The 288358-nt window shown below is 39.7% G+C and overlaps 7 protein-coding genes across 11 annotated transcripts; 1 reads left to right on the forward strand and 6 right to left on the reverse strand.

Annotated features, from left to right (window-relative positions):
• Nucleotides 1–1189: 1189 nt before the first annotated feature.
• Nucleotides 1190–14892, reverse strand: pcmtd1 (protein-L-isoaspartate (D-aspartate) O-methyltransferase domain containing 1). Of its 2 annotated transcripts, XM_041055434.1 has the most exons (7): nucleotides 14681–14892; nucleotides 9728–9809; nucleotides 7798–8262; nucleotides 7409–7511; nucleotides 6928–7099; nucleotides 4336–4459; nucleotides 1190–3974 (listed from the first exon to the last, which is right to left on the reverse strand). In XM_041055434.1, exons 3-7 carry the CDS (start codon nucleotides 8102–8104, stop codon nucleotides 3601–3603), a joined length of 1080 nt encoding a protein of 359 aa, XP_040911368.1. In that variant the 5' UTR covers nucleotides 8105–8262; nucleotides 9728–9809; nucleotides 14681–14892; the 3' UTR covers nucleotides 1190–3600. The 2 variants fall into 2 exon arrangements, with proteins under 2 accessions (XP_040911368.1, XP_040911367.1); XM_041055433.1 differs by lacking the exon at nucleotides 9728–9809.
• A 4981-nt stretch (nucleotides 14893–19873) lies between these two features.
• On the reverse strand, nucleotides 19874–60795 carry st18 (ST18 C2H2C-type zinc finger transcription factor). Its single transcript, XM_041055295.1, has 23 exons — nucleotides 60742–60795; nucleotides 59562–59736; nucleotides 41275–41390; nucleotides 38292–38343; nucleotides 37441–37471; nucleotides 37099–37286; nucleotides 32691–33404; nucleotides 31824–31958; nucleotides 30864–30954; nucleotides 30676–30768; nucleotides 29906–30114; nucleotides 29402–29601; nucleotides 27187–27432; nucleotides 25718–25827; nucleotides 25042–25104; nucleotides 24659–24727; nucleotides 24318–24380; nucleotides 23554–23634; nucleotides 21930–22151; nucleotides 21674–21762; nucleotides 21429–21532; nucleotides 21164–21310; nucleotides 19874–21029 (listed from the first exon to the last, which is right to left on the reverse strand). Exons 1-23 carry the CDS (start codon nucleotides 60793–60795, stop codon nucleotides 20889–20891), a joined length of 3393 nt encoding a protein of 1130 aa, XP_040911229.1. The 3' UTR covers nucleotides 19874–20888.
• Nucleotides 60796–67631: 6836 nt separating this feature from the next.
• On the reverse strand, nucleotides 67632–82163 carry rb1cc1 (RB1-inducible coiled-coil 1). Its single transcript, XM_041054725.1, has 23 exons — nucleotides 81837–82163; nucleotides 80774–80906; nucleotides 80558–80684; nucleotides 80289–80459; nucleotides 79987–80189; nucleotides 79312–79726; nucleotides 79028–79198; nucleotides 78756–78940; nucleotides 78394–78580; nucleotides 77375–77456; nucleotides 77198–77262; nucleotides 76981–77084; nucleotides 76137–76263; nucleotides 73977–75910; nucleotides 73506–73692; nucleotides 72318–72426; nucleotides 71762–72062; nucleotides 70212–70263; nucleotides 70066–70113; nucleotides 69539–69597; nucleotides 69190–69317; nucleotides 68817–68887; nucleotides 67632–68541 (listed from the first exon to the last, which is right to left on the reverse strand). The coding sequence occupies exons 2-23, from the start codon at nucleotides 80842–80844 to the stop codon at nucleotides 68464–68466; spliced, it is 4875 nt and encodes a 1624-aa protein (XP_040910659.1). The 5' UTR covers nucleotides 80845–80906; nucleotides 81837–82163; the 3' UTR covers nucleotides 67632–68463.
• Nucleotides 82164–88475: 6312 nt separating this feature from the next.
• agap3 (ArfGAP with GTPase domain, ankyrin repeat and PH domain 3) lies at nucleotides 88476–200613 on the forward strand. Of its 3 annotated transcripts, none has more exons than XM_041054506.1 (18): nucleotides 88476–89258; nucleotides 138305–138363; nucleotides 140641–140728; nucleotides 144136–144221; nucleotides 147050–147191; nucleotides 147820–147954; nucleotides 151293–151420; nucleotides 151726–151881; nucleotides 157002–157085; nucleotides 161504–161608; nucleotides 163413–163584; nucleotides 169750–169899; nucleotides 175848–176003; nucleotides 185381–185535; nucleotides 185996–186086; nucleotides 186902–187124; nucleotides 196578–196833; nucleotides 197435–200613. In XM_041054506.1, exons 1-18 carry the CDS (start codon nucleotides 88889–88891, stop codon nucleotides 197657–197659), a joined length of 2781 nt encoding a protein of 926 aa, XP_040910440.1. In that variant the 5' UTR covers nucleotides 88476–88888; the 3' UTR covers nucleotides 197660–200613. The 3 variants fall into 3 exon arrangements, with proteins under 3 accessions (XP_040910440.1, XP_040910441.1, XP_040910439.1); XM_041054507.1 differs by lacking the exon at nucleotides 88476–89258 and adding an exon at nucleotides 127460–128183; XM_041054505.1 differs by lacking the exon at nucleotides 88476–89258 and adding an exon at nucleotides 130083–132148.
• A 5749-nt stretch (nucleotides 200614–206362) lies between these two features.
• On the reverse strand, nucleotides 206363–208065 carry gbx1 (gastrulation brain homeobox 1). Its single transcript, XM_041055630.1, has 2 exons — nucleotides 207615–208065; nucleotides 206363–206877 (listed from the first exon to the last, which is right to left on the reverse strand). Exons 1-2 carry the CDS (start codon nucleotides 208063–208065, stop codon nucleotides 206363–206365), a joined length of 966 nt encoding a protein of 321 aa, XP_040911564.1.
• Nucleotides 208066–210284: 2219 nt separating this feature from the next.
• Nucleotides 210285–215580, reverse strand: asb10 (ankyrin repeat and SOCS box containing 10). 2 transcript variants are annotated; one of them, XM_041056281.1, is made up of 5 exons: nucleotides 215129–215580; nucleotides 213531–213798; nucleotides 212024–212528; nucleotides 211377–211490; nucleotides 210285–211021 (listed from the first exon to the last, which is right to left on the reverse strand). In XM_041056281.1, exons 1-5 carry the CDS (start codon nucleotides 215451–215453, stop codon nucleotides 210836–210838), a joined length of 1398 nt encoding a protein of 465 aa, XP_040912215.1. In that variant the 5' UTR covers nucleotides 215454–215580; the 3' UTR covers nucleotides 210285–210835. The 2 variants fall into 2 exon arrangements, with proteins under 2 accessions (XP_040912215.1, XP_040912216.1); XM_041056282.1 differs by lacking the exon at nucleotides 215129–215580 and adding an exon at nucleotides 214054–215104.
• Nucleotides 215581–221257: 5677 nt separating this feature from the next.
• Nucleotides 221258–221868, reverse strand: zgc:92591 (uncharacterized protein LOC436997 homolog). Its single transcript, XM_041056004.1, has 2 exons — nucleotides 221671–221868; nucleotides 221258–221575 (listed from the first exon to the last, which is right to left on the reverse strand). Exons 1-2 carry the CDS (start codon nucleotides 221782–221784, stop codon nucleotides 221339–221341), a joined length of 351 nt encoding a protein of 116 aa, XP_040911938.1. The 5' UTR covers nucleotides 221785–221868; the 3' UTR covers nucleotides 221258–221338.
• Between the last annotated feature and the right edge of the window lie 66490 nt (nucleotides 221869–288358).

Raw genomic sequence — 288358 nt, forward strand, 5'->3', positions numbered from 1 at the left:
CAAAATCGGACAAAAAAAGTCAAAAAAAATTTTCACCTCAAAATGTCATAAAAAACGTCATAGTATAGTAAGGCGTCAAAATCGGACAAAAAAAGTCAACATTTTTTTTCACCTCAAAATGTCATAAAAAACGTCATAGTATAGTAAGACGTCAAAATCGGACAAAAAAAAGTCAAAATTTTTTTTGACCTCAAAATGTCATAAAAAACATCATAGTATAGTAAGGCGTCAAAATCGGACAAAAAAAGTCATTTTTTCGGAAAACATTAAAATGTCATAAAAAAGGCTTCAAAAGTTCGTTTTTTCTTTTTAATTCGCCAGAGGTTCGCGTCTACTGTAGTTTTACTGGTCATCTTGCTGTTTAATTATAGTATCACCTGCTAAGTTGATGTGCAACTTTACTGTTGATTTACTAGCCCCAGAGCCGTTGAAGGAGTCTCACTAGCCCTGTATGACATGTTAGCTAACGTCAGCTAAAATTAGCATGTTTTAGCTTACACAGCGGTTAGATTTTTGCAACACCTACCTTCAGTCACTCAGTGTAAAAAAATGTTATATTTAACTTGATGAATATAATTTTTGTTATTTAATGTTCTATTTTCTCTGCTGAGGAAATAAACAATGGGAAATTTTGTCAATTTTTCTCTTTTTTAATCAAGCAAAACATCTTTTGTGTTAACATACCATAGTCTTTGTTCAGAAAATGATAATATATTGCACTTTCAGGGTGTCTTGGACCTAACACATTCAGACAGAGCAGAAGAACACACAGAACAGTGCTGTTTAATAAGCAGGATTTGATGGATGCATTCCTACACTTATAAAATGCAATTCAATGCGGAAGTAATCCAAATATTCAGAATACGTTACTCAGATTGAGTAATGTAATGGAATACGTTACAAATTACTTTTTTGGGCATGTATTCTGTATTCTGTAACGGAATACATTTTGAAAGTATCCTTCCCAACACTGCGCGCGCGCGCACACACACAGTTTTAATTTTTAAATAAACGTAGTGTTTGAGTATGCATAGTATGTGTGAGCATATGTAGCTTACTTTAATACACTCTACTGACTGTATATCATGGATATCATTAGATTGTTTTTATATTGCAAATAAAGTATTCATGTTAAAATCACAGTTCGACCTTGTAGGACACAAAAAAGAGGAGTTACAATGATCAAAAGAAGCATAATGTGATTCTGACCTTTATTTTTGTGCCAAACATTTACGGAAAAAACAACACATTTTTCAAAATGAACTGCACACACTATGAGAAATCAACCTAGGCCTGATTCTGATAAAAAAAGTAACTGAACTGTTTTGGCTCTCAACAAATTAACTTAATATAAGAGCACAGAATTGGTTATGACTAACGAGTGCCATTTCTGTAGTTGAATCTTGCCCACATTAAATGAAATCACAACAGTCCCATTAACTTTGGTGCAAGGCGTGACCTGAGAGTCGAGGTTGTAGGTCCCCTGCTTTCAATACTTAATGTGCTTCCTAATTAGCAATTATCTTCGATAATGGTATATAAACTGTTGCATGCCTGTAATTGTTCATGTGAACTTTAATGGATACTACGCAAATCAAATGGGACTATGCTGTTATTGGTAATTATAAGCTGAGAAATTATTCCATTATTGCTTACTTGCAAAGCTTTCGGATGAATGTAAAAAAAAAAGAAAAAGAAAAAAGTACGGAAAATAAATGTTACCTCTTCACACACAAAAACTACTAATAGAATAATCAGCCCGTTTTCAAATAAAATATTTTTTCATTACACCAGAACAAAATGAAGACCTATAGCACTAATATATCTTATCTATTTAACAGACAGCAGTGGAGTTTTGATCTACAGAGTTCCCAGTGTCAAGATACAGTACAGCAAGAGGGCGCTACAACAAACCAAATGCAAAGTATGTATGCAGAATCATATGATAACAATACATATATATCACTTTTATATTGAATAGAATTAATATCAACAACATTCAACTCAGCTTTTGGAATACTAAATTATGCATTCAAAGTAATTTCCAAGTCTGTGACGATAAAGCATGACTCAAAAGTGTGACATCTATCAGTGATGTGCTGTTTTCTTTTTTCACCATGGAATGTTTTTTGTAGAAATATATGTTGTTGTTTGGGCTAAATTTACTGTGCCAGGAAACTCACAGAAATCCTAATGTGATGGGGTACGTTGGCACTTAAAAAGCCATCACTATCAGGGAACTTCTGCAAGCAAATTGTACTTTGATTAAAGAGGATTTACATTACAGTAAGTTCAGTCCACAGTACAAATTTAGCCAAAAAATGGCACCTTTTTTCTCACTTGAGGACTGCAGATTAAGGTGCTTTGCTGGACACTTCTACAGTCCAGAATACAAAAGGCTTCAAAATCCTCAGCGATTCTGATTTTGCATTGGTATTAAAAAAAACAAAAAAAAACGCAGTACTATACAGAATTTGAGATTTGTCTCAAGGCCATCTAATTCATTAATTATCCTTAAATGCATTTTTTTTTTTTTATTTCTTTTGTCAAAACATTTTCACACTTGATCACCTGGGACATCACCTCCAGTGACCAATCATAAGATGTGAAGCAAAGTCAGGAACACCCAAGACATATACAGTGTATTCATGCATGTACTCGTTACCGACCAACTTCTCCCCATCACCAGATCCGTCTAAAAAAGCTGAAAATGTCCACCACCATTTAACACCTGTAATCAGTTTCATCATTGTTTTAAACCTCTGATATGATTAATGAAAGTAATTTGTTATTTGCATTAACAATGGAAAGGAAACCATGGAGAGGACAGGGCATACAACACCTTATCAAACCAAGTAGGATGTCAGCTACTCATATGCAAATTGAGAAAACACAAGTATGTATGTAAGCACCCTGTAGAAAAAGTTACATTAAAAGGTGCCCTGTAGAAAAAATTATGAACCAATCTGGTCTCTCAATGCTATACTGTAATAGGAAGGTACAAAATATGTTGACCTAAAATGAAATATCCAGAAGAGCAATGACATAAGTGCCCTAGTCATGATTATGCAAGAGTGCCTTACTCTTGAAACTCAACATGGGAGGATGTGGCCTTATTCGCCTTTCAGTGTCTTTTGCTCCTCTCAGCATCAATAAATCGCCAGACACTGAGAGCAAGTTAAAGCTTCTAAAAAAGGTGCAATAAAAGTCTTCATCTTAGCATGATCATATTTTAACAAATATAGTAAGAACTTTGTTTTTTTTTTTATACAATTTTTAATCTGCAAACTTCTGCAGAAGTCCTGACATGTTGTGATAAAATCTGAATCTCAAAACGGGTTTCTGAAACTATGTCCATTTAGTATACTTTTTACAATGTTTTGTTTTTTTTCATATACAAATCAAAAGAAAATGTCAACAAAAACTAACAGGTCATGACAATCATAACATTATTATCCAATATTATCTATGACGTTTCTTTCCATTACAGTTTTGTCATCAAGATTTAATGGAAATAATGCTACATTTGTACTGAAAAGGGCAAAGGAAAGCATTTCAGCAAGAGCTGCACCCATTAAGAACTGACATCGAGGGAATCAGTCATTTCTCTCTGTAATACAGCAAATATGCTTTCAGTGACTCAGGCAGCGGTAAAGCCATTATTTGGTCTCTCAACACGTTCACTTGCCTGAGGATTTCAATGTCGCCAATGTCTCTTTCCTCCTCCTCCTCCACTTCCTTGTGTTCTTCTTCAGCGTGCTCCTCCTCCTCACTCTCCACCATTTGGGGGATCAGCTGGTTGCCTACAAAAACATAGGTGTTGATGCGTCGCCGCCGACAGCGCCTGCGTTTGCGCTTCTGGGGGACTCTTTGCATCATCCCCTTCCCCTGACTGTCCTCGTTGGCCAGGTTTCTGAGAGTGCGGCGTATGTAGATCCGAGAGAGATCCTGAAGGCTGCGGACAGTCACTGGGGCTGAGGACAAACGGAGATGACACAGTCCTTCAGGGCAATGCACCACAAAAATAAGAATAATCCATACAACTGCACCAACCCTTCAACTAGGTCAGCATAAACGAGGGAGGCCGTCTAAGAGAAAAGTGTGTCTCAGTATTTCAAGGAAAGGAAATAACTGGCTCTATCAAACAGCTGCAGGGAAAGCTTCATATGTCAGAGCAAATATTGCTTTAGGAATCATCTCATCACATCACTTTGAATGGACTGTGATTTTAAAAGATTGCCTGCTTTACACTTCAAGGCAGGTCAGGCATAATAAACACAAAGACTCGAAGTGGGTTTTTTGTTTGTTTTGTTTTATTGAGGCGGAGTAACTTACGCAGCTGGACAGCATCAGGCTTCTCTCCATCAGCTCTGCTCTGCTGGACCAAGGGGGCAAAGGACACCGCCAAGATGTTTTTGCTCTCCCATGTGCACTGACCAGTCCTGGTTATCTGGGTCAGCTGAATAAAGAGACAAAACCTGAACTCAACACTGAACACTTATAAAATACAAAATACTGTATAACATTAGGGAAGAAGGGCCCCAACCACCACAGTTCTTTCTATCTATCTATCTATCTATCTATCTATCTATCTATCTATCTATATGTATGTGTATGTGTGTGTGTTTATAAATATATATTTTTTTCTATTGTGTCTATGTTTGCACACATGATGCAGGTAAATTTACATAATAGTTGTGTGGATATTTTTCCACCTGTCGTTACTTATTGTGTTTATTTATGAATTTGTCACCTGAATACAGATTTTACTCTTATGTGGATTTGTTTCTACATCTCATTCTCCGATGCCAACAATACACTGAAGCAATCATCTCTGCATAAATACGGTACTTGCTTATTAAATGAGATTCACACACCTAAAGATTCATTATGGGTGGCAGAGTTATACGCACTGTGCAACCAGAGAAAGATAAAAAACATGCCCCTAGAGAAGAAATATACTCTTCTTTACATTTGCATATATGCTGTCACATCAGATAGGTGCATCAAACATTAATTCAATTTTCTTTTTAAGCAGTGGGATTAAAGACTGTGAAGTAGCTGGGCTTTTCAAAGGCAACAATCCCAAAGGTGTACAAATGGATGGGATGGGTCATAAAGATAAAATTCTCTTTCATGATATATGTACATTTATACTGATATCAATTTATATTACAATATAATACATTACCTGGAAAAATCCATTCAGAATGTGTTAATAAAGAGAGGCAGAAATATCTGTTTTTTGATACCTGACAAATAACATTACTTTATCAAACTAATGCAGAAATCAATCAAAATCTAATCTGTTAGTTTCATTGAGATGAAGAGACCTGAGTCCAGCAGAAGAAATAAAAAACAAGCCTGTCAAACACAAGCGCATACAGACAGTATCAGAATTGATCACAGACGCCTATGAAAAAAAGGTCAAAAATTGAAAGTTTATACTAATCCAATAGGAAGACTTCCAAGCTATAATTCCTTCATAAAAATCTAATATTATCATTAAATAATTTCTAGTCTGGTGATTGATTTGAAACACTGGCTTGGTACTGCCAGAGATATTAAAGGAGTACCTCAAATGGTATAAACAGAATTGAAATACCTCTGATGACAGAAAAATCACTTCAACTAATGATTATTTTCAATTTTCATAATTGATTAATCTGCCAGTTATTTTATTGATCAACTGATGAATCGTTCGGCCCATAAAACATCAAACTGCTGGTGTGAGCGGCTTGCAGCGTGAGAGGTGGCTCTCAGCAGATAACAGATATCAGGCCTTAAAAAGTAATTACCAGTGCACGGTATGACAATCATCAAAACACCATTACACCACATGAGGCTGTGGAATCATCATGCATGGTAATAATGTACGTGTTTAAATGTTGTGGTTGGAGGTTTAATGGCTTGAGGAGCATTCATGTGGCACACTACAGGTCCAGTAATAAAAGCAGATACTGTGGAGGTCTTGAAGTAAAGTTCATCCATTCACAGCTATCACTAGTGTACTGATGCACCATACAAGTACTACATTAAGCACTGTAACACTCACTACACTACTCGCTATAGTGTGATGTTCCATATGTGTCCACTCTCACTCTGGAGAGCCATTTTTAAAAAAAAATCTCTGGCGGAGATGGAGGAGGAGAACGTCAGCTTGGCGCTGATGAAAGGCCAGAACAAAGAGAAATGTAATGTGTTTGGAAAATTGTTTGCATTAGTGTAAGCATGGCCTGAGGGGATATGAGTTGTAGCTGTTTCATGCTGTTTAGATCTTACCGAGATCCCTGAACAAAATTATATTTAATTATTCTCCCCACCATGATTCTTAAGTGTGCAGACTGTTTTCATTCTCACCACTGACTTTTACCTTCTTTAAAAACACAGTATGACATATCTGATTGATATCTTTTAAGAACACTGCCCTCTGAACTCAATTTAGACTGTATTTGGGCCTTGGTTTAATAATTACCAACATAAAACATCAAAACCTTGGGTCACAATATCAAATCTAAGCCAGGCTTTGCTTCAATTCAGCTCCTTTATTCCTTTAAATGCTTTAAATTGCCCAAAATCCTTGACCGTGAGCCGGTCAAGATCTTTACCCTCCTTACTGGGAAAAGTTTTTGCCATCCATTTTCTCCACCAACATCCCAAAATATCCTGAATGCCGTTTTACATGGCACACAGTCTGTCCACACACACACACACATCCACCATTTTAAATAAAACATTTATTGTGTGTGCTCCTTACACAGCTGCTCAAATCCAGGGGCAGTTGTGGCTCAATAATGCATGTGAAGGTTGCATAACCAGTCTTGCAGGTCAAAGCCATTTTACCTTGTTTTCCCTCATGTGTTAGCATTTTGAACAGCAATCAGCATGTGTTGATTCTATATTATTCTGGTGGCTTGCAGAACATACCTGATCTTCAATAGGCATCACCAGAATGCCGCCAATTTTGAGTAGTACTTTCATGTAATTTTCATGGTCCTTCTGCACTCCGGCGCCACAATAAATGCGGTCGTATTGATGACTGTCTGTTGAGATTTCAAGGCAGTTCCCCACCACAAAGACAGGTTCACAGAACTCAAACCTGTGAACAGATAACAACAACTACAGTGAATAAAATACATCAAACAACCATGGAAGACATTTTTTTCTTTATTCCAGGCACATCATCACATTTGTAAGCTGTGACATAATTATGCAAATTAGATGAGTAGAACTACAGAGATTTAAATGTATTTAATTTGCAAGGCAAAGTCTTAAGGTGCAAAGCAGCTAAGCTGGCAAAACTGTTACTAATGCTGTGGTTTGAATGCATCCACATCCTGTTAAAGGAGAAGTTTGAAATTTTCTATCTAGCTCTCATGAAAGTGTATTTTCCAAAACATGTACTCACTTATCAAAGCTGTCACTATTCTTTATGAAATCATCCAGTTTCTCTCTGGCATATTCAACCACGTCCTTATGGAGTTCAACTCCATGGTTCACACCAAATGGCCCTTTGAAAAAAAAAATGTTTTATCAAATGAGAGAATATTAATTAGCAACTGTTTTTTATAATCAACTAACCTTTGAAGTCATTTTTATAGTAAAAATGCTGAACACAAATTTACTGTTTTTCTTGGTCTTAAATGATAGCAACCTAAATATCTTTCGCTTTTGGAGCCCTACAGTCAATGATTCATGTAGTCACACACTCACTTTCCCAGGTAAATGTGTTATCTAGATCCTACAGAACATCTGAGCGTTTCCCACAGCTGTGGAAAAAGGGTACCCTGTGCTTACCAATGATAAGGCCAACCATTGTGCTCAGGTAGCCGGTTCCACTGCCCAGATTGAGGAAAGAAAGTCCTGGCTGCAGTTTGAGGGCCTCCATCACCTCAGAGTATATACACGGAGCAGACAGGTGTATGTTGCCGTGCTTCCATGCCAAGTCTTTGTAGGCACTGTCCCGGTAGCCATCCAGATAGTAGTCACCGCGGTCTATGGCCCGAAAAGCCTGTTCAACTTTTTCTGTGCGAATGTACTGAGCTTCTTTCAGATTATCAATGAGGTCGTCATTGTCTTCCCCGGCGCTCACTGCTCCCCCCATGGCAAAAAGAGAAGAGAAACACAAGGGGCGAAGTTGTACTCAGGATGAGTGATCCCTTCTCACAGTGGCATGGAGATGGACGGCTGGCTGAAGGATCCTGCCGCTGTGACTCCTCAAGCGTCAGTTTAGACAACAGTCATATCCAGGGAGCAAGTGACCTGAGAAAAATGATATAAACATGTTATGGCGATATGCCTGCTACAGATACCGTGTCTGTTTAAATCTGCAAGTAGAGCGCAGAGTAAAGATGCTGACAAAAGCAAGTAAAGATTTTTTTATATATATTCTTCCACAACTGGGAGTTTGCTTTTGATGAAAAATTAACCACTCAATGAGTCAATGACATTTTATCCCATAGTAGCGTTTCTTCCTAATTAAAACTTAAGCGATTTATGCTTTGACGTGCATTTGCAACATGCCAAATTAAATAATTTAGCTGGATTTATGTAAATGTTTACTATAGAAAATGTATTCATTAAACTATCATGTTTGAAACTATCATGTTTGTGACCTCATTAAGACAGCCTTAAAATGAATATATTGGATATCGCAATAGCCGACTCCAGAGAGTAAACTTTTATTTTTCATGGTTTATTGGATCATTAATTTAATTAGTTACCTGTGACTTTCCTGCTATGACATGTCAAAATATCTGCAGCGAAAAAACTCTACTGGTCACGTTAAAGACCACAAACTAAACTAAAATAGGATCCAGTTTTAGTAGGAAACAGTGCTAACAAAAATTTTGCATGCAGTGTATAGTGCTGTATATGTGACGTTAAAAAAAAAAAATCTGCATTTTTATACTATTTAGTAACTGTTTCGAGTCTCTCAAATGTATTTTTAAAGAATGCCAAGAATATTTGCTTATTCTTAGCTTTCCGTGATAGTGACTGAATATCTTTTATTTTTACAGTGCTGGCTGGAAAAAACAAGCAATTTTGCGCAATCCTGCTGACAAATAAACAAACCGACAAACAAACAAACCTACCGACACGGGTGAAAACATAACCTCCTTGGCAGAGGTAAATAATAATTAGCTGCAGCTCTAATATTAACAGACTGAATTCACTGACTGCTTCTGACACTGTCACAACCAAAGCCTGGTGTAAGGCCTGTAAGGCTGACACTGTCTGGCCAAGTGTCACAGTGCTTATGTCTGTGGAGTCTGCAATGTCCAGAGGGCAAGTGTGGGGTTACGTAACATAAAGCTGACATTAGGGGTGGGCAATATGGATAAAACCCCCCTATCATGGCACACAGAATTTTATTTTGCTGTATCAACATAAATATACACTGTTATGTATATATATGTTGTCTCACAGTATACACTGCCATTTCATTTGGTACACCTAGATATAAAGTGCCACATTGTTTAAACATGTGATAAATACACTGATGGCAAAAACATCCCTCACTGCTACAGGGTGGCTGGGTATACTGTAGCTGGGGATGCAGTCGAGGGAGACAAGTCTTGAATTCCCTCTCTGCCTTCTCAGCATCTCCACATCTGACTCAGCTAATAAAGATTAAATTCAGAGGTGACTTTGTAGTGGGAGGCCTGGTAAGGTAATTTTCCATTGGCTCTTTCTTGCAGGCAAAAAGAGTCATTGATTTGCTCACCATCACTGATTGTACAGAAGTGTAATTTTTAAACCATTTTTTCTCTCTGCCCCTCTCTGTAATGCAATGTCCTTTGAGTTGCCTGCAGTTGAAAGAAAACACAGAAAAATGGGTCAGGGGACGTATTCTATAAGAAAATTGCTTTTGAGCACAGCCATACAATCTTACCCATGATAATCCAGTGTCTTGAAACAGGTCATTATTCATCAAATCCTTTCAGACAAATCAAGAACTGCCAGATAACATTTGTTACTATAGTAAAACTAGTCCTAAACAAAAAAAATTGCCTCCTTGTAAAGAGGAATGCAGTGGTAAACACACACAGGATGTCCTCAGTTGACCCCTGGTGTGTATGGAACGCCATTTCAGGTCATGATGGGCTGCTGCGACCCGGTTAGGAACACCTCGCTGAACCAAGCAGGATGACGAAACGTGTAACAGATCCTCCGGCAACACAAGATCAACTCTGGTGCTGTAACTAAATGCCAAAGGCCTGTCTGGGCAGCACACCCAAGACGTACGCAGTGCTGATCAGCAGACAGTTTGAGGTAAACTGTTAATCTTCATGGTTAAAAAGAATTTACTGTGTAAACTTCAAAACACCAGAGCACTTTTCCAATATGATATGTATATGAAAGTAATCGTGTATAAATAAAGCTCATAGTAAATTTACAGGCCTTACTTTTGCAGTAACAATGAGAAACATACACTTAGCAGCCACTTAACTCTACAGTCTAATGTGATTCAATACAACTGTTCTGCCATAACGTCCAGTTTTATGATGTGTATAATAACCACTGTCAGAGGTTTTGATTCAGTTATATTTTTTTAGAATTGAGGTCTCAGTTTGTGATGATGTTGTTGTATTGGACTGTATCATTTTCAGATGTGTTCCTGATATTCTGCCCCCACTCGTGTGTAAATAAGAAGAGAAACACCTCTCAACGTGATGCAGTCCAGTACACCAACTTTACACATAACTGAGTTTACACATTTCCCAGAGTATCAATAAAAACTAAAACAATAAACTTTGCAAAGACAGTATTTAAGGCACAGCTATTGTATTGGATCAGATTCTACAGGTGTAGCTAATAAGCTGGTCACTGATTGCATTTGTGATGAATAACTTTCTTACCTTTTAATACTAACTTCACACAAAACCTGCCTGTGAACTTACATTTCATGAGCCAGGTGTGAATGTCAGTGTACTATTTTCACTACAACAAAAAAATGTGAGCATGTAAAATTCACACTGAAGCATGAGACCAAATTACACCAACATTCACTCTGCACAGTGCTCAGGTGTTTTGCTGCAAAGCCATACCAATGAATTTGATGATCGCCTCATCTGGGTAATGAGTCCTCATCTAATGCTGCCACAAGTGAAAATGTTCCACCTGTCTAACACTATTCAGTGACAAGGTATCTCAAAACTAACCATGACCCAGTTACCATTAAATCCACAGTAGATATTCATGGAAATATAAATTATTAATTGATCATGATTTTGGTCACGCACCACAGTTAAGTTCAAATCTCCAATATCACAAAATTTGAAAAGTGGAACACTATAAAATTTTCTGCATGTATTCTTGCTCCCAAGAGGAGGAATCCACTGGATTTTGTTGGCCTTCTGACCTCTCCAAGGCAAACCTTTTACACATAATCCCTTATTACATATTCTTAAGAGCAGGTAGTTACTGTAGCAAGCTAATGCTCCCAAAAGGAAAAGGCCCCTTAATTGTTTTGACCCTACGACCTTAGGCCATTTTTCCACCACTACACTATTAAAGGTTTAGAGGCAGGAGAAAAGAAAAATCAACTTAGCAATATACTGCCTTATGATACAACAGTAATACTACTGACATGAATAAACATAAGGGTGAGGCATAACTTCCATTTACAGGTCTTTTTAATACACTACATAAGACCAATTTCTATTTAAAAATTATTTTGCCATTTCAGACGTATGTCTTATTTTTCACTTACACAGTTTTGGGTAATGTTAATGGTATTATCATATCCAGAAATATTTTTTCATTTCCACAACAACACAAGACACAGAGTTTAATGAGCCACTCAGCATAATGAACCTTATTTTAGCATCTTCCTCAGACGAGAATATAAGAAACACTGCCATGCAAAGCTCTGAACATTTTCATGCTCAGCAGTGGATAAACCCTTTTGATTTAGGAAGTAATAAGGCTTTTTCTCTGGCTCCATCCTCAAGCTAGTGGTAATGATCTCATGGTGATTTCAGACTTAATTAAAAGTGTATTTGCATCACTATTTATTTAAGCGAATCTGACCACTAGATTCTGTGTTAATTAGCCACAAACAGCCGAGAGATGTGACAGTAAAGGCACTTGTTGTGCCAGGCTAACAGCAGGAACAGACGCCATCTGAGTTTGTGTGAAACAACTCAGATTTTCAAGTTTTACCAGACCTCCAGTGGGTTCTCTTATTCTCCTCTGGATCCTCTTAACTTTGCTCCAGCTGTCTCTGTGTATTCAAGAAGAGCAGTCATACAGTTTTGGGATACGTTTGAAATTTTGGCTCAAATTAAAAACATTTTTGGCTCAAGCAGCAATGTCATTCCCTCAGTTTGTGGAACCTAGATAAACGCAAAACTGTTTACATCTTGCCTCTGACTTTCTACACAATCACAAAGTTCGCTTTCAGTCTGAACACATCTTTAAAACAGCAATTAATTTATCTAACTATTACTTTATCTGATGTGTGATGAGCAGACTCTCAGGTCAGGATTTGTCATCATGTTGATGGTTCAGAATAACAGTTTTAACACATTTGAAATGATCTGATGATTTTATTTGCCCTCTGTGACACTGTAAACTGAACATCTTTGGGTTTTGGACTAAACAAACAACTTGGTGACATCACCTTGTGATTTAGAACAATGTGAGGTGCATTTTTCACTAATTTGATACAGTTTATAGACCAAATGAGAAAATAATCACCACAATCACCAGATTAAACAGTACTGACAATAATCATCAGCTGCACCTCTTGTCCCCCTAACTGCACCTGCTTCACCTATATCCTCGTCGCATTCGCTGTCTCAGCTACAGCAGGAACCGGGCAGCCTGTGAGCTTTGTCTTCCAGCAGCTGACACTGACTTGAAGCCTTGGTGTGAGAAGAGAAGTGGTAGACCAGAGGCACAATCACACTCTCACCCCTGACTTTGGCCTTCTCTGACTGGCTAGAAGGGCCACGCTTGCTCAGAAACTTTAGAAGGGAATATCTCTTTACTGCTGCCAGGCTGTTCAATGAGTCTGGGTCACAGAAGCCTTTGACAGCACCTCTCTACGTTTTGAGGCATATTTCAACAAAACAAACACTAGAAAACAAAAGTTACATATAGTAGCTTCAAATCCAGAATACACTTTTTATGCATATCAAACCAATAGTTTGAGCTCAAATCAGGACCTTGATTACTTTGGATCAAGTAGTTTGGGAAAAAATCTGGTGTAAAGTCAGTGTGTCACAACAATCAGTGTCAGTCAGGATTTTCATATCTTCTGCGACTCCCCTCAGTTTCAGCTTGTTGCTACTAGTTGTGAGAAATAATTAGGCTGGCTTAATTAATGTTAATGATGATTATTTTAGTAGTTATTACTAAAATGGTGGTGCTTCTGGCCTCCTGACCAACAACAGGTGATATCAGATCCAAACTGAATTTTTGACTTGTAGTTGCTTGTAATTTTAGCTACGTGCAAATGAAAACTCAACCTCATTAGACTGAATAAGTTATTTGAAAGGACTTGGATTTGGTAAGTGAATCTGGATTTGATTAAATGCTATGAAAGCGACCTAACTGTACCAAAATATTAGCAACACCTTAAAATCATAACTTCCAGATACAACTAAAGTAAGGCGGCAGGGAGGTGGTCCTGTTTTTCTGGTCACTCAGTTTACATGCAGCGGTGATCACAGATGATCCTAAATTCCCACAACTGACACCTGATGAAGCCAATCAGCTGTGCACCTGGTCACGTGCTGCAGTTGCCACACAGACGGCAGCCTGTCAGCCAATCAGAGGCGAGGACACTTTCTTCGCACTGCGTGTGACGATGGAGCAAAACAACAACAGCGTTTTCATGAAATGTTGTCAAGCGTTATTAATCATGGCTGCTCCTTAATCCTGCCAGTCCACATCTGTGAGGGGCACACGGCGACTCAAGCATTCATGACACACAAGCTGACAAACACTGAGAGAGACTGTGTGTATATGTTTATGTGTGTGCGTGTGTATTTGTGCATTCATCCAGCTTTTGTTCCCACTTGTCGACCAAAACGCAGTTGCTGGCCAGCTCTCTGCAGTGCGATTAACCTCAATCTTTAGCAGCAACTAGCTGAACCGGTTTGTTCAGAAGAGGAATGAGAAATGTCATCCCTGCAGGGTTTTTAATAAATGCTGAGGACGATTCCAAAAAAAAAAAAAAAACAATAGCAAAAACAGACAGAAAAGATAACTGATTTCTCGCAGCCCCTTCTGCCTGATGTAGCTAAAGTCTCCGCATGAGCAGCTTGTACACAAATTCAAAATGAAAGACGAGGTTGCGCAAAAAATGCATGTATTTTACAAACGTCGGTCACGTTGACATGGTGAAGTGATATGGTTTAAATTGAGAGTGAAGCGTGTTAAGTCCGTATGTGGCGTGGGACCGCGGCATCTGAGCTAAAGTTAACCTGGCTAACGCTAGCTTCTGTGGGCCTGAGTGCGCCATCATCAAAACATAGACAAAGCAGGTTAGGTAAGCTCGCCTCTTTATCCTGCCGTTACACGGCTAGCAAACACACAGCACACCAACTCTGGCGTGTCACATCAAATAACAGCTAACAAAACTGTTAGCCAGAGAGTTAGCCGAAGACACAGCATGCTAACTCACAGACAAACTGCAGTTAGCTGAGAAGAAATTAAAAATACTCACAATGCCGTGTCGCATTAACTCACTCCTTGAAACTGGGTGCACTGTGCAATGCGACGGTCAGTGACAGTCACTTTGACTTTGAGACGTGAACTGCCTCCCGTAGAGGCTGAGGACTAGTTAACTGAGCTAACTAGCTGGTTGGGAAAGGTAAAGTAGTAAGGACGAGCCGCTGTGTCGAAGTGGGAGAAGAAAGAAACAGCTGAGGAGAGGATGTAAACACAGGTCACGTGGTTTTAAAACGTTGTCGATAGAGGGAAGCACTGTTGCTTCACATCTATCTATTCATCTGTCTGTTTTAGTATATTGTAGAAAATCTTTTTTTTTTTTTTTTTTTTTTAGAGAACTTTGTGTTACAGTCAAATAGTTTTGGTAATACTTTGGGTATCTATCTATTGCAACAGTTAGTCAATTGATTGGTCGATATACGACAAAGTATTTTGCTAATTTAATAATCGTTTTTTTTTCTAGCAATAGTTCCAGAAGGCTCTAACTTATCACCTGTGAATATTTTCTGCTTTTTCTTGGATAGTAAACTGAATATCTTTGGGTTTTGAATTGTTAGTTGGACCAAACAAGGAATCTGAACCTAACAGATATTTTTCACTATTCTTTTTTTAAACATTTTATAGACAAACAGCCTATTGATTAATTGATTAATTGAAACTGAAAGCTCCTCTCCAACAATGTTGAAGTACATCACGTAATGTTGCTCAGTCTCTACTAGCTATGCTCCTCTATCTATTTCACTATTGTTTATTTTGAATCTTATCAAGCTTCAACAATACTAATGGCAATACAGTATCAAGGCTCTTTTCACTGTAGCCTTTTTGGAATAGTTTTATAGTTAGGAGTGGTAAAAATATGTACTTCACTACAGAGAAAATCACACCAATTACTGAGAATAAACACTGACAGCTTTCTAAATTGAACCATGACAGAAAACATATTGATGTCTTTATATATTGCACGCTTACTTTATGTAATTGAAAAGTTTAAAGATCCAACAATGCCCTCTTTTGTTGCATCTTGAATGACTTAGTTTTTACCATCTATCTAATAGATTAAAGGTGGAAGAACTAATTGCAAACTGTTGTACAAACTGTGGCTTTTGTGCAGCCCACATTTTTTTTTTTTTTTTTTTTTTTTTGGAGTGTTTTGGAGTCAAAGTGTGGTCAAATGTAATTTTTAATGAACTGCGTTACAGAAAGAAATTACATCCAATACAGAGAACAGATGTTGTTTGCTAACGCAAAAAAAACAATTAACCTGGCATCACTTTACTGCAGTTTGTTTTGTAGTTTCTTTAACTAAAACAGTCTAATTTAACTCATGTTTTTTTCAGCTTTTTTAAATGGAAAGATCATATTTAACAATGTCCTCTATCTGTTTTTCTGTTTATCTAAACTGGTCACTGGGTGGCTTAAGTAATAAACACATTCTCATTACTGGTGAAATCTCACCAAGGAAAACATGTAAGAGGAAAAGAAAATAGTTCAGGATTAATATGGCTATGATAACAGTATGGTTCATTAACACTGCCTTTAACAAGAGAATATAAAATTGGGATGATCCTGGAAAGCTTCGCCCACCTTGTAACCTTGCATATTTCCCTTAAGGAAAGCCCTATATTTAGCCTGCACTTGGTTTGTGGTCTGTTCTGGAAGTGTGGGAATGGATGATTACCAGGTTTAATAAGGAAGCAGTGGTGGTCAGCAGGCGCAAGCAGGTCTGGGCTGGCCGGCTTTCACTAAACAAGCTTTTTCTTGTACTGCAGTGGTAGTTTGCTCTGTAACACATATAGTCAAGGTTTCAGAGACCTCACTTCACCTCATCTTCTGATATTACTCTAGCTTACTTATTTTAGGAGGAAGATATTGCATGCAAAACATGCATATGGTGTTTTAAAGGCACAGTTATAGGCAAAACTGATTGTTTGCCTGTATTTTTCTTAATTCTTAGAAAGGACAGTAAACTAGTATTTAATAGATTACATGTAATTTCTCTGTTATCTCCAACCAAAAACTTTTTTTTTCTGCAGGACTAAATGTTCTGGGTGAACAGTTGCCGAAGTGGCTGGTAGAGAAAACATGCTCCTGAGATCCACCAACTCAATTCAAAGTGGAGAATGAGTTGATTTCATTTTCTGTTACAGTAAATACATCTTGTGGCAAAACACCTTTTGCGGTGTGAGCTGCTGCCCCCCTGCAGCATGTCTTCCTAAGGTGAAGTATTTGTTTACTTCCTCAGGGGGTGGTTTTAATTGCATAACACTGAGAGATATTGAGCCCTACTTACATGAACACAAACTATTAAAAGTACAGAATACGCCAGGATGCAGAGTGGTTAATTTGGGTTCATTCAAGTCTCTTTAGTAACTGAATACCTACTCATCCAGGATCATTAGTCATGTCACTCACGGCCTTAAGAGGCCTGACTAATGAATCATCAAGCTCAAGATCATGATCTTCTCTCCACGTTTGTTGACCTGTTTTTAGCATCATTAGTATGTGTCACATGAAACCAGGTCCATAGAATGGATTTTAGAAATACAGAGGTCAGAAGTCTCACACCTCCTAAGAAATGCTTTTAACAAGCCACAGAAAGTCCATATTGTATGTGTTAAAATAGTCAAATTTAAAGATGGTGAATCAAAAAGTATCACAGATTTGAAGACATATCACGTATAACTCCTCAGGCCATTCTACGATCGAATACTGAGAATACTCAGTGTCCTCAGCGAAGGCCTTCATAAAAATACACATATATCACTTTTTAAAAACTAGGCTATTGCACTATTGCACACAAAAGCAGGATCCTAGATTTGGCCACACTTGCTTCTTATTATAAATATAAACAGATAGTTCACCTCAGCAGGGTTAGCTGAGGTCACACCCTAACATTTTGTGTGTGTGTGTATGCATAGGTATGTGTGTGGCCTTTAGGTTACTTTATATATCTGTAACACTCGCATTCAACACACACAGCAAATACATTACAGGAAGACATGACTGTCTGTGGCACAGCAGGAAATATGTTTGTGGTGCACTGAGTGTCAGTTAACAGCTTCATATCCTGAATGATGTGTTGTTACTACACCACAGATTTAACTTGGGTTTAATTTTGCCACACAATCTGCCTCTGTTTCAACTTGTTCTTGCACATAGTTACTCTTATTCCCCACTTGAACGTCTGTAAATAAATACTTCAGAGATTGGTCTATAAAATGTCATAAAATTGTGTAAAATAACTGTCATAAGTTCCCACAAAACACAAAGACATTCAGAAAAGCAGACAATATAAACAAAGCCACAAATTTTTGTCATTTGATTTGAAAAACTTAATTGTATGTCTGAGTAACATCATTACTGCCAATGATAGGAACAGGAACAATTGTTTATTAAACAAGTTTAATAAAAAGCCTGGTTCTGTCATTTGTTTCACTCCTCATACAATAGGAAAAAAATAAGAGGAGAACTCAAATGTACTTCACTTTGAAGGTAATGCCATTTTTGGTCTTTATCAATGATAAAACGTTATCTGAAATATGTAAATCGAGCTAAGAATGGAGAATTTAGTCACTTAATTGATTAGTCGATTGGCAGAAAAATTACCGGCCACTATTCTGATAACTGATTGATGGTTTATGTTATTTTAGGAGTAAAAATGACACAATATTACCAATATTTCGTGCTTCTTTTTTTTCTTCTTATGTAAAAATAAATTCAACATTGTTGTGTTTTGGACTGTTGTTGTTGGTCATATCAAAAAAAGATATCAAACTGGGCTTTAGGAAACTGTGATCAACATTTTTCACCATTCTGACATTTTATTGACCAAAGTATCAATCAGTTAATTTGATAAGGAAAATCTAAAACATTTAGTTGCAGCCCTAAACTTAATACATTGAAAAAGATTGTAGTGTGCACTATATTTTGATTTATTTCAAGTTTGATTTCTAACCTCAAACACCACTGACCACTCCCTGTTGTTTCAGATGTAATGTCAAATATTCACCACTAGGTGATGCTGATGCCTAAGATTCATACCTTTTGACTTTTGAGGTAACTGGGTTCACATTTGACTGACGGTGGAGTAAAGCTTTGAGAAGCCACACAACCATTTGAAAAGTTTATTTCTACCATACACAAACTGTACAACACAGCGCATATCTGTTTATTATGAAATAGTAAAAGTAATAGGAAGTTTCAATTTACAAACTACTTCAACTGAAAAAGCATTACATTTTAATGTAAAAGAAAAGAAATACAATACAATTTCATATCATACTAATATCGTTCCACAAAAAAGCATTTCACATTACAAAACATCAAATACTAACAGGGAAAAAATAAATATTATTCACAAAACTTCCTGAGCAAACGATGTGTGGTATAGGAATTAAATATAAGAAATTATAAATAAAGGATTGTTAGGTTTAAAGAATGTGATTCAGTTTTTAAAAGATTAAAATTCTTTAAAACATATGGAGTATTTGGATAAAATAGGGTCTTATTTTTTTTTATCTGTAATTTGGCTCTTTTGCTGTTACATTAATTTCTTCGAAATGTCCTAGGCTACATGTCTTTGACTTCTTTTTGCAGAAATGAAAAATGTATTGCTCAAATGAATTACAGTTTTTTTGTGTTTTTTTTTTTCTCTTGGGATTAGCCTCATGTTAAATTGAGACGTATAGTTTGGTGATACGACTACAGTGTCCCATTTCTCTTTTTGTTGGAAGGGCAGAATGGTGAACTAAAAATACAAAGTAATCGAAATACAAAAGTGCAATTGATGCAAACAAACAACTGATTAGCCAACAACTATCATTTGTCTATGTTTTCATTTCTTTTCTTTTTTTTTATCTTTTTCTTTTTTTTTCCTTTTTTTTTTGGCATTTAATGATTGAAACTGAAATGCGAGTTGTAGTGGTAGTCAGCTCGGTTTTTGAAATAGCTACTATTCAAATCTGCCCCAAGCGTTACAAGAATATTCAAACTGAAAGACTGGTTGAAATGTTAAGGCTTGTAAGCAGTTTAAGATAAAACAGGAGTAGATTTTTTTGTTGTTTTGTTTTGTTATTTTTTAATTCCCTCCGTTCTTTTCCCCCCTCTCCATGCTAGCAAAAGTTAAAATAAACACCAGACTTTTCAATCTCAGTCATGATATTTCAAAACCTGACTCTGAGATTACAGCTACTGAAACAACGGTATTTCAACAGTCATCAGGAACGTTTCCTCCTATGAAAATAATTGTACTGTATAATAAATTAGACACCATCCACATAATACTGTCCTACCACAAAACATAGTACTCGTATATTTTTATGGATTCATATACATTTAGGCACATACTATATGCACACTCCAAAGTGTGTGCACAGAAGGCAGTTTAATATCTATATAAAGAAAGACATCTCGACAAAGTGGATTTTTGATTTTTGTTGCACTCTTCTTCTGGCACGCTATGCAAAGCAAAATTTGACATTCAGTTCACCGAGTGATGTTGCATTCTTGCTCAGTGTCACCTCCTGGTTGCATTCAACTGTTATTGGTTGAGAAGAAAAAGGTACAGTACAGTTGCATTGCATTTTTTTTTATCTCACTGTTCACTATGTCTTACCATACATTCAGATTCCAATAAAGAAAGCAAAAGCAATGCTTAAAAATATTGATGCTTAGTTATTTTGGTAGATTTTTACTTTGAAGGGAGATCCAACTTATGGTCTAATAATATAGGTTTTTCAACACTAGATGGCGAAAGTATGCCATGAAATTGGAATGTGCTTCTATGTAATTTACAATGTGCAGAAAGTCAAACAGATTTCTCAGATATTAAGCATTTACAATTCAAGAAATAAATAAAAATCAAGGAAATAAATACACTGATGAACAAATATAATAATAAATAGCGATAATATAAGAATGACATGAACACATACAGATTAAAATCAAGCAAACCATACAAAATAATTAAGTGCAAGAGGGGTAAAAATCTCACCAGGATAAACATATCAAGTGAATGCAGAAACAGTAAAAGCATTACAAATCCGGCTGGTAATTTTCTCAGTGCAGTGTATTTACCTGGAAATGCCAAACACATTTCCCAAAGCCTTGTCTTATACATGCAGCCAAGCCAGCACTCTTCAGTAAAATAGAGCTATCTAGTGCCATTATCCCAAGTCAAAGAAACCTCTTGGTAGCTCTACAGCTTAAACATGGATGCCCTTAATAGCCTGTTTGATATTATCCAAGAGGGCCTTGCACTCTGGAGAGTATTCATGCTCCGAGTTGTTGTACATATCAGTTAATGTGTTCACATAGGCTTCAAAATTATGCTCACTGATGGGTCCCTGCAACAAAAACATGTTTAACTATTAGTGAAAACAGCACAGCAGAAATGACAATTTATAGAAAATGAGATTTCTTCCAGGACAAGTTAGATATAATGAGTTGTAGTGGAGTCTGTGGTCAAGGCTTACTGTACCATTTGAGGCAGCTGAATGTCTGTTAGACTGTTAATGAGAGCTTGGCTAAGGCAAGCGAGCTCCTTCAGAAGGCTGTCGTTGTGCTGTTCGATCATCTTGTTCTCCTCTTCAATTGTCTTCAGGTTACATTCCATAGACGAGATCTGCTTTCGAGTACAAAAAAAAAAGAAAGAAAAAAGCACAAAAAAAGAAACTCGTCAAATTAAGAGAGCAAAAATTTCAAGGTGCTGTCCTTAAAACAAACTTGTGAGAGTAAATACTTACCTGGGTTTGAAGTTGCATCATGTCTGCTTCTATCTTCATGTTGGATTCATTCAGTTCTTTTATCTCATGATCCAAATGTTGAATGTCTTCTTTGTTTTCAACACCTGAGTTCAAACAGATAATCTAATTTATCATGTTCACAATACAAACATTGATTTGATTTTTTTTTAATTTTATGCCAAGATACGTGCGACTACAAAATACTTGAGTATTTTCGTACCACACAGCATGTCAGTGTAGCTTACCACTGCTGGCTTTCAGTTTGATAGTCATCATTTCTTCTTCTGAGTGCTTTTTCTTGATGCTCTGCGCGTTCAGTGGGCAACCCGACAAGCTAGTTCAGCAGGTCATAAATGACAGTTTTAGGTGCAAGAATATCACCAAACTTTAGCATCAATAGCGAGTGTGAATGGGAGTAAAAAGGTGCCATTGTACAGTAAGAATGCAACATGTCGACCAGCAGTATTGTTTAGAGATAAAATGGAGGACAGGCGACCTCACCTTCTGTGAGTGGCAAACACATTATTGGCATGTCCAAGGCCATTGCAGCCAGGCAAGGGACAATGGGGCAGTTCCTGTTTATTGGCCTTCCAGGCAAAGGGCAGCCCATTGATGGACGACTCCTTCTGTCTTTTGGCAGCAAGTGGACAACTGCCTGCACTGCGGTGGGACGTGTATTTTCCCGATATATGGCCCTGTCCATCACATCCAATAACTGGACACCTACCAGAGAAACAAACAAACAGTTGTACACGTTGTAAAACCCGCACAAACTACTGATTCAAACAGCAATTTGCATTTCATTGTTACGGAAAAAACAGAGACCTTTTAACTGCACAGAAAATAAGCACTTCATTGTCAGACTGCAAAAAAAAAAAAAAAAGAAATGTTTAAAAAATATTGAAACTAAATCATTCTCTGAGATTATTGAAAAAATCTCTCTTTCAATAACTAGACCGGAAGATTTGTTAACCATTAAGTTGATTAATCCAGCCAAATGCTGATTAAAAATGAAGTCGCCAAAACTAGAAATGGACTCAAATAATCGCATTAACTATAAGTTACTAATCCACTAAAACTTGAGTTAGAGCGAACGTTCTGTTCGGTGAATACATTTCGAGGTGACTGATATTTGTGCTGGAAAAACATAAGCACAACTCACGCTGAATATCATTAAGAGTTTGTGAGTTGTATTATCAGGCCTGTTTTCTGCAGGTCAGTAATGGAGTGACATGAATTACAGATAATTGTCATGTACCCCCTCATGCGAAAGAATGTAATTTGGAGGTGGCTAACCCTTTCCCTTATTGATAAAGGTGAAAGGTCACCTGAGATGATACAAATGGCACACATGCTGTAGAGTGCTGCTGCAAAAAGCCTGTTTCAGCATTTTGTTGCTCGACAGCACAGCAGCACTTAGAGGACAAAACAACATCAGTCCCATTACTTACATCTACCACAGGTAGGTAGCTTGATGCAAGGCACCAGGACAATGGAGGCATGCCATATGGCCCACTATTTACAATAATCTAGGGACATTTGCTACCCTCCCCCTGTCTCTCCCTTTCTCTCTTAATGTGTATGAGATCTATTCCAGTCTAATTCCTAAGCTCATGCCCTTGCATTAGTAATTAAAAAGAAAAAATCAGTGTCCAGATGTATAAGTAAACAAGGGCTCGTATATCTGACTTTGGATTTAAACTGCAAATCAATTACATTATGTTTTTTTCCAATAACACTTTCACAGACAACAATGATTAAGCTTCAAATGAGTGCGATGCCATCGGAGCAGGCAATTCAACATTTTCTTAGTGTACTATAATTACAAAGAAAGCACTCAGGGTGGAGCAATAAGCCATATATTCCATTCAGAAAATAGGAAAAATACAAAACCCTGAAAAAAAAATCCCACAAAAACACATGGCTAATCCTTAGAAAATAATTCACTAATGTTATGACAAGAGAAGTATTATTTTCTTTGTTTAACTTAATGGCCTCCAGGTATAAAGCCCCGGGCACAAAAGCATGACGCATTTTTACAATGTTTTCTCATTTTATTTTTGAAACAAAAAACACGACAGCACGGGATGAGAAAAAGAAAAAAAAAACAAAAACAAACTCTTACTTAAGCTCTTGCTCATCTTTGTCATCCTTGTTTGGTGTGAGCTTCAAACCTCCCTTTCTGGCACGTGGACATCCTGACAAGCTAGAAATGTTTGGAGACAGTATGGGTTAACATGAAGGGAATCTATTCAAGAGTTAAAACAAAAGCTAAAATCATACAGGCGGCTATGAGGATTAAGGAATTTCAACCACACATTTACGCAAATCTAAATTTATACATCTAAACAAATAAAAGGTTTAATGATTAGTACATCTCGGCCTGTTCTTTTGTTGTAAAGTTGTACAAAATGTACACTGATGTGTAAAACAGACTTGAAATGCGACTTAATTTGGATTTTAAAACAACACATAAAACAGTAATAAATTGTTTGTTTTGCTATTTTTTTTCTTCTGTTGTTCAGTTTCAGTCTTAAAGGGGTTTTGTTGCACATTTAATAAAATCCAAATTAATGAATTGATAAAAAACTAGTTTTTGTATAGTTGTGTATTAGCACATAGCAGCCTGTTGTAAAGTTGTACTAAAACTGCACCGATTTGTAAAGCAGAACATCAAACAGACAGCTTTAAAATTGCGTTCAACTTGGACAGTAAAATAATAAATAAATGCATAGATAGATGAAAAGGCAGCCAACAAAATCAGTGAGAACAAGAACTCAAAAAGTGCAGCATGTTTGCAGTATACAGCGAGACTTTCACCATCTGTTTGAATGTCATGCATCTGACAAATGTATTTCATGCTCAGTTGCGATGATTTTTCTCTGCTACCTTCTGTGCGAAGCATAGTTCCCAGTCACATGTCCAGATCCATCACAACCAGGTGTTGGGCACCTGCAGGTTGAGAGACACAGAGACCAGGTGCTTTTTACAGCAAAAGACTGCGAGCAGAGCAGTGGCTTCATGCTAATATGCAGAGCGGTAGTACAAATAGCAAACAACTTCATGTGGAGTATATAGAAATTGTGCCTAATGTGTAGTAGAAAGGAAAGGAAAGGAAAGGAAAGGAAGGGAAACATTGACCTAAGCTGACCTAAACTGAGGCAAAAACAAGCTGCCTAGTTTAATGTGATAAATCCTTTAGCAACAATAACAGTTTTCCAAACACATACTTTAGTTCCTGAGAGTTGGCTGCCATCAGTGATTTGAGTGTTTTGTCAGCCAGGGGACATCCAGACACACTAGAGAGGATAAAGAGCTAACAGTCATTTTAAAGCACTCTTTGATCACAGCTGAATTAAATAATCTTCATACAATGTCTCAATGCATATTTATTCAAAATTATTTGAAAACACAATTCCACTTCCTCCCTCATGAAAAAAAAAGCTTTTTCCTGTCATCAATGTGAAAAAAAGAGATGATATAAAATCAAACTATACAAGCTATGTGACAAGTTTTCAACAGTAAAAATCAACATAATTAAACAATCAGCACAGTTTGCCTTGTCCATATATCTGCTAGCTGATGCTAATGAGAGTGTAATTAATTACAGTACCTCCGATGTGATGCATAATTCCCCGTCACGTGGCCACTGCCGTCACAGCCTGGGGTCGGACAGCTGCAGGAGAGCACAAAGCGTTTAATACACAGATTACTCTACTTCCCACAGACTTTGAAAAGCTTGAACTGAAGCTTTCTTTGACACTGAGAACCTTTTCATGGGCATTAAAGAAGAAAAAAGAGTTAGTACAGCGGGAAGTTTAGTAGAAAATTATTATTTTATTGCCCAACAATCAGTTTAACAATGTCTCTGAATGCCACTGAGGAAGTCGGAGGGGGAGCTGTGCTGCGGAAACTAGAGGATCCTACTTTTCTCGAGGTGTAATTCTCAAGAGGAGACCCAGCAGAGCATGCACTCTAACTACAAGAGTCAAGAGTTGTAAGCTTGTACAGGACATACAGGGAGAAAACTCACTTTCAAATAGATACATTTCTTCTCCACATGAACCTGCAGACATACCAGTTACAATCATATGTAACACACTGAGTTTCATTTCCTGTGTTTTGACTCACTTATATCAAACTGTCTTATTTAAACAAAGGTGCAGTTTGGAGTTACACTTTTTTTTTTATAAATACTGACCATCTGCCAACTTAAAGGGAAGCTTACATTATGCACAGCTGACTGAATAAAGATGCCTCGAGATGCTGCAGTCTTTAACGTAACGTACCTCAAAAGCTCTTTCTTTGAATCTCGTAATAGCAGCTTGGTTTTGGGGCTTATCATGCTGCTGTCTCCTTGATAGTGCTGGTCCTCCAAGGAGACCTGATCATAATCCTCCTGCAGAGAAAGAAAAGATAAAAACATGACCTTAACTGTCCAAAATATCAAATCTAAACACAATCTGCAATGACCCAAAAGTGAATAATTAATGAAAAGCCCTGCATAATACTCTTAAAACACAAGCCCTGGGGGTTAGAGTGCAAGGCAAAGAGATTATGCTTAAGGATACTTATACTGTAGTAAACCATACATCCATTTAAAGTCATACTTAATCCACATAGTATTTATGATGCATAGCCACGATGTATGGATTTCCGTCTTTCTTGTTTTTCACAGACAAGACTGTGCAGTCACCAGATGTGTATGATTTAAAAGCAGGTCAAATGTGATAACTCCTGATATCAACTACAAATGAATACCACCTGTGAAATAAAGAAAAGAAAACCTTTAAAGCCCAGATTAAGCTTCATTCAGGCCCCTGGGCAAGAGTGGTATGTGGGGACTAGATTAGCACTACAGTCCTCAGTTTTAATGTATTTAATACATTTTATAGTTTCACAGATCTGACTGGAACTGCTGCTTTCTCTTAGAAAATGTCACCATATATTTTATTTTGTAATTTTGTAAATTTATTTTACAGTCAACAGTTACTAAACTTTTGCAGGCCAATTCAAGTATTTTTAGACAAAATTTGACACATTAACTATTTCTGCACTAAATTTGACTACCTTTTGGGTCAATGAAGTAAATAAATGACAGAAGATTCAGTATTTCTCCACCATATTTTAATTCTTGTCAGTGTGGAGAGGGCTTTGAAACAGCATTTAGACTTTATTTGTTGGGAAATAAAAAGGTAACACTTTATTGCAGGTCAGTAAATTCTTATAAATTCCCTTTTAAGTTTCAATAGTAGTTTCAATAATAGTTTTGAAAGCAATTATTCAGAAAATAGAAATAAGCTAAGGTAATAATAAATGTATAGTGTAAATATATAGCAAACTGTATAATTAGAACATGAAAAATCCAAATGATCTAAACATTTTAGAGAATTTCAAAGAGGTGGGGCATTGGAAGACAACTCATGTCATCAGTATTTCTAACCTCTTGACTCTGGCCCTGCTGACCAGGAAGTCTATGAATCTTGTCTCTTAGTCTTTTACTATTATTCTCTTATTGTGCTGCTTTATCTCAGTGTTTTGTTTGCACTGCTCTTTTTGCACATATCTGTATAAAATCCTGAAATTTCGTATTCTTTGGTGACAAGATAACACCTCAGAGACTGCACTGTGTTCCAGAGACCTTCAAATTCTCATCCTCTACCACTTACATTTCACGTGTGCTTAATTAAAATCTATATTTTTAAATTAAATTTAAAGTGACAGTTGTATGTGTGTGTGTGTGTTTTTTTTTCTTTACCTCTTTGTCCTGTAAAGTGTGTGCTTTGCTGAAGTTGACAGGGATGGGGCTCTCCCAGCTGTCTCTCTCACACAGCGGCTGGTAGAAGGCGGGGCTGATGAGCACACTCCCGCCTTTGGCCACAGTGGACTCAGGAGGAGACAGCGATTCGTCTAAAGGGGCCTTCATGTGGGCTTTTGCGTTTTCCTTACATTTTTTCATGCTTAAGTCCAAGGTGCCATTTTCATCCACTTCTATAAGCATGTCCTAAAGGCAAAAAGTTTAATCCTTCAAACCAGTACAACATGTAACGTGCTACAGAAGAGTACAATAAATAAAGTGTGGCTCTGATATCATTGCAGTACGTGCTAACATTTGAAAACAAATGAATCAGAGGATAAAAATAGAAGCTATTTTCTAATTACTCGAAAAAGAATGTAAATAAAACAGTTCTGTGTCTCATTAATATGACAGAAGCGATATGGTAAACTGGAACCCAACAACATTTCACTGTAAACATGAGAAATTATTTTAGAGAAGAGTTCAGAGCAAACAAACAGTGTATTTAAATAATACATACAGTGGTTATCTCACACCAGACAAAGTACCAAACTAAGCCAGCGTTAATTCTGCTGAACACAAAAAAAAATAATCACTGGTGTGTAGTTTTTCAGTGACAGCTGCGTCATCTGTTTTCTAGGACACACAACCAAGATGGCAGCTGGGGAGAGGGGTGGGATGGGGAGGGGGTGGGGGTGGTGGGGGTTGCTGGTTTTAGGTCATCATTATTATAGCAAAAATTAAAAAGCTTAATATGGCATAAGTTTCCCCGCTGACAGATGTGTTTGTCGTTTTTGCGCTGAAACGCAATGGCATGATGACTTATGGCTGTTTTATGGTATTAAAAGTTTTACCTCATTAAATGCTGAAATCCTTTTCCATAAATGGAACCAATTATTCAACGCATATGTTTCATTAAACCCTATACATCATTATTTTTTGTAACAAAGGGGAGCCTTTCAAATTAATTAAAGGGGATAATTTTCATGAACATTGGATGTGGCTGTCCACTTTAATTATCCAGCCATTTGTTGATGTGTGTACCGAATCAAAATAACACCAGTGTGAAACTATAGGATGCGTATAAGACTTTTTGTGATCTACCTTTATTTTGTTTTTATCTAAAACTTAAACAGTAAAAAAAAAGATTTTCTTTTTTCTGTTATTGATGTATTAATGATGTAATTTAGCCCCCTTGTACTGTTAAATAAGTAAAATCAGCTTGCTTTCACGCCTTAAAGGCCAGCTTTTTGGTGCTTTTTTTCTGTGATATTTCATCTTGTAATATACATATGCAGATAAGTTAAAGCATCCGACAGCATATAACACTCTAAATATGGCCCCTTTTTTTTTCAGACTTGAAAGCTGTTCTTTATTTTGTACGTCTCTCCAAGACAACTAAGCTGTAAATGAGAACAGATGATTAACTTGCTAACACTGTTTTATTCATTCAGTGGGCTGGTACCTGGTACAGGGCCACATTCTCAGCTCAACAAGCTGGGAGACAAGGATCTGTGCTGTGTAGGTGTGGAAACCTTGAATCATCTACAGTACAGTGTGCACGTATGTAACCCACAGAATGTGATCAATATTAATCATGAAATGAGTTTGGAAAAAGTTGAACACAATGCCGGGCTGGAGAGAAAGACAGCTGAAGAGATTTTGGATCCGCACACGTTTCCAAGAGGAGTTTGGATTTTGTGTGAATTAAACTTTTCAGATGTTAACTCCTTTAGCTGATTGGCTTAATCCGTTAAAATGCTTTTAAAGACTATCTGGTGTAGACACACAGCCTATGCTGGATCATATAACTAAGCAAAATATCCTCTGCCATCTGCAGTGGGCAAGATGCATTTTCAGACAACAGTTCAGGGTTTTTACATGCCAGCTGATGTCGAAACTAAATACAATACCACATGTTTTATAAAAAATAGACAAGTATTTGTAACTGGGAAGGAAGGCTGATTGTCTTTCTTCTTTTGATGTGATTACACAAATTTTCATTTGTGTACATTAAAGCTTTATAGAGTGGAAACCTCCTTGTTTTTCTGCCACCAGAGCACCAAGCTCCCTTTGCCAAATTCTGTCTTTTGATGTCTTCCCTTTTTATACACAAATCAGAGTTCCTTTAAAATGACCACATTAAATACCTTTCCAAGTGGTCTAATTTGATTACCTTTGTGGAGGTTGCCAAGGGCCGGCCGGCAACAGCCTCCATGTTCTTCCGGTAGCGAGTGGAGAGGTTAAGGATGGCGGCGGTCGCTGCTGCCGCTTGGAGACCATCTTCTTTTTTGAATTGACTCGGCGGGCTGTGCTGACCAGAGGTGGGCAGGCGGCCACCTGGAGCACCAAGGAAGCCAGGATACTGCTGAGGTGCTAAAAAACAAATAATTAGCCAATAATTTAGTTACTAAAACACCAGGTGTTCCACCCAAACTTAATAAGAAAGCAAGTTGTAAGTTGATATTTGCCACTGATTCAAGAAAATAAAGACAATCATCAAGCAAAAACAAACTGATAAACATTTCAAAATAAATTATCATTAATTTTGTGGCTGAAACAACATCTACATATTTAAACCCCAAGGCAAAAAAAATACTTTGCCATAGTTATTCTTCTTCCATAACATGTTAATTTACAAGTAACATAATTTTCTTTTGGCTAAATATCTGAAGCTTACAATCAGGGAAATGTGACATTTCCTGGTCCTGGTTGGTTCCCATCAGAGGTTGTTTGCCGAAGACCTGTGCATCAAAGCTGGCATAATCAAAGCGGATTCTGCTGTACTTGTCCATGTCTTTTGTGAGGCTGGTTTGCAAGGCGGCTACTGGATGAGAGAGCCTGTAGTTCAGCTGGTTCATCTCAAACTTTTTTATCAGGCCGAGGGCTCTACAAGGAGACAGATTGAAAACAAAAAAAATATTTTATTTTATTGTGTAAAACTTATGAAATAAGACGCCTGTTCATAAGTTCATATTAAGCAGTTAAGTATAGACATTGTTTTAAACCATTCAGGGATGCCAGTGCTTCTGTACACATAGAGTCTGGGATCTGATGTGTGTTGTAGATCCACAGCCAGGTTGCCAGACTAATTAATATAGTAGCAGTGGGCATCCTGCCCATGATATATCCACAGGGAACAAAGAGTTCTGCTCTTTTATCATCTCTAATAGAGAGGAGCTCACAGGACCAGCAACCATTGCTTATGTCTGCTTGGAAAGCTGAAAATAGACTGTGTGTTCTGCAGGGATCAGTGAATAAAAATATCCCACACTCTCTTTAACAATAATAGTGTTTATCACTTTTTTGCATAACCTCAGTAAGGCTTTTACAACTTCAGTCCACTACAGAGCTGAATGTGATTTTTCTGGGTGCTTGTTGTAATTATTTCTCTGCACATGTGACCACGTTGAGAGCAGCGAAAATCCCTAGCGTTATCTGGCATTATACCTCGGTGAGCGGTCAGGTGTTTGTCTGCATTTCAGGCTCTCATCCTGAGGTTTGGAGACTTTCACTGCAGCAGCGATGGGGCAGCCTGAGAGACTGGTTGGGGAGGAAATCAAACACATTAGCCTAATACTGTAACTCATCTATGAACAGGGTACAGATTTTCTAATGGCTTTCTCCTGTGGATGTACCTCCGGTGGGTGCTACGGTTGCTGTTGACATGGCCTCTTCCTGTGCACCCGGGTGTAGGGCACTTGAGGACGTTCTCATGCATGGCCAGGACTGAGGGGATGTGAACGGAGAGAGGAGATAAGCTTGGTAAGAGAAACATGTCCAGCATAATTCGACATGTGAGACATAATGAAGCTGAAAGATTATAAGATGGTAAATGCATATATATGTACTGAGCATTTTGGAAATAAAACAAATACATTTTCAGACATTAAACGATGATTTATGTAACTGGTTGGTGCATTAGAGCCTACAGAGCAAAGATCCTACAGACAGAAACAGGAGAAAAAAGCAAAAGGCTTTCTCATTGTGAGGAATGCTGTAATGTGGCTGAAATGTAAATAGCTTAGTGCAAAGAGGAGCGTAACAAGACAGCTGATTATATTCTTCAAAACAAATGCGTCGTTAAAGGTCCGCTCTGTATCCTTAGAAACTTCTTTTCTGTACATATTCTGCAATTAGTTTGTTGGAGTTGTCTATTTATTTTTGAATACTGCGTTAGCTAGCCCTTTGATTTGCAAATACTGCCTCCAGTCTAAGAGCACGCGCTTTTTTGAAAAAGTTAATTACTTTTTCTGTTCCTTTTGTAACATTACTGTTTAATGTTGAATGTTTGTTGAGTTATATTGAAATGACTTAACAATCGCCAATGTGGAAAAAAAAAAGAAGAATTCAATATTCACACATTACAACACATTACGTGAAAGAGAGAGAGAGAAAATCCTTTAAGTTTATTTGAAAAGTTTCACGCACATCTTTGAATTGAACCAAACATATAAGCAGGTCTTTCTTGTCTTTGGGCCCATGCTAAGAGGATTTCAATTACTGTGGTTGATTGTAAATCCGAAAACTGGCAGTTTCTATGAGTATAAATCATCCATTGTACTGTATGTATACACAGAACTGCTCGGGCAACTTACTCTCAGGAGGAACTCGGACTTTATGAGGACACCCAGACAAACTCCTGTGATGTGGGTACAGGCCAGTCACATGACCAGTACCATCGCAGCCAGGGGTTGGACACTTTACATCCTTTTTATCTGTACGTGGAGAATCTGTAGACACAGTAAAATAAGATTTCACAATTAAAAAAAATATAATGTAACCACTGTGCTGATGCCTAAGCACAATGAAGCTGTTGTCTTTGCATGTGCTCTATCAAGAAATGTTGAAATAAATGAAACATACATTTAATGTACTTGTCTTGTGTAGATATACAGATTGAAATATCATGCAAAGCCAGATACTTTTTTCACAAAATGCATCTATTAATCTGTCATTTTAGTTAAGGCTGCAGTTCAACACAGAGCATTCACTTCTTAATGCCCATCCATCGAAAGATTACATCTAGGATTACACATTTAGCCACAGTCATTTGAAGAATCAGAGGGAAACATGAGAGGTACTTTAGGAGGATTTAAGACTTATGGTCATGGTTAAATATCCAGTTGATTCCTATCAAAATCCAATATTCTGAGTAGTAGCAATTCCATCAGAAAATTTTGTTCTTCTTTATTTTAGTCTGTTTATTTATTACTTCACTTGTTGCCAAAATGTTTTTAGTATTTAAGAGGATTTCCTCCCTCTGATTCCCCCCACCCTCCATGCGTATGCTTCTTTTATTCCTTTTAATGTTTTTTTGGGCACCCAATCATCCAAATCACAAGTGGTCGATCAGATTTATGCTGGATGAAGGTACAATTGTGAAAAAGGTTTGTTCCCATGTCTGTTTTTATCTTCAGATCAACTTCATTTCACTACACAGGTCTTTTACTCTTTATTGTTACCTTTTCCTCCATGATAGTTGAGTCTGCTGTCCATGTCCATCATCCTATGGTGCCTCCTCTCATTGGTCATCTGCTCCATGAGGAACCGGTCCATTTCCCTGTAGGCATGGTGCAGGACCTGTCTTTGCTCTGTCTGAAGAGCTATGGCCTGCTCCAACAGGCTGAGGTTCACCCTCCCTCGACTCATTTCAAGGCCTCTCTCATGGAGGCCCAGCGCCCAGCCGTCCAGCCGAGGTGGCCTCTCCACCTCCGTCTCCCCGTCGCTGTCCTCCTCCACAGCGGGCGGCCTGTATCTTAAAGCCTCAGCCTGAAAAATACTCCCTCTACCCACTGAACTACCTAGTTCTGAGTGAGGTTCTTCTTTAATGTGGCCGTTCCTGCCCGAAAGGTCTTCAGAGGCTCTGGAGGGACTGCAGCCTGAGCCGTTCACCTTGGCAGACAGAGATAAAGGCTCCCACTCAGCTTCCCTCATGTCTCTGTATGGACTCTGTGGTGATGATGTACTGCTCATCCTGTCTTGACTTTGGTCTTCTTCTTCGTTATTAAGGAGCTCCTCCTCATCTTCATCCATCAGGGGTTCAGACATGTCTGGCTCACACTGTGGAGAGCCGTCAGATGTAACTTCTGACCATCCCAGTGAATCGCTGGACTTTGCTGCTGCATCATAGCCGCCATTTCTGTTAGCCACTCCATTGACTGCATTTAAGTTTCCATCTAAAACAACAAGAAAACACTTATTATTCACTGTGTTTTTAAGTGTTTTAAGAACAGATATGTTCTTTTGTGACCCTTCAGTCACACACAGCATGAGAATTGATTGTATGTCCTTGGTAATCTTCTCCAAATCCTTTCAAGGTTTTAGATTTTCTATTACTTTTCAATGAGTAATATCTTCAGAAAAACATGTTTTTATAACCATCTAGAGGATTTATAAGAACACATGTTGCAATGGAAATAATCATAAGGTTGCAAGATTTCCGAGCAATTCTTCAAGTATATTGTAGATAACATATATGACCCTTCTTTCTGCTAGTTGAACATGAAACCTGGAGATGAAGAACACAATTGTTTCCTTCTCCCTCTGTGTCTCCAATTCGAGAAACAACCCAAAATAGATTTAGGACAAGATTATGGAGGGATTTACAGTGCGTTGGACAGTGAACATCAGTTTTTAATTAGTAATGTGTATTTTTAAGTGGAAGCTAAGCAGCAACATGTTGTCATCTGCACAAAAAAACTGATTTAAAAAAAAACACAGAATTGTTGTTTCTAAGGATAAGAACAAGGAAAGTGAGGAGGATTCCTGAAAACACAGATGGAGGAAACCACAAACACAAAGGTAAAAGAGAGAAATTTGTGTGAGCTGCCACTATCTGTGTGGCAGAACTTGGTTTAGGAGAAGCCAACCATACACCTCAATCAAAAAAACTGACAAGAATTTTGTTGGATAAAGGTGTTGAAGGCACAACAGCCAGCAGCTCCAACAGGAACGAGAGGCTTGCCTGGTGAACAGGACACAAAATAGCTGCTGCAAAATACAAGATTCATTTTGATTAGATGTTTTTTTTTCTAATTATGAGCAGCTTTACATGGAAAAGGATAAATAAATGTATTTATTTAATTTAAATAACAATTACCAAAGTATCAGTGTAAATTAGATTGAAACCACTAAATTAAAACAGGCTTGTTTTTGAATGTTGAAATGCTGAAATTATTCATGTGTGTCATTTATGTGGGTTTGAGTGAAGGTGAAATATTCTAGCATTTCCTGGTTAACAACATATCCTTTAACAACATAACATTATTTGAGAGTAAAAATAGAATTCTGCAGGAAAATATACATTATTTAAAAGTTCTTCCACTTATTTAATATTTTTGTTTGAGAGAATGAATTACTATAGTTTTAGCTTCTGGCTTTTTTTTAAAAATCCTTGTGGGTGTGAAATGATAACATATATGATGTAAGTAGTGCCATTATTGCAGATTAATATATATATATACATATGCATTTCTTCTTAAATGTTGCACTCATTTTATATAATCTCTTTTCCGCAGCATATTTTGCTGAGTGCTCTCAATAATTTAATTAGCATTGTCCTTTGGCCCCTCCGTCTTTTAGAACAAATCCAGAAATCCCGTTCACATGTGCAGAAAGCCACAAGACTGTGTGAAGCCTTACGCGATGAGAGTCTGATCAGTGGAACAGACAAAGAGGGTTAGGGTTATCCCTTAAAATGCTTCTGAAACAACACTTTATTAACACCACTGATAATATTAAGTCATGGTCAGTGATTAACAATGGAAAGCTATCATCTGGACTGATTCAACAAAATCTCTCTTGATCCTCCAAAACCAGTCAAACTTATGCTCGATTAAGGCTCTTTGGACTGCGAGGGTTTCTACTTTCAGTCGGCTGGACTCTAGATCCTCTTAAGTGGCCAGACATCACAGACCGAACCAAAAGTAGGATTCGAGAGGTTGAGAAGATAGATAGAGATGGATTGTGAGAATCAGATCACACAGTGCTGAGGATGATACAGATATAGGCATTATCAGACAGCTACCACTTATTAATGGGAGCGCCACAAAAACTTAATCCTCACCAAAAGAGCTTTAAAACATGACAGAAATTATCGCACATTAATGAAAAAAAGGTAACTCTTTTTCTGACATATGAGTTTTTACATTAGTGTTTGCAGTGGAATTTGACGTCTGGTTGCAGATGCATCGTGCTCGGGCAACATTACAATGTGTTACTATCTGTTCCCTGATATGAAAAATATTTGAAAAGAGATGTCTAAAGACAAACCCTGTTGAATGGAAAATTAAAGCCAGTTACACGTATTTACATTTATGAGGCAAGCAACAAGGGTTTTGTTTTTCATCCAGATGGACTCCCAGGCCTGACACAGCCGCATACAGTCAGACAAGCACACAGACGTATGCACACAGACAGACACAGACACAGACACACACATAAGTGCAGTGAAAAAAGGAAAGAGATGGAGGAAAAAAACTTGGATCCCTCCAGTGGTTTGTGTGTTGGAACAGGTGAACAGTTTGTACTCCAGAATAGCCATTACCAGCACTCTGCAGCAGGGCTGCAGTTGGCTGGAGTTGAACGCAGTGTGGCTCGACCAAACGAGAGGCTTATTTTTCTCCCTTTTTGTTAAAATGCAGATATGACCAGCTTCCCACTGCAAAAATTCTTACTGCCTCCAGTCCACTTCTTCCAATTTTTGTTTCTCCACAAAAAAAAAATTAGTCTCCAAATCTCATAGCAGCAAAATATGTTCTGAATATGTTAATCAATATCAATCCTCATTTGACACTCTTTAGACTTTTTTTTTTATTCTGGCTTGATTTTGTTTTGCTTTTAAGCTATAGTCCACTGAATATCAGGTTCAAAAAGGGAAAAATATACAGCAGTCAATCAACGTCGGATGATAGAAAGAAAACGTATCTAGAATACACAACAACAAAAGGAAAAATTGATGATGCACAGTGAATTACTTAGATAATTGTAATGTAATATGAACCCAGGAAACAAATAAATTCCATTTCCAATGAATCCACACAATTCAGTGAGCTACTCTCCTGGTCCATTTAACTACACACATGTGTACTATAATGAGCTGTAGACATTATGCCTAATTATGTATTAGACTGTGTTAGAGGGCCTAACAAAAGCTTTTGAAAGGGACAATTACGTTTGTTGCTTAGTTACATCGTTAAAAATATACCAAATCAGTGCAGATTATAGTGGGCGAGAATGCACATGTACACCACGAGCATTGTTGCCAAAATGCACAAAATTCGATTCATTAGGAAAAAAGAAAACATTTTCGCTGATGAAAAGGACAGTGGCATAAGTGAAAATAAACAATTTTTAACTGTTGTTGATGAAATTCTCCTGTTTGAGGAAAATCTTTGTAAGAAAAAAAAGAAAAAGATAAACATGAGAACATCAGCCAAGCAATGCTGACAACTCGTTAGTTTTTCACAATAGGCAACTTTAATAAAAAATCTACACAACAGAATGGAGGAAGTTTAATTTAAATCAAAGTGAACTGGTGCACTCCCCCATTCAGTTTTTCATTCTATGGATTCAATGGGATTGGCCTGGCTATTGAAAAAGGACAGATGAGGGGTCTGAAATCTGGCCTCATCAAAAGAGGGTAAAGCCACGCCAAAAATATCATGGCAGATCAGCTGTCAAAACTTCAATTTGTGGACGTGAGACACAACTAATGTGGACCCAGCAGTGTAGTCTTTCACTTCCACTGCACAATGACTGCGGCTGCTGGCTGATGGCAGAGGGAGGGAAATATGAATGCAACAGATGGGATTTTAAAATTCAGCGTCAATTGTTCATCAAAACAGACAAAACAACAGGACATCTGTTTACCTGCTGGAGTGTCAATGTTCCTCAGCTCTTCTTTGTCCTGTGGCGGTGCCAGGTCCTCGCTCTCCTCTTCACATGCCTCGCTGGGACTGTAGTGGCGGGGCTTCATCAGCAGGGACTTTCTCTTGTTGACGGGGGCGCCCTGCACCCCTTCCTGAGCACTCCTCTTCCTCGCCATGGACCCATATGGGCTGGAGGGAAGAGGGGAACGGACAAAAAGCGCAGCAGGGTCAACAGAGGCTTCAGCTGGCTCGTTTTAAAGGTCCAACTATTAAAATGTGTGATTTTAAGATAAGGATGAAAAAAAGTGAGAAGATTCAAAGTGTTCACATCATAAAATCGTACCTGTGCGTCTCAGTGATGCAGTCAGCCAGCCCTGTGAAATAAAGGCCAAGAAAGAACAGATAAAAAGTCATGTTTACATTTCCACTACAGTAGTGCAGCATCTGTCGACATATTCTTCATCAAAGGCCACTCACTACTTTTGGACTATTGCTAATGAAATTTTACAAGGCTGTGTAAATATTTGTTTTCTAGATAATGTTTTAGGGATGATACCACTCGGCCTAATACTGTTTTATCCAACCTTTTACCATAGATTTTATTCTCTTTTACAATGCCATCGGGTATAATCAGCATAAGGATGGAAAAGTGGTCCCCTCATTGATCTGAAAAGCTTTTCATTCAGTCTGCTCATTCTCCGGGAGACCAACAGTAGCTCATCCTTTGACAGCGTTGACAACATGATCTAAAAGGGTAAATCAATTTTCCCAGAGGCCTGCGTCAATCTCATTCACAAGTTCTACCCATACTCCCATGAAGCACAACCAATAATAACACTTTTCATGAATTTCCCCAGATGTAGTAATAGCTCCAATGTGAGCAGGCAGGCCTCAGAGGCCCTGAACACTTGCATAATGACATATCCAGTCTAGAGGTTTTCAATCACACAATATATACACACTCCTTAACTAATTTGAGCCAGTGTTCCAATTTAATGAAGTTATTCCCCTCTGAATAATGAAATGGCAGTGCAGTGCTCTTCAGACCGGTAAGATAATACATAAAATTGACAGTTATAAAGTTGGATTGTTGAACTGATACCCCTAACCCATGGCGATAAGTGGAATATGTGTGTGTGTGTGCATGCACGTGTGTGTAGTTAAAAGCAAACTAAAACTGAACGCTGCACTTACCTGTGCTACTGTTACATGTTTTTAGGGTTTGCTCCTCACCTTCAGAATCCATCTGTAAATAAAACATTGAATGTACGTATGAGCCACTAAATGACAGATTTGAATGTATTTATTTCTTTTCATTAATTTCTTTTATTCAAAATGTAAAAAAGGCTTAAACACTTTATAGATTTTTGTTGATTTTTGTCAGTCACCCAGAGCCAGTGAGCCTTAAAATCAATTTGTGTGCACGACAACATCACAAAGAGCTCCTAAAACACCAGTAATATGCAAACACATAACGTATAATGTTTTTGGGGAAAAAAAGTTTCAAAGGTGAGTAAAAATGTAATGACACTAAATAATGACGTTAAAGTACGGACAGCACCTCACTGTGTGTGTTTAGACAAAAATAGTTGCTAAAATCCATCCACTCTCGCTGGCTGTTGCTTGTGGGTCCCAAATAAAACCTATTAAACATAATTATTCCAGGCTGATGGTGGCGTATAGTGGTCACAGGCCAGTGAAATCTGTGAGTCATAGGATATGCTGTTACTTTTCCCTGGTAATGGGAAACATGACTCCTCTCTCTCGTTTGCTGTTGTGATTGAAGGCACTGACCTGTCATACATTTATAATAGGGGAGCAGGTGTGGCAGTGATGGACCTTAATTTCCTTTAATAAACCTTTTATGTGCCACACTCTTAATGCCACGCCGGGCCCTCAGAGGTCCTGCTCATAATAGGTTCATTACTTTTGATTACTACAGCCTATTGAGACAAACAACTCCCAAACACTATAGATTACATTCTGTAAAAACGAATGTACCTCATTAGTTTGTAACACTTTTCCACACAGGCATGTTTCAACATAAAGTATAAATTTGTTGTTCTGAAGGCAAAATGTTGCTCTTACATGCTACAATCTGAGATTGCAACATGGACATTAATCAAAGTTCAAATGATATTATCAGTGTCCCTAAATATCAACACTGAGTCACACACGTTTAATACCAAGGTGTGTTTTTTTTCTTTCTTTATTTGACATTTTAGACCTGCCCCTCTGATGTAAATGTTTAAAAATATTTTATCACTAAATAGTTTTTTAAAAATATAATATTCAGTTTCTCTAGTTAATCAAGAACAGTATTAGTGTAAGAGATTGCTGGTGTGCGTTTAATTAAAAAAAAAACAAATCTGTGCAAAAACGTGTTGCCATGTGCCTGTAGTTCCTATCACTGATAAACAATTAGTTTCAATGGGTTTAAGACTGTATCACATGTCTGACCATGGCTCAGTCTTTTTTTACACTGCGCGCAATATCCAGTTTCACAAATTATATAAGAAAATTTAAACCCTTTAAATCCCCACGTATGTGTTTACGGCATAAAAATAACAAAACCTATCTTTACCAGTGATTTTGACAAAATTATTCACATAACAAGGAACGTCAAGTAACGAGACATCGAGGGAGGCCTCGGTAGATGCTCTGTTGTACTAACAGGTAGTCCTGGCATGGCAACAACATGGACAAACATGTGACGCTGAATGTTTACAAAAGCAGAACAAATACATTCAGGGTCGAACGGGAGATTTTATTTTACACCCCCAACACAATCTGGCTGAAGACTTATACATGTACTTTCCCTTTTCATTACTATTGAATGAGAATTCTTTTCATCAGTGTATCATACATTTTTCAATACTATAGGTCTATAGAGTACTATAGGTCATATACTGAAGAAATGCAGGATTTGGTCATGGACATTTGAAAATGGAATGGTATTTAAATATTCAATAAATGGTTTATAACATATTTTAATATAGTTGTGTTTGAGACCAAGTGTAACTCCTCCTGTGGGCTCCCAGAAGTGGAGACTGGTACAGATAAAAAAAAACATAACAACAATATAGTAAAACGCAGTTGCAATAATATAAAATTTATCTTAATAACATAAGTTATAATCAGTGTGTATAGTGTATATATGTGGTAAAGTAAATGGAATTAAATATGACATTTACTGAACAATGGTGGAGGATAATAGCCAGTGTAATAACTGAAAAACACTGAAATTAAAAACAATTCTCTTTTTGTAGAAACTCCCTAAGAACAATGTTTTTAAAGGCTTTATCATTTACTTTTTGTCTTACCAAAAAATAATGCCACGTTGTGTCTCAGTAAGTGTAACAACAATGTGTGTTTCCATCAAATTTTTGTATCCTTAGCTATGATGGATCCTGCATTAAGAAGTTGTGTTGTACTCGCATTAAATGTTGTGAAGAAACTGCTCGGATTGTTGGTGGATCACATTTACAGATGTCCGCACACAGAAATAAGGCCAGCCACTGGGTTCAGTTTTTAAGGTTCGGTTGCATGTTTTTCCTTGTTTTACTATAAAACATGTTCACTTTAAATCACTGCACAGCATTTTCCCAAGTATAAGGTTTTAGATTTCAGAATGTTCTTTCTGAATGATTTCCATTCATTTCAGTTTGAAATTCAATTCACACAGACTTAAAACTAGAACAAGATAAGCTCAAGATAAGGAAAACCTTCCCAGTACATAGAATGCCTGTTTTAAAAAGAAAGTACTGTAATGGACTATGAAACCTAACAGCCTTACAATGAAGAAGTACAGAATAAATATCTCCTTAAACTATCTGTTATGGTTTCAAAGAAAGTTTAATAAGGCTCAAATTCAGCCGAGACAACTTGACATCTAAAGGCAACCATCACTTTAGAAAAAGCAGACTCAGCAACACCTTTTAAAGAGTATATTAGCTGCCAACCTCCCACAGCTCTGCATAAGTAAAAATCTCAGTTTGTGATCACTGTGGTCAAAGGCGCAGTGACACTCCCCCACTTAGCATGCTACTTATCCAAAACACTGTTACACAATCATTTATCCCCAGAGACCTTTTTTGTCCCAAACAAAAGTTATTTTTCCACTTTTAGAGTTTAAGCTCTGTCTGAGTCCTCCTCAGCGTTAGATTTATTTATTTACCTTTGACTGTTGTTTTCCAAGCGCTCTGTGGGGTAAGATGCCAGACCGACACTGTCCACCCTGGTTGATGCTTTCACACTTCTTATCTCTCAGGAGGCGATCATGTAATTCATTATCTACAACAGAATAGACACCAAACACAGAAACATGCAAACTTTAAACTTTTTTGCTAATACGAAAATCAATTTTATGTCTCTAAATCTTAAGGTTTTTCTCATTATGTTTTTTTCTTATGTTACATTCTAGGGACATGGATGAAAATATGCAGCGAGAAAAAGGTGGAAAGAGCATATTAATACCTCACATGGAATAAGGAACACAATGCAAATTGATTGCTTGACAGAGATCAAATTGCTTCCTTCTAATTAATACAAAACATCCAAGAGGGAAAACAAGGATGAACACAATGAGTACATTAAGCCTCTTCACTTCACAGATCTTATTATGGAATTATTTATTTCTGTTAGCTTTGAAAAAAAAAAAAAAACAACAACATCTTCTTAATTATAGCTCAGAGAGCATTTCCCCGGAAAAACAAAACTGGGGGAAAAAAGAAGAGGGGGTGAGGGAGGGAGGGTTATTCACTCAGTTTCATTAGCATATGAAAAAAGACTCACTACTATTGGAGCTGGTTCGTCATCTGCTGAATCATATTTATGCACCCACCCACCCCCCCTCATAAACACACATACACAAACCCCAAGTCCAACACAAATAATGCTTCTCAGAGGACTGTTTCCCTGCGTCTAGGGCAGATTTCTCTGGGGGAAAGGAGGCAGCCTGATGCTGAGGGTCTATGAGATTTTCTATGTGTTAATCTGGCTGCTAGGTGTCCTTGAGCCCAGCCCATTCCCCCCTAACCCCATCTGCTAGCATTCCCACCACAGAGGAGAGAATGGGCTGCGACTGGGGGTAGAAAAAGAGAGAGACCTTCCCAGTCCAGCAATCATGAATAACCATTGCCTCGCACCATTATCAGAGAGACTGGATCCAAGCTGAGATGGTGGAGAGGAAATATCTGTAAAACACCCCAACGCTCCTGACATTACTCTAACCACACTCTCGCATTTTGTTGTAAGTGATGCTATTATTATTATTTTCATATAATGCCTTATTAATACCGTGCAGCTGCTGTGGATATTCATCACTGACCTTGAGTCTTTGTGTCCCCTTGTTCCCAGCTTATCCGTGCACTTGGGATGCTCTCATGTAATTAACACAGACATTATTGTGATGGAGTAAAAAACTCTGCGCTGATACCTCATCTTGAAACCAATAAACCAGGCCAGAGTAGCAAAGTAAGATTCTGGAGACCATAAAATTAATTACATTATTTACTTTTTATTATTTCCTTTAGATAGGGGGTACAGGCGAGATGATAGAGGCAAATGAGATTACACAAAATAAGATTTCAAAATGTCAGTGCTGCACACTCAACCAACCAACTGTTATGATTAGATTACTCTTAATATAATTACTGTCTAAGGCTGTGTGTGGAAACAATGCATACATAAAAAACAGGAGCTGCGTCTTAACTGATTCCCATCCTTTTCTCCATGAGCCTTTTTCTCTTAACCTTTCTTCAACAGTATCATTTTGAATTATAGGGAACGGATGGGTGCTCTGTGCAAGGTCACTGTCTGGTGTGTACTCACCCCCCCTCCCACCTCTCTTCTTGTTTTTGTTTCCTCTTCCAGAAGCACACTGAGTGAAGGGTTAAAACTGGAATGGATTTAATTATGGAATGAATGGAATTATAATGCGCCTGCAGCAAGTTTTCCTCCTTATTTATTAAAGCAGCTGATGGGCCAGGTTTGATGAGCCACTTCTGGCATAATTGAGTCATCACACAAAGAGGGTTCCTCGCATTCAGAGTGGTTTTATCAGCAGCAAACAGACCTGATTACTGGCAATTACACTCTGATCTAGGGGAAGGAGAAAAAAAGGGTAAATGTGCGGGGTAACTTCTGTGTTTATAGTTTACCCCGGGAATAATTTTCACATTAATTTTACATGCTAAGTGTTTTCTGTTTATGTATAATAAAGAGCAAACGGCAGGAGATAGCACCTTTTACTTTCATATTTCCTTGTAATGAATGTCTGTGGATACAGCAAACTGATCACAATTTATATTTACCCCATAGGAGGTTTGTGGTATGCAGAGAATCAGCCTGTCTGGCTGAAAGGAAAAGGTGAGCTAGCAGCAACATACCTGCTTGGGAAGCGCTTACACCTATTCTGTGGAAAACAGGTGAAACTGTATACAGAACGCAGGTGAGGGCCTTTGCCATTTTTCACTGAGTTAAAAAAGGCTCGGTGCTCAGTAAATTCAGCTCTGCTCAGATAATAAAATCAACTTCCGTTCAGACAGTGCTTAAACAACTTTTCCTTTTTTGTCTTTTTTTGTGAGGTGGCCTGGGAGCCATCAGACGTCCCATCCCTAAATACCAGCTGGACATCAAAATAATGGCTGGGACATATTTAAGGAGGGGGGAGGGGACAAAAGAGGTCAAGGCTGTCAAACTTAAGGCTAAAACTTGGCCTAGAATCGTGTGTGTGTGTGTGTGTGTGTGTGTGTGTGTAAGTGAATTAAAATTGAAACTTAACCAACACTTAACAGCACTGGATAATTTGCTGTGTTTTATAAATAAGAAAATATTTTTTTTTTAATCAAAGGACATAAAATACTGAATAGTATTTCATAAATTAACTCCCTTGAATGTTTTATATAATAAGATGAGTTTATTTAGTACAAGCTAAAGATTTCAGTGAAAGAAAAATATTGGGCTTTTGTTTGTGTGCTCTGTATGTATATGCCCTGTCAAATTTAAGAAAAAAAAAATACTGTATCTGAAAGAAAATTATTCGGCCGGCAATTTATGAGCATTCCTCCTTGTGATAGAGGTTTCTGGATTCATGCAGACAGTCAAAAATCTTGAAGTCAACTGCGATTTCAGATATAACAGCCTCACAGTTACCCTGACGGCCAAGCAAAGTGTTTGTGCCTTTTGCCAAAGAGTACTTTTATAGAGGAGCGTATTGGCATCTTATCACTTCTCCAAGACAGAGATGCTTCAATAAAAGAACACAGCTCACAGAATTCTTAACAGACAATTAGGAGCCTGGCTAGCTACTATCGCTTCAATGATTTGTTATGATGGCATAACTACAGGGGAAACTTGTTATTGGACGGAGTTAGCAAGAGTCCCATAAAAGAGTCAGATGGTGACACCTTTGCCGAGGTGATTTATGAATCTTGTAATCGCTTTCCAAAGTCATCCCAAAGCCTTCCCTCTAAATTGAGTTCATCTGGAGCCGGACCACACAGAGGCACCAAGTCCAGATTGTTTCTTCTGACATCAAAGAGCCAATTTCTGTTTTTGACCAAATTTCTGGTGCTTTTAGTTCTCTTATCGTATGAAAGGGGCCTAGATGATATGCTATTTTATTTGTGAATTTCAATCCAATTAAGGACACCAAAAATATTGAGACAAATAAAATTAGTATCTTCTTGCACTGCACTATGCATCAATAGCATAATAAATGGAGCAGCAGACAATTCATCCATTGGCAAGTCTCCAGTCCGCCAAACCACTCTCATGTTAGTTTGAATCTTTGAATTCTGTCATGAACATGGTTTTTCAAACCTGTCTAATTTGGGGACAGGTGTTTGGGGAAAAAGAAGTTCCAGCCCTGGTGTAACAATGAGCAGAGTAATCCTGCTCATTGTTCCTGCCCAAGGAGGCCCTTTCATGGAGGAGGTTGCATGAATGCTACCAGGTGGTCTGCAATTTGGAGAAACGTAGTAACCGTTCCAGCTAATCCCCCCGTCACAAAAGGCAGGTCTCCAGTGCTCCGGGGCTCTCCGGGGCAAAGGGAAAAGTTTACCTCGAACACACAGTGTCTGAATGGAGTCAGGGACTCGAGCAGTGATTCCTAATCAGATTGCGCTGAAGTGAACAGCTCGCATGGCAGCTGTAGTTTTCCCAGGGTTAATTACCTTTCACTGCTCTCTCTAAATGAGTCAGCTGTTCCTGTCATTAAACAACTCCACTCTATCTCTGCTCCTCTGTCCTCCACACACATGTGCACATGTGCACATGGGTGCACAACACACACACACACACACACACACACACACACACACACACACACACACACACACACACACACACACACACACACACAGTCACGTCTCCATGACTTCAAAGGACATTACAATGACTTACATTACATTCATTTCCTGGAGACTTACTCTAACCTTAACAATAACTACTGCTTGCCTAACCCTAACCCTAACCCTTACCCTAACCTAAAAATATCACCTTCAATTTAATGGAGACAAGTCCCCATAATGTGTCTGTGTAAAAAGATTTAGGTCCCCACAAAATAAGTAATGCCTGGATCAAACACAAACACAAACACATGCACACACACACACACACACACACATTACACACGTTTTGGGTATGGTGATCAAGCTACAGTCTATTACAACATCAATTATTTGGATATTACTGCGACTTTGATCAATTTACTTATAAGTCAGTGGCTGAAATTGCAAACTGAGGTTGCTGTCTTTTCATTTATGCTGCTGATGTTTATGCAGATAGAAATCAGTATTCCCAGTATACCTCCCTTACCCTGTTGAAGGGAAAATAATACCAATCTGTCAAGGTCTTAGTCTAAACAGCCCCTTTATTACTAATTGAGTGCATATAGGAAGCAAACATGTTCACATATGCACACACACAAACACAAGCATACGTACATACACACAAACACGCAGATACACATACATGCACACACACCAACACAGAGTCCAGCTCCGATATAGTTGTGCTGTCATCAATTCTGAACAATCTGTCTGCTTACTGAGCTCAGTGGCTCAGGATGTTGGGGGAGTTTTAAGTGATTTTTGCCACTGTATGGTAAAATCCCTTGGCCACCTGGATTACAAACTCTAGTCCTTTAACTCATGCCAGTATAAATCCGTGTTAACTCGGATTTACCTCTGGCATATGAATTCTCAATCTGCGTAAGCTTTGTTTGGAATGAGCTGAACATAAGTATTTCATGCAGTAAGGATGCCCAATGGTGAATTCCTATTTCTGTGAAACACACAGTGGGAGATACTTCGGGACTAAATCAGTTATTAGAATAACGAGAGAAGCCTCAAGCGGCGTTTTAGTACACTCAAGAGGTGAGGCCCGTGTAACCGTTTACAACCAGGTGGAAGTGTGCAATACTGCACTGTGAAATCCACGTAACCATGGTGACGGATATAAACTCAGAGCTGTACGCTATGGTCAAGAGTTTAATCAGATTCCTTACACCAAGATTTTGCTTTGCTTATTGTCAGACAAACATTATTTGCTCAGTTGTTCAAACATAAGCCCTGGTCTGCTACCAAAGCGATCATGATAAAATAAAATATGGCTGGAGGATCTAAATTAAGTATTATCCAATATCCATACAATCTCTCACACTCACACACACACAGTCGCAAGCATACGCACACACTTCTGGGCTACCAGAGTTAAGCCAGACTATTTTGTACTTAAAAGGTTAGCAGGGCTGTTTTGTGAGTTTGATCCATGCTTGCCAAATCAGCAGATGGTCCATGAATATGATTATATGCATCAATAAAAGGAGTAATCTTTAACAAAATGTAAATTTGACTTAAGTCCAGGGTTTAATATATGCAATGGACTTTAACCCACTTTCCAGCCTGACAGCTGAGCATGATAAGCTAATGCACTTAAATTTTTGTATTACAGCAATCACTACTGATGCTCCAATGCCACTATTCAGAGATCAAAGATACACGATATCTGCACAATGTTCACAATGTGCATGTCTGTGTCGCAACAACACCTATTCTAGTATCTAAACAGTCCAGCAATCGGTACAAACTGAGTCTAGGTGCTTAACAAGACCCTCTCTTGTGCTTGTGCATGTTTTTCTCTGTTATACATTTCAGTGCTCTTTAGACAAATCCTTGTACAACAGCGAGTTAAGCTTTACTCAAGGATCAACAATAAACTATCTCTGAGTAACCACACCATTGACAAATACAGGCACAGACACAAAAAAACATAAACCTTTATACTTTTGTGAATAAAAACCAAGTCATAGCTACGATACACGCTGACAAGTTCAAGGACAAGGCAAGAAAGTGACTCAGAGGAGGAAATGGAGAGAAAACTTTTAGCAGCAATTCAAAAGTTAAGAATGGTCAAGTAAAATGTGGTAATCTCCTTCAGAGTCACACAGAAAAGCATCAATGTTGCTGACCCTTCCATGAATCTACTTATCTGAGCCTGAGGCTTACACAGCACAGCACATCCTTACACAGACAAACACAATCACTTGTCTCCTACATCTAAATGCGCTCGTGTTAACATGTCCGACAGGGCAGAATCGCGAGCTCGACTTACCATGCCCCTTTTAGCCTTTGTTTTGCATCTCATAGTGACATCGGGGAGGAGACGGAGCAGAAGGATATCGAGGTGGGTTACAGGGTAGTCCAGAGTCTCGCTGCTGAGAGAGTGTGTTTGGTTGGTGTGTGTGTGCAGGGACACTGTGATATTCACCCGAAACGCTAAGCTTTTTTTTTTTTTTTTTCCTTTTTTTTTGTAGCCTTTGTGTCATTCACTTAACAACCAATCTCATTAGCTGCTGGGCTACAATGGGCTGAATTATTTTCTGTGTAAATACACCACATGGTGATCCTCAAGGTAAGACCTCTGAAGGTCTTTTTAATCACATAAAAGATAGATTCTCCCAGAAAAAAAAAGAAAAAAAAATCAACGACTATTAGAAAGAACAGGCTGCTCCTAAAAAAAACTGAATAAAACAGTCATTTAGAGTGATTTTAATTGTGAAATGAGATTTATATTCCTCAGGGTCTGTCATGAAGAGGGTGCAAATGTGTAATTATGTGGCTGTAATTAATATAACATGGTGATATATATATGCAGGCTTGACTTTATAATAATACTTTGAGCACATATGCAGCCTAATAGGTAATATGAGAAAGGATGGATGGCTGGATGTTCAGAGGTGCTCATGCAGCTCAGCTTTTTAAAAAATATTAAAGGATTGTAGAAGTAAATTATATGATGTCAAGTAATCAACACACACACAAAGACTAGATGTTTTAAAAATTGTGTAATTTTTTTTTTTTTTTAACAAATCTCTTGCTGCTGTGCCTGTTGGTGCACAACCATGAATCCATACAAAATGTAACTACTGTAAGTACTTGAAGTCATGACAGCTGTCTATAAGCATCAGGGACATGTCTATTGGCCAACTTGACCCTTGTTAGAAAACAAAACAAATACAAAAAGAAAATACTGCAGCCTGGGACTGCCGAGCCGGGTCACTGGAGATTTTCCAGACAAACGCCGCACAGGGGAGGGGAGGGGAGGGGAGGAAGAATAAAAAGGACAGGCTCAGAATCTCATTTTAACAGACCGCACACAATCTGGGCTCCCACAGAACTATCTCTGCCTGACCGCTTTCTATTTATCCCTTATCAGTGTTTACCAACCGCTAGTTTTCTTTCATTCACACTGTGAGGCAGTTCTCTTACTATCAGTCAACAGCTGACACCGTGGAACAGCCTCAAAGGCAAGAGGAAGGGATCAAAACTAAACCAAAGCTGTTTAAACAATACAACAGAGGAAATAAATTCATAAATCCTAATTCTTCCCAACCCACAAGGGTATAAGCAGATCCTTTATAGTTAGGCCAACAAACAAAACCACAGCCAATGAGGTACATTACAATCAAGGTAAATTCTGAAATATATTTAGAAAAAAGAGAGGCGGAAAAAAATCCCATGTAATATTAATTGGGAACATTTCATAGCCTTGCCCTGTCAAACAAATATAACTATTCAGGCTTTTTCTGTTGTTGAAAATCCTACCTGATTTAACCTTGTTAACATGTTTACATCCTTTTTCTTTAAAGTAGCACCAAGCTAGAAATTATGATTGACATTATACGCAACCCTGACATTTTATTACGATTTTCAAAATTTTATAATCATCATTAAATGACTGGTTTTAGGATGAGTCCACTAATGAAAAAAAAGCCAAAACCAGAAAAAAAAAACATTCAGTGTAAGCCTATACCATTGTCAAAATGAGGATTACTGTTATCTAGAACTCTATATGCTTATAGTATATATTATAACTATAAACTATAATTAAATATACTGATATTTAATTTACAATAGGATACATTTAAATGTATAGGTTATTACGAACATTATTTCAAAGTGATATATTTCCATTGTAAGAAAATCCTGACACTGTATGGATTATACATTTACACATTTATCAGTTTTAAACAATACTACATGCTACACTGAAATACTAATTAAAAATATAAGCTATGTTGCTAAGACAAAAAAATAAATTAAAATAAATAAATTTGAAAGGTATTGTGCTTTGTACTGTTGCTTTACATTTTTTCCAGCAGGACACATAAACAGCACCATTTTTTTTCTGGAATACTGTTCAAAAGTTAAGTAATTAATTACATTTATCCTTTCACCAGCTGCTCAACAGCAGATGGATCATTTCTGAGACCTTGTTGAATTAAATCCACATAATTCATTTTCCTGGATTAACTAACTGAAGTTTGAGTAGGCAAAAACAGGTAACACAGTGTGTTTTAGGCTGACATGTATGCTGAGCTTTTTTTGTGCGATTTTGTCGTTTACATTGTGTGTACCCGACGGCAATTGGCTTAAAATTAAAACTACCCATTCTTCTTCTTCTTTTTTTTTTTTTTTTTAAATATCTCAGAGCTCGAATGACTTGATTTTAATTTCTTTGTTAAATAAATGTAAACAAATACAAATCAAATTTTCATTCACAGACATTTGGTGTGTGTCACAGCTATGTGAATAAGTTTGTGAGTCCAGTTTTGTTGGGCAGCAGGTACCATGGACAGTTCCTGGAGGCGGACAGAAGTTACATTAGTGTGCTGTGTAGCAACTAACATCCCTGAGCTTTGAAGAGGAGGGTGGGGAGCACAGAGGAATAATGCCTTACTTATCACTGCTTTACCACACATCCCTGTTATAGCCTGTGCTGCTATTGTAATTAAAACAAAGTGTAAAAGAGTACGTTTTTAACCTCGCTAATGTCTTCTGCCTTTGTAAGCTACCATCTCTAAATAACTTCCAAACTTTTCGAAGGATTATCGTCATGTGACGCGGTTACACAATGATGTGTTATCTAATGTCTTTTGTTGCTCTTTTCATGTTTATTAGGAGATGCGATCTGACTGAAATAAGCTGATGGAGTTATGATTAAATGGAGGCTAACAGGGACAATGACAACTGGCATTTCAATTTATTTTACCACTGAAAATTTTACACATTTTTCACAGAAATTCTCCAAACCTAAAAATGATTTAAGACCTCAATCACAGAGTATAATGCCTCTGAAAGACATTGCAAAAGATATGACTGGCATATGTAGGAGATGTTGTTAGTTTACATATATATTTTTAACTCTAGGCTATATTGTTTATTTTATGTGGTTCAAAAGACCAAAGTACAAAATCTAAAAAGACATTAAAGTTGTGATACTAAGATAAGGACTCTAAGTTCATTCTCTAACCAAGGCCTGAACTCAAAATCCTACCTTTCTCTAACAATGGTGTCAACTTAAAGTTGAGCCATAGAAGCAGATTCTGAGCCATTAGAGTGCCGCAAGTTACTGGTAAATGATGAACTTTTCTAACCAGCATCCGTCCTCCTAAATCAATAGTTGCTCTGGAGACTGTCGAGTGCTTTGGCCCCAGAGAATATGTTCAAAGCTGAGACTTGCCCACGTATAACACAAAAGTTCACGGTCGACTGTATTACTATCACACCAGATTCAGCTTTTGCTAAATTAGCTTCAAACTTTACCACAGTCACAATTACAGAAATTCAAAACAGAATGTAAAAATTTGGCCCAAGTGAATTTGTACAATTGTAAGACTTGTACATGGAGTATAACACAAAAGCTGATTTGTAGATTATTTTTGCAGTCACACTACCTTCAACACAAGCTTGTAGTTTTCAAACTTTACTGGAGTTACAGTGCAAATTACAGAAAGCCACCAACAGGATGCAATAAAATACTTCACGGACTGTTCAAATATGTTGTTGGAACACAGAGTCAATGTTTAAGTGCATTAGGCTCAGTGGTCTTGTATGTACAGCTGTCACTGTCAAAGCCACAGGCAACCTGACAATGCTTTGTCCCTGCACACAATACAGACATGTGTTCCTCTAAGACAAGCTTATATTCCACACAAATGCTGTGAATTTAATCTAGGTAGACAGTATCTCATGCTATCTGGATGATAAAAAATAGGTCATGCATCGCAAAAAACAGTTTGAGCCATTTAATCTCCTCTCAAACTGTCTGAAACCTGGACAGAGGCTACGCTCACTTTCCAGCAAAGATTTGAAGAACACTGAATTGTATCAGGCAAAACGATGCTCATCACCAGAGCAAAATTTTCTAAATACCCCCTGACACGGCTCAAAACAAACGCCAGCAAAAGCCTATTTCACACAATTGCGTAAAAGCCACAGCACACAAGTTTAGCAGCTGAGTGGAATCTAAGTGTAAAATCTAAGTAAGTTTCTAACACTTGCAGATTTCAGCTCCTGTTTTGAATTCCATATGACAGCATCTAACAGCATGAGCTAAAAGGCTTGTCGTTCACGTATGCGATACAGAGCATCAGTGATGATAAATGCTGACCAAACTGACAGTATATTAAATAAAAAGAACTTTGACACCAACCTAGTGCTGTGATCCAAAAAGTTTGATTTTCTCCCAGTTTCTTGATAGCTGAGCTGGTGCTGTGGCTTTGAAAGGTAGTCCCCAGGAATATGACATACTGTGCCTTTGACAGCCTCGAGATAAGCACCTGCGTTCGGGTCCCTTTTTACGTCACACCTCCCCATTCACAGCCCTTCAACATGATGCACATTTGCACATCAACAGCCACCAACCCCCCTCCTCGCTCTACTCCCACATCCGCAAAACACACAAACAGGCACACAAGAAGGCAGATGCGCACTAGCCTCTACTCATGCGCGCGTACACTCGCACAGACACATGCACCACAGATTTGTGTGCGCTTAGTGGAGATGCAACATACACGCAGGCAAACACACGTATGAATTACACACGTATACACTCACAGGTGATTTTTTTTCCTTTTTTTTTTTAAACTCCTTCATCCAGCTTTACTCACATATCGATCCTTATTCTGTGTGTTTAAAAAAAAAAAAACTTTCACTTGCTTTGTCATAGGACCGGGGCATATGCCCTCCCAAGCTCCTCATACATCACTCATCATGCAAATGAGAGGGAATGTCACTCCTCAGCAGCAGATGGCCAGGGATGATAACAATGGCTCAACAGACCAGTTTCAATGTCTGCGACTTTATCGCTACGGCAACAACAAAAATAGATGATATGAAATCCTTGTCTGTTAATTTGATTTCCTCCCTTTTTAATGTTTGTACCTGTCAGTCTGTTTCATTTCTCCTGGACCATTTGAATGTAAAAGCTTTGTCCGAGGTTTTCTGTCACAAGAAGTCTGGCTATCAGTAAAGGCAGAGACCTGGAAATGATTTTTGGTGACTACGGAAGGCTGCTGCCTAGCAGTTATTCAAGTAATTAGGTGTAATTCCTCCCTGTAGGCCATGTTAGCCTCCTGGGTTAGCTCATGCGTTCGACAGGCCTGGATAGAGACAGGGAAGAATAAAAGAAGAAAGGGGCCCCGAGAAATCACAAATGCAGCTTTTCAAACACCCCCCTCGCCCTCCCTACCCCCACCGCAACCCCCCCCACCCCACCCCAACCCAAAGTGATGTCACCCTGCGTCCTGCTGACTCCTGTTCATACAAGCCCCCGTAGCAGAGAGTAAACAGTGGAAGCGTTTTGCAAACAGGGCCAGATTACAATGACAAAGGCAACCACACTTCTGGGTGGAGCCTGGGGCGAGGGGGGCAAAAGAGGGGGGTGGGATGGTGTGGCTCAGGATTTAAAATAAGTGATACCCATGAGGGGCCCCCCCTCAAGATCCAAGCGTAGCCCTTCCCCAGCTGATGGCAGGGGCCACCCAAACACGCTTATCTCTCGGTGATGTCCCCCCCAGGTCCCCAGAGACTGACGTGTGAACACAATATGTAATAATAATGTATTTTCAGTTCTTTTTTTCTGTGATTTGTGCATTTGGTTATGCAAGGCTGGGGACTTGAGGATGGAGAATATCATTACTTAAGGTTTGGCAGTTGACCATCACCTTGTTTAATGCCTCATTTGAAAGTCTAATTTCTAACTGTCTTCAAGAGCCAATTCATGGTACACAGTAAAAGAGACATACAAAGAGAGTAGACCTGCTCTGTTTCCCCTCTTTTCGCATTTGTGCCTGATGATCGTACAAATATATGAGAGTAAAGAATCATATATCTAAGCATCTTATCAAATATCATTATTTTCTGATGTAGACAATCTCTCTGTAAGGGCACAAAAAGCTTGTTCTAGGGATGATTATTTCTTGTCCTGTACTAGACATCTGTATTGCTGAAGGAAAACACAAAAAGAATCAACTCATGTAACGCGATCTTAACAAATCATGAGAAAGCAACATATTGAAGACTACAGTACACCACCGTTACAAAATGTAACATTTTTTTTTTGGGCTCCAACATCTGTTCAAATCTCTACAAAAAAAAAAAAAAAAAGAGAGACCTCATTCAGAGCCGGCATAGAACATAAACTAGTGTTTTGTCAAGCTATTTCATCAACTGAAAATGTGGGCATAACTGGAGAGAGCTGATGGAGAAATGAAAGAGGAGTGGGTTGGACAAAATTACATGTCAAACAAGGGTTCACATTTAAAAAGTCCTGCTCATATTTGTAGAAAGTGTTTGATTGCATTTAGAAAGGTATTACAATGGGTCACATCTGTGTCTAAAAGCTTTTTGCATTCTGCTGCAAATTATGTAAGCAAAGTGAAGTGTCACAGCACCCTGTTGTTTTGAGCACTATACCTTCCTCCTGTGAAACCTACACAAATATGTTTAACTGAATTCTTCTAATGCACTGCAGGATCAAAATGTCAGCAGTATAACTTCAACAAACCCCCTCACTCAACACCCCGCCCCGTGATTTCAACAAAGCTACGCGACTAATTTCGCATGGCAGCCCATACACCAAAACAACAATGCATATTCACACTGTGCCACTGAGTATGATAGATGTGTAAAAATCTATATTAAACTGTGGTTAATTTCAGCTAAAACGCTTTAAGCTTGGTCTAAAATGCTTCTTCTTGGTGGTACTGAACCCTCATTGTGCAACCACTTGATGCCGCTTGTTCATCACAGAAAGTCACATAAAAGGACTGAATTAAATTTTTTTAAAAATATATTTGCATATGCAAATACGAGGAACTAAACATAAGTACATGTTGTTGATATGGCTCCAGGATGTAGAACTATCTTTATGTTAATGTCAGCAGACAGGGAATATTCTTTTGAAAATACACTACATTTTTCATGGGGATCATTATCTACACTGCATGTCACTGTGTCTCAGTTAAAAGAAATGATTAGATTACTTCCCAGCAATCCCCTTTGGGGCGATTTGTGTGTGACCATGGGCAACCTTACAGTATGTTTATTCAGTGTCCTTTGAAGACACTTCAATAACATTCAAAATGGTTTATGGACAAATATAGGATGTTTTCCATCTCTGCCTTGAACCAATACCTTTGGAACTAGGACTCTGATTATATTTGTCTTTGTTGTCCAAAACTAACAATATAACACCTACAGGTAGTCCCTGAAAACTAATAAAATGACTGAGTGGTCAAAGATACAGGTTTACTAGCTGGGACAAGGGACCAAACATGTTCTTATCTGGTGTAAAATTCACACTTAAGAATGTACATTCCGTGCATGGAAACAAAAATTCACTAGTAATTCTTAAAATCCATAAAAAATGTTGACTAAAATGGCTGAATTCTGTAATTATTTATACAATTGCAGGTCTAAATTATTGACTTTATCAGTTACAATGAAAAGCATCATTCATTCTTGGTCACTACTTATTCTCTACCCACACTGCCCTCAAATTAGAAAATCTGACTGCTTACATCTAAGAAATCAATGCCTGACTGGTCAGTCAATGCCTGCCTTTTGTGGTTCATGGGCCGTGGACTCATTGTGTTGTGTCATTGAGAGGTTAGGTCCAGATCTGGGCGTCTCTGTGGGTCCCTGCCCATCTTTTCTACTCAGGCGGGCAGACAATGAAGCAGACACGCCTATAAATGGCAAGATAGGAGCTTGGATGTTCAGCCAAAAACGAGCATCTAAACAATGGTAACAGGTGTGTATAATGCGTGCTTTGATAATGACCTTGGTGGCCGTAATAGTATGTCTAGACACAACTAACAGGAGGCATTTCTGTCTGGTCTCAGAAGTCCCGTGGGTGCTTAACTGCAAGATCCTAAGCAGCAGATATTGGTTGGAAGCAATGAGAAGCATCAGAAAAGTTAAGTCTGCCACTCAATGGTAATTTTTTTCTGTCTTTAAAATATTTGTAGGGCAGTTTGCATAATAAGCTAAAATCATCTTGAGTATTCAGAGATATGCACTTGAATAAATAGAAAAAAACTCCATTAATGTGGATGGCTTGCAATTTTTGATTGTGCCAGATACAGGAAGCTTGCTGACATGAACTAAAATGCAAATGCCCTTTGAGCAAAACAAAGAAATTGATTATGAAGTAAGTTTCTTCAGCACAAGTAGCTGGCTTTGAGTGATTAATGGGGGTGGGTCATTGATTTCCTTTTGTTTAGATCTTGGTTAACTTTCTGGAGACACAATTATAATTTGTTTCCAAACAATAAATCCAATCTAGCTTGAGCAAATTAAATTTCCCTATGGCCTCTTCTGCGTCATTTTACCTCTGAAATGGGTTGTTATCAAAAGGCATTGCATGTAAATGTCTGGTGTTTCTGTTTATTTTTGATACATTTCTGATTAGACATTGTTTTTCTCAGTATATTGGAAGGTGAGCACCTCCTAAGATTAGAGAGAGCTGTTTTCAGAGATCTGCATGACTTGTCAGCTGCAGTTCTAAGGGTTAATCTTCCCATTCTCACTTCAATAGCTGTATGTCACACACATCAGCATTTCTGATGAGCCATTTATCTACAGTATATGAGAAATACTGTCTACATGTTCTCTGAAACATGCCAAAATGTTGTGTATTTGTTGAATGAGCACATGTTGTCTGTCTTTACATTAGCTTTGCTAAAGGTAGGTGAAATATTTTTGAGTTATGACAGCACAATATACTTTATATTTCTGCATATTTGCAAGTCAAATTGCAGTTTTTCTGACTACTTTACTGAAAGGCTTTTTGCCATATTCTTCAGCTCTACAACTTTGAAAACTTCAACAGATCCAGACATTTATACTTCCTGATTTCTCGCATCATCTCTCCAAGATAGTGATAATACGATTTCTGTGTTTTTCGCTGTTGAGAAACAAACTGGATTATGAACAGATCACTACATAAACAGCTTTCTAAAAGGAGGCAGCTATTTTAAAAAAGGCTGAAGAAATGCAAAGAGGGATTTAAATTTTAATTTGAATTTATTCCAGCAAGTGAAAGGTTCTTTTGAGAGGGGATTTCAGCAAAGATGATGGTATTTAAAAGTGATAAACAAGCATCTAAACCTCCAGTGGAAAACAGTCATTTTGCTCCTTTCTAGTGTAGGGGAGGAATTGGGCTTGCTATGGTCACATCCAAAAAATAAGAATAAGTAATAGTAGTAATTAAAATGTAAATAAGCGAGATCCATGGAGATATTTCAACTGATTTCTGTCATAAATTGTGTAATTAACATTTTGTCTTGACACACCTTGTGACTCTGGATGTATAGCTATATGTCCTCAGGTGCAAATTCATGTTCTCTGTGTACTTGGCATGGCGTACTTTATACTGTATATGGATGCTTAAAAAATCTTTCACACTTATCACATGCAATTTAAATCTTGTGCCTCAACACCAGAGAGGAACATCAGGCAAAGTTAAAAATTAAATGCCTTACAAATTAAGACTTGTGTTAATTAAGGATTGTTGTTGTGCAGTTTGAGGCCGTATCTCAAAAATTCTAGTGAATTTGTTGTCGAGTGATTCACTCTTGGCAGTCACATGTCACATTTGTGTGACAAAGGCTGTGATTAACCAGGCCTGTCATCTATTTTATTTGTAATAAATAAATTATAAGGATGTGACTGGATTTCAAATGTTTCTATTCTCTTGTGGATGACCACTAAACTTAAGCAGAGAAACCTATGCCACACAAGAAAGACAAAGAGTTACATCATTTTGTTGAACAGTTAATCCGATCATGGACAGTGTTTGTGCATTTGCTATCTTCGGAAAATGCCAGCAAAGGCGCTAAGTAAACCTATTTTACAAGACTCCCTCACAAGGATACAGTGCCAGTATCGGGATAAAATTTCACACAGCGGCATGGCTCAGTCACATAACCTAAGCAGGCTTAGGAAAATGGAACACTACAAAGTATTGCACTTTCTTCCTGTATGTCTGTTGTGCCATACAAATTGCTCAGAGAGATGCAAGTTTGAGCATGAAAGCCAAAGTGAACTAATGGCTGAATAGCACATAGATACTGTTGTTAATGCTCTGAGTTGTTTAAAATGGTAGATTATGGAAGTGTGCACCTGGCATTCTGCAGGCTAGCCTGGCAACACTCCTCCCTTATAATTATAATGAACACACAGTAATTCAGGGTTGAGGCTGAAATACGAATGATGTCCTCTGAGACAGCTTGTTTTAATGGTTATGCAGAAGAGTTCCTAGAAGTGCAGATGGCAGATGCAGTGCCTTTGAAGCTATTTACAGATTGTACACTACAAGGTATGGAAAGATCCACAGTGTGAGGCCATATTGCTCTTTTGTGCTGCTGAATTAGACATTACACTGGCTCATGAACCACTAATGAAAGCTTAAGATATATATTTTAGAGTATATTTACTCCAATGCTGATAGCTCATCAAATTAACAGGTTATATAGTAGTAAAGAGAGACCATGGCCTGATGAAGACTGCATGGCCTGCGTGTTTCATCCAAACACCCCACTGTTCTTACTTTGTCCACATAGGGGTGCATTTGCTCAAAACTTTGGTCCTTGTGTAATCTTTCATTACAGAGCGTCAGAAGCCTAATTTCAATTTTTTGGAGGCACAAAAATCCTCTATTGTATGAGACTGTACTGTACATTTTGTACAACGTGGGCCATAAAAGGCTGCAGAAAAGATAAGAGCCAAATGCTACATGAAATGAAATGATCATAAACAGTGCATATTTGTTAGAACATTTTGCTTTGTTACATACCTATCTCCATATCTCCACAAACACTGAGTCACCGAAACTGGCATCTCTAGCTATTTACAGTTATGGTTATTCACATACTTTAATTGTAAAAAATCATTTCTCATAATTATACTTTTTACACATTATGTGATCTTCTCATTTTTTTTCTGCGTCTGGATCCTGAATATAAAAGCCATATGTTTGTACCTGTTTGCGCTGAAAATATTCCCCCAGACTGTCTTTATGTACAGCATAGTTAATATATCTCTTTCCCTGGCACGATCCCAAACTTATATAAAAGAGTGTGGAGCCTTTGAATCAGACCACTGCTGTGATACAAGAGCAGGTATTGAAACAACAAAAATGTTAACTCCAAGAAAAAGTTTTGCCGCATTAAAGTCACATAGGAGCCACATTAGCATGTGAAAAGAATAAACAGGAGCATTCTCAGTTACACACTCCACCTGGCTGCTAACCAACGTCCTTGTCAGAAGTCCACCCACCGCACTGGCTAACACTGAAAGACCTCCTGGGGACCGCAGTGACCATTCACTCGGTTCTCTCTTTTTCCCATGCACCTGTGACTGTTTTTGTGTTTGCTATTTTTTGCTTTGTCTTTTTCTGGCAACACTGTATCATCGGAGACACACTTTCCCTCAAAAGGAATTCTCCTGCCCAACAATGTGGTTTGTTTGTTCACCGGATATGGCAGGCCAGAGAGTCAAATGGAAAAAAAAACAAGTCACCACAGTAATAATTAAAATTGCTACAAGAAAAATAAGCTGGGAGACACAGCAGTATGAATAGACATGAAATAAGAAAATAATGTACTTTTACCAACTGGTTTCTTGCCGAGTTGGGGGGCTTCACAGGTGCAGTTGGAAAGGCTCTCCTCCTTACTCTCCTCGGACGGCTCATCCGGCTTCTCCATGGTCCTGGACCTTAGAGAGCTGCTTTTCCATTTTCCAAAGGACTTTGCCACAATCGCTTTGTCCGCTCCTTTCATTGTTTTCTGTAAAACACATTTACAGCATGACTTCCCAGGTTTATCCCTCTTGTGAGCCATCTGCCCCCTTTTTTGGCTCTCAATAAACCTGGGCTCATCTTTCCCAAACCCAAAGTAAGAGAGAATTAGGGCATTGTGTGCATATGCATTCTCTTAAGCATTCCAGAAAATTTCCTGATTGCCCTGGCATCTTTTTTAGAGAGCGCTTGGACATTGTTTTTCTCCTGACATTTTGCAGTCCTGTGTGGAGAGAGTGCTACTGATTGAAACAGTATAAAACAATACTTTGCAAAGTACCCACATAGTAAACAGTAGATGGAAACTGAAAAAAAAAACAAACATGTTTTCACATTTAATCCAACTTAAAGGAAATAAAAATAGCACATTATGCCCTAATTGAGTGCTGTACAGTCCGCAAATACTATTACAAGGCCGATCAGGATTAGCAGTGGAACATACCTAGTTATCTATTTCTGAGTGCCAAGACTGCTAGCAGTGGGCAACTAAATTTCAAAAGCTGGCAAATCCAGTTGTCTCCTAAATACAGAAAGTACTTAAATCCAGAGCTAACAGAAGAAAAAGACGGATAAAGGGTGCTCTGCATATCACCGAAAAGCTTGTGCACTTTTCAGAATCACTGACTAGGTTAAACAAATATGCTAAGTAGAGATCAAAACAATCCTTTGATCTGCAGCCTAGTTTCCAGAGGAATGGCTTGGCTGTTGTTGTAAATAACTTGTATAAATCTATATACCATTTGCCTTCAGGTAATATCAAAAGTGCCAGGGATTCACAGGCAAATACCTTGTGGTTAGGAAATAGATCAGATAAAAGCATATAAATATTTCAGCAACACTGCTGTCTGTCATTTTGTGTATTATAGCTGAGTTTTTAACCCCATATGATCATTTTACTTGTTTAGTTCTATCACAGAAACATGAATGAGTGATATGTGATAGCAAAATTACATTCTACCCTTTTCTAATTTGCAGTTAGTAAAAATTTTCCTACCTCCAGCACGCCATTCAGGTCAAACACAGTGTAAAACATTGTGCTAAACTTCATACAAAAGAGGCTTGAAGAATCAGAATGCAGAAGCTATGCAACTTGCTGACTAACTTTGCCCTCTGTTTTGATCGAGCACACAAAGAAAAACGCTGTCCATTCAAAACAGACAGCATAACTCTTTTCAGAGAGGGGGGACTGTGAACAAACAAGGCCATGTCCTGAGCTGCAGTCAGTTTCCCGTCAGGCTTACACAGTGCACGGTGAGGGCCGCAGGGACTGGGACCGGCTGACACCACACTCACAGGCAACAGAACAACTTTTGTGCACACTATCCTCCTCTGGAACATTTCTTTTTTTTTTTTTTTCTTTCTACCCAAATTTGCTTTTTGGTTTACAGCTTGCTTTACTTCAGCCGCCTTTGGCTGTACTTCAAAAACATGCTAGCAAATTTGTCAAGCTAACACTAACAGCAAACTAAATTAATAGCTATATATTCCCCCTTTGGACAGTGTAACATCACATTATCATGATAAAACACAGTAAGCAAAACAATTTAACAATAATTAACTGAAGTGCTCAAAACACACAAAACCTTTTAAAACAAAACAACATCCAACTTATTATTCCACCTAAACACATATACTAAATATCAGATATATGCCTTTGCAGTACATACTAAACATCAGTATAGCTTTGGCAGTAATTTATCATGCCTATAAAGCTTATTAGAATTTAATACTATACTCGTTTACAGAAATTCTAGCTTACACAGGCTTACTAAGTAAGCAACTATCAATCTAGCTAGCATAACAAACTGATTTCATAACTAGCTTACCTTAACTTGAATTGAACTCTCTCACCTCAAGAAATATTGTAGCCAAACCATACCGGATTTATTAAATAAAGCCTAACAGACAGGAACAAGGCTGAGTTAGGTTACTGTATACCAAAGCTTTAGCTAAAAGTAGCTAACGTAGCAGACAGCATGTTAAAAGATGGGGATGCTATAACTCTTTATCAAGATGGTCAAGATAGATTGAGCTTCATGTGGTCTGTTCAAATTATAAAATTTCAGTAGTGTTTTTTTGACAATGCCATTGTGTGCAAACACATTCACAGTGTTTCCCTTTATTTGCAGTAGCACAATGAACAGGCTACACTAGCTAGCACAGCAGACATTTCAAAAGATGGAGATGCTAAACTCAGCTACTTGCCAGAAGTTTGTCAAGTACAGACTAATCTTAATGTGGTGTATCATGGCTGTTCAAATTAGAAATGATTTAATAACATTTTGAAGAACATTTTGATTCTTGTTCATTCAGAAAAAGCCAGGCTTTTGCTTTTGCTTGCTTTGACATTGCGACGCTTGAGTAAGATTTTGGAATAATTTATAAGATTGGAAAGACTCACTTTATATCAGGAATTCAAAGGCCACATTCAAAACATGTTTAATTTAGGAAGGTACAGTTTTCTTGTAAAAGAGATAACGCACCTTAAGAGACTTGCTGGTTTAAGAAAGATTAAATGAAAACTTGAACACCTATCAAGAATCACAGTAAGATTTATGGAAAACAGACAGATATGAATCTTAAGGAAGGAGATATTGTACAGTTTCATTAATACAAACTATTTTTACACCTGTTGAGTGTTTTAAATTCTAAAAACTCATTTTAGGTATTTGAAGGATATCATGGGAGCTTTATCTAGCTTCTCTAGAGTCCTAGAAAAGCAATTTTGAGAGAGAACAGAATGTACCATATTCTTGACCCGTCTGCCTCAGATGCTTGCTGTATATGGAACTGAATACTGGACGTGAATTGTATCATTCTCTGTGTCAACTTGTTAGATGGCAGTTGCTGTAGTGAAGTGGTGAGAGCGGCACATATGCATTATAGGAGAAAATTGTGAAATGACAGATTCCGGGTGTGATACTGAGGGAATGACTAACTAATAGGAGGGGTGCTCCAGGCTGTTAGCTTTGAAAAGCAGTTTGCACATTACTTTATCTTGTCAATCAGATTCCTGGAATGGAAGAGGTGACTGATAACTTGAATTAATTATTTTCTTATTGCATGCATGTGTTAATTCATGTTAATTTATGTCCCTTACAGGCCCAAGCCAGAATATCCAGAGTAAAGCGCCACCTCTGGCACCCAGATCACCACACCACTCTCTTTGCATATATTTATATCAAATGAAAGACTTTTTTTTTTTTAATCCTGTTGGAACAAGGACTGACTGCCAAATTTGATTTTTAAATGTACTTTTAAGCTGTTCATGGTTTACGTTTGCATTTTTTCTTAACAACTGAACAACACGGAGCAGTGTTTACGGCTATGATGGGATTTGAAAGTTACAGATTATTTTTCTAAGCAAATCCTTCCCCTTAAAATGTGCCCCCTTTCTTAAAGAACACAGCTAAATAATATAGCACAAGGTCAGCACTCACTAGGCCCTCAAGTTGCCTGTCTCCTCTTCATTCTCTCATTTTATATGGAATAAATTTAATTATGTAGTTTGTCATCCAAGGCAAGGTTCACATTCATAAATAGAGCTTTTTGACTGTGTTTGATCACAAACAAGAGCTGTAGCAATTCTGTAGAATACACAGAGCATACTTTAAACAATTGCATTTCACTAAACATCTTTAAACATTTTGACAAATTTAACTTCCCCTGAACACAGAGGATAAGAGGAAAAACATTTCTCTGATGAGAACAGAAACAGCAAGAAGTTCTAACAAGGAAAAGCCTGCCAGGTGGCGAACTGGCTGCACCAACAGAACGCACAATCTGTCTGCTTCTCCTTCCAAACCATTGACAGCTGCCATCACCAGCCTTGCACACTCGCACTCAGTGGCTCCTCAGCTCCCTGCCCATCCCTCTTTAGTGTTTCCTGCTAACCTCAGAGACAGGGTCACCTGGCCCCCTAGTTGCCCGTCTGTGGGGCCCTGCTGGCCCCCTGGAGACCTGCCTGCATGGGGATGCATGGCTAACAGAGGTCTAGCAAAGCCTCTTTAATATGCAAACCAAGTGGCTATTCCTTTGACCTGAGACCATAGCTTTTCTAACAGTGAAATCCAAAAATATTCAAGTGATGTCCAATGATGAGATTTGATTAACAGTTTTTGATCTGCTGGTTATTTGATACTGACTATTATAAAAGACAAACAACACCATATTCAGGTATTTTCTTCAGCCAGGTACGTGAATCAGATTCTGTTCTCTTCACTTCATCTGAAAAAAAAAATCATCTACAGTTTTAATATTTTTGTTAAATTGGAACAGCATTCCTCCACTGAGTAAAACCTAAGCACACAGATGCACAGAGGCTAAACTGAGGAGTGTTCTACAAAGCTAGCATTGCAACTGGGCTAAAAATAAAACCTGGCAAAGTTATTCTGATCCCTTATTGGTCCCATAGTTTGATTTCACATTTAGCATTTGCATTCCCCTCCGCATAAACATTTCATTCTTCCCCTCCTGCAGTACAATGAGACTTGAGTGACTTTGGCAGCAGATTTTGGATCGGTGCTCCTGAATCCACCAGTGTATGTTATCAGCAGGTAAACAAGCTTTCGAACAAAGCCATAATGGAACTGCAAGCGGCATAAAGAGGCTCATCTCAAAAGCTATACAACCCATCAAAGCTGGTGTCATTTCCTCAACACTGCACTGCAGCTGGAAAATGCATGGCTGTTAGTTACAGTTTAAATCGCCTGTCTATTTTCAGACACTTCAGAACTATTTGTATTGATTATTTACTTGTCAGTAAGCAGCCAGATTACCAAAATAAGACAACAGATTTTAATGTTTACTGGATTCTTTTCCGTTTTGTTTTGTGGTAGGAAATCAAAAACTGTGTCATGCACTAAATTAATGGGATTTGCACTATAGGGTATTTGAATAATTATTTTCTACTGAAAATGAAATACTTCTATCTATATTTGGAAGGATTACTGATGGTATTGAACTTAATGTGAAAATAATTTGCCCTTTAAATACGTAGTTAAGCTATATCCTACACTTTCTGCTCACCAGATGCAATCTTGTTAACCACACGCCTGGATGCTTGTCACCAAACTTTCCACATATTTGCCTTTTGGGCACAGCTCAGATGCACAACTAAACCTACGCACTCTCCTCCCAGTGAGTGGAGAAGCCTCAAAGCTTTCCTTTCATATGCTGCATTATCTCTATGGTGGTAATTATCCATAAAACTACGCCATCAGATGTTGATGATTTCCAATATGAACCCAATAAATGTGTTTAAATTTTGAATTATCATATTTATGTGGATATGTGTTACTAATAGTGATTATGTTCATCATGTGGGTAGAAAATCAACCATCCTTATATTGCGCATTCTCACATATTTCTCAGACATTTCATCACACATTTAATCTGCCCCTGTCTAAGATTTTCTCCTGAACCTGTAGTCAAGGCAGAGAGAGGACAATAACGGATGAGATTATGAAGCATGTCTGTTAAAGCATGTCTGTTTGATCATCATTCTGTTTAGGTGAAGTTCTCTACTTGGTCTCTTCAGTCCCTGACAGCAGATATATAACCTAATCTCTTTCCCTAACCCTTTTCTTAGGCATGAATAGGGTGGAAATGTGATGGCATTAAGTCGATTTACTCCTTGGTTTGCAGTTTCAGCCTTAATGCCTCTTGGCTCCTCTTCAACACACTCGTCCCATTTAGATTTTGAAAATATAAATGTTATGTTAAGGCTTTCCTATTTATTTTCATTTATCCATCATTTGAAGTTCATGCATATATTTACTCTACAAATAATGCTTGTTTATTTGCAGCTCTATCTATCTAGCATAGTGTCAGAGATATTGGAAAATCAAATACAACTTGTGTATTATCTTCAAATGCAGGAGATATCAGTAACAAAGGGCAAGATCTGAGACTGTATGACATTCTTTGTGAGACGTCTCTGACATCATTTTGATATTTCACATTTACTCATCTAAACCTTAATTTAGTGCCTCCAGCATATGTTGACATGCAAAGAAAAGCTATTATAATGTGTCTTTGAATTCCAGCTGATGGCATTTGAAAGCTGCATGAATATATCTGTCCTTATACAATTACTGGAGTATATTGGTGATGAATTTATGGCTTTGCACATAAAAAAAAGTTCAAGTTAGTTTTGAACTTTTGGCATGATAGAAATAAAAAAGTTGAATTTTAACTAGCGTGTGCATGAGGACATATTGTTAATGCACTATAATTTCAGGAGGTGGCGGTGGGGGTGGGGGTGGGGGGGGTTCCTCACCAAACTGTTTATTCCAAGATCCAAGGGTTCAACAGACTATAACATCACTTCATTATTACGTAATAAATATTTGTCCAAAATACACATTAAGTCTTTCAATCCTCTGCATTATCATCACTATATAAGTGTAAGGGGGAATTTTTGGTATTATTTGTTATTGTGTTGTCCATCACAAGAGGCGCTTGTGGTACAACTGTGTTGTCAGGGCACCTCAACTCAACTTTAGTATAAATAGGTATCTGCTTTCATTTCACCTCTGAAAACTAATTTTTAAAGAAAAGATTTTTTCTTATCATTTAATTTGGGTAATGTTTCTAAGTGCATCTATGCATGTATTTATATATGTATGTAATATACTGTATCTAATATGACTTGATCTAATTGTTTTGGTTCACTATTTTCACTTTGTATTTTTTTGTATTTCCCTGTAACGCAGTTTTTAATCTCTGATTTTGGTGTTATATTAAAAAAAAAAAAAAAAAAACTATTTAGTCTAAATATTAACTTGTAACATGCAGTGTTGTTTTAATGATACCACTGAATTAAATCATACATTTCTGTTTAAACAAATATTACAAAACAAAAACGAAGATGCAAACAACATAGTAAGTTGATTTGCTTGATGCTCAACAACAGCCAATTTTATGACACAGTACTGAAGATAAGTCACCATGTGTTATAGAAAGAAGTTTGACAGCAAGTCAAAGGCAGTTTTAATGGTGGAACTAGCTAGAGACTACACATGGCAATGTTAAATCCCATTCAGCCTGATGAGAGTGACTCCCAGCAGCACTGAGCTCAGTGGGGGGTTGTAAACATTTACACTAAGAGCCTGTCCAGTGCACATGGTTGGTGCTTGCCAGCCACCTCGGTATCGAATGTTGTGTTGCATATTTTGTCATTCAGGCCTGTCCCGAAATTGTAGGAATCACACCATCAATTTATGAAGGAGCCATCCAAATGTGACAACAGGCTTATGCTAAATGGAGAAAATAGAGCTAAACATTGTTAAAACACCCCTAGACCCACATGGTAGAGAGTGCTCGGCGGAGAGCTGCTATGCTCCCCGCTGTGAACTGGGAAAGTGATGTTGGTGGGCTTCCTTCTCCATGAGGGCCGCATCGTTCTTGGGCCCTGATTTGAAGCCTTTTTGAAGTCTGTTTCCTGCAGCAGTGTGCCAACATTAATGTTTCCACAAAAGCAAAAATGCTAAATCAAATGAATACACTATATTGTGCTATTCCACACTGACGCCTGAATCCCCCGGAAAATTTTGAAAGCATCATTAAAAAGCTATTTACTATATATGCCCTAAAAGTCACTACTGTGTTTTTTTTTTCTTTTTTGTTTCATAATAACAAACTATAATAAAATGTTTTTTTCATTACTTAATACAGAAATCTTCATTTCCAGGAGGAAAGTCTTCCCAAAAATGAAGATTTGTCTCCTGGTGTAGTAAATTAGTATTTGTCCATGAGCCATGGAAACTTTTCACTCCCTAATGAACATTTTAAGGGTGAATCCGATTGTTTAATTTACATTTTTAGAATCAAATATAATCCCCGGATATGAAGCCATAATTGGCCATCACGGAAACAGCTGAATATGTTTGGGATCAATCCTTTATTGTTTCAAAACTCTATCTTTTACAATACAGTCATTTATTGTTACATGTGTGATTTGATGGATAATGTACAATGTCTTCCGATAATGAAACACAGTCACAAAGTATTCCTTTCTACATATCAATATTCTATGATAGTGAGAAGTTTGTGCTGATATATTTACTTAGTTCTGACAGCTCAATTACTTCCCTTTTCAAATCAACAAAAGCATTGTTTTTGAAAGTGCATTTCAAGGATTGCAAAGACGACTGTTTTCATCAGTCAGCCATAATGTACATTTCAGTATTGACAGAGGGCCATACTGCTTTGTGAGTAACAAACAGCATTAACTACATTTCCAACTACAACATTTATCTGGATAAGTAAATCAAAGAAAATATATCAATATGCATGCCATGAACATTCCTCCATAAACATTTATAATAAATGTATATTTTCATTTAATTATGTTGATAATGACACAGTATTTTCCACAAAAGGACAAATGCTGATAATGAGAACTAATATTTAACATCCAAATTTTGCTCAATTTTACACACAGGTCAAATGGCATAATGCCACAGTGTATAGGGCATTGCCCTAATAAGGTTAATAGCATTTGGTCCACAATAACAAATCTGGGTTTAAAAGAAAACAAAAATTGTGGTAGCAGGTGGGATTTTGAACTGAAACTCAAAATAGTATGATGATGATCTTAATTCTTTCCATTTTTAAGGTCTTTCAATTTATGTTCAAGTTATGAATTATGATGTGAAGTTCCTGTTCAAAAGTTAATCAATATAAATATACATTTTAGCTCATTACTTGGCTATTATACTTTTCTGTTCCATGGAACAGCTTTCACTCTGTAGAACTTGGTTCCTAAAGGAACTTTGAACCTGTTCTGGGCCTGAGGAAGAAAAAGAGACAAGTTTTTTGTTTTGTTTTTTCCTTTTTAAGAAAGAGAAAAGGTTCAGATTGGGCATACATCAACATAAGATTATCACTGACATTAATCAAATCAACACATCTAAATAAATAAATCCAAACCCAGAGTAGAAATTGTTACTAAAAAATAAAATAAGATTTACAGGACCACACTTTGTCTATGTCAGTATTTTGGTTCTCAAATATTTCTTAAAAACCATCAGTTAGTTCAAGATTTTATAACTTTAAATTCTGTACCTTTTTTGCCTGACAATATTCCTTCTCCATCACCTTTCCAAGTACCCAGGGCCGTCTTGAGGTCCCTGATGCTAAACAACAAAACAAATCGACTCGTTAAACAAATACTCATAGAACACTCAGTAAACCACAAATAAATGTCTCTGTGTGTAACATTAGGCTTATGATGCAAATCGCAAGCAAAGCAAAAATACAGCATAAACCTCCATTTTTTCGTGAGAGAACACATATGCAAAATCATTGTTATATAAATATGAAATCTGATTAACAACTATACTGATACCGATAACTCCTTATTTTATTTGTCAACCATAAAAGAATTTCCAACACTACAGTTCTCATCACAGCCACAGAAGGTTTGAACGAAGCTGACCTGGTTTGAGGTCCAGTGCAGTTAGAGACTCTGAGTGGAGGAAGTAGAGGGTGGGACCGACTGTGAACAGCACGTAGTTATCATGCCTTTCATCCAGGATGATTAGAACCAAATCGCCTACCTGGAAGCTGAAACATTAAAAGATGGACAAAGAGACAAAGGGATGATGACACACAGAGTTCTGCAAACTGCTAACAGAAAAAAACAACACATTAATGGTAATTATATAATAATGTGTATAATTACTGCATGTAATGGTGGTCAGAGTTTTAGTTAAAAATATATTTTTAAAAAAGAATCTCATCAGCATTCACATGTTAAGGCCATGTGTTTGATTTTATTCACTTACTCTCGGATGGCGATCTTGTCTGAATGCCGTGACGACACAGACGACATGCTTTGAGACATCTATAAAGAAAAGGATTAGGGCAACATTACACATGTTACAGAGAAGAGCTAACATAGGCTACAAATGCCTTCCAAGAGGACTTATTAGAACATCTGTCTGACTAGAGATTTGCAAGAAACAGGCTTAGTAATTAGTATTTGTACTTTCACTCTATTGACAGAATTATTTTAAAACTAATCTCAGTTGTGTCCTTTTTTTTAAAAAAATCAGGCAGTGTCAGGGCTGATTACACGAACTATTCAAACCATAAAAGTATATTTTTAATACTTATACAGAATATGTTTGTGTTTCAAGCATGTAATTTTACTAAAATTCATCCCTCTACCCATTCTAATGACACTCTTCCTGAAAATGCATTTGTCTTCACTGAGCTCTTTGGCCTCCTGGGTCAGGATTTTCCTCTTTGATGCTACTGCCACCTAGTGGAGCAGGTGTGACATAGCCCATAGTGATGATAATTAACTGACCAGTCTTTGACTGAGGCGCTTGTTTTCTTCTTCCTTCATGTGTAAAGTCTGCAACATATATTAGATTGATTAAACAGATAGAGACATCCAGAAACACAGCTTCTTGCACATAAAATGCAATGTGAACGATTAAGGTGTTTGCTTACCCTCTCAAGTAAGAGTATCCGCTGTTTCTCCTCTGACATCAGGATATTGTCGCTACAAAAAGAAAACATCAGGTTACTGAGAATTACCCTCTGCAGAATGTCAACAAAAACTATGGATTATGTGGAAATGAAAAATGATTGGAGTGAGGAAAAAAATGATAATTTTCACATTATGAAACACTTACACAGTCTGATCTTAGCCTGCCTTCCTTCCACTGTCAAATGTCCTCTGTCCATCCACTTTTGGCTACTGTACCCAATGTTGTCATGGGCTTTTGAAATTCTTCTTCAATAATGCAAACGCGTCTGTCTGTGATTAGCAACCAATTTCATATCATCATAACTTAGACATCTCTCTACTCTGTGTAACTGCAGCCCCCTCAGGTCTGCTCTAAATTTGACATGGGTTTATTGTATATTGTATTGTTGTGTATAAGACTAATAAGCCGAGAAAACAACATTAGATGAAATGCAGGTTTTCAGAATTAAGTCCTTGGTAAAAACCAAAGGGCAGCAAAAACGGTGCCATAGGAAAAAATACCCAGAAATACCGAGAACACATAACCGAATGGGTATCTGTCTGCTCTTTACTGCTAAATAAACTTGTTCTTGAGAAGCATTAAAAAAAGCAGATAGATATCCTGTATTCTTTCAAGGATTAAAATATGTCTCTAGTCACCTTTTCAACTTTGTTTTCACTGTAAGTGGGTAAATGCAAAATGACAGATTAGAGAATGGCACTACACTCTTACCATTTTAGGAAAACTTTTCTGCACTGAAGATAAAGACTCAGTGCAGTAAATCAGCACAGTTCATGTTTGATTGCCCAAGACTGGGTTTACACACACTTCTCAGTACACTGGTAAATGTCAGCTTTCTGCAGAAACTTGGTTTGTTGAACATCATATAAACAAGGAAAACAGTTTCCTCTGCTAGGTTAAGAGAAAGAGAAAACCCGGCTCACCAGAGTTATATATCTCAAGAAGAAACCTGATGTCTGAACTGTGTACAGTATATGAACTGTATGTAAGAAATTTCTAAAGAGATGCATGTGGCAAACACAAGGAACTGGGAAAGTACCATAGTAACAATAAGGCACAGAAATTAAAAGAGACGTCTGCTCAGACTCGTATGTCCTCCCATCAAGTAAAATCTAAGCAATTCAATTTCCACATTTGAACACTGGGCTATTTGCAAAATTCAGACACATGCACACATAAACAGACACACAGTAAAAAAAATTCTGTGCTTCTCCTCAACACAGATTTTCCTTTCAGTGAGCTGTCAAAACACTCTGACCTAAAAAAAATCTCTCATCATCACACAGTACTTGCAACTTGTAATTTGTCAATCTTGGTTCAAAAATAATATATGGTGAAGGGAAAAATGCACTGACTGGCCAAATCCATGTCATCATAGACCTTTAATCAGGCCAAAAAAAATGCATGTAAATAGCCAGATCTCTTCTTAGTAACCAGGTGAGATCACAATCACTACAATATATCTCAAACTATCTACAACACAATATTTACTGCAGAAAAGATGCTTACTGGACTGTGACCATGCTGGCTTCCACCGCTGAATCGACATGTTCGTCATCTCGAATGGCGGCCACAGAGGCCAGTCTGTCCGTTTCAGCCATGGGCTCAGAGGAACAGGGCCCAGCAACGGGCAGAGCTCTAGCTGCTGCTGCTGCCGCTCCGGCCTCTGTCACCTCCTGAGCTGATGGGTTGGGAGTGAAGAAGGCAGAGGAGACCAGTGCTGTGCTGCGCAGGCGATTAAGCTCTTCCTCCAAGTGTTTCTTCTCCTGCATGACACTAGCCCGGTCCTCAGACAATGTCTCTATCAGAGCTGCAACAAGTGAAGATAAATAAGGAACACTGACAGGCACAAAATGCCAATCTAACCAAAAAACTTCAAAGATTGGCGATTCTTAAAAAATGGCAGTAATCAGTAGAGAAAAAGATAGTGAGCATTTATTAGATATAATATTAGGAAGATTAAAACTTTTCTTTATTTAAAGCATTTCTAAAGACACAATTCTTTCATTACACATAAAAAAAATAATTCCCTCCTCTGAGAGAGCTCAGTGTGCACAGCACTCACCTTTGTCTTTCTCCTGCTGTTGGGTAACTTTCCGCAACTTCTCTGTGAGCTCATTGATGATCTGCTCCTTCTTCAGCTTCTCTCGGGTTAGAACAGTGTTGAAATTAGTCTGGAAAAACAAACAGGAAAAAAACATGACCATTTAGAGTTTTAACAAGTTAAACAGCTATTTTGGTCACAAAAGAGAATTTGTATCAAAGCACAAATGATTTGAGAGGATGCTTTTTAATTGCTAAATTCTAAGGATTCGGATCAGCTCGCAGCCATGGGAGTTACAGATGCTTTGTTGATTTTTACAAATCTGTGTGACTGAGTATTGTTCCATATCTGATACTTTCACCAATTATTATGACAAAAAAAGGAAATGATTTTTTTTCATAAAATTGGTAACAACAGCTGAATTATGTAATACTTTGTGCAAAAACAAAAGTCTTATCAGCATAAAATATGAAGTGGGGTGAAACAGAAAGAGGTCTGATATCTCCATGACAGAGATACAAAAAAAGGGTAAAAAGTAAGAGTAAGAGTAAAAACATCTTTCTGTTGCCCCTTTGGCATAAAGCAGCCAGACAGGCTGAGATTAGTGCCAGCACAGTAAAAGTGGATTTGCTGGACAAATTAATAAAAAAATGCCTGATCTCTAGATGTGTGTGGCTTAACTTGAAATAAAGTGCAACTGGCTGAGAGTGACAGCTATTAAAAATTAAAGGTTTCAGAAAGTAAGTACTCATTGCTGTATCAGAATATTACTATGTAAATGGTCACTCAGTGCATAAGATAATTATGAACATGACGGTTTATCAGGCTTACCTATTCAAAACAAATGCAGGCTAATACAACAGCCCTGCAATACATCCTACTTTAATGAAGGTGGTGATCAAACTTTATTATCATTATGGAACTGTATTGCATTATACTGAAATGTGTTTAAAATATTTACCCACATAGATATGATTTGGAGAGACAAAAATATAAATTTCCCTGTTTACCTTTAAATGCTGCAGTTCAGTGGATCTCAGTGCATTTCAAAGTGAACAACATACATATTAACCGTTTGCTATTAGGGACAACATATCATCAATTATGCTAATGATGTATCTTTTTACAATATTACATAAACAATTTAGTTATCACTACATGTGACAAGACACAGTACTTTTCCAGCCTATTTAAAGGCAAAATAAAAACCTGCTGCTCTGCGATTAGTGACGTCTTGAGGTTCTGTATCTCCTCATTCTTCTTCTTCTCCAGGAGCTCCATCTGGGACTGCAGGGAGGCCCTCTCCTGCTGCAGCCTCTCTTGTAGTGCTGAGTCCAGAGACAGGGGTGCTCCGGCATCTGCACGCCCCTCAGCATGCAGCGACAACCCTTCATCACTGAAAGCCACACAATAAACTTTAATTCTGACAGGGTAATTACATAATCTGAACATGCAAACACGCACAAAGTCTAACAACAGTTCATTCTTAATCAACAGTATAGAAGCATGATTACATATCAGATCCCAGACTTCCTTTCAGTGTGTCATTTTAAATGTAGGCACATTAAATTTAGGCAAACCATCAACTACAGTCCAGTCAGGTTTTATTATGTGAAAAACCCACAAACCCATGCTAGATTTCTATATGCGGTGTGTCTGTTATTGTGATCGGGCATTTACCTTTTTGAGGATTGTCTCTCATGAAGCTCATTCTCAAGTTGCTTAATTTTGTCTAACAGTCTCTTTTCCATCTCCTCCTTCTGCCGCTCTAAGTCTTTAAAGGCATCTGGTGATGCAACCTTAAGGGCCTCTTCTTTTTCTAAAGCTTTCTCAATTGCTTGTCTGTCCTGCTCTAGTTTTTTAGACAGCAGGTCGTTTTCTGCCTGCATTTTGCTGATGACAGTTCTCAGCTCTTGCTCCAGTTCTTGGAAGCTTCTCAACTGCTTTTCTTTTTCTTCACTCATGGCCACTTGCTGGTCTAGTTTCTGCTTAAGTTTCTGTTGCTGCTCAGCATGGTTCCTCTCAGCATCCTGGGCTTGCTGCTGCAGGGAGGAGAGCTCGCTGCGCAACAAAATAGTCTCCTCCTCATGTCTGTCCACCAGCTCTGAGATGCAGTGGTCCTTCTCAATCCTCATGAGAGTCCTCAGCTCTGCTAGGTCCACTTCATACTCCTCATTTTTTACCTGAAGCTGTTTTTTGATATCTGCCAGCTCTTCACGAAGGACTTTGGTCTCAGCTTCTACCTGAGACTTCACAGCCTCAGCCTGCTGAATCTTAGCCTCCTCAAATAAGAGCCTCACCTCCTCAGTCTCTGACTCTTTCAGAGCTAGCTCCACCTCAAGTTTGCAGCGCAGTTCTGCAAGTTCAGTAATACGAGCCTCCAAGTCCTTGATTTGGTTGTCCTTTTCTCTAAGAGCGGCGGAATGGTGATCAGCTGCCTCACTTAACTTTGCTCTGTTTTCAGCTGCCAGATGTTCGAGAGCCTCCTTGTTATCCTTGGTAATGGTCTCCAGTTCTGACTTGTGTTCCTGCTTCATTCTATCCTCCAGCTCCTTTAAGTGAGACTGCTCAACAACTTCCAACTCCTGCCGAATCTTCTGCTGGCCACGTTCAATCTCAAAGTGCAGATTCTCAAGCTGGCTTGCCAGGGATTCTCTTGAAGCTGAGAGTGTCTTGATCTCTTCAGACTGATCAGTGGTCATCTGCTCCAGGTTTTTGATCCTAGCCGTCTGGCTACTCTCTGTTTCAACCCATCGCTCTCTCTCATGCTCGAGCTGAGTAAGTTCTTTCTCTTTGCGCTCCATAAGCCCCTCCAGCTCCAGCATTGCGCGCTGGACGTCTCTGACAATACTCTGGTTTACTTGGTTTTCCTCTGTTAGTGTCTGAACCTGCTTCTCAAGCTCTTGCTGAACAGAGAGAAGCTCACTTTGATGCTGCTCCTGCAGCTCCAGGTCATGGGTCTGGCAGAAGTTGTCCACAATGTTGCGCACCTCTGTGGTCATACTCCTCAGGACAAAGCCAAAGTCATGTTGTTCTTTTAACACAAGACCTCGTAAGTGATAGAGGTCATCCTTCACACTTCTTAAGTTGGAGTGGGACTCCTCTGCAGCAGACCGGTACTTGTCAATAACTTGTTTGAGGACAGTGACCCTTAAGTTCTCCCTCTCTAGTGTAGTGGTATCCTGCATACGCTTGTTGTCAATGGCGTTTATCACTGAAGAGTACAAAGACTCTACCATCATGTCAGGGCTAGTAGGGTCACTGATGGGGTTTGGAGAAGTCAAGTTCTCTTCAATCACAAACTCATTAACAGCAGACATGAAGTCAGATTCAGGGCTTTCCGCTAGAGAATCCAGGTCAAGGGAGCCCTGCTGCAGGACCGGATCCATGTTTGGGTGGCCAATGGTTTCAAAGTCAAATGTTTGTGCATCAATGCTGTCTGGAGACAAGTCCTCTAGAGGAGCTGGGACAGGAACATGTAAGGGCTGGCAGCTGGGTCCCTGAAGGCTGAGAGAGGAAGGGGTTTTGGAGGACATCGGTGTGGTGGTCCCAGGTATACTTTCAGACTGTGGGGTCTGCATGGTTGATCTCTGAGCGCTCTGAAAATAGGATGCCTTGAATATCAAAAAAAGATGAAAAGAGAGAAAGAGAAACTTACAAACTACACAAATGATAAAAGCAAAAGTAAAACCATACTATGCATAAAATCTATTTCTGGCTTTAACTCTGTATAAAAGAACCATGTATAAGAACCAATGTTAATTTTAGAAGTTATCAGTCTATCTTAATTTTTACTTTCTCAATAACAAAAACAGAGGTTGCTGATGTAGGTGTCATTACCCTTTGTTCGCTTAACAGGTCAGTAATCGTTTGAGACATTTCATCCACACTCTGTGCTGCTTGGACCAGCTGGTGAAGTGTCTCTACATGATGATTTAAAGGCTCAAAGTCACACATTGTGGGAACCCTGAGGAAAAAAAATATGAAGAGTGTATTTAACTCTGTTGAGATTTTTTTTTCAGTACAATACAGTTCAGGGCAGAGATCTGCAAGTTAGTGCTATAGTAACTGGGTTTCCGGCCTATTTCCAAGACACAAGATAAGGCTCCAAAACAAGCAATAAAATTTTATATACACAAAACTTAATTTAGAGCTTTAACATCAAGGCTATATATCCTACAGCTGGGCAACCCCGCCCTGCCTCACCAAACATGTCCAGTATGATTTTACCAACTATGATCTCATACACTGGGTGTGCGAAATTATAGTGTTCATCTACAATGGTTTGCTCATGGGCTTGACATATTATCTACTACTTTTTAAAGATTCAGTGTGGGGAAAAGAAGAAATTAGAAACTGCCTATTCAAAGATTTTCAAATTAGCTGGATAACTGTCCTGTGTTAAACCTCAAGCGACTCAAAATCAATCAGGACTATGGTCTTTTCTTTAGTAGAAATAAGAGCACTGAATACATGTGAAACATATGATAACACAATCAGAAGTCTTACAAAGTTGTTGTTCTGCTAAAACACATTAAAAATACATTCATTTGTTTTAGAAATGGACATTGACTTCCAAATGTACCTGTTTTTATTCACCACATCCTCTGACATGTCATTACAGTTTTTTATATATCTAACACTGTTATTCCTAAAACCATTTATTGACAGGATAGTGACTTACATAAGGAAAGGCTGCACCTCTACAGGACAACAAGATTTCAAGTACTGCAGGTCCTCAAGTGAGATGTCTGGAAGTTCATCATCAAACCTTCTGGGCTTTCGTGTCTATAAACAATAATAAACAGAGCAAAAGAAGAGACCCTTTAAAATACAGTGGACATAATACAAATGATAATGACAAACTTGGTCAGAACACTTGCAAACACTTTCACACTTACACAGAATGATGTTGGAGGCCATGAATCAAGTCCTCTAAACAAACGATTTCTGAGGAAAGACTTCCCTGAAAAGAAAAAAGTAAATATATCAAGACCAATCTTGGTTCTTTCAGAAACATGTTGTGCTGCACAGTCATGGAACAAATGTCATTAGCTGCATTGTCAAAATACACTTACTAAAGAGTTTCCCAAAGGATTCCCTTTTGAACTTCTCCGCCTCGTACAGTCGTTTGCCATCCTTCACAAGTGCATAAGCCCACTGAAAAGATGAATTGTTAAGACTTTATTACAACAAAGTGACAACTGTGTTTCTCTAAATGTCAATTTTCAGGGCTTGGTGAAATTCCATAACATCATTTTTAATGCTACTGTGCTCCGAAAAGGCAACATGTTTAATTGTAATAAAAAGATGATCTAGTTTCAATTCAAAAGAACCAGAATGGGAAAATATTTCAAACATTTTTTAAGAAAAAGAGAGAAAACAAAGAAATACAACGGGGTTGTTTCCTCTTGCATCATCAACTGTCAAAAAATAAAACCATCTATGAAAAAAAAAGACAGATATGAGCAAAATAAAGTCCATTACTAGCTTTCGACTATTTCCCACACTTGCAGGGCATTTGGACACGGCAATACAAAGAGGAAGGACGACAGCCATCATCAGTTGAAGCTTAATATATACACCTACGTGCCCTCTGGAAAACCCAATAGGTAAACCACAAGTTCTTCATAAACCCACTAAATAGGATGCGATACATGAAATGGCAGAAAGACCCACGACACAGTTCTATTTTCAGTGACCATACAGGACCAATACGCCAGCTTATCTTGCCAGCTCAGGCATGTATTATCATATTTTGTTACGTTTACCATTTCAGAAATGTTAGATACGGGAAGGTAAAAGCATAGCAAATTAAGCACTCACTCCAAAACAAAAAATAAAAGACTAAAAACACAAAGTTTAAAATGAACTCAATTGTCAAGCACCAGTAAACAACATAATAGGTTTGTTCTCTCTTCATCATAGTGGCAAAGTCATAGAACAACTGCCCAATTAGAGTTGAATATGCAAATTATGTACTCAGTCCTAAACACATCCAAAAAGATACAGATTCAGGGAGGCAAAAGAGCTCGCCTCATTGTATCACTATGTCTGGATGCACTATTAGTGTCCAATAATGGCATTTAGAACTGACCTCTCTGTAGTGGCGCATAAACATTTTTCTCCTGACGACTTCCACCACCGCCAAGCAGTACATCTGGGGCACAGTGCTGAGGGCGTCCACCACTCTCACTCTTTCCATTAGCTCTGTCAGAAGTCTGAGTAGAGCCTGAAGCTTCTCGCCGTCCTGGTCTGCGTGAAGCATCACATAGCAGCACCATCTATTGCAAAATCATGACCACAATTAATGTTGTGAATGTGATTCCCCTGATTTCAGAATTTTGAAAGCCAGTAAGTCTAAATTAAACAGAATAAGCCAGAATCACTATGCACACAAAGCAGTGAGTTACGAAACAAGAACAACAGGCAATTAATATTGGGAAAGAAGTGTTTTACTTGAGTCGAACTTGAAGGTTGTTTGCAAGTTCTTGTTTGGCAGTGGTGCACTTCTTTTTGATGTCTAGCAGCTTCCTGTGGTTGTTCAGCATGATCATCAGCTGGTTAGTGTGACTCAGACACAAGTCAGGCAGAACAGACGTATCCTTCAGGTTTTCAGCCCGCTTCTGATTGGCCAAAAATCCCTGCAAGAGAACACATGTAAGCACAATTCCTGAAAAACAGAAGATGGAGAAAGTAACTTAATAGCGTTTATCTCTTACCCTACGTACCTGAGCAAGTTCTTTCTGTTCATTCACCAACTTCTTACAGCTTGCAATCATTTGGTCTAGAGCATACAACCTGTCCTCAAGCCCTTTGATGGCTTTCATGTTTTGATTATCAAGCTTTGCAATTGTGTCACGACAATCTGCCAGGAAGGGTTGAATGATCCGTGGGTCAAGCTGAAAGAAACAACATTTTAAAGAAAACTTCCACACATTTTTTCCCCCCACAATTTATGACTATATTTTTAGAACACTACTGTGACAAGTCTATTCATGCATCACTGACTCACCCTATTGATGGAGTCAAAGCATTTCCTCACAACTGATTCCACATCATTGGGTCTGTCTTGCACGTTGATCCAGTCTAATAGTGTGACATTGAAGGAGGACGGGTTGGCGAACTCTGGAGTGTCGTCATCTAGTAGCGCAGCTCTAAGCCCACCACTGTCAGTCATTTCATTTGTTTCCTGGTCACCAGTGGGCTCACATGTGGCTGTCCCCGAAGCAGAGAAGGATGCTGATAACTTAGAGGTCCTCTGTGCATCAGCAGTGCAGAGCACAGAGTCAGTGGATTTTTCTTCTTCAGTCTCATCTGAATCCTTTTCTGGGGTTGAACTGGACTTCTCTATGCTCTCTCTGTAACTGTGTCTTGTCAAACTTTCCAGCAGAGGTATCCGAGCCATTACAGAAACTGCTGTCCCTAACCTGTAATCAAAACAAAATGTGTATTAATAAGAAAAGTCGATCAAGCTCATTTTCTTTTAGCAGAAATATATTATTACCTGCAGTTTTTAACTGTTATTTAAGTCATTTAACAGAGCTTAGATTGCAATTACATCACTCAAAGTTTCAGCAAAGGTATATACGGATACTAATTACTAATAACTATACAAGTCTATGTATTTCAGACTACTGGATAAAATTATCAAAGACCAAAATACCATGTTCTCCTGTGCAACACTTACTTTGTAAGTTTCACCTTAATTTCTTCCAAGTCATGCTGATAATTTGTGTATGCGGTGTCAAATTTCACGAGCAACTTCTGATAAGACAGAGTGCAGTCATCCAAATTAGCCATAATAGCAGCCCAGCCTTGGTGTTGCAGGTGTTCATCATGAACCAAGCGTTCACAAAAAGAGCAAAGTTTCTTGGCAACTTCAAACATTTCCTGAAGAGGCATGAAAATAATGTCAGGACAAGTTAAGAGCATCCCACCGTTAATGGATTAGTTACAATTATTTTGCATTATACTTAAACAGATAACTACCAGAGCAAGTTGTGTTCGTGAGGCAACGGTGTGAAAGACAGCTGGCATCAGTAGAGACTCTTCCACCTTGACCTGAATCTCACTCTCAATCGACAAGGTGGTTTTGGGGATCGTTGGATCCCGGTCACATAAGATCATCTCTTTGTTGAACAGAAATATGGGGTTGGTTTCCTACAGATCAACAGTAAGACATCAGTTATCAGAACACCCCATATGCAACGTGTAGACCTTAAAGGCAAAAAACATAATAACAAATTGTATAGACTTACAGTGCCAGCACTGTAGCTGCAGACTCGTCTCTCTGCAGCCATACATTCCCCTCCATTGACAACAAGGACTTGATGTTGAATTGCAATCTTGTATTTGGCTTGGATGGCATGTTTAAGTTCCAGCACACTGAAATAAAGTAAGAATGTATTTAGGTCACAACAGCCAAAATGTAATGACCACAGTTTCTAACTGTTGTTAAAATACCAGTGTCTTACGTTTGGACAGCAAGATCAGTGTCAAATGTCAGTGTGCTGCCGTTGTTGACCTGGAACACATACAACTTCATGTTGAATCTCCCAGAGTTCTTCGCACTTGCCTATCTTGCTCATTTAGTCATTCAAGGCCACCCTGTGAAAAAACACAAACATGAACATAAAATAACATGGCTAATACTTATGTATGGTGGGTTTTCTGAGATACAATATAGGCTATGATTATGTGTAAGGATATTATTACAGTTAGTCTCTTTAGATAATTCATATCATTAGCTTTAAAGGCCGCCATGTCATAATCCCCTTCCACCTAACATTGTAAGGCTCTTGTAATTTCTTCTGTCTACTGAATAATTAAGCTTAGTGGCGAAGTCACCATGTTGTCTGTCCCTGGCTACTGACAAGTTTTTTATATGTAAAAATTCCCCGGATATGCTTGTCTAACGGAAAGAGTAAAACCGCCTTAAAAATAGATAAGACTTCTTCACATTTGTTGACGTCCATCTGGAGAGCGGCGAGTCAGAGGTCTTCACTAACTGAAGAGCCAAGTTAAAGACATTATAAACTAGAGTTAGCGCTACCTAACCACTCAATGTTAACTGATGTTAGCATGACAATATACAACACCCTATCAACTAAGTTGATCTCACAGACAATGTCAACGGGTAGTTAACGTCAAGTACCTGCCGTTACTAGCGGTTTACACATCTGCGGGCCTCCTGTTTTTCAGTTACACGGGTACAAATGTTTATGTTTGCTGTTTATAGAACTGGGAACGCTTCATCGTTGCCATTAACCTCGAGGCCTCCAGTCACTAGTACTTACAGTGCCAAAGAGGGAGCAGTCAGCAAGCTAGCTAGTCAATAATAAACCGCTGACTGCGCTAACTGGCTATTAGCTAATACAGCTGTCAGGCTAGCGCAGGGCAGCTATTTCTAACGTCGATGATTTTGACAAATGTAATAAGATTGGTCAAAATACCTGGTAACATCTGCTTAGACCTATATTGATATAAAGATGAGATTCAACACTTAATTAATTAAGTAAACGATTTTGTTGGCCTTACCTCACTTTACTCGCATCTCCCTGTTCTTGGTCTCCACCTCGCCTAGGCGAGCTGGCTAGCCAACAAGCTAGCAAATAAGCTAGCTAGCTAACCTGTTTTAGCTTGGCATACATAGAGCTAGCTTAGCAAGCCACTTAGCTAACGTTAGCTAGGCTAAACAAGACCAGAAAAGCTGACAACCATGGTTAGTTGCACAAATTACTCATACTGCTGTAAAATAAAATTTCTGATTTGACGAACTAAGGCGAGATGGTGTAACACACGGGCTAAACCACCAGTTGTTTATCTCAGGTAGCTAACTACGCTAACACCCTCTCAGTAGCTCTGTCTGTTTTGTTGTTGTCATCTGCCGATGGGCAGTCCGTGAACGATCCGTGCAGCAGAGACCCAACTCGAAAACAATTTAACACTTCTGTTTGAGTAGCTAGGTTGACTTTTTGCTTTTATAGTTTTGAAAGAAAACTAACGAAACAGTTATGCGAAATTTATATACGTAAATTTATTTTAATTACATAAAAATATGTTCCTTGTGTCAAATTTTATTATTTTAACATTTGAATGCATCTGTCTTAAAGGTATTGTGAAGCTTTTACTTTTCTTTTTTCATTTACTATTCTTCTTCAGTCACTGCCTTCATTAAGGCAGCATAACGTTAATTTGTTGAGATTTATTTATTCCTTTTTAATTCTTACTTAAGCAGTTATTCGTTTTGCTTACAATAAAACTACTTTCACCATGAAATCAAGTCCCTTTCATCAAATTAAGAAATTTAGGGATAGTATCAGTTCTAATGTACTGTATATTAAAACTTTTTATTTCCATGTTTTTATTTATACAGTTTTAGTCTTTGATCGTTACATTTTGTATTGCCTTCATAGCTTGTAAGTCTACTGGGATCAGTAAACGAAACTGACCAGTAAGTGTATTCCATTGAACAGGTTCAAAAGATTCGACTCGTAAAACAGAGTCAAATTTCCCATCAGTGATTGCGTTCGTCACTGTACTTTTCCAGGTGTATTGTGGGAAACTAAGAGAGAAAACGCCGTCGAGTGTTTTGCTGCAACATGAGAAGGGGTGTGGTTAATGTAAGGCTGCAGTGTGTGGATGATCCTATTTTGCTGCAGAGAGGAGGTAGTTTGGGGGTTGTCGCACGCTCTAGTGGTGTTTTGTCCAACTAAAACTTTTCATCGTTTGATATACTTTATTATTGGGCATCATTTTAGTAGATTAATACATGAAAGCTGTAGGACTATGCTCTGAGCAATAACAATAAATAAGTAAATAAAAATACCCCTGCAAAATTACAGCCACTGATTTTAACTTGCATTGGCTGAAAAAAAAATCTGGGAAAAAAAAAAATTATCTAGCCAAAATCCTATCTTAATAAAAAAAAAATCAATACTGTCATATCCTTAAATAGTTATTTTTAATGTGTCTGGATTATTACAAACCACAATCAGTGGTCTTGAGTTGCTGATAGTCACCCCATTTTGCATCCCAATCCAAAGGCTTTTTAGGAAATGCAGATACCAACTGCTGATGAGTAGATAAATAAATAAATGCCTAAGTCTCAGACTATCTCTAAGACATAAATGAAAGTGGTACAGTCATTAATATTATTACTTCCCTTTGTCTTCTATGATCAATTTAATGTATACACAGTTTGTGTTTGACAAACTGCACAATAAATAATTTCTGTTACTGCTTTGTTTATTTATTGCCATTTAGGCGAACTGACCCTTTAATCAATGTAATGTTTAACAGTCAAATTCCCTCTAGAGGTCACTGTATCACCACAATTTATTTCACCCAAAGACATCAAAAGGAGAGGAATGGATGTTTCTTTTTTCCTTTTTCTCTCTTCTTATTACCTCTCACACCATCATCAATCAATTCAGTCAAAATTCTTGCATCAAAAAATCTAAACTACACTACCTACACTGACCTCTTCTACAGTATATGAAGTCTTCATTAAAGAGATCACTGCATTTCTTGGAAGTGAAAAATGATTCGAGGCACACTAATGCAATTTGCAGTGTTTTGAAAAGTTATGAAATTAATAGTTTTTCTGGCCAAAAATAAACTCCATTAAGGTGTATGGTAAAAGGATGACCTTGTTTGACAGGATTTTTTTTTCAGTCGGTTTGAAGTGGTTTGACAATTTGAACCTTAGCAATAGAAAAGGAGAGAGGAGCTCCACCAAACAACCAGAAAGGTCACTGGGCTGTTCCAGGCACAGCTATCTGAAATCTCTTAGAGGCCTGTGTTCAGAAAGGCCAGTGGCTCACTGTACTGCACTGGTTACACCCTTAGATGGTAGTCTAAACTGGTGAATCTGGATGACACCCAAGAGTGCCTAAACATAGCTGAGAATCATCTCTTCCCTCTGCTATTAGAACAGTTTGCTCATGAAATGATGCTGCTTCTTGTGTGTGCCAATGTGTCAGATTTTGTCCTGAGAAACAAAAGTATTTTCATCTTTAAGCTTGAAGTTCCTTTTTTTTCTTTCATAAATTCATGTTTGAAAGATTTATTAATGTAATTATTGCACTAGTGCAGTACAATAATTCAAAACATGCTTGTTATCTCACTAATTCAAAAAGTTTGCTATGACACATACATTCACTTGCCAGTTTATTAGGTACACCTAGATAAAGCCAATGCGGTATAATACAATAGGCTTAAATCTTCCCTTCATGGGGATTCTAATCTGTTTAAGAGGATGTTGATTTGTTTTGAAGGTCATTTTGGAGGCAGCGATTGGTGGTCCTGCTCAGCTGGGTTATACTGAGAGGTGTCTCTAATATTTTATCTATTTCATTTATATGAATTGATTCTGTCATGTTGATAATGTGGGGAAATAGAGTAGGAGGTTGAAATGCAGGAAATGGTCCAGCCATGAGTTGAGCCAGGGAGTCAGTGCTCAGGGCATTTATGCCTTGTAGTATACGCCCTAACCAGGTATCCCCCAGTTGTGTTTGTAATGCCAAAAACTAAATTGGGTTAAATGTAGCCAATTAACTTAATGTGATTTAATTTATTCAGTTTATTCAGTTCAATTACATTTTCTCACATTGAGTAAAATCAAATAAAATGAAAATTTTTCAAATGAATAAAATTACACTTACCCAAATTAAATTGAGTGAAATTTTTTAAAACATTTTTTTCAGCTAAATCAAATTTAATTTCCTCAATTAAATTAAACTGAATTTAATTACTTAAAAAAATAAGTATAATTAAGTTCTTTTTTTAGTTATGATTTTTTGGGGTATTTTTATGCCTTTATTTGATAAGGACAATGAAGACAGAAAAACAGGAAATGTGGGGAATGACATGCGTGAAGTGGTCTGGCCAGCCAAGAACCGAACTGGGGACTCTCTTCTCTGGACATCAGTGCCTTGTGATAAGCGCCCTAACCACTAAGCGAACAGGCAGCCCCCCCTGCTGAGTTAAATTTACGCAGATGAATTAGATTACATGTACATTACCGATGACATCATCAAAGGTCCCACTCCAACTTGACAGACACTGCATCAGTATAATCAATAATAATATAACTTCATTTCATTCAGTATGTATGGTACATTGCCAGAAGATGTTTTTATGGAGTCATCTGTAGACGGTGGATATATATGCAATGATTTAAGAGTGGCTCCATCTTGTCTTCAGTAAAGTGTGTGGTCAGCTGCAATATATATCTGCCATTTGATGTGGTTTGATCACGAGGCCTTTGTACTTATTAAGATGGGAGAAATTCAGCCAGAAGATGTGTACTTGAGCCTCATCTCTGTAAGTTAAAACGACAATCAGTAATTCAGACAAGTTTCTCACTGGGTGCAGATGAAACTCAACTATTCCAGTATTCATAACAACTTCCAGTGCCCTGGGGCAGCTCTCAGAGGTTCTTGCTAATCATTTGGAGCAAGAGGCTGGATTACTCAGCAGTGAGAAAAAAACACACAACTTGCTGAGACCATTGTGCTGGGAAACAGACAAAACTCATTATTTTACCTCGGAGAACAATAGGAGAATAAAGGAGAACCATTCACCAAAATAAAAGTAAATTCTCTTTCAGGACATAACATTTATGACTATCCCACATATTCTGATACACAACACTGTGAGAAATGTAGCTGATATACATCACCACACGACACTGAGTTTGACATCTTACGTTGTATAGAATAGCTGCTGTTACTACAAAATGTTAGTTTAGCCATTTGCCAAAAAGGAAAGCCATGCAGGCGATTCTTGTGTGTGTCATATCCCTTATGATACAAAATCCTTGGATGAAAAGATGGCCCATAATAGTGGTGCCAACATTATCATGTGTCAATACATACTAAATGAGCCAGAGAATTAACTGCATAATTCATGTAATTGCAGAGAGCATGAAGCACTGCCGCATATAATCAGAAATGGGAAGTTAATGCATAGGGTAGAGAGTCAATAATCTATCTGAAGAATGAGGTATTTTCAGATCCACCAAGTTTAACTTGCAGTGCCCTGCAGCTTTATATTTATTAAAAGACCTCACCCACAAGCAAGACAGGTAATTATTGTTATACAAATAACTCACAAATGGAACATCGCGATGAAATGGAGAGTGACAAAATCTTTATAGCCAGAGTTAACAATCGCCACTGCTAAAAATGTTGTTCACACTAAAATGGAGTGCAACACCATGAGCACAGTAATGTGTGTGTAAGGAGGAGTTCCAGAATTGGTCAACAGATGGTGGCAGAAGGCTGAAGGTAACACTCCCAGAGAATGTGATGTGCAGTATGTTGCAGAGCTGGTTCATTGTTACGTAAATAAAAGTGTACACGTTCATGGCTTCAGATTATGACAATGTGTTGTAGACAGTGAGTTTTCAGAATATAATAGCTATACAAAAGCATTGCTTATTACGTCATAGGGATTTGTCAAATTTGGTTAGGTCTCTCTCATTAGGAAGCAACAATATGAAGACACAGCCACGAAGCAAGTTGTTTACTTGGAACAGCATCATCCATCATGAAGTAACGACCATGAATAATTATCTTAATATCTTAACAGCAGGTTCTTCTGGCCGCTGAATTTATATTTGCTCAGACACAATGCTGCTGTGCAAAAAAACAGAAAGTTATCTGTCATAATGCAGCTGTTCAGAGATGCATCATCTCAGCTGTCACAACAGGTTAGGTTTGGTCATATAATGAATTAAATAAACATAATTAGATAAACTCACGAAAGAAAGCATCTGCAAGCATTCAAATAATAATAACACCATGGCATATATTTCAATTGTATTATAAACCAAAGAGATTTAAAAAAAAAAAAAAAGGCTTTTATAATTTCTGTGAAGGGGTATTTTCTGAGTGATCTACCTTCGTGTCCCTTGAAAATAACTGTGGTAAAAACCAATATTAATCTCTTGACTGAAGCTTCATTTCCAACAGTAGTGCTGAAAAGGATAATCAAAAATAATTATTATTGCACTCCATGTTATTAATGTGTGAGAAAACAACTGTTTGTTGCCTGGAGGCTGAAGGGCTGGAATGCTTTCCTCCATTACATTTGAACAACTTTTTTCTTTTACAAAAAACAACTTTTTTTGTTGTGGCATTTTTTCCCTTCAGTTTCCTGTATCAAAAATACCTGACCTGAAAGTATGACGTGCAAATTCCATTAATGCCTTTTCTTTCTGGCAGTGTTAGATCAGTCATTATCTGCAGCACCACACTGCTGCAACAGCAGTAGAACCTTGACTGACTGTGACAGTCATATGGCCTGTAACAGCTGTTGTTGTACAGCGCATTCAAACCAGCAGGTGGCTCTGTCTCTTCCTTTTCATTGAGGAAAGATACACTGTGATCCATAACACACCACTTCTTATGAGATTCCTTAATGTAAGACCTATAAGACATGTGGTTTTATTTGATAATGTAGCTTGTGCATGTTGTGGAGAAAGTTGGCCTAATGTCCAAACCCTACAGCCTATTTGTTCAAAACATAAACACTAACAAAAGTGGAGGTGTACTTTATATCACTGCCTTTTGAGGTTTGCCAGAAGTAGAATTTTATATATGATGGCTTTTCTTCCCCCTCTAATTGCCTAATTCAAATGTGTCCAAAAGTCCAAAATATAGGACAACAGAACCTCTTGGAAAAGATAAATAGTGTGGGCCTACTATTTTTTTTATGCCAGTTGTGGTTTTGAATCTGACAGACTCACACATCAACCTATAATCTGCTCTAAGACATAAAAGTGTAAATGAACATGCAGTATTTTTGGCGTTACAAGTTACTGCGCGTCCGCGTGCGCGTGCCTGTGAATGTGTGGGATACAATCGCTTTGGGGGGGGAGGGGGTGGTTGGCTCAGACGAGACAATAACAACAAAACAATAAATGGCATTCTTAATGTTACTGCAGCATTTACTTTTGAATCGCGCATTTTTTGTGTGTGTGTGGTTGCATAACTGTCAGGTAGGTTATTATAATGATGTGCACGTTGCGATTTTCTCCCCCTCCACCAAATCCAATCACACCCTCCCCCATCTCAAGTACAATTACGTGATGGGTGACGTTTCAGCATGCGGAGGAGGGCGCTGGGCAGGGACCACTTGGACCAAAAGAGGACTAAACGCTATTTCATTTCAGCGCAGAAACAACGCATTCAAGGCAGTGGACCCGGGCGCCTCGCTGAAGCCTAGCCCATTGTCTCCTTCAAACAGAGCAACTAAGGAAAACGGGTTTGACCAAAACATCGGTGTAGCCCTTAAAGGAGTGTCCAAGTGGTAGGCATTGCGGGTTTGTAAGCCACAGAAAAAAAGGGCCCTGGACAGATCTGGCCAATAACGGAAAATGAATCACAGTCAAGTTTTAATAATATGAACAAGAGCCGCGTTTTGTTGCAATTGGCGACCAACTATTGATGCTTCTGCGCCGATCGTTTTCCAGACCATCAGTTCGCGCGGACTTCTTTTGTTCGCATCGCCTGAATCCCAAATTCTAGTCTGCATATTTGTGTTGCCGCTGTTAAAGAGTTAGTCGCTCCAAAAAACCCAAGATGAATTTCCAGTCGAGCGTCCCAGTGTCCGGTATCTCGCAGCAATCTCAGCCAGCCATGCCCACTCCAGGCACGGTCCCGGCGCCCGTTCCCGTCCCAGTTCCCCAGTCCATCCCGTCCCAGTTCGGATCCGGATCGTCTGCAAGCTCAGGGGCTGGCCAGTTCGGTTCGGGGACTGTTTCGGGCCAGGCTGCCCAACCCGGCCCAGCGGGCTCGCAGTTTGTTTTGTCCAACTCAGCGGCCATCAGGGCAGAGATCCATCGGTTCGAGTCTGTGCACCCGAACATTTACGCAATCTACGACCTGATCGAACGCATTGATGACCTGGCCCTGCAGAACCAGATCCGAGAGCATGTAATCTCCATTGAAGGTGAGTAGGGGGAAGCATACTGGGTTTTCACTGTCGTGTGGTGCCTTTCATTCATTGAGGACTGGGGGATAGGGGGGTGTTATGTGAGGGGGGTCTCTTTTCCTTTCCTTTTATGTACGCTTGGTAACATTGTCATGGGCTCATAGCACAGTGTCAACAATCACACTTTGAGGTTGGGGGCGTAGCCGATCTCATAGTCCTGTTCAAGGACTGAATTGCCCCCATGCACTGCAGTATTAACAACGAATCGTTCAATTGCAGGCACAAGAGGCAGCCTCCTGTGCAATTGTAATTGGGTCCCCAAAACTAGTTCTGTTGCTTTGTGGCATCTGCTACAGGGGGGCATTGTTTTCCATCTCATTCACTACAGTATGACCTCCAGTGAGTGTCTGAGGTTATTTATTTATTTTTTACTTTATTTTGAACCCATGTCAGTGAGGCTGCCAAATGTGATATCACTTGTAACATGAAAGTAATGATTGCCCTGAACAAGGCAGAGGCACATGCTCACACACACACGTATGCACACACACAGAGTTGTTACACAGGGAGCAGGAGAGAAGAAATAATGATGTACCACTAGAGATGGAATGATAGCCATCATTGGGTTTGTTATAAAGCCAGTCAGCAGGCACATTCAGTCTCACACTGGAAGTCAGGTCCAAATGTTATTACCTGTCCAAGGAAGGATGACAGGGACTACAAACCAGACCACACTAGAATGTGGAGAGCTACAGCAGCCTGTCAAATTCAAGTGCGGATGATGCACTGACAGATGTGAGTGTCTTAAATTATGGTAGCGGTTTCTTATGCGTTTCGCTCTGCTGCTCACCCACCCATGTATCCAATCAGTGGCTGTGTGACATAGCAGTCAGAGTACTGTCCATCAAAATCAGCTGTCGCATGTCTTGAGTAGTATTATAGCGACTGTCTGAATGTACACATTTCCATCATTTGTTCCCATACCACCTATGAAGGCAATATCTCCATTTAGATGCATTTCTTATGGTCAGATATAACAAATCAAGTTGCAGGTCCTCTTGAAATCAGCAATTAATAAAATACACATGATTTTGTTTTTATTATGTTTCTAGAATTTGAGAAAGAAAATGGAAAAATCGCTGAGACCAGCTTAACCGCTTAGTTTTTGGCAGCAATTTTGAGACTGTGACAGTCGGAGTGATAGTTAATGTAAGCACTGTTGTTGGTTAGTATTCGACTGTAATGCAGAGTACAATTAGAGCAATTTGCGATTTTAACAGAGATTTAGCAATGGTTATTTGTTCGACATTCACCAGCTACAGTTCCCATGAAGCTTTGACAACATGCCAGTGGCAAAGATTCATGGGAAATGTTGTTGAGTTTGACCAAAAAAGTAGCCTAATGCAACTTTAAGGAAGATATCAACATGTGACACAATGCTTGCTGAAATATAGATCAGTGACGCCGATATTTAAAAATTATCAACGGACCTAAGGATTTTCAGAGAGGATCTTGACAATATTTACTCCATATAGTAGAAAGTGAGCAGTGTGTGCAGGTAACATTGGATATTGCTTTAGAGTTTATTGTGCTACGTCTGGCAATAATAGATTTGGTACTTTATCTTTAGGTAGGATAGGATCAGTGTTCTACAGCGTGATAGGTTAAGACAGATCAGAATGAAAATGAAAGTTACCTCATGTAAAATCCATATGTGGGCCTGTTTTGTGTCTGAGTTCAGTCTTTTGAAGACAGAATGAATTTTTTTTCCTGATGCCTCAGGTTGGTTGCATAATTTACTCAGTAAAGGCATGTCTTTATTCTGCGTCTTGATAGGACAACACTGGAGCCTTTTTGTGAGTTATCTCTTAGATGTACCTTTTAGAAACAGCAAAGGTTATTGCTCGCTTCATTGACAAATCAGTTTTCAGACAAACATTTTGTTTCTTCCTCCCAAAAGATTAGCAAACACTTGACCCCAAGGAAAACTCCACTGTCAGTGCTCTTTCACTGTAGAGTCTCACAAATTTGGAGAACATTCTATGAGTAATTTTGTGGTGTTGAACTTTACTTTTATTGTGGATTCATTCTCCCTCAAGCTTGTGTGTCGTCTTCTGTTAGAGGATTTCTGCTTTTCCCAGCAGGCCCTTTAACAACCCTGAGAAAAAGGAGCGCAAACGTGATGCTTTAAATTTAAGATGGTGTGTTAACACTTAAAAATATACAGCTGACTAGTCAACAGTGTCTTGAGCTGTCATTACTGAAGGCCACTGGACCTTTTACTGTGCTCATAACACGACGTATGGGCTGCATTATTTACTGCCATTGTTTACTGCTTCTCTTGCTGAAGAAACTGGTCTGTCTATGACATCTGCTACATCTTTTTTTTGTTTGATTGTTTAACATAAGTAGAAGATTAGAAATATATGCTTCCTCCGATTCCAGACTACTGCATGCTAAACCTGATGCTTATTGTTGATGTTTGAGACTAGAAATCTCTGAGGAGGATGTCACACTGTCTGTGTTTGGCCAGGTTTTCTTGGGAATAAAAACAAAATGATGTTGTGGCGTTATGTCCACACCTGCAGGCTTATCAAATGTTAAACTGGCAAAGATTTAACCTCAAAGCAAAGATTCACTGGCAAACAACAGAACAGGCTCAGAAATTCAAAGCATACTCCCTGTAGCTGTTATTTATGAATCAGTTTAGCACATTGGTAACATCTTTATGGTGGAATTTGTTTTTAGGTGCATGGAGAGTGGTTCTGAATTGCTATTTCCAAGCATACACTACAGTCAAAAGGTGTAACAGATTTTGAAATCCTTGTCACAAAAACATTACATTAACTTTGATGTACATTCTGTTGTTGTTTTTTTTTTTTTTGGGGCAGTTTATTTCATAGCTGTAACTTCAAGAGGCTTTGAAGAGCTGCAACAGGAGACACCGGCTAACTTGTCTTCACCTGCACTGTGGAACTGCAGATCTGTTCCTCTTCAATCTTGCATCATTGCAGAGTCTGTTGCTAAGGAACCAGTAGCTCATGCATTTAGCTGAAAATGCTGAGGAAAGAGTGAATAGAAATTACAGCCCTTACAAAATGAATTCCCATCGTTACTAAGGTCTCACCGTTGTTTTTGTTTTTTAGAGCAATAAGACCCTTTATATGATGATGACAAACCATGCTGGTTTTTGTGATGGGTTTTCTTTTTGCCTCTGGTTGTTCCTTATGCAGTGATTGATATTCAGGGTTCTGTTTGGTCTCTTTGAGCCAATTCGTTTCACAATTACAAATAACAAGAACAAGTAGTGGCTTGTTTTTCACTGTTGTCTTTTTTTAAAAAAATGTTTGTGAATGCAAGACAACTGATGCTTCCTCTAAATAATTAAATATGCTGTGAGAATGACCAGGCCACGAAATGTGTAAGAAAAATGGCGGTTCCAAAATATAGAAAAGATGGCAAATGGATTGACTGTTAAAGTCTTGAAGATATTTCACTACTAATCCAGGAGGCTTGAATTAACATGTCTAGGTAGAATTTTAAACACACTGGGTTTATTAGTATTATTACATAAATCTCACTCTTACTTTTTTCATTTATGTTTAATAGACTAATATGCATCACATTAACTTTATTAGTTTATGTTAAAACTGTATTTATATTTGAACAGAAATCTTATATATGATTACATAAATCTAAATATATTTGGCTGAATATTTCTTTGAGTGTAGATTTTCTGTACATCAATTAATTTGTGGTCATTTGATGCCACATGACTTTATCTAGGAAAATACACAATGTGAGCATAATGTTAACTGAAAGGTCTTTAAACTAGATTCTGGGCCACATGATAATGTAATGTAAGGCCCAGTTTTATTCAAGTGGTGCAAATTCTCTGGCAAATTTGCAAGTAATGAAATTACCTAAAAGCAACAGACTCAGTAAACTTGGGACTTGGAAACTGGTAGACTAGTCTTTTTTTTTTTTAATCAATCAGGCTAAACTGAAAATTGCAGTTTCCTGGACAATGATTTGGCCTAATCCAGCTTTCAGCATCTTTAGTCTTGAAACTTGGTCTTAGATCATATCTTTGCCATAGATGCTCTTTGTAAATTTGTCCCTCGATGAAGCATAATTTGTAGTTTTTTGAAACTTGTCGAACACACTGACCAACTGAGTGGTTTATGCTAATGGATGGATCCTGCTAAAAATGGATAAACATGTATTTTGACTTACATACATGGAAAAATTGTGAGCCATTAAATAAAAGTAAGAGTGTAATTATATGCAGTCTGATAAAAACCCAAATTTTGTTGGTCGGCATGGAAACATACATGTATAATTAGTGGCAGCTCCATCTTCTGCATTTACAGCCAAACCTCTCTCTTGATATTACAGTGTTAATCATCACTACAATTACACTGTCCAGTACTCTTGCCAGTGGCCATCTAACATTGATGATACAGCAGAAGTGTGAAGTTTGTTGCAGATGAATGTTGAGCTGTCAGCCAAGAAACACAAAGCCAACTGAGGACTGCAGCACAGCAGTGATCAACTGATGGCAGGATAAACTCCATCCAGTATGCATTTGAGTCACATGTAGTCACAGGGAGAAACAGGAAATAAATAGCAGTAGAAGTGTGAGAGGAATTTTGCACAGCATGGCTGGATAAAATAGTTTCTGGCATTTCATGTGTAGGCATTATAATAAGTAATTACAGATGACATAGTTAACATATATCTTTACTTTGAGTATAAATCTTACTCTGAACAGTTTCCTAATATATCAGTTCAGATATCAAAGCTAATGAATATCCAACAGTCATCTGGCAAGACACTGGATACTGTGCCCTTCCTGCTTGAATAATTGTTTGAAATATCAGATGGGTCCATTTATTCAGAGGGACGGGAATGAATATTATTTGAAACCAACTCAGAACTGAATGAGTAGCTAGTGCTGTTTATAGCCTGAAATTTCCAACTGGAGTTTTGTTGAGGGATTTGATCGGAGGGATAAGTGAGAGTTCGTAAGAAGAATAAAATCCAGATCACTCAGATATGGAGGCAGCTGCAGAGATGATATCTATAACATGATTTGAGTTATATTTTTAGCCATTCATTTCAAAGTGGAGGAGTGTCCCATTAACACGATTCTGCCCTGGGAGTAGTTTTCGTTGGTTCTATTTGCAATGGGAATTCAGATTTCTACTCTAATTGATATTTTTATCAAACTTGTATAATGTCCTTAGGTTTTCTAAGGACATTTTGTGGGTAGTTGAAAGACATGTGGACGAATGCAGGTATATGAAGTTCAAAAGCACCTGTAGACTGTGTGGCATGGGTAAGAACTGCACAGATCAGTGATGGACAGGGCTAGGATGATGTGAAGGTTTGACTCCTTCCTGCATTTTTTAGCCTCAAGGTGGCATTGCACTTTCTCAGCAGCAGGTGATGATTTCAGGTGGGGATTTCCTTGAGCTGAGTGTTATGCTGTTACATTGTTGTGATGTTATCTCATATCTTGAGTAATAACTGTATTTCATAAAGCTGCAAAAGCTCACACTGACATTCATGTCTCCAACTGACAGTCCAATGTTAGAGCAAGGGCAGTCACCTAAATCCACTGCTACTCAAGAGGGGTTCTTGGGATTTCAAGAAAGGACTAATAAGCCCGCACAATGGGACATTGTGTGCTCAAATAGCAATAGGGACGACGCAGAGAGATACAAAAAGCACACAGACTGTAGCCTCACAGCACTCTGCTGGCATTGTGTGGCACCTAAGCAGTTCCCTGGTACACACTGCATCTCTCTTGTTGTCAATTGCCAAGGAGAGTAGGAGCAGAGTGCTCATCTGCTAATCACAAGCAAAGAATTATGATAATGCATCTTTCCATTACTGCTGAAGCGGGATTAATTTCCTCATGGCCACTGAGATGTAAAACACTGAAATATCTTAATTAACACTGTTTTCATTGACCACATGCTGTCGTGCTATAGCAGATGTTATGTATAATACAGCTTCTGTAGTTTAATTCAAGAATCGTGATGGTAAAAATAGTCCTGATTAATAATCATTCACTAAAAAAGAAATGCGGGTTGGGTTTACAGAGGTTTTCCAGTCAGCTGTAAGTGTGTTGAGTTTGAGGTGTGTGTGTGTGTGTGGGTGGGTGTGGGGTTTGAATTTGATTTGATGAACTGGGCTTACAGTTGTCACTGTGGGCCATCTGTGTCAGGAGAATGCCGCTGCTACTTTTGGCAAGTGAAGTCCTCACAATGTGCTCATTATATTTCAAAACCGTATCTGTGAATATGGATTAGAAACTGTTATAGAGTTAGAAATGTCTGTCAATACCACCAGCTGTGTCTCTTACACGGTATGTCAATGTAAATTGCTGTTAATGTGGAATGCTGGTGTTTATAGAGTAGCTCAGTAAGTATTTACTAGTTGTAGATCTTGTGCCCAAATAAAGCCTCACATAAATACATCTGTGAAGCATGGAATAGGCCCAACCGTGGCCTGTTTTTTCCCCTCTTTTTTTTCATTTTTCTATGTACTGAGTCACAGCTCAGATTATGATATTTGTAGAAATATGTAGATACTAGATACTAATTATTTTCCCATTACTGGGGCTCTTATCTATAATGTCGCATAAAGGCTGGAAGCAGGGGGAAACAACTAGCTAGTTAAAAAATCTGACTTCTAATATAAAGCTTACTGATCACCATCATCATCATGATCATCATCATGTTTTACATTGTCTGTTTAATTTACACATAAACAGAAGGGTAAAAATGAGAATTTGCTGTAACAACAAAACCAGGAAATAGTTCCAACATGCAACTCCCTGTAAAACCACAAAATGTCCGTTTACATAACTGTTATCTGAGATGTGTGTGAGATTAAGAGGTGTTGGAATGAATATTTTTCAACTTAAGATAAAGCCAGGCAAGCTGATTCCTCCTTCTTCCAGTCTTTATGCCAAGCTAAGACAGAATAAAGCCTTCTGACACTATCTCCATGCACAGACATCTTCTCATCTAACTCTTGGAGAGAAAATACATCAGCACATGTCACAAAATGTCACATTTTTCTTTTAAATCAACCGTTAAAATGTAATTTTGATAGTTTTTTATTTTATAAAAAAAGTGAGAAACATGCGTTTGTTGTACACTGCTCGAACTGAAGCAGGGACTCCACTGTAAACAGCATATGTAGTTTATTTTGCTGCCGGTGAATATTTTGAAAAGCAAGAGAAACACACAGATTAGCTAGAAAATGTACATTTCCACTTCATTTTCATCTTTGTTGAGGTGGAGAGAGCTCCTTAGCTGTATCTCATGTCTTAGAGGTCTACAACACCACTGTCAAGTCTTGAGTTGAGCCTGTTGATGTGACGTAACACAAATTAATCTGAACACCTGGAATGGGCATGAAGCTCCCGTGTCAGTTGCCCAAACAGGGAATGATAGCGTATAAGCTTCTTTTGATTTCCCATTCACTTGAAGACACTGTGAGATCCTCTGTAGCACACTGCAGCAACTGAACCACCTCTGTGTTGTGCATGGTAAGTATCAGGTTTCAGCCATGTTTAATCCTTGAGAGCAGTGTTGAAAAAACACTTCACATCAGGTTTACGTCACAGGTTTATTCTCAGGAGTGTAGTAGTAACAGACTTTCCCTCTGACAGATGCACACCAGATAACATGCATATGCCTCACTCTCAAAAGACTCCCTGTTTTTGTGATTAGCCCAAGCAGTTTCTCTCATCTGCGGCTTCAGAACGCTCATTACATCCCCATTGAAATGCTTTTTAACACAGCACCCGACTCATGACCGCGGGTCAGGAGAGATGAGCTGAATTGGTGAGCTGTAAACAGAGCCTCGGTCTGAGGGTCTGGGAGGTCTGCAGGGTCAGAGTGTCATTTCTGCATCAACCCTGCTGTCCTCTCTCTGCTGCAGCACCATAGCATTGGCTTATTGAATGTGACGCTATCCTCCACAGCAGAATGTCCTCCATTGTGCCATTGAACAAAGGATCCCTCTCTCCCATTGATGGACAGCTAATTTTTTTCTTGTGTTCTGAATGAGGAGGGGCGGGGGTGAGCTGGTCCATTTTTTTTTAGAGTATACTCATACTAATCTCTTATGAGCAGAAAGCAGAGGGTTGGGTTTTTTTTCTCTGTCGTATTCTGACATTGTTAATGGGTAGTGTGGAGTAGTTCTGATCTAATGTTTTATTGAAGGGAAGAGCCATTGAATTTCTGTGCTGAGTTCATTTTTGAATCACTGGGTTTTCAATATAGAATAAGAGATATGTGTTTATCCCAACTATGCATGAATCTGAGTGGCATTAAGAAGCTTCATTAGATTTAGATGAAAGAGGAGAAAAATGGTTTCTGAAGATATATGGTGACGCTTACTCTGCTGCAGGGATATTGTGAAATTGTAGGGATGTGACTTTTCCAATTAAATTTCAAATTACAGTTTACTACAATATATGTGACACAGGGTGGTAATGAGACAGCATACTGCAATGCTATACAGTATATGCTCATAAATGATCATAGTGTACATGTAGTCTTTTTATTACAAGTTGATTGGAAACAATTACTTGATTGGCAGAAAGAAACTATTAAAAATACCAAAGATTTCTTCTTTCTAACATCTTAGTTGTGTGGTTGTACAGCTTTTCTCTGTCTCTAGTGATAATAAGTGTCGGCAAGACATTTAGACCAAACGGTTAGGGCTGCCACTAATGCTTATTTTCAATATCAAGTTAAAATGATTTTCCAGGTTAATTGTTTTGACTATAAAATATCAGTAAAATTGTGATTTAATTTCCCAATGTGGTGTCTTCAGATGTCTTGTTTTGCCTCAGCAACAATCCAAAACCCCAAAAATATTCAATTTGATACCATGTATGACAAAAAAGCACCATGTTTTGCATCAGTTCAGCAAATGTTTGGCATTTTGCTTAAAAAAAATCACTAAGATGATTATTCGATTGTCATAATAGCTGCAGATTAATTTTATGTCGATTGACTGTACCAGCTTCACAAACAATTGATATTCGTAATTCATAATTTCACAGATTAATTATTTCCGATTTTTTTTTTTTAACATTTTCTATTTTATTTCAAGGCTGAGACAGTTATCAATTAAGTTTACCATAGTCTCTTCTTTTTTTTTTTTTCAAATTGTGCATCATCCATATCCTATGGTGGAAGTGCTCATGTTTCCTGCCAGTGGGGTAGGGCTGGAAACAGATGGCTGCTGACAGAGGAAGGGGTTTGGAAAGCAGTGAGTGAGCAACAGATGGAAACGCGCATATGCCTCCAAGTCCCCTCAGCCTGCCAGCAGTCCCGTGACTAACTGTGGGAAGATTCTGGCCTCATCCAGGTTGGGGATGGATAGCGGATCATGGTGAAGAATGAAGTGTCCTTATAATAGAAATGGTTATCTGAGACCATTTTGTCTCTGGAAAGTTGACTGTGGGAGGATTCAGATCTTATTTAATTGGGGATGAATGGAGAATAGTGGCAACGAATCAACCTGGACCGCAGGAGAATTTTTTATAAAACACCAGTTAGAAAAGCAAGCACTGGTCCTGTTTTAGTTATCTTGTTCTTAATAAAAAATAAGCTGCAGTTGCCTTTTCTCTTTGAAGAGAAACATCATACAGGGACTTTTCTGGCCCTCGGGGAGCACATTTTCTTCACTGAATAGGAAAATGCCGGCGAAGGGAAGTGTGGCCTACAGTATGTGAGGCCGCAGTGCTGCAGAGTGTGACAGTGTTCAGCATGGTAGTTATAGCTTTAGTGTTAGAAGTCAGTCTTTCTCTTGGAGAACCACAAGAACATGCAGGCTATTTAAAGGTTACAGGGCTGTGGAAATTCAATGTAATTCCCTTAATAGCTCAGGGACATGTCACAGTTTTTCTGCGTCAGTCAAGCTTCAAGGACAATGGCGTGAGTTTACTTGTGTCCACGTGAGGCTGGTGGAGTTTTTCGTGAAAGTTACTGTTCTGTTGTGAAGGGCGGTGTTGTTCCTTATCTGGTCATAGTACTATCACTTCAGCCTGAGTAACAAACTCCCCCTAAAAGTCGAGTCTTTTTAAAAACAACTTCAAGCCAAGTTTTTGTGAGGATAAGATCAGTTAGTGTCATACTTAACTCTTGTGTCAGCCACCCCAAGGGTAGAATCACATGCTGTATTTGTAGTAGATAAGGCTGGATGTGTATGTAGCAGTTTGACATTTGCTCCTACACTTGGCTGTAAATAGAAAGTCCTTACTGCATATATTATATTACTTCTTCTCAGTTTATTTTCACTGAACTGAGAATAGTTAAGCATTGCCAACACTACTTTCCTGAGGTTAGCCCTCTTGTCAGTATAGCTTGTTTAACATGTGCCAGCTGAGTGTTATCACACATGTCCTACATTCCTTTTGTAGATGTCATTGTTTTGATGGCGTTTCGACACATCCTCTGGCCTTGTGTTCGCTCTCTTCAAAGGGCTCACTCAGGCAACATGCCAGGTGCTTGTTTTCCAGTTTATTTTTTAGCTGATTATGGGAAAATACATGTCCTAGTTGTAACAGTTAGGAGATAAATCTGCAGTGGACAGTTGGTTTTAATAAAGTTAAAAAAAAAACAAAGTTTGAATCTTTGCTGAAGCATCTGTTACTCAGCTTAAGTCTGGATCTGCTGTGATATTTTGGTCACTTGTTTTGTTAATCATAACTAAACTCTTGAGGAGGGTTTGTTGTGAAGAGATGTTTTATTCTGTGGGAATCATTACAGAGGAAGTGTAATGTGACCCCCATTTACTGTTTATACCCCTGTTTCCTGCTTTCTCCGACTGGAATAACTTAAAGTTGTTCCACTGCTGAATCCCACTGGCCGTGACCCAGGGGCTGGTGGGGTATGTGAACTGCATGTACAGACCCTCTAGGAACACAGTCACAGTTCCCATTCAAGACCCAACATATCTGAGGGGTTTTCAGCATGGCCTCTGTTAGCGCGGGACATTGTGTCCAAACTATAAAGATTTACTTCCTGTAGCGCTCTGTGGCTTGTTTTTCACTCTTTTCATGTCTGAATTTGTGTGCTTATTCAGCCATCGCTTTAACAGCTTTGAATAGATCCTACTGTAAACAGTGCATAGACTAGATGCTGCCCATAACTGTTAAACTGCAATAGCAACAGCAATTTTAAGTCTGAAAACATTTATTTCCCACTTTGAAGCAAATAATAACTTGTGGTAAGCAAAAATCTTAACGTCAAAGCATCATACCCATGTGGTTTTAGGGTCCTAAGTTTATCACTGCGTGCTAAGCCTTCTTCATATAACTTTTCTAGAAGCAAAATGGTTGATATCTCTTGGTGTATAGGGAGCTTAATTACTTCAGTGCTGCAGTATTTTGTATGCATATGCATAAATCACTAAGGAGCGCCTGCCCCATGTTACAAAAGTAGAGCTTCTAGCAAAAAGGCGCCACATTTATCTCTGGGTTCAGCCAAAATTATAGTATGCCACAAAATGCCAGGACACAAGAGGCCAACACCAAGCATCAGAAGGCAAAAGTGAATAAAATCTGAAGAAGAAATTCACAAGACTCATATTAGCCTGCCAGTTAAGAGTGATGTTACTATGGAGATTTGGAAGAAAAAGGTTGCCAGAACGTTACAGTGTTCACCGAGAACCATTTGGTCCCTTTTTTCAAATAGCAGTGTTTCTGATATGTGACAGTGCTAAAAACTGAGTGACTTGAATAGTCCTCTGTACGAATCGACACTCTGCTGTGCCCATTTGATATAAGGTGTTTAGTGTCTTGCTCAGGGCTGTGTCGGTGCAACGTCTCAACAGCTCCGGTTCGGATGATGAGATTTTCCTCATTGAGGAGTCTGGCTTGAAAAGTGCACTGTTCAGCAGCCTGACGCTGTTCTCAGAAGATGAGTTCTCCCTCGATTTTGTGTTTGCGCACTGGAACGAACTGCTGGCCTCGAATAAAACACCTTACAGTTAAAAAGGAGAATTATGACACTTGTGTTGCCACACAGTACATCTCAGGCCCCACTGTGCTCTTGGGCCCATTCTGTTGTGAAATTGGACCAACTGGTGTCTAGAGATGCACCCTGCTGCTGCATTAAAGCATAGAGAGCCATTTGTATCCATTTTGCAAGACATTTACACAACATTTATTTCTTCAGAAAATTGGTTTCTTAGCAGCACTGTTCTATTGACTTGCAAGCCAGTCTGTGCTGTTAGTCCAGTTGCACGTACTGGCACAAAAATATGTTTAAAGTGAGCAATAATTCGCATTACTAATGTTTTTGTAGGGTCTCTGTGAAGGTATTCACACTACTGAATTGTGGCTTTTCACATATTTGGCTTCAAGAGACTTCGGCTCAAAAAGGGGGTATCTTTTGTTGTGTCAGAATCTGGCATGAAATCTGGCTTTGGCCTAAAAAAAATTGGCGGATAATCCATGCCTGAGTTAATTCAAAGCCACATTTTGTCTGTTTAAACAATAAAACAAATCTTCCTGTGGTCTCTTCATGCCAATAGGGCTTTTAGTAAATCGAACCCTACCTTTAGTGGGCTGGTGAGGGAGAGCCTGGGCATGATTAGTGGTCCACTTTGAAAACAAATCCTTTGGCCACACTCACCCCCTCGGATTGTCAGATGTCACGTTTGGGAAAAGTCCATCTGACTGAAATCTTAGTGTACACTGTCAGGACAGACATAGGTCATTTAGCATTAGCAGCCCAGAGGACCTGTCCTCATGTCTGAAATGAGTCTTCTAGGCAGAGAGATTGGGAAGTGAACTGTTACTTTTGCTGCGTACAAGCTCTGGTGATGCATCTCTGTCAGTGGCTGGAGTGTAGTGCAGGTCTGCTGGTGGATGGGTAGGCAGTGGCATGTGTTATGTAAGACTAGTAGGTGGCTGGAGTAGCTCTGCGTGAGTGTGTTTGTGGTGTGCATGTGGTGTTTTCTGGATGTGTGAATTTCCCCACCCACAGGTCTCTGCCCCTGACCTGGATGGGTGTCTGTTGAGAGCAATAGCCCGAGGAGATGGGTGTAGCAGGGGTTTTGGTTAGTTAGGGATGGTGAAGGCATTGAAGCAGTGTCATGTTGTGACAGAGGGTCAGGAATTGAGGTTGTGGTGTTTGGCCTGATGTCTAGGAAGCCTCTTAACACTACATGTCTGGCTAAATCAATCTGTACAATTTTCTAGGATTATCACCACCATTTTTTCCCTTTTTCTTTATCCTCTCAGTATCTCTGTAGCCTCTGTGCAGATAATTGACCCCATATCGCGCTGACTTCTGGCTCAGACCCTTTTGTTTGCAGCTGGTCCAGGACTAGACATCCTTATTTCTGAGAAAAGAAGGGATCAGATCTCATCAGATGAAGTGCCCAGAGGGCAGGTCGACCTGAGGTTGTCTGAGCCAGAGCTATTGTCTGATATATTTGTATAGATGGGATAATTCAACACAGTATTTGTTCTCTACAACATCGACACAGGTTGGTTTGCAGCGGTGCACTTTGTGCTATCACATGTGAGACAGAAATTTTAACCTCTCAGTCAACCGTGAGCATTCATCCATTCATTACCTTTCTGTATCCATTTAGTTCTGTTTAATGTCACAGAGATGGAGATGGAGCATCCACTGTATGAAAGGCAGGGAAATACATGGTCATTGGATGGACACATTCACACCAACTACATAGGATTTTCAGTTAACTTGATTTGCATGTTTCACTTCGCTTTAAGAAGTTCAACTGAAATGATTAGGTGACTTATTGATGAGTCGATTATCAGAAAATCCATCTGCAACCATTCTGATAATCAGTTCATCACTTAAGTAATTTGCTTTGTGCAAAATTGCCAAATATTTCCTAACTTCACCTTCTCAGTCAGATAAAACAAGAAATTACAAAGGGGATTTGTTACTCTTTTCTAACATTTTATAGACAAATGATTAATTGAGAAAGAAGTTGGTATATTAATTGTCAGGTGCAGCCCTGGAAAGTGTACTAGCGCTACATTCAACACCACCCCCCTGCTAGTGTATTAGTTTTAGTTTTGTTTCGACAGTTTGATGGCTTTATTTTTGTGATACGTGCGTTTTGTTGGTCACAGTGTCTGAAGATGCATGTACGTGGCTTCTGGTAGAAAGCTATTATATGATGCACCGTGTGAATGAACTGGTATGCTGATCAGTCACTGAAAATTGTTGTGGTTGCATATGACCCTTTCTGAGCAATGCAACACCTCAGCCTGCACTGACTCAAGGACAGGGATAGCTACTGCAAAGCCAAACATGGAGTGGTTCTGGATGCCTATGAGTTATTGGACATACACAGTGTAACCGAGAGGAAGCGCTACACACATTCATTTTTCCTCAACACGGTTGGTTGTTTCTACAGAGCCTTACTTGAACATCCTGGATAATTTGTCCTCTTGTGTCCATCTGGAGAAAATAACGCCCACTCCAAGCAGCATGTTTTGGATCCCTTATTTGAAGACCTTCATGGAGCTGATTTGAAATGTTCAGAATGTTATATAATGTTAAAAAAAGGTTTTATGTGTTACCCATTAACAGTCACATTCTGCAAATTTGTGCAGTAGAGAAGCATAGTTTCCTTTCTACATGTGCGCCTGTGCTGGGTTTAATATTTAGTCTGCCAGACCTGAATGACTCTGGAAGGACAGAAAATTGCTGTTATTGCAGGGCAGTGACAAAGAAAGTGTTTTGACATACTGTCTGTTCAGTGGCATTTCTCTGAGATTTCTTTGTATGCCAGGCCTATTTCTATCAGGTCAGACTGAAACAGAGGGGAGGGGGCATGGATAGATAGGTTAGATGAAGATTCAACTAACTCAGTTAAGCATCTAGCTTGTCAGCAGATTTTGCGAACTGGAGATCGAACAGCACAACCAAAGATTACCTAAACTCAATAAGGAACATCTCTGTTGACCACAACCACAATGCATAGAAAAAAACCCATGATTTAAAATAATACCTGTGTACGTGTGAACTAGACCTTTATCATAACAAGAGTACACTGCAATGAAAAGGTTCAATCTATCACTAAGCTTTGATGTGACATCTCTGTGACTTATTTTTGACATCTTCCAAAAATGTGAAAATGTCAACCATACTGGATGAGTCATATCCTGACAATTTGTGTTTCTTTGTGATGACTTCATGAATTATTCATTTCATATTTTGTGATACATTATTCAACTCCTTTATTGAGTTACCTTAGACAGATTGATCAAGTGGTGTCATGAGCAAGCATCAACATAGCGTACTGTCAAGTGAATATACTGATCATTGTACTAATGAAACAAAACCTGGCGGTTGGTTTTGAATTTATTCTGAAAGGTGTCAGACTTGGGATCATATTGACAAATAAATGACAATAAACAATGACAAGCAAATTGATGTGTGTTGACAGCATACGCTTAAGAAGTAGCTTTCCGTATTTGGCCAAAATATCAAGTCTGGCCATGGATTCTTTATTTTATCACTTATCATTTATACTGAAATGTTGTCAGTGATCCATAATGTTTGGATTTGATCACAGATCCTTGGAATAATGAGGTGGCATTTGGTATTTCAGCATGTGGGCTCAGGGGTCATGTACTACTGGATTAGGGTATACAGATAGGCAAATTGATATAATTGATTCATGACGGAAGACACTGCCCAACTGAGTAACCCACCGAGGTCTGAACTGATTTATTTTCAACTTAACATGTATTGAACTACTAATTGATTTTCTTTCTTTCCTCCCCCTTATGCCCTCGCTGCCATTGGATTCCCAACATCTTGTAACTCTGCAGGTAAGCCACACAAACATTGGACATTATGAACACACACTCAAAAGCAGTGGCCATATTGTTGGATACCAGGATGTACAGTTATAATGTTTGTGAAATGACACAACTGGATGGATGCATAATGCGTAATTAGAGGGTCAGCTAGCCTGCCATATTGGGCAGAGTTTCACCTTACCTCTGCTCCGTGGATCCTCAAGCAGACAAAGCCCTGACTTAGTGCCCTTTCACCCTCAGTATTTCTAACACCCAGCTGTTCAGTTGTATTAGTACCTGTGTATCAGTACGGCTGTGCTTTGTGACCATGGCCATCTGGACACTGTGCGTGACAGCAGGTACCCTGAGGGTCACGGGGACTCAATAACGACTGAATTAGAAGTACCAAAATATTTGCTTTTCATGAGCTCAAATGCCCAAAGAGTTTTAACTTTCTGACTTGTACTCTCAAAGTGCAGGCAGCCAATCTACCCATAAGCCTTCTAATATGTTGACTTGGTTGGTTTCGCACTCTAATCTGTTGAAGCATTGAGTGCATATTGGGCGGACACATTACCCTTTAGTTTCTGTATTGAATAGATTTCCAGTGTTATTTTATTTCTGACATATGTGCTGCGAAAGGAAAGGAGCATATTGCCCCAGGCAGGTGATAAGCAGGGCAGCACTGGTGACGTATTAAGAAGTCTTTGGAGCACAAATCTTTCTGGATCTTCTTCTGGAGTATGGGGATTGCTCATAGTGATAACCACCAGAGAGGATCCCAGATGGGTTTACCATCCTCTCAGCTGGCCTACTTCCCCGCCACTCATCACACATATCACACATAGCAATTTATCCAATCCGCCTGCTCCTCTTCTCTTGCTAAGCCAGCCATGTAATTATTGTGTACATTTTGGCCTTGCCATAGTGGAAGACACTTGTCTTACTGTATGTAGAATTTCCATACGATTGGGACACTGGCGCTGCGCTGTGAGACAGTGTGGTCAGAGCCTTGCGTGGCATGAGTGACAGAACCAGCAAGTTGAAAGTGAAGAGCAGGAACTTAGAATAGAACAAAACTCCATGATAACAATCGCCTGCATGATAACATGCACGTGCTAAGTGGGTTGTCATGTGGAGTTATCTTGAGTAGTACCACAGGATCCTCCTTAAATGAGAGGGGATTAAATAAATTCAGTGAAGAAAATCTGACTTAAAAATTACCATTTGCTTGATAAATCTGGGATTTAGCTTTTATGCACCCTCCCACCTGGGACACTTTGAACCTGGTCTGATTCAGATGTTGTTTAAGGTATCTTTTATGGGATTAGTCTTATTTTGATAAACAAAATGACTAATTGAATACTTGGCAAAAGCAGATAAAATATGATAAAACATGATTCATCGTCTTCATTTGAGATTTATCATTCAACATCTGCACTGGCCTGAGTACTTATCATTTAACATGCTCGCAGGCTAATGTGGTGTGTGTGAGTCAAAAGCAACACCTACGACCTCTCAGCTCTGATTCGATTTCATGGACTGATAGAGATCCCTACAGTCGTGCTTTAGTCAGGAATGAGAGGTGCAGGTTTGAAGCTCCACTTGGCACCGGCAGAATGATTTGGACTTTGCTTACATCTTTTAATTACTCACTGTCAACATACTGACATGGGCACTGTGGACTTGGCAATGGGTGGCCACACAAGTAGCATCTAAAAGTCTATGTGCAATAAAAATCAAATAACTTTTAGGACTTTTAATGGGCATGACTGACGAATGACTGGCAATTTGGCTGGTGCTCATGTTATGTAATAATTGCTCTCACCAAATGTGTAGCAACATGTTTTTGAGAGATGATCAAAGCGTTAATCAAATATCAAACCTGTCTTTAATATTCCTGCTTTTGTGAAATATTTTCATCGGATCATTAATTTCTTCCTCGAATGAATCAAACTCAAAGAGCAAATATTACGAACCGATTACTCATAACATCTGATTTTTTTTGTTTTTGTGAATACCACCTCTCTTAACTCAGTCAGCTGGTGTTCTTTCCATTTGTTTTCTAACAGTTGGAATAGAAACAGAAAGCCCAACACTGTTTTAAAACAAACATTTTCTTTTCTCTTTGAGCTATTTAACTATGTGAGCTTTGGTTACTTTGCAGAAAGTCTTCTGCACTTATGCTGATAGTTCACGTCGGTCTAGGATTCCCTGAAATGTATTGTGTATTCGTCCTTGAGGGGATTGATAGGTTTTAGTGCGTGTCTAAAAAGGCACTTTTTTGGGTTATCAATCTGGTATTCATGAATCATCAAACAATCAATTATCATGCAGTCTGACATTATTAGGTTATATCAGTGACTGTATATACAGTATGTCTCCACTTCCTCCCACTGCACAAAAATGAAGCCAAATCGATAGTTTTTAAGTACAAATATGTTTAAACCCATGACAAAACACATAACTGTTAGATCAGAAACAAAGATTTACTGGTATCATAACTATAATTCAGTGTGCCTATGAATTTGATTTCTCACCAACTGTTATTCAGTCTTCCCACATGGCATGACCAGGTGGATTTTTGCTCTTTTGATTCCATCTTTGCGAGAAACGTGTTTATAGTCACAACTACACACCTCAGCATCTATAATCACAGGCCATTTATAATTCTGTTTTAGCTCTTCAAGCAGTATTTGTGAAAATTACATAATTTGGTTAAATACATGTCATAATACTATGCTGTGTCAGGTCACAGGAGAAAATGACTTTAAGTATGCTTTTAGGCGATTTTTCAGATGCCTTTTGTAACATCAGACGCTGCATGTGCTGTAATTGACTTGAAGAGATGAGGCGTGACAACAGCATCTGGTGATGGGAGGCTTTTGTGATCCAGGCAGCTCCAGTCTTTCTTTGCTTTCTTTGCTTTTACAGTCCTGCTTCTGTAATGACTATAAAATAAAGGGATTTGACAGGGGCGCATGGGCACAGGCGGCGCAGGAATCATTCATTGCCACCCTGTGGAGCGGCTCATGGCTTCTCCAGTTGAATGGAGTTACGTAAGATCTGCAGCCTCATAGTTAAACAGGAGAATCATAAATCAACCAGCACAGTCACAACAACACAGCAACTTTTGCCTGAGTTGTTCTGAGTGCTCCTCAACTCTTATTCCTCTTCGTCCTCCACTTCCCTCTCTCTTACTCCTTCCTTTACGTAATCTGGATGTGATAGAAATGACTCTGAAGGAGATGATGGTGGCATTTTTATAAGACTACCAGTTTTGATGATTCATAACTGTTCTCAGGGTATGAATATTGGTAATGATAACAATCTGGCTGGAAATGACAGGAAGAGTTTCTGTCTTTTCCTTTGTCCCATCACCATTTCTCTTCTCCTCTCTTCACTGCAGTGCGCTTTAAGCCCATAATTTGTAGACACAGTCTTTTTTTTTTTTTTTGCCAGAGTTGCCACTTTTCCCTGTCTCATCAACTTTTCCGAATAAAGGGGGAAGCCTCCGATTCTGCGTTTCCTGCTGTTTTCAAGCATTCTTTCAGCATCACATAGTAGGATTTTGGCGAGAGCATCTCTTGAAAGTCTTCCAAAAGTTTGAGAAAATAGAAGCTGACGCAACTCTTTCCACGCTAGTTGAATTTAGCGTTTTTGGCCAGATGATTCGCTTTGCAGGTCTTGGAGTGTGAAATTTGCTGTGACGCTCTCACTTTCCCTCCTGTGGTCTTTCGCTCTATCTATTGCCGTCTCTCATTCATTTTGCCTCACAGTCTGCATCACTTTTTTCGTCCTCTTCTTTGTCTTTTTCTTGTTCTCACGCACGCAGATTTACTCCTACGAAATTATTTTGCTTTTTTAGTTTTCAGTTCAGTTTCTCAATAATTATCTACAACAAAGCTTAAATCAAACCTGTTTTCAGCTTTTATGCTGCAAAAGGGGGAACGTTCTTGTAAAAAGATTTGCATGCTATTAGCTAGAGCAGTTAATCCGTTCTCTCTAATAGAATTTTAATTGCAGTTGTACAGGTTTTCTGTCTGGTTTTACTTCTCACTATTTGTCATTTATCGAGTAAAACAAAACAATGCCTGTGCAGAGGTAAACAAATTATTTTGCAGTACTCTGTTTTCCATTTTCTTGTTTAATGGCTTTATGTGGCCTATTTTGTTTGCATTGACTTTATAGCACTACCATAGAATCATGTCATGTTTCTAATAAACAGCTTAACAGCACAGAGACAGGGGAGCATCCGGTCTTATTTGCCATGCCTGGCATATGACAGGAGGATGAGGAGGAGAATGGGACTCAGCCACCGGATGTGTAGTCAGGAACCAGTCATCACTCTCTTCCTAATCTCCCTGTTCACCCCCCTGTTCACTACCATCTGGAGAGGATGCCAGGGACTGGCCTGGTGGCAGAATTAGACTCACGGGCTCGGAGCGCTGCCAGGCTCGAGAGGAAAATCCTGGAGGGAAAAGGCCTTTTTGCAGTTCATGCTTGTCTGTCCTGCGTCCTTGCTCTGCGGTGTTGGACAGCAGCCTGTGGTGCTGACGTCGGCTGCCCTGCCTCTCAACAAGACAACATCTAGCTCATCTGGCATCCAAAAACATGCCCATAATAACAAATCCCCTGATCGTGGATTAGTCACAGGCTGCAGAGAAGCATCAGTTTAGGGCGTATTGCAATCAAGCTGCACCAGAGATAAATGCAGTTACGCTGTAATCTTTGCCTTATATTCTTTGCTTTGCAGGTTTCATTTAACAGAATAAAAAAGCTTTTCATTCCCCCTCCCCTTCTTTGTGGTAACCACCTAATTTAAAGTGTTTAAGGTCAAATTCGAGGTAAAGGTGCATGGTCTCTTTCTAAGCCCTATTCCCCTGGAGAGCACTGAGCTGCAGAGAGCTATCGTTCTCCAGGTAATGAGAGCTACCCAATAGCTGCCTGCAAAAATAATACACCCCAAAAAACGCACTGAGCATGTGTGCATGCATTCATATTGTGTGCTGTACTTTTATATTGGCTGCCATGTGCTACACTCTTTACTAATAGTGCTGTTCTTGCCGCGGATAATGGAGAGTGCATCAGATACTGTCAGCTTTGACCCTCTTGTCATTTGATTCAATACAGTTTGGCTAATTGGTGATGTGAGCAGAGATGGAGAATGAAGTAATCCCCTCTCCATGGTTACCCAGGTTTTATGCTTACAGCGAGCTACAATAAGGAACATTTTGTCTCTGACAGTGCAGTTGGTAAGCCAGATGGAATTCAGGCTGTATGGAGAAATAATTTTAGTTCACTCAGTGGACTGCTGGTGCCAAAACGTCTGATTATCTCAGTTTCTACGCCTCTTTTACTTCATCACTACTAGCTAGTAAAACTATCTGTAATAAACTGGATGCCATTGCTGTGCTTTCACATTTTATAAACTGTCAGCTCAGTGTTCTGCAGGCAGAGGAGACGAGGACAGGAAGTTATAATTGGCCATTTCTGGGTGTGTGGTGTGGTGTGGTGTGATGGGGGGGTGGGGGCTATGTTTGTGTGTGTTCACAAACGAGTGGCCTTGAATATGAGCCATGACTCTCATCCCATGAGAGGAGCTCATCCTCGCTGATGAACTGCCCCTGATGGATTCCCTCCCCCTCCAGTAATATGGGTCATGGTTATGAGAGATCTTCAGATGATAACACGGATAAGGCAAGTCCAACATGGCTTCCAGTTTACTCAGACTGGAGTAATTTTGCTATAAGCAGCCTCTACAAAAGGGACTGAAACCAGGATATTAAAAATACTTAAATCGTGACTCCCGCCAACATGACCTTTCCCATGTTCAGAAAACTGTCATGAGAGTATTTTATTTTTTCAGTTAACTGTTCATTTACACTTCCTGTATACTTCATTTTCCACCATGACAGTCTAAATTGTGGTCTAAAGCCATTTCCGCACTGCCAGCAATAATCTGGGCGATGCTGAAATCATGATTCAAGTATTATTTTATATTGGCCAAAGAATTGTCAATTTTAAATATAGCGATTGTCCGTGTGCACAGTGTAATTGCAGAGACTCCTCCCCTCCCATGCTAACGCAAAAAATACAGAGGATGTGACCTCAGTATTCTTAGTGGTGGCTACCGTTGCTACAGTTCTGTGCAGTGCTCGTCTCCACCTCCACTGTCATACCATTTTAAGATCTTACAGGCTTTAGGAAGGAAAATTGTTGCACTTACATAACATGACTGCACTTTTTTTTTTCCCTCCCCCCCCCCGCTCTTTAATTATGAAAGCTGTGTTTCAGAAACACGGTTTTCACAATTGTGCTGCAGTATTTGGGATCTGAATTTTAATCTCGTCTAGACGAAAAAAAGCTGTAGTTTTTCAAGGGAGGTTTCATATGTGTTAGAAAAACATGGAGGCAGGAGTTGTTCTTTTCCTGCATAAAAATCAATGTTGCTCTGACCTGGGGGATAAACAGTACCTGAGCCTTCTGAATTGCCTTCTCAAATAAAAAGGATTTTTTAAAAATAATTTAAATTAATTTCTCAGGAAATTGCTGTAGTATAGGAAAGGTAAACATGTTTCCATCATATAAAGAACATAAACATAACCTATTGGTGTATGGATTTAGAGTGCATATATTTCCTTCCGGCTCTATTCAGCCGCACAACCAGGGCTATAGTAATCAAGGCCTGGCATATGCCACCTTGGATTTGTACAATATGTGCGCGTATTGTTTGGTCATGTAGTGGTTTGTAAGAAAAACAGCATGGAGCAATATGGTTTGTCCTCCCATAATGTATCGTTGGTCTCTCACTGTGAAAGCAAGGTTTTCTCTTCTACCTCCCTCCCACTCTCTCTCCCTCACTCTCTCTCCTTTCTCTGGCACTCTGCAAGGGTGAACGTGGGCGGCTGTACAGAGCATGACAGCAGTGCTCTGTTGAATGTAGACTAGAAATGAGGAATAAAGAAATACAACACCCATGGAAACACTGAGACGGTCCAAAGGTGCTTGTTTGTCTTTAGGGCTGTGGATGTGCAATTGTTGAGCGTATAGTTGTGTTGCACCACCATTTTGTTGTGTTTGTGTGTAACACTCCCACTTCAAGAAAAGGTTGATTGCGTGACTTTTTTATATTAGAACTGAAAGTCTTTCATTGACGCCCATTTTGTATGCTAATCTCAGTTTGACAGTGTTGATGATTTTCTCTGTCGCGTTGGATGTTTTGTCTGTGTTCATGCCAGAGGATGTTTGCATCCCATAAAGCCTTTGTTTCTATGTTTGTCTTTATGCAAGCATCCTTTTGCCTTCCGTCGTCTGCACTCCTGCTGTGACTTGTGCAGCGAGGGGCTCGGCAGCAGTGACACTGATGAGCACAGCATCAGCCTCTGTGTATGTGTGTGTGTGTTCATGGCTCTGTGTGCATGTACTTCATAGTGAGTTTGCCTGTGCATGTCACGCCCCCTTTGACAGAGCGCTGGCACTGATGAATGCAACAGCAGCTGGGCTGAACTGAATGTTATTTGTGATTCTGTCTCTCTCTGTCTGTTTTTTTTCCCCTCTCTCTCTTTGACACAAAACCAAACAGCAGATAGACATTTTTTCAATTTCCTAACCCATGTTATTTTCTGATAGAGAGAGAGAATGGTGTTGGTTAGTCGGATGGCTGCGCAGCAGTCAAACTGGGTGTGGAGTCGAGGCTGCCATGGCTTGCTGGGTGATGGGTGACTGTGCAAAAATCACTGGAGAGTGGTTTCATATGTGAAAGAAATACTTCTAAAATGAGCTTTTTAATTTAATTTTTAGGTTTAACGTGTGTGCAGGTCATTTAATAAAAAATACTAACAACTTTATCACTTTGGATAATGCTAGCCTCATTAGTCAAATGTGTAGGTTTATGAAAAAGTGTTATAGTCTACCATATTGTATTTATTACCGTTACTTAACAGGTAAGTTGCAGAAGGAGACAGCCTCCAAAAAATTGTCTCCTGTTATGCAACTGAAATTTTGCCATTTGTTGATATCATGCTTATTTAGTTGTGTGTGTTTGATAACTGATTTTGATTATGCCATTGGCTTTTTATCATGGCTTTATTTCGACGCATATAAATTGCTATCAAATTATACTCATTTATCAGAGCTATTTGAAGAGGATCTCTCAGTCTTTTCACTCCTCGTGGCCTACTTCTTGAAGACTGTGGCAGTTTTATTTCTTCTTGTCATCTTGAGGACTGATAGAAAGCCGTGTCATAATGGCTGTTTCCCTAATTTTCCATGCCAGCTCACACGTTTATCTGGAGACTGGAGAGTTAAAATTTGAGCATCAGGTTTGCTTATGGAAAGAGACAGGCAGATGTGGAAATAAATTCATGAATGAACGGATGAATGAAAAATGAACTGTTGTGCAAGTAAAATGTAAAACAGAATTTGTCTTGACACTTAAACAGGCGCGAGGGTTTTGAGGTTGCCTAGGCAACTGGTTGCCTGTGCAATGGATGGGCAAGTGGGCGTGGAGTCAACAGGGGTTTGTGGGCCGGTGAGAGCGGAGGCAGGCGATTGGCACACAGCGCATGCCACACGGGGGCCTGTTGCTGATGATCTGACAGCGGTGTTGACCCTCGCCCATCTGCTGGGAAATGAGGAGGGTCACAACAATGTGGCATGTTGGGAGTATACACAGCCCTGCCTTTGTGGCGCACCACAGCTGAAAAACCGACAGCGGTTTGTGAAAACATCACAGTCGGGGAACACCTGGTGGAGCAGGGTTTGTCTTTTCTTCAGCCACTGTTGATTTTTAGATCATGTGCCACATCAGGCCTTTCACATCGAGCTTGTTGTCATAAGCTCAGAGCTTTAACTGTGCTGCAGTGATTAGTTGATTAACTTAGTCGATACTATTTCAATAATTGATTTAATAATTCACAGTTTGGAGAATTTCATAGTAACAGCTTCTAAAATGTCTGGCTTTACTTTATCTTACTTTCTTACTTATCTTACTTTACTCCTGCAGCTAATGATTGTTTTATGGATTATATCTTGATTAAATGATTAATCACTTGGCCAACAAAAAAATCTGAAAATAATGAAAAAAAAAAACAGTGAAAGAAAGGCCAAAGTAACATCTTTAACTTGCTTTTTTGCCAAACCAACAGTCCAAAATTAATTAGTTGTTTTGTCAGCGAAGAGACAAAAAAGTGTGAAAAATTCCCTTTATAATTTTTGGTAGCCAAATGTGATGTATTAAATTTTTTAAAATTTAACCAGCGGTTCAAAACCCCAAAATATTCAGATATGACGAAGAACTAAACTGAGTATCTTTGGGTTTGAGAGTAAGGGCAAAAGAAAATGATGGCAAAAGATTTGTTCTGGGCAAAAGAACAAATCTGAATACGTTGACTTTGGCTGCAGGATATTGTGGTTGGAATTTCCACAATTTGAAATGAAATGATTAATCAGTCATCCAAGAAGATAATCAGCATATCATTCAATTAAAAAAATAATTGTTAGTTTCAGTCCTATTTACAATACAGTGGAAATGTTCTGCAAAATAATGTAATGCAAAGTGATGCTTGTAATATTAACTGTCACAGCAGGTGATGCTATTTGCATGCAAACAAAATTGCCATCCTAATATTCCAGTTCACGCTTTCTCTCCCCGACACACAACAAAAGGTGTCAGGGGCTCTGAATCCTGTGGAAAATGCTGTATAGAAAAAATGCAGCCACCTATTAAAGGTCAAGGATCTTGTGGTTTTTACATTAGTATCCACTGTAACCACAGTGAAGACCCCGTTGACCACACTCTGCTTTGTTTACAGTTTGTGCAGCGAAATGACACCTCAGCCGTAAAAGACAAGTAGTGGGTTAACGTGGAAACAACAGCTAGTGCTATAGGTACATTTATTAATGCAATGCATGAATAATGTTTGTTTTGCTGTAAGAGCCTAATTAGCATTCTCTATAAACTTAGAACCACCCAGTTCATTTGCATTGAGTAGCGTCCCTTTAATGGCTAATTATTTACATAAATTTGCAGCCTTCCTGCTGCATTTTTCTACTCAGCCAGTTACCTCAGCCATTTTGTTCTTACTTTGAGTGAGAGGCCGATCAACAGTGAGAGATTCCACAGAGGATGCGGAGTGCGTGGGCCACTACCCCACTGATGAGCTTCTTATGTAATATCCATCTTCCAACCTTTCTGTGCATGCTGGTGGTGGATTGTCCACAGTGAGTACAGGCTGGCACTGTGTTCTTATATGGGAATGGTTCACAGTTTTAAGATCCATATTTTATACATAATGATCTGCCCATAAAACTTAAAGCAGGGTTTGGAGAGCATCTTAATATATATTTAGAGATCTTTTAACAGGAATATAAAAAAATATTAGCAAGCAACATCTTGGATGATTACATGCAAAAAAAAAAATCCTGTACCACCTGCCCAAGTTTGTCTTTTACTTTTTCTACATTTCCTTTCAGTGATGTTATTAAAAGAGGCCTATATCTGCAAATGTTTTTGTGATTGTCTAGTATTTAGCATTTTCATACAGCAACAGTGACCCCCTGTGGTGATGCTCTGCCACCACATACACACCAGCAGAGTTTTCTTTTTGACCTTTGAGGTGAAACTATGTTTATACATTTTAGCTGACAGGAGAACAAAGCAGGTACGCCCCATCAAACTGAGGTGAGACTACAACAGAGTCGCTGCAGCAAATGATATTATCCATGAGCACAGGGGGATGCAGAGATAGAGGGGGTCTCTTGTGTTATGCCCGTCTCTGCGCAGTACGTGGGCAGAGCTTATGTTGGGATTTAGATGAATCTCCTCCGTTTATTGTGTCAAGGCAGTGCTCAGTTGTTGGCTAAAGTCAGATTAGCTATTTGTTTACTCTCTGCAGCTGTCCCTTCTCCAGGGGCTGTACACTGATGCTATTATGTTTTGGTTATTATCTGTGGATCAGGCAGTCTATGTGGAGCATCTGAAAAAGGCCAGCGTGTCTGAATAATTCGGTGTCCTTATCACTTGAGTGACTATATTTCTCATTTACTGTGTGTCTTTGGTTGACTGAAGCGGGACAGTTGAGACACTTTCCCCAAGCGACCTGTATTTTTTGAAGATGTCCTTTTTCTTACATTGAAATTCTGAATTTTCATCCGTAGTGAAGTTATTTCAGTCGCATTGGTTCAGAGGGCAGTTTTGTGACAGAAGTCTGAAGATTTAAATGGCTGTGGTGTGACTTTGCCTCCGGCTACTATACGTTAGATGACACAGATGTTCATTGAGAAGTGGAAAGCACTCTTGCAGAGGACACACAGAGAACGAATCAATTAAAACGACGGCAGATGGAACCATATCTAAACATTCAAGTCGCAGCTCTGATGGTCTTCAGATTAGCCACATCTGCTTTGACGGTTACCTCTGGTAATAAGGCATAAAATAAGCAGGAGTTTCTGACTTTCTGTTGTTAACATGCATAAAGGTGCCTGGTGACATTACTCGTGAGTGAGTAAGCCTTGCCGTATGAATACCTTGATAGATGGATTTATCTTTCTCAAGGCTTTCGATCTATTGCAGCATGAGTCATTACTGGACCATTAGGAGATAGATATGGAGACACCAACAGGATTACAGCAGACCGAGCAGCTATTTACATGTGAAGAGGATAATTAGCAATCTGTCTCCCACATATTTTTATTATTAGAATAGACATTAGAGTAGTCAAGAGAGTTTATTCATGGTCAGTGCCCCGCAGGAGCCTAGCAAGTATGGCCCCGGTGTAAGTTGTGCATTCTCAGTGGGGTTTGTTTCATACCGAATGTGCATGTGTCATGACTTTTTCAGTGTGTGCTTTCAAAGCAAAGTCTACTTAGCGCTGAGAAAGTGAAAGCCAGCGCAAATCAGACTGAATCCCGAGAGCAGCTGCTTATCTGTCAAGTGTTTCACAAGCAAACATGTATTTACCTCCTTACACAGTTTATACAGGAAGTTAATTTGCCATTTGAGTAGCAGGAAATTACCACTGAGATTGACACCATAGACAATCACTTGTTCCTTCTAAATATTTTCTGCGTTGCTGCTTGTCTCACACTCTTTTCATTTATGATAAATCATCAAAATGTTGTAGTTTTATACCTTTCTAAGTTAGATGCCCATAAAATCCTTGAGTCGAATAACTTTTATTTGCAACTGCGGTGGACTGTAAAAGAACATTTCCATTACTGACAGACTTACTATCTCCAGCATTTAGAACGGGGAGCAAATTCACATCCGCCAGTTTGAGAGCTCGGAGCCCACAAGATCATCACTACTTTAATTCATGCAAAAGAATAAAATCAATTTGGACTCTACCTGAACACTGCTGTGCTGCAATGTATCGGGTGAAGGTGATGATCCTTAAAATAATCAGTCATTGTGACAGTAACTCTTCCTCCAGCGCACATTAGGAGAAAGATTATCACTTGACGTCAGAGCAAGATTAAAGGAGTGATGTCACCTGAATACATGCATGTAGATGTTCAGGTGGTGGCTTGCCGATAATGAAATATGTCCCTGTCAGAATGATTTGTGCTGATCCTGAGTGAAATAAGCATTGTCTAATAGAAAGATGGTATCATCCCCTTGCTTTCCTCGCAGTAATTGATATGAAACGACCCTGTTTAAGCTTGTTTTCACTTTAAAGTTTGGCGGTTTTATTAGCTTTCAGGGATTTAAATCATCTGTTTGATCCTGTTTAATGGTACCCAGTGCATCAGATAGTCTGCAGTGCTTCTGACTGCATACCAACACAAAGGAATAACATCAAAGGACATGGACTTGTTGGTTACACAGTCCTTGGGAAAACCTGTTTTTGTACTGCTGCTTTTAGTCATTTCAGAGGAGCCCATTCAGTTTTGATTATGTTTGTTTCCTGTTACATAATTTCCCAAAATGTCTAAGATTGCATGATTTTTATTTTAGCCATGCCTTGGAAAAGGATTTGCCACAAAGAAGCAACAAGACTGTCCTTTATATCTTTGCACTTTACACTTAAATTATCATCATTTGGTCATAGTCTTTATTCAGGACCTTGACCTTTATGCATTTGGTTGCATGAAGGTTTATCTATTAAGATATTTGTGATTATTTGAATGGAGCATTTCAATTTCTTTTCACAAGAAAAGGCAGCTTCATGTTATAAAGCAGTGGTTCCAGACTAGTGATTCTGAGGGATCATGAGATGAGTAAAAGGATGGAACAGCAGATCAGTCTTTGGTTGAAGTCCCATTTCAATCCCAATCCCATTAAACAACAACTCGTCACAACAAGGCTTTGCAAGTAGACATGCTTCTTTTTAAGGCATCATTAGCCAAAAAGGTGGGGAACCAAGGCCCTGAAGCATAACACAACATCAGTGTACTGTGTATCAAATGTTGTCATCTGCTTGGCAAGATGCTCACTTCTTCTGTTCAGGGCTGAGTTGGCATTCAAACAGTGCATGGCTGACATATTGGATACCTTTCTTGTTCAGAAAATGTACTAAAAGATGCCATTTTTGATATCCATTATCATGAGTGTCTGTGCAGTTACTGACTGCTATCTGGCTTTTTGTACTGTCATTCATAAACTTCTTTATCTTCCCTCTGAACGCAGCAGCTCTGTGTTTCACTAGATAGACGAGGCTTGGGTTATGAGAAAGTCAGACTGATGTCGACATAATGCTGGCCATCCTGCAGCTGTCACTATGATGAGGCACAAAACTGACACTACTGCTGTGTTGGTCTCATTGGCATGCAGCAACAGCGTCCGGACGGCCTCTCCAGACTCAATACAGACAAAGGGGCTATCAGTCAAAAATAACAGCAAGTTACACCAGCCTTTACCTTTTGATCGCCAAACACTGACCTTGACACTGACTCTCAACTGTTTGAACTGCCTCCATCGCACTAGAGGTAAAACAGGGGGAGGGTTGGGATCCCAGTTATTTTTTGCACCGTGCAGTATCTTTTCACCATCAGCCCTGAAGCAGTGGAATGCTGTAGCACCTTTCAGCAGGATTCTCCCTCCACAAGCGCTCACACCTGTCTCCTCCTGCCAGGAGCCCAGAAATAGTGCACTGCAGCAGTGTGTTTCTCCGAGGGGTGGGCAGCCATGTGACCTCAGAAACTATAATACCTATGGAGATGCCTGAGTAAAAATAGCAGGACCGTCATCTTCTCCTAGTACTGTAGATCAGGCAGTGTGCTGGTGATGGGGGTGGGGGTGGGGGGCTTCCCCTGAATTTCATTAATCTTGGAGTGCCTACAGTTATTTATCATGCAGGATTACGTAAAAGAGAATCACATTATAGAATCGCATCTTCCCAGAAGGGGTGGGTGCAGATGAAGGCGGTGCATCTTGGAGGTTTTTGAAGTGGCAGTTATTCGTTAACGGTCTAGTTAAAGAACAGGTCTCCTTTCTCCAGGGGATGCTGCTGATGCAGTGTTCAGCAAGCATGGGGAGGGTGGAGAACTGTGGGTGGATAGGATCGAGTTAAGTATGAAGAGAAGCAGAAGGAGGGAGGAGGAGAACCTGGAGCAGATCACGTTCTTATGTCATTTCTGCTGCTAAGGATTGTTTTGCAGTAGCCCAGACCTAAAGTCTCTGCTCATTAGGCGGCTTATTTCACTTTGGGTTACACAAGGGAAGATATGGGATTCATGTGGCGTGTGTGCGTGTGTGCGTGCGTGTCTGTGTGTCAGACACACAATCCACATCAGGGGCAGGGCGTAAAAACTTACTGTTGAATAGTTCGCATGTATTGGAGGTGTAGGAGGTTATGACACTTCAAATCTCAATGAGGCAGTAATGTTGAATAATATAGACAGTGCATGCTCTGCATACAAGATACTTGCCATTAAGTGCATTCAAGAGGTCTCTGGTAAATGAAATATATAAACTGTGGCACATCAGCGTCTCAAGTGCAACATATTTCGCTCTTGCTCATTAAATGCCCATTTATTGCAATTTAGATGCAATTTTCTTTGCTGCCACTAAATTCGTTTCATGTGGAAAGGTGCTGAAATGTGAGGCACACTGCCTGAAATTAGTGAGGCATAAGCCTGGCATCAGCATTGTTCTAGCTCTGTGATGCACAGAAATATGACATTTCATCACTATAAACTGAGAGAAGATGACTGCATCAGTCCCATGGATGTTTGCTTCAAGGTCTTAACTGTACTTGTAAGGCAGCTGCATGCTTGGACACTCTCCACAGAGCTGCAGAAGTTATTAAACGAATCTCTTTGGTACAGCAGATATGTGCCTGCATTAAATTGACTAGATTCTGACACTTCCCGAAGGGAGAACTCCTCCTTGTCTAATAAAGATGGCTTGTCAGCATTTGGAAGAATTCAATCTCCGGGCTGGATGTAAGTCTGGACAAGCTGAGATGATCTTTTGTGCTGATTTTCTGGAAAAAGAGAGAGTGTTTAGATGGATATCAGTTAATATAAATTCTGAGTACATTTTATATTTTCCCTTCATAGTACTCATTTCTTCACATGATAACTTACACAGGCTTCTTTCCTCTCGTGTTTTATCAAACTAAGAAAATTGTTTTGTGTACTTTTCTTCTTGCTGATTTTGTGTGATTAAAAAAAAAAGTGTGTGGTTTGTGAGGGAGGATTTGATAGCCAATATTTCGCAGTAATGCTTTTACATCTTTCAGTTGTCAAAACCTCAAAGACTGCGGTAAAATATCAGATGGAAGCACGGAAACTGTGTATTCAGCACACTGCGGTGCCCTGCAGAGAATCTGATCTTCTGGCCAGCAGTTTTGATATCCTCACATTTAATAGTAAAGATGAGAAGAAGAAAAACAACAGTGGCGAGAATATGCTGTTATATTACCATCGTGTTTGTGGGTATGTTTAGCTGTTGTGTTTGTTTCTCAATGACCCATCAAGTCCGTCTTACTTCTGCCATTTTCAGACTTGGCTGACATTACATCGTAAGTCCTCCAGCAGGCCTCGTTTCTCGAAAGCCAAATTGCAGAAAATACTGGCTGGGCACCATCACTCAGTGCCTCCACGTCCTTCTTTGTAATCACATTCAGGATTTCTGGCTCACCTCGACCTGCTGCAACGAGCATGATGAAATGCCTCCCCCTCTGAAGTACCTGACAGATTCAGGATGCTATGTCATTATGTTAAGGGAACCTAAAAATGTCATGCTCTATGCTGACTTTGACAAATAGAGCTGTCATGAAACTTCACCAATTAGGATACAGATGTTTGCTCTGGCCTCTCCAGCCTCGATGTCTCCGCCGGAGACGACGACTGAGCTGGAACTAAGCCTCTGTGTCTGGCTGTCTGACTGAGGACATGTTCTCATCCAGAATACTGATGGCATGTCGTTTCTGATAGAGGTTCACGGTGTTTACCAGAAATGATTTCAGAGTTATTTATTTTCATGCTAAAGCCCCACTTCTGAAGCTTCGGGGAGTTTCAAGAGGCCTGTGCAAGCTGAGGGAGGGAATCTGTATCTGTCAATTTGGTGTTTTTGATATTGAGATAGTCTAAATACATGGATTTTTGCAGAGATTTTTATATGTTTACACTGCCTTCTCCTTTTTGCACCAGGCTAATTGTTAGCAACCATGTTACCACGGTGCCCATCCTATTGATGCCACTTAACTTGAACTGGTGGAGCGTGGCTTAATTGTCAGTCACCTGTGGAACTAAATCTCCCAGAGCTATTTCACAGGCTGAAGATTTGAGATTTTCATCAGTCACAGATATGCTAGTTAAATGAACATAACAACAATTAATCCCACATTGAATACAAAATCCATGATGCGTCTCTATCCTGGAGCCATTATCTGTTGAAAACCGATTGCATAACTGTTTGCAGTAAGCCAGCGGCACTGTATCATGGGAGGAACGTTGTATCTTTTCACACAGTTTTTATTTTGTAAACCTGAGGCTGAAGAACTACATCCGCTTGATAGAAACAAATAAAGACTGTGTTAGATCCGTCAGCAGCTGCTCCAGGTTTGCAGGTTATTAGCACTGGTGGAGGTGGAGGGGAGTGGAGGGTGGAGGGGGGGGGCACTAGTAGGAACGATGGTATTCCTCCTGACTTCTGTGTAAAATGGTGTTGTCAACTTCATAACGAAGCTCCCAGCTTATTGTCTCAGCATGCATGGGCGGCACAGGAACGGAGACAAAAGGCGTGGGAAATTACATGGGAGCTTGTGCCCAAATGTGTCGCTATTCTTGGCCCTCGTTTTGGAACAGCACCGAATGAAAAACCTTGAAAGGAGTGAGAAGGAGAAGACTGAACAGAGTTAAACAATGTACAGCAGATTTATTGCTTCTTCTATAGACGTAAAACAGACTTGTGGTGTTACAGGTGAGCCACAGCAAGAAATGATGAGGATGATGGCTCATGTTATGAGTAGCGTCTCGAGAGCATCATTACAACCTAATGAGGGGTAGAAAGGGTACATAAAACTCAAAATGTGAAGTTAGCTTAATAATAGAAGTTACTTTACCATCTTGTAACAAGACGACATCAGTTCGTGGTCGACTGATGCTGTGATTGGCAGTTCCATTTATTTTAACAACTGCAGGAATAGATCCAAGAAATACAAGAGGCACGAGAAAGCAGCTGAAAGCCAGATGGTGCATGACAGATAACATGATGAATGAAATTGGAGTAGGAAGATGATCCAGGTAGCATGATCGCTTGAAGGCTACATATATTGGTGACAGATAGTGAAATATGCAAAGCTGCAACTAGTCTCTTCAATACTCAGAGCCCTGCTCCAACAGCCTGAATAAAGGGATTTCTTTCCATTTAAATTTCATTTCACAAACCGTGCCCTACCTCTGACCTCTGTTAGCTAACAGTAGTCTGGTGCTTTGAGGAGATGTCAACAAATTATAGCACATTATAGCAATCACTGGCCATTATTTTCAGTGAATTGATTCACTAAAACCAAGCAGATCTCATCCCTGCTTCCTGAAGATGATCTTTGAGGAGGCCTTTGTGCTGTGCACTGTAATAATACTGAGAAATAATACTGACATTGCAGTACCACTTCAAAGCTATTGCATAAAAGTGAGTTTGTAGGCAACTTTTAAAAGATGACACCAGAAGTAAGCGGGGGTTTGCAAACTAATGTGTAGAGGAGGAGGACTGGGAGCCACCAGCCCACACAAACCTGCCTGTAAAAACTGTGCATCTCTCTGCAGCTTCCTCCTACGTTCTCTCACTGGTCATTTTGTCATCTTCTACAAACCAGTATGTTGCCTCCGTGTTTCCCTGCCCGTTCCCAGTTATTGAAATTCACACTGACCTTTTCTGTGATTATTTGTTTCACTCTCTCCAGCCAAGTCTGCAGAACCTCACCCACAGTTTTCTGCACCTTGACTTCTCTTCAGCTGAGACATCAAACTAATAGTAACATATTGGCCGGCGGGGTTGTTGTGATAGTTGCAAGAAGCAAAAGTCAAAAAGTCAAGACTCCTCCGGCCTGTTCACCCACCCATGCATGTACCTTTGCAGGTGCACATACACAAACAAACGCTGATCCTTGGCACTTTGTTAAGTATTCTTTTCTGTCAAAGGAAACAGGAAAATTAGCAGTGAGCATCTTGAATGTCATACATAAGGGAACTTCATGTTTCAAATACAGATTAGGTTACCCAACTAATACACACTCAGCTTCTCTGTCCCTCTCCCTATTCAAACTGCTATGTTCTCTGTCTGCGTCTTTCTCTCACACACATACACTAGACAAATGCACAAGCTCTCTCTCAAAACCTGAATTTTAGAGACAGAAGCGTCTGGAATTTTTTCACAGCCTCCCACAGACGTCCTCGAACCTATCATTTTCTCTGCAGTGGAGCAATGGTGACGTATGCTCGTTGCTAGTGCAGCTGAATTTTAAAAAGCTCTACACCCACGCTCAATACCACTACTGCAAGCCTAATTATCATAAACTTTCCTTGCTGTCTGTAGCCCTTCTGTCTCTTCCCATCTTATTCATTTGCAGACATTAATTCAGTGTCGATGCAGAAAGGGGAGGGTGAAAGGGGTCTGGTAAATTTATGTCTTTTTGAAAATTTGCAGGTCATTGTGTAATCACCGGTGCTGTGCAGTCACCTGGGTGTGGGGGAATCAAAAGCACATGTTTGCATATTTTCACTGTGGGTGCTTTTGAATGGAGCAGTGCATGTGTTCCAGCGTGTGCACAGATGCACAGACTGGCTTCTATCACACCCAAACTGCAGTTTGTTTACATTATGTCTGTGAGCGATTTTCATTGTGGCATTTGGGAATAAATACGTTTGTGTTGTATTCTGGGGGAGAAAAACCTGATTTCAGTTTTCAGCTATAACAGTCCTTCCTGTGTGTGTGTGTTTCCTAATCAAAATATTCAGATGTTTCTAGGGAATTCTCTGTCTGACAGAGCTGTTTGTAATTTTTGTGGGGAGCCACAACAAGTGTTAAGTGTGCCACACTGAGCTGAATAGTCACACCCAGGAAAACATCAATGTTCCAAAGGAACCTACAAACAACAGTGATAATTTATTCCCCCTTTTTATCTGAAAGATGTAGTGACAGGTTTTTAATTTTACTTATTTTTGACCTAGTTGGATTGCCACAGTGGCATCATCAGTCAGGGAATACCAAGGTGTTATAAAACTTTATCAAATGCAGTAAATTAAATAAATGTGGAACTGTAACCATGCACCTAAGGAATAACTTGCAGTATAATTAGAAATTATTTTTCAGACAGCCTCAACAATCCTGTTATAGTATCCAAATGAATTTACACGTTAGACGACATAGAACTGCAAGTAACGATTTCTTTTCATCATCAATTTATCTGTCATTTATTTTCCAAATGAATTGTTTGGACTATAGAATGTCAGAGAACAGTGAAAAATGACAGTCACGGTTTCCTAACACCCAGGTTTTCATTACATTTCTTGTTTTCTCAGACCAGTGCTTTATACCTAAACACTTTCAGTTTATACCTCAGACAATTTTGCATGTTTGCTTTTAAAAAATTGTGAAACGGTTAGTGGGGTTTTCTCACAGGTGACTAATTGAGTCACTGAAACATACATGTGGTTTCCTTTTCCATGAAATATCCTGTACTGCACATTTTTGTAACTATTCTCTTCATGAAAACATGAAGGGCTTTAATGAGCGACTAGGAAACTAACTCACAGTCTTGTTCATCTATATTCAAAACAAGCTTAAATGCCAAGTCTTTAATTTAGCATATTTAAACACGATCTTATAGCAGATCATGTGAATGCAGTATTGCTGTTATCAGTGAGCTCTGATGGTAGTTTAAAATAAATGTTTTTATATTTTTGTCAGTTGTTGTTGAGATAAAGATGTAGAATTATCATAATATTGATTTTTGATCATCTATACACATCTGTCTGTTTCTAGGAATGATCAGGGACATTTCCTCTCTGTATTTCTTTGAACAAAATCTCATCATATTTCCTTCTTCTTCTTACTCAGAAGCATGTTTTTTTTGCTAGCAACCAGCTGAAATAAAAAACCAGAACATGGCAACAGGAGTCATTTAGTATGACTGAAGCCTGAGGCAGAATCTTGTACAAGGTCCATTAGCAATTCAGAGCTCATGTGCCTGGTCTGTGATGACGCTAATCACAGTTTCTGACTCTGTCCAGTGAGGTCAGACATCTCTTCAATCAAGGACTTTTCTGAAAGCTGTGAATAATTTTCTCTGCTTTCTTCGTGCTGGGCTCCCTATGCACAAAAAGAAAACAACAAAAAACCAACTGATTTACTTTCACTTGTTCACGAGGCTAAATTTAAAAGCATGACATCAGTACCTATGAAAACTCATGAACATTTTTGTTCTCGTTAACCCTTGTGAGTCACTGCTGCAAGCTTTGACACTGATTCGTCAGGCAAAGCTCTCGCCGAACACTTCTGAATAAAGCTGGTGACACATGTATGTTTTGCGCTTTCAGAAAGTAGATAACACCAGAGGTTTTGTCTCACGACACTGGAGGATGCTGGGTGCTCGTCAGGTGTGAGTCGTGCTGCTGTTGTGTATGTGTGAATGAGATCAGCAACACCTTATTGACAAAAAACCAAAAAAAACAAAACTCGACTACAGCCATCTACCCGCCTAATGCTGACTATCCGAAGTCAGGGAACTGCCCTCATCACCGTGTTTGCCAGAGGAAGCAAACTGTCTTCATGAGTGAGTGTACATATGTGCATGGCTGTCTTCCTCACACTGACTCATGTTCTAATACTGACGAGGGGTTAGTAAGCTTTACTCATGTGGCTTGGATGCATCATTCAATCTGCGAGACAACACCAGCGTTAGTCGCGCAAAGTGTCTGTGTCCTTATATAAACACACCAGTGCTGCCTGTCTGTCACGTCTGCTGTTTGGACATATCTGTCCTGTGGTCTCTGCTAATAGGTATGCAAAAGCTCTCACAACCCCTGACGCTGCTGAAGCCCCGAATTTAATTGATGATGCAGTGGAAACCATTCCCAACCTCTGACTATCAAGCTAGTATGTGACTGCAGCATGCAGACGTCCGAATGAGGTGGTTTAATCTCAAAAGATCTTTAAGGAGTGTTTTGCTTTTGAAAATACTTATAAATGTAATCTTCAGGTCAGGATGCAGTTCCCTAGTGATGTGACTGCCCCCCTCTGGAAGCGACAAAAATAAAATGATCTCAACTGAAAATGCAAATACTGTTGAATAACATAAACCCTAATTGAATTCAATTAAGAAGATGAGGCAAAAATACAATCTAATTAGGGATTGTAATGAGTTTTTGCAATAAAACTAAACAATGATACCTGCTCAGAATTAAATTTGGGTTTTATTTCTCATTAGATTACAAAAACAAGAATGTCCCCTCTTGTATTCTAATTTAATTTAGATATGCGCGGTACTTTTACAGTGTAATATTTTATGTCTGGAATGCTGGGAAAGTAGAAAGGGCTTTTGGGATATTCAGCAAAATCCTCTCAATATCTTTTTGTTCATGACGTTTACTGACATGGAAAGATTGCTGATAGAGGTGACAGCGATAATAAATATAACGAGAGATGTGTCAAAAACCTTTGTGTTGGTAAGGACTCTGAGTGTAACCTAAGGAAAGTAAAGGACAAAGTCAGGTCACAGCCATGTGAGCAAAACAACAACAGTACATTCATGTTTGTCACAGTGACGCATACAGATGAGATAAACGGCCAACACACTCAGTATGACATCCGCTCACAATCAGGCAGATGTGTACACACACGCAGATACGGAGGAGGAGGCGGAGGGTAATTCAGGAACCTCAAAACATGCTAATCCAGTTTTTCTGAAAAACCCTCCCAGCTGCCATCAAGATACGGTTACAAGAGGGAGAAGCATTTAGTTGTGGGACAGAGGAGGAGAGAGGGGCACACAAGAGAAGCTCTGTTACCTGGTCAGCACTTTGAAATCCCAGGATTTACCACAGCGCAGGTTTCCTCTGGACCAAACCACAGCAAAGACAACAGAATAGTGGATTAACTTTAATCCTATCAGTGTTTCCTATGTAGGACCCTGCTAACCAACACCTGCATTACGAATTACCAGGAGGAAACGACTCCAAGTGAACCGTGACACATGGCCTCCCTGGGCCCCTTCTGCAGTCTGTCCAGTAACAGATCAGACTTCTCTTGGTAACCACTTAATCAAGTCTGCATGGAAGGCACATCATGGCCACAGCAGGATGCAGCTTCCAAAAGACCGCTCTTTTTGCTTGACAAAAGCCACAGAGGACTAACATGCTGGAGCTGAGGGGAGAAGATTTTCTTTTCAATGCCCGAAAGAAGACAAAACCCAGGAGGACAGGAAAATGAAAAGATAACCAATAATTTGGACTGACATATGATATTTCAGGCACCCTGATGTTTTCCCTTTGAATGGTTATTCTGTGAGTCATGGAGAAGCCCCTAGGTTGTAGACAGACCATGTTGCTGTGCTTCGGGAGTCGTAGACGAAATCAACACCACCAGATCCATTGGAGCGAAAAGGACTGTTTGCTTGATGATGAGCTCCAGATCATTCCGAACCCCTGCTACCTAGACAAAGGTAAAGGCCAGCACAGTGAGCATGTGACAACTCGGGACCTAACTTCACTTTCAAGGCATCTTGACATTTTACTGATGATTATTCAGTACTCTGATAAGATCAATCAAGATTTTGCTGTTTGTGCTCTTGTACATGTGATTTCAGTATATGCTAAAAAGTAAAGCACTAGGTTTCCTGAAACTGTACCTTAAATACTTAGAGTTGTTTTCATTCTAACACCACTCAGTCTGCTGATAAGAACACAAAAGGTGCAGATGGTTGAAATACCAGAGATCTTGATTGTGCCAGTTTAAAGTAATGGCATTTTTGAGTGTTTTTTTTTCTCCCCTCAACCCGAGGAAATGATCTTTAGGCTTTAGGGTGTTTTTATGAAACAATCAACGGCTGGTAAGAATCAGCTTTTGGCACAGAGCTTCTGTGATGCTTGGGCTGCAACTTCCAGCTTCATGGTTATACTGGATTTCCTATGGTGACGCAGTCATGCTGATACTGGATTTCCCACAGTGACGCACTCACAGACCAGCCAATCAGTGTTGCCATTTGGTGCTAGGTTTTCTTTTCCACACACCCTCATAAGCAGTAATACTAAATTCTAATCATGCACCTGTTTCGAGGGTTTAGAAGTAATACAGTAAATGTTGTAATGAGAAGTTTCAGTTTAATATCCAAATGTGGAGAGTATTGTTCTGCTCTTGTGTCATAAAAACATCATTAAGGAAAATTATACCAATGTTCATGTTAACTAAATTGCATTCAATGTGCCTTCAGGGAAAATTTTCCCCAGTTTTATGCTTCCTACCAGCATTTTTCTCTTTTTGACCACAAAGGGGCAGTGTTCCAAACCTAACAACACATTCACTGGACTGCTGCAGAGCTGAGCAGGTAAAATCTGGCTTAATTCAGATGCTGCTCTTTATGGTACATGGCCCTTTCGATTCCTCCTTTTCAGTTTCACTAATGCATCATAAAGCATAAAGCATCAAGGAATGGAACTAGACAATATAAAATCTTTGGTCTTTTCATCCTTATCATGTCATCTGGTTAGAGTTCACATCAGGATTTTTCTCACTGGCTCAAGCTGCCATTTTGTAAATGAAGATAGTTATATTAAGCAGCCTGAGCAGGAAATGCGTGATTATGCTGAGATGCAGAGAATGCTATTTTAATTAATGTCTGATGTGCCATTTTTTTCCACAGTAACTACCAGTGCTTTAAAAAGAATACAATTTCCTCACCATAAATAGCTGTCAGCCAATCTTGGAATTAAGCTTAAGCTCTCCCACAGTGTGTAGGCTGTGCAGTGGGAGTCATGGGAAGCGTGATGTGTAGTGGATACTCCATGTTACTAACACAGGTTACATTTGTATTCATGTTCTCTTAGGTCCTGTGGTGAGAGGCAGGCATTTTTTTTATATTGAAATTTTTCCCTACCAAAGATATCTGATAAGTGTTTACAAACCAAGGAGCATAGCTACACTAGATCCTTGAATTTAATACACTTTGGTAGTCACTAAAATGTGGATTTATGAATAAAATACTTGGTGATTGCACTGTTCTCTCTTCTTCCACTGAGCATGGAAATGTATCCTCCCCTTTAGTATTTTGCCATTGGTCAGAAGAGCACAAAGTGTCCATTCATGGCTGTTTGTTGTGGATTGTAGTCACTGTTGATTACAGCAGTGTGTAATCAGCTCTGTCCTTTCTCAATCTCATGTTCACTTTGTCTGTTTATGTCTCTGGGAGCTACTAGCAGCTCTGGAGAAATCAGGGGGGCGTGTTTAATGCCCGTGGGATCCACTCCTTGTTTTCCATGTATCCTAGGGGTTGGAAGGCAGCTGAAAGTTCAAACAGAGACACACTCCCTCATGCTCTGCATGGAAAGAGCTCAGAGATTAAGGGGTTTGTCTGCACCGCCAACAACGAGGATTGCTCACAGTCCGTAACTTGCCAAAGAGGAAGGATGATTCAGTTTTGTTTTTAAGTTGCAACTTTTGCAGCTATTACAGATTTGACTTTATTGCAAAACAAGCAGTGGATAACTTGTTTTTCTTCTGTTCATCTGCTTGTGCAGGACAGGTAGAATAAAGTGTGGGGAGAAAGCAGCTGTGTGAGTCTCCTGAGTAAAGGAGCCAGGGGATGCAGGTGGCAGCGAGGCTTTGCTTTAACTTGTTTGAAGTTTTTTTTCCCATGTCAAAGGTGAAGGATTATGCCTGGCACAGGAATTTGGTCTTCAAATGAATGACTTCATGAGCTGAATCTCAACGACTCCCGGGCAGAATGTGAACATTTGCCCATGCTATGCGCTCGTATTAGTGTGAGAAACAAGGATGCATGTGTGAATCAGTCTGAGTGAAGTGCCATGCTATTCCTCAGCAGTGGGGCAGTGGATGTGACCCCAAGGAGTACAGATATTGGTCAGCTGCAGCAGGGGAAGACCGTTTACCACATCTCTGTAATCCTGAAAGAAACACAGGGAGATGCACCGGTGTCAGTGCAGGGAATGGGCCGGGTCACCCACACCCTGGTGGAGAATCGCCAGCCAGGAAGAGAGATAATTAGTCTGGTGCCAATGGAGAACAGCCCCAGGCTGGGCAGGGCACAACAGGAGCTCAACAGGTGGCCCTCCCTGAGCTGTACAGGTAGAGCTGGGAGGCAAAGAGATGAGGTAGTTGTGGAGGAGAATGAGGAGGAGTTGGAGGAGGTGGAGGGAAAAATGAAGACCGACAGGTTTTTAAAACAACCCTCCAAGAACTCCGGTAACTCCTCACAGCAAGGCAGAGACGTGGCAGAGTTAGCTACTCAGACAGACACCCAGGAGCAACGCATTCAGAGCTTAACGTTACCCTCTGTCACTGTCCATGCTAAAGGGCTTGTCTCTAGGGAACATGGCACTGTTACAGGACACAACTCTCTGCCACGGGCCATTTTGCGAAGGCCTCGTCAGGATGAAGCCCCACTCGGCAGGAGAACGGTGAGCATGTATGGCGACCCGCTCAAGCAGCAAAGAGATTCTCACCCTGAAAAAGAAAGACTGCTGCGGAGGCCCAGGAGTGTTTGCATGCTGGCAGGCCCAGGCTCAGTCCTGTCAACCCAGCAACCCTCCAGGAGGGCAAGCATTTCAGAAAACAACCAGCAGTACAGGAGCAGGAAGGCTGAGTTGAGGGCAGTGGATGGCCTCAATGCTGTCGTGGCTCAGCGGCCTTCAGTCCCTGCAGAGGTGACCCCCAGGGTCCGCCAGAGGAGCTGGAAGCCCAGGCCTGTCAGTATGACAGTACTGGAGCTAAGGAAGAGGGGCTCTGATGATGAGATAGACAGCCAGAGGAGCTGCAGCCACACAGGCAATGATGGAGGAGGTTTTCTCAAAGGGGCTTTCCGTTGGAGGATATTTGGCAAAGCACCTCAAAATAAGAGCAAGGAGAAGGACGGTGACAAAGATGCTAAATCTTCTCCTCAATCCAGCAAATCAGATGCTCCAAAAAGTACACTCAGCACTTTAAGACGGAGCCTCAGTCTGCGGATCAGGAGAACTCGGCCCCGGGACAAAGTTACTTTAGGGTCTGAGGGGGAATTAAAGGAGTCCTCTTGGACTAAAAGTACTGCTGAGGAGACAACAATGCCTCCACGGCCTTTCTCGTACCTCACAGGGAGAACGCTTCCAACTTCTAGCGAGCAGACAGAGGATGGAGGCATGAAGTACATTCAGTACCACAGTAGGGGGAAGGTCAAGGTAATGGAGGTACCCCTCTGTCCAACAAAACTGTCCTCCAAACCAGTTCAGGAAGAGCCAAGTTTATGGCAACTCATAGCCAACCGATTCAGGAGGAAAGAGCAGCCATACAGTGGCAAATGTGAATCCCAGCTGTCCCAGAGCAAAGACACCAGCCAGTATACCCTGGCTGGGAATAATAAGTCACAGCCAGTCGCCATAGAGACTCTGGCAGGCACTGACTCCCCCAAAGGTCAAGGTAAGACCTGCAAGATTGCTGAATTTATTACCTCAGCTCAGTTCTCCATTTTAGCCCCTTGTTCACTGCACAGAAAGTTACAGCTCAAGAGAAACACGGAAGTGTGCTTTTTTTTTTCTTTTTTTTTTTTTTTTTTTTTTAGAAGGACGGGCAAATGAAAAACACATGGGGAATTGTGAGTTTGGATGGCATTCAAAAACGTCTGGTTCCAGACAGTCCTTGTGGAATTTCTATTTTGGGTACTTTATTTCTCCAGTGTTTTTTGTGTGTGAACCTCCTGTTTGTATGCTCTTACACAGCAATTACTTTGCTTTACATAAGATTTTTGAAGTTCAGTAAATGAGTAGGTGAGTACAGTAAAGTTATATCACCAGTGAGTGACAAGAACTCATTGTAATGGTTTGTTTTACAGTGGTGCAACTGTGGTATAACATAGTCCCAGTACTTGTCTCTGTGTCACCGAGACACAGGACATGGGAGTCTTGATAATGCTGCCTGTTGGCCACAGAGACACAGCTTAAAGCAGTAGCATTAAAGCAGTTAGTGGCTGTAATGGGGATGCGTTTGGCAGCCTAGCAGGGCTAAATTAAGAGGGCTTACATGCTATAATGATGGGGAGAAGAGAAGACGACTTAAGCACTGTGTTTAAAGGTTAACTCTGACAGTGGAGTGTGTTTGTCCAGTTGCCTGGAAGAGCAGAGAGAGAGAAGCAAATATTTGTAACTGTGAATTAAGAGCTGTGATTTGCTGTTTTTTTTTTTTGCATTAGGCCCCAATTTCACACCATCAAAGTCCTAATTAGTCGCCTCTGACTACTTGAATTCTTTCGGTGTCAGGTTGCACATATGCTGTATTCATTCTCATTAAGCCAACCTTTGAACCAGCTAAGCTGATATGTCATTCTCAAGCTAACATAAAGCTTGTTATAGATCCTGAGGTCAGCCTTGTTGATCTCCTGGTCTATTTGTATTCGCGCATGACATGTTACCAAGGATACCTATTCCTTTGTGGTGGAGTGTCAAGACGTATTTGTCCATTTATTCCAGTGCAGAGTCAGTCAGTCAGGCATTAGGAATGTAGGTGTGCCGATCAGCCTGAGTAAAGCTAGGTGTTCAATGCCCTGGGCGGGACACGGTGCCTGTTGCTACCTGCTTAAGTGTTTGTTCCCAAGTTAAATCCAGAAAGCTGAGGCCCAACCCTCCCACAACTAAGCACACACACTCAGTTTAAGTGTGTCATGATGATAACGTCTAAGTCTTGTGGGTTAGTGAGGACTGGGGGAAGGGACGTAACGGGGTGAGGGGTTTGAGGTGTGCAGACTGTCTCCCCACCCCCACCTGTGGATGAACAAAGCCACTCTGTCGTGCCCGTGGATGCCTGAGTGATCAGTGAACTGTGTGCTGAGATGAGGGCTTTCTGGGGGTCTTTGAGTTGGAGGAGGGGTTGTTGGTGGTCAGCAGTTCACTTATCTAGTGAAGGTTGAAGTGCTGGAAATGGGACTTTAGATAGAATTCTGTAATAAGCCTCATTATAGTGTGTCAACGGGCTCCAGCAGACAAAAAAAATACTCACTGATGCGGATATATTCTGACTTGCCTTAACTCGCCACTATGACAATTTGAAGAAAATCCCCCGTGTGTGTGATCCATTTATCTTGACTCTAACATAAAATTTATTCATGAAGATGGAATTCTCTTTGGTTCTTTCTTCTTCTTTTTTTCTCGCTATGTCTCATTTGATATCAGTTCCTGTGAATTCCTGCCAACAGTATCAACTGTGTCAACTTTACCTTGCATTTGGGATCAGTCTGCCTGCTTCAAAATCTGCAGATTGAAAATGAATATAAAAGATGCATTTGTTTGTGTCATTCACACTAGCAGGTGTGGGTGAGCCAAACTCCCAGCAGGTAATTATGTTCAAAACAAATAGGCACTTTCAAGGAAATTTGGACAAACAGTAACACTGTGATAATGCCCTCTCACCTGCTGCAGGAGACAGTGAGATATTGAAAAATCACTGAGTGATACACAGTCTGGGCATGAGCGGAGGGAAATCTGTTAATATCCGAATATAATTTGTATTTGAGCATCTGCCACTGCAAATCTCCTCTCGGGTACATTTCGTTCTTCCGGATTGTGGTTCACTAGGTGAGCATCATCCTGCTGTTCTCCCATCCAGAAACTGTTAGCTTTTACAAGTCTACAAACTGTTGGGGTCTGTAATTTGTAGGTCCTCCGTTGTTTTGTGTGCAGTTTCTCTCTTTAATTCATGGTTGATTGTTTCATTCAGTTTGTTCTCTTTCACAGTTTTGTGTAGGTACAAAAAAAGATAAGCTAAATCTTACACATTTCTCTCTTAGCTCCACAAATTGAGTCAATCAACCTGGGCATTGTACTGCCAGACTCCTAGAAAACCCAATTTGTAAAGCTCATGTTAAATGAGAGTCCTGTTTGAACCGGGATGTCCAATTTATTTTCAGGGAAGTGATCAATGCTCATCTGCAGACAACACAAGGCCTTAAGAGCTTTAAGTAGGGCAGGCCATCCAGACCACATTAGACTGGCATGGTATAAAAATATTTTTGCCTTGTTCTCTCTCTGCTGATTGTGTTAGCTCCTTTGATAGAAATGAGAGTGCCGTTTGGCAGCTCAGTAGAACAAAGATACAAGCTCTGACCTGGTTGTGCACTGTGTTTATGGCTTTGTAGAGCAGCACACCAAAGGAAGATGCTACAGGACCATTTTGTCAAGGCGAGCATGATGAAAGTAGTCAGAAAGGGAATGTTGGTTGGTCATGAGGTTGGCAAATCAGGGAAGTAGAATTACTAATTGCTGGCTAAATTCACACTCTGTAATTTATGGTGGTGGGAAAGCCTGGTTGGAAAGTCAGTCGGAGATAGAGTGGAAGTTTAGACCTCAAGGTTGTCCTCTCTCATTCCAAAAACCGCTTCAGATTCACTGCACGTAGAAATGCATGCATGCATGTATGCGCACGCTCCCGCTCTCAAATAACCGTACGCACAGGGTTTCTGCTCGCATTGCATTTTCTTTTCTCATAAAATGGAATAAGTCGGGGGGTGATTGTGCATCTCTACCCTCAGCCTGAATGGTCATTTTTATCTGAGTAGACATGAGCAGTGGAGTGAAAAACATGACAAACAAGCTGGTAACACAGTTTTCCCCTCGCGGAGACAAAGACACTGGTGTCCTCTGTAAGCATCGCAAATGCTGGGGCTTTTCTGTTTCCATAGGCATTATGGGACACAGTAATGTGGGGATGCTCATATTTAAAGAATGACGTAATACACTGCACATGGATTCAATTTGGGTTTTTTTTTCCTTTTTTTTTTTTTTTAGCAGGCAACCAAAGGGGTTGTACTGTATCTGCTTTAAGGATGGCAAAAGTTGGGCCTCTTTCCTGTGTTACAATATGTGAAGGGTTTGTTTGTGAGAGGAAAAATCCAACAACGACTTCCTAAAAAGATCTTGCGAAAAATGCATGCGTGTTAGTTCCTGTCCAAGCTTGCGTAGAATTTCCTCCTCCTTTTTGCTTTTCTGTGTTTTTATGTCCTCCAAAGCATAAGTGGTGTTGTTATGGTCAGTACTAAGGGAATCTGCTGTTGCACAGATGCATTGCTTGTCAGCAGCCAAAAAGTCCATTTCTGTGTTGGTTTTTGATGACACTTGCCTTTGTTTGAATGTGTCCCTCTTTGAAGCTCTGATTACCTGGACTGGACAAATGTGAGAAAAACATCTGTGCACGTTGCTGTTTTTTTTTTCTGTTTATTTTTTAGATGATGACTCCTTGTTGTTGCTGTTTTTATTTGTCTGTTGATCGATTCTGTGTTAATGTTGGGTTACAAACAGCACGTGCTAAAGCCGGGAACCTTTCAGTGTGTTTGTCTAATTGCTAGTTGTGACTGTTACATTTTTATCAACCCTCCAATTATGTAAAAAAAAAAAAAAAAAAAATCATGAAATATAAATGAAAATCATCACATAAAGTAGAGAAAACACATAAAAATAATTGGAGTGTACAAAATGACAGGAAATCCGAGGAATCTGATATCATCTCAGAGAGCTATGACCTGCATTTAGTTTCCTGCACTTTAAAACCGAATTGGATGGGTGTCTTCACTCATGTCCCGACTTGTCCAGCCCACACTGAGAAGGCTTAGCATGAGGCGTGCTGCTTAAAGACTACTCTGGCCCACACAATGCTTGGTGAAAGGCCCTTCTGTTTAGGAGTCACTCTTCTCCTCTCCCACAACAAGTGACACATCCAGAGCAGCACAAGGCTCTTTGTAAATGGAGGTCAGAAATAAGTAAACATTTCAGCTGAGGGGTATTTCTTTACTCTAATTGTAGTAGGTAAAGGAATTTTTGGCTCAGGTCTGCTCAGCAATGAGTCATACGTGCTTTTAGCATACATTTCGGGCAGGAAATAGAAACGTGTCGTATAGTGCCAGTGGTTACCTTACTTTTACGATAGTTTACACTATCGTTCTTTTCATATTATCATCGCCTGGGGCACAAAGGAAAACCACTATTGCTGCAACAAACAGGCTTACAGTAATGATGGCTCCCTGTTTGGTGGATGAACACTTTAATTGTTATGGTTTAAACATGTGGGGGGGTTCAGCTGGTATTGCGCACCTTGTTGCCTGGATACAGAGAGCCTACACTCCTGTATAAGAGATGGTATCTTCTTCTTGGGAGGTTGGGAGGGGGGGGGCGGGGGGAGGAGTTCAGATGGTGAGAAAGCCATGATCCAAAACAGGAAGGCTGCCTTTGTTCTAATAGTTGTTATGACACATAACTGTGTACTCCATCTCTGTGGGAAACAGGGACAGCTTGTGGAGTTGTCATTTGTGTTTTTACTTCTCAGGGTTTGTTTTGTTGTATTGTTCTTTATAGTGCTCTTTCCCACTGCCCCTTTTTCAAAGTCTCTGGAAAACACTGGAAAACAGAACAAGTTGAATCAAGCCTGTTAATAGCTTTCTTTTAAAATGGATTAGCTAAATCCCCCTCCGAAATTGCACTGTGTTGAAACCTTATATAGAGATAGCCTGAATAGACTGTGCTTACCATAGGTGTTTCACAATTCCTTCTCAGTGTTTGTGTGTTTTATAAGTTGTAAATACATTAAAAAAAAAAAAACTAGACCTGAACAAATTAGTCAGGGGGATTGGGAAATCTTAATGGACTGGTTGTTTCTTTGAATATACTTTAGGTCTGCAACCAACCATAAATGTTATTGTTTACTCATCTGCAGATTATTTTTTCAATTAATCATTTGATTGATAACATGTCAAAAAAAATTTATAAAAGTGGCCAAAAATGTGCCAAAGCAGGCTTTTTCAAATTACACAAAATAACTATAACTATAGTTCAAAACCCAGTTATTCAATATATCATCACCAAAGAAAACCACCCAATATTCAAATTTCACAAGGTGAAACCAATTTAGGTCCCTTAAAATGAATCAAATAGTTGCTCAATTATCAAAATTGTTGCAAATTAATTTTCTGTCGATTGATTATTTGACTAATAGTTGCAGCTCTAATTTTGTTTCCTGATCATACTGATCAAATTTTCAAGGTGAAAAAAGTGCAAAGAAAAATATAAAAATAAAAATGGCATCTCATTGAATACAGACTCAGGGTATGGCAGAAATAAAGGTCAAAGTTTACCAGTTTGAAAGTCTGAATCTTCCTAACCATTTTAACCTTTGACTTAAGCGAGCCTTTGTATAGCACAGCCCTGCAAATCTACACATCAGCCCATAAAGATACGACACAATCCCGGTGGCTAACTTGCTTTTATGTGCAGGAAGTAAAAGATGAGGAGGGAAAGAAAACTAGAAGAAATGACACTGAACATTCACAAAAATCAACTCTCCATTAGGTTAAAATGGACTGAAAATCTGAGCAGACTGTAGACAGGCTTTGTCATATCTGTTTGACATCTGAACGATCCATCATATAACTTGTTGCACACACCACAGATAGCTGTAAGGTCACTTTGCCATCAGTCAGTGTGAAATACTGTCAATGCCATATTTTCTGTAACTGGGGTCAAACGGGACACTAACACATGTATTACCCTTCAGTGCTGCTTGACTTAATTTCTTTTTATTTTGCCCTTTTCTTTTTAGACTCTTTCGTCAACAGCCAGGAATGGACATTGAGTCGGTCAGTACCAGAGCTGAAAGTGGTGAGTAACTTTTAATATTTATAACGGCCCCTCTGTCCATTCGCCCTCAGAGGCTTCGTCTTACTGATAGATTTAAATGTCAGTGGAAAAGCATGTTGTGTCCATGTAATACTGGTTTTGCATTTTACATGAGAGAGAACAGTTGAGAAAATTGGCTGGACTTTTCCCTGGCTCGTAGTGGGTGATTTTTAATGAGATGCGTTGGCATGGAGATGCAGGGTGGCTTGCAGCAGGACACGAGATGAGTGACAGTTTTGGGCTAGACTAGTGACACATCCTGGGTCTGATCCCACTCGCCAGTGAAGCACACACACACACACAGCCACTGCCAAATGCACAGCTAACGTCCTCACATGATTTAATGTCTTCCACCCATAAAGACAAGTAGCCTTGAAAAACTGCACTCCACCATTCTGCCAGCTGATATAATATTTCCATGTTAGGTGAATTCATTGTTGTGGCACCTTGCAAAAGAGAAGACTTCAATGGAATGAAAATGGAGAATTCATAGGGAGTTCAAACTTGCTTTTTTTTTTCTTCAAGCACTGTTTCCTTTTATATTTCTGAGGTCTTAATTGGCAGCATCCACACAGCGGTTTGTTAAATGGACCTGGAAATACTGAATTAAGTGTGGCACAATAGCTATCATTCCTTTCACAACTTTCAAAGAGCTGCTGTTCAGCGACAAGGTCATAGTGAAAAAAAGTTGGTCGTATGTTTGAGAAGCTTTTTAATATGATAGCGAAGTCAATTTCTTCTTCCTGCCACAGTGATAATGATCGACACTAGGGTCAAAACATTTCCTGCAGATTAGTTGAAGTGATGATCAGAATCATGTGAGAAAACTTGAAACATCCACTACAACCGTGAGCTGCACCCTTCTATTGTACTTTTGTAATGGCAGCTTAAGAGTGGTGGAACCATTTATTGCCATCCTTTGATAATCAGATCCACTCTCTTTAATATTCCCAGATCAGAGCTAAGCATCTACAAAGAAGAGTAAAAGTTCTGTATTGGAATAGTGCTGAAATGGCAGTTTGATTTCATGAAGCCTGTATACCAGCAGGTCACAAAGCTGAGCAGTTAAAACAGCAGGAACACTGGGTCTGTGGTACGTTCAAAGTCGATTTTTGTTGACTCACAGCTTTCACCGCACACAGCCTACAACTTTTGCTAACTTAAAGCTTATTCGTAGTTTATTCTACTGGGGAACCTCACGATATATATACTTCAATTATGGAGAGGGAAGGCTGGGAAAGACCTTAAACAGATCTTTTCCCATGAGCCTCAAACTTCCCTATAATTAGAACCATACCTGACTTTAACACCCACTAATGATCTGAAGAAGAAGAGGGCGATGGTGGGTAGAGGAGGAGGAGAAGAGGGAGGAGATGAGGCATGTTGCAGCCTTTGTTCTTCCCAGACATGCTGGCATCATCAGCCCACCCTCCGCCATGCATCACCCTGAAGGCGCTGTAGTTAGGTCTGGTCTAGACTCCAGGGAGAGGAAGCAGGGAAAAGATTGCAACCAAACTGATGTGCAACACTAAGAGGCCTTTCCTCATAATGTTTCAACCTCACACAGCCTGCATAAAGGACCAAACTGTTGTTTTATGGTCTTTCTTAACTACAAACCAAATGTATTTTCTTAACTGCCCAGTATGCTGTAAGTTTTTAGTATTTTGATTTTCTAGTTAGTAGTAGTTAGTTTCAGTTCATGCGAGTGTGGTCTACCAGAGAATGAGAACAATGAGAATCCCTTAGATTGGATTTTGAAAGTGTTTTGACCAGGATATGTACTGAACAGGACACACCTGTCATCGCAACAGCAACAGCAAAACCTTATGAATGAAAGAAACTCCCAGATTTCTGTTATCGTTTTCACCCTGTCCATAAGAAAATGGTCTAATTTCGGTTAAATAGCCTTTGATGCAATGTGTTGATGTTGGCTGTAATACAAAGTAAACACAGCACATAATGGGTGAAAACCTGTGGAACCACCATTATGATTGATTTTAAAGAGCCACTATTGACCTTGGAAGGAGCAGCTTGACCCAAAAAAAGAAAAAGGTCCACTCACTTTATGTTTCCAAAGCCTTAAGACCGATTTTGTGGTCTTACTTAGTGCATGGAACTGCTGAGCAAGGGTGAAAGCTTCAGAAACATCTTGTGCAGAGGATTTTTTGTCAGGTCACCATTATGGTCTTTTATGTCTACATACTCTTGTGGTTTGTACCTGTCAGTAGTAATCACAGTATTTTGCTCTTGGTCTTGCAGGGCATTGTGGGAAATCTGTCCAGTGGGAAGTCTGCCTTGGTGCACCGGTACTTGACAGGCACATATGTGCAGGAGGAGTCTCCTGAAGGTAAGAGTCTGTTGGAGGTGTGGGTCGGGAGATAATTGTAAACATGTCAGATACTCAAACACGAAAGTTCAGATGAACACAGCATGTGTAATGCGGCTCTTGTAGCCTTAATGTCATGCTGCTGATTTACCTCACAACTTGTTATATAAAGTACACTACTGCTGATGAACCTTTCACTTTCATGGAGTCAGACTTTCACAAATTCAGAGAAGCCTTGTTATTAACTTGATGGTGTTTTTCAAAAGCGTCAAAGTCAAACCTGCTGGCTGTTAAAGGTATTTTCATTTGTTTTACACAAGAAGAAAATCAAGCATTGCAATGCAAGCATTGCTTTGAGAGAATATTTTTCCAATTTCAATTTTCAATTTGTATTAAAATGTCGTGTGTTGGATTATATCAAGCTTCTAGACACCAAGATTGAAAATTGGTTTGGTTGAGTTTATAAATTTCATTTTAATTCCTCCACTAAAACTGGTGAGAGAATGACAAAGCATAATAACGTTCCCAGTAAATTAGGGCTGCGAAGATTACTCATTGTTAAAACATGAAGGTAAAACTGAACCCCATCGTTCCTCCGAAACTATAAATGAACAGTCATAAACCGTTCACTTCCTGGATGTCCTGATGAAGAACGAGCCAGTTAAACATGCTGAGGAGGTCCTATCTCCAGAGAGGGACCCCTTGTCAGTTTAATTCACTTGCAAGATCTGATAGTCGTTAATTTATCAGCAAAATCATAATGAGAATGCCCCCTTCTGGCCTGAAAGGTAAGTCCTCCTCTCAGAAACCCGCAAAGATGCTGGCAAACCCAGAGTTAACTGATGATCTTTGAGGGGTTTGCAGTGTTTCATTTTAGTGTAATTATAGTGTGGATGAGACATGAAGCGCATAATTAGTTTCGGGCATTTCGCTGCACCAAGGGAGAAAAATCCTCATAGCTTAATTAGTCCTTGAGAAATCAATGGTGGAAATGCTGGAAAAACAGAACAAGCGTTTTTTTGCTGTAATCAAGGAAACATGTCAGCTCAGATATGTGCGCGTGTGAGTCCCTTTACATCGCTTGCGTGTTGCTGTGATACAACATGTCTGTCTCATAATTAGCAGCTGCTCGGGCTCTCTTTGTTTTTTGTTTTTTTTGTGTGCTTTGACACCGGCTTTACTCCAGATTGGGTATTTACATTGCAGAGGCTGCTGAGGCAGGTTCAGCCGTGGCTGTTTCTTCAGTATTTTGTTCCTGGGCTTTTGCTATGATATCTGAAAAAAGGTACTGGGGTGTGTTGCCATGGCAACACCGGATGGAGCTCCGTTGGATTGTGGCTCTGTGTCAAGGTCTAAGCCTCCTTGTAAGCAGAGTATGCTTACTGCGTGTTAACCATGCCTTCCAACTTACCGTCTCTCTGTAGGCTGTCTGCAGGGTTATTAGTCACCTCCTTTCATGTGAGGCTGAACAAACCATTTAAATAATTCATAATTATTTTCCATTATGTCAAAGAAAGAGAAAGGTGTGGTAACTTGCTTCATTTATTCTCAGCACTGGCTTTCTTTTTACATGCATTGTATTAGCTCTACTCTAAATAAAGACAACAGCATCCTGGATGATTATGTAACTGAGATGTTTACTTCAAATTCCATGCATGTTTTCACCGCAGCCCTGTGCTTTCAATACAGGTACTGGTTTCAAAGAGACTTTCCATAATATGTGTATCTATATGTACCTACTGCCAGCTTCTATACAAACTCCATATTCTGACAAATCTTTGGTTTTCTGTTTCGTTCTGATCCGGTCTCTCTCAGTGTGTAATGAAATCCTCCTCATCTTTTTTCCCTTTTTAAGCAAGATTCAGAGACATACAGACACATAGTTTCTCAGTCCTTTGTCTGAATCTCCAAAGCACTGTGAGTTCAGTACAAAAAAAAAAAAAAGCTGGTGGTACATGAATCTCTCTCTGTTACACAACCAAGCATCCAGCAGGGCTTGAGAGCTGTGCAAAAGGCTGGGAGAGTCCCCTATTTGCCAAGCAGGCTAAAGTGGACTTAACAGGGTGGAAGTGTGGCTCAAGTGGATATGTATTGCTTGCTGAGACAGGCATACTTTCTGCCTATTAAAAATTACAGGGCCCGGCTTCTGTATGGTCCCTACAGCTCTTCAGTGATCTGAGATCTGTAGCTCTTAATACGCTGGTTGGTCACAGTGTGATCTCCGACATTTTACTATCTAATCACACGACGATCTTAGCTAACATGTCTGCTTATGAAATTCCTGGAAAAGTGCAACAGGTGTAATCTTATTCTGCCTGCACATCTGCTGTCTTCAGCGTCGTTTTTATAAAAAATACATTTCACGATCCTTCCTAGGCCTTTTCAAATTTGTGCATTATTCAATTTTGTCAAATTGCTTTCAGCATATTTTCGTATTCATAAGGCACTGTTTTCACTCCCAGGGACATCTCTAGCCTTACAGCTTTCTCATTTGAATGTTTTTAATCTCCAAAGGATCGCAAACCATTCAAATGATATGCAAAATCTAATTTATTGCGTAGTTCTCCCATTGGTCTCTTCTTTATCTGCAGCCGGCTTTGCTAGCGGCAAGGAATATGCATTTGTATTAGAAAAGAAATGAAGAAAAAAGGGGAGAGAAACTCAGGGTTGTATAACACTTAGCCCCCGCTAAGTGTTATCACTACTGTCCTGTGGACATGGTGTGACCTGAGGCAGTCCAGTTCAGAATAAAGATGAGTTTTTTGCCTCTGATATTATCTCCCATAATTTCTTCCCCTCTCTTTTAGTCTCAGCGCTACTCCTTATAACTTATTCCAATAGTCTTATCATTTCATAGCAAAGTGTAATGAGTTATGTTGTTAAGGCCGTGAAAATGTTCGAACACACTTAAGCTCTTGCGGTGAAGTGACGCAGACTGAATACGCAGCCTGATAATGTTTGTGAAGTGAGCGTTGGGTCTTTCCAGGACTTGTGGCAGTGCAGTGGCAGTGAACTGGTTCCTCCAGCAGCTGTACATTAGACATGCTAAACGGCAATTTCTCGCCCACATAATTGGCTCCAGAGAGAGACCTGGCTTCCTGTCGGCATATGATCATAACAAGCAACACATTCAGGAGGTCTAAATCGAGAAGCTGCACTTAAACTCATACACATCTTACCAAACTTTTATGACCCATGTCAAGCTGTGTTTTGATATTGAATGTTAGTTTATTTGGTATATTGGTTTATTCAGTGCATCGCATTGTTTTTATGATTCATATTCTGCCTTCTGTTTCTGCTTGAGAACTCCTGGTGGTTGGTTATCTCTCAAGAAAGATATTTTATCTTTGTGCTAGCACCAGGCCAGACTCAACATGTTGTCAGTATGACCTTGGAAGAAAGTCTTGAAATAAATGTCTCCTCCTCAGGTGGACGATTCAAGAAAGAAATTGTTGTGGATGGACAGAGCTACCTTCTTCTGATCAGAGATGAAGGAGGGCCTCCAGAATTGCAGGTAAGAATGTTGATCCTTTTTTTTTTCTCCAAAGTTGCAAGATGTGTCAAACAGAGACTGTCTGCAAACTGTCATGCAGACAGGAACCGTGTAGAGATAGACTGTTACCTCACTGCAGGACTGTTTGGAGCAGTGTGACAGCACTCTGTGGTTGTTTTACCAAAAGCACTTAAAGGGCAGCAACAGATCAATGAGCAAGCCGAGCCAAAATCATTTTTGTGGTCAAAAGGACAATGCAGCACCTAATTGTCCTATTAGTATGTGAAATATGAAGAGTAATGGAGCCAGTGTTTCATCCGCACTGGGTTTTGCTAAGTTTTCACTAGGGAGCATGCTATTGATGAGGCAATGTGACGCTGTTTTATCCTCTTTCAAAAAGAAATTGAGGAAGGGCTTCCCAGTAATCCAGCCTTGTTTAATCACAGAGCAGCTAACAGACTCTTATACTCAGTTATTCTCAAACCATGTTTTACCAGAGAGCGTTGGGTCTTACCTCCCTCTTACAGATCTTCCAGGACTTAAAGGAACTAAATTTTGGGTGTCTGTATTTCATAATACTTTAGCCAGCCCATGCTTTCTGAAGCCAAAGAGAAAATGTGAGGGATTTATACTAACATTCGCCTTTTCATGATTGCACAGTATCTGGATTATCCTGTTTTCAAGTTGCTATAAAAATCTTATGATAATATGTGGTTCACATCTACAACAATGGATCATATTTTATTTGCTAATCCTATGTTTTGCCTCTTACATCTGAATCTGTGAAGTATCCAGTAAATAATTTTATCAAATAGTATCAAGTAGTGGGGTAAAAATACCATATAATGCTCTGAATGTGGTGGAGTAGAGGTAGAAAGTAGCATAAAATGAAAATAGTCTTCTCTAGTCTACCACTTAAAGGTTCTAATATCAATGTTTTATATTAACAAAGGACAAAATTACAAGGAATGTGAACTTTGTCACTCCCAGTGACAAATCCACACATAAGTTTCACTGAACTCTACAGTTTCCCTCTGCCCTACACTTTTTAATGTCTTTTATCTCGTTGTTTTGATTTTACAGTCCATGAACTTACTGTTTTAATTCTGTCTCTTTACTCTCACCAGCGTTGCTTATAGAAGCAGCAGGCAACTGTTTTCAGTGAATAAACTCTGATGAAGTCACTGTATGCTACCTGCCCAGCACCAAATGGCAAACTAACATAGTTAGCATCGTGCTGGTGAACGTAGTGCTGGCATTTAACCTAAAAAGCTAGATATTTCCTCAGGACTTGGTGAATATTGGACTTTTGACAGGTGGTCAAACACAGGTTAGGCAGTTAATGCAAGTTGATGCACAGGACTTAAGCAAATAAGATAATAAAAAAAAAATTACTAAGTTTACCATTTTTAAACGACTGCCATGGGAGTCTTTTATCTTTTCCCTCTTTTTAAATAAACTTGATGCAAAGCTTGATTATTAGAATGTATTGAGAATGTTTTAATGTCACCTTTGCAGTTTTAGTTGTTAAGTATGACTTATTCATTACTTATTGTTTCTGAAAGATGTTTAAAACTATACTTAAAAAGATTCAATAAAGATTTAATAAACAGATTCAATAACATGCCAACAACCCACAAACCCTAGAGAATGCAAGCAAACTCACTTGAGGCTTCATTCACAAGATTCAACGTTTCTTGTCACATGTGACCTTGTGTGAATTTATCATGTGTTTCTATGAGCAGCTACAGATACCTGGGCTTCCGAAGCTCCGATTTATGCTTGCATTATGCTCAGTGAGATTAGGGAATAGACATGAGTTCGGCTCAGTTGTCAGCTGCCTGTATAATTAGTGGCATAATTAAAGGCCTCCATTATGTTCCCACTCGCAGGAGGCTGAGCAGAGTTGTGGCTTGGAGGCTTGATTTCTCATTCATTCCCTACGGGGTTCTAGGCGAGATGTGAAAGCTGAATGAAGAAGAGGGCAATACGAGGGAATAGTTATCACTTGATTGTCACCGCTAGTACTACTCTGGGTTGTGCTTAGCCTCTTTCTTATACAATGGATGGTGATTAGGACTGATTTCCTCCACTCAGGGGAAACCTCTCTCCACGATTTGAGAATAAAGTATGCAGAGATTATGAATGTATGTGACGAAGCAAATACAAAGATTCTAAAATTATAATAGCAATGGGAATACAAAAAAAAAACAGATAAGGACTCAGTAGTAGTGTTTAATCATTCACCATCATTCCACCCAGTGCTGATACTTTGCTTCAAAACAAGACTTTCAGTGTTGTAAAGCTGCTGCTACACTGCCCCCTTCTGTCTGAATATATGAACTTCCATCAAAAGATGGCCTGCAGCAAATGAAAATCTGTAGTGAATATCTGCAACAACAGTTATTTCAGTGACCCATTATGAGAGCAATTTGTATTCATTAAAGATCTCCTCCAGACATGTTTTAAGACGTAACAATACAAAAATGTATTTGTGTCTCATATAGTTTCCCACTAAAGAGTGCATTTACTTTGTTAATATTGATTAAAATTACTTTTACACATTCCCCCTCATTTAAAAATCGAATCATCTGTGAGTATACAAATATTGTTTGTTTCAAAAGTTCGATGGAAAACTCCATTCTCCAAATAATTTTGCTGGAGGTTTCAAGTTTCTACATCACACCAAACTAAATGTGATTTCACATAATCAGCTCATGTGGACACAAAACAAAAAATGGAGCTGTGTCTCTAATGCAAACCTTTAATTTGTGCGAATGTTGTCGTGTCATAATGAGGCAGGTTTCATTTCACAGTTCTTCAACATACCTCCTCTGCTCTGTCCTCAGTTTGCTGCCTGGGTGGATGCGGTGGTTTTTGTCTTTAGCCTGGAGGATGAGATCAGCTTCCAGACAGTCTACAATTACTTTCTGCGCCTCTCCAGCTACAGGAACACAGCTGAGGTCCCCATGGTCCTCGTCGGAACACAAGGTGTTTGCCCTACATCTGATTTATTTATGTTTTCTCAAGATATTATTTCCTCCATGATGGAGCAATACGTTCTAACAATGAACTTATCTGACTAACAAGTGTTATCTGTGAAGCTAAAACCTGATATTCTGAAGCTTATTTCTATGTGCAGCAGAGCTCCGTAGTCCTGACTATTAAAAACACAAAGTTATCAAATGGCACTGGGTGACATTCTCATTTGTTACAGTGAACATGGGCACTGCAGTCTATCTTGGTTCGATCTCATACACTGTAAAAATATTCAGAAGCACATCAAATGTGTATTAATCCACAGCTGAAAATAGTCCCCAATAAATTCACTATTCAATCCAGTTTAAGTCATTTTTTGCTAAAAACTACAGTGCCTATCTGCTTTAGGAAATTATTTAGCCCTTTTTAAATAATAGAATATAATTGTGAGCCAGTATTTACATCTATAGTAGTGATGTATGGACTTCAGGCTGAGAGCCACAGACAGTGCAGAGAAGTCTCAAGGTACTGACGACCAGGCTAACACCTTGTGGGGTTAACAAAAATATAGAATATCTCCAGCCTTATCCTTCAACTTAAATGTTTGAGTAATATTTTTTTTCTCACCCTGCTCTCTTAGATGCAATCAGTGCTGCCAACCCCAGAGTGATCGATGACTCGCGGGCCAGAAAGTTGTCAAATGACCTGAAGCGCTGCACATACTATGAGACATGCTCTACCTATGGCCTGAATGTGGAGAGAGTCTTCCAGGACGGTGAGAGGGGGCGTTTAAAAAGGTGGACATGCGCTAGATGGGAAACAAAGGGTGTAGTCTGAACATGATGATTGAATCGATTAGGTGATTGATAGAACATTAATTTATTCTAAACATGAAACTTTAAAAGTGCCAAACATTTACTTGATTAAACTTCTCAAATTTGAATATTTGGTCACACATAGGCCTAGACATAGCTTAGGTGAGTTCATACATTATGAGCTAATTAATCAGTTATACCCTCTGACAAAAGATTAGATCAACCTGCTAATCCTCACCCAGCATTTTTCTTGTCATCTTCCCTGTGTCACTCTGTTAAACATGAGTGGAATTGTTATTAAATTTCACTAATTATGACTTTTCCTTCTCTTCACCTCAGGCTAATTGTGAAGCACTTCATGCTGTTTATGAGCTATTGCTAGCAACATGCATGAATGCTTGTGCATGCTTGGCTCACATGGAGGGTTTTGCACAGACATTAATGCCCCTTAGTCAGCAGCTGTGATTGGCAGTATGCTTTGTGAACAGTAGAGGAGCATTAACCCTGTTAAACCTACGGGAGCGCCGGCGATCTTTAAGGGGTTTAAACCGACGGGAGCGCCGGTGATCTCTTCTGCATATCAGTTTTTAAATGCTGGTAAAACTGCAACCACATAAGATAGAGCAATAATTCTTTTTGCATATTAAACCGGAGGAGTAACACTTACATATCAAACTTTAAACATGTCTCAGAGAGCTGTTCTCTTCCACGAGTGGGTGTGCAGAAAACCAGTAAAAAGTCGCAAAAAGTCCATAAACAGCGCACACAATAAAACTAGTATAATCCAGATAGCGGGTGTTCGTTTTGTTTTTGTCTTAGTTTATAAATTTGAGTGTATCTCAAAGACTAGCCAGTGAATACACTCAAATTTATTGTGGTTTAAAGTTATTTTGTGCAACTTTTTTATATTTCTAATTTTGAGGGATACAGCTAAGACATCTCTGTATTTAGAAAAATATGTGACACCACAGCAGGTAAAAATGTAAAATATGTTCTGGAGGATTTGGTTCTATGGCAGGTTTAAAAGGTTACAGGCTCTGTTCAATTTATGATGCAGCAGTTTTTTTTCAATTATATTTATTACAATTGTCCAACACTACAATAAGTAATTAGGAAAGCTAAAATCGTGATGAAGGATTGCTTGCAGTTAATATTCAGTGGTGTGAAAATGGTGAAATACACTTTTAATGTGTCTTAAAAGTATCTGGAAACCCAGAGTTTTCCCTGAATCCATAACTGAAGTCATGAAACTGTCATTTGGAAACTCGGCTGCTTCAGCTTTGGCGCATTATCCCCTAAGGCTGCATCTCCTTTGAAAGCCTGTCATCCCTTCACAAAACAGCTGAATATGTAACACAATGTTCACTTTGCATTTCATTGACTGCTGATGCACAGGCACGTTGTCTTCCCTCCCTGCCTTAATTGCTTCCTGAAGCCCAATTTGAAATAATTAAAAGAGATGAAGGAGTGTTGGCTGCTTGGAGAAGTCGCTCTGTATCATGCGCCTTCTTTCTGTATTTGCCATGCTGCAGCAGGCAGCCGGGCGTTATGGTCCCAGCTGTCAGCACAACTTCAAATCATCTCTCTTTCCCTCAGTGCTAATTCACGTCACGCAGCCGCAAACACCACCTCCCCTCTCTCCCTCGCGCTCCACCCAGTCCCCCACTCGAGTGTGCCATGAATTAAATGACGGGTTGCGGCAACCGCATGGCAAATCAGGTTGTTCTGATAGTGACAATAGTCTCATTTGGCTAACATCACACTTTAGAGCTCAGTGAATGACAGGAAAAAATTGCAAGTGTCATTTTGTGTGATTACTTTTCTTGCAAATAGAGGCACCCTTTTTTTCCCAGGGGATGTGAATAAGCCACTTAGACGTATGTTGCTTATTACCTGACTGGAAAACAAATGGCCTGAGGTTGTTTAGATAATGTGCTCATATGTCTCTCTGTCTGACTGGAACTAGCTTTCCTTACTTTGTTGAGTTTTATTCGATTAATATAGTTCATGGTGGTGCTCTGTTTCGGAAAATAGAACACTGTTTCCCCTTGGATTGCAGCAAACTCTAAAGACATTACTGACATTTCCAAACACTGTGTATACCTGTAAACCTGCAAAAATAGTATCCGCATAGTTACGCTTTGTTGTGTGTGCTCACACCTACAGCTGTCCTAAATTAAGTGCGCTGCTGCCATGTTTACACTATCTTATGTGTGTGCACAGAAAACTAGTGGAGTGAGAATCTTTAATGATATTATAATTGCACTGGGAAGAAAATCTCATCCCTGAAATTGAGCATGTAAGCTAAACATCAGGCAGACGCCTCCATAGACCAAAGGCACTGATTACTGTTTTCTTCTCTTATCAGATAAGGTTTGACAGATCTGCCCTTTAATTAATTTCCCTGTAAGAACTTGAATGCTATTAATATGTATTTGTTCATGGTAATGGTTTATGCTCCGTGCTGACACTTGTCATATGTAGGGCTGAATGATGACAGTTGACTAGCATTATCAAAAATAACAAGAATGGCCTTTAATTAAGATTTTCTTTAGCATATGACATGCATATTCATAAATTACAAAAAAAAGTGCAACATTTCTAACTTAAATGTGTCTTATTTTATTTTTTAAACAGTGTTAGCTGAACAACCACATGTTGATCCACTGCGTATTGATTTTTGGTTGTGCCCCACACACACAAACTGCCAGAACAGCTTCAGTGCTGCTTTGTACAGACTATACTGACATTCTGAATGTACTGGAGGGATGAACACCGTTCTACTAAAAGATATTCCCACATTTGGTGTTTTGATGATGCTGGTGGAGAGCACCAAAATCACCCACAGGTATTCGATTGGGTTGAGATCTGGTGACTATGAGGGCGTATGATTCACATCGCTTTCACACTCATGAAATCATTCGGTGACCCCTCGCAGCAGGGAGGCATCTGCATTCATTTTGTTTCTCACTTATTCAGGTTTTTCCTCGTCAGGTTTTTTCACCCTCCTGTGGATGTATATTTAAAATTGCTGACTGTGACAGGTTTATAAATGCTGCAAGCTCTTACATCCGCACTTTTGAAACTGTGCAAACCGCCCAATGTAACTCAGTGTGTAGCCCATGTGAAATTGTGAGAAGGCAGCACCATAACCAGCAATCTGAAGAAGAAGGTGGATCATTGGTGGTTTCGATCGTCTCATCACTAGTCCGCCCTGAAAAACGTATTAATGTCAAAACACAATTTGAAGGGCTTAATGAACAGTCTGTTCATGTGTCTTTGCCGCTCTCTCCTCCAGTTGCCCAGAAGGTTGTGGCCATGAGGAAAAAGCAGCAGCTCTCCATCGGTCCATGCAAATCCCTCCCTAACTCTCCCAGCCATTCATCAGTCCCCGCTGCATCCATCCCCTCTGTTCACATTAACCAGGTAAGACGAACATGTTCTTACACATCACTATGTTTTGCTTGCTTATTGTGTAACTTTTATCTTAATAAGAGCTTTATACTGTTAAGTCTACAAAACACTCAGTTTATTTAACTGTTGTTATTATTAGTAGTATTATTAGTATACATTAAAGGGGTGGGGGATAAAGAGTTTGTCCACATCAAATCAATCCTAAACTGACCGGCTTGTTTATTGTTTTTACTCCCTCTCTGTTTCTAATTTTCAATCTCTTTTTCTCTCTCTTCCTCCCTGTCGGTTCCTCTTAATCTCTCTCTCTCGCTCCCCAGGCGGCCAATGGTGGGGGTGCATTCAGTGACTACTCCTCCTCTGTTCCCTCCACCCCCAGCATAAGTCAGCGGGAGATGCGCATTGAGACCATCGCTGCCTCCAACACACCCACGCCCATCCGCAAGCAGTCAAAGCGCCGCTCCAACATTTTCACAGTAAGTATGCGACAGCTGATGCAAAGCAACACCCACTCACACTACTAGAAGGCATGTTGCCAAGCACACTTTGTCCACCAGAGGGAGACAGGTAGCTCGAAATGCATCAAAGCCACCTCTCCTGCCTCCGATGCAGGCAAAGAAAGCGTCTTGTTCACACAGCACAATGGGCAAAGGAGAAAAAGACTAAATAGAAATAACATTAGCTCCCCAAAATGCTCCCAAAAATAAAACCGTAAAGCAAATATCAAAGATGAGCACTGTGGAAAAAAAAGGTCAACTCTCTTCATGTCCCTTTTCTTCTTTTCTAATTGGATGTAGTAGGTGCACATGGATTAAGTTTCTCATCTCACCCATAACAAACTGGGCCCTCTGCGCTGTCTAAATCTTTGACCTCCCTCCCCCCACCCCTCTTATTTTTACTAGATCCTTTCTTTGCAGTGACTTCCCTTATGGGGAGAGACGGCAGCAACAAACCACCATTGCCACTTCTCCTGCTTGACCAAGCTAAACTAAAAGTCCAAGCTAGCCTACGGCTGTTTACACGCTGCTAATAACGCATGCCAGCAACCAACCTCTAACACCCCAGCTCCACATAGAAATGCTCTAACTGCCCACTAACCTTCTCGCTGAATCTAGATAATCCTCACCCCATTTACTTCTATTCTGGCCCGAATCCGATATTGACCACTGAGATTCACTACCACACCAGTATCCCGACCCCTGTCTGCCTGCTCTTTACCCTGTGTCCTGTCGTATTTTCCCTTTGCTCTAACCAAAAGCATATGTGTGCACTAACCACTCTAATTTCCTTAGCTGTCCCAAGCTTGTCTTTTACTTGTAGCCTCTGCCCTCTTCTTCTACCCAGCCTGCACCCCTCTTTCCTCCTTCCTCTTCTCTCCTACACCAGTCTCCTTCTTTGCTGCTAAGTCTTTCTTAATCTCACGTAGCCAGACCTCGGCGTCTTCAAGCTCAGGGAGGTCTGTGGAAATCCGACCAAATATGGTGCTTTTACTCTTCAAATCAATGAAATGATACCATGGAGAGTTTGTGTGTACCTTCAAAAATTCATTTTCAAATGCCCAGCCAACTGAATGGCAGATCCAGGTTTTATTTTGTTTTTCTCCAGAACTTTATGAGCTTCATAAGACAGAGATCAGGCTACATGAGATTTCTTCTTTCCTAACTCCTCCCTGATAAATACACCCCTTCCCCACCTCTAAAATGTCCCCTCTCCTCCACCTGTCTTGCTCCCCCTCACCTATTTCCTGTTGCCTTCTGACCCCATGTCCAACCTCCTGCCTTCTTCTCTCCCCCATCTCTTTCTAACCTAACTCCTTCTCTAACCTCCCTATCTATTCCCCCCCTCCTCTATGTTTCCTACCGCCTCCACCCTGTTACCCTAGCTGCTGTGGGAGCCGCAGGCTTTGTGGCCTCCGAGCAGTACAGGCTGTGTGCTAGCTCCCCTTGTTGTCTCCCTTCCCCCCCTGCTAGGTAGTGACTAACCATGTCCACCAGAGAAATGAGCCTCTCCCCGTCCGCATCATGGAGATGCCGAAGCATGCCACCTACCCAGTGTGGGTGCCGGAGTGGCAAGCCGAGCGGGAGTTTCAGCTCATGACCTTCTGAGGAGCAGCGAGCCGAGGGTGGGAGGAGGGAGGGTGAGGGAGGAAAGGAGGAGGAGGAGGAAGCTGAGGAGGAGGAGGGGACGGATAAAGTTTACGGGGCGATGTCGACATTTCTTCAGTGACACTTGAAGAGTGCGATGGGCTAAGGAGAGGAAGACTTGCAATGCCAACCTTTTTGCCATTTTACAAAACGACCGAAAGAGAAAATATTTCATCAACACAACAGTGTCGAGGATGTCCCTTTCCTAGCTTTGTGCGTTTTAAAAATAAGTTGACCTCTGTGTTACAAAATACAAGTTCTCTTAAAGCCCTGCTAGTCACCGATAGATTGCAGGCTGCCTATCATGTTTTCTAGCCACACTCTTGTAAGTAGTTCACTTTCTGTTGACTTTGGGAGTTTCAAGAGAAGTACTCAATGAAAGAAAATATGCCTTAATGTCATCAGTAGATGAGCTATGTCAGATCAATAACAGACTCACTTCAGTCACCACATACAAGGTATTTTGTTCTGATATTTCAGAGGAGAAAATCGCTGCAAGAAAATTTTCCCATCCAGTTGTAATCAGATATAAAAGGAATAATTGTCTCTTACATGGCACTGGCATTGGGACTCTTGAAATTAAGGGAAAAAAATCCTTTGCAATGTGCAGTTTATTGAGTTAACAGTGTTGGAGAGTAAACATAATTACTTTTGGGTTCAGATTTTTGGCCCAAATTTAATCTGACTACAAAAACATTACACGTAGCTGATTAGAAAAGCCCCGTGAATCATTTTTAATAGAACATTAGTTTGGCAGTTTTTTTTTAACTAAGTAGTTAAAACTCTTAAAGCTTTACTGCAGAAGATCTTATCACTCCGTCTTTTCACCGCCCTCACAAATCAATCTCACCAACCACAATCATTTCAAGCCAGTTTTTACCATAACTGTCCTTGGCCACTAGGTGTCAGCACAGTACACATTATTCTTTCCTAGTGCTTCCATGGTCAAAAACTCTAAACAATCTGTTTTGTAATCTGTCCTGTGGTTTCCTGACGTCTTCAGGCTGTCTGTCCCTTTTTGTGTTGAAAAGCACACTGTTAAGGAATTTAGAAGAATATTCCAACATTTTTTATACTTAATTCCATCCCACTCATTCCTTCATTTTCATTCAGCCCATTTATTAATGTCTGCCATTCGGTGTTTCCCATTTCATGTTTTTAGTCCCTTGACTTGTTACTGGATCTCCACGTATGAAACAAAAAAACAACAACAAAATAACCATTTGACACTGTTTTTCAATATTTGCAGATTTGTGCTTCTGTTTCCAACCTTTCTTCAACAAAAAGGGCTTTCCAACTCCTTCCGAATTAGAAGAGCATGATGGTTAAAAAAAAAAAGAGTCCCCCTGCTTTGCCAATCCTGATAGAGAGGAGATTATTGATTGAGGACTTAAAGCTTGTCACTGCTTTACCCTTGGTGCTTTATTGCATTATGGGTAATGCATAGAACTTGCACTATACGGAAACTGTAGGACTTTGTGTCTAACACTTAAGTCGAGTCCATTTGAGTGTTTGAGCGCACTCAAAGTAGACTGTCAAATATCACGAAGTGAGACAGACTGTAGGGACTCTTCTGGAAATGCCCCGTCCACCCCTGCCAACCCACCTCCAACCCCCCCGCGCCCCCACTCTCATTCAGACATGCCATACAAAAACACACTGTACAGTCAAGTCACTCTTGGAACTGTTATCCAGCCACCCAAAGGACACAACCTTTCCTTACATGACATCACACTGCCTTTTGCCATAAATGAGGACTCAAGGACTAGAGGTGCCAAGTTGTTTTTTTGTTCTTCCTTTTAGATTTTCCTACATTCATTTGGTCTGTTTTTTCTTTCATTCCTTCTTATTTTCCAGGGAGTATTGAAGTATTGAATGGAAAATTGTGGTATAAATGTGTTCTTATAGAGGTATGTTAGGTTAGAGTAATTTGGGGTAATTTTATGAAGGCCTTCATAAAAAATCAGGATAGTGTGTCAGGGTGTTGAGGTATTACAGAGACATAATACTGAAAGTTGCCAACAAATGAAACTGGGTTGCACCGACTTGTATGAATGTAGTTAAACTTAACGTTTGTTTTCCGTTTATTTATTTTAAGTTATTTATTTTTAACACATTCAATTGTTTTTATTTATTTATTTATTTTCATTTTTCTCCGTTTAGGTTTGGTTCAGAGATTATGAACTCTTGCATAATCGCTTTTCTATCATGAACGGATTGACGAAAATATAGACTGCTGTATATCTTGTATTGTATTTTATTTACAATGGTACTCTATAAAAAGTACATACATATAAGGAATATATGAAATAATGCCTTTATTGTCCATCCTATATTTTGTGGGAACTGCAATGTTTGGCTCAATCTGTTGAATATTTTGAAGTGAATTTGTGACTTGCTTTGTATGGTGTCTGTATAGAAGCTAAACAAGTCATCATAAAAAAAATAAAATGTTGGAAAAAATATAAACACCAGAGTTGATTTACTTGAACTCAGACTCTACCTCTTCTCCATTGGTGACTGGACATTACTCATGTTCTGAGTGAGACCATACACACTCATGTCTGTCCCTGCCTGTACCTCATCTCTTTATTTGTGTTGGGGTGGGAAGGTAATTTTTACTCAATTTATTTCAATTTAAGGTTATATTTACTGTCTAACCACTTTTCCCTACACAGGCATGAGCTGAAACTTGAAATGTACATGTATTTTTTTTTTTTTTTGCATTTTCTGACACTTAAATTGTTTGACATTTGCAAAATAATTTTATGCCCCAGCAGGTTTTGCAGGTCAAAGATCAGAGGAACCTACTTGCACTGAAGTCTTCTTCTTAAAATAACCATTTTCCCTTCTCTCCCTTTAACCTGTTATGAACTTTGACTTATGTATTGTGCTACAAAAGCCCTTATCACTGCAACTATACTAAAGGCACAGCTGAAGCTACACTGGGTGTAACAGCAGTTGGTCTGCAGGTCCACTAAGGGCCCGCTGTGGGTCTCAAACAGAAGGGAAGGATCCCTCCCCAAAGGGTTTCAGGGCTGAGTCATGACTCAATGTGTGGTCGTCCTTGGTCTCCTCTGTGTTGAGATGTGTCTAGTGTGGTCTTGGTTTGGTCTATTTTTTATTTTTTTTTCTTTTGAACTTGCACGTCGGTGTTACTGCTGTTTGTTCCGCTGGTCTGCTTGTCTGTTAATTTCGAGCTTCTTTTGAGACTTTTATTTTGCAACGTCGAGTTTCTCCACAAATACTGCTAATGCTCAAAGCAAAAAAAAAAAAACCCTCACCTCCCTCCTCTGACCCCCAGTCTCTCACTCTCTCCCTCACACACACACACGCACACCCCAGCATACATAACTACACCCAAAAACTCACCCCACGCCCCACAGCTCCTTCTCTGCCTCGTCATAAGTGTGTGGCTTCAGTTGCTGACTGACTTTCTTGTTTTCTTGCAGTCACGGAAAGCCAGTGAACAAGCAAAGAGCGTTGACAGTAAAACAGACAGCATAGGCAGTGGAAGGGCCATACCTATCAAACAGGTAAGCAGTTTTACTCATCTTTTTTGTCTACATTTCCCATAATTCACTGGGTAAGTATGATCCTTTCTGTGTCAGTATATGCTCTTTTCTGTTTAACGCTGATGTGCTGTGCTTTGAAGATTTATAGGCCATTGAATTAACCAGTGTTTTGGGCCAAGTCATGTGTTGCAGTAACCACTAGATGGCGACATAATACAACATAAATGATTACTTCGATACCAGTACAAGTGTAGCTGAAGACCGAAGAAGGCAGCGGGTTTAGACATGTATCAGTTATTAGCAAAGATATATAAATAGGTGATAGGTGTATAAATCACACACCTATCAAGTTGAAAATACACAGTTTTGATCATTTAATGGCGCATTCATTTCATTTCTGACCCCATAAATTGCAGGTGAATTCATGTTAATTGATGATAATTATCTTGCCGATAATGGAAAATAATTATTATGTTGTCTGTTTCTCAAATGACCGTAACTGATAATATAGGCCTGTTGTGTGTTGTCTAACACTACCGATGTAAATACACACTATGACAAACATTTACATTTTAGTAGACTCAGGTAAAGACAAATGTTTGGGAGAGATGATTCCAAATCTGTGATCATTTTTGATAATAATCTCAAATCTGGATCACGGATTGTGCCTTTATTATAAAAAACATTTGGTCCAAGTGGAAGTGTTAATGTTTTTATTGCTCATATTTTATTGCTCAGTATTTTCTCATAAAAGTTCATTCGTGCATGTCTATATAATCAACATAGACAGCCATTAATTAGCTGAAAATTACATTAAATGTCTGAATAGACATACTTCGCTTTAGCCTGATTTGTTTTTTTAAGGTGATTTTATGTTCTGTTACTTGGTGCTACATTAAATAACCACAACAATTTTTAAAATAGTTGCCATTTTTCATTCATTTCAAATAATTTTTGCTGTTATTTTTGTCTATTTTTATTAAGATTTTCTTTATTATTTCCCTAGTTTTCTTTCGTTTTATATATTCATGCATTGCTGTAAATGACCAGATGGGTAGTAGTGAACACTGAATTACACATTATACTGAGTAAGGATCATTTCTAAAGGTCCGACTGCAACCGAAGGAGAAGTAATTGACACATTGATTAGTAATCACTCATGATTATATGAGGGCTTTTGAAAATGGGTCAACATCCTTATATTATCCTCTTTACCTGCAAATGATAGAAGATAATGTCCTTTTTTTTTTCCTTTTTTGAAAATGTTGAGCCAGACCTTCTCATTCCGTTTGGAAGAAAATTGCCAAGGCTTTGGTCCAGCTGAAATAATGGCAGGTTGACACCTCCAAGCCCCCTCACTCAATCAGAAAATAATGCTTTGGGGAAACCATAGTTTAACAGACACTGTATCTATCAGTCGATCTTTCTGTGAGTAACAGATGCTAAGTTTTACAATGTTGCGATATTGAATAATAAAGAATTGTATTTCTTTTATATCAAAGATACACTTATTAAGATGACAGAAGTTTAATTACACTTGTATTTGTGCACAACACCTGGATAGATGGCTGTAAATGCCCTCTAAAAACAAAATAGAAATTTAAAACTTTTAGGGGGCCATTCCAAAAACATGGCCTGTCTATTTGATCTCAGTAAAGCTCTTGGTTCTTATGTAGATTAGTGTAATTCCCTGCAGAACCTGGCTAATCTGCAAGTGAGCCACAGGTTTGATTTTCTCAGATTAAAAAGAATCCCCCTCTGAGCAAACTTTACTGTAAACGCTTACATTCTTATCCAATATATTTTAGGCATCCAGGGCCATTTTCCCTCAGTATCATGGCAACTTTTGACAAGATAAGCCATCCCCCTCTGTACCTACAAAGATTTTTTTTTTTTTTTTTTTTTTTGAAGGGGGGTGGGAAGGATGGAGGGAGACACTGGTGTGACTAGCTGATCTCCAGGCCAGTCAAATGCACAATCAAGGAGATCAAAGTGTCAATGTGAGCTTAATTACCACTCCCCCCTCACCTCCCCCCATCCCCACCCCATCAGGCCAAATTACACACCAAATGACCCCCACCCCTTCACACCCCCCACTCTCTCCCTTTACCCCCCCCCCCCCCCCCCATCTATAAAAATAGTGAGTGAGGATAACAATGCACTCACTGCTGAGGAGCCGCCAACAGCTCCTCAGCAGTGAGTGCATTCTCACCCCATCACCGACCCCTCCCACCCTCCAGCACACGCACACACACACACACACACACACACACAGTCTTTCCCCCTCTCTCTGGTCTGTTACAAAGGGCCGGCCTATCTGTCAGCCACAGTGGCAGGATGCAGCTTTTCTCCTGGTCGTCTGACAAAAGAAGAGAAAGACACTATCTCCTCTGTGTAGATATGACAATTGTGTGGACGCAGAGAGCGCATCTGACTATCAGCCTGTTTCCTTATGTCGCACAGGCTGAACACACTCATCTCTTTGTGTGTGTGTGTCAGTTGTTGAGGGGAAGCACAGGACTCCACACACGTTACCTTCTGACCACATCGGCCAATCCAACATGGCGAACGATAACAGTTACAACAAATTACAACAAATCATTTGTCAAGCTTCCAATCACTGGAAGTGACGTTCTTTATTAAAGACACATCACAGCCACAGTGGGCTGCTGTTCAGATAAAACAGAAATATTAGTCTGCACGTGTAAAGATTTTCACATAATTGTCTTAGTATCTTTATCGATCTGTTTCACAGCTCTGATAAATATATAAAGCTCCGCACTGATTGCATGTATAGATTTATGTATGCTTCAGCAAGAGCAGGAGATGAGGAACATACAGTATATGCTTGTAAAACATGCATTATTAAGTCGCCAGAGGCCCTGTGACTGCATCATTTACTTGGTATGATTAGAGAGCCATTTAAAAAGTGTTTACAGTTCTTTTATTGACTGAAGTGAGAGGAGTCTGAGCAGTCAGCTACTCATCGATTGAAGGACACAGTGTTTCTTCCTGGAAAATCATCAAAAGTATCAATAGTTACAAAATAGTTAACCAAGGCTTTCTGATATTGATGATGACAATTATATTTAATTTAAATGCATAGCCGTTACTTGTCATCAAAGTGATTGCAGAAGTGAGATTGCAGTTTCCAACAAATTGTGCTACTAATTGACCAGTACCTAAAAATAAAACAAAAAAGTTTCATTAAAGTTACTCTTTAAATTTATGAAGCTTCAGCAACACAACACAGGAACTCTGTGGTTGTAGTTCTGATTTGTGAAAATGACTTTTTTTCTATTGTGCACTAACATTGGAAAATATTATTCTATACTCTGTAACTGAATAATTCTAGTAGAGAAGAGTAAAGAAAAAAACCTTTGAGGCATATTCAAGGTTCTGTTCCAGGGAGATGGTCTAAACAGGCAGGTATATGATAAGATACAAAGAAGCCCAAACTCTTGAGTCCCAGCATGCAGCCGACAGTCAGCACTTGCCCCCCTCCCCAGATGAATCAGGGTTCGGATTAGGATGATTGTCGGCAAACAGCCTGGTGCCCAGGTCACAGAGGGTCAGCCCTTCCTGATGTGTTAATCAGGATTTAAGCCTGCAGGATGGGCCTGGCTAGCAAAACACAGCCCCTTCAACCCCCCCCCTCTTCTCAGCTCACACACACACACACACACACAGACTCAGGCTGTAAAAGCACAAACATTGCCCCAGTTTAATCCCCTAATTAAGCGGGCCCCTCCTCACTATTTAACCCCAGAGAGCCTCCTGGCCCTTACACTCAGCAGCATTTGGTCACCTCCAGCAGAGGAACTGCATTGTTTACCGGTGGATTTACTCAGCAGATAAGGAAAACCATCTGAGGCCCTAAAAGGCCCCAGAAGATAAAGTAGAATAGAATAATACCTGAGTGGGCTTTGAAGAGGGGAGATCACACTCCCTAATCCCAGGATTGAGAGGTCTTCCAGAGTTCAGCATGTTATGTGTATGAATGCAGGGAGGTGGTCTGGCAAATTGGATTGTCTCCCTCTCTGAATGGTCTCTGAGCCAGAGGAACTTGGCCAGTTTTGGACGTTCAAACGATCACAATAGAAAAACTAACATATCATTAAACCTGTCACCCAAACAAATAACATCATAATAAAGAAGGAAAATTTAAGGGAATTTAATTACAAATTGCTGTTGTGTTTACACATTTTCTACATTTTCACTGCCGTACTGTTTCATAATTATCTCTTACAATGTTTGTGTGCTTTATGACTCACCACAAAGAAAATGCTCAAAGTAACCACCATAACGAATCTGTAATAACAATAATAATGCTGTGTTATGGTATTTAACATCCATAATGGCTCATATCATATCATCCACCACGCTGTTTGGAGAAGAGCATATGCTCACCGTGATGCCTTGTCTCTTACTTCTCTTAGGGAATCCTTCTGAAGCGAAGTGGCAAATCCCTCAACAAGGAGTGGAAAAAGAAATATGTCACACTGTGTGATAATGGCGTCCTCACTTACCACCCAAGTTTACATGTGAGTCTCACCTCCCCCCCCTTTCTCTACCCCCATTTCTAACTATTTCTTTTCCAATCGGCTTTATGTGTTTGTTACGCTACTGTTTGTACTCGAGGGTGCTGCTGGAGGTTTTAATGTAGGGCTTTTATTTTTTTTCAGCCGCTGAGCACGATTCTCTTGATGCGATTACATTTACCACCACTGCTATGGCGAACTGAATGTCAACCATATAGCCTCATGGTTTCTACAGAGATCTGCCACTGTATATAACAGCTATATTAGCCAACCCTGTGACTTTAAGCTTAGTATTAAGGAACAGGGTGTCCAAGTGGTCACCACTGACCCCCTGCGGTGCCCATCCCCAGTGCTGGCTAATGGAGACATGGCTGTGCTGCTGCGTGCCCGCTGTGCCCGGACTCCACGCTGGCTTGTATTTATAATGGTTCTCACTGCATGGCAGCAGAGCCTGACCAGCCTCCCACATCCATCTTTGTCAGATTCCTGCTGGGCCGCTAATACCTCTTAAACACTCGGCCGGCTGGCAGCAGACAGCTCAGGAGTCCGGTGCCACACTTAGAAATGCCCGCCTTTCTCAAAAATCCCTTTGGTTCCTCCTGTCACTCTCCAGTGTTTGGTATATTTAGATGATTTGGCCTGGTAAAATGAAAGATGTTAGCAGCATCTTGTGTTTAATGAGACAACTCAAACTTTGAACACAAGCCCGACAGTTGGACGTGAACCTTGCGTGTGGCCTTGTTGCACTGACAGTGTGTTAGTGGTTTAATTTACAAGCACTTATTAGTAGAGCAGCGCTGTGCTACAGTGATGTATGTAATTGACTGAACAGGCTATCTCTTGATCATTACAGCTATTACAGGTCATCGAGGCAATCTATGAATCTATGAATCTGTTGACTTACGGACGGAGGTGAAATAAGGGAGACAGTTACATTAGCACGGTAACAGCTCAAGCTTATTTTGAGCAGTGGAGCAGAGAAGGAGTAAGAAAGAGAACAGGGGAAGAGAGAGATTGAGGAAAGGAGAGAGGGAAGAAGAAAAGAGGGAGTGAGGCAGACTGAGAGTGGAAGAGGGGAACCTTTAATTTCGCAGTCAGCCAAGCCATCCACACAATCACCTTCTGTTAATTCTATCTGCTACATCAATTAAATTGTTTGTAGAAACTAATTGAATGTGGCTTAATCACACATCTTAATAGCTTTGCACGCTTCGATCTGGCTGTTAATTCCAGCAATAAAATGAAATGAGAGCGCTCACTGGGTAATTAGCGAGGAGGCTTGGGAAAGAAATGAGTGCTTTATGACACGGTAATAAAGCAGAGGAGCCGGTGGGGGGACGGCAAAGGCCGAGCTCGCCTCTATCTGGGTCTTTTTCTGCTGAGCCCAATGATTTTCACCTTGGCTTCCCACATTTGGGCGGTAGTCGCTTTAAACCAAATCAAATGGCCAAATTGAAAGAGAATGAGACTGTTTGCATTCATTAAGCCTAACATCTCGCTATTTGGAGAGACGGCGTGGGCACAGGTGATGTATAATGGCTTTACAGTCATTTTTTCACTATCACACACCCTTAGTGGAAGGTCTAAGATGGGTTGTGACTAATGGGGATGGAAACTGAATAGTCTTTTAAATGAAATTGTTTTTCTTCCGTAATGCCTGGATTCTTGTTGGTCCGTTGTGTATAATCATGTCCCTGAATTGGGGGAAGTATTTGGAAATATTTGGATTCTTACTTGTGTAGAGTGCAGACCACTTACTGTTGTCATGTTCTTATTTCTTTCTTCTTTTTTTTTTTTTTTTATTCAGGACTACATGCAGAACGTGCATGGGAAAGAGATAGACTTGCTGAGGACCACAGTCAAGGTTCCAGGAAAGCGACCACCGAGAGCGGTGGCCACCGTGGCCCCCACTGCCAGTCCCAAAACCAACGGGCTGACCAAGGACCGCAGCACCTTGCAGCTGGGCATAGGAAACACAGGTATGAATCCCTGCCTCATTACAAGGCAAGATTAATGGATATAACTGTGGTTCTTGTGCAATTTTTATATTTAAGACACATTATTGTTTTTGAAAGATCTGAAACCTTTAATTGATTGTCAGTTGAAAGAAAATCTGCCTGTCTGGCTGTCACTTAATCATTTAAGAAAAACATTTGATGTTTCCAGTTTTTCAAGAGTGAGGATTTCCTGCTTTTCTATGTTTTATATCATTGTAAAGTTTTTAAACTGTTGGTCTCCAAAACAAGGGATCTGAAAACATCAGGTTTGACTTTAGGAAGTGGTGAAAGGCAGTATTCACTTACACTGGTAAATCTGAAAGGCTGGACATGTTTATGTTAAAGAGATATCTCATATATTACACATACTACCCAGCAGAGGAAACCAGTCACAGGTACAATATGTAATGGTTACTCAATGAGTCTTTTATTACTGTACTAATTTTCTATGTCCTCAGCTTGTGATTAATCATAAAAATGGGTCCCAACAGGTTAATTATGTATGTTTCATTCATGCAAATTAGCTGCCTCATAGTATGCACAATAATGACTTAATGAGCATCTATGAGAAATCTATTAATTCTCTAAATTACCAAACAGGGAATCAAAAATTGTGTTTAAACAACATGACCACGTTTAGGAAAATATCACAAAAAATTAGGGTTTGTTTTTCCTGGACTGTTTTTGCATTGTGACACTGACCTAGTTCTTTTTCATCCTCTGTCGTAGAGGGGTCATGGCATCAAAAAATAGTTTACTCCTGAGCATCGTGCCGGGGTTTCTCCACCTTACAAGTTTAAAAATAGTGCTCTTGTCCCAGCGCGTTGTGCCACCGGAGGCTGCAGAGAGTCTGGCAGGCATAAGGAGGGGAAGTCAGTGATTGGATTTAGGATTAAGAGTAATTAATACTAATTAGCAAAGTGATCCCCAGAGGGAGGCGGGGGTCCTTCATCAGCTGTGAAACGCAGTGTTTCCATCACTCAGGCTAAAGCTAACCGGCTGAGAGTGGGTACAGGCGCCAACGACGGGTCAGCAGGGACCATTAGCACTGTCCAGACCAGTTACTGTTAAACCTGGCCAAAGTGCTGCCACCACTGAACAGGTTAATCAGTCAAAAGCAGAAAGATGTAGGAGTTTACACAGCAGAGGACATTGGATCGAGGTTGTTTCATCCCACAAACTGTTAACCTTGAGTTTTGGGTTGAGGGGAGTCATCAGGCCACACGAAGGGCCATGAAATTTCTCCTTTAGTTTTTCTTTCTTTTCTTTTTTTTTCTACACCAACAATGTTATTTTCTCCTCGTGTTCGTTTCTTGGGAAAGACTCCTCAGTAACAAATTCCCAAGATTTTCAGTTGCCATCCATTTGTGCATCAGGGAACAATGTGAGGGAGATTTGCCTTAATCTCCACTTAGGAAAAGAAAGGTTACAAATCACATCAGGTCTCTCTCCGGGTGGAGGACCCTCTTCTGATTATGCGATCGGGATTTTGATTTCATTAGACATGCAATTGATGAAGGGAACAAAGGGGTAATTTTTCATTCACGGCGTCCAAATCACAAGCCTTGTCTTTGCCTTTGGTAATTCATTCATTCCTTAGATCTAAAGACCTTTATAATCACTGGGAGAAGAGGGATAGCGACGGAGAGAAGGAGGGGCGGAATGGATGGGGGAGATGGGAAGATGAAGAGGAGAGGTTGAGAAGACAGAGAGTAAATGAGAGAACGCATGCGCCCAGGAGTTTGCCAAGCGTCCAGGTTTAATTCCTTTGCTGGGTGCTGAGCGGAACCATTTAAAATATGATCCTCCCTGTTAACACGCATCCCGCCGTGTCACCGGCGACAGATACATTGTATCAAAGTATTAATGGGCCCAGTCGCTTTTAATCAATCCTGTGGGGGAGAGCGACGCACGTGGAAGAGGTGGAGATCTCAGCAAAGTGTTTAGCTCGGTCCCTCACGCTGCACCACAGCTTGTCTCCAGCTCTAATCTTCAGCTCTGTAGAACCAGTACTCTCACACATACTGAGCAGCAGGGACCTGCCAGTGTCAACACGGGACTTCTTTGTCCATCACTGGTCTGGCCTGTTGTGGATACTGTAAATCACGCGGTTCCCGACTTTATTTGTCAGACAAGCTTAACCCCATTAGATGAGCTCAGGTACACCACGAATCAAGTATCAGCAACATGCGTCATGTTCTAAATGGGATCATTTCAACTGAAACTGTTTTTAACACTATTAATTCTATAAAAGTGGACCTTGTTTCATACAGGACATGTGGTCGTTGAGTTGTCAGTCTTTAAGGCTGATCTTCACTTTGATCTGTTGTGTCTTGGATTGTGCCTCATTTGCATGAACTGTGCCAAATGAATAAGTGTAATGTAAATGTAAACATAAATTTTACATTTGTGCAGCTACCACCGATAGAGACAGAAGCTGGATGTTACAGCCATACTCCAGCACTCTTTCAACTTTGTGTTTTTAAAATGGTGCAGCTTTATCTCTGAGGAAGTGGCATCAAAAGGTTCTCATGCTCATGGTGACAGTGTAGCATAAGAGCAGTTTGGAGTTGGAACTCATCCTCTGACAGTTCAAAACCACATTATCACATTAAGCTTAAACAATAGAGAGAAATTTGTAAATTGGTCCAAAAAGGAAGATAACTATATGCTCAAATAAGTAAAGAAATCAGGGTGGTCTGCCCTACACAAGTGTTAAGTAAATATTTTAAAGTTATTCTGATGCATATATTGTGTTAAATTACAGTATATAAAGCATAAGTGTGGCTATGAGCATCTGAGTGACTCGTGTGGAGACTGGCAGCCGCAGCAGTAACAGGGGTGGAGGGGAGGGCGTCAGGGCGTTGGTCGGGATGATGCTGGTGGATTACACACAGCCGCAGATGATGTGCTGCCCGGCCCACATTAGCATGAATGCTTCATTATCCCACTACTTGTACATAATGGCAACAACTCCACGGAGGGGTCAGGCCTCGTCACGGCTCATCAGCCCACTGACGGCCCGGTCTAAAGAGAAATGAGAAGCAAGGCAGCGCTGCTCCCCGCTAATCCATCGCCTCTACTTAACACCCCAGCCCTGGATAGCCTGCGGTACACACTATATGGCTTTTGTTATCTCTTTATACACATGACGATACAGTCAGCAAGAAATACTCATTATGGGGCTTTATACTTTGCAAGTTTTCATTAATTTTGACAAAAAATGTGAAGGAGTTAACTATGAAATGTTTTCTTTTTAAAAGTATCTATGTAGCAACATCTTTCACAAGAAAAAAAAACAATTTGAACATATCTCATTGCTAATGATTATGATAATTATGATAATATGTAGATGCATTGGTGGAAGAAGTATTCAGATCTGTTACTGAAGTAAAAGTATTAATACCACAATGTAAAAACAATCCATTAAAAGTATAAGACCTCCATTCAAAATTTAAAGAAGTAGGATTGCAGATGTATTATCAGCAAAATTTGAATTGATGTAACAGCATGGTTGCTCAGTGTCGTATTATTAAATATTATATCAGGTCATTATAATTTATGCATAAAAGCATAAGACGCAAGGTAGAGCTAATTTTTACTACTTTATGATACGTTAGGTAGTTAAATCTATGAAAATGCAGGATATGTTATTAACAACTCCTTCAAAATCTTAGTTTTTCAAAGTATAAATGAAGTGGTGTAAAATATTAGTCTTTGAAATATAGTTACAGAAGTATAAACTACCAGAAAACTGAAATACTCAAGTAAAGTAGTACCATAAACTTTGTTACTTCACACCACTGTCTGGATTTCATGCAATTTTACAGTAAATGTCTGGATTGCTGTTGAATTTTCATTGTAAAAATAGAGATGATATATTGATCTACATGGAACTGGGCCCCAAATACAGGTTTTTATTCAAGAGACATAAGGAAACAATGCTGTGCTCTATATTGTAAGGGGGCAATAAAACCCGCACATATTTTTTTATACTGTAATATTAATTTTCATGATTCATTACTCCTGCTGCTGCATAGTGTTTTTTGATTTAGATTTTTTTGATTGATCTGTTACTCTTAACATTTACATCATTAAAATGAAATAATACTTGGTATATTTGTATTTGACCCTCACATCACTCTTGTGGCCACTGAAGTTGGCGACATACAGCATTACATCTGATCCTTTGGATCCCACATTGCAGTTCATTATTGTTAGTCCACTACAGTGCCACTGCTGAAGCTGTAAAAGGTGGTGGAGTCAGGCCTGGCTGGAGCTGCAAGTACAGTGCTCTTTTAATGCCACAAGCTGATTATTTCTCCACTGTAATTACATTATCCTCCCCTTTATGCAGGAGTGGTCTCTGGGGACTAATGGATACAGCCATGTATAATTCATTAATCATTAGCATCCAATTTGACAATTAGATGTGATTGTTGAATTTTAAATATCAATCGAAGTTGCCTTGTAGTTACCTAAGAGTTTTTTTTTTCTTTCTGTTTTTAAAGGTGGTGAAAAGACAAACTTTAGGAATAAAGCATATAGATCTTTTATTAATAGAAAATATATTTTCTGTAATGAATTAATGTATCTTTAAACAATGATGATGGTGATTGAACATTATTTTGTGTAATATCGGGTCTTGGCTGGAAACAAAGCGACTCCACAGTTTTGTGAATCATATTTATTAAATACTCTTAATTCCTTAATGACACATGCAATCAGAGACCTTGTTATAGAAGCCATGGGCTTATTATATGTATCATTCATCCATCACTTTTTCAAAAACAAAGTTTCACATTTTCTTGTCAGTACCCCTACTCCTCGGCATTGTCTCCCCCTCCTCCTCCCCCTCCTCTGATTTCAGCATGCTAATTTAGTCAGTGCTCCTCAGCATGATTCCCTCGCTCTCTCGCTCATTCTTGCTGCGATTCTGCTCCCTCCCCTCTGGGACCTGAAGATTAATATTCCTGGGCCCAACAAGATAATTACTGATACTAATTAGACATGATTATGTGAATTTGATACACTTATTACTCTAGATAATGAGTAGGACATATTATCCTAACAAGCACCCGTGCCGCTTAGTTTACTTTACACACGACCCACACACCATATTTTCTGTTATTGTCACCTCAATGAGAAACTGATATTCTCTTGTAATTATTGAATAAAAGGACTTGATGTGTGATACCTGTAAGATAAGAAAAGCATTGTTGTGAAAATCAGAGATATGGCTTTTTTTTTTCCTGAAACAAAACTGCTAAAATTTTAATCTTTCAGTGTCTGCTTACCTCATTAAATTAGATAGTGTTTTTAATGTAGTTGTTCAACCTGTAAAAGAGTTATTGCGTCAAGTTTTAGGGAATAAATACGGAGAAAATTAACTTCTCTGGTGGCTAATTTTATTTATGAACCACCCCTCTTTTCTTTTAGGTCACACAAAATATATTCTTATTAGTGTAATATTACCGTGAATTCAGTTGAACATTTTTTTTTTGGAACAAAATCACACGAATTTGGAACAAATTAATGTGTTTCCTGACACCATTCTATTCAGTTTGATGTGTTTTGAAGCCCTGAGCAGTTAATCTGATTCCCCTCATGTGACTGGAAGTGTATCGATGAGTTTTTCGGAGTAGTTAGGATGTGTTGCAGCGACTGCTCGCGAACAGGAGGGAAGGACCTCACATGGTGCAGCCTAGCCCATGAATTAGTAAAGAGAGCCAGGCGTCCGTGGCATGCCTGATTGGAAGTTAGGGAGAGAACGCCTGCTGACGCCAGTGGAGATCGATGTGGCAGTCAGAGGGATGAGGCGAGATAATTAGCGTTCAGAGTGTATCTTGTTAATTAAGGGCTAATTAGAGGCAGAGGCAGAGGGAGAGGGGTGGCGTGTGTCTGTGTGTGTGGGGGGGTTGTCTGACAGAGAGATGTGCACAAATAAGGTGGCAGCAGCATTGAAGTGCTGCAGAAACTACCGAGAAACTGTTAACTCAATTACATCATTATCACTTCTTTACAGACTTAGTTAGTTACTCGTTAAAAGAAACAATCCTACCAGACCAAGTTAAGAACTCAAAACGGCTGCAGAGAACATAAGAGACCAGGATTCATTTTCTTGTGTGTCTGTCAATTGTTTTCCAGGCGCTCCTCACTCCAACAGCAGTACATCCCTGCAGACGGGTGGGACGGCGTTTGGCGGCAGTAAAGATGGCATGCACCAACGCTCCTTCTCCGTGTCCAGCGCCGACCAGTGGAATGAAGCCATCAACACTAGTACAAGCAGCGGAGCCCGTAAGACCTCCACCTTCTGTACTCTCATCCCCTAAAACCCTTCCAAAGTCCTCTTTAAAATTCACATATTGCCACCATAGACAAGAAGACAAGAAATTCAGTGAATTAAAACTAACTGAATGAATCTGACCTAGAGGTGTGGTTTGATGGAGATGCCATTTCCGCCGGAGTTTCTTAAACAGGTGAAACAAGCCTCATTTTCGTAATTAGGTGATCAGGGCTGTGATCGCTGTGACCTTTTTGGCTGCTGCTCTTTGATAGAGGCAGCGAGTTCAGGGGAGAGGAACAGTGAAGGTTAACTTTCTTCGATCGATGCGTCTCCACTTACTGCCTCTGTGTCACATTGCACCTTGTCACTGTATTTGAGTGAAGTAAGATAATATATTCACCATGCATGTCTGCCACCACCACCACCACCCCCCACACCCCCCATCCTGTCTTTACCTTCCATCTTACTCTCTGCCCCCCCTCCTCCTCTGTTTTCCTCTCTTTTCTTCCGAAGAGGAAAATGAATGCTTTTCGGGGGTACCATTCATCACCAGTTATTTCCCTCTCTTTGTGGTTGGCAGTAAAAAAGCACTTAAATGCACATCAACAGAATAACAGTCATTTCCATGCATGTTTGCACTCTGGTAGTTCTCATTAGCACGGCGGCGGCTCCCCCCCTCCCCATGGGCTCCCAGGGGCCCCGGCAGTTTAAAGAGCGCACTTTATGAGCGCTGCTGGAGTCCAACTGCATGGCCCTCGTGGTTCCGCAGACAAGCCTGTCTCTCATTTGGAGCAGCCAAACGATCAATTCTGCCTGGACGCAGGCACTTCCATCACCCCCTACCCCTGTCTCCCATCAGCAGCATGCCCAAAGCAGAATTACTTAGATTCGTGGGGTCCTCAAATAAATGAGCGTGAGTGTGTGTTGTGTATGTGTGTGTTCTCGCAGAATTTTTTTGTGTAGCTGTTTGTATGTGAGTTTTTTTCCACGGAGCATGTTTGCGTCCGTATTATAATGTGTGGGTGGGAGAAAAAAAGGCTTCATACTGGATGTTTGTGAACGTGTGTTTGGCGGCCGCTCTGCAGCGGACAAATAGGGATTCCTAAACGTTGCACTGTGGAATTAAGGTGGCTAGAATTTCCCATTTTCATGTTTGGTAAACTGAAAAGCCCTTAATATTAACATAGCTCATTAACCAACATCCAGTCTTCAACTAAATCAAATCCACAATTTGCTCCATTATTCTATTTTCTTCAATTATTTTCATGCTACTCTTAAGGTAACCACAAATGAGCTCGAATGAGGCAAATGAGCTGAAAATAACAGTAGAAATATTGTGTCAAATGATAGATATGCTGTTCGTCCTTGGGAAGGAGCGTCTCTGTAATCAGTGCATAGTCAGTGCAGACAGTTGAGGGTTTGTGATGTGCACAGGAAGCAGCATCTCTGCAGCTCAAAAACTTTCTCAGACTGTCTTGTTTTTATGTCACCTTACAACTGAAGAATCTGAATTGAAACAGGAAGATATGTCTGCTGTGTAAAGTGTGACTGGACTATCAGAAAACATAAACTTGATTGAAAAGCAAGCCTCTTATCTTACATCCTAATGTGCCTTCAATAATCAATAGAGGGTGTTCCACAGTGAAGGGTGCTCATGTTTTGCCATTTGAATTGACTTGAACCAAGCCCAATCACTCCATTATCCTTGGTGAAGGTTGCAGGTTAACACAAAATGTGATTCTGAGATGCAAAAACAGCAGATTGATGATTCACAGGAGAATGAATGCATCTTAGCCAGGTAACCATTTCCATATTATTTAAAGAATGTCCTCATTTGTAAACCTATTGAACAAAGGCAGAAGCAGAGGTAGTAACGTCTCTTGAATATTGAGCGCAGATTTTTGATTAAATCCCGGCCCAATTTTTCCATTGCTTGCATTCATAAAGACACCCATTCTTAATGCACCGGATGCTTGTTTAGATCCTGCTCTCCTCGGTACACCTCAATCTTTGAACCTGAATTAAAAGCAAGAGGCTCAAACAGCTGTCAGAGCAATGTGATAGGACCTCTGATAACAGTAACTTAAGTCACGGTCAAAGTGTGAGTAATGTCACATTACTAGAGTGAAAGGATTACTGCAAATCACTGCCGTCCACAGGTAATAATTCAATAACAAATTCAATATTATCCTATTAGTAGACTGAGATATGTTGGCTCACACTCCAAAAATTCTAACAAGTGAAATTACGCTAAAATCTTGTAATGGGAGAAATTGTTTTAAAAATGATGACAATTAAAAATGTACATTTTGGGGGGAAAAAAACATGTTTTTTGTAAAACACAAAAAATAACTAATTGGGAACTAGATTTGAAATGTTTAGTTATTAATGTTTCATTAATAGGTAGGTGAATCAGGTTTAACACTCACCTGGGTCTATGAGAAATTATAATGGTCAGTTATCACTGTTTTCCTACATTTTGTTGAAATAAAAAATCTAGAAAATAATCAGAACATTTATCCACAATAGAAAATATCTGTGAGAAAAGCATTATTTCACTTTTTACCATGAGTTCAAATACAAATTGCCATTACATATTGATGAATCTGTGCTAATTATCACAATTTTGCATGGCCAAGGCCCTGCATGAAAAGTTTGCATCACTTGCTTTTTTCATTTTATCCTGTAGCTCTTCTCTGCACTGTGGTAATTTATATATAAGTGCCTTTTCTTCTCTAAGTTTGCATATGAGGACACAGGTAGTTAATGCACAGATAGCCTTTTCCTGTGGCACTGTGTTTTATACCTTGGCCTCCCGATGCGAGGGTGATAGCATGTGGGGCGTTTGATTTCTACGCCAGGCCGTAATGAAGTTTGACATTTAGTTTGGAGAGAGCAGCAGAGCGCGATCAGGCCTTGATTAGTACGCTCTAATTGAGGATAATAAGGGGGAGGCGGTGATTGTTTCTAATTTTTGCCATTAATTGCAGCCGTTGGTTTTGATTGAGGACAGGCAGGGCTGCCATGTCAAGGGGCCTGGCAGAATCATAGTGCTCCTCACCCGAAGCCTCTTGAATAACAATGAAATGACTCCCCCCCTCCCACCCCCCCCTCCCGCCTCTTTCTCCCTCTCTCTCACCCTTTTTTCATTCTTATTCATTCTCAGTGTGGCATTGGTAAAGGCAGGAAACTGTTAGCAGCCCCCTCTTCGTCTCACCCACAGCCTTCATCCTGAAGCATGTTTAAACTGTCATTTCCGTGGTGGGAGTGTAATACACTGTAATCACAGGTTAGGCTGATACCTATTCTGCTACCCAGGTGATCTTGGTTGAGTAGGAAAGAGACTCCTGATCCCCAGTGTGCTTCATTACCCAGCTTGGTCCTGATGGCCCTCATACACACTAACAGCTAGCTAATAATGCCACAGTGAATTCTCTTCTTGCAGAATCAATCTAGTTCCAACTTCATAATTCTCAACTTAAGAAATATAATCTAGCAATCATGCATAGCTTAGAGCTGAGAACCACTTCAAGAGAAGAATTTACATTATAAACCAGGTCTCAGGTGCTTTGATGTAGTTGCTCACTAGTGTGAACTGTAGTTTTATACATTTCCTGCTCCTGTACCTCCGTGTTACGGTTTTCTTAAAGGCTGATTGGTGGAAACAAAGGGAGGTATATCACCCAGTGTATGTTTCAGGTGCAGGATGAGCAGAGCCAGGGTCATTTTCCACAACATTAGGGCCAGAAATTGATAATTAGAGGTGTTTATGACACGGTTGGGGCCCCTGAGGGGCAGCCCTCCCCTTTAACCTCAAGCGACATTAAACAAATGCTGGCTGTCACGTTGGAGGCAGGTTGGAGTCTTCCACCCGCCATACGGAGCTGTGCTGTCGGGACAGACGCTGGGATGGAGAGGGAGGAGGAAGGAGAGGGGGGTGGGGGGTGGGGGGGGCACATTGAGGACCCCTGTGCCCCCAGCTGTCTGAGCCAGCTAATGACTCGTCTCAGGGGGGCTGTTGTAAGAGAGCAGGGAAATTGAAACAGACGCCTCGACTAGGAGCTGCTACATGTGTGGCTGTGTGCTGCCATTCAAAACACCAGAGAGCTTCATGTATGTGGTCCAGCACAAGCACCAATGTTATGTTTATTAATGTGATGGCTTATAAGCAATATTATTACTTTTTTCACGTAACACATTACTATTTATCCTGAAATATTAATACTACTTTTAAGGATGGTCTCTTAGTGTTTGTTAAATTAAGAGAATTTGGTAATTTCAGACATTCTTGTATACATCAGCTCTCGCTATGATGAATCTCTGAAGCTGAGTACAGACACAGCAATGTGTGTCTCAGGTGTTATCTCCTATATTTTTGCCCACGCTCAAACAATGCGTCCCCGGGCCCTCTAAGCTCCACTCTTCCCCATGTTACCATCTTCAGTCTCCTGCTGAGCCTATCTTACTCTTCCAAGACAGCCCCATCTCCCTAAAGGTAATGACCGAATTAGGCCTAATGTTGTACACTGGCTAATGGCACAGTGCCGCACATTATACCATGTGCAACTGGCAACGACAACAGCAATAATCCCTGAGCCCCTTGTCCTCCTGCAATCCATCCCTGGGGCTGGGACGGTGCACAGGGAAATGAATGGAGTTTGCCACACTACAATGAGCTTTTGATGGGAGACAATGGAGGAGGCTGCCAGCACCACACAGGGTGGTAAGAGGAGAGCAATATGGGGCCCATCTACTGGCCTTCCCTCCCTCCTTCCCTCAGGCCCCTGGCCCCCGCTCCCAGAGTCATAATGGCATCCGGAGGGGGAAAGAAGGGAAAGTGATGTCAAATGTCAGGAAATCAGAAAGATGGCAAGCTGACAACCCCCTCCTATCGTCCCATCCCTCCTATCCCTTTGCCCAACGGTAGCACAGGTTAATATCACATTTATAAAATCACTTACAAGAAACAAAGCCGGCTCTTAGCCCCCTGTCACTCTCAGACAGTCATATAGAGAGCTTTGCTGCGGGCTAACTTAGGTAACCATTTGTTCACTGATAGCCCCATACCTGTCCTTCACTCTATCTAAAGCTGGAGTCACACAGTTACTTTTGGAGCACTCAAAGCCATTTCCAACTCTTTACTGCTGTGGACACACTTTTGTGATGTGACAAGTCTGCCCCTGCTTTGCATGAAGGTTTCAATAATGTCATTCATTATTCATGCTCGGTCTCATTTCACAATGATGCACATACCTTTCCTCACTTTTTGAATTGGATAAGTCAAACTGCCAGCTGCCATCTTAGTGTATTTTTGGAAGGAAGAGCTTCTCATTTTTTAAATCTATTCCCTTTTATACTCTGTTTCAGCCAGAGCAAATTCTAGTGTCTATTTCACCAAGTCATTTTTATTTTTAAATTTGACGCTTGTTCTTCATCCGTCTTCTGCAGTTCTTTATCTGTATATTATGGTTCATCTTAAGAAATGTGACCCAATTATGTATAATATTTCAGATCCATCATGTAATTTTTGTGGCCTATAATATTCATTTGAAAATTTTTGCATTGTTGTGTAAAAATTTCTACATGCTTCCCTGGTAAATCAGCCCCAAATTTTGTCGCTGTTATTAAAATGATTCAGACAAGAATTTAGTGGGTCCACACAAAGCTTATTACCCTTGTACTAATGACCAACCAATGGGGCATGTGCATTCAAAGCGAAAAATTTTAACTACTTTAATTCACAAGAGGTTTCTATGCAAAGATTGTGGTTTGTTCTAGGATTGTTCTTTGCAGAGATTATTTACACCTGGTTAGTCCTGTGGAACTGTAGATACCAAGCTGAAGCTGTGACAATGAAAACTAAACCCATCTACATGGTCACTATGTGTAAAACAAAAATACAAACTATTTATTTAGCATATTAAAGTAATGATTTTTTCCCCTGTCTGTCTCTTTTCAGCCAATGGGATGAGTGATCCTGCAAATTCCAGTGTGGGCAGCGCAACAAGTCCCAAACTTGAGCCACCCCCTTCGCCTCACGCCAACCGCAAGAAACACAGACGGAAAAAGAGCACAGGCATCACAAAGCCAGATGGCTTATCTGCAGGCAATGAAGGTACAAAAAATTCTGCATTAGTTTTGAAATGACCAAAACTACTGAAACAAAAAAAGAAATTGTCCATGAGTTGCACAGGTGCTTAAGTGGCCGAACATTCACATATCAATGTGGAGACCGAGGTTCATTTCCTGGTAGTGCAAGTAGAAAAAAACATGTCACACATCCAGATCTTTCCACATTAATTTGTTTATAAGTTTCTATGTCCAGCTCAAGGCAGAAAAACCCACAGATGTTTCAGCTACTTCTCCAGTGTGCAAAACTGATTCACAATTAGCACTCTTACCTGTAGGGAAGCCGGTGAGGGATTATGTCCTTGGTGGTGCACAAGTGGCTCATATTGGATGGTGTGTGCAGCTTCACAGATCAGAGGTGGATCAGATTTGGGAGATAATGCAAACCTGAGAATTACGCCCACCCAGTGTAGCTCCCAACTGGCAGGTGAAAGGAAATGATAAATTACTCTGTGGTATATCAGAGGAGTCAAAACAACTGCCCTCACTAAATTAGGGGAAAATCTTTACATTGAACTTCATAGAAACTTGTCATGCTTATTTCAATACGTTTCCTATTTCACCAGTCATAAAGCAGCCACACACAGATTCAGTGATTCACTTTGAATTCTACAACTTCTACGTACTGATATGATTTCTCCACTCATTATGTAAAAGAGCATGTACTCTTCTATATTCTGACTGAATGCGTCTGTGAAGTACATAAAGGTATGTAGTTTTGTATCTCTATGTGGCCCCCTGCACAGTGCGCCCTCACAGCCCCCATTTCTTTTCCCGTCATGTGAATAGCCTGATCTCAGGAAGCCGTTGCCCTCCTCAGCAGGGGAGTGGCAGTCGGCTCTCCACCCAATTAATAATGATTCTCCAGCCCAATGATGAATGGAGTACCCTAATTGGATGGCATTGTGAAAACACTGAGACGCATTTCAGAGGCCATAAAACTGATGTCACCGGAGCGCGATGATCAATCAACAAGATTGATACGCTGGATAACAACAACAATGGCATTGACGCCTCCTAAATGGGGCTTAGCATTTATAATCATTATACTTTTTTATCATGGTCTTTGACAGCTTCTCTTTAAAGTCTGAATGGGTCTGTTGACCACATTGTTGTTTGGAGTGAACATCATCAGCATCTCAGAGATAAGTGCCCAAAAGACAAGTGGTGCTGTTTTTATTGTTAGTGTAGTATGTAGTCACATCAGCATCAGTAGTAGTAGTCACATCGGGCATTATCACTGATATTTTGACAATATATAATGAGTTGCTATATATATACAGCCTGCAACTCCCAGCATCTCCTCAAGCCTGGTCTTTCTTGAAGATGTCCATTACTTAAATTCAGCATTACTTAGCTCTTAATGGGTGTCTCCTGACAGAATTACACAGTCGCATTAAAGCCTCGAATGAGTGATGGCTGGCATTATCAAACATAATCAAGTCTCATCGATATAGGTTGGCATAATTGAAGTCAGATCAGCCCTGGACTTCCTGAGGAGGAACTCTAAGAGTAATCATACTGGAGGAGGCAGATTCTGAATGTTTCTCACGTCATCAAACACGCACATTGTTTTCTATCTTTCTCATTGTTCTCTGCGAGGTTTTCTATTAGCATCAACTTGTCTGTTCTGCTGAATGCTCTGGAATACAGACGTATCACTTAAATATTGGATGCACCCAAGTCTGGGATGTGAGTTGTGTCTCCTGTTGAAAGAACAGGCGAGAGAGAGAGAGAGGAAAGGAGAAGAGAGGAGAGGAGAGGTGGGATCCTTGAATAAATTGCTATCAGTTTGTCTCATTTACGGGGCAATCAGAAGCGTGCAATGCAGGCTGAAATTGAATTTTAGTAGTTGTGAAGCGTCATAAATCAAAACAGCGTGAGCGTCTTAAGGTGAGAAATCATTTTGGTCAACATGGAACGTGCAGGATGTACAAGGGAGCCTGGAGAAACTGTTGCTGCACCATCATTTCCAAATATGGCACTACAGTACTTAGCTGCTCTTCTACATGGCTGCTGAAGTGGCAGAAAATCCCAGGCATATTTTACAACTTCAGGTTCATTATTATGATTATGAAAGACTAAATGACAAACAATAAATGTACACAAACCTTGAAACAGGTTTGGTTGACTCCTTGTAAAGTCCAGCTAATGACCTTAAAATCACATTTAATCTCTTGTATTATCTATAAAAAGAAATCCATTGCACATCGATGTAAAGATATATCTATTTCTAATTAATTTAAAGTTGTATTTGGGATCGTCTATCAATTCTCTGTTTGTCTACAGTGCTACACTTCCACCAAGGATATGCACAATGGACACAGTCCCTAATATCCTATGCACTGTCAGAGCTGTGTGGTGTAATGAACTTCTCATGTGCTTAAAGAATGATGCAGGATGCATGGCGAGACAACTGACAGCCCCGTAATGTGTTTCCCAGCAGCCACCCGGCGACGAGTTCTCTCGGTGTGTCGCTCGCCATAAACCCACTGGAAAATCGATGGCCGATAAAGAGTTGTGTTCAGGGGGAGCCCCCTCTGATTAATGCAGACTGTCAGGGAGCATCATTAATGTATTTCTCTTTTAAAGAAAGTGTATCAAATGCTCATTGTTTTGGGGGTTTTAGCTTGTCCACTGTGAGCAGAAAGGGAGGTGCAGGAATGGAGAGGAATGGAGGAAAATTGTGATGAGAGACTCCTTCCTGATTCTTTTTATGGGTGAAGACATTTACTCCTGCGAAGGTCACAGAAATCAGGGAGAAAACAAGAGCTAAATGCTTTTAATGTAAAGCAGGTGTTAAGGTCTTCATTTACATCTCCATCGCAAGGTTTGATTTGATGCAATTTCAGAGAAAGGTATTAAATTAAACCAAATCTCATCAACTGTAACAGGCATTTTTGCACATTTTTAGCAAAAATGCAAAAGGCCTCCTGCACTAACAGAAGGTAACAGACTAAAGGGATCACCCATACTGCAAGACATGCACTCTACAAGCTATAATGAACTCAAGTGCAGGACTGAGGCCAGTTAACGTTATTTTAACAAACTCAATTTTTGTAATCCATCTTAAATTGGTTAATAAACCTCTTATTTAATTAAAGATGTCAATAACTGAATTTAATACACAATTAGTTTCATTTTAAAGTGATTGTAAGTATTCCTCCACTAGATTGGATCAGAAATTAGAGAAGAATGGGAAAATAATTGTTATATTTGGAGAAAATGGATCCTGAAACTTAAAACAGAGTCTGAGGAGGCTGGTGATAATGTTAGCTTTTTTGTTACATAGCTGCAGATTATGTTATCAGCCCTTATGAATTCAATTTAAATAAAGTGGAGCACTGGTGGAATATTACAAATAATACACTTATACTGTGTATGTACATGTTTGAACTCATGTACTGTACCACTTAAACCATATTTTAAAATTAAACCTCACATCATTCTGCTCCAAAAATATAGCACTGCTGCATATCCATGGTGCTTGAACAAATACACTGCTTGCTATATGAACAAAATGAGCAAAACGAGCAAAACTGTATAAATAAGAGTAGTTAGGCTTTAATAATAAACTAGCGTGTCTTCATCAGGGTTATAGAATAAGGAAGCTGTTGACAAAGATCATTAACTCTTGGATGAAGATGAGGTTCCACAAAGGAATGTGGATCCATTGGGCTCAGTGCCAAAGTTACTAGTAACTGGACACTGAGGAACTGGGATGAATTGGCTTCAGTAATCAGAAATGACCTTGATACATACTTAAAATAATTTCTTTACAACACTGTTATAATCACCATTTGTCAGTTTTTTCTCTTCTTTCTTGACCTTTTTAACATTTTGTAGCTAATATTAGTTGCTGTCTGCTCTTGTATTTCTTTTGTGGACTTTGGTTGTTTTACACTGCAGACGTGTTACAGGTTTAGATCAGAAGAAAACAAGAATCCTGATGGTTTTGACTCACTGATACTCACAGATAGACAAGATATTGTGTTCCCTCTCTGCTCTACACTACGAAATAACCCGTGTCCACTGTCCATCAATAATAATGTTAAGTTTGCACTGAGAGGCCAACTTAATCCAGTATCCTATTGTCCTGTACCTCAGTAAACTAAGGGTTAATATCCTCTGGAGTCCAGCTGAGGATTAGGAAATGGAGGTTTAACTGCCTGTGCTAATGGTGGGTGTTTATCTCAATACTTTGTTTTGTCACTCCCCGACTCGCTCTCATTTCCGAAAGCTGTCCCTGGAGCCTCCACTCTTGTAATGGCTTAGCTTTCTGAGCGCCACAGTATGGAGGGAAAGGAATAACAAGATTCTCATTTGGGCTCTATACACACTGCCCACAGATACATGTATAATTGGCCCTGTTTTCATTCTGCTCTGTTGTTAAATGCACTAGCTATTAGGGTAGTGGTATTGGTGCTGATTTCATGTGTTTGTTTATTGTTGGAAGGTGTGCTCCTTGTTTGTTTGAGCATGTGCGTGTGCATGGAAAAGTGTGTATGTGTGTGTATGTGTGTGTCAGACAGATAAAGAGTGTGCTCTATCTCTCTCTCTCTCTCTCTCTCCCTCCCTGCTCTCTTCTTTCTGAGTTTGGTCGTGGTTCCCCTGGGGCCCCTGTCGCAGTAATGGCCTGCTCCTGATTGCTCTGATACAGGTTAGGAATATTGGCTTTAATGATGTGTAAAATGAGCAAGCAGTGCCTGTGACATTTACAGATGGCACCGCCTTGGCCTGTTCTTCCCAACTGCTCGTTAATTCACGGGAACGGCAAGCACTTCTTTAAGTGACTGCCTGATGCATGCATACGACACAACAAAACACATCCTACACACCACAACAATAGCTCACCTTGTGTACCTCTGCACCTTGTCACCATTTCAGCCAAGTGTTCATACAAATGGATTAAAAAAAAAACAAGGAAGGAGTCCTCAAGGCTAAGGACTGTTTGCTAAGTCCTTTCCGAGGGTCTGTCACACTGGTCTCCAGAGGTCTTTGAGAGGCTTAGACAGAATAGATGCTGTGTCGCTGCCTGCTGTATAGACAGCGCAGCTGGGCTCAGCACCAAACCCCCGAGGTGGTAATCTGGTCCACAGGTCCTCGGTGGTGCATCTGCTGCACATACACATCAACAGAGGAATCACCGTCTTCGGGTCGTCCTCTTGTCCTTCAGGTTCCAGTTTGATTTTCATGTCAAACATACTGTACAGACATACCTCTATGACGTACAGCACCTCAGCAGTTTTAAAAAGGAGAAGATTTTCCTTTAATGACAGCCAGTCTGTGTTGGAAGAAGTGCTCAGAATTTAAATTACTTGGTTTCAAGTAAAAGTCCTGCGTTCAAAATCCCACTGAACAGAACAGAAATATGTATCATCTAAGTCTACTCAAAGTATCATGACATTATTTGATTCTTAGTACTCATTCATCAAGCAGCTTTTTACAGTTATAGCTTGTAGAAGTGGAGCTAGTTTTAACTACTTTAAATAGGTAGGTGGTGTAGTTCAGTGGATCCCAACCTAGGTGTCGGGCCCTTTTTCTTGGACCTTTTCTGTGATCTTTGATGTTTGTGAAGTATTGGATAATTTGACTTTTTGGGCCTTGAACAATATATTTGATTTTATTTCACAATTAAAATCACGGAGGTAACAACTCATAAACATCTGAAATGTTAAAATAAAGCCCGACCAGATCCTGCTTTTGTCTAAGAAGGATGGAAACTTACAACCTTAATCCTTAACAATAAATTGTGTTTAATAAGCTCATAGTATGTGTTCTTTTATGTAAAATTATTAACTGGAAAGTAACTTGTAACTGTCTAGTAAATTTAGTGGTGGAAAATTTACAGTATTTCTGTCTGAAATTTTATGGGCTAAAAGTATAAGGAAGCATAAAATAGAAATACTCAAGTGAAGTTCAAATACCTTAAATATACGTAGTTACTTTCCACCACTGCATCCTGAAAATATAAAAAAAAAAATACATTTACCATCTATTTTTGTAGCAGTCATTTACTATTGGCGAAACATTCAGTTTATTAAAGTGCTGCTGTGTTGCTACTAGAAGCCATCAACTATCTGATGAACAGCATCTGTAACTGAGAGGTTCCCGAACAGTTTTATGATCCATGTAAATGGTGGACGATGAGTATCTTTATCTGTTCCTTCCTTTTTGTAGCTCTATGGCCATTACACTCTAATTTCCTTTTTATTATGCCATGTTAATTAAGGAAAATCATATTTTGCTCATTCTTCACAGTTGGCTCCTCTGTTGCCTTTAAATTGTGTTCTTCCTTGTCCGCCCACTGGCAGAGCTCTGTTAATTTATTTCTAATTGGCAAGAACTTGTTGATTGTAGGCTCGCAGATAGATATGGTCAGGAGGTTAATGCTCATGTTAATGTGACAAGGTGATCGTTCCTCTGCTAGCCATGTTCTAACTGCAACCCCTGAGTAATAACAGAAGCACTAATGGCCCTTTTACAAGCTCATCATGCCAGGTGCCTGTAAGATAGCAGTGATGCCTTTGACGCATTGTTCACGCTCAGATTTACTGTCTGTGAGATCAACATTTTGACCTCAGCATCATGCTTACATGGAGCAGAATTACTTTGGCTTATGGAGGTGAATTGCCACACTGTGGACGACATTAAAAAGTAATATCAGTGTGCTGGAGCTGCATGTAATGACAATACCTGTGTCACACGTAAAAGACTCCTGCTGCTCATGGTTCTTGGTCTCTTCAGTCGCGACTGTATGTCTCACATATGCATTACTATGCATGGAGAATTAGATTTGTTTTCCCTTGTATACTCATCAGTTTAAGAAATCAGCCATCCGTTGCTTTTTTAATCTCCATAATGAAAGTGTTTTAATGCCTCCAATTTATTGCCTGGGCAGCCAACAGAATAATTAGCTTTGTTCAGGTTTTTAAAAAGATGAAAACTCAAGTATAACAACATTTGCGTCTGGGAACCACAAATTCTAATCAAATGCATTAGTTATTGTACCTGAAGGTATATTGGACTGGAAAAAAATTGATTTCTTTTTCTATGTATTCTAATTAATCAAGCTTTTTTCTTTTTAAATTTCTCTTTTTATGTTTTTTGCTTCTATTATCCTTCTTGTGTTAGGTTCCTTTAAGCTGACCATTTTTATACCATCAAATAAAGAATTTCATAATATAATCCCTGCTATTGCTTTAAAATGTCACACCAACAAGACGACTTTTTCTCTGTAAGTCTACATAAAGACACTCCCAAGTCTTTATTGATTCTCCGTGACCTGTTGTCAATTCCACAAACTAAATCAGATAATTGAAGTCAGTGTCAAGATAATTGGATTATTGCTTTCCCCCTCAAGAGGTGGCCCTCCACCACTGCAGCACAGGGATTACTACATTAGTGGTGTCCGTCAGATATCTGTCATTTAGCTGCACAAGGCTGTCTCTCACACCAAGGACGGCGAATTGATTATAAATATAAAGTGCAGTTGTTTCTTTAATCAGATGATTTGTCTGATGATCTTATTATTATGAGATTGCCATCATTTTATACAGGGTTAATTTAACATTGAACATTTCCTCGCTCATCAGCAGAAGTCTAAATGTATTTGTGCAAAGAAAAAAACTTTGCTTTGTAATGTAGCTTCTGTTAATGATAAATGGTGTCAACACTTTGGGTAATTAATACAGAGCGCTAATAGTGTATCGGCAGAACTACTTCCAGGACATAGTGGATCAAAGCTACGCAGGAAAAAAACATTCCCCTTGTGTCTACTTGCCTGCAGTCCTCCAAACATGGTTTATGCAAATGAGATGACTATTTGCATAGACATAATTAGGTAATTACAAATCATTTGGCTATGAGCTCAAGCATGTGCAGAGACCAGAGATGTAACACGAGTCACATTGTACAGTACGGAGTTAATGAATTGCTTCTGAACAGCAGAGGCATTACAGCATGTGTTGGAACATATGTTGTGTCAGACCTCTTGTTTGAAAACGACAGGTGACATTTTCATAAATCCCAGTTAAACACAAAGAGAAGATGTAAAGAACCACGGCACTGATTCTTTCCTTCATTTTCAAATGAAGTAAAATAAGTTTGTGTTTAAAAAAAATGATCTAAGAAAGAAAAAAAATCCTAAAATATCATTCATACGGACTTTGTTGATGACAGTTGATGGCAAAGTATAAACAATTTAATACTATAAGTCATGGTTAATCTTATAAGACAATGGTTTTGAAATATCAAAAAAAATATCTAGTCTCCAGCTTTGTCCTGTATGCTGAAACGCAAAATCAAATCAAATGGTCAGTGCAACAGTTTACACTGAAAAAAACATTCAGTTAAGAAATTAGAAGGACTATGTCTTTGTCCTAATTTCTTCAAACTGCAAATGAAATATGGTCATGTTGTATTAGATGCAGTGATCTGCTGTGGCACTGGCCTGGTGAAAACGAGACAGGCTGAGGGGGGAGTTGATCATACTAGGAAAGTACTGTTAGTAATACTGAAAGCTGAGTTAGTTGGCCAAGTGGTTGTCCATAAGTGAGAGAGCTGGCAACAATGTAGACGTACTTCTATCCTGTTATAGTCCTGTTGAGCGCTTCGGAGTGCACCAAAACACAAAAGTTTTAGCCTCAGTTTATTTGTGTTTAATTTCTACAAGAAGCCAGTTCATCGGTAGTACAGATGTTTGCTGTAACTAGTTAGTTAGCTGTAAAAGATACGCAATGAGTGTGTGACTGTGTGTGCCTGTTGGCTAAGACGCACACTCATTTTAATACTTACCAGAAACTGTAGTGTTTTGACTCATTATGGAATTGCATAGAGACTCTCAAAAAATAATAAAGTTGAATAACAAAAACCTCATTTGAAAAGATTTATTATTATGTGTTGCTGGTGATTGGTAATTGCAGTGGTCTTTAAAGTTGTTGGACTCAGGAAGGAAGGAATTAAAATGTGTATTGGCATTTATGAGATTGGAGATTTTGAGACATCATCAAACAAAACAGCAGTGCCAGGGTGCGTAGGAGGTGCCAAGAAATGTTGCTGAGTTTAACAGAAGCCCATTCCATCGCGCGTTTGTGCATCGATGGGCCTCAATCACTGAGCTGTGCCGCTGATTTGCAGAGTCAGATTGCACAACCGACATGCGTGTTGCTCCAGCTAACGTGTGCCCCTTCACTGTGGTGACAGGTGATTTTCTACCACGCAGACATGAAGCAGAAAGAAGCCTAAACCTGTGCACATCCTCTTTGTGCAAGAAAATGGAAAGAGTACCAACTACGTATTTGATGTATATAGGATTTGTGTTTTTGATTAAGTAACAATTCATTGGTCATTTGTGTTTTTCAGAGCAAGAGGATTCCTTTGAGTTCATCATTGTGTCGCTGACGGGTCAGACGTGGAACTTTGAAGCATCTACGTACGAGGAGAGGGAGCTGTGGGTCCAAGCGATCGAGAGCCAGATCTTTGCCAGCCTGCAGTCTTGTGAGAGCATAAAAAATAAGGTACAGTAGGTCATGAAAGATGAGAAATATTAGAAGAACTGGACAGTGCTGGTGATCATCATCTAATCACAGCATCGTCATCATCCTGCAATTCTGCTACTCAACCCCCCCCCCTTTTCTTTCCGACCTTTATTGTGCCCTCGGCCTCCCCCGCCCCTCCTCACCCACTTCAAGCTGTCACATGTGGGAGGTTGTCAGACAGGTGCACCGCAGTGTGGGGGATCTCTTATTAGAACTGACAGACATCAGAGATAGTACACAGCTTGTGTCAGCATACTGGGATAGACACGGCCTCATTTTCATATTCATATTTTCTCTGCCTCAGTCTTTTTCTAAGACTTTGAAACACCACCCCCCCCTCTCCCACATCACTGGTCGTCTGTGATTTGAGTCCAGCTATAATTGTTTGCCTTACATACCTTAGTTCCTGCTGACTTATTCTTTGCCTCGTTCTTTTCAGTCTCGGTTAGGTAGCCAAAGTGACGCGATGGCCATTCAGTCCATACGAAACGTGAGGGGGAACAGCTTCTGTGTGGACTGTGATGCACCCAGTGAGTATGATTCTTCACCTCAAAAAAGCTGATATCTCTTCTACAAAGCAGAAAGTGAAAACCCTCCAGTCAGGCTAGATTTCAGGACTTTATTCAACCTGACGACCTATTCTTTTATGTTTTTGTTACCTTGTTATAATGCAACTTACTTATAGTAATGATATTACTTGACAGTGTTTATGCTGTTTTTTTGTTTTCTAAAATACTGTCACTATGATGTTGGCTTTTTAATGTTTTTATTGTCGTTCTGGTTAAGATTGTATTTTATTCTGCCAACTCAAAACAGGAACAAAATATTTGTTTGCCAGCTCAGATTAGGTGTAGTTGTCACTGCCAGTAACACATTAGGCAAGCTTGCCCATTAACTGTGGAACGTCAGGAATAAAACACACAGAAATGGTATAAAACTTTTTTTTTACCGTATATAGTCTCTTTGCTGATGGGATTTTTCTTAATTGCCTCTGAGAAAACAACACCAGTTTACCTCAAGCTAGAGGTGACAGAGCCAGTATCAGAGACCTTTACAGGAACTGCATCTTAAAGGCTTCAAAACTTAGCAGTGATAGATACTGCAGTGCAGATGCAGTATTTGCCTAGATCCAAGTTTAAACCTTGGATCTTATTGTAAGTAGAAAATATTTTTAGAACATATGAATGCATTGTAATCCTTATAAAACCATTTTTCTGAAAAAGTTGTTATCAAGAGGAAAATAAAGGAGATAATCATAAATCTCCAGTTCACACTAATAAATTAAGCTTCTCATGTCACTTGTCCTGCTCCGTTGTCATGATCATTTTTTTGTCCTGTCATGCAGACCCAGACTGGGCTAGTTTGAACCTGGGTGCCCTGATGTGCATCGAGTGCTCGGGCATCCACAGGAACCTGGGCACCCACCTGTCTCGCGTCCGCTCCCTGGACCTGGACGACTGGCCGGTGGAGCTCAGCATGGTGATGACCGCCATCGGAAACGCGATGGCCAACAGCGTTTGGGAGGGCGCTTTGGAAGGCTACACCAAGCCGGGGAGCGACAGCACCAGGTTAGCATCCTTCTGCAAATAAAAGGTGCTGCTTAATGAAGCATACAGAGATTATAGAATGAGAAGCCAGCACTGTCTTCTCTCCATTAGCTGCCATTTATTAGCCACCCACATTTCAGCACAGGCACTTCACACCACAAAATGCTCCATAAGAAGCACCAGGGGTCCATAAATGTCAGTCTATTGAGCCAAGAACGCAGTATTTTATGTTTCAGTGTGACTCTGTCCTGTACACAGTGATCACAATGCTTCTGTTTCATTTGAGTCAATATCTTGTTGGCATCTATATCCCTTTGATTCTTCATTTTAGGCTATAATATGTAGTATTTCCACGACAATATCTTTTGTCCCTCCACTTGAAACCCATAGTTCATGAAAAGAGTGTTGCACTTGACATTTTGCAGTTACCTGATAAATACCCCGACTATCTCCAAATCCATCAGGTTTGTCATTTGACATGTACGTGCTAATCAAAAAAAGATCTTATAATCCTAAACTACATCTGAAACCAGCCCAAGCCTTTTGTTCCTGCTCAGTATCAGTGCGTACAGATGGGAGTTTAATAGTAAGCAGGATTACAGATTTCAGAACTTCTACAAGACAGTTTTTTTCTTTTACTTTTCGATCCTAACAAGTAGCTTTCCATCTTTTTAATAAGTATCTCTTTAAAAATTATACTTTGCCACTTACCCTGTGCTACTCTGCCCTAACCTACCTCGACAACTATCTGTTCCCTTTCCTCTGAGGTACCCAGATCTGGTAGGAGGATTGTTTATCTCTTGGTGACAGGTGAGACCTAGCGTCCCAGTCTGACTAATGACCTGCTGTGTGGCTGTGCAGGTAATTAAGCACACCATTATGGCTAAACCCCACCCCAAGAGCCAGGCCCTCGGGCCCCAAGCTGCCCTGTCACATATCCATCACACAGGGCCGGGTCATCACTCTGTCTGTCACAGCAAAGACTGTCTGTAGGGTCTCCCTGGTGGCATTAGACTGTTTTAACATCACAGCTTTATAACTTTGTTAAGAAAAGTGACATACCAACAGAGAGACTACTGCTACTACTGCTGCTACAACAGTACTGAAAAATAATACAAATATTATAAAATACAGCGTTAAGACAGCATTAAGGACCGTGATGTGTGTTGTCCTGTCACCTAATTAGATATTAATGACATCACATGGATTAATGTGATGTATTCTGATAGCAATAATCTACTGTTTTATTCAGTGGGGGGGCAGTATGTATAGTATGTTTACACTGCTGGTCATAAAAAGCAAATAATGTGAAGATTTCACTTTAGGATCTGGGAATTGTGGCAGTTATTTTTCCCTATTTTCTAACATTTTTATAGAGTAAATCAATAATAAAAAATAATCACTGTGACAAATATGCAGAGATTTTATTTTTGACAGGATGGAAAAACCTCCATAATGTGACATCCCGCTTGAATATGATAATAAAATTTAAGAATTGAATTTTGAGCTAAAAAGCTTCAGCTGACCTGATGAACTTATCTCTTCACAGCCTGTGTGAGCAGGAGGAACAATTACAGTGGCTAATAACTCTTTGAATGTACATATGGGCATGTCAGTGTTGTTCTAAGACAGAGTTTTAAAAAAAAGTGTGTGCAGATCCTTTAAGGGTTTGCAGCTCTTCAAGATAGGGTTTTACTTATGTCAGTGTATGTTGTATGTAATTGTAAAAGCCATACCAACAATATTATATATTAAAACAAAATTGAACTAATACGTCATGCATGAAAAGAACATTAAATGGTAAGAGAAGACCATCAAATCAACAGTGGAGCAATATCAATATCCCTAAGAGATGGTTGTATTTTGTGGCTCTTATGTTTAGGAAAGACATTTAATTTGCACATACTGGGACCATTTGAATACTTAGCCATCTTTTATAATTGTTAACTAAAAAGCAGTTTGCAAATGAAAAATGTTCCATTGTTCTTTCAGTCCACTGTAACAGTCTCTCCTCTTGATTCCATCCTCCGCTCTCCGGCCAGTTCAGAACTGAATGATGGCCTACAGTTATTTATTGAATGGTATCTGTGCTAAAGTGCTCCGCTGTGCACTTGATGAAAGATTATTGATGTTGATTCCTCTCCCTACCACTGTCAGTCCCACGTCGCCTAAAGCAGGAAGGTTCGTCATTGTCTTAAAAATCCGATCTTATCCCGCAGCAGCATCTCCATTAGTTTTCACTGTCAAACAATAAATCTCATTTGCAGCAAAACTAATCCTCAGACAAAAAACAGCAGTTGTAAATATCACATATGGCCACTGGTTATTGAGATGCTGCTGATTTTGTTGTTGATAGAATAATGTTGCCTTGTGGGATAAACGTTAGTATCAAATTATTTTTGCTTTATCATGAATGATGAATTATGACCAACTTAATGGGATGTAGTTTTTTTTTTTTCCCTTTCTTTCTACACAATAAATCCTCACCTCAGTCTCCTCCTGTGTACGCTGCTCTTAACTTGAGTGGAGCACATGCGAGAGGATTTTAATTGTGTCACATTGGTGACATGAAGCAGCTTTGTGATGGCACCTAGGCAGGCAGTATATGGCTCGCGACTCCCACTAAACATTAGTGACACCTAATCTAAACGATTCAGTAACTACCTGAATATCAGCTCAGTGTCTGATTGAATGTCTCCTGCAAGACTAGTTTTACCCCTTGCATTTTTGAGATTTAACTTAAAAGCGTTCATCCACAAGATTGGTTTAGCTTATGATATTCAGGATCGAGAGAACACAATATACAGATTTGTCGAACGCAGAGCCGCACAGCATCAGCATCAAATTGCTGATGTACATCAGACTGATTACAGGCGTTTTAATTGAAACACATGTTCGTATCCATGCATATGTACGTGCATGTTACCTGATCACCTGCTTTTAAGCATTTTTAAGTTGCAACTAATGACTTTATGAAAGATTAATAAACAATTTCCTAATGCTTCTAAGATCTATAAGCCATTAATTGGAACACATTTGGGATTGCCAGATAAACAAGCAGCATGAATAAAGGCTTTCTAATAGGCCCTTTTCTGCAGTTGTAAGTTTCCATATTTTATTAGAAATACACAGATTTTAGTCCAGATTGTCTGCAGCCCTTTTCCAGACAGTTCAGCCTGGCTAAGTGATTTTTTTCAAAACCTTGCAACCCATAGGTTGTTCCTATTAATGGCTTATAACGTATTGATATGTAAGTTATGATTTATTTACCATTAACGAAGCCATTAGTTACAATGTATAACCCATTTATGAAAGATGCCTCATAAGATACTGGTACTAAAGGCATCAAATGCATGAATCATATCGACCAGGCTGCAGTTAAATCTGTGGTAATAAATTTGTTGAAGCGCTACATTGTGGCTGATCGCTGCAGTCAGCATATTGGAGGGGAGTTGTTCTTTTAATTAGCACATGGGAGTCATTGTGTTTTGCACGTCACTTCTAATTGCTTGGCATGTCCGTGATAGAAAACACCACAGACTATTTTGACGGATACTGTGGGGGAGGTCCAACGCCTAACTTTACCCTTATCTTCTACTAGCACACACACAGTAAAACACACACACACACACACACATACACAGACACCAGTTCTCATTTGGGGGAGATGTCCTGGAGCGTGGACGGATGTGGACGGCTATCCCTCACTGACGCGGTCCTCTCACTGTCACCCTCTGTAGGCTCCGCGCCGCCCTCGGCCACAGGCAGGTAATAGCTCTGATGAGAGCCCTCCACTTTGTTTCAGAAATAATTTGCCACTCCTGCCGCCTGCAGGGGCTGCGTGGTAATAAAAATGAATCACACCGCTAACCTCTCCAAACCTGGCCTCGCTGCCTGTTTTTAACCCCTTGTGCTCCGGTGGTGGCACCTTGGCTCATCCTCCCAAGATGTTTGTAGCATTTGCAACAACAGTGCTGAGGCCATAAGACTCCTGTTTTAGGATTTGTCCAGTGGCCTGTGCCCTTTATGTTAGTCCCCAAAACACAGAGCAAAGCTTCCAGGCTACTCACAGGTCAGGAGTGCTGGAACGCCAACTCTCACAAGAGCTTTTAGAATAGCCGGCCTTGCCAGGAGCCCTGGTGGAGGAAGAGTAATTAATTAAGACAAATGAATGACTGGGTCTTCCCATGTCCTCCCTCTCTCTCTCTCTCTCTCTCTCTCTCTCTCTCTCTCTCTCTCTCTCTCTCTCTCTCTCTCTCTCTCTCTCTAAATGAAACCCACAGGTCAGTAATTAGCCCTGTGTGGGAGAAGTGGTACCACAGCCACTAATTGCCCACATGCCACCGGGTTTCAGAGCCAGGTAGATGCAGAGGAAGGACTGATTCATTACGGCGCACTCCACTTAACCGTGCAGTTTAGTTTCAATATTGTTAGCATTACAAAATCATTACGGAAAAGTTCTTGCCCGATGACGTGAAATAAAAAAGGATCCAAGGGTGCTTCTTTATGTGAGCGAGATTTTGAAATGTGAAGATACGGGAAGCAGGCGGCATACATAAGCAGGGCATGTGTTATCGCCCCCTCAGCTTTGTATGTGAGGCGAGGGTTCAGCAGGGGTTAACAGCATGAGCATTTAAAGGTATTAGTTTTGCTGGCACAAAAACACAGCCACTCCATCATGAGGAGTCTGACAACCTCATTAATGTCACAATATATTCAACTCGTCCCTCTGCCTGCCTACGGCACCCAGATGCTCTCCTGCTGGCCTCTCTATAGAGCTCAACACAACAACCTTTTGAGTTCTGGTCATCTGTTCAGGCTGCATTCTGAAAGCAAGAAAAGTGGCATCTCTTCCACTTGTAGAAATATTTGTCTTAATTCTTTTACAGACGTTATTTTCAGAGCAGAGCATACCATGTCAACACTGTACCCGCTGGACCATAGGGGGCCTTATTTAGCACTTTCTTGCTGCAGCGTTTACTGTGTTGCTCCTTCATTTCTCGCCCTTAGCAACCTTTGATGCTTTGGGGCCCAGCTTTCTTTCCCTGTTGTGTGCGCTTTTTTTCATCTCTGTCGTTTCCCTCTCAGCCCCCTCTCCGTCTTTCTGCTGCTGTCCCTCTTCCTCACTCCCTGTCTCTTCCCTCCCCTCAGTTTGTGGAAGTGAAGCTGCTGGCTGCATGGGAATCGGTCCCATACAAGTTGCCCACCCCCCACTGTGAGGTCTGTTCAGGCAGCTCAAACCCTCAAACCCCCCCCCAACCCTTCAACACCACCATTTCTCCCCTTCAGTGCGTCTATTTGATGTGTCCGCAGTGAATTTGGATGCTCAGGGAAGAGTAGGAGGAGCCCTAGAAGCTTTGATTGTCTAGGAGGACTCAGTATGTGTTTGAAAGATGGGCTGGTGGTGGGACGGACATCCTCCTCTTCCTATGGACCAATGCACCTTTATTGCAGGCGGTCATATTGGTCATTCTGTGGCTACTCCACCGCTGGCTCCACCCCCTCCGTCTCAGTTTCCCTTCCTATAAATTCCCATTTGCCTTTGTCTTTCAGGCTTGACTAATTATCCTTGTTTGTACCTCTTTATTTGAATTCAGTCATGTGTTCTTGACTCCGTGGGCTGGGTTTAGGAGAATCATTCCGCCATTTGCCACTTAATTAAGTCAGGGTCAGGATCCATTGCTCAACGGAGAGCTGAAGGGACAGAGCTCTAATAGAATTATAAAAGAGGCCTTTCTCTACTGTTAAGGCTGCCTTTATCTAGGTGGGCTCTGCATAGGCAAATGAAAGGGGACACCAGGAATCCCATTTCCACTTCAGACTCAATAAGCATTTTGATGTTTTCCCAAGATTTCTTTCAAGTAAAACACAATGAAAGAAAGTTAAACAAAGATGATCAGCTGTGAGATAACTCTGACTGATGGAGGAAGCTTGTGGCGAAGCAAACACCGCTTGTTTTTAGTTGAAAGAGACACAGGCATTTTTATTGGGGACTCTGAGCTCCCCTCTGTCCCCTAAGCAACAGAGAAATTTAGAACAAGTATGTGCTCAGGCCAGGGTGGTGTCTGGTGCCCATGCCTGTATATGTGCGTATATAAGGGTAACCATCAGTTCAATTTCCTTAATATCCCCCCATGCTGTGAAAATTCACCCTCCTTTCCCTCTCCGCCTCCCCTCCCCACTCTGACCAGGCGTTTTGACATGCTAAATCTGCTGATTTTATTTTTCTTCCTCCTGTGGTGAGGAAGTGTCCTTTTCAAGGGTCTCAGTTTTCCCCCCTGACTGTCTAAACCCTACCTCTGTTTGGATTGTTTTTCTATTTCAAACAAAAGACAGAGAAGGGATTACCATTTCACTTCCTTTCACACTCTTTCTTTCAAGTGGCAGCAGCTGGGGAATTTTTAAAAACCACTGCTTTTTTTTTTTTTTTTTTTTTTTAAGTGGACCGTTCAAAAAGAACTGTGGTTGAATTTAGAGCTCAGCATCAGCAGTGAGTGAGGCCTTTTCCTGCAGGTCTTCAGGGCTGGTTTTGTAGCGGAGGCTAACAAAGTGTCCTCAGGGCTCCTTTCTGAGATGTTGACGTCTTCTTAATGGCTCTCCTCAGCCTTTTTGTTTCACATCTTGGTGCTAACTTTCTGCCTCATTTAGCTCATATCAATTCACTGGGCTCTACAGATTCAGCATCTCATTCATGGTCTAGCTTTCTGAAACAAACTTTTGCACAACAGCTCTCACAGATTGTTTTTAAGCATGCTTAAATTTTGTTGTAGATTTTCCCTTGAGGATTACTTCATTGGTTATAGAGTTTTCAGACATACTTTATCCACTTTGGCAATAAAAAGAGACACTTGTTTTCAAAGAGTCCACCGGAAATAAGAGGGGAGGGCAGGACAGCCCCTTCCTGCTCTGAGCAGTCCGCTGGTTCTAAGGCCAATTGATTTGCTAACAGGCTTGTCCACACATAATAACTGAGTAGGGATTGATGGAGGCCTTACACCATAAAACTCTGAGCCACTGCAATTGCCTGCCATTAGAGATGTATTGTTGTTCACACAATACCCTCACCCTTAAGAAAAGATTTGCTTATGGCATAAAGCAGGGTAAAGAACTTTCTCCTCCACATTTTCTTCCAGGTCATATCAAAAACGTACCTGTATGCTTATAGAAATAATAGCTTTAAGACAATTTTAAGTTGTGGTTAATGGTTTATGAGCTTCCAGTTGTGTTTTGCAGTTAATCGGTTTGTGCTTGAGTGCTAATAAAAGCTTGCCCCTTTTCCGTTGCATCCTTAACTCCTGTAGTTAGGGCCGGTGCCAGACTCCTCTGTGCAAGACGAACTGCTCTGTGAAGTGAGTCTGGCAGCTGACATATGAGTCTGAAAATGGTTGCTGTCTGTGGTAAGTTGGCAGCCCTGACACCTAGCCGCCAAGGTCGTAATCAAGGAGAGTGACTAATGCTGAACTGGTTGCAACTGTTAAAACGGCTGCTGTAATTGAAAGTGAGCTATCTGGGGGATAAACTTAAAGGGCACTTTCACCAAAATAACAAAATATTTTCTTACAAACCTCTGGTGGTGTCCTTGCAGATGGCTTTGGTTTTAGTCTCTCTTTTTTGAAATATAAGTGTGAGATTTCTGCCCTTGCTTCAACCCCACTTTTCAGTAGAAAGTGTTTTCAGATAGGTCTGAGGACTATCTAGAGTAACCAGGATTTTTTTTTAAAGGAGAAGGCAGGCAGTCTTCTGTCTTCTTTTCTTATTATCAACAAATCCCATGAAGAGGCTAACAATGAGTTGGTCCTACTGACAAGTATTGTCTGTGTTGCCTGATATAGCTTATTTCTCTGTCAGAGACCTTCATTGTCCAAAAACTATTAAAAACACATCAGTGAGTCACACTGTTGTAATGGGTGACATGTTGCTTCATTATGATGAACAAGGGCACGTTAGTTTATTTTGAGTCAATCCCACATACAGCTGTAAATTCACTAGTGCATCAAATGTGTATCAATCCACAACTGAGGGTAGTCCCAGACAAAATGTCTTTTTACTCTTATTGTAGTAATATGTCATTTTAAAAAAAATTACTAACAACTAAACTTCCAACCAGAACCAATGGGTTTGAGGTTGGTTGGTTTTGGTCTTTTCATGGAATTTGGGCAAATGAAAAACATAGAAAAATACCAGTCTTATCCTTTAAGTGTAATTTTTCACCATAAGTAAAATTTTATTCTCCTCCATTTTATTGAAGTGAAAACAAAAATCACAAATATGAATAGTTCAAAATGCAGGCAAAGAAAACCAAATGCATATACTAAATAAAAATACTACTTTTGTAATTTGGGTGAACCAACACTTTAATACATGATGATAAACAGAACAGTTCCGTTGCTCTTCTGCAAGGCTGATTTAGTACTGTTTGAGTTTGTTTTTGCTGTGATCGTGATGAAATAGAATTGAAGTGAATTGGATTGTCAGTTAGTACTTGCTGCTGAGTCTCAGCCCGTTGATAGAAAGTCCCACGAGAGCCTTGTCACTCTAGCTAGCGTCGCTTTCTTAACTTATCCGTACAAACCTTCTTCTTTCTGTCACTCACCCACAAATCCAAACAACAGTCTCTTTCTGCTCCCCTTATCACACCCGCTGACAGGGTCACGGGGTTAGTGCCACACTGGGCATGCTCAGTCATTCACATATTGATATTGATTTTTTTTTTCTTTCTTATTTGGACAGTTTGTATGTGGGCAGAGAATGAAACGGGGGTCAAGATGGAGAGCAATAGATAGAATTCTGCCTGGCGATAGAGGATGGAGTCTTCCCTCAGTCTCTATTCTCTGCTGCAGGCTGGAGTGAAGGAGCCCCACATCCCACCGTCCCTCTCTGGCTGCCATTCAGCCCCATCGATCTGACTCAGGGCCCAGCCACCCCAAGGGAGACTGGGGCTCGGAGACACACTGCCTCTTTTGTGGAGGGGATCCATCGGTTCAGACTGACAGCCGACAGCGCTGATAAAAAAATATGTCCCCCTCCTTCCTGTATTGTCCGCAGCAGACATGCTGTTCAAGATGTGTAACCTTTAGAAAGCTGGCCAGGCTCTAACCGTCTTGCTGTCGGCTGTAATCACTAGAAAGTGGAATATTGCCCAAAGCGTCACACCCTTTGGCATTCTCTCATCTCTCCAGCCTATCTCACTCTATTATTTCCCCCTGTGATAGTAGAGGCTAGTGGCTTTTCTGCGCTCTAATAATTTAGAAATGTCACTTTACACCAGTGAGTCTCTTAGGCCAATTACTGTAATATTTCCCTTGTGTGTCTACATTCTTCCTTTTGTAAGTGTTTCTGCCTTTAAATCGCTGCCTCTGAATTATGAGATATGCATTAAAAGTTCTTTAACTTAGGTGCTAAATTGCACATAGCATTTTCATCATGTTTCACCCTGCCTGACCCGTAGCGTCCCTGTCATTTCCGTCTCTCCAGGGAGGAGAAGGAGCGCTGGATCCGAGCCAAGTATGAGCAGAAGCTGTTCCTGGTGGGGCTGCCCCAGTCCGACGTGCCCCTGGGGCAGCAGCTGCTTCGGGCAGTGGTAGAGGATGACCTGAGGTTGGTGGTGGTGCTGTTGGCCCACGGCACCAAGGAGGAGGTTAACGAGACCTACGGGGATGGAGACGGACGCACCGCTCTGCACCTATCCTGCGCCATGGCAAATGTGGTCATCACACAGCTGCTTATCTGGGTGAGTAGCCTCCTCTGACTCTGAGGGGAACAGTCAGAGATGGATGAACATGGTTATTGTTTGCATTTAGTGTGGTTATAGATCCAAGTCATAAAAGAGTCTAAAAACTTTTTAATAAACTTACAAAAATAGCTGCCAAAGACATTTGTTGCTGTTTTCCTTATAATTAGCACCAGATTTCGTAGATCTTTCCACCAAACTTCCAATCAAATTATTAAGAAATTACAGACTCATAAAATATAGCATTTCCATTTAATCGACAGTCTTAATACTGTTTCAAACATCTCTAAGCTGCCACAATTAAAATTCTTGTATAGAAATACTGAAACCTTTGTTTGAGACATAATTGGTTAAAGAAAAAAAGTGTGTAAAGTAATGGAGAAGACATCTAGGATATTTCTATGTTATGTTTTGGTTGGGCTATAAAAACCAAAGGTTTGAATATTTCACAGATTTAAGTATCATATATACTGTAGTCTGAATGCAGTGTTGGCACAAGCAGATGCAGACTGTACTGAATATGTGAATACTGTCTGGTAAAAAAGTATTTGAAAAATCTTTCTGATCTACATTTTACGGCCATTTTCATTTTCTCCTATAGTACGGTGTGGACGTGAAGAGTCGGGATGCTCGTGGCCAGACAACGCTGTCCTACGCTCGGCGAGCTGGCAGCCAGGAGTGTGCCGACATCTTGCTTCAGCACGGTTGCCCCAACGATACAAGCACCCTGACCTCGGTGCCCACGCCCAACATGAGCCGCCGCAACCCCAACATCAACAATAACAACGCCCAGTGTGAGCTCAACCGCAGTATCAGCATCATGTAGGAGCCAGAGAGCAGCCGTAGAAAGACAGAAAAACAACCCTGCACCCACTCCCGTCTCTTCCCAGTACTTCCTCCTTTGTTCGACACTGTGTAACCCAGAATCAGTACCAATGGAGAGATGTCAGGAGTGATGGACTCATTGTTGATATTCCACTACGCTGAAAAAGTGGGTGTGGGGGGTTCGGACATTGTACATTGTTTGTTTTATATTATTATTGTTATTTTTTAATTGTTTTTTTTGTTTTTTTTTAGTTAAATACATTCAATCTTGGTCTGAAATGATCACGAATCAGCTTTAAGCTTTATGTTTTCTAAGCGTCAACCAAACAAATGACTTACTTTGGCATTCATACCTACCCTACGAAAAGCATTTCCTTAATGCTTGAACATTTCCTTTTATGTCTTCCCCTTCTGCAACATGAACTGATTTTATAATGAGCGTGAATGAGAAACTTCCTTCAGATTTTCAAGCCTAGGCATAATAACATAAAACTGTGAGGAATAGTTTGAGAAGTGACAAAACACTGATGTGGGAAAGAAACTAAATCTTCCATGATATCAATAGCTGTTACAGCTTTAGTAATGATGCATGTCTTCAACACAGCTATCAAACTCTTGACATAGTATTCATATACAAAGGCAAAGCAATTATAGTTGAAGAGTCCAAATGATTTAGATACTTAATTCACAGGAAAATGGGTTCGGATCATCATAAAGGAGTTGATTGCAGAATTCCTATGGGGTGAAAGTGAGTCATTTCCTTCGCCACCCTTATCATGATCCTCCGGTAAAAATGTCCATGACTATGAAGGAATTAAGGGGCATAATGTTTTATGACCATTGAGCCACATGGCTTTGTAAGCGTGCCTCTTCAATCAGAATTCATTCAAATTCAAGAGTTTGATTGAAACAGTGAAATTGTACCATTATGATGTCTTTGTTGGAGTAATTTTCCGATTGACTAGATTGTGTTGATAATTGTTTGACATAGATTCACACAATTTCATACCATAAGCGTACTGGAATATCCATTCACCTTCCGTGGCCAAAGGCTGTAAAATTGGTACTCTCGAGTGCATTTCCTCTATTGTTGCTGTGAAATACATATATGGTACTGTGTGTGTACGTCCGTACATACTGTACGATACGTGTGTGCTTATGTCTTTGTCTGTGACTGTGTGCAGCAGAGAGCGACTGGGCTTTTCTGTTCATAAACAGTGGAGAAAGGACACTGGAGACAAGAGAAACACCTACAGTGAAGATTTGGGAACATAACTGTGTTTTAATGTACAGACCTCTGTAAAAAGTAGTTCTTGTTCCTTCACCTTCTTCCTTATAAGAACAGTTTGAACTTACTATGACTTTTAGAGTCCATAAGAAAAAAACACTTTCTTTTTCCTTAACCCTATGTGCCCTCCCCCATCCCGAGAACCTGTCAGCCTAAAAGCAGGGAGTTACTAAAATGCATACAAGTGACTGAAATGAGAGTGACATTTAGGGATTAGAATAAGCAAGGAGGCTCATAGAGGGAAGTATAATTAGTTTGACTCTCATTGCATTAATACAAATGTACAGTGTTCACAGACATGATAAGCCCATTCATTTAGTACATAGGATTTAGGCAAGAGATTAATTCAGGTGGAGTTGGAGCAATGTCTATAGTGTATTTTCATTTATTCAACTGCCATTGCTGCCAAGGTTTTAAACCATCTTGATTTTATGGGTTTACAAAGGCAGGATGTATGTTTACAGAGCAAGTTATCAAGTTGGTACCTTAAATACCCTTTTCTTGTTGCTTTACAGTGTTTTTTTTGTTTGTTTGTTTTTTTTCGATAGGAAGTTAAAACAGATTTGTAAATCCAGGAGAAAGCTAAATGTTAAAAGAAAAGTTGGACATTTTGGGAAATATGCTTATTCACTTTCTTTCCTAGAGTTAGATGAGAAGATTGATACCGCTCTTATGTCTGTATGTTCAGTGCGGAACTGGAGGCAGGAGGCAATTAGCCTAGCCCAGCAAACTGTAAGTCTGGCACAGCAAAACAGCCTCCCCTCTAAAAACACAAATTGTTATTTTTTTCACATTTCTCTTTTTAAAAGCATTAAGCAAACAATCTTATTAATTTGTTAGTTTTAGAGGAACATAGATAAGCATTTCCCTATGCTTCCAGCCTTTATTCTAGTTAAGCTAAGCCAAACCACCTCCTGGCTCTGGCTCTGTACTTAACGGACAGATATGAAAACGGTGTGTAACTTCTCGTCTAACTCTCCGATAGAAAGCAAATAAGCATATTTCCCTAAATGTTAAGACATCACACAAACAACCACAAACTCAACTGATACCTTTGAATTTACCTGTACTGTGCTCTGGTACTGGCCTTATTTCTGATCTCTACTTGACCAACTTATATAAAGTACATTTCAGTGTACGAAGAGATTACTGAGAGGAGTTTAATGTGTAGTGATTACTGAACCTTTATTTACATACTGTAGATGCTGAAAAAAACACTAAACTGCCTGTTTTCCCCCAAAACACAACATGAAGTGTACATATTAACAATAATGCTTTTATCTGAAGACAAGCTCCTCCTAGAGAAACAAACTGAACTGGTTTTTGGTCCTCTTGACCCATGAACCATATTTTGATATGTTGTTTTTGTTTCTCATTAGGCATATTTTTAAGGTACTTTTATTTGGTCTCAACATTAACCGACCATCTTTGGTACTTGTGTATAATGATGTACATTTGACATATTTATAATGCAGTATGTAAATATCTTTTTTGTTCCATTTTGTTTTTGTTCAAGTTAATTTTCCTATTGTAATTCCTTTACGTTCAGAACGTGAAACAAAGCAAAAGCTAAAGAGTAACTTGTTGTATGCTTGGATGCTTGGCTGACTGTTGACCTATTAATAAACACTCAAATAAAATGATGTAGCCTTCCCTGGATTTAGGGAAATTGATGCATTTGTTTTGTGTATGTGTTCATTTATCATCCATCACATCCCTGTCACCTCTGTACCTGACCTACGGAAGCCTAGCAGAGAAGGTGAGACTCTCTTTCAAATTCAAAGTTTCACAATCATTTCAACAAGTACTGCCATTTCATGTTCTCCCCTTTTGCATGTTCCATCTCTAAACCTCATGGAGAAATTCAACCTCGCTGGACCAGATTCAGTCCTGTTCATGTGACCCAGAGAACTTAACCAGGCCTGTCATGAGGTAAGTAAAGCAACCTCTCCACTTCCTGCTTGTGGGACCCCCAACAGTTACTAAAAGAGGATTAAGATAAAGACCCAGGCTTAGTGTCAGGCAGTACAACACTGTGGGGAAAAGTGAAAGGTCCCAGTGTTCAAGGAGGAGTCAAGCCCTTACTAATCCACTTCTTATTTCCTGCTAATCTTGTCTCAGCATATCTTCATTCCCTTCCTCTCTCTGTTGGCCTGCATTGTTTGTCCTTTATTACCAGGTTTCTCTTTAGTTTTTCCTCTTCCTCCCTTGGCCCTGGCTTGACATCGAGCCACAATGCACAGAGTCACGCTTAAAGGCTCTGAAAACCTTTCAGTCAGCTTTGTGCTATGAGCAGTTGGGTCCTGCAGGAACACTCCTCTGTCAAAGTTAGAACAGCTGAGGTAAATTTGCATTAGAGATTTGTGTATTTCTTTTAGTCTCTGTGCTCTTCTGACTGATATTTAAGTTGTTGGTTCTCAGTCAGAAAAAGGTAATATCACAACATTTGAAGCCACGTTTCAGGAACTTTAATCCTGTAATAACTGTTTGGTTTTTTTTGGCCACTTGGGACAATGGAAACAAACTGTAAACACAACATTTGCATCATTACCTTTTAAATAGATGTGGTAAACTTAGCAAATATTAATATTTGGAGTTGTGTTTGTGTCCACCTGACACATTTTTCATTTTCCTTTTTTCTCTGCTTTTGGTCTCCACCATCTCCTGAAGGAAATATCTGGCTCCTACTCTGCTGAATGCTCTACTTTATTCACCAGCCAGTTGTTAATTCTACATGTCTGCAATTTGGTGCTGGGCAAGTATTGTCTGGTGAGTTTTTAAAGCTTCTTTCTTTCTGCTTGAAACAGCTCTGATGAGAGAGTGCAGACTGAACCAAAACAAGCAAGCTTGTGGGCTGGAAAACCAAAACAATAGATTAAAGATGCTAAAACTGCTCTAGAGTTTCAGGAGAACTGCACAGTCAGGTGATAATGCCTTGTGAGTCTGCCACCATGAACAACCCTTTCAAATAAAGCCATCAATGTGACCCCATTGCTAATATAAACATATTAATTAAAGCAGTTTTAAAATTTCAAGCCAAGTCTTAAGGGGCTTTAAATGTCAGTAAGGTCAAATCTTGCTCACACTAACCTAAATTGGCGTCCATTTATTCTTCATCTACTGAAAAATATCACTAAGGAAATTCTGTCCTGTAATTTATTGCCATACCGCATGTCTTGGCAAACCCCAGCCACTTGTGTTTGTTGTGGTGAGACTAGAGCGCTTGCTTGCACTGCTGTGTGTTTTGATATTTCATCAGGGCCTGCTAAACAGTGAGGAGGGCTCTCTGCCGCCCACCTCTCCTCAGACAAATTGCCTCCAAGATTGCAGAGGTGGGTCTGAGGCTGATGGATGGGTACACAAAGACCTGACGAGACCATATTTGCAAACATTAAATTCATATTTCCATAACATGTAGGAGCTGCTTGGCCACAGGCCACTTTAACAGTCTGTTTAGCAAGCAGTCAGTGATGTGCCTGGTCGTAACATAAACGTTGTTTTAAGGTGGCGTTGATCAGCGGTTTGTCTTACATGTTTGTTTCTGCCTGTCTTGATTTGGATAGGTGACAGTTTCGTCCTGTGTTTTTGTTTTTTTTTCTACCATCACCCCTTTAACCTCTTTAACCAGTAATTATATCCACTTTGCTGTCTCCATCGGACCATCTCCGCTCTCCTGAGTCCCCCCAGACCTGAACATCCATTTATCAATTTCGGCTCCATCATGTCCAACCAGTACATCCACGTTGCACCTTGCCCTTTCTGACTGCTTCAAACCTATGTCTCCATTCTCATTTCCATATCCTTGAACCTCTCACTAATCAGAGGATTTCAGCACATCTCTGCCTCTCTATCTCTTTCCTGCTGTCAACCTGGCTGCTTCATACCCACCATGCTAGCTGCCTCTTCATCCTCCTATCTCTCTTTTGTTTTACATAAACGCTCTGTTCCCATTGCTCTCTTCCATTCTCCCTTTCTCTTCTTTCCTCTCTCTTTCTCTCCCCTTCCCCGTTGGCTTTTGCCTGCATTTCTCTGTTAATTTGCCTGAGAATGCATTAGCTGTAATGAAGGCTGAGGGCCGAGGGAATCCTCCAGGGTTCCATTAATCATCCCCCCTCAGACAGGCAACCTTGATTACAAGTGGCAAGAAATTCATTAGAGCCGGGCCTCTGACAACTCTTATCTCCGCCACTAGATCTGACTCATTAGGCAGCCAAATTAAAGCTATGATGGCCCTGATGAAACTCATCGCTTGTTTATCTTGTGCGATTTGATGCATCTGCCCATACATCACTGTAGCCACGACCGTCCGGACCCTCCCAAGAAGTCAGGCCTCCAGTCAGCGCTGAGCAGCCTGCACACTCACAGCCAGCAAGTAATAAGGTCCCTCGCTTTCCCTTTCTCTCTCTCTCTCTCTCTCTCTCTCTCTCACTCTCTCTCTCTCTCTCTCTCTCTCTCTCTCTCACTCTCTCTCCAGGTGGGAATGTGGAAATGGTTTAATGTCTTTGCGGGAAAGAACTTCTGATATTTCAATTTGTGATTCAAGTAGCAGAGTGGCAGAGTGATACAGATACTGTCTTGAGACTGTGTTCACTTAAGATGGGGTTTTAATGGAGGAGAGATTATTAAAGCTCATGTAGGATTAGCAAATTTACAAGAAAAGTCATTCAAGAAATATCCTAAATCTGCTGTAGCCATTTATTTATTTAGCATTATGAACAAGCAAATTCTGCAAAATGTCTCCTTTTTGAGTTTATAATTTCACAAATAATAACAAATCTAGAGAAACTCACTTGGTAATAACAGTGGAATGAAACAGTCCCACTCGCAGCATCTTGATAACAACCAACGTAAAATTAGTGTCTGAGCTGTGTCATGGCTCCTCATTGTCATCTCCACCATGCAGCTCATGGGGACTGAAATAGCTGTTGCACTCTGGCACAACATCGTGGAATTGACCATCTATATTAGTCAGCTCTTGGTCCATAATAAAACTTCCACTGCTCCTTCACATGATCATCACTCCTTGAATCCCCATCCAAGTGTCACAGTCTTGATGTATGAGGTGGACGGTGAAATAGACTTTTCTACTCATGGGTGCCCAGGTCATGATGTGTCTGTTTATACTCTGAGGTCAAACTAAGATAAAACTGTTTTCGTCCATGAGAGGTTTGAGGGAAGTGAAATGTAAGATAATGATATGTTTCCTGTTTTATTCAAGAAGACTTTTTTTGTATAACATCACTTAAACCCACCATATTTTGGCTAAATCCTCCCTCAGAAGAGAGCTGGTTAAGTTAATAAAATATTAATACTAATAAAACATTTGAAGAATTTCGCCCCATCATCATTCTTCAACAGGTGCTGGTGCAGTAGGTTAAACATGGCTTGAGGCCTGAGTCTATTTTGGAAATGGAGAAACCAATCACTTTCTCCCATCTGAGGTGAAGTGAAATTATTCCAACATGAAACTTTTCTGGAAACAGTTCAGAGAAACTGTGTTAACCCAGAATCATGCATATGAAAGTCTGTATAAAAACATCAAGCCCTCTTTTCCCTTTCCTGTAATGGGATAGCTGTGTGGTCAAACATTATTTCAGTTACAGATTATTTTAATAGTGCTGCTCTATCATTTTACATTGCCATGTAAGTTTCCACGTTTGGTCTGAGCGAGCAGGCCATGGCATTTATTTGCTTATGTCACTATCTTGCAAATGAGGTCTGTTAGTGTAAATAATTATGTGGCCATAGGAAATAATTGTATTTATTATTATATTATTATTGTTATTTATTAGCTCTCTGCGTTTATTCCTAACTGTTTGGAATTTGTCGTTTTTACAAGTTTATGCTCCACAACTGTGAAAAAAAAGATCTAAAATATCAAAATTCATGAAGTATTCTCCAAATGGGGCATTCAACCTCATTCCAATACAGTTTTATTTTGTTGGAATTCCAAAATGTTAAATCAAATCTCTCTATAAATTTCTTATACGAAGAAAATCACTGGTTATTTAAGAAAGGTCTTATATCCATTGCGTGACAAACTGTGATAAGCCAGAGAAACAGCTCATTTATCTTCATAAATGAGTTTTAAAATAACGTTTTAAGTCTCTATACGCGTCTTATTGAATAACTGAATAGTCCTTTTTTTGTTTTAGTTAAGTAAAAAATCTGTTAGATTAGAAATAGCTGTTGTGGTTTTACTTCTCTGCACTGACTGATAGAGAAGTTCATTACAGTGTGTTGAACGTGCTCAGTCTAATGAGGATCCATCATTGCACTTGAGACAACATGGCCTCCTAAAGAGAAATCAATCACTGCTGCTGTTTATGAAAAAAAAAGGACACATCTGCTTGTCAGGTCCTGATGTTTCTGTCGGAAAAAAGGGGGAAACCTAAATACATTTGTAACATGATGTTGCATCAGTGAAAAACATCAGTGAACTTTTAAATCGCCACGCTGAACCATTTTCAATATAAAGGATTAAATGGTCACGCCGTTTTTCAGGGAAATATTTCCTACATTAGAATTTGTCAAAAATATTCTTACTATAAAAGTGCAAATAATGCCTTCGGGATCAAAAAATGGTGATAATTTTCATTTAAAATATGTCAGATAATATCAAAATAGCCGCCTGGCTCCACTATGTACTGTTGTAGGTTAATATTAGGTCCAAATTAGTGGCTACAAACACTGTAGGCCACATTTTTCATTTTAACAGGACGAAATAATTCCTACACATTTTTTCACAAATACTAAAAACATTGTTTTTCTACCCTCTCAATCATAATAATTCAATCTGGATTCCAACTTTCGTATAAAGCGATTTATTAGGTCAATATACTTTACAGTTGTCCCTTGTTTGGTCATTATTTCCTTCACATCTTTTCTTATTTTTTTCACAAATAGCTGTCAAAGGTGGTTCCTACAGTTGCGAAACAAAATGTAAAACGTCTTAAGTTACATGCAAATGTGGTCATCAAATCGTACGAAACATGAAACAAACAAATAAAAACAAAAACAAAAAACAAACCAAAAAAAAAAATCCAGAATAGTTTCACCAAATGAGGACATGCACATAACCAACAGAACATTTTGGCCCTACATATAAATACTTAAAAAAAAAATCTTTACAGTCTCATCTCATAGTGCCCATTTGTACCAGTTTTACCCATTTATATTTACATATTCACAGAACAATAAATAAAAACGACAGCATATTGCCAAATAATTGATCTGTCTGCGAGCAAATCCTCTTCTCTGCTCGGTCTCACCTCTCAGACAAAATTACTGAATCCTCCTTTTTGTGCTTCATGCGTTCAACAAATCAGTGGAACATAGAGTCATTGTAAGTGTTTCTTTCTTTCTTTTTTTTTTTTTTTTTAATTATTATTAATTTTTTTAAATTTTGATCTGAGTTCATGGCCTGGTCCCTTGCTCTATTTGTTGATGCTGACTCCTCACAGCAAACCTGTTGACGTGCACAGGGATGGGGACCACAATTTTGGGATTTCGCACAGGTTCTCCTGACCGGTTGTTGACGTTGCCGGCTTTGATCCGTTTCCATTTGGCCCTGCGGTTCTGAAACCAGATCTTCACCTGCACCTCGCTCAGTTTAAGTGCATGTGCAATCTGGGAGCGTTCAGTCAGAGAAAGGTACTTTTTACAGTGAAACTCCTTTTCAAGTTCGAGCAGCTGCTCGCTGGTAAAAGCTGTTCGTCTCCTCCGGCTCTTCCCCGCTGAGCTGCCGGTCGGCAGCGCCTCCTGCGAGCCGGTTTTTAGTTTGCTCTTCTGAGACATGGAGCCACAGTTGTTCCCGTCCGAGAAACTTTCGTTCTCGCTGTCTGCGGAGCTGTCCTCTCGGTCGCTGCAAACGGTGTCTGCTGATTTTAGGTCCAGCTTCTCGTCGTCTGAACTGTACAGTTTGGTTTCCCCTAAAATGTAAAGAAGAAAAAAAAATACAAGAATGCAATTTGAGACATTTATTCAAGCTATGAACGACCATTCGCACAATGTTTAACGTTTGTCATCAATCACTGCATTTTGACTGGACTGGTGGAGATAACAGCCAACAAAAAACTGCAGAAAAGTCCTTAAAATATTCCTTATGAGAAGCAACATTAGCTGAACTCATAATGGACCATTACAGCTGTCCTGCTAAAGACGGTTTTTTTTTTTTTTTTGGCACGTTTTTGTGACTATTTTGTAAAGTTATAAACGCTCTGTCAACAAAAACAATTCCCTGAGGTTTTCCTTAAATGTATTTAAATAAACATGCTCTCCTCCAATTGACTGTGATTAAAATATTTATATATATATTTGATCAACAATTAGACATAACATCAGTTATAGTTTTAAATAGTTGTAACTGTAAGAACACTTGTCTCATTTTTTAACTCCCATCAAGTTGCATATCCAGGATGTGGGCTACGCTGAGTTTTGTGTCATTGATATTTCTGTTATTTCAGCCATGGAAAAACGTCTGTAAGACGAGTTTCCTTTTTCATTATCTTCACTGGCACAACTGCTCCTCAGAGACCAAAGATTTTCTGACACGGACCAACGATCTGTGCTTTGAAGCATTTTACGCACAGTGATCACTTTTTGTAGCAGAACCATTGAGGTCTGAAAGCGCTGAAATGGCATAAATAAGTAGCCAGGCCGAGCTTACCTGATATTGTTTGAAAAGTTTCCGAGAAGTTCAGCAGCTCAGAGCCTTTGTCCCGGCTGTGTAGCTCATCCGAGTGCGGACTTTCCTGCCTTCTCGCTCCGGGATCGGCGGCGCTTAAACGGGGACCGGGGAGTTCTTGTGGTGGGTAGAAACTGTCCGGTGGATCCGAGAAACTTGGCATCGTTGTAGTGAGCGCAACCATGGATGGCACCCCCTGTCCCAAACTGGCACAGAACGTGTTGGTGAGACGTCCCGCAAAAGAAGCCAAAGGCGCAAGTGGAGGTATCCCAGATGATAAAGGCGAGTGGGATAAAGCTTGTGGAATAACCAAAGGTCTGTACGGCATGAACATAGGATAGCCCGTGTAGAGCAGGTGTCCAGGTCTGGGCTGGGGGGTCCCTATCAGGGAATCGATTGAAAACGCCGTCCCTTGGCCGCCGGGTCTCTGCATTTTGCAGGCTGACACTTTTATTTTGGTGGAAACTTGAAAGCAGGTGTCCTTTCCTCGGCGACGCGCAAAACTTTCAGTGTAAAGACAGACTGGGTTGAAAGTAGATCCTCTGCCGTGTTGTCATCCCTGGGAGTGGACCGCTGCCTCCGGATCTCTGCACTCTATATGCGTCAGTCAGTGGGGCGCTTTGTTGTGTGCCCCACCGCTACCTTTTCCCTCTTATTTGTCACACACTGAGACATAAACACACGCTCTCTCTATCTACCTCTCTCCTCTTTGCAACTCCTCCCTCCGCTCCTCTCCGGTGCACAGCGTGTGTGTGCGCGCGCGCAGAGAGAGAGAGAGAGAGAGAGAGAGAGAGAGAGGGGACGAGAGCGCATTGGTTATCATCTGCAATACAAGAGGAATGAAAAGGGGGTGTTTCCCTGGGGGCTCATCCATCTTCCTCAAATTACGCTTCATTTCCTTATTCAGCCTCTGACTTTTTGGCCGTCTTGAGAGGCGGTAGTTTCCCAGTGGAGACCAAATAGACGGGTCGCACCCCCAGCCCTCCTCCCCTTTTGCCAGGTTCACCATTGACTGCAAAACGGTGTGAGAGACTGTTCCAGCCCTTCCCCTTCTATAATCGTTGACCACACCAACCCAATCAGCTATTATTAATTTTGATTGATGATAAGTAATTACTCTGGATTCAAGGGACAGCGTAAAACAACGGTGGCTTTTGTTGAAATATTGGGGCCGATGGGCATCAGAGTCAGGAGGGTGGAGAGGCAGATGTTTCTCCGCTCTCTGTCCTATTCTCCGCGGCTAAAAACAATGCGTTTGGCTTCAGAGAAGAAAAGAAAAGGAAAGAAAAGTGCTGCAACAATTGTTCCCTGGAGAGAGATACTCTGTGCGAAATTAGATTCAGATAAAAGGCGTTTATGCGAGGTCAACTACAGTGTGGACACAGACACACGGTGGCCAAAGTCAAATTTGAGTGGATTTCCACTTTGTTAGAACTCAGGGGATTTTTTTTAAAATGGCGTGAATCATACATTTTAACGTGTCTTACAGATAATCCGTCAATTGAACCATCCCTACATCTTTTTAATAAATTAAATAGCACACACGTTTTGCTTTGCGCCTTGAGAGAAGTAATTCATCCCTGATCAAAAATGCATGTGGAGGGAAAAAAAAAAATCCCTTTTCTCTTTTCTCTTTTCTTTAAGCAGTGGTTTAATCGCAGACCATTTCACCTTTTAAATGGCAATGGGAACTGATGATGATTAGCCCTATTGAGTCCTGGGTGCCCAGGCTCTCCAACCGGTCGTCTGATTGCATGAGGACATAAACATATCACCGCCGACTCTGATTAGCAGTGGAGGGCCAGGCCAGGCTAATTCTTATAATTGCAAGTGACTTCAGCAGCACCTCTCTTTGATCTATTGAAACCATTTGCTGAGCTCCTCTGCCTTTTCTTTCTGAGAGGATCTCTGATGTGACAGTGCTCATCTGCACGCTTGTTTTATTTAACGAATTTTAGTCACACCTTTGAATGGCCAAGTGAGATTCATATTAAAAGATGATTCATAATTTTGATCTGTTTTTCTTACTTTTTCGCATCAGTGTTCCGCACGATTATCGGACCAGATCTAATTAAAAATATATACATGTTAATTGTCTAGTTGTGTTTCTTTAATAAGGTAAATTGAAAAAGCCAGGCCTTAAGGTAATCGTCATTTGTACATGCACCATACAAATGATAATAAACCGATTATCATGCCAAGTTAAGTTTTTTTTTTGGCAAATGACTGATGAGAGAGAGGGACAGGTGTGTCTGTTGTTTTAGGTTTCGTCGGTGTGTGAAAGGTTGTCATGAACTTCATGAAATAATCACATAAAATTATCTGCCATTTCATAATAAAATCACAAAATTACAGTCTGTCCCGACACGTGATTACACGATTGAACATGAATCTTCAATTTGACTTAAATTTCAAACTTTTAAGTTACCTTTGTAAACCCAAATGTTGCTTCTAGACAATAGCTCATTGTATATCTTTTAAATTTATTTCGCATCATGAATTTTCTTTGTTTTGTTTTGTTTATTCCCAGAAATACGCACAGTGATGAAAAACGACCAGTAAACACAAAGCAGCAGACTACAAGCAAAAGCATGAGAGGGGAAAGACAGAAAATGTATGGCAACAGGAAATAATAAAAGAACAGTGACACGATTACAAGGCCATGATGGAATATTTTATTTTATATCAGGCCTAATTGTGATGTAAAACGCCTAATTACAATCATATCGGTGGGAAGAATAATTATGCAAAAAAAAAAAGTGATGGCTCATCATTACTGTGCACATTATCACCAAACAGTGAGAATCATTATGTATAAAAATACAAGCAAGTTTAGAAGTTTAAAAAAAAAAAACTGATCACGAAATAAACAAAATAGAAAAACATACAGTTCCACACTTGCTATATACTTTGTCAACTCAAGGCTATAGCTCCCTCTTCTGGTGCAAATTCAAACGTGTATCTGTGCTGAAAGATTGATCTGGAATAAAAGTGACAGAAAACAAGCAGCTGCTTCTTCCTCCTGAAGACCAAACGTGGCACAAAAATATATTTCAAAGTATTCAGAGTACTGCTGCATACTGCTACAGTAAAACTACGGAGTATTACTGAGAATTATTCTCTTGTGAACTACAATATCCTCCTCACATTCAGCAGCACTCAAGTCTTCATCAGGCCTCACACCGACACTGCACACAGTGCTTTTAGTGGACATAGCCTCTGTACTCCAGGAGCAGGTATTTCTTGATGAAGGTGGGTATATCAAGTTTGGGGACCACCTTGTGTACTCGGCCCTCCAGGAAGCTCCTGAGTCTGCAGCGTGCCAAGTGCTGCAGCGAGCGAGGAGTCAGTGCCAAGGAGAAGACTGACTCATAAAACTCCTTGTGCTCCTGATTGGGAAGAAACGTAAATTAACAAAAGTTCAGTTAGTAAAACACTGATACTATTTGTCTCATTTTAGAGTAAACCAAATTGTATGTTAAAAATTAAAAAGTAGTATGCCTGCTAATTAAATAAATATTTATTTGGCAATTCATCTATATTATTTGTGAATATCAAATATCATTAAGGTTGTCTTCTACTTCTGGTTTACTCACATACTGCAATTATGATCAGGTGTAAATTAATTTGTTGCTTAAAGACCTGATGAATTTCAAACTGTCTTCTATCACCAAACCATGGGTCACCTAGAAAAACCTTAGAACACACATACTGGTCATCAATTAGCAATTTTAAAGCGCATGCCTTAAACATCTCTGGAGAAACTGACTCAACCCAGGTGTCGTTGACTTTGAGGTGGCTGTAGGCGTTCAGAAGAACCTCGATGGTGCGTGGAGATTCAGAGCAGTGCTTCAAAACCTGAAAGAAACACCACAACAGAGCAAGGCAATAGGATTCATGTAAACCATCATCTAAGTTCATGAGTGAGCTTGTGACTCCATAGAACTGAAGAAATAAAGTAATTAAACACTTGTGAAATGAACAGATTGGTCTTCCCTCCAGGGGTTTAACTGGAAATTATGCAATTAGTGCTAATTAATCTCCTATTAACACTTGCCTAATTAGGAACCAGGCATTTTGTCTAGTGCACGTGGGTTCACTGATAGTTGTAGTCTGTTTCCCGCAGAGAGTGCAACACTTCATGTTGTGTCATGAAATGGGAATGATTTGAATGTGAAGTTGTGAAGTCTGGAATATTGCAAGGAACAGTTCAGTGTTTCAAGACTCGCACTCAAGGTGTTACATGTGCAGTATTTGCTAATTAGCCACCTTGATGAACAACTGGTTCATATGATATACAACTACAAACCAATCTGGAATGCATTAGCTCATTCTATATGCATGTGCACACATTTCCTCCTCTATATAACATGTAGCTTTTCATTTCCTACCATGGGCAGAGCTCCAGGCCAGACCCGAATAGAACCATAGTTGAGCAAAGCGCGAACAATCCTCTCAGGGTGATGGGAAATCTTGTAGCACACCACCTTCAGGATGTTGTGCATAGGAGCTTCACCACCGTAGTCCATGTTGTTAACACAGGCACCATTAGCCAGGAGCAGATCCACTATGTCTGGGTTTGCATTCTTACAGGCCATATGCAAAGGAGTGTGTTTGTCTTGGTCCAAAGTGTGGACATCGGCCCCTGACCCCAGCAGCATCTGGCACACCTTAAAGTAACGCGGGAGGTCCTGCACTTCCTGGGGCTGAGAACAAGCAGTGTTCAGGGGTGTGAGACCTTCATCATTCTGTTTGTCCACAGAAGCCCCATAACGCAGGTAGAGCTCAGTGTGGTCTGAGAGGCCATTCCTGGCTGCCAAATGTAAAGGAGTGTCATTTTCATCAGTAGAGCGACCATTGATGGCTGCACCATACTGAAGGAGATATTTGGCACATCTGCAGTCGGAAATACAGAACCTTGTGTTGCAACAGAGCAGTTATGTTCCAATTTATACATTAGATCAGTGGTTCCCACTTTTTTATCTCTTACTCTTACCTCCAATCGTGTTCCAAATGCGTGCATTAAAATTTATTCCAAACTGGAAATCATTTCCCACCATCAAAGTTTGTCTTTTTTGTCAATAGGTTTGATTTGAGTGTGTTATAACTACTTTTAGTGGCAGAGGTTCAGCATGTCATTCATTTATCCAGCAGTTTTAGCTTTCCATTTCACCTTCTCTGCTCACCTGCCAGCTGGTTTTCATGCACTCTCAATAGCAGCAGGTGGTTTTACAGTGAGGCTGTGTAACGCTTGTTAGGAGAAATAACACAGTCTTCTCCTTTCAAAAGTTGAACCGCTTAGCAGCAAATGCTCTCAGTTCCATACAATTATTGGGTTTGCATCTGCAGCCTTATTTTGTCTAGTATGACCAGTAGCTTATGATGGCTAATGTTAGCTAATATGAGCAAACTTTGGGCAGATATTGCGGTTCGCTGACTTTAAATAGCACAATTTCCTCTCATAAAAGTAGAATTCATTAGCAATAAAAGAACCATTGCTGAATTGAATACACTCAGGGGTTTTGCAGCTACACAGCTGTAAGAGACAGCCTGGTATAACCAGTGGCTTATGGCAGCTGATGTTAGCAAATGTTGCTGTATAACTGACATTATTGAGTGAGTTCAGTAACTTGCTGACTCCCTTCTTGTGCTACTGTTAACTAACTAATGTTTTAGAATTTACATTTTTTCCCCTAACTGTCACTTCTTCCAATAGTGACTGCTGTTCAACAAAAGTTACACATATAGGCTTGCTTTAAGTCTGTCCTGTTGTTGCTTGAAGCTAATGGTTATTGGTTGTTACAAATTTGTAATTCTATTCGAGTTTTTCCACAAATAGGATTATTGACTAGATAAATCACTGGCCCACACTTTCTAGTTTTATTCTACTATACTCACTCAAGGGATTCCGGGCTTGTACAAAGGTGCAAAGGCATAAGGCCATCTTCAGAGACAGCATTGGCATTGGCGCCGTGGATCAGCAGCAGTTTGGTACACTCTGGCTGGCAGTTTTCACAGGACTCGTGGAGGGCAGTGGTGCCACCAGGTGCTAGGTCTACGTTGGCCCCACGTTGCAGCAGGAGTTTCAGGCAGTCTGTAAAACCTCGACCAGCAGTGATGTGAATTGGTGTGGTCAGTTCCTGCTCATATGTCAGTGACCACAGTCCTGCCAGCAGGGACAAAATTTGCATAAAGTCAACTCTGAGTTCAAGCCTTGGGACCACTGTAAACAAGCAGACATGTCAGATATAACTGTTGTTGCAAGAGTTCTGTTTCTGTTAATTAAAGCATGTAGTGTAGAGTCATAACATTTCAAAGTATTTCTGATGACACCTCATCAGAATGTCAACATCCCTCCTTTAAACAAATGACCTCGAAAGAAACAGAAACAACTTTCAAATCAAAGCACTGGAAAACCTACTCAAGCCTCTGTAGTTATATCTGAAGTTCTTCCATTCCTCTATGTTGCTGGTGTCATAAATGGCATCAATAAGGTATCCATACTCGTCGTCGTCCACGATGCTGAGAATGGTCAGCTCATCACCAACAAGCAGTGAGTTCCAGAACTGTAGGACACAACCTGTGGCCTTGGCTGTGGCGATCACATCGCTGCGGTAGGTCTTTTGTTTGCGCCACTTAACCTTGGGTGCTACATAAGCCATGCTGGTTTTGTAATGTTTTAATAGCGTTGTTTCTCCAGAAGGAAAAAAGCACTTATGTAGGTTGTTTGTGCAGACTAGGGCTATTTCTGGGAGGTGTTATGTGATATTTTGTTTGACCTGGTGAACCTCGCCAGTGCAGTGGCATGGGAGCCAATGACTGGTGCAATACATGTCACCTGCCCACTGATTCAGCTAATCCACTAAAGTCAAGTGACAACAGACTGGAATTTTGCATTCAAGGAATTTAGAAGTGACACATTCTATTGAGAAATATGAGAGCATCGGCAAAATCCAGTATTGCAAAGGCCCGTGTTATGCAGTGATTCCAGAATTTTCACTTGTGTTCTTGAATATCAATTTCAAGTAACTTGAAAAGCATGTGGAAACTGACACAAACCGTTAGTGTTTCGTGTTCAGTTTCATCTTCAGTGAAAAGCCAAAGATTAATATCCTGTTGCACAGAACAAACAGATGACTCCTAAGTCTGATTATGTGATGGACAAATGATGGTTTCTATAAATATTGCCTCGTGTTCTGTTTCTATAAATATTACATCACTGTGTCTTTAAATACAGCCTGAGGGTGTGATGCACCAGTTACATTGTGTTTCGTGTAGTTGTACATTAAAATAATTTTAAAGGAGTGATTAATTTCTCCATTTCTGCTTCTTTATTAACAACAGTTCTTGTCAGTTCTGTTAATACAAGAAGTATTTTTTAAATTCCCAGTTTGGATGCTAATCTCCAGGAAACACAATGAAGTTACTAGCTATGCTTTGCCAAATCGCATGAATCCCTAAATTAAATCCTAATGAAGACAGATGTTGTCTCCTACCTTCCCCTCTGGTGACCCAGCGCATGTCCCCTCCCTGTGGCTCAATGATGAGGTTTGCTGTGGATCCTCTAGGAAAGAGGTGCTGCATAGCCTCCAAGTTTCCTGTATAAAGAGCATTCTGGACGACCACATCCTGGCACACAGCTGGTGGAAGGGCAGAGCTGGACCTCAGAGGTTCCGTGTCCCTGGCCTCCTTCTTCAGCATATAGCTAGTGAGGTGATGGGAGGCCATCTGCCTCTTGTACTTGTATCTCTCTAGCATGTCCTCGTCAAGTTCTAGAGAACGCAAGGCCATGGGTGTGAAGACAAAGCTGCCTCGCGACATGCTGAATGGCTTGCCTCACACAGAGAAAAGTGGTTGTGTATGATAAAGCGAAGGAGACTTTCTAAAAGGGCCTGTGTCTCTGTTTTTGTTGTTGTTTCACTCTCTCTGGCTAATGTCCACTATGTGCCTGCCGGCTGTTCACAGGGTTGGTTCACAGAGTTGTTTTGATATTCGGTATGAGACCCTCCCTGCAGTGTGACAAGTAATGCTATTTTTATGTCTCACATGCAGCCACTCGAGCCTCTCCTGTTTGCCTCCAGCAAAGTTACAGCCATGAAGTCTCTCTGTCGGGCTGCAAGTATCAAATGAATTGAACAAACTTATGTTTTGTAACTACAGAGCATGCTGTTTTCTAAATCACACGGTATCTTATTAGGAAAAAATTTAATGAACAGAATATGTGGGATTTGCTTTCTTAAAAACTATAAGATTTTATAAGTAGTGCCTCTTCCTGATATATTTAGTGTGTATTCATCTCTCCTACTCTAATTGTGCTGAGCAAGAATAGTCCATATAAAGGGTCAAGTAAATAAATTAATCACCTTTGCACTTCCCAGCAGGAATTTCACTGTTATACAAAAAAAAAAAAAAAAAAATAAATAACTGACTTAAATGTTTGGGCAACTTTTAAGGTCAATTTTTGCCTTGACATTTTTCTATGATGAAGAGCAAATAGGAATGCCTTATTTGTAAGCCCCTGTGAGTATTGTGTTTGCAAAATGTCTTTTTCTGCTCTCTATTTTTTTTTCAAGAGCCTTAATGGATTTTATGTATCCACACGGCTCCCTGCATTAGAACATTAGGCTGAATGACTGGCAACCGCTGTGTCACTCTGCCCCACGTGTAGTGTTCTGATGGTGGAGGGATGGCACATAATTAAGCCTCTTAAGCCTACTTCCTAGGCATCTGACAAACATCTTTTTTGACTGATGGACCACCATTTTCCAGTGCTGTTAGAAATTCTACCCAGTAGCAACCACATCCCATTTTTCAACTCTCTAGACACCTGAGATAGATTTTCATGGCTGGCAAGGATAACTCAGAATTACCCTGGAGTTTTTTTGAAGACTGATTAACTTGCACTGATAAAACCATTCATCAATTTTACTGTATTGAATAAACAATGTAACAAAACACATGTATTTTAAGGTCTGTTTATCTGCCTCTGTGTTGGAGTCCATCAAGGTACATGCAAGCTCTGCAGAAAACAAGGTCTGCACCACAGGTGGAGAAATACACAATATTTGTGCAGAGGTTTTACCTTCTTTTTCCATTTGAAAACACAGAAGCATAGCTGCATCTCATCTATACCTTAACGACTGTTCTGGTATGGAAATCAAGGTCATTTATTTTATGTTACAGTTTGGTAATAGATGCCACATTAAACTGAAGGCGAGTAAGAGTTTCAACTTTGAAAACACACATTACCAGAGAGAGACTAGGAATATTGTTTTTGCGGCTGGAGTACATCCTTTTAAATGATATACATAATGAGTTTATAATATGCATCTGGGCTACCTCCTCTCTACTTTGATGTCTTCCAAATGGCCCGGGTGTCATCAGCAAAACATGTAGGCACTTTCCCGCCTCATTGACTCCCAAATGTATTTTAAATATCATTCCTGGTAACGCAATTATTTAAAACGCTGAACTAAACACTTACTAATGGGGAAAAAGACAGCGACTTCGATAAATTCATTTCTCAAATGGTGGGCATTCATGTTTCTTTTTTTTTTTTCTCTGTGAAGCAGAGGAAACTCTGATGACAACAAAAAACATCAGCAGTAGTAACACCCCCTGCCCTCACAGCTCCCCGTGGACATATTAAATCTTTAGTTTCCTCACATTACCCACCAGTAGCTGTCTCTCCAAGGTTTTCTGCATTGTGGTCAACCTCCTTCCTCTCCCAAGGCGGTAAGAGGCTGGACATCAGCAACAACCCTGATGAGAGTGAGGCACTTCATTTATGCAATCATAGGCAATTAGTTCCCTCTGATTATGTGCCTCTTAATGCTGTTTTGAGTACTGTGGCACACAGTAATACAGAAAGAGATTAAACTATAGCCCTCCCTCCACACTGAGCAGTCATTTAATATACTGAGAACATAATGAAATGTACACAGTAATTACAGTAATATTAAATGCTAATGGCTTTACAATTGGATCTGCTGTTCGTTTAAAACAGAGTCAGAGCACCAAAAGAAAGTCTAAGTTTAGAGAGAGCGTCACCATGACATCAGAGCATGCAATTATCCATCAGGTGTTTCTTATTTTAATGATTTATGTGTTATTTCATGTTATTCCAGTCAGAGGAAGCAGAGATCATGTCTGGCATGTGGGCAATTCTGTACTGGGTAGAGAGCAATTAATATGCAATTTACCCATTTCAGATCACATCTAGGGAGTTAAAAGGAAACAGGGTCTAAAGTTTCTATTCTGGTGGTAGAATAACTGGGAGGTCACCATGGAAACATGATAAGAGATAATGAGCATGCTTAATTGGCTTAATTTTCAAAAGAGAAGTTGCTGCATTATGCATTTGTCTACTGGTTCTGATTGTCTAGGCTTATTCAAATTTTGTTAATATCACATTGACTGTGCGACACATTAAGGTAGACACACAGTCTGCTTTAAGTCTTCAATGCCATTTAAGTGCCTTTGATAGCCAATCAACACTGGTTTACTTCCATATATATGGCTAAGAGCTTAGAAAGGGGCCCTGTCTGCAAATCTTCCTGAGGTCTCATCACAATGCTTGATGCTTGGTGGAGAACCTAAATGAATTTATAGAGCCCTGAATTGAACAGTAGCTCCAAACTATTCTGTGGAAGCATGATTACTTTTTCTGTACTCTTTCAGCTCTGAGCCCACTACACATAATGTATTGTATCGGTCTTTGCAGATTCCAATTGTCTCTCAATGCACTGATCACCACACAAATAGCCCTCTGTTTCATCATGACAATTGAGAGGTTCATATTTCAACCTAATAGTCCTGTATAACTTTAACCATCTATCACAACCTCATTTCATTGCGGTTGCAGTTAATACGCGCTTCCCTGCCAAGTGGAACATTTTCTAATGATGCACTCTCACACGAAAACAAGGCAAGCCAGCCTGGGTTCTGCATCACTCACTAATGCATCCATCCATAATATGTTCATAGCAGCCTGCCTAAAGCAGACAGCGATGACTACCAGTAGGCATAGGCATGAGAGGGGATATGGGGAAGGATGCAAGACACAAAACCTAAATGGCCATGATAATCATGAACAAAGTCACCGCCATCAAAGACTGTATCACCCTCATAATAACATCTGTAGATTTCATATCATTACCAAGAATGCTGGAAAACATCTAAAATGGGTATCTCAACAATAACAGTCAGTGGTGGGAGTCACATCCAAGTTCATTATCACAGTGAGCCTGGCTTTGTAGGATGTTGACAAGGGTTGCCTAATAGGTGTATGTAAAGCCTGATGTAAACACCATCCTAATTAGAGAGACCTTTATCAGTTCCTCCATTTTATGCAGATTGGACTGGTGCAAACGCTAGTGTCATTATCCTGTAATCAAGTACTATTCAGTTGACGGTGCCGTCTTTTAAAAACCTGATTAGAATGCATAACAAGCATACAATGTTGCATTATTTCCTCTGTCAGTTTATAAATATGTCAATTTTTAAAGCTAACTGAATAATGGATCTTGACAGGTTTAGATGAAGATGAAGATACATCAGAGATGAAAACTATCACTTTAAAAATAGTCCACTAAGGTATTTTGGAATATAATTATAAGTATATTAATCAGCTTGTTGTACATCTCACATAATCATTGTCTTTACATGTGAAGTAAATGATGATTACACCAGTCATTTATTTTCCCACTAACATAGGAACCAAACTCTGATAAAATGCACTTTGTTTCACAAACATTACTCATATTTTGAAGACAGTTATCGTAAGTTAATTTGTCAATACCAATGTTATTTTCCATTTTAATATGCCGATATTTTTCCGTATTAATAACGGAACATATGTTGTATCGATATTTTCTGCGCGGCCTAACAAACGCGCAGGAAATGTCATTTCCGGTAGCCATATTTGCTCGTAACTTCGGAAACAACTTAAAATTTGTTTGTTTTTTCACTTGTTGCAGTGTGGATATTTGTATCGATGCAGCCGGATCGAAACTTTTTGAAATACGGAAATGTTTTTAAAACATCGGTAAGTGTCGTTTTTTGTTTCTAAATATGACGTTGTTTAACAAACAACAACACCTGCGAATGTCGTTGTCGTTGCTGAATGGGGCAACATGTTGCTAGCAACGACACAGCGATGTCAACTTTTCCAGACACGCTGTAGCGGCTGATTTACCTTGACAAAAGACACTTTGCGACTGCTTACTTGTACTTGTGGTTGAATCAGTTCAAGATGAAACCTGATGTTAAATATAATACCTTTCAAAGATGAAACCAGTGATTAACAACCTTTTTGGCCTGTGCTTTACTAAAAACCAGTGTGTAGTTTGGGCCCTCAGTCGCATGTGAAATGTGACTGAATGCTGTTCAAAACAGCAAAGCTTAGAGAAAAGTCTGAAAAATTAAATATATATATTAACTCCTTATCTGGAGAGTATTTGTAGTTGCAGACCTCTTTTGGTTCAAAAGCCCTGGACTTTTGAATGAAGGATGTGTACTTGTAATGGAGTATTTTTAGAATGCTTTGCATTGGTACTTTTACTTAAGTAACTAATTTGATTACTTCTTCCACCACTGGCTCTGAGAGTCATTGCGGAGGAGTCAGGAGATAACATGCTAAAGCTTTGATCAGCCTCCGGTTTGTTATCAGCAGTTTCCCTGCCAGCATTGCACCCTCCTGTTTAAATCCACGCTTGTCAGAGCTGGCGTGCTCTCATTGCAACCCCATTTATTTGTGTCTCATGGAGAAATGCAGGTGTCGGCGGTGCCTTTGCTTTTGGATTGGTAAGAGTGGATAATGATGTACATGTGTGAGACAGGTATGAGGAATCAAAACAAAGTGGCAAACTATTTTTTCTGCAACCAGAAACAAGCTTGTGTTCACTCAGCCTCCTCACACTCAGCTGAATGGCACACAAAAGTGTACTGCTGGTGTGTAATATTTTCATGTCTGGTATATTTTGAATGGCTTTAACATGAGATCAGCATTCACTAGGCTAAAAAAAAATGTGTTGACAGCTATTGGGATCATTTTCTGTTAACCTGCTGCTGTTCCGTAATGCTGACAGTGTGGGGCCAGTTGTAACATCTGTTAAAACCTGCTGCATTAAAAGAATAATTAAATCTTTGTTGAAATGTGAAGATAGTTGAGAGGGAATTGACCCACTTTGGGGCTTAATTATAAACATCTTTTAATTTTATGAATCTTCCAGAAACGCTGTCAAAGTGTTCAGGCTGTCAGCGAGCGTAGTCTCACAGCTGGATATGATGTAAATATAGAACAGAGCCAACAAATGCAGGTGTGACAGGTAAATGCAGAGCCTTACTGACCCTACGCATGTGGGTTATTTTTATACTAATGTTGATTTGACCAAATGAAAGATCTAGTGCTGGAATATATTTAGCTGGAAATTTTATTTTATTTTTTTTAACTGCAACCACAGAAGCTACATCTGATATAATTTCCATTTATAAATATTTTGTGTAATATGCTTGTTTAGTAGACATGACAGATGTGCAGTTACGCCATCTAGTGGCTAATACTGGTATCGCCCCCCTCCCTAAATGAAAAAGGGGATTTAAAAGTGAAGAGAATAATCAGCTTCCGTGCGTTTATTGAAACCAACCAGTTTACAAAGTCACTGATGCACATGTTTGAAATAATAAACTGGAGTGTGTGGAGGTCTTCACTTGGAGCTGGTGTACTTGGTGACAGCCTTGGTGCCTTCAGACACGGCGTGTTTGGCCAGCTCGCCGGGCAGCAGCAGCCTCACCGCGGTTTGCACCTCTCTGCTGGTGATGGTGGAGCGTTTATTGTACTGAGCCAGGCGGGACGCTTCCGTGGCGATCCTCTCAAACAGGTCATTCACGAAGGAGTTCATGATGCTCATGGCTCTGCTAGAAATCCCCGTGTCCGGATGGACCTATGAAGACAAGGAAAGAAGCGTTATTAGTACGTTTTGGGATAGGATAGGAAACCCCGAAGCAGATGAAGCTCGGCGCGTCCGCCTTCACCCACCTGTTTCAAAACTTTATAGATGTACATCGCGTAAGTCTCTCTCCGCTTGGCCTTTCTCTTCGCCTTTTTCTCACTCGAACTTTTCCCCTTCTTCTTGGATACATCATTGGTCATTTTTTTGTGGAAATGGTGTAAAATAAGTAAAGCTTGACAATATTAAGTTCGTCAAGAGGCTGTATAATATAGGTTAGGAGTGATTATTCCAGTTTTCTGGCTCATGGACGGCGGTTTATGTAGCAGCATAAATTGGTGTAATTAGTGAGTGATTTAACTCACCTGTCCTTTTGTTTGGAGCGGACAGACCTGCGCTCTGTGTTAATGTGCGCCTGCACATTAAGACGGAACCAGTAGGAGAAGGAATAAAAGTCCTCCGAGCCTCGTTATTTATTTATTTTAAACTCAGGTGGGTAGTGTTGTTGTTGTGCTGCAGTATTTCACGACAGTACTGATAGATGGAGGTTGCCTCAAGAGGATGCACATAACAATGGTGCCCTCTGGGTGGCACGCTTGTACCAGTTTTTAAAGGCTTCATAAAAGCTTTAAAGTGGGGTTGTGCACTTGCTGTAGAATCCAGTGTAATCCACTGAAATCTTCTATGCAGCCTTAATGGTCTAAGGGGTACACTGAAATATCATAACATTTACCAGGCAACACTTCTGAGATACACTTGTAGACTTGTTGTCACATCTAGTGTTTAAGGCAATATGTTGGCCTGTACCTGTTTTTGTGTAGATTAATGCACACTGAGGCTATGCTTATTAAAAACGTTAGGCATTACGAGTATGAGGCTGGATTAAACCAGGCACTTCACTCCAGAACCACAGCCCCAAAAGCCCCAGGTTCATTTAGTCGGATTTAGCGAATGGGTGTCTGAGAAAATGCAGATTTGGGAATATGCACTATATAGGTCTAGTCTTGAAGCTTTCTAAAATAGAACAGCACTTTGTTAAATCCCCTGTCATTTTAACTGAAACTGTATTTGTGTATAAACTATTATGTGTCTAAACTCCTCACTCCTCACTCCTATTTGGCACCAATTGCAAAGGCCAAGTAGTATTTAAGCTGCATAGTAATGAATGGTTTTTGGTTTTGATGGCAAAGCAGAATTTTGGCATAATCTTAACATATTTTCTCAGCGCTTGAAAAATTCAGTGACAATACAGATTGTAGAGGTGAGGCCCCCTAGCAGGTTCATCTGCCCTCTCAGTGTGGTCTGCAAACTGTTTTTCATTTTTAGTGACTATGGTGTCTGATTGTGGTAATGGGGCTATTTGTTTGTTTAGTGGCAGTGTGCTTACATCTCTAAGCTTGTGTTTGATCTTGGACCCTTATATTTATAGAACATCCTGACAAAGTTAAGATTTTCACACTGATAATTGGGATAAAAATGTTCCTGCTCTAGGCCTGTATTATCATTTTTAGATATTGTTGTCGTTTCATTTGGGTTGAAAAGTTTAACATCTAAATTAGCCCTCAGTGTGTGATTGTTGTAGCCTCTTAAAGTAATGGCTTACTTAAGGACCAACTAGATGCCACTGTGATTATAAAACATGCCAGCATCCACTGCCTTTGACCACACATAATCTTTTTTTTTAAGCCAAAGCTTTTACCCCCTATATCCCTCTGTTATTGCATTTTCCTGCATTTTCAGTTGGACACTATGCCCCACATATATCAATGAGATATTTCCTAATACCACGACAGCCTTAAAAGTATAAGCCAATAAGACGGTTGATGTATCCGACTTGCCTGATGTGTGTGTTTTGTGTGTAGGTCCTAGCTTGTTCTATCATTTTGATGGATGAGATCCAAGGCACTGGAAGGAACACAAATGATATCTTTTAGCACAAACACACACACACACACTCACTCTCTCTCTCTCTCTCTCTCTCTCTCTCTCTCTCTCTCTCTCTCTCTCTCTCTCTCTCTCTCTCTGTAAATGGTAAAGCGCTTTATCTTTCGTTCATTCATTCAGTTCACTCTTTCATTTCTGTCATACCAAAGCTTGGGACAGTTGTATTTGCTCTAAACATGCTACTAAGGTTCTGTTCACTTTTTGAGATGCATCCATACAATAATCTTACGACAGGTGAGCAGTGAATGTGGGGATGTTATTGCAACATCCCTCTTTATCAAGTAGGCCATTTAGGCTGAAGAGTGTGAAGCAGTTTGACACCAGTGTTAAGGCTGAGAGCTCCAAGCAGTGGAGCTTTGCAGTAACAGTTTCATCATGGGAACGGTTTTGGTTTTACAAAGGTGTTTATTTTCATTTTTATGAAAGAAGGTATAAAGAGATGCATGTAGTACACACAATAGAATAATACATTTTTAGCCTAAGCAATATAGCATTTTTCAGTGCTCTGCAGAGAAGAAACACTTCCATATTGTTTGTCTTCACAGAACTGAGCTGTAAAACTTCACAGATATGCTTCTCATACACTCCTGGATTTACTAAAGAAATAGGTAGATTTGTGTTGACCTGTGGAGCAATGTAACCATTTGACTAAGTAACTAGAACAAGTACACTGCTCTTTCTGTTTTCAGGGTTTTGGACACTTTATTTGCTCCTCAGTTTTGTTCTCCATAAGAGCACAGCAGATATTTAGCAATTGATTAGCTTTGAATAGGTCCCCTTACCTGAGACATCATTTATGCAAGGTCATTTGCAGCAACTGCTACACACATTGCATAGCAGCCATTGGTTGATTGTATTGTGAAGGCTATCTCTTTCTCTGTTGTCTGGCAGATTTCTGCTGTCTGGGTTGTGTCATCTGTGAAGAGAAGATGGGAAAAAAAAAGGTGAGTGTGTGTACACATCTGCTACCTCGCAACGTCTGTCTGACAGTCACTGGAAAAGCAAAATGTTGGCTGTTTTGTTTATCACAGCCTTTCATGTCAACATATTGCTTAAGGCTATGAGGCATGTTTGTTGTATTTTTTTTCCTGAACGATTTGTAGGTTAATAGAACAAAGCTTAGCCTGATACCTGCAGTGATTACTCTGTAGTTGCCAAATGCACAAGTTGTGTCACGGCCTTGTATACAAATATATCAGTTTTGTGTTTCTGTGAACATACACACTTAAGTAAATGTCAGAGCTATTTAATTTTTCCCTTACTGAATGAGTGATTCAAAACATTAAGAACAAAACAACATTCAGTTTATTTTAATAGAAAGGTCTGATTACAGCACATATGAAAAAGGGTCAACAGCATGATTTGCTGACTTACTAACTACAATTGTGAATAAAGGAGTTTTTAATCTCTATTTATTGATTTATTTATAGAAACGGTTCCAATCATTAACTTTTATCTTTGTAATTATAAATCAGGTACTGTTGCAAATGTGCGTGTGCTAGCTGCTGAACGCCATATATAGGAAAACAGTGTGCTTAGAGGCTGGGATAGTTATAAAGGATCACACTTGCAGTCGACTCTGTAGTTCAAGTTGTGTTGTTGCTCCTTCTTACCGGCACTGCTTTGTTCAGTGAAGTGTTGCATTTCTGCTGCTGCTCCTCCTTTAACTTCGTGATGTATGTGCTCTTAAATGTCGACTGCTTTACTGCCAGGTTCAGCTCCTAACAGGGTAATCTGTCCTGTAGGTGCTTGCCAAATCTGCATAACTTGGGCACATCACAAAGATTGACTTACTGTAATTGCTCCTTTTAGCTTTACATCATATCAGGGCGGTTTGCTTGTCATAGGGATTTTCGCTGCACTATAGCAATTATAGCACATTATTTAATATCCAGCACTATTTAGAATCACGTGGTGAGAGTGGCAGCAATACTGCTGTAGCTTTTTAACACTTCATTTAGATGTCTGGTCAAATCAGGTAAAACTTTTTGTTCAGAATATTTTGCCAAAGTTTTTGCAACACATCTTTGTTGACAGCAGATATAACAGACACTCTTTAACCCTCATTTATCAGGGATTCTGGGGTCAGTCAGTGTACAATAGCTTTGTATCACATTTGATCAGTTCAGCATCACATAGAATATTTTTGTGGATTGACAGCTGACAAATTTCTTAAGGTCTTCCATAACCAAATATATTAGATATCTATATATTAGATCATATTTTACATAAATGTTAGAAATGTCCATGTTTAGCAAAAAGAGCCCAGATTATAATTAAGATCCACATTTATATTTAGTGTTGTATTAGGTAGACACGTGTATCAAACATTGCAGTAGATTGTAATTTGGCTGCATCAGGATCAACAATCCTATAAATTGTATTTCATCAACTGAAATAGTAATTTAACAAAAACAGGCTGTTTTTGAACATTGAATTGCTGTTTGCATGCTTTTACAAACATATCCTGACTAGTTAACGTGCAGTTGTGACATTGCGTCAATTAGAAAGAAACAGACAAGCCACTAATCTAAAAGCCAGATGTATTTTAGGTCTGAAATTTTTCAGAACATTAGCTGAGAAGCCAAATTCTAGGACCCCAAAAAAGAGAGTGCAGTGCTCAGCAGCACCTCAAATATTACCCCTACTTATTAATATTCCCTGCATTATACTGTGCATTCTACCATACACTTGAAAGCCAATTACTGTTGAAAAGTCCACTGTTTTCATCCTGCTATCTGCTACAACAGTCATGCCTACTGCTGTATGAATTTGGAATTTAAGTTTCCTAATCTTTAAACAGGACAATGTTACCCAAATGCAAAGAGAATGCAAATAAATGCAGTGTGAAGAGTATTTGCATTCTATCACTGTATATGGAAATTGAATGTCAAATGCAGATTTATGCAACGATGGTGAAAAAAAAATCACTACGCTCCAGTTTATCAAGATGTGAATAAATGTATGTTTGTTCCACTGAAAACAATGCAGCTATCACTATCTATCTACTTTTTTTTAAAAAATTAAGGTTTTAAATCATTGTTCGGTTATTTTGAAATCATTGTTTGTAATAGCACCACTGTAGTCACAGGATTTCATCTCAGTGACTCCTGTTTTTCTCACATAAACGGTTAATTCTGTCGGGACACTTAGCAACATGCACACATTAGATCAGGAACGAGTCAACCCCCTGCACGTCCACCAAGCTTCACAAACTCGCTGTGTGTTTTTCAGAAACTAAGCTTGCTAGCCTGGTTTTACCACTGCAGTATACCTTTTTTAGTGCTCCCTAATGCTCATTAGTGTATATGTGCTGTACTTTATTCTCAAAGTTGAGTAGTGTGTGTGAAGTACCCAGAATGTACTTGATTTATTTTTTTAGGCAGTAGCTTAAATGTGACTCCTTTGTGAAGGGTCTGTTTGTCCACAACATTGACTTACCTGGCACTGTTTGTGATTGAAGACATATTAAAGCCCAGTGAAGCTTTCATATGTAAAATGGACACAGCATCATCCATCACTGTTTAGTGTTTTTTAGCACATTAATCATTATTGGTCATGACTGTGAATACAAAGGAGTGCAGCTGACTGTGATACATTTTCAAGTATAGGAGGGGATTAGCCAGCCTTGAGTCAAGCATCAGCCACTTGTAAATTCAAACATCTTAATCAAGTCAAAGACATTTTGACAAGGAGTAGTCCTGGACGTATTTAAGGTGTCCTGTCCTGTAGTTTTGAAATTGCAATACCTCAGACATTTTTCTGGTGGACCTAATCCAGCTCTTAGCATTCCCTGTCAGGTAAAAAGACTGTGATAGGTGGTTTCAAAAGCACAATAGTCTATCACTTAAGGCATCATGTTGCATTTCCTCCAGTGAGCAGTTTTTGGATTGCATCTTGACATTGCATTTCTCAGAGGTTTATGGATGAAATGGTTTTCGTAGTTGTCGTAGTTTTATCAATTGCATACCTCTTTAGTGTTGTGCCTAATGGTTGCTATGCTCTCTGTGCTTGGTTACTAGGGCAGAATATTGATTTAATTCTCAAGGGCTGTGGTCATATCCTTGGCAGTTCACCTATTGTTATGATAATAAGACATCCTGGGGTAGCCAATGAGTGATAATCTTGTTTGGTCCTAGGAGAAATGAAAAGGGTTTTTCGAATGGTGTGGTGAACTTTTAACCCCAATAAAATCACCTCAGCTCCATTACTGGTCAAGCCTGAAACCTTCTTTTAGTCACACACAGCAAACCATATCACAGGACTGCTATAGCCACTGTGAAATGCTTTAGGTATTGGTCCGTCGCTTGGAACAACAAATAAATTTAAAAAATTTAACCATGCAGTCACAAGAAAGGACAAAACATAAATCTAGAGAGATCTAAAATCAGATGATTTATCAGTCATATATGGTAACTAAGAAATCTTCGAACTAGGTAGTTTGGGTAACATAGTTGCTTTCTTTACTTGTTTGCAGTGTTATGCAAAGATTAAAATATGGACATTTCTGGAACTCCATTACGAATCTCAGTGCAATAAACATGCAACCTGTGGCATTCTCATATAATTCAATCATGTTGACGACAGAGGCTGTAGGAGCAGATTAGAGAATAATAACACAGAGAAGGTGGTGTCCAGATTGAGAGACTTCTCCTGTGAGCGCAGACACACAAGCAAAGCAGCCATTCAGCAGTGGGATGGATCCTGACTACTAAAGAGGGAGAGGGAGACTGATAGAGAGAGGAGAGAGAGAGAGAGAGAGAGAGAGAGAGAAATAGAGAGAGAGCAAGAAATGGGGGAGTGGTGGGAGAGAGAGAGGAAGCGAAAAAGAGAGAGTGAAAGGCTCCACACGGCAGAATATAAATCTGTATGTTAACGGGACTAAAGCTGGAGGTCTCTCGGAGCGGCTTTAGTGGTTATGCTGGTGGTGGGTGGCCATAAAGCATCAAGAGGTGGTCTTCCCTATTAACTGAGGATCTGTGCAAATAAGGAAGTGGGACCCGTGGAAGCTGTGAACGCCAGTTGTCAAGCACAGTGGTGGGTTGGTCGGAGGTCTCTGACCCTCTCATTTTCATTTCTGGAAGAAAAGAGAAGAGCAAAAGAGACACGAGAGAAAAAGGAAGGTGGCAGCGAGGGACCAGTGAGCCATTTCTCTCTTTATTACCTCCATTCACAAAACCATTGCATCCCATTATCACAGCGATGTAGAGGCATTCTCTCCGATTGGAGGAGGAAGGGTCCCATTGACTGCTTAGGCTTAGCACCTCTCTCCAAACGCTAGCCCTTTTCATTGCAGTCTCCCCCTCATCTCTCGCCTCTATCCTTATGTCCGCTATTTTCTCTGTTCTTCTCTCTTTTCTTGTCTCTTGTATTCTTGTCCCTTTTCACACCACTCAGGAATCAGGAGGCATTGCGTTTTGGTAGAAGTGGGTGTTCCTGGAGCTGTCATTGTGTTTGGTGCCGCTACAAAGGACAGCTGAGCAGGGAGTGAGAGAGACAGCTTTGGAGATAATAAAATAGCAGCCTGAAAGAAAAGGGGGGACCTGGGACTACGGGAACAGCTTGCAACCACTGGAAGGTGAATTGTGATGAAAAGAAAACTGTTACAAAGACTGACAACCATTTTAAGGTAGCTATTCATTGAGACCATTACCACTTCTTGAGGGAATAAAGAAGCAGTGTGCCAAACCAACACTGCCGTTTGGATTCTGCTGTTGCTAAGCAAAGTCTCTAACCTGAAGTTCTTGGTGAGACAGTATTGAGCATCACTCTACAGCCATGAAAGGAAGCTCAGAGGAAAGCATTGAAAGCATCAGACCCTCCAACCTGCAGGCTTTTGCTAACATATCCACCCTACATGGCATGAGTCACATATTCGCCTATGGGCACATGACATTCCGTCGGTTCCTTTGGACTCTCTCATTCCTGGGTTCACTAGGCTTATTGATGCTGGTCTGCATGGATCGAGTGTCATATTACCTGGAGTATCCTCACGTCACCAAGCTGGACGAGGTGGCGGCGACAAACCTCACCTTCCCAGCAGTTACCTTCTGTAACCTCAATGAGTTCCGCTTCTCTAAAATCACCAGAAATGACCTCTATCATGTGGGAGAGCTCCTGGCCCTCCTCAATAATAACTACCAAATAGCAAACCCACACTTGGCCGAGCCCGAGGTTCTGGCCACCCTAAAGGATAAAGCAAACTTCCAGAACTTCAAGCCCAAACTGTTCAACATGACTGATTTCTATAACCGCACAGGTCATGACATCGGTGATATGCTGCTGCAGTGCACCTTTCGAGGAGAGGATTGCTACCCAGTGAACTTCACCACAGTAAGAATTAATTCTTATCTTAACATGCTGCAATTCTGCACAGTATGTCTGCTGTTCTATTTCCTGCCAGATCTGACAGTCTGTCCCTTACTTTTATGTTCAAATGAGTTTAGACTGAGTTTTAACGTTGCTTGAACAATATATTTGAAACAGATGCCTGGCTTTAATGCATTTTCCTGCTCTAATATAGACCAGTGTTACTGCTGCGGTCTTTATTTCTAAAGTGTTTTAAGTGTTGTCAGTAGTTACAAAAGCTGCTGTTGGTGGTGTTACATTGTGTGTTGTAGTTGATACTGGTGCTGTTCTAAGAGCAAGTAGTGCATAAAACTTGTGATAAGGGTTAAGTTCTGAGATGAAATGCTGCAAAGATTTTTCCATTTTTGCCATTACCGACTTGCTCTGAACACAGCTCGGCTACCAAGAAGAATTAAATTATTTTTGTGCTGTGTGTGTGCCTGTATCTTGAGGAAACACTTCCCCATAAGGTGTTGTGCCAAGGTCAAATAGGTTTAGACAAGCATTTGTTTCTACAAATCTGAGAGATGCTTTTATAACACTGTTCAAATCAAGGTTCTTAACTGATTATTGCTTTGTTGTGAGGTTGGGGTTGCTGTGCTATCTCATGTCATTACTCTCCTCCCTTGTTAATACTAATCTTTCAGATATTCATCAGTGCCGCTCTAAATTCCATTTCAGAAAAGTTATTTCTCACTCGTTACTGGAAATAATGTAATGTTTTTGGTGCATTTCAAATGTCTAAACAAAACTGATGAAGTTATGTAGAAATTGCTTTTGAGATCAAGGCGCTGTGCTGCTGAGCTATCACCAAACAGTCATACTGTGTGCTTTGATTCATTCTACACTCCATTTGGCTTTCTGTCCAATCAAACATAGCCCTTTGTTCAATATGCAGTTTGAATGAAGTCCACTAAACCGTAAATGGTTTCCTTTGGGTGTGTGTCAACAGTAAACCCTCATTCATTTAAAGACATTGAACATGGTTGATAATACATAACCAATTTATTTAAATAGACACAGAAACATGAACTTGTCCCCTCAGTTGTTTCATGTGTTGATTAGAAGAAATAGAACAAATTAGTTAAAGCAGAAACATGGGTCCAGGTGACATCAGACATTATACCTTCATGAAGATCTTATCACACCCTTTTGCTGCAGCTGCATTGTAATACACACTGTGAGGTTTGACAATATATTTTTGAAAAGTGGCAGTTGAACAGGGACTGTAGGTACGCCTTAATGTAGAGGTTGGTCTTACAGTTAGTCTGTTTTTAGTGAAAAGGAAAAGATGCTACAAGAGTGAAATGATGTGAATCCTGAGCCTTTCTTTAAAGGGTTAAACTAGTGCTACAATTAAATCAACGTAATGAAAAATAGCGAGTAAAAAGTATAAATCATAGTGTTTTGCTGTTTTTTTTCACAGTAGTTTATCTGAAAATTTTGTGTATCATGATTATGATCTGTTTAAACAAGAATACAGTACGTTGGTCACAGAAAAACAAAACAAATCCTTAAAGATGAAGCCTTTTTATTACATTTTATTATTCTCACTATGTCTGTGTCCTATATCCCATCTCTTAAAGTGATGGAGTTACACCTAACTTACTTATCTTTCAATTGAGTCTGTCCACTCTCAAAAACATGATTTTTTATGTACGTTGTATCTCTAATCAACCCTGAAAGAAACCCCCGCAGATGGCCAGTTTTTAAGTGAGTGATTCTGCAATCGTCAGAGTTGATCAAAGCTCTTCTCTGCTCTAGGAGGAGATAAAACACCGATTTAATGCTGCTTTTCAATCTTATTTCTTCTCAATTTGTGTCACGAATATTGTAAATTGGGAATGTCTCCATTTACATGTTTGTTTCCAAGCAGCACTCAAGAGTGTCTAGAGAAACAAATCATTCATGGGAGGCAAATTGATGTCGTATTGCTTGATTGAAAATGCTTGCAGCTTCAAATCAGCTAGTAAAAAAAAATTTGTCTGTTTGGTTATACTGCATGTTGTCTTGTTTTTGTGTTTTGTGCGACCAGCAAACTGTGAACTTTCACCTGGCCATGAAATGCTGGCGTGAAATTTGAACAGTCCTGCTGATACCCATCCATCACAGGACATGGAGTGGTTAAAGCAGTGCCACACTACGCTGCGTTATGCTCTCAGTGGGCAGAAATGTGCTTGTCAGGACTTGGATGAGTGCCAGTATGCCATACCCCTTCTCGCTCAGTGTTTGGTACTGTATCTGATAATAATCTCACACAACTAACTGCAAACACTGTGGCTTGCTCAGTAACAGAGTAGCTGAGTTAATAACCTGCTTCAATGGGGAAAAAACACCTCAGCCACTGTTGATTAGAAATCTTCAGCAGAAACCACGAAATCAAGACATGTACCTTTTATGCCAGGTTGAATTTTGTTGACTTTGTCTGCTAATATGTGTTCATGTTGTTTTCCTTTCCATACACGGAATCACTATTCACCGGCAGAATACTGATATTTAGACAAGTACTACAGGAAATTTTCAATTATTCAACCCCCCCCCCCCCCCCCAAGACATGTTGAGAGGAAGATTTACAATGCAAAGGACTGTGGGAGTGATGAGCTTTGACCTTGAATAAATGAAGGAAGAATTCCATTAAGTCTGGGTTATGATGCAGTTGGGAAACAAAGCATTCAAAATGTTTTGCATTGTAATAGATGGGTGGGCAAAGCGAGAATAGCAATTTTGTATTTCCAATGCCATTAACCACTTTAATCCCTCGTAATGATTTTATGGAGCATATGTTACCAGTGTCATGAAAATTTTTTTTGTGGCTCATGCAAGGCCAATTTTGAGGACATTTTGTACCACCAGTGGAAATTCAAAATAACCACTTGAACTTGTCAAAACATGAATGCTATCAAAGATGTTAGCTCTCCAGCATCCTGTCAGTTCTTATGTCAGTAGCACAGTCTCTTTGGTGAGATGTGAAATTCTACCTTCCAGGCTGAAGTGAACCACAGTTCAAATGTTCTACTGTTTTCTATCCCTATTATACTGGTAGTCCCAAAACCTCCACTAAGGGCTTTTCTATTAATACGATTAATCAGATTTTAATTTTGAAATTTTGTCACTGTATCAGCCATAATTTACATACTTTTTTATTTATTTAGATTTGGAGTAACACCACTTCTAGGCTGCTATAATTTTGTTGTATTCTACAATGACAATAAAGGCTTCTGATTCTGATTCTGATAAATAGTTTAATATGACTTGTTGTGGATTACACTTGTTTGTCCAGCAGATTTTTTTAAGGTGGTATGTTAGCTTAAATTGCTGTTATGTTATGTACCTATTGACTTCCTGTGGCTATGATAGACCTCATGAGAAGCCTGTGGCGAACACTGTATGTAAATGGCACCTCAGTCGATGATGGACTGCTAGTGAACAAGAGGTTGATTATCATAATCTGATAGATCAGATGTAGTGCTCCGTTCTTAAGTCTTGTCAGGTCATGACAGGTCCCTCTGGGCTACATTTCTGTCCATTTCTTACAGTGTGTGTAAAATCAGAATTCATCATCACATTTTGCTGAAGCTCAGTCTTTAGGATGTGAGTTGTCTTTCATCTCATCATCTGGGTGACAGCAGGTGCCAAGGGGATGAAGCATGGCTACAGTTGAGATGAAGCTGACTGACACAATGTGACTTGTGGATCTACACATTGGAGATTTAAGTGTTTTGGCAGAGGTCCTCATCATTTGGAGACTCATTTCCCCTGTAATGCATTTCATGCTAGAGACATTATATATATTTCTGTGGTGCTGGTATTGTTTGCCCATCACAGATACTGTATGTCAGCCGGGGTGTATATGTTGCCTGATTTGCACAACTACAGTACATGGTGCAGTAAAACATGCTTGAAGCAATTTTGAAGCAGTCATAATTTCATTGTTTGTCAAACAGGTTCTTTTGTTTACAACACTCTGCGGTAGCTGAGTTGGCAGAATAAAACATCACAGTTCAGCAGATGGTGATGCAGATTCTGTTAATAATAGATATAATGATCAACTGCAAGGACGACTGTAAATACACCTTTGTCCCAAACTCTTTGATAACCAGATTAAGAGGTCATTGGAAAGAAGGTATCAGTATTTAAATATCAGCCCATAGACCTGTTTCACAGAGGACATATTGAGTTGTCAGACACAAATGTGAATAATAATTGCACATTTGCGTATTTGTAGTCAAGCATATGTGCCGTTTTACTGCATAGTTTGCCTTAAGATTTATAAATTTTTACATATATTTCTATTTTTTTATTTGTATATTTCACACTAGTCTTAAGAATATACCACATTGCATTTCTCACATACATATTGTTTATGACATTTGAATCCTTGAATCCTCTGCATCCAGACATAGAACAACATTAGTATTCACTAGCAGTTGTGTAGCTGGCTATGTCTGGCTAAATGTTGTTCACTGGAAGCAAAGCTTTTTTTGGGGGGGGGGGGGTAGAAAATGCTCAGTAGAGTTGAAAGGACCTACAGAATCAGGTGATAGTTTTCTGTGTGTTCATCACTATGTGCAGCCTCTTTATCATTACATATAGTCATTAGATTCCTTATATTTACTTGTGCAAGTTATTTGTTACACATGCTTTTCCTGCAGTGTCTGCTGTTTGAAAGGTTTACAGAATGTATTTTTATCTGGGTTTTAGTACTTCCAGATATACTGGTATTGACTGCCAAAGTCCCGCATCAGTCATGGTCTCATGGATGCACATGCTCAAACTTTTGTTGACATATCTTCTTGCCATGTGTACATACACACAGGCAGATACACAGAGGTATGTCTGCAGTCAGGAACTTGGCAGCTGACACTGAAACATGGAGCTCTATGTACACTCACAGGGATACACAGTGAGAGCATGTAAAAGTACTTCACAAAGCTACTTACCATGAAATAGAATTTGCAGCAGTAAAACACCAAATCCACAGACTGCTCCAGCATCCGCTGTGTGGACCTACTGCAGTCATTTGGTTGTTGGATTGTTAAGTGGAAATGTGGGCTGACTTGGCGGAACAAAGCTATCCTCAGAATCAAGCAGTCTTTAAATCTGCATCATTAAGCTAAAACTAAGTTTGAGTTAAAAGAAAAAATAAATAAATTCATGTATCCACACTGTACTACCAGCTGCTTGGCAACAGCAATTGATATGTGAACACGGTGAAGGGACGTGACACCGGGAACTGTCAGGGAAGAAGAAAACAAGACGCTCCATTGAATAATGTTTCATGAGTTTTTCAAGAGGTGATAAGTTGTGAGAACTTAGCAGAGTGTAGCAGACATACTCTGTGTAAACTTAGGGCGAGAGAGATGGGAAAAATATGAGAGCATGGGCAAATCTGGAATGTAAGATAACTTGTAAATGTGTACTAGGAATACAGCTAAGGTGCAGTGCATTTTTTAAAATGAAAAATCCATGACCGTTCTCTGTATTTTTCATAAATGCATGATGATGGGGTTTAAGGGATTTACTAGATTAAAGGGAGGTGGTGCACGTACCTGATGTGGATGCACACAAGCTAATGTCTTCAGAGTTATTTCTTTTACGGGGAATATCATTACTAATTAAACATACTCTGTAAAACACGGCGATTACAGAATTAGCTTTGGACAAATAGTCATATTTTGTCCAACACGGCTCCTGTAAGCTTGTACATACACATTCAAGGGTCAAAATCTATGTATTTTAGTTTAAAACATTCAAAAATGAACCAAGATTATCAACAGAATGTGAAGAAATAACAGTCTTTATGTTATTTCGAAGACGTCTATGTATTGGCCTCAGTCCAACATGAGAGGATGAAGAAGTAGTAACTGCGAGTAGGTTATGAACCTGTGCAGCAGCCATCCTCTCTCAATGACAGGCTGCTGCTCTAGCTGTTCTCCCTCACGTTTCTTGACCTCTCGTGGCTTGTCCTCTACCCCTGCCACCACTATGTCTTCCCTGTCTCTCTAACTGGGCAGACTGGGTGTGAAATCGATGTCATCAGTCCAACAATAACTGAAGAAAACAGTCTACCAGTTACATAATCAGATTGCAAGGTAAACCTGTGTGGGAAAATATTATTCCACAGTGCATTCAGGTTTGGCAGCATGTCAACAACTTTTTTTGAATGACTTGTTTGACGTATGAATTAGACAGTTGGCCAGTTTTTACACATTTCCCCTTTAAACGTCGAAATTAATGGTGACGCAGTTTATAAGCAACAGTACATGTTCAACTTCATTGATGAAAATGGAGATGGTGCAGCAACACTGAGAGCTGTGGTCTAAGACAGAACAGTAAGTGTCCTTGTTACAAACAGCACCCACCATGTCACCTCCAGGACATGTTTGCAGAGCTAAAATCCCTGAACAGTTTTTTAAATTTCAAGGCCTTTAAATTACTTCTTGCCGGTCACCAATCTCATTCTACTGTTTACAACCTTACCTGTAACACTGGGGTCTCCATTACCTGGAGCATGACAAAGATGCAGAGAGAGGGACTATCTGTGTGTGTGTGTGTGGTGAACAGTTGTATTTCTAAGAGGGAGAGGAGTGGTTACAGAAAGAAATACAGGCCTATTTTTCTCTGCTATCGTTTCTTTCCCAGGTATCAAACCAGATCTAAAAATAAATGTATGATGCCATGGAAAAGGACGGGCTGTAAGTGAAAAAAAGACGACATTAAATTCGAGGCAGTTACTTTGGAGTTCAGCAATGTTCAGCTAGTGCAGTTTGAGTGAAGCACCTCCTGAAATCCACACAGACAGTGAGTGGTGTAGCACTGCATATAAGCGGTTATATGGCAAACACACCCACCTATGGGCAGAGGGATTTACCATTTACCAGGACTTATCATTGTCCATCTCGTAGAGCAGGGTTGCAGCCAATCATTATACAATTTTTAATGAAATCTATGACATTAACAGATTTTAATGCAGTGCCACTGTGTGAAAGAGTATAAAATGTATATGCATGGTTTGAACACTACTAGCATGCTAGTCATGCACATGCATAACTACACAAAATGAAGCAGATAAGTATAGCCATGTATCAGCACAGCACGGACTACAGGTGAATTAATCCTGGGACTTCAGTGACTGAAGCCTGAAGCACATTTGGAAAGTAACACATCAGCATAACAGAAGAAATTAGAGGGCATGAGTGTAATTATTTTTATTACCAACCGCGACAGCGTAGCTGATATTGTTTTCACCTTGCGAGTCTGTGTATGTGTGTGTCAGCATGACAAAATGTGGTCCCAGAGACATCTACTGTAGTGGGAACTAGCACAGAGGAGGTTTTGAGTACTTTGGCAGGTGATTATCTGTCTGTTTGTCTGTTTGTCTGTCTGTCTGTCTGTGGACAGATTTTGTCATCACGATAGTGTCAAGTGTCAACTGTGCAAGATGCAGTCAGGAAACTTAACAGGTGCGTAGCCGAAATCAAGATGAAGGCCGAGTTTGAAGCTGGAAATGTCAACATGTTGACGGGCGACGCGACTGGTGTGATCCCGTCGCAAGATGGGATCAAGTGCTTTGTTCTGTCATAATCGCTGAATAATTATCTTGTGATCTCGATGTAACAAGCTTGCTGGTTAGAAATTAGAAGTTTGTTGTAGCATGCTGCCCAATCTCCCAAATATCTTATTGGACAGGGACAACAACAAATTTATTATTATTATTTAAACAACTTGCTGGAGACTGACAAGATGTTTGACAGGTTTTTTATTTTGCGCTTTTTGTCTTATAACCTACCCAAGGTCAGCAGTAACTCTTTTGCAATATGACAGATATTTGACTTTCAGTGGCATCTCAGGAAGGCTGAAACTGTCCAACACGACTGCAGTTTTTGTCAATTCCCTCAGCCTAAGCTGGCTACTCTCTGCATTCCAGTCAGAGTGTCTCGAATGAGCCTAATCTCTGCCTCAGATTACCTTATGTCACCACTCACATTTGACATGAGCAGATAGCAACATTAGTTATTATAGCCAACTGCTGCTGCAACGAAACGACAAGTCTCCTGTAATATCCCTAAAATATTCCTATAGGGACTTTTGCTGCTGTAGTAGTCAAAAGTTAGTTTATAGTGATGTTAGATTACACAAAAAGCTGACAGGAAGTAGGTGATGGTGATGATTACTACATGACAGTCTTGTGCATTTTTATCCAGAGATTGTGACAGTTTTGGTTATATAGAGATTATTATTATCACAAGAAAACAAAGATTATTATTCTTTGGTCCTCAGTACAGTGCCGAAAGATATATACTACAGCCATGTTCTCTACGTTCCTTTGTACTCTGTTGCTGCTGTGACAGGTGCTACTTTTCCTGGCTTGCTTCAGGCCTTGGTCAGAAATAGAGGTGGGTGGTATAGACAGAGTTAATATTGCACTAATTATCGCAGCAGTGGTAATTATTATAGCAGCAGTCTTACTATAGACATGTGAAGATACTTACTGAGATACTCAAAATATTCCTAAAAAGTGAAACTTGCAGTGCAGCGTGCAGTGCAGCGTGGCACAGGAGAGAACCAATATGTGGTAAATACTGGTAAATATTGATATAAAGGGCATTAGTGGGAATGTCCAGAGCCAGTTTGTGTTTCAGCCAGTCAATACATTTTTCATTGATTTGAATTTGGCAACAATAATCTGACTCTTTGTGTATTGTTGGCCATTTCTTCTATCATTCTGCCAGATGTCAAAAAGGCCCCATTTATCTCCATTAAAATACTGGAAACAGCACAACAAACATACCACAGGTTCATTATCCAAAATACAAGTCCAAGGATAGAGGGTGTTGCATGATGTATAGATTGTAAGGCCCTTTGAGGGAAATTTATCATTTCTGAAGATAACATCCCCAGAACACAGTTTGACATTAGACTTACATGTGCAGTGGTCCGTTGCCTGTATTTGCAAACAAAAAGAGGACATGACTCACTCAGTTTGCTTGAGATTGTTACTGTTATGAGTGTGCGATCTGTGCAACCTCAGGTAAAGTAATATCACTTCATGAAATGATTTGTACAACTATGCACTGTTACTGTGAAAAGCGCATTCATTTATACAGTAAGCAAAGGTTAATCTCGTTTGATTTACATTCATGACTTGTGAGTTTAGAACAACAGATAAACAGAAAACGAGGTTGCTTTCGCAAAACAAACACTTCTATATTTTTTTGGTGTTTCCTGAGCACAGTGAGCATTTTGCACCTTCTATTTGCATGAGTGCTTTTTTCCATTAAAGTACAGCAACACAACGAGGAAGCACAAATGAATATGTCTCTGAGTAAATCGATTCTGCCTCCTACATGTTCAGAATGTTTATTAATTTCCACCAAATCTTGCCCAGAGCTTGAAAACAGGCGGCTCCTTTAGGTCCCTTACATTTTTAGTTCATCAGACCACTAATCACTCAGACAGAATTGCACTAGAAAATAATTTCACCTGTCATTACCTTGATTGTGACCTGCCTCGCACCATCATAAATAGGGCTACAGTGCTTAACTCATTTACATTCATGGGCTGTGGTGGTTCGTTTATCCTCACCAAGACTGGATTACTTTATATGAAGGCCAAATTGTCACCATGTCCCTCTGTATTGCACAAACCCAGTTTATGACAGAGAGTAGCACGGCTCCAGTTTGTTTATGGGAAACAAAATTCTTCCGCTCACACAAGTCTTGTAGGAATAATAAAGACGTTTGAATGACGTTTGAATTTATTCACTTCCAGAAAAAGGTATTTGAGAATATTTTACCCAAGTAATGAAAAAGTTCTAGGTTGTTGTCTGCTGTGCTTTTACTTTGATATGAGATAGCTTGCAGTCTTGAGTTACTGTTCTTCATGAAATTAATCTTAGAGAGATTGGTGTGTGCCTCTGAGCTTTACACTGGCTCTTTTTTTCTTCTTCTTTATACCCACTTAGTTTCTGTTGGTACATAATGTGCTCTGTCATGATTTGTCTTTCATTTGTCCTGTAACAACCATGAACAATTCTTTTATGTCTCGAAATCCTTTAATTTGTGGTTAATGCAAAATCCCAAATATCCCTTTATGTCACAAAAGGGTTTTACATGGATGGCAGCATTATGTTCTTTTATTCTTTATCGTACAGTGCATGTGGTACATATTGTATATGTATCATCTGTGCTGCTTTCCACAGTGTCAGCTGAAATATTTTGAGTAATACACAGTAGGTCAATGGCCCTCAAACACTTCAGTACTTGCGAAAATCCAATCTTACAGTGCTCTGGCCAGAAATAGAGACATGCTCTCAAATAGGCTTTGCAGCGAGTTTATTTCTATATGCTGTTATAGTCTGGGGTTGCAGAACATGGTGCCGTTACAGATACAAAGCTGTTAGATGATGTGATAGCCCGCGGTCAATGGCCAGACAGAAGGTCACACCTCAGCTATGAGAGTAACAGACCACTCCAGCATTCCTCAGCCTTCTCTTTGTGTGGAACCATCTGAGCTGACATTTGAATTTTAGTTTTGGATACTGGTGCAAGGAGAGATTTTAAGTAAACGCCTGACCTGTATTTATTTATGTCAACCTTATTTATAGAGGGAAAGTGGCATGTGTTTTTTTTTTTCAGCAATATGTGTAATCACAGCTTCACATGCGTATGCTATTTGATATTTCATGATTTGAGTTTACCTCTTGTTTTTTTTTTTTTTTTTTTTACTGGTTAGTGTCATTGCTCTTCTCTAAAACTTAGAAAGATCTAGATCTGAAATTGCAGATTATTTTCATTGTTGATCAATCTGCCAGTTAATTTCCTAATTATTTAATTTATTAATTTCCTATTTTTTTTGGGCCCAGAGCATGTCTATCACAATTTCCCAAAACTCAAGTTGATGTACGTTTTAATTTCATCAAAGAATAAGGAAACCAGAAAATATTCACATTTGAGAAACTGGAACTGGTGCGTTTTTGGTATATTTTCCATAAAAATTACTTAAATGATGAATTGTTTAGAAAAATTATTTCAAGGTAGACGTCTGTCACATGACAGATAAATCAACCAATCATTTCAGCTCTAAAAAGATCATGACTAAACATAAAAGTGTGCAAACTGTGTCTTAATATTACAGCTTTCAGCAGTATCTTTATGAAGTATATATTCTCATGATTCAACAACCCTTCCCCCTGTATTTTTTTTTATCTCTCTCCATCCTGGTAACTCCAGGATTTCAAAGGATGTAGCCAAAGGGAAAGTTGTTGAATTGACAAGGGAGTACAGTGTCTGCCCTTTGAAAACTCATTGGATCATAATTATTTTTGTCTTCCTACACTGGATCCAGCCAAGGTCTTATTGCACACCAGTTAAACAATGGATTTTCCACACCATCAAATAGACATCATAGACATATCGGCTGCAGTACACAAAACTGAGGTTTAAATAATTAGTAGAATTAAACAGGACTTCTAATGAATAAACAGTTAAGTTTTGTGACTAATTGTCAGTATGTTCATAAGATATATCAGCTACAAATAAATCCATATTTCCCATGCTCTCTCTGCTATAACCAGTGCCATTAATAATCCTGTACCAATCCATTTACATGAACTAAAATTAAATAATTAAACACTATTTTGCATCAAATCTTTGTCTGAACACAGATAATAACCAGCCTTTGTTAAATCTGAAGTCTCTGACCAGTTTAGCTGCTTAAACAGATCAAAATTTGATATATTGGTTGATGATAAATCTGTTTTCTCATTTCAGCGTGAACTGAAATGAAATCTAGCCCCTTGCTACCTTGGGCCAGTCTGTTGCCATGGCAGTCGTCTGTGAGGCATGCTCCTATGCTGTTATCACAAATTGCATTACTCTACGTTCAGCACAATTACCCAACTCATCTAACCAGCTCTTAAGGTGCAACAGCTTTCTCCCTGTGGTTAACACAGGGTGCAATGCAAACGTCAGCCCTATCGCTCATGTTTTCCTTCTTTCTTTCCCCTCTGTGTTTTCTCTGGATTGCCACACTATGCAGAGCACAGTCGATCAACATTTGACTATGTTGACAGCAAAATGGAATCTCATTTCCCTGCTGGTCAATATATTGGATCAGCGAACATTACGACTCATTTAACTTTCTGGAGACAGAAGCTACAATTAGCACTTTTGTTTGTGTAAATACATTTGTCTCACTCCATCTCACTCCAAGATAATTGAAACATTTTTCTGTTTTGCATCCTTTTTTTTTTTTTTTTTTGGCACACTGGTCATTGAAGTTAAATGTTATCTGGAGTTTGCCCAGGAGGAAGTTCTATGCAGGGCTGTCACTTTTACTGTGATCTGAAGGGATGAGGATAATACCTGCATAGAAAACTAAATTGTAATCGTTTGAATTTCTGTTTTGCTTGTAGCATCCAGTTTCTGCATAGAATTCAGTGCTCCTATTCATTCTGTTTGCTGCCTTGCACAAATATCTTCTGTTGCACATCTTGTTTAAAACTGGTGTTGGGCATTGTGGGTTGCATTTTAACTTATGCAGATGTGTTAGCTCTCACTAGTCTTAGCCCTGGTATGTAGAGACTGTAGGTATGAATGTCTTACAGCTTGTAGTACAGCAGCACAGACCATTACTGTATGAAGTTTCCTGTATACACTTTTTTGGTGTTTTGTGATCGATCCAAATCATGACACATCTAACAAGTTCCAATTTATTAGCCTTTCCTGTCTTCCTTTGTGGTTTGAGAGAGATGCGTGGTATTACTATGCACTCCCCTGAGACTCATTATGGCTGTGGAACTGGAGGATATAATATAATGGTTTCACTGGGGACATGATTCTCAACCGGAAACACATTTTTAGAATGTAAAGCTTCCACCCCTGTGTGCCCGCTTGCTTGTTTTCTTTTGTTAAGGTGCTGGGCCGGTACAGTGTGGACACTCAAATATCAAGTGTGCATTCATGGTCACACCCTTCAAAGGTGCTAAATTGACTGTTGTCATGGATATCCAAATGTGACTCAGGCTGAGTTTATAATTTGGTGTTATTCAAAATTACAATAACTCTCGTTTATTAATGTGTTTGATTGGAAGCCTACATGTCACCTGTGGATTTTAATGGAGGGCATTTGAAAGTGGGCATTGTGTTATTGCAGAGCGCAGCCAGAAATGCACCGCATGTGTTGTGAATGTGCTCTCTCAGCTTGAACTCCTGCTAATATTGAGAAAGTGCCATGAATCAGACAGTGTCTGTATCACGAAACAACTGCCACTCTTAAGATTTGCATTGGTTTCAACAATAGCACAATAGATGAGGGCCATAGCTCCCACTAAGTGAGCTGGAGGGGTTATGGGGAGGACATTGACAGAACTGCAAACCTGCAAGAGATAGTGGAAAAACAATCACACAGTTTGCACAGCACTCAGTTCTGGCACTGTATTGTTATCTGTAATTGTAATGACCTTACCTGAAATGTGTTGTTCTGATACGTGCATGCAGGAGTGGTGACTCATCTAGTTTGCATTTTCTGTAACTGTGCTTATCTCAAAATGTCTCTATTCTGCAGCATAGTTCGTACCTTCCTGTCTTCCGTCTCTGCCGCCTCTGTATCTGCGGATTAGTAAACCTTTGCTGCTGCTGATTCATACTTTGCCCAATACAACACAATCCACAGCTGAGACTATTTTGATCAGAAAATGGAAATTTCTTGGTATGATGTCAGTTAATCATACAGAATAACGGCATATTATCTGACACAAGTGCATACTTAATACCTGTTTTGCATTTTATCATCTACCTTAACAATCTGCGTGTGTTCGGTGTTTGTTTTCATCTGTTGTATCAGTATTAGCTCAAATTGACCCCTCTCAGCTCTTTAGGCTGTAAATGCCTGTGGTTTGAATAGCTTTGTTTTGAAAATTCTTCTCATAAAAGAGCTGTTATTTCAGTGATTATTGGGTGCCTCAGAATACAGTAATTACTAAAATAATGTAGCCCTGCACTTACAATATCCTCTTTGCATTGTACAAATGCAGCAGTCAGATAGGTGATTTATGTAGCCCGGAAAGCCAAGGGAATCTCTGTTTCTCTCTCTCCCTCCGTCCTCATGTCTGCCTCATCCCCTCTTTGTTTCATCTCCATCTTCCTCTCTGTCTCTGCCTCTCTCTCATATCTGCCGATAAAGTCGGTTAGGAGTCTGTTACAAAGTGCTGCTTTGGTAGCTGAACTAGCATTCCCTAATGGCTGGTTTTAGACTATATGTTCCCCAGATGTGGTCTCTTGATAATGCCATGGTTGTTGAGATTCTTTTGTAGTCCCTGTGTTATTGTTTACTCTGCACTCCGATTCCATATGGTAACAGTGAAGTCCAGTCGAGAGCAAGTTAAGCTGTTGTTGCATAGATGCTAGAGTCTCCATACGTCAGTGGAGCGCCGCTGTCCTGAGCCGAAGGAGATGCGTTTCTCTTCAGTGGGTCGTGGGAAGGCTCTCTGCAGACAAGTCAATGTCTCACTCACTCTGCTTAGTCAGGCCTAACACGCCCCAGGCAGATCACTCTCTGCCTGCATATAAATTAAAGCAGATAGCCTTGTCCATGCTTTATTATCTGCTGTGCTGCTGAGTGCTGTTTCAAACTTCTCACTGAGAGGTGGTGCTTATTTCACAGAGGCTAATGACGGGAGCGTCGACCTCATTCGCATGCTTCAAGCTGAGGATGAGTAACGACCACCGTCATGAATTTATGGGAAGCGCTGCAAATGAATGATCAGTGATTCATTGCCATTCTGCTTTTGCCACGCTTTTATTACAGCTCCGCAGCAACACCTTTGTTTACAGTCGGGTACATAAGGCACTGAACATGTGTGTGCCACATTTTGAAAAGATTGAACAAATTGTGACTCACACCCTGGCATGAATCTTATTTAAGGATGTGTTTTTCAACCAAGATTTTTTTTTGGGAGTGTTGTCTTCACCCAGAACATGATCACTAGCTTAGTCATTTTGTAATTAGCACTTATATACCAGCATCCTGTGTACGATGTGGCTCATATGTATTTGGATGGTGACATATTTTCAGTTGTTGTTTCTCTACTCTAGCATATTCAATTTAAAATAAGTATAACTATGAGGTTAAAATTCAGACTCTTAGCTTTTAGGGTGTCTGAGGATTTGTATTGTGAGAGCAGCACTTGACTAGTAGACCTTTTTAGACACAGTGCCTCGATTTTACGTCAATACAGGAGGACTGTGACCTTAAACGAGTAGCTGACGCAGGCAGAGGGATTTTCAGGGCCAAACATTTAAAAATTCTTGACAGGCCTTGTCAGTCACATGACCTTAATCAAACTTATCATGTGTTTCACTTGATGAAGACCAGACTGAAGGTCTGAATTCCCCCAGAACAAGTAAGCTGCATTATACCCCCAGTAGAGCACCATCAGGGAAGATACTAAGTGTTTAGTGATATCTATAGAGACTTGCGTCAGTCACTGACTTACAAGGATTTTCAACCAAATGCTTGCTAAGATGGCTTCATTGAAGTTTTTGTCTGTAAAAAGTTGTCAGATCAGTCAGAGTAATTGAAAATGCCCGTGTGGGTGTGTAGTTAATTTGAAGCAAAAAGTCAGCTCTTAAGTCTGAGTCATTGTTTGATTTCACATTCACTGAGGTCAGTTTCACAAGAACGGACTTTCATGATGGCTTAGATATAACTAATAGTCAGATAGAGGTCCAAGTACATCTGTTGCACAAAGTAGTCTATCTAACTAATTGTCATGAATTCTGGGTAAACCAAGAATTTTTCAAACTAAAAAAACATGGCTGACCAAGCAGCTGCATTAAACCGCTCTGTTCTTGTTCGCCCCAGAAGAAATTGTTTGCCTTCTGGAAGAATTCAGTTGTGAGGATATTTCACTGGGAACAAAAGAAAACCCCTTCCTGTTCCTGTTGCAGAGCTGAGATGCTGTGGCCAGAGGTGCTGACACGGCTCAATGCTTCTGTTAACTCATCAGTCAGGGTCAGGTTAGTGTACTCGGACAGACAAAAATGACTGATGATGTCCTCACTGCTGTACATTTCTGACCTGTCACTGAAGTTTGTGAAAACTCTTCACCCCCCCGACCAATATACTGTTGTCCAATATACCAATTGACCAATATACTGTTATCAGATTTTTTTTTTAACTCTCAGATATCAATATAAGTATAAACCTCAAAGATGCAGTATAAGTCAGATATTGTCTAAAATATCCTTGTGAAACTGGAGAACAGAGACATTACAACATGTGTCACTTTCCAATCAGACTTTGGTGTGTTCATCCGGCTCTTTCTATTACATTTCTCTAAATTCTCAGCAGCCGTTGCAAGTGTTTTGTAACCTCTCTGCGTTCTTCAACAGCAACGTCTTATCTGCTCAATGCATTTCTTGAGTCTGTGTTTGGGTTTGCTAATCTAAATTGCTAGTGGAGAAGCTAATACAAGGGTTTAAGATGCAGAATAGAAAATCAGCCTCGGCTCTTTCATTATCCTGATGAACTCATTATGGGTTTGATAATTGTCCTCAGTTGGCACAACTGATTGGAAGCCTTTGGCAAGTGATATTTTACCATGAGTTTGTTTTCTACTTTTCAGTATGTGTTAATATAAGAAACGCTGTAGCATTCTGTAACTACACAGCCACTGTTATTGGCACAGTAATTCTAATTTCCGAGCAGTCTAATTGTCATTTTGTCGTTTTGTCGTAGATGCTGTTGTGATTACAGTTTCATAAGGGCTGATTTCATCTGTTAGATCATCTCCTTCTCTCATATATTATTAAAACAGTAAAGAAAAATGATAAAATTAGAAATGGAACATGTGACAAGATTAGCTAGATCCATGGGAATCTGCCCACATGAAGTTTGGGAACAACAGTTGTGCTAGTGGTTCAAATTGGGGATTTTCAGGACATACAACACATGGAAGGGTTAAGAGTGCTTCACACTGGTTTGGACAGACTTCTGTCTGCTGAATAAACTCTCAAAGGAAATAGAAAAAAATATCCACTAGCTTTGAAATCAGAGAGAAATAAGTTTCCGTGGCTGTGTCTAGAAAGGAAAAGGAGTGAACAAAAAGAGTTGCAGGCATGTAGTGCTTGGATACAGATTGCTATGCAGTATTACTCATTGGTATCCATTTCTTTTGAGACCTGTGTTGTTTTTTTGTGTGAAGAAGGGCAATGCTCACTTAGATTGCTGTTCCTCCTAATTTGCCAGGTTAGGTCTGTCCTCATTTAGGCTTGTCACAGTATCTTTGCTCCAGTCCTTTTAAAGAGGCTCAGGTCTTCTACCTTCTTCACCCACAACCCACACCCAATCTCATTTACCAGAAAAAAAAATCCTCTCTCGTCTGCAAACCAGAGCCAGTGTGAAAAATACATGTTCCTGTCTCTTGTGAATGTGAGGACCCATTCTCTGACATGTTCGGCACATGAAGGCAGTGCCTGGCATGACACCAAAACATCACTGCATGTGATAATGTTGCAAGAACATTAATCCTGACTTCATTCTAAATATATGCTGTACATTTCAGTAATGTGTCTTTAAGTGTGGTCCATGAGATGCTTTTTCGTGATTACATCTATCGCTGCATTTCTGAGTCAGTATTGCCACTAATGTGATTTTGTGGTTTTCCTTCTTCTTGCCTTTTTTATTTGTCTGCTCTATTTAGACATGGTAGTTATTGCTTTTCATGCAAAGTGCAGAGTACTTCTTATTATGTACTTCAAACAGTTGCTGCTAGTAGTGTGACATCTGTCACATGCTGTGCAGCAGAGGATTTTTCCCTAGAACACCTACTTCTTTAGAAAGCTGGGTTTTGTGACTTGTATATATATCAGCAAACTATTACCCAGGGACATTAACAGGGGTGTATATTTTCAGAAGCATCCATAAAATGGTGACCATCCGAAATAGAAAATACAATCAGGAGTTCTTGCTAAAACTCTAAAATCACAATACTGAACTTCATAATTCTGTAGTTCAGCCTCTCCCTTCCAGGCTTGGTGAAAGTCCCACACGCCATAGGCATGTTCTGGCAGAATGGTGCTCGTCTTGTACCAGGGGGTGAGAAACGGCTCCCTCAGCCAGCAGGATAACATTCTCCTCCCCTCCAGTCTCACAAAACCACCTCCTGCCAAGAGCCTCCTACTGCACTGCCACCTGGTCTTCTGTTGTAAGTCTAATCCCTGCCAGAGACCCATCCATGAGGCAGCCAGGTTTCCTTATGAAGCAGTAGTCCCACCATCAGACCTCAGCGAGGACCCTGGCAACGGCTTGTATGAATAACTGAGCATCAGAGCCAAGTGTTTAGCTAATCTTCTTTGTTTAGGTGTGATTGAATTACAGGATTGAATGAGCAGAAAATTAATTGTTTGCTTTCAATACTGTCCTCTCAGATGTGTTGGCCAATTAAGGTGGTCATTGATGGAGAGCATTGCACTTATTGACATAGACAACACTTTAAATCAAAAGCTCTGTGTCATAATTCTAAAAAACAGAGATCCAGTAGTTGAAAATGAATGAAAATAAGTACAAGAAGGGACATTTGTGTTGATAAAAACAGCCCTCTGCTGTTTAAAGAAATGGGTGGTTTTATTAAACAAAGGCAAAGGCATTTAAGTCAATTGCATGCTTTTGATACAGGAGGCCAGAGCCACACCAAGACCCAGACATTAGGTTATTCAGTATGAGGAGGGTTGAGGCTGACCTTTTTAAATGGAATTTTCCCTAAGAGCAGTCGCCAGTGACCAAATTTAAGTCTTCAATCTTGTAGATGTAAACTCTGACATTCAGAGCCCCCATGTTTATCTCATTGATTCAGCAAACGTCAAGCGCCAAGGCTTTGCAAGCAAATTCCCCGCTCTCCTCCCCTCCGCCCACCATTTTCCGCCTCTTTTTAGCGGTGTATGAATGGTGAATACAAATTGTATGTGATATTTAAACAGCCATAACATTTGCCTAAATCAAACAGCCATCGCCCAAAGCAGGTTGCCTTCAACGGCAGCATGTTAAAACCCTGCTGTTGATTAGTGTTTGTAATTTGCCCTGCTGTCTTTGGTGAAAATACAGCACATTAGCCGTATGCTTAGAGGTGACAAGGCTGCTGTCAGGGGCTTTATCAGAAACTCCTGTCCTGCCAACTGTTGCTGAGGATTCGCCACCGGTTTGTTCGCGGACAACCTAATTTAAATCAAAATTAGCATTGGGAACCTGTTGTGACTAAACCTAGTGAATGTCTAATAACTTATTAATCAAAGTTGTTATTAATTAATGTAATGGAATTGCTCATCGGCAGCCAGTAAGTCATATCACAGTAAACCTAACATGAGCTGTGGTTGCAGCAGTAATTCTGGCAGTGGAAGGAGGAAGACTAGGAGTCTTTGGTGATATAGTGATTAAATTTGATTTTGATCCTCAGTGTCATGATTTAATTCTCCAGTTCACTGTGTGACAAATCATTCACTTGCATTTTTAGTTCTGAAATGCAATATGAAACATAACTTGCAGTTAATCTAACTGGTGTTGGTGAAGGTCACTGTCTGACTAAACAAATAAAGCAGAAATACATGTTGGTGAGAATGAGGCTCTTTTATTTGGACTGTAACTGCCTCTTACAGTCTTCTGCCTTGTAGTCTTGTTGACAGACATTGGTCTATGCCATCTGGAGCAGAAGAGCTCTTTGTGCTTTTACCAGTGGTAGAAAGTAACTAAGCACATTCCTGCTGTACTTAAGTATAATTTTGAGGCACTTTAGTATTAGCTCCTTATTTAAAATACTTCTTCTCTACTACAATTCTGAGGGTCAGGGATTACACTTTTTACTCCGCTGGATTTATTTAAAAGCTTTAGTTACTGCTTAATTTGCAGTTTCTGATTATTGATGTCTTCTTATAAGTGAAGCTACCTGGAAGTATATAAAGTAATTAGCCCCACCTTTACCAGTTTACCAGCAACATTTAAGTTACTTATGCATTAAAGCAATAATTATTATCCAGTTGTATAGTATATGTTATTCTGAAGTACTGAGTACTTTTACTATTTGTATTTTAAGTATATTTTGATGTTTACTTGTGCTTAAGTAATATTTTGAACAGAGTTTTTCCTTCATTGTAATTCTTTTCCTAAGTAAAAGATCTGGTAGTTCTTTCACCACTGGCATCTATCTTTTACTTTTAGCAGTGGAGAACATCCTGTCTGTGACAACACTAGTACTATGGAAAACCTGTCGTTATCTGCAGTGCTGGTGCAGATCTTTTGAAATGAAACAGGCTACGGACCAAGTTATTTTCTTTGTGCAGTCAGTATGGAGCGGGAACTTTTTTTTTTCTCCAAGTCTCTTGCCGTATTGCAGTGTAGACTGATGTTGAACATATGTAATTATCTGGGCCTCTGTAGGTGGGATTAGGGGCCAGTGATGGTATATTATGTTTTTGCAAAACGTTACGCCTGAAGATGCCTAAAAGCTTAAGTCTGTGGTTTTTCATACCCCTTCCTGGAGCTGCAGTGCCCTCTTGACACATTTCCACCATTTCCATTCTGTGAACACAGTGATTATAAACCATAATGAATTGTTGGAATCTGTGAATTGACTATCCACCGCTATTTCAAAATACTGGCATTTCTTTTTTTTTCTTATCTGTAACATGTTTGTTGTAGGTTACGCTGTTTATTTTCTTTCATGAAGATATTAGTGTGCAGCTGGATGAAGACCTTCATGTTACTCCATAGTTTAACTCTGCCAAGTGTCCTTACAAGACAGCATGATGAGTCACACCACACGCTTCTCCTCCCAGTCCAGACTGTGTGTTATGTTGGCCGGAGTGGATCTGTAGATACATGTTGAGGCAGAAATATGTGGGGCGCACTCAGCTAATTTCTCGTGGCTGTGAGCCACTGGGGCTGGCCCGGCCCAGGGAGCACCACTTCTTACTGGGGGAACACAAAATTCACACAATCCATCACAGAGCCACCGTGATCAGCTGTCCAGCCAGCCTCAGCTGGATCTGAGCACTGAAGGCACACTTCCTTGATTAATGGAGTAGCTGGGAGCCTAATAAAGGTCTTTATGTACCTCACATTTCAAACAAATCACACCAGATCAGAATCTTTACAGATGGATATTCTTTTCCTTTCTTCTTTTTTTTTTTTTCTTGCTAGCTCTACCCCATAGAATGAACACTATTTTAAAACAGGGTGGATTTGTAGGTGAGTCATCTTCTCATAGCTTTATCAAGCCTACTAATATATTAATAATGGTTCTGTGGCTCTGTTTTTTTTTTAAACTCCCAGTATGCTTAAATTGCAAACACAACTGCATTGTCACAGAAATCAATATCTGGCTAAATCCATTGTGCCTCAAGACTCTGTCATCTACTCAGAAATCAAAGATCAGCCATAGACCACACAAAACCATAAGCGTGAGAAAATCCCAGGGTACCTCATTGTATCTGCGTACTGTCATTGTTCATGAACATTGATCAGACAGAAAGCTGCATGAGTGAGCAAATGACGAGACAGCTGCATTGTCCTGTTGTTCCTTACTGAAGCAGAGTGCACAGAACTGCTGGAGCTTTTTTTTTCTCTTCTCCAAGTCTCTAGCTATATTGCACTGTGGACTGGTTATGAACATATGTAATTACCTGGGCCTCTGTAGGTGGGATTAGGAGCAGAATTAAAATAGCGTAGATGACAAAAGGGAATACAAGAGCAGAGACAAAACCAAGCATTAGTGATTACATTTGGAAGAGTGGTGATTGCAGCATTGATTGTGTGTTTGTGTTTGTGTTTGTGTGTGTGTGTGTGTGTGTGTGTGTGTGTGTGTGTGTGTGTGTGTGTGTGTGTGTGTGTGTGTGTGTGTGTGTGTGTGTGTGTGTGTGTGTGTGTGTGTGTGTGTGTGTGTGTGTGTGTGTGTGTTGTGCATGAATGGTCATGTGAAAAGAGAAAGATAGCCGAATCCCATCGTTATTGCATCTTATGCTTTCGGTACACGAACACTCATCTTTCCGTGGTGCAGGGAAGATGTGAGGTTGTGACACACTCAGATGCAGTAATGGTTGCATCTGTTCTGTCAGTTTGACCTGAGGGTTCGCTCTGTTTACAGTGCACTGAGACATACTTTGAGTCAGTGACCCGACTGTGTCAGGAGACTTTTTGTTTTGATTTCAGGAAGGTTCTTCCAACTGTGCAGGACTGCTTTACGAGTGAGGAGTTTCATGGTCAAGTGGTAATATTTCATGGGCATTTGCTGGCTACTGGACTAGATGAACCTTTGATGATTGTACATCTACGGACAGATGGCTTGAATAATATGTGAATATGGCAGCGCCTGCACGCGTTGACACCGGTTAAAAATGGAATGCTTGTCAGAGTACAGCCAAGTATTTTTTTCATTACAAAACTTCAGTGTGCTCTATTTCCACGCATACACTGTTTGTATGAATGCTGTCAGTTCAAGCATCACATTCCCCAAGGTGAGAGTTTCATGGGATTCAAAAGGGCAGAGTGTAGCTGCCTCAGTTGTTGATGGATGAGCAAAGGGATTTAGCTCCCCATAATCCTTTTTATCAATATAACTTGTATCTGTGTAATCAAATATTTCCACTGTATCAGTCACAGATTTAGACTGGGTTAAAGAGTCAAGTCTATTGCATATTAACTTACCAAATTGCTTTTTCACAGTCAAATACAGAGTCTAGTACACAAGTGTTGAAGAGCTGATTTATCCTTTGGGGCCAGTTGTTCATTAGTACATTTCTGCCCACTGCTTTCTGAAGTCAAGGTTTTTCAAAATTCTTGAGGCGTCATGAATACAGTATACGTGATATGATAATTAAATGTAATCGACCCACAAGATACTCTATATTGTGCTAAAAGCTTTTCACTTGTCTCCAGCATGTGTGAGTAGGCCGCACATGATACAGTGTAAGGCTGTTTCTAATACGAGGTCCGTCTGCTGTTGATTGTTGTTGTTGCAGCCTTGAGGCTGAGACTGTGGATGTGATAGCTTCAAGGACGTGAAAACATTTGCAAACCACTCAGGTGTACAATTATATCATATTATAGAGTCAAATCTGTTGGACATTCAGCCACTTGTTTTGAGTATATTACGAAGCACTAATACAGCCTTTTTGGGTTTTCTTCCCTGCCAGGTTTTTGGCAGGAAAATGAACTGACCGCTTCACCTTTTGTAGGTTGATGATGGGTTGTTTGCTTTATGCTTGCTAAAGTACCTTGTGTACAAACCAAGGATGAATGAGTATTACACTTTAGAGCTAGACATGTTTTACAAGGATTTAGATTTTTGTAACTATAGTAAGAATTACTTTTCCCCATTGAGAGTTCTAGGTTCTGTAACTGTAAAACATATTACCAGCCACAGCCATTCTTTAAGTTAATGTGTTTCACGTGGCGAAATATTTTTTCAGCAGTCTTTAAGTGTGGAATTCAGACTTGTAAAGCAGTTAGCCCAGGAGGTCGCACAGTTAATTGCGGCCAAAGAAAATAGTGTACAAGCTCGAAGTTGCTACACTTCTGCCGATGTACAAGATGAAGTGGTAACGCATGATCACACAGTAGTCGGGTAGCTCACTACTGCTGTCAAAATTTTGATGGAGATGGATGGAGGAAGAGGAGTACAGTAAACAGAGAGAGACAAACAGACAGGCAGAGACAGACCTGTGTGCAGATACTGTCTGTCCTTCAAGAGGAAGTTAGCCCCTGCTTGTAGGAAAAACTAATAACCAATAACCTTTTTAACAGATCTGTGATCTGTTTATGAGGCTGTACGGGCGGAGGAAGCATGGGACAGAGTGTTCAATGTCATGTGTTTCTGTACAGTGAAAAACTTTGTGCATGATAGTTTTGATATTGACATTTATGACGATGAAGATACAGATACATGGAACAATGAAAAAGCTAACTTTTATACACCTTTACAACCATTTATTTCTGAAGGGAAAATGTGGCTACTCAAATGGTACAGAATGGACAGCTGGTCTCTGGCTATAGGTTACAGTAGTGGATTAGTATACAAATGAAATTATGATAAGAATATAATAAGTTAAATGAGTATTACAGCAGAAAGATGCATACAAGAAGTTAGAGTACCAAATAAAGAATACAGTTTTGTCTACTGCTGTTTACGTCACGTCTGCATGTTAAATTCCCAGAATTAAAGGGAGCTCTCTCGCTGCTACAAATGTCTCTAACTGCCTGCCTTTTATTCAGTGGCATTTTTTAATATAACAAAAATAGATTTTACTTCTAAGATGGATGGGCGTAAGATCCATACTTGCACAATCATGTGACTCAAAAACAAAAAAACATGTTTTTAAAAGATGAAAGGAATACAGTGGATTCACAGGCATGCCAGCCAGTACGCCAGTCTTTAGAAGAAACCTTTCTCTTGATCATTCTCTTAGATGTCTCTCTGATATTACTGTATTTACTCTCTGCTGGTGGTTTGAAACACATCAGGAAATTGGCGTCTCTTGTGGCAGCCAATTTCGTTGCCACTTGTATCTTCTTACTATTCCTCTCTCTTCAGGACAGGGGCTGTCTCCCGCTCTCGCACACAAAACTGCTGAGATGGCAGCTTTACATTTTACATTTTAGTCTAAGTTAAGTCAGCTGCAGCCTAGCAGACCATGGAAACACAGAGGTTTTGCTGTTATTTTGTTGCCCTGGTGTAAGGAAATTTAAAAAAGCTTAAAGAAAGTAATACATTTCATTTTGTATTCTTATTACTTTTCTCCTTGTAGCACCAGATTGGCAGCTCAGAGAGATTTGTCTGCATGTGCATGGGGATCTATTAGGCTGATTTTGATAAGTGTGTGAGGGATTATTTCACCTTCTGACAGCTGTTACTTGCGCACAGAATTTCGAGAAAGTAATTCTGGGAAAGTCTGTTGTAATTTCGTTTCCAGGGCTCATTGCCTGTCCGTCCTTGAGTCCAGATTTTGTGCAGCTTGGGGTGCCTTGAATTACTTTCAGTAGATAAAATAGGACTATCAATCAGCCTGAGGCGCTCAGCAAGTTTAGATAAAGCCAAGTGGAATATTGACTGAGCCTCCGCAAACAACATAGGTATTAAAATACTTGTGTGGAATCCTTTTAATGTCTCCCTTGGCTAAAGGTTTCCTGGTCCCTGAAAATATCAGCTTGTGTTCGATGAGACAGAGTGATGGGTGCTCAGCTGACACCATGCTGAAGTCTAAAAGGTCATGTGTGTAGTCTGACTGAGGTTTGTTTATCCTCTCTAACTAACTAAATGAACAGCTGATAGGGAGGAGGAAGGGTGGGCTGAGCTTATTATTAATGCATACAGGTTTCACAGGAGCATTATTAACAATCAGAGCCAGTTCACACACAGTAATGCTGCTGTGAAGTGCCAAAGAAAAATTGAATACAGTATATATTGGTTTTTTCTGCTTAATGGATACCGTTTTAGCAGTGATGTTTTCATAGGGATATTTCAGCGCATTTTACTTAATGGCATTTATGATTTGTTTGTTATCTTGGTTTGAAGCCAAATGCAAAGCATTAACATGGGGTGAGGTGGATACTCTTATTTTACAAGTACTCGTAACAGTTAATATGATTTTTCTGGACACTAGTATTGTCCAAGTGCTGTACAATAATGTAATGCAGTGCTGTAGTCTGTTGCTCTGTCAGCCTTAACATCATGATTAAATTTAAGTAACACTTGGACTGACAATGTTGCAAACAGCACTAATGCAATTATCAAGGCTGAATTAAGACAGCGGCTAACAAACATTTTCATAATTGCTTTGTGTGCCAATTATTTTTTTCAATTAGTTGTTCATAAAATGTCAGAACATTGTCAAAATTCCCATCATAGTGTCACACAGCCCAAGGTGAGTTTGCAAATTGATTTTCTTGTTCAAACAACAGTCCAAAAATCCCAAAATATTAGGTGCACAATCATAGAAAACTAAGAAAACCAGAAAGTATTTACATTTGAGAAAATGGAACTCGTAGGAGCAGATGAAATTTCGTATCGATGGACTAGTTGTTTTTGTGTCATTGCTGGTCCTCTTAAGTCTGATGAACCTGTTAGAAATTTTCTGTTTAGTACTTTATATATTTCCTCATCAGTAACCAGTTGGCTAGATGTCGTTCTGGAGGAGGAGTGTAGAAGCAGAGAAGGGAGGAGGGCTGCAGAACTCTGCTCCTTGTGATTTATTTACATCAGTTGTGCTGTGTTTCTGCCAGACAGTCACCTGCTGTTTTCTCTGGACACGATCACAAGCAATGGAGCGTGGCCTCCTCATAGAGATACAGATATGAGCCTTATCTGAAGACGGTATTATTAAGCAAGGAGGGTCTGCATTAATTAATTATCACTCGCTTCATTATACTTTTGATGATAGGGTAAAGTTTCAGCAGAGAAGTTTCATAGTGCAGGAGGTCAACTAATTCTGTTTTAGGTCAGAGCAAAAAGGGCCAAGCAGAAAACCCAGGGGAGCATGACAGGGGAAATGAGAAAACTGATCTCTGTCACAATTTTCATGATCTTGTGCCTCTTTGGACAATGTTGAAAGGTCCAATTCAGCCGGTGCACATTCTAGACAAGACCTGGAAGAGCAAGTAAATGTTTGTGTGTACACAAAGGCCAACAGTGACACACAGAAACACATTCCCATGCATGCACTTATCCACCCACTCTCGTTTGTACACACAGAGATACACACAACTACACAACGCAACGCAGCCTCCCACACGCATATGCATGCAGCATAAAAAATCATATCACGCACACTTACACACACACACACTCACTCACACACACCATGAAACATGTCACGTCCCGAGCATTTGTATTAAAATCCAACCTGTCTTTTGAGTCTGCATCAGAGAGCGTTTTGAACCTGCACTTTTTTCTCCCTGGGAGTTAAAAGGAAGCTCAGCTGGTCTTAGTGAAATAAAAGAGGGAAGTAATTTAGCATACAGGCCTGCACTGTCATTATCTCCTTTAATTATTTGTGGCCATGTTGGTGCTCATGTTTGTGTGTGCATGCATGTGCATGATTGACAGAGGCTAAGGGATGTATGCTATAAACCCTTTGATGGTCGAAGTTGCTAAAATTTGAGCCCAGTTCAATGGTATGAAGTCAGACCTGCTTAGGGAGCATTTTGTGTATATCTTGTGTGAAGGATAAGGATTTTCCTTCGGAACAGTAGCATAATAACAAAGTATCTTGGCGATTTGCCTTTATTATTCAGCTGGCTTTGATAAAATCTCTGTTCTCAGGGACATCATACTCCTACATATTCCCATAGTCTGTGTGAATGGCAGTGCACTATATTTAATGCTTTTATGTAGCTCATTAAGATACATAACTGACAGAAACAATACGTCTTGATTTGGTAAATGGTACTCATGCAATAATAGGCCCTTTGACTACTTTTGTACTGAACATGAAGCAACTGGCACCTTATTCTGATTGTCTCCCATTTATCATTTTTTCCTGCTTGTATGTGTTGACAAAAGGTGAAGAATCAGAGATCACGATTTTTGCTTTTAATTCACAGTGATGAATAGCATTGCTGACTAAATTCAAATTTTCCGTTTTACATGCATTTTGAGAACAAATGGTAGTGTGAAAGCCTAAGGCATCAACAAGTATTTTTAATTACAGTCACAATTAGCATTAATGGTATATTAACAGGACAATTAAAGTCAAATAATAGTGAGTAACTATTTTTTTTATTTTTCTGTATTGACAGTCTTTTTTCTGGTACAGCTTGATGAGGTTGGTACTTTGGTACTTTGATTGGTGCAGCATCTGTGTGGGTAGGAACTATAAAGTGAAATGAAAAAGTTTGTAACTGCATCACGATTCAAATCAAAGCTTAATGTAGGAAGTGGTGAGGTTACTGGGCTACATTAGCCATGGCTGTGAGCTCCCCTTGTATACTGTGGGAAGAGCACAGCACTGGCAAGGTAGGCTAACTAACTTTTACATTCTGAGTGGTTAAAAAAAAAAAATTTAAACAGCACAATGGGTCCTTGCAAAATATTGAATGTGGCAATGTCACAGACAGCTTAAATAGACAACTGTATGAAAAATGGACAAAAACACCTGGTATCAATTTTTGCAGCCTATACATGGTGTCAGTACAGTCGCACACCACGTCTCCTAGCAAGTCGATGTCTCCTAGCAACTCCGGTTCTCAGTTGTCAGTCAACTGCTGCCAGGGGAAATACCTCAAAGGCCCAAGGCTTTGACAGTGTTTCCACAAATATGTCCAAATGCATTTACCCCCTTTTGAGAAATATAAAGATTTGCTGTAGTATCATTATATTTTATATATCCTTGTACAAAAAGTGAGGCGAATTCAAATATCAGTTCAACTTTAATAGTAAAGGCAGGCAAAAAGAAATATAGAAATTATGTCAAAATAACATCTGAAATCACTTTGCACCTGTTCCTAAGGTTTGAGCAGAGCAGAGAGGCAGTCTGATCTACTTTTTGAGGCCCCTCAGACATTTTGAGAGTTTCAAACATGTTTGATTTTGTCAGCACAAAACCTACAATGCTCTTGCACTGTGAGACAACACTTAAAAAGGAGAACGGTGGGCAGCAATTGGGAGTGAAAACTTGCACTGCAGCAGTGCGAACATCAGAAAAGGCACAGTGTAGCCTGCTGGTTTGATTGGACTTCATTATTTTGGCTTCATAATTTACCTCCAGCCCTCTGCAGAACAAACAACATATGCTGCTCACGTCTCCTTAACCATTCTATCCTCCACATTTGGCGTGTAGCCCTCTACTCTTCTTTATTGTGTCTTTTTTTTCCTCCCCAAATCAGTGCACACACAGTTGCTGCTGTGATTTGTTTCCTTCTCAAGCTGCATTTTAGCTCAGTATGGCGAAAAACAGTCCCATTTTGTATTTATTTTCACAGCGTATCAAGTTCCTTCACAACTAGATCCAAGTACCCTGCATGGTCATATTTTGTGACCCAATTTATTAAAGCTAGAGGTACATTAATGTTGTGTGTGGTGTGCTTTGAGCTTCATTTGACACTGTGGACTTCAAGATTTCCACATTCGGTTGCATCGGCTGACCCCACACTGACATTCCCTGTGCTGAAAGAACAAACTGCTGGATCTCTTACTTCAGAATTTTTTCTTCTTCAGCCATTCGATGCAGGGATAGAGCCATGCAAATCATCTTTGTTCAGTGCACTGAAGCCCGTTGGAAGCAAACCAGGACTTATTTGTTCTACAGGTTCTTTCCTTCGTTCCTCCTTTTGATCCCTACCCTCGCTGGAAATTTTGTTTTTCTCCTTCAGAGTGTACCTAGCTCTTTAAGCACAGATTAAGCATGGGAAGGAAGTGCACCCACTGGTATCAAAAAAGAGTCTAGAGATTTTTTTTTTGTTTCAGCACTAAAAATGTGCTCTAACCCAAGGCTCATTTGTTGATATGTTGTTGCATTTAGACACTGTCTCCAAAGTTTTCCCTAAGGGGCTCGAAGCTGGAGTCCCCTGTGGCGTGGTGTTTGATTGATGCGGCCTTGCTCCATCTATGTGATGTGTTCACTGATGCAGTGGTGATGGAGTGAGATACCCCTGCTGAAGCTGATCTAGTGAGCAGCTGGTCCTTGTTCCCGGCTCACACAGTGGCTTCGCAGTTGTTTCCCAGCACATTTTTCCTCCTCATCATGACTTGAGGGGGTTGTTTTCGGTAGCTCGGCTTTAAGGAAATGGCAGGATTATTAAACTGTTTTCCACTTCAGGTTCATTTTTTTGTTGCTACCCCACAAGAATTTAGATTCACGTTTAAGAAAGTTAAAGTCAGAGAGTTTCTTCTCTGCAGCCATTGTTACTGCCGGATTTGATGTTTGATGAATGCTAAATTGCCGTTTGTAGGTTTGTGTCTGGACAGAAAGTTCAATTTTGTATTCAGGTTGCAGTTGGCAAAACACCCACAAGTTTGCTCCAAAGCTAACTAATCTCTTACTGAACCTATTATCTCTCATCTCTCTCTTTATTGGCAAATAGTTATGTTGAAAACATTTACGTAGCAGGCTCTTCATTTTTAGCCAGCACTGACCATTGTTTATGCCAATTAAAATGACAGATATCACTGGCGGCGTATTAATATCAGCTGTAGCTCATTAAAGTTAATTCTGTATCGGCTATGATAATCGCTGCTGTCTGTAGCCAGAGACTGTTAGTGAGGCAAAAGAAACATTGCTTTGTAACACCACTATATGACCACAAGTGAACTGTGTGTTTTTGTAGATCAACAAGACCAACAGAATAGAAACTCTTTTATAGAAAATCACATCAATTTTAGGACAATCTCCCAGTTAAACTCTCTTTTAAGCTTACTGTCCATAGGGACCTCCAGTTGCTAGTGAAAAATAAGGTTTAAAAATAAGTAGGCTACCCCAGCGTTGGATCCGTGTATCATATCCAGTGCCATTTATTTCATTTTCAGGTTGTAGCTACAGGTTGTGAACACTGATTAGGCTGCCACTAAAAGTTTCAGTGTTTCTACCTTTTGAGTTATCAGAAGGTGATTGTCTTTGAGTTTTACTTATTTATAACAAAAGGCACTTGCAAGTGTTGAAAGCTAAACTAAATTAGATTTTTAAGTGATTCCATGAGTGAATCAGGTACTGGATTGGAGATTTGATAAAACAGCACTCCTATGGGTGTGATTATTGTAATTTGACAATAATGAACATCATCCCAGCTTTGTTGATATGTATAGGTTTGTGCGGAGCAGCTGCACAGTCTCTGTGGAGCCACTATGAGCCGGCTGGTGTTGTGCAGTGAGAAATAGAGGTACCTGCTGTACACTGCTGCAGAGACGCCTCCGTAGGGATGGCTCATTTCATGTCTTACTGACATCTGTTTACAGTAGATACATCTACTCATTTTAAACAGAAACAGTCACGCTAACATTGTGTCTGCTGCCTGGCCAAAACCTGAATCTCTGTATCAATGCATTTATGGCCAGCCATTTACTGGCAGGTCATCTTTTACAGAAATATATTCACTGAGAGTTTGTTAAAGAAAAAGTATTCTCCTTGGATGAAGAGTTCATGTTTGTAGGGTCAAGATGCGATTGTTTTATACTATTTCTACCTTTTAGCAGCATATACATGTATTTTGTTTCCAGTAATAATGGAAAAAAATGAAGGATCCAACTTAAAATTCACAGGTGGAAAAGGTATTTTCTGTCAGAGTGGTTTTGTTCGGTGATCATTTAATGCTTGAAAATTCTTCAGCTCAGGAGCTCAGTGACTTGTAAGAAGTTTCAGTTGAACTTCACAGTGACAGTTCAGTCACTATTGTGACCATCCTAGAAAAACAAGGCTCTAATCTTTTATTCAATGTGGAACTGCTCCTTTGGTATTGTATAAGGCTGACTTTGAAGACTTGGCCAATGTTTGTTTGAATTTGCATCCAAATGAGCTTTATGCCATGACAGGACTATCAGTTCTAACCAGAAAAATGTACTCAGAAATGAAGGAAATCATCCCAGGTAGGCCACCTTTTCTGTCTTTTTATACTTTATACATTGGCGTGACAAAATCTGCTTAATCCTCGCCATGGCATTCAACAGTGAATGATAGCGTAACTGATACAAACTCAACAGTATTACAGCTCAAGATTTCTTCCTGTTTAACATGGAAAATCAGGGAATTGGACTGTAGTTATTCAGTTGGATTTTGCAGCCTCTTTAGAGACAGATTTATGAAACTGGTTTGACTAAAATGAGTACTTGAAATGTTATATTTTTTTGTTTTTGTTTAAGTTTGAATTGTCAGAAATTGAATTTGAAAGTTTAAAAGTGCTGTCTCCAATTGCTCTAATTTTTGTGAGTAATGCTTACAGTGTAAAATGTATAATATATAAATGTATATGTCTAAGTTCAGGCATTCAGCTTTGCATCCTGGAATTTCCGACTCTGTTTTAACTGGTAAAAGATCTGAAACTCTGGACAAAAATGAACTAAAGACAACCCAAATCGTGCAGGGACAAAACTGCCTCCTTCTTTAAAAGGAAAGATTAAATAGGAAGAAAAGAAGGAATTAGAAACAAATAAGAGTAAACATCTAAAGTAAACAAAGTTTTAGTTTTCAAGAAGAGACAAAAAAGTTATTATTCTATTAAAAAGTATATTAAAATAAAAAGGTTTCATTGTGCTGAATTCTAATTAACTTGTTTGGATGGGCCTATAAATTTGGGGTAAGGAGGGTTTATGTTACATATGCTCAAAAAAAGAAAAGAAAAAAGAATGGTTATTTTGTGGAAAACAATCAACTGTGTTATGTATTATTTTCTGATTTTCATCAGTTCGGCTTTAGTAAGAAGCATTGGTCCTCCTAATGGATAAAGTTAGTCTGGAGCCCTGTAAATGTTGACACGTGCCACTCAAACTGAAATACATTACAGAAGTTATCTGAATATATGGTAGAGGACATTGTTTAATCAAAGTCTGTCCAGCCTGTTTCGTTACATGTGACAGTGCAGTGCAGGTATGAGGATAGAGCCGCAGGCTGAGATGTCTGACTGTAGAGCATGAGGGATATTTTGTTTGCTTCTAAAAAAAGGTGGAGAATCCATGACGGCACAGTGAAAAATACCAATTTATAATCATATATAATGTTCATGATCATCTTCATTTGCATGTCAAGACCTGTATTTGTGCATCAGCTTCATTAGCCTGGAAGGTGCATTGAGTCATCCTCCTCCTCAGTGATATTTTTTCCCTCAGCATAATTTAACTCAAACACCTGATCAACAGACTTCTGTTCCACAGCTTTAGAGACTACCTTGTATACAGCATACTCAGTGATTCAGCACTCATCAGCTCTGGCTGTGAATCTGCTCTCTGTGGACTACCTCTTAAAAGAGCTGGTTAGTCATGTGTTGTTGTGGTTTGACAAGTGATTTTTTTCATATTAGCCACCTGTAAATCTTCATTGTACTGCTGATTGCAGCCCATGTGTATAGGGTGATTATCTACTGTGGGGTAAACCAAGGCTTCATTGTGTGATTGCTGTCCTTAGTGATTGTGAATTGTTCTGCCTTTTGTGTTCAAAAGTTGTTTTTTTTTTCAATTTTATACATTACCAACACAGCTACAATATAGTACAATCCTGACAAGCCAAACATCTTACCTCTCGAGTATTCAGTTAGGGAATAAATAAAATACTTAGAACCCATTTCTTCTGTATGCTACTCACAAAGCCATCCTTAAAGGTTGCAATGTGCAAGAATTGACTCACTGTCAGTTTCATACTCCAAACAAAGAGTGGGCAACATACTACCAGAAAGTTGGGGTGTCCACTCCTCTCATAAGAAGCATGAAAAGGAAATACATTCTTTGGTCTGGTGGTATTGTGAGGTGGGATGGACAAGGGCTAGCTGGTTAGCATGCAACAGACTATAGATATTCTTCTCTCTTCACATTCTATTGATAATCTTAGTTTATTTTTGAATGTTTTAAAGTAAAATAATAAATATTGCCCCTTTAACTACCTTAGATTACCTGTGCCTACAGCAACAATACATTCTATTACTTTTATATGTCAAAAAAAAAAAATTAAAAATGCTCATTATAGTTTCATAAAGGCTTTAAGGGGTGTTAAAATTGGTTGACCTCACATTTTAGGAGCTGAAAGATCTCAATGTGTGGCAGTTTTGCTTTTTAAATGTTGCTGTGTTTTAAAGTTAATGCTTTAAAACACTAATCAGTGTTAACATTTACAATAGATCAAATGACTACGTTTAATGTGAAAGGAGTTGCTTGTAGTGAGAAATTCACAGAGTATTATGACCAGGCTCTGCAGTTGTCCTCAGCTCTACGGAGTGTTTTGACATCTTTTATCTCATTATTTTGGTTTTGCTGCTCACATCTTTAATGCTGCAGTTCAGTTTCACTGCTGTAAGCACATCGGCTTACAGCAAAACAAAAACACTGATAAACCTAGTTTACATTACCAGGCCCAGACACCAAATGACAGACAGACTAGTTACAGTTACAGACTAGCTGGTGAACATAGTGGACCATTTAGCTGCTTAAGAGCCACGTGTTTCCCTCAGGAGTCGGTGGAGACCAAAACAGACTCAAAGGAGAGTGACTGTTGGACCTACATTCGAATCTTGCTCCGTGTCAGGCTGTGTAAATAAACAACTTTTACCTAACACACTGGACATATCAACTTCACAGGGTAACATAGTGACAGTGTTTTGTGTCACAGCTTGTTCTGCTGCCCCCATTTGGTTATAAATCCATGTTGCAGCTTTAATAATCTAAATGGTTGGGTTTTTTTTTTATTTTTTATTTAAGCATGTCCTGGCTGATAGGTATCCATTACTTTTTAGTTTCACTTGAACCAATTCTGTGTATGGCAAATAAAAGCCAAAACACAAGTTTGGTCATTGTTTATCATTGCACTTATTATATTATCATATTTTTTTTTTTAATCTCCACACACATTAGCTCCACATTAGTATATTTCAGGCAGGGACATATAAATACTAATCACCTGTTTCTAATGCTCATGTGTTGAGATTAAGTCGTCATTTTACATGAAATGACTTGTATGAAGCTTTGCATTCTAATTAGACAGTGTGGTGCAATGGAAAATTCCAGAAATGTATGTCTGCAGCAAAGATTGAGGATGAAAGAACTTCCTGGCTTAAGATTTATGCTCCACTGAAGCAGGACCTTTACTTTTCTGTAGACACACCTCAAACCTCCTCTCGTTCTGTTGTAGCCGAAAGAAAGCCAAATGAAATACGTTTTTCTTTTTTTTTTTTGCATAACTCTAAATGTTAAATTTCAACATTTAATTACACCAGACCTGATTAAACCACTGGCTCTTCCCTCAATACAAGGGAACAAATGGATGCATCATATTAGGTTGTATCAGAAAATGTGCTTCCATTCTTTGCTGAACCTTCAATCATGAATGCCGAGAGAGTCGGCAAGACACGACGAGACCAGCCTCATAATTAGTAAGGGCTCAAAAAACAATTTCACTGGTGGTGCTGAAATAATGACTGTAATGAGCTTTGAATAACAGCAATGCCTTCCGTAGTATTTTCCTGATATACATACAGTATATATGTATGTATGTATGTGTACATACACACACACCCAGGTTTGTACAGATATCTATTCAATTTGTGTTTATTAGCTATGCAAAGGCCAAAGTATTGCAGTTGCACTGGGATGAAACCTCAGGATATAGACGCTGCTCTGGGGCTCATTATTAAGTGAAAGCTCAAGGATGGTTTTGCTGATGACAGAAAATACACATTTTTATTCCAGCCTCAATAATGCATGATTTGAATACATTTCCCCCTGCTTTTGTTTGTTTGTGATATGCAGAGTCTTTCTTATCGCTTATATGCAATGGAAAAATTAAACAACATTACAACTGGCAGCTACATTGCTCTACTGAAGATTTATTACAGATTATCAACTGATCCTTGTTGATTTATGTAAAACGTAATCACCATTATCAAATGGATTTGCATCAGAACTTTACATCCTCCTTGGGTCTTCTGTAAACTAATCCTTTATTGTTGGTTGTTCTAATGACCTTTTTGCTCTTGACAGCATTGACTGTCAAGAGATGTATCACAGGCCCTCGGAGAAACACACAGACAGAAGAAATGGGAGAAAGAAAGTGAATCCTCATTTTGAGATACTTCACTAAACGGTTATGACGCAAAATGTGATCTGTTTGTGGAGTTTGTGCGATATGGAGGCAATATCGCAAACCTTCTAAAGCACATAAACATCATCCCCATAAAAGAGGATGAAGAGATGTAACGATCAGAGGAGGGGGAGAGAAAGCAGCCAAATGTCCCTGCATCAGAGTGAGGCAGAGTTCTCTGATGAAGCCTTTCAGACAGGCAGTCATTATCCAGGTACACAGTACTGCCCATGGTCAGCACGGTCAGGTGAATATCTAGGCCTAAGTGGCCAACTATTCAAACATTAGGCTTTCTTAGCAGGATACCCATTCTCATATCTATCTCTATATTTATTTTGTGGAAAAAAGAAAAGAAGAAGAACAAAAGAACACAACATGAATCATATGTGATGGTATACTAAAATGTGAGGATACTCAAACCTTTAGTAATTATTTTTAACACTTACAGTGCGAGCTACCAAACATATACCCACTACTTCCAGCATTAATACAGTAGCCAATACAACTGTTTAAGGAATTTGCCCAGATATTACATTTGCTCAGTAATATCTTCAGGATCTAAGCAAATAACAAAAGAGAGAAAAATGGCTCGGTGAAGGAAGCAAAAAGGCATTAGTACTATTTATAAATAGCTTGCGGTATATTCCAGTCAACCTTTTGCACTCAGTACAAGGAATGTCCTGTTTTTTGACCCCCAGCTGTGGCCTGAGCTGGTTTTCTTTTTTTGTGTGTTTTGTGATACTCCACCACATAGACAGGTATATGTTAATGCGTACCGGGTAAATCTGCATTTTTGAGTAAATTATGGGTAAAGTCACTTTAACAGTGTTTGCAGTGGGGGTTGGGAGTGCTCTGAATTTGCATTGTTTTTAAGTGAAGGGGATGTGTTCAAGCTCAAAGGAGGTGTTAAGTGGCTCTTTAATGATGTTTCAATTTAAAAAACATGAAGGATAATAGCTTTAATTTCCCCTTTCATCCACAGTTTTCATTTGCCAGTCACGCTCTAGCAGTTTTTTGTGGCAGTGTCAAATAAGTCAGTGCTTCGTCCATTTTAAGTTTTGTGAGAGTTAGAAATCAGTTGTGCCGACTTTCTGGTCTTGGCTGAGCTTTGGGGAGTCCTGGCATTTCATAAGGCAGAGTTCAGCAACATGAAATCTGTATGCAACACAAGTAAGTGTATTTTTCATGCTCCTTTGCACAGATAAGTGGGAGGATGGTAAAGTGTGTAGTGATCCTCTGATATGGTGTCGGTCCTTTGTATGCCTACCAGGGCAACAACATTACTGTAACTATGCAAATGTTTTTGCATCAGCCACCTTCCAGGGAAATATAACCACTATGAAAAAACATGCTGGGGAATTGGGAGTCACGGGATGGATAGCTTGTGCTGGATATTTAATCAACAACCACAAGTGAATTGTTGGTCTTGTGAGACTTTGTACTGTTAGAGTCATGCAATCACACAACTGTAACTAGTTATCTACCAACATGATACAATTCATCCATTTCCAGGTGGGCACGATCATACTGTTAACAGAAATTAAGCTAATGATGACAAGATTAGATGCTCATTAGCCGGATGCCTGGAGAAATGAGAGATAACAGCATAAACTTGATGGGTTAAGAAGATGAAGAGGCGAGAACTTGCAGTTTATGGCAAAGACAAAGAGCAATGAAAATTCTGGTGTCAATTTAATGAATCATGAATTTTACATAATCACTTAGTGATGGAAGTTTTATCAGCAAGGGGGAACATTCCTCTTCATGAATATCTAATTGACCTTGTTGTTATAAGAATTAATAGGTCATATACCGAAACATTCCTGAAAAGACTTAAAATTGTTAATTGTTTATATCTACAAAGCTGTTGCATTGTTTAAAGTGTGAATGTATTTAACATATCATGAGACTGATTGTCAGCCCTCTGAGGCTGAATGTGCCACTGGCAACAGATGCATCATATGTTGTGCTTTTATTAATGACCTTCAATCAGTGTATGCAGAGAAAGGCAATATAAAGTACTTGGGGGAGGGGATTATATCTCATTTGAAAGTATCTCCATGCCACAGTTAGGCACCTTCTCTTTCAACTTTCATTACTCATCATCATATGTAGCCTCCTCAATGCTGTAAAAAGTGGTCATGGGGGCCGAACCCATCAAATATTATCACTCATATATGCATCTTTTCACTTTAGTACCTTTATTCCTCGCAATCATATTTTCAATTTACATCTAATTTGTCTGACACAGCAAAACCCTCCCTTTCCCTATTGCAGAGAAAATCCTTTAGAAACAGCCGTAGTAAATCTTCTCCAAGGGCCTGTGCACTATGCTGCTTTAAATCACACAACCTGCCCATCGACATGTTTCTATAAATAGCCCTCTGGGTTTTATAACCGAGGCTTTACAGTGATGGCAGGAAGGCAAAACTACATGACATGAGTGCATACCTCCCTTATAATTAATAACACAAAACGCTTCATGCAAATTGGCTTACTGTCTCATCGCCCTTTCCATTGGAAGAGATGTACACAGTAAATGAGTTCAGTCTGTGGCATTTGGTCAGAGCCACATTTGTGGGAAAACACAGAAGAGCATAAGCTTAACCTCTGTTTTTAATGACAGACAGCTACATTTCTCTGTACGAGGGCATTAATGGCATTACACTCTGCTCCATTGGTGCTGTTTTTATGCAACACAGGTTTATCAGTCTGATTTGTTGAGAGCTCCACCGCTTCGAAAATCTGACTTCTTCTGCAGTAATTTTTTTTCTTGAAAGCAAAAATTGATAATACTACTGAAGGTGTATTAGTGATAATCATAAATAATTGAGGAGATAATTGAAGGGATTTCTTTGTTAAACAAATTGTAAATTATCTTTTGTCTTTTGTATATTTAAATACTAAGTTCTGAACATTATCTTTGCATTTTACTTGTTACACATTAATACATTTCCTAATTTAAATTTCTTAATGAAAATCTTTAAATATTTTCAGCCTTTTCATTTATTCCTTTTCAGTGTCCATCTTTCTTTTTAAAAAAAAGAAAAGAAAACAAAACAAAACAGGAAAATGTTGGGTATACTATGATTATACTCAGTCTCCTGGAGCAATCACGATGTAGACACGTGTTCAATAGAATGAGTGGTTTGCCTCAGGCACTTGATTGTATTGTTTCCTTTCTATTGATTTGGGGGGAAATCAAAAGGCACCATATGAGTGGGCTCGAGGATGAAAAACGCATCCACTGCCGCAGAGCTTTTATTCTTCTCTACACAGGAGGCATAGGGAAAATGCTTATTTAACCCCTACTTAACCACAGAGAACATCATATTGGGGTGTGAGAGCTGAATGAAAATTATAGTCTCTGTGTCTAAATGTGAGGTTTTCTCTGAGCCGGCCATGGCAGTGGATTGCAAAAACTTTAAAACTCTAAAACATTATCATTAGCCCCCATGGTATCATGTCTTAACTTCCAGAGTACTGTAGTACAGGTAAATTCTCATTGTGATTTATGAACTTTAAGAAGAAGCCAAAATCTCTACTGTAGTCGCGTTAGTTGTCTAAAGTAGACAAGTCGTGAACATCTATTTTTACCCTGTGGGCAAATCTGAATCGGTTGTGTACACTGTTTGCATATATGAATCTACTTTACATAGTGACTGCAGCAGTAAGTGAGACCCTAGCCTGACACTCCATGCCCACACACATTGCTGTGTGTGTAGGAGGGGGATTGGATGACAAGTCCAGGATATATAGTGCTTGACTCGAGCTCACTTGGTATTCCTGTGTATTTCAAAAGCCACATAATTCACACAGAAAGGTAGTTTTCACGCCAAGAACCACCACGTGCAGCTTACAGTCTACAGTTCACATTGCATTGTAATGCATGAATAATATCCGCTTTTACCAGCTCTGAGAGCTACAGAAGCATCTAGATGGATGAAGAGGTACCTCCTTGTGCTGCATCTATTTGATTCCCCACCCAACCCCCCCAGAGCTACAAGCAGGGGCCTTCTCCAGCTAATGATCCTTCACAAATTAAAAAGCTGTAGCCCTGAAACCAAAGCCATCTCCTCCCATCCATCAGAACACGGACCAGTCCGTATTGAAATAGACCTAATCCTGCGTTTCTCTTCTCACACCCCGGTGACACATGGCTGCACACAAACTGCATAATCAGTGTGAGGGGACAAAGAGATCTGAAGACCAATTGATTGCTGAAATGAATGCGCTTTCTTTAAGTCCTGACTTCTGATTGATCAACAGTTTTATGAAGAAAGGAGTCTATATTCTGTATAGATACCAGTGATTGTGTGCATAATTGTCTCTTAACTGGCCTGATTACTCTGGTAAATCGATGTAGATTTGAAGTGATGTTGCTAACATACCTTATCGAGACCTCACTCTCTTTCCCTTCTCTCACAATTCACTAGATGTGACCACAGTGTCAGAGAAAATTATTGTCTTTAAATTATAGACTGTGTTCATGAGGACAAATGGCAGCACACAGCACCAGCTTTTCTGTCACCCACAGATTTGCCCTAAGAGCATTTATCATGGGCGGATAGCCTTGTGTGCCTTCCTGTATGCTATTGGTCATGGAGGCTTGAGAGTAATAGGTGGAAAGCCAAGTCCTCTTCCACTGCCATGTACCAGCGCCTCTCACAGGCTCCCAGACCCACTGTAATCTCTCACACGAGTGAACTTAAATTAAATTGAAATTCTCAGGTGTCAGAAATGTATGAGCCTCCATTCGCAACCAATACTCTAACTTCTTATATGCACTTATTATATTTTTTCAGCCGTTAGGCACAAATATATTTTACATGGGGATAAAGTTTGCCTCACATTAGGTAAATAAGCTTTCTCAGATGCCTCGAAACAAACCCTCAAGATGAATGGCAGCCATCATTTATTAATGTTCAGCTATGCATTCATAGGAATATATTTTGTTTGAATTTGGTGGCTTGGGCCCTTTTGAAATGAAAGTGAGTGAATGTGACATCCATGAGAATGAAAAAATCAAATTTAACAGAACACAGACTTCACAAGTCTCTGTCGGGACCTAATCTGGAGGCTTGCCTCTGCTGACATGAGCAGATCTGGACCAGGATAGCTAAATAGCTTGTTTGTCTACGCTAACAGAATGATTTGTGGCTCAATAGTTGCTCGATGATGGAATACACGCTGTTTCTGTGTGTGTGCGCGCCTCTCGCGTTCACACATTGTTATTAGGATTTACCAGCACAATATTCATCACTTCATTGGTCTCTTGTTTCCCAGGTCTGAGTTGACTCATAAGCTGTTAGTGTGTAATTCAGATGAGTTACAGTAGGTGTGCGTCATTCTGTTTTCAATACTTTAAGTTGATCTTCCAGCTGTATCCTTGACGTACAGAGAGTTTAGTCCAGTGTTTAACAAAAAGTAAAAGTTATTATCCATACTTTGTTGCACTGAGATGATATTTTTAAATGCAAATGAAAAAGTAAAATCCCTGGCAACTTTATTAGGTACACGTATACAGTCCAATCCAATGCAATCCGGAACAACAGCTCTGCCACATATTTTAACTCTAAGAAGCTTAAATTGGCCAGTTTTTGTGAAAGGTTTCTGTTTGGTGTTAATTCAGCTATATGCTTCTTACTGACAGTGTTGTACTGGAATGCATTATGTTGAAAATGTGTCAACAGTACTGCAACTTCAGTAATAAACACGTAGTTAAATTAATACCTTTCTGACAGTGTCAGTAAAGTTAGTAGTAGTTGTTATTATCTTAGTACAGGTGTTTATGACTAAGCTGTTGTATTGGATTGACTGAGAGTACTGAGTGTATTATTAGTTATTATTATGTTTATTAGTTAGTCATTAGAGAATCTTTCCATTCACTGTCATTGTTTCAGGCACAATAGGACTTCTCCACAATACTGTATCTCTGACTAAATAAACATTGCCACCTGCTGCCAGCCTCTATTAATTCAATCAGGGCACAAAAAGACTCTTTGAGATAGTTTTTTTTTCCCGCTGTGTCAGTGCACTGACTGACATTTCATTTTGCTGTTACAACCAAAATGATCACTTAATTGACTGGGAGAAATGTCAGACATGGAGCCTTGTAGAGCACAAATCCTTTTAATACACGTCTTCAGATTTATCAACAAGCATTTAGCAACATAACTCAAGGATCTATCAGTACGTATTTCACAGACATACACAGGCAATGCAGCTGTTTCAATGTTAAAACTGTCTCTCTGCTGTAGAGGAAGGGATGCAGTCTTGAAGGCTATACTACCAGGAGGGGGTGAAGGCAGTTTGCGGGGACTGTGTCGGTTGTGAGCGCTTGGTGGATGAACAGTGCAGATGCGTAGCAGATAGCTCAGAGGCACACAGGAGAGCTTGTTAAAGAGGCAGCTGAAAAGGATAATGGAAGCTTCTCACTTCACTGTCTGCTAAAAGGCCCAGACAAAAAAAAAAAAAAAATCTACTCTGAAAATAGACGTGCACCCAACACAGTGGCAACTGGTACTGTATGTAAGCCTCCCCTCCCAAAAAGCAAATCATGTGCCCTTGTAGCAACTGCCAGAATGGGAAGACAGGGAGCCAACACCTCTGCTCGGTTGAAATTTCACAGTTTGCAGTTTACATTTCTATACAGACAGGTTCTGTACACATCGCCCAGAGAGTTGAAAGCCAGAAAAAGCTGTAAACGAGTGGAGGTAATAACCGAGCCACTGTACAGCAGGAGAGGTCAGGTACCGGTGCTTATTTCCCCAGAACAATGGCCAAATTGTCTCTGTTGTGGGTAATTTGTAACATCTACAAAGCAGGTTTCAGAAACTATTGATCAATTCTAAATTGCCGCAGTGTATGAAATGTTTCATATGTATAAGCCTTGGCGTCCTTGCTTCTGTCCTGCTTGGTTAATCATCAGAAGGACTGATTTAGTTAATCCCAAGGGAATGAGGGTAGTAGGGCTCAGCAGGGTGTTCCCATGGATTAATGTCACAGGTTGTAGCTGAGTGAATGTTTACTTGCCCAATTTAATTGAATTCCTCATGCTTTATACACAGCCATTACAGACGGAAGATAGCCTGATTAGTTAAGTCGAGCCTGCAGCCTGATGACAGTTCTCTGCCACACCAAATGATAAGATGTAATAGGGAAAGATTCCTGCAATCAGTTAAAAAAAAAAAAAAAAAACAGACTTTAATTCCATTGATTCCAGAGCCGACTTATGTGCTCATTTATTTTGTCTCAGCTTAAAGTTGCCTGTCAGATATACAGGAAGGAGGTAATTGGTTTCGATGTGTTGTTCACACACCATGTCCCTGTCACAGCCCGGCTCAGAGGAGGACAGCACACATGAGTTTTCGAAGGTTTATTAAACCAAGTAGAAAGATAATCTCAAATATGTAAATAAGGAACATCGTGAGTATGTGCAGTGCATAGATGAGTTGGCAAGGCAAGTTTGTGTAGCACTTTTCAAACATTGCAGAAAAGAAGTTTGGGTAGTTGGAGTCCTCCCCTATCATGTGATAGGTGTAGTGGATCAAGACTCCAATCAAGCGAAGTCCATGCAGTCTTTTACCTGAGCAAGAAAGGGGTCATAAATACCTAGCTGTAATAAATGTTTTTGATTTGAGGTGTGACAGTAATTCCTGAATAGTTCAGATACATTTGAGACTGAGTGAAGCATAGAGTAACAGCTGAATTCAACTTTACTATCTGGCTCTGAGTATTGGCTTTACAAGCTGACTGCTTCCTAGAGCCTTATAGGTATACTGGGTTTGTATTAAGGCATATCAGAGATGTCTTAAAGTTGTTTTCAGGGCATTAGGTGATTTATAAAATAGCAGTAACTCTATACTGTCCATTCTATACTTAACTAGAAGCTGGGGTAAAGAATTAGGAATGGGACGACTAAGTTGTCCTGGCTTTTTTTGGTGATCAAAGAATTTAATACTGTCTCCCGAAAATTATGTTGACACTACTAATTTGCAGCATTAAATACATATGTTTTGACACATTTCTTCCCCAACATAATTCAGAATTCAGAGCACCTCCTTAAGGTAAATATTGAAGTCTAAGGTGATGTAAGGCATGAATTCTTAGCTTTTGTCTTTATTTAACCAAAACCATTATAAATGGAGGACGCAAATTCTGGCATCCATTGTCAAATTCCTGCCCCCTGTATGCTCACCATCCACCCAAACCACCGCCTCAACAAGCCTGTGCGGTACAAGGCCGTGGATTGGAAAACATTTTGCCAGTGGGTATAATCTATGCAGCAATTGTTTTTCCCTCTATCGCATTTTTGTCAAAATGATTTAGTAATGTATAAATGTAATTTTTAGGAGACAGGGTTAGTTTGGGATATAACTTCCAGCAGCATTCTGATTGTGATGCAGTTGTCTAATACTCATATTTGGGGAGACCACACAAAAGACCTTTGAAATAGTCCATCATGTCAGAGATGAAGGCATCAATAAGGATCTCCAATAAGCATCTCTTTCATATGGACACGAACTCTATAATTCTTGTTCTATATTTTAGATGATAAAAGGATGTCATTGCCTCAGTGTGGCTTGGAAACTGAAATCCATAAAAACATCAAGATTTCTAGCTCAACCTTTAGTTTTTACAGCCTGGAATCAAGATGAACATTAACTTTAAGTCTTTCCTCCTTGTTGCCAAAAAGAATCGTCTCCATCTTGTCTTTATTGAACTGAAGAAAATTTAGTCACGTCCAGTTGTTTATTTTCACACAAGTCTAAATCCACCCAAAACAACAAACCAAATACCAGGGGAGGGAGAGGAAGACTGACTGCCTCCACCAGCTTACATAGCTGAGGATCCAGCCAGCACAGGTGTCAGCCATTCTTCTGATAGACTTCCTGCCAATCTCCCTGAGGGAGAAGGCAGCAGCAGACAGGACCAGGCGCACTAAAGGGGTGTCACACCCCTTGCAGTTATTCTGTCTTCCTCCTCTGTTTCTTTCTGCAGACATCTTTCAGACAGCTATCAAAACAATCAAGCTCCCCCCAGTAGTATATTAATTGGTCCGAAGCAGTTTATAGCTGCTATAATTAATGGCTGTGGGAGTGAGTCGGAAGCAAGCTTGTGTTCTCTATGCAAGCTTTACACCCATGCATAAATGAGAGGAGGGAGTGATTCTTTATTGACAAGAACTGTCCAGTGCCTTCTCTCGACTGTCATTGCTAATCCACTTAGCTGACTTTGTGCAGCAGTGCAAAGTCAGGGCAATCAGGGTAGAAATTATGCTGCAGAGCTGCCTAAATACTCCAGTCTGTTTGATAATATCAGCGTTCCTTTAAAACGTCTCTTGTTGAGTAAATGGATCAAAATACTTACCCGCAATGATTAGTGATAAAAGATGTAATGGATTCAATCAATCAGCATCACAACAAACACTTCATGAATTTATCATGATTAACAAGCAGGAGGAGCAAGCAACTCCTTTTTCCAGAGGAGAAGCAGAAACAAGAGTTTCAAGTAAAAATGCTTTTGTCTTTTGACAAAATAATCTTAACTCAAGGTCTACTTACTGACCTTTTCTGGATTGCAACACCTGTTTTCATATGAGGAGGACATGTGATGAGAACCGAGCCATCTCCATGACAACTGTGCAAATCTCATCTGCTAATGAATTCTGTGAGACGCTGTTAAAATCTTTTATTAAATAGTACCTTTCTTACAAGTTAGTACAACAGATGACTGACAAGCTTGATGACTGACCAGGATAACAAAAAACCATTTTAAACCTTCCACATTTCTGCTGTTTTCTGTAGGATTCTGGTGTTGATTGGATATTTCTTCAGCCACAAGAAGTGAAAGATTAAAATTAAAATTTTCTCATAATGTTTTTTTTTTTTTTTTTTTTTTTACTTGGCTGTCTTGTTTGTCTTGTTTTTTAATTTTGTTTGAGCTGCCTTGAGCTGTCTTTAAAATCAGAAATAATGAATTGTGTGTTGGGTTATATTTTTTTGGTTAATTCTTGCAGAAAAACTTATTTTCTTAATTGTGATGCGCTTCCTAACCTAGCTGTAATCTTTGAGACTTTTAATTATGGTAAGCAGTATTATTTTGAGCAATGTATTGTAAGCAGTGGGTTAACTTTCACTGGGCCATTTTTCAGTGTGGTGTCATCTTGATACCTGTAATCATGTTCCAGCACAGATGGTCATTATTGTAAAATAAGCCCTGACAGGCAGAGTAAAGCCTGGGGGCCTTGATTCAGTCTGCTGGGATGTTGATTTTCAGTGGACATTATCCTTTATCATTTACAAGGCAAAAAATACAATCCTTAGACTCAATGTTACATTACAGCCTGACCACTGGGGATCCAGCACTGTCCTCAATGACCTGCTGTGAACAATGTCTTGTTTCTTTAACCTTGGATAACTTGGCCAAGATTACTGTGCTATACATAGAAATATCTATCAAAACTGGAAACAATACAGACACTCTTATCTCAAGTGTTCTTCACCCCCCTGAAACTCTTCTGTTCAGTGAGTAGGAGTACTTGTGGACACTGTTGCAGCACTGTGATGGAGGTCACTGACTCTCTAATTTCTTGGGAGCACGTGCTTTGGTCCAGAGCTACCAGTACTACATGGGAACAGCACTGATGCACAAATTCCACTAAGTCAGCACACACAGAGAAGAACCTTTATTATCTGGATCACCCAGGAGAAAAGTGTTCATTATCACAAGTCAAAGATCATCCAAGGCGCCAGTAACTGTAACCATTAATTCAATTTTCAGGGGCGCATTACGTTTGAGTTCAGTCTTCAAAGATCTGAAAATTAAAGTGGTACTCCAGAAAATTACCAGGGTTAATCTTAGTTCCATCTTGAAGGTGGAGTTGTCGGTCATTCCTCAGGTTTTTGTCGCCTAATGACGTAAGAGATTCGAGCCTTGGGCAGCTTGTCTCAATTTCGGGCACAGACAATAATCTTTTAGAATGACAAATCATATAATATTGGTTCTTTATTGGGCAAGGTGCTTCCACAATGTTCCCTGACACCAAGACAAACCTGTACTATCTGTTTTACATATTTCTGAAAAGTTCACTCTTTGAAGAGTCAAGGTGTCTGCAGTCTGCGAGGACACAGACTATATGTGAATGTCATTTTAGATAAGGTTTTTCTTCTCAAGAGTGTTGTTTCCATACTGTTCTCTTAAATGGATGGGGGGGAGAAAGTCACCTTTTATTCCCCTTAACTGTGCTTATAGCTAATTGCCGTCTTAGATGGACAGAAATTAATTTCTGAAAGGTCCTTTGAAGTACCCAGAGTGAAGCTTCTCTGCCTTTTATATTCAGTGTGATTACTTTGGCAGCTGTATGAAGTCCTCTGCTTGTGCCTGATGAATAACTGTCTGCATGGAATTAGGCATTAAATCAAAGTGGGGAAGGATTCTGTCATTACCATGAAGCACAAAGACATAAGAAGTCATAGACCATACTCTGTGTGAAGCAAATCCACAGTATGCACCACTATTGTGCAAACAACAGCTATAGCATCTTCCCTTTACTGTGATGTTACCCAATTTGTCTAGGATTCTCATGTGTTAGGGTCAATACTGAAATATTGAATTTCCTCATTAGTCGATGCCCATTTCCTGCTTGCTATAAGAGAAGCCAGCTGCAGTCTACATTCAGTGAAGTCCCAGAATCTGATTATTGGCATTTCAAATCTGCCTTTATGAAGTGAAAGTGGAGTCCTGGATGGAGAGCAGTGGATACAGTGCCGGTATGAAAATGTGTCAGGGGTGTCCCGGTGGTCGAGTTGGCATAAGCTGATCAGTGATTTCTTTTTATTATGCATAAACAAAATGAATGCGTCAAGAAAATAATCATAAATCTATAATGAAAATATTAATTTCAACCATATCTCATGGTCTTTCTCAGCAGATGGAGTTTACTCAGTTTAATGTGATTGAAAGGTCTGGAAAAGGCTAGTTTTTTGTTCAAGAATGAATTTTAATTCTCACGATGATTCACTGTTTAGTGTTTGTCACCTTTGGGTGGTTGAAGAAATGAATACTTAGATGAACCTTGAAGCTGAAGTTTTGGGTGTGAGGATTTAAAACATCTTGAAATGCATTCCGGCATCCTGTTCTGTCCCTGCATTTTAATGAGTTTATTTGCATACTTGATGAGAAATGTATCATTACATTAATATGTCAGCTCAGCACTTTCAAACTTGGCTCCTTCTCTCCGTTTTAATTTTGGAAATACATGAAAGGAGACTGTGAGTTGGGAAAGAGTTGGAAAAAGTCTCTGACTCTCTGTGACCAGGACTCTGTTCTTGACCTCTGACCTTCCTGTGCAGGCCAAGCAGTTTTTGCAATAGTTCCCAAAAAAACAGAAGAAGAACTGGAAGATTGTCAAGAACACTTTACCCTTCTAGTAAACTCAACATTTGGATGGCTGGCTGGTTGCAGAGATGCTCTCGGGTCAACCAAAGAGGAGGAGAGGTAATTAGAATTTTTGGAGCAGAGGGACAGGTTCAAACCCTTTTCCGCCACACTCAGTATTTAAATGACCTTTCAGCATTATGAAAATGACATTCTTGCAGCCACCCGTAACATGTCCTGCGTCAGATCCAGCAGACTAACTCTGACATTCTCCACACAGCCAGGATACGAAGTGGCAGATGAGAAAGAGCACTTAGTCTCTGAAGATATCAGTAATCTTGACGCGTGTGAATGCAGCCTCTGCTTCTTCTCACTGTAGAGTGTTTTCAGGCCACAGACAAGCCATGATGTACTGAATTGCTGATTTCTTAAGGCAGCACATTAGGCAGTACACCTAACTTAAGGCAGCTGGAAAACTCCACAGTGTATTGATTGAGTAGTGGCTTCCACTTCGCTCAGAGTGCAGCAATTAATTACCGAAATACGCTTTGACCACTCTCCCATTTTATGTAGTTGAGGAAAGATTGCTCCATTTTCCCCAAAGGGTGACAGAAAACAGCAGAGATAGTACTCACAGGGCATTGGTGCTCAGTTTATTGTGACTATAGTGAAGAGCTTCTGAATGAATTTACTTATACTTAAAGAGAAGGACTCAATGTCTCTGCAAATTGTGCAGGAAAGAAGGTAAAGTTTAAAGCGGCACATTCTTTAAGGTGCTCTGTTTGGAAGCTTCTGTATTTTTTTTTATGTGCCTTTGCTTCTTTTGATATTGTCTACATGTTTTTTTCCAAGTCATTTGACATTTTGCTGAGGGAGATGTCCCTGTGGTTTCTCTTTTGTAGAAAATTATCTTTAAAAGGCAGCTCAAACGTCAACTTTTAGTCAGATTTGGTTGCCTTTGTGTTTTCGAATGCTCTGCTGAAGTATACTGTGGCTTTAGCATTACGTTTGAGTTTTCTGAACTTGTTCTGGAAGTTACTACCACTGCTGAGGAGTTTAGTGTATGCTTTCCATCCTGTGCATTTCTTTGCTGGCTTATCTATTAGTTTAGTTTATTAGATTATCTCAAATCGAAAGAGAGTATTTAAGGATATTTGGTGGAAAGTTACAGTAGGACACCAGCCAAGGAACAAGCCAAGGAAAATGTTTTTGCTGCTGATCCAGGAAAAGATTTATTAACACTGTGGGAGTTTGTATTTTTGAACAGTTTCATTATTTTCTCATTAAACCACTAACTTTACTTTAATGAGAAATATGTTGTTTGTACCCCTTGATTGTCAGGACACTGTGTAGCCTTGACAGAACAGAGCGTAGTGTTTTCATCAAATTAATGCATTTAAAGCCTGTGAACAAAACAAGTGGTAGGTATGAAAGTGCATACAGTGTTTATGCATTAGTAAGTGGTAAGTGTATTGGACTTACATTCACCAGCTTGATGTAAAAATGAACTCTAATGTTGCTAATTTTGAGTCTGCTGCATGTGTTATTAGGCAACTGTTTGCTAGCGCGTCCCCCGTATCAGTTTTATGAGGTGTTGTCAGAGTTGTGTTTACAGGTTGTTGTGCTGCTCCCAAGTTGCCAAAACTTTAATTAGTTTAAGGTTTACACACATAATATCGTCACTTTTGGGATGCAGTGCAGCGAGCATCAATAACTCTAAAAGTACACTGTGTTCTTTATTCAGACTCAAAATGGCTTAAGGATCAAATTTCACAAATGTAAACCAACACTGCACAAGGAAATCAGTTATCAATAAAATACACCTGCCACATATTTTAGAGCCTCAGACAGGAACTGAAGGAAGTAAAGCTGAGAGAGGTATGCAAAGGACTGAATTAAGGAGAAGGATAGAGGGAGACGTGGGGAAGAAAAGAGGGTTCAGTAAGGGGATTCATGAAGAGGTGAGAGATGTGAATGATGAAGAGAGATTGGTGGGATGGTAAAGATACTGAGACAAACAGGAGATATTGGATTAACCTGGAACAGTAAATTGGAAGCGGTCCTGACAGGTGATTAGAGGTGTGGCTGAGGTCTTTACTTCGCTCTTAGCATCAATTAACTTATTAACTTAATTTTAAGTGAACGCTGCTCTGAGAAAATCAATCCCAGTTGAGACAGATGCTTATCAGGATGGACTGAAATAACCTCAGGCCTGCATTCTGCGAATGTACACCTCCGTCCATGAGTTGAAATGTATGCAGGAGAACGCATTAATAATTGATGCTGTTACAAAACACATGATAGGGAGGCTGCAGCAAGATAGAGGATGATGTGTGCTGCAAACTTAAACTTCAGCTAGGGCTGAATCGACTGGAACTTAATGTGTTTTTGATCCTTGTAATGGATTTAAAACAGTTATTGAGAATATGTACAGTAGATGAATACCTGCTTTAATGCCCCAGAGTGATTTATGTCACTGCACTGTGTGTAATCTTTACAAGAAATCTACATGTTCAGGAGGGGTGGTGGTAGCCTAAAGATTAGAAATGTGACTGTGTGTGTGTGACTACAAAGGGTGCCAGGTTTTGGATCCTGGCTGCAATAAGCTTAATGGTAACCATGAATGAGTAAGTCACTAAACCGTTCCCCTGGTGCAGATTCTTAGTAACTAACAATAGATGACTGGGGTTGTTCATGGCAGCTCACACATTGTGTGTGCTAATGCTAAATGTGATACTAATTGGGAATTGCTGACATTTTATATCTGCAAAATGTGATGTCTCCAGTGGGTTTTGATTGTTTTGGGTTTTTTGCCCATTAAATAGAATTGAATCCTTTTGAATGAGGTCCTTCAAGGTGTTCACACAATAACATTGATGAGTGTCCAGAAACCTCCCTTGCATAAACTAATGTAACGAAATATAATTTGGGTGTGTTAGAGGTCACTGAATTGAATATGCTTCAGTTTTCATCTTTCCCTCTCTGGTGTATCCTTCTCTGATCCATCCACCACTACCCGCTGTGGGATCAGATCTTACTTCCCAAATGAAACCGGATCTCTTGAATTCAATGTGCCCTCTAAGATCTCAATGAGGATTGGATGATATAACAGTCTATTGCTACTTCCCAGCTCCAGATATCCAACCCATTCCCCTCCCTTGGGTGTGAAGGGGAAACTAGACCCTGTTTCATCCAGCCTCCCTTGTACATTTAGTTTGCGTGAACCTCTCTGCTCGGACCAGTATTCAGCAGGCCAGCACTGCAGCAAGATCACATCCAAAAATCACAGAGCTTCACTTGGAAAACTTTTGGAGAAAATGGGAGCCCCAGAGGAAGAGGCACCACGCCCGCCTTCAGACATCACCGTGTTCGGGGCCAACTGTACCCTACACGGCCTGAGCCACATCTTCCTGCCCGGTGGAGTGACTATCCGACGGTTGCTTTGGGCTGCCGCATTCAGCTCCTCCCTTTCCATTTTCCTCTACCAAGTGGTTGACCGTGTGATTGAATATTACGATTACCCCCATGTCACCATCCTGGATGAAATGGACAGTCCCGTCATGTACTTCCCTGCCATCACCCTCTGCAACTACAATAGCTTTCGAAAGTCACAGATCCGTAGGAATGACATCTTCTGGATGGCTGGGCTCCTGGGTGTGGAGCAAGGGGACTTTGACGACTTCATGGCTGCTTTAGGGCAGCCCACGGACAACAGCAAGTTTTTTCCCAGCAAGACCTTCAACATGCTGGAGTTTGTGCAGAGGACTAGCCACAACATAGAGGAAATGTTGCTTGACTGCAAATATAGAGGCAAGGACTGCGGTCCAGAGAACTTTACTACAGTAAGTATGGTTCCTTCAGTTGGCCTAGCCTTGGGTGAAATCACTGTAAACTGCGTCAGAATCATGGTAGGAAAAACACTGATCCCTAGCTGGTGAGCGTTCAGCGAGCAAACAAGTACTATCTTAAAGATTTCAGAATATTTCTGTAGGATAAATGCTGGGTGATTAAATTTTGAGACTAAAAATGTAATATTTGATATACTAAAGGACAAATGTGCATGTTCAATGCAAAAAGCTTAAAAGTGAGATTTGAATGTATGCAGAAGCCCTTGGCAACTATGCCAACAACTGTGAGCTGTTTAATAGTTATTATAATTCTAAAATTTGAATGCTTCATTCTGCCCACGATAAAACGAAGTATGAATCAGTTTGTGTTTATAAATGCCAGGAGACATTACAGCAGAGAACTGCTGTTAGAAGAATGGTTCTTTTTATAAAATGAGTATTGTTATGATGAGACAAGCACATCCACATCAGAAATTCTTAGGGAAAGAGACGTCACTTTCATTCAAATTATGCTGTCATTTCTTAATTGTTTTTTTTTTTTCAGTAATGGTCCTGTAATCCTACATGTTTTTAAATAATTAATGGCATGATTATGGAAAAATTAAGTAGCTCTAGGAGGAACAACAGGTATGGGGGTGTAAGACAGGAAAAAATTCCTGTGGAATACTAACAAAGCAGTGCTTTATTTCTGTTTACAAAAGCTGGCGCCAAAAGCAGCAAGATATTTCCTGGCTGTTTATGACGATGCCAATATTACACTATGCCCAATTCTTCATTTTGTGTCTACTATTAATAGCCATTTTTCTTGAAGGAGAAATGAGTTTACTCCTTAAAAGTGTCCTCAGAAATGTGTAAACTACTGAGGTGCCATATGGTCTCTGCTGACATCATGCATCATGCATTATGAAGCAAACATATGCTGTTTTCAAGACCAGTAGATTTTTAATACAGTATTGTTTTTCCTTGCAAATACCTCAGAAGAATGATCGTCTTTAGTGGCACCAAATGTTCTAATGGTTTGTCTCATCTCACAAAATCGAAAACACATAACCTCACCAAAAACAAAACAGAGTGATATTTGTAATGAAAAGGTCATTTTTCTTAACTCTTAGCTTTCATTTTTGTTAAACACTGTGTTTTTTTTTTCATTCAATTTTCAGGTCTTTACCAAAGAGATAAAATCATGTCAGCAGAATTTGAATGGAACTTAATCGTCCTGCTGCAGAGACAGGGGAAGGATTGTATTTCGATGAAATGGGCCATTGATTTGAGTGATGAAAGCCTAGCACCAAGATGGGCTTGTCATGCTGCACAATTTCTTTGAAAACCAGCGGCAGTGAAACTGGGAAAAAATGATTTATACTAATTACTTAGTGGTTCTAGAGTGTTAATACTATTATTGTGTGTGAGAGAATGGTTTAAGTTGAAAGATGAGGTTTGGCTTTTCAACCCACACCTAACCTGACATCTACACTGAGAAGAGCTTCAGACTTGTACGTGAAAATGGCACATAGGATTTGACTCACAGCTCGAAAAACAAAATGGCACGTTAGCTAATAAAGGCAGATTTTGATATCACTGTGGTCAGTTAGCTGACCTTGGCTCTTTCACATCCCCACGCACAAAGGGCAAATTTCAGCTAAATGTCAGAAACTGGAGATGCTCTGAGGGCCTAAGTATAGAGGGGACTAATTAAAGATTCATGGAGCTGCCTGAATTCCCCCTCCTCGGCCTGCTGATCTTACTGTGGGAGGCAGGTCCTCTCACAGGAGATGAGATGTGATGGATTTGAGATTACCCATTATATACTTCAGCAACATCACTGCAAGATGACTCACACAAGATCTAGACAACATCTGACAATTAGTTCTCTACATGTGGAAAAATGGGAGAAAATGTATGCATAAAATCATTCAAATGCCTCCACTCATACATTTTTGTACTTTTGAGAGTTATACTTTGATAGGGCAACAGCAGAACATCTAACTATAAATGGATGAATCTCTCTCTGTCTTTTGATTTTCTCAACTTAAAACCTCATGGGTGTGTTGCTGAGGACCCAAGGAAGAAGGTGCATTGTCTAGTATGAATTTTCTCAATGAGCGGCTCCTGAAAAAAAAACCAAACAAACAAAAATACACACATAAGATAATCTATATAAACCCAAAACAAACTATAGAGAGAGTTCTGTGAAAACACAGTTGTGATGTCATTGAGTAAATCTGATGACATTTTATGTTATAAATGTAATTTAATTAATTCCACACATTTTAATCTGAGTGCATTTTTCAAATTAATTTAATTAATGTTAGTCAGTTTAATTGAGTAGGTTTAATCAAATTTAACTGAGTAAATCAAAGTAATTAAATTCAGTGTGACTGCATTGTAGTCAGTGTGCATACCAAGAGACATAAATGCCCTGTGAAGCAAGTCCCCAATTCCCCCCTGTCTGTCATCACATGCAAATGCACAAAAAATAATAATAATGCAAAATTAACTCAACTTGTTTTATTTGATTAATTAAACTCAGTTTAATTCAGGAAATTTGATTTTATTTGGAAAAAAAATTACATTTAATTCAGTTGATTTAACTCAATTTCATTTGAGTAAATTTAATTAAGTTTTATGGAGTAAACTGATTAAATTAAATTGATACAATTTAATTGGAGTAAATTTAAATTCAGTATTTTTTTATTGATATAGTTTAATTAATTTTCACTCTATATACATTTTATTATAATTTTATTTATAATTAAATTATATTAAATCAAGCAAGTATATCAAATTTACTTTTATTAGCAGTATTGAATAAAATCCTGCTGAAAAGTGGAGAAATCTCTGTCTGGCTTTCTGTATTTCGATTTTTTCAACCACCTCCCATCCGTCTGACTTCAAACTTTACAAGTGTTTTGCTGAGGACCCAAGGAAGTGCAGTGTCGATTGTGCAGTTTTAGGATGAGCAGTTCACGAGAAAATGAAAAAACAATTGATTTTAAACCACACTTGCTGTTACTATAGTAACCATGTTTTTTTGTTTGTTTGTTTTTTAATTGAAACACAACTCTGTGATGACGATGTGACTGACGACATCACCCTCCATCTTGACAGACACTGCACTGTTTAGATTAGACTGTTATCTTTTCTTATTTAAAACCCTTGGAGTACTTTAATCTCCGCTCTCCCAATTTATCATATTACGTGTGTGATCAACAATCTGTACAGTATCTTTCAGCTTTCCTTTTTTCCTTTTTATTTCCTTTTTTTGTGTGTTTGAACATGTGCATGTGTGTTTGTGTGTTGTTGTGTGTGTCAGACAAAGTAATAGTGGCTGAAGAGACTCAGCATGCCTAAAGTGACAGGAAAGACCAGATGTTTCTACTAATGAGCTGGATATGTGCAGTGGTACTGAGAAATCTTGGAGAAGGAATATCAAGGTCCCCAAGTGCAATTATTCCCTCTGCATAAAGTGCTGAAATCTTTTTTGGGGAGAGGATGCTGTAATTCACTGGAGGAGAACGAGTCTCAGATATTAAAAGGCTGGCAGATGGTAGATGCTGGAAATTTTCTACTCAGTGCTATAAATATATACAGAAACATAGCCTTGAATGTCCCTGTATCAGTCTGTGAGTGAACTGCAGTAATAAGTTTTGCTTTGTCTTTCTGCAAGATTATATCAGTTTGAAACTTGCGTAATGCAGCTCATATAACTCAGCATAATATTAAAGAAAATCTTTAAGATTTCAACACAACTGATTGGCCAAATAATTTTCTTAGTGGACTCTTTACGTCATGCCTCCGTCCTGCTGCCATACACAGTGTCTGTGAACTGGTGTGTGATTGATTGCCTCATTAATACTCAAAAGCGTAAGCACCCCAACACAGCGCAGCTCGCTGCTGTGGATTAAACCTGCAAGATTGGCTCTTACCAAATAAATCATTTGTCAGTGTGTGTATGAAGGATGCATGCTGAAGCTGGCGTAATATCATTTCAATTGATTACCAGCTCAGTGCTTTAGTGAGTCTGTGCTAATGCAGGGATGATTCTAACACATTTATCTGTTTACCGTTGAGCTTGTGTTGTGATTGAACTTCCTGTTGAAGTATCAGCTTGTGTTGAAACCAAAGCTGGAGCCCTTTTAATATTACATTATGGGCTGTCTGTGGTGTTGGGGGATTTGTTCGAGGTCTGCCAAACCAGAAACAGGATGTGGTGTTTTACTTCATCCAATGCATTATAGTCTGGAGGCTGAAGTTGGCTTTGGAGAGCAAAGAAAAGAAAAAAGGTGAGTAAAGGAAACAGAAGTCAGGATTGAGTGTCAGACCTGTTCAGTAACAATGAGTCTGGCAGCAGACACAGGCAGAAAATAGGTAGTGTGGGAGATGGGGGGAAAAAAAACAGAGGAGACGTAGCTTATACAATAGAGATGGAGAACAGGTGAAATGCAAGAAATAGAGTTGAAGGAGGGAGCTAAGACAAAGTGGAAACAAAACAGGAGGAGAGAAAAAGGAAGAGGAGGCTGTGCTGTCCTTAGATTGAGGTGGGACTGGGAGTCAGCTGAGGACTGACACCATCACTGTGATTCAGCCTGCTTTGGAGCCCAGCCAGTGCCGCGATGCACAACTGGGAGCATTAGTAGAGAGGAAGGGAAGAGGTGTGTGAAGGAGCACAAAATTACTGTGCTGGCTAGAGCATGAAGAGGGAGGGGAGAGATGAAATAACGCTCCAACGTGCAAACAATGAAAAAACCAAATCTGAGGCAGTGAGCTTAGATGACAGGCCAAATAACAAATACCTAATGTGTTTGTTCCATTACTCAGTGTCAGTAAAGGCCAGTGTGGGAGTCACTGTTACTGTAAGTGCAGTATTGGCAGTCCGATCAATGGCGCTGAAGAGGAATAGTGAAGGAATTCATAACGGCGACGCTGCACGAGCATGCTTTTCGCTGACTTGCACATTGAGGAGCAGATACTGCCAGAAGCAGACATTGGAGGTGCCAGTTGACAGAACCTCTTAAGTTAATTAGCTTGTTAGGTGGAGACACCGGACACAAGTGTGGCTCTGTCCAAAACCAATACTGCCATTATGTTATGTAGGAGATTACCAGCCTGCTGGCATGGTCTGATATTCAAACAAGAGCATACTGTATATTATACCTGATGAAATCCAGATTTTCATATTTTACTTTATAATGATGATGCAAAAATGACTCATGGTTTCATACCACACGTCCTTTTCATCTTGGATTGCCTGTCATGCTCATATTTAGCTTTTGTTTCTACTAATGGCCTCTGGGATCTATATCCTCCTCTCTTAGCCAATAAAAGCAATGTCTTACACCTTCCAAAGTATTGTATCACTATCCTCTTTCAAGTAATCTGAGATTTCCCATGACACCACGTATCACTGTACAGGGGAAGCCAGACATGACACATTATTGGAAACAGCAAAGCATTTTTTGGCGCTATGAGGGATGATATAATCTATTTTCAACTGTTAAAAATCCTTTACATTTACATTCTGTAATGACATTTCTTTGAATGTTGGGAAGAGAGACAGTCTGTGTATCCGTGCAGATGTTTAAGGGTATGATTTGAAGTCATAATATGTTCATCTGACAGATGAAAAACTGGAACACTGTTTCTGTATGGCACCTTTAGGCCCCTGGCAAGTGCTTACTTTGCTTAATTTCTGGGAAAGCAGAAAAAATTGATTCAGGAGCGGATACAAAAGGCCTCCAGCTGAGCAAACAAGATGAGAACACACACACACACACACACTCAAAAAAAAATGGAAGATTATCCTTGCAAATGAAAGTACCGGTGAGGAAATTTGGAGGAGTGAGTTTATCAAAGTGTGACTGCAGGCTGCAGACTGAAAGCTTGAGTGACAGCACACTTGTGTTTTTTTAGTTGGATTCTGCCTGGAACGGAACAAGGAAGAAACACGGCAGGTGTAGCCAGCAGCATCTGTTTTTTATTGATACAGACTCCATCTGCCCTCCACCCCGTCTGCCAGGGGGGAGATTCGCTACATGTGCTGTGTCAGAGATGTTTACAATTACTGTAGATTTGAAATGAGTAACACTAAGTCCTGCCTTTTCCATTACTGAGCCTGAAAAAAAAAACATGCTGCAGCAACTTAAGAAAACAACACTTCAGAAAAAAGAAAAAAAGAAAGGGTTTAAAATAGTTTTATGACCAATAAAATATATACTGAATGCACTCTCTTCCATAACAACTTTGGGGTTGTATTTTATTTATTTAATGTTTCTTATAAAGTACATGCCAATATATCTGCCTTTTTGATGAATTTTATATGAGGTATTTCACAGTATAAGCCTCTCTTAGCTAAAAATCCATTCTTGCTTCCCTTGCAGTACTCATGCAGCATACAGAGTGGCTGTGCTGCTTTTCAAGGCAGCAAGAGGTTAGTTTCATTTAGAGGCAGGCCACAAGATGTCTCCCTCCGCTAAAGAAGCTGCCCGTCCACTAGAGTGACAGAA

The sequence above is a fragment of the Toxotes jaculatrix genome, chromosome 14 (genome assembly GCF_017976425.1).
Source record: "Toxotes jaculatrix isolate fToxJac2 chromosome 14, fToxJac2.pri, whole genome shotgun sequence".
NCBI lineage: Eukaryota > Metazoa > Chordata > Actinopteri > Toxotidae > Toxotes > Toxotes jaculatrix.

Bases quoted from the DNA above. Each gene is read 5' to 3' on its own strand.
- gbx1 (XM_041055630.1), bottom strand. From the start codon at position 208,065: ATGCAGAGACCCGGCGGCCAAGGGACGGCGTTTTCAATCGATTCCCTG. The intron at 206,878-207,614 runs GTAAGCTCGGCC...TTTACATTTTAG, and splicing joins AACTTTTCAAACAATATCAG to GGGAAACCAAACTGTACAGT.
- pcmtd1 (XM_041055433.1), bottom strand. From the start codon at position 8,104: ATGGGGGGAGCAGTGAGCGCCGGGGAAGACAATGACGACCTCATTGAT. The intron at 7,100-7,408 runs GTGAGTACATGT...ATCTGTTCACAG, and splicing joins AATAGTGACAGCTTTGATAA to GTTTGAGTTCTGTGAACCTG. The intron at 3,975-4,335 runs GTAAGTTACTCC...GTTTGTCCTCAG, and splicing joins GCCTGATGCTGTCCAGCTGC to CCCCAGTGACTGTCCGCAGC.
- rb1cc1 (XM_041054725.1), bottom strand. From the start codon at position 80,844: ATGAAGTTGTATGTGTTCCAGGTCAACAACGGCAGCACACTGACATTT. The intron at 78,941-79,027 runs GTACGTAGGGTA...GTTCTCTTGCAG, and splicing joins AACAGAAAGAACTTGCTCAG to GGATTTTTGGCCAATCAGAA. The intron at 77,085-77,197 runs GTAAGTGTGAAA...TATTGTTTATAG, and splicing joins GGCCTCCAACATCATTCTGT to ACACGAAAGCCCAGAAGGTT.
- st18 (XM_041055295.1), bottom strand. From the start codon at position 60,795: ATGAAGTTTAGCACAATGTTTTACACTGTGTTTGACCTGAATGGCGTG. The intron at 31,959-32,690 runs GTAACAATAAAG...CTGTGTCTACAG, and splicing joins CAACTATCATGGAGGAAAAG to ATTCTCCACGTACAGATAAA. The intron at 24,381-24,658 runs GTATGTGTTTGG...CTCAACCTGCAG, and splicing joins GCCAACTCTCAGGAACTAAA to GTGCCCAACACCTGGTTGTG.
- zgc:92591 (XM_041056004.1), bottom strand. From the start codon at position 221,784: ATGACCAATGATGTATCCAAGAAGAAGGGGAAAAGTTCGAGTGAGAAA. The intron at 221,576-221,670 runs GTGGGTGAAGGC...TTGTCTTCATAG, and splicing joins TCTATAAAGTTTTGAAACAG to GTCCATCCGGACACGGGGAT.
- agap3 (XM_041054505.1), top strand. From the start codon at position 130,543: ATGCTATTCCTCAGCAGTGGGGCAGTGGATGTGACCCCAAGGAGTACA. The intron at 161,609-163,412 runs GTGAGTCTCACC...TTTTTTATTCAG, and splicing joins CTTACCACCCAAGTTTACAT to GACTACATGCAGAACGTGCA. The intron at 163,585-169,749 runs GTATGAATCCCT...ATTGTTTTCCAG, and splicing joins GCTGGGCATAGGAAACACAG to GCGCTCCTCACTCCAACAGC.
- asb10 (XM_041056281.1), bottom strand. From the start codon at position 215,453: ATGTCGCGAGGCAGCTTTGTCTTCACACCCATGGCCTTGCGTTCTCTA. The intron at 212,529-213,530 runs GTGAGTATAGTA...TTCCGACTGCAG, and splicing joins ACAAGCCCGGAATCCCTTGA to ATGTGCCAAATATCTCCTTC. The intron at 211,491-212,023 runs GTAGGAAATGAA...TGTTTCTTTCAG, and splicing joins GGCCTGGAGCTCTGCCCATG to GTTTTGAAGCACTGCTCTGA.